The following is a 235,469-nucleotide window of genomic DNA, read 5'->3' as shown; positions in this document are numbered from 1 at the left end:
TTCAGGTAGAAAATATAAATGTTTCAATTCTACTTAGGGGTGTAATTTACCAAACTGCTATAAATCATAATTAGCTTGAGGGGAAGGGTTTCCTTGTATCTGGAGAACACAGAATAAAAGCCAGTAATATCTCAGGTGAGACCGAAAAATTATAACCATATCCATCAGTTTACTCAATCTCATGTAATTAATAGTTTTATAGAGCCATCTGGTTTACCCAGTTCAGCGGTATGATTTGAAAGTTATCAGAAACTTGTACTTGTCAAAAAGCCCATTCTATGAATCTTCCTGAAATGAAGCGTTTTTGTTTTTTTAAACTTATTTTATTGAAGTAGAGTTGATTTACAATGTTGTGTTAATTTCTGCACAGCACAGTGATGCAGTTATGCATGTATGTACATTCTTTTTCATATTCTTTTCCATTATAGTTTGTCACAGGAAATTGAATATAGTTTCCTGTGCTATACAGTAGGACCTTGTTTATCCATTCTCTTTATAATAGTTTGCATCTGCTAATCCAGAACTCCCAATCCACCCCTCCCCCACTTGGCAACCGCAAGTCTGTTCTCTATGTCTGTAAGTCTGTTCCTGTTTTGTAGATAAGTTCTTTGTGTCAGATTTTAGATTCCACATATAACTGATATCATATAGTATTTGTCTTTCTGAATTACTTAGTATGATCATCTCTAGTTGCATCCATGTTGCTGCAAATGTCATTATTTCATTCTTTTTTATGGCTGAGTAGTATTCTATTGTATATATGTACCATATCTTCTTTATTCATTCATCTGTCAATGAACATTTAGGTTGTTTCCGTGTCTTGGCTGTTGTGAATAGTGCTGCTATGGACATAGGGGGAGGCGCACCTGTCCTGACGATGTCCCTGGTGATACCTGCGATTGCTTTGCTCACTTACCTGTTACTTTTAAAAACTTGCTTCCCATTCCCAAACCTTGGACTTGATATAGTTCCCTACCATGGAAGTGGGAGGAGCAAAACAAAGTATTTAAAATTGTCTGGAGTATATGTCCTGGTGTGGGAACAGGCAAAAATACAGGCACTGTGTGTGCACAGACAGAGCTGCTACCAGGTGGGGTTCTGGATAGCTCCCCTGAGGAATAGCAATTTGCGTTGTGTGACAATAAACTAATTTTAAATTTTATTTGTGAAATGGAGTGCTCTTTTCTAATTTCAAAAGGGCACCATATGGGCCAGTAGCAACCCTGCTTCAGAGCAGGCTCTGGAGTTAGACAGCTGTACAACTTACCATCTGTGAAGACATGGGCTGAGTTTTTTATCTTTCCCTGAGATAGATAGATAGATAGATAGATAGATAGATAGATAGATATATCTGAAACACTCTGCTGCACACTTGAAACCAACACCTTGTAAATTAACTACACTTCAATAAAAATAACCAATATTGAAAATAATATACAATATGAATGTAAGTCACATTACTGTTATCAGTAGCAAACATTTATTAAGAGCCAACTCTGAACATCATACCATACTAAAACAAGCCTTTATTTGTCTGTGCTTTCCGCATCACTTACTGATCCATTTCTCTGCTCTCCTTTGCAACCAAACTCCCCCCCAAAAGTTGACTATACTCTTCCGAATCCCTCTCCCCCTCTCCTCTCACACTGTCTCCCATCAAGCTTTCACTGCCATCATCCCGTCCAAACTATGCTGTCAAGTTGACCAATGACCCCCATGTCACCAAATCTAATTGTCTCTTCTCAGTGCTCATCTTTTCAGCAAAAGTTGATTATTATCTTCCTCTTGATAAAACATTTTTTTCCTCTTGTTTTCCAGCACACCACACTTTCAGATTTCCTCCTACTTGATTGGTTGTTCCTTCTCCAGTCTCCTTGGCTGCTTCCACTTCTTCCAAACCTCTCTCGTCACTAATGGGCTTTGGTCCTAGGTTTTTCTGTCCCTCCTTCTCTCTCTCCCTCCCACTCACACATAAAAAGCTGTACATATTTAACATATACAATTTGATACTACTCTTCTCTTTAGCTATACTCACTCCTTTGGTGATCTCATGCAGCCCAATATCATCCCATTAGTCAGTGACAGAGCAGAGACCCCAACCCAAGCAGTCTAATGGGAACCTGTGCTCTTAAATCATGGTACTTTGACGTGTACATGTGTTCAGATACGTCTAGTATGAGTCATGTTTATTAAATATACATATGTGAAAAAAAAGAAAAATATATATACATATGAATTTGTAAGAAAGACACCTGAAAGAATACATACCAAATATATTTGCATTGTGATCTCTGGATGGGTAAATTATGTCTTGATGTTTTTCCTTTTTTTGGTTTTTCTGTATATTTTACGTCTTCAACAATGAAAATATAGTACTTTTGTCATAAGGAAAACATTTTAACAGATTTTTAAAATTCAGAATTCCAAATAAACTTCATTTCCTTTAATCATTCTCTGTTTCATAAATAATCTCATTCCATAAATTTTTGAGTTGTTCAACCCTGATGTCAAGAGCCATGAAGCATTTTTAGGCAGATTTCTTGGTGTTTTGGGGAGAGACAGACAGTGGAGCTACTACAACCATATGTCTGATACAGTGCAGTATTTAGTCCATTTTGCAGTGAGGATAGGAAAGTGTGTTGGTGAGTTTGTCTTAATCTCATAAAGTATTATCTTGTCAGTAACACCCCTTTTCCACATCCTAAATAGAAATTTCCTGAACACAAATACAAAAACCTTCTCTGGCTTATATTTAGTAAATAGGAGTAACTTTTTGCTGTTTCACTAGTGTCTCAAGAATTTTAGATTTTTCTGAAGGTGAAAAAAAAGCGTGGACACACTTCCCTCTCCTTAAGAAAAACAGTATAAAAGGAAATACTTAAGGCTAGAGTGGCTGTTGCTTGGTACTAAGTACTGCATAATTTTGGCCTCCGTCTGTTGGAGTGAGTGAAATGTCTAACAGGCAAAAGAAGGGGAGGAAGGAGTGCTTGTGTGTGGGAAAGGAGGAAAATTTCCAGTTTCCGATTATTAAACTGCCTTATTTAGAGCTCTCTTGGAAGAAATACTGGGAAGTGGCCCAGAGTCCCGACTTGTGACTGTTTGAGCTTTGCTGAAGTACTTTAAGGGAAGTCCTGATGTGTTGTTCTGAAGTGGAAACTGTGTAAATTATTTGTAATGGAGAGAATGATAAAAGAAAAAAAAATCCCGCCTCCTTATAGCAACTTTCCCATTCCTGCTGTTTCCCTGGTAAGTTATTTTGTTTACTTACCTACAGAGTATAATGCAGACACTTCTGCTTTTTTTCATAATACTTTCCTGAAAGCCATGTCTTCAAAACATTGAAAGTAATTTCTACTTTTATCAGAAATAAGATTACACTTAGACTTTGCATTTCTGATAAAGAATTTAGCATAAACAAAGTTTGATGTGACTAACACCTTACCTTTGTCTGGCATTTTGCAATTTTCTAAGGCACTTTCATATATGTAAGTTAATTTGATTCTCATAACAAATCAGAGAAGTAGATTTTATTACCCCTATTGTAGAAATGGAGAAAATGAGACATAGGAAGATGAATCCGCCTACTCACAATCATTTAGTTGGTGGATGATAGAGGCATCCAGACCTTTAGTAGAACCAGACCAGAGGCACTTCTTTTCTCCCTCAAATCAATAGAAAACAGCTACCATGTAAATCAGCCCACCTCCATCATCTTGAAGTTAATGTAAATTTTCTTGTCAAATTCACACCTGTATTTTTTCATAATCTCAAGGCCAATAAATCTCATCTTCACCATTCATTCTTTTTCTTGTTAAAAAATTTTTTTTAGTTTTCTTAACTGATAACCCAAAGCGTCTTATGCTTCTTTTTCCCCTAACGTTTTTCCGTCTCTGACCTCTGAATCTCTTTCCACTTTAAAAGCCACAGTTTATTTGTGAGCACCCTAATCTGTATCCTCAGCTTCCTCACTGAACCATACCTTCACCTTCTTGCCTTAACTGAAACCTGGCATTCCCCCAAGGATATCACTTCCCTTGAGCATCGACAAACAAAAACTGCTTTTTCTCCCCACCTTCCAACATGCTGAGAGAGATTTGGAAGCAGTGTTGGCGTTCTCTAGCTTCTAACTGCCAGTCCAGGTGATCCCATTCCCACCTGTATGTAACTCCCCACCCTCTGCGCCCTTTCGAGTATCATGCTATAGCATGAAGCATAATCACATCGTGCACCAGCTTCTTGGTCACTCCCCCAGATTCACAGAGAGCTTCAGGACCTGGCGCAAAAATGCTGCCAGACTCCCGCGTTATCTCAGACAACCTCAGCATCCGTGATTCATAGCTTCTCAATCACACAAAGGGATTCCAGTGCCCTTTGCCTCCATTCCTCTTTAGCACAACTCATTCCTGTGGCAAAATCCTAGCTTGACATTTACCCAGATGCCCTGAAAACCTAAACTTTAGTGACTCTTCACACCTCTGAAAGCACCTGTCCCAGCAACTTCCTGACTTCTTAGTAATTTCTGTTCTTGATCTTTCTTCAATGCTTTCTGTTGCATTCCTACCTTCACTTCCTTCCCTACCCAGCATAAACCCCAAAAGCCCATCATTTCCCAGAATTGCTTCTGGGCACCCACCATGCCCTCCTTCTATTTTTGCTGTACTGCCAACTAACTTGCTATCACCTATGGTTATCTAATTGGTCAAAGACATGGGCTGGGGAGTCAGACTCCCTCAATATCTACCGTTTAGTAGTGATTCCACCTTAGGTAAGTCATTAATTTTTCAGGGCTTCCGTTTCCTCAATTGGGAAATAATAATAGAGTACTTATCTCATGACCATCACAAGTTATTGTAAAGATTAATTGAGATAATATATGTAAAGTGCTTAGGATAGTACCTGATGCATAAGCACTCAATAAGTATTTACTATTTGGATTGGCCAAGAAGTTCATCTGGGTTTTGAAAAACCCGAATGAACTTTTTGGCCAATCCAATATTATTACAAATAAACTGCTTGATGCTGCTTCTAAAAAAAAAAATCACATAATCAAATTAATAAGTGCCAATACATGCCTAAATCTGCAAAGCAAAACACAAACATTTTTCACCTCTCTCCCTAGATATTGCCCACTTAAGGGAGATGCTTGAGAAAATACCCTTGTAGGGCCTGAGGACCTCTGATATCATCATGTTATCTGTTTGTCCTCCTCATCAAAAAGGTAGATGGGATTAACAGACTGACTAATGTCTATTATTCTTAAAGTAGTAACAGCAAGGATTTTGTGTGACCGCTTCCCAGAAGACAGATTAGAAGAAGTAGGCATTAGACGTGAATAGACATCTCACAAAGGAGAAAAGATAAATGGCTAAGAAATACATTAACAGATGCTCATCCTCATTAATAGTCAGGGAAATACAAATTAGAACTACAATGAAATAATATTGCACATTCTTGAAACTGGCAAAAACTAAGAAATCTAACAATATCAGATGTTGGACAGAATATCCTAATAGGCGTGTAAATGGTACAATCACTTTGTGAAACATTGAGGGGTTATCTTGTAAAGCCAAATACATACTCCGTGGACCAGCTGTTCCATCCCAGTGAAGCTCTTTCTCATGGGCCTCAGGACAATGGTTAGAGCCAGACAAAACTGCAGGCAACTCTGTGCACTGACAGGAGAATGGATTAAATAGTGGTACATTCATACATTCACACAGAAGAATATTAACCCCACACACAAATGAAATATAGCAGCAATAACAACATGGAAGAATCTTAGAAACAATGTTGAAGGGAAAAGAAAAAAGCACATCTCTAACAAGTAAATGTATATATTGAATAGTATAATGACATTTTACATATATTAATCCATTTAATTCTAACATCTCTTTGAGGAAGGTAGTATTGCTTTCATTTTACAGATGAGGAACCTGAGGCACAGAGAGTTTAAGTATTGATAACTTGCTGATAAGTGGAGGTTCCAGGATCTAGTTGACATTTACTTTATGCTTACACAGTACCACACACTTGCCTAGACTATTATTTTATAAAAAATGCTCCACATAAAATGCCCTTGATTTTTCTGCCTGATTTAATCTTTCTTCCAAAATCAACACAATGAGTTAGAACTGGAGAATCCACTTTATCATATGCCTTTGCACTCTTTCAACCTTATCACAAAAGTGCAGGCTCACTGGATAGTTTGATCTTCCTTGAATGGTCTTCTGAGCTATTTTCCAGATTTCACATGTGGAAACAGAATGTGACTCACTTTCAATGCCCTAAATTAGCCCTGAGGCCCTGGAACTTCCCTTCAGTCTATGCTTTTCAGAATGCCAGTAACCAAGAGATCTGAAAATGAAGGAATTCTTTTCCCAGGAAGCATCCACACACACCCCACCACCACCACCCTACCCCCCAGAAATCTCTTCCTCAGTCTTTACTTAACACCCCTAAGACCCAAAGGACAGAACTTGAGCAGCTAGAGGAAGGATCATTTCTTCCTGCCTCACAGTCTTAAGAATAATGCTTGTAAATTTGTGACTAAGCACTATATAGCAGGGAGGGGAGGAGAGCCAGGAATCCAGAACCTTTGTTTTATTCCCAAGCTCTTCTGCTTAGCTGTGCAATGTTGGGCAAATTCAAATTCTCTGGAGTTCATTTCCTTTAGTTATGCACTTTGCTCAGTTAGACTTGACAAACATTTATCGAACGACTCCTAGGTGCCGTGCACCCTGCCAAGCACTGGGGCTATAGGGATGCATAAGACCTCGTTAGCTACAGAGGACCTCCCAGCCATTAAAGAGCTGTCTTTCCAGAGTGGAAAACTATGGATCTTGGTGTCTGAGGTGGTTAAGCAGAGTGTGGGTAACCTTGTGGTGGAGATGTTGTAGAGACTACACAATGGTCAGCATACTGTTGTGGTTAAGAGCTCCTCTCTGGGGTCAGTCATAACTATAGATATCCTGGCTTTAACCCTCATGAACTTTGTGACTTCAGGCAAGTTACCTAACCTGAAGAATCAGTTTACTCATCTCTAACACAGAGATAATAATTAAACTATATTCGATTTGAGGATCAAATATGATAAATGCATATAAAAGGAGGGTGAAAGTCATGATAAATAAATGTTACCTGTCTTCCTCATTCTCCTCTTCATATTATTATTGTTAATACATCATTTATTGCTCAGCAAGGTGTTGTTGCAGGGTTTGGAGATTTAGAAGTCGTCCATCAGTCTTGCTCAGCTCTAGCTAACTCACTGGAGGATGGTACTTTAGATGGATATTCAGATCTTGTCCCAAGACCTTTCCTGAAGATGTTGACATGTGTTAATGGGATGATTACAGGCCAGTGAAAAGTGAAGTTGACCTTGGAGGAGGTTACTTCTAAATGTTCTGAAGTATGAGGGATGGTGTAATTAAGCATAGAATAAGCAAGGGGATGCATTTTAGATAAAGTGAGGATGTGTTAATACATTCTATTGGGAGGGGTTTAAATAAAGAGTGAAAATCATGCTGAATAAACTTGACTTGATCTAAAAAATTATGGTCCAGAAATTTTATCAGAAGTGAATGATGAATATGACTACAAAGAAACTGTAATTAACTTGTCATGTATTAAAAATGCATGTATTTCAAAAATATAAACTGAGCAAAATATTTGCTATATTTTGTCATGTTTATGACAAAGGGCTAATTTTGTGAGTATACTAAAGAAATCTTACAAATCAGTAAGATGACGAATAACTCAATAGAAAAATGGATAAAGGACTCAGACAAAATATTCAGGAAAAAAGACACAAATCTGGCCAATGCATGTGGGAAGATGTTCAACATCATTCATGATTAGAATATGAAACTTAAGATAACATTCAGCAAAGATTAAAAAGAGATCAGTATAACCAATATTAGTGAGAGTGTGAGGTTAACTAACTGGCATACTCATACACAGTTGGTGTAAGCTAGTATAACTTTTAGGGAGGAGTAATTAATATATCTTTTAATATAAAAAGTGCATATACTCTGACTCACTGCTAAAAGTTATCTTTCAAATATACAAATTCATAATGCACAAAGTTCTATATGCAAGGATGTTCACTAAGAATTATTTGTAATAGCCAAAAAAAATCCATTAGTGAAGAACTGTTTAAACAATGACAGATCCATGCAATGAATAATGAGGTAAGTCTACCTATATCGATAAAAAATGATGTTCATAGTATATTGTTAAATCAGAAAGACAAACTAAAGAACAGTGTGCATAGTATGCTTCTGTTTATATGAAGAATATATAAATAAGGATATATGCGTAGAAATGCCCTAGAAGGAAACACAAGGAACTTTTGTGGTTGTTACCTCTGGGGATATAGGGGAGGAAATGTTTGTCTTTTACTGAATTCCCTGTGTACTGTTTGATCCACCAGCCTGTAGAGATTGTGGTTAAACCATGGGCTGCTGTGGGGATTAAAGGCTGAATTGATTGGCTGAATTCCCATGTTTTCAAAATATGTCAAGGTAAGGAGGATTTTTTAGCTGCAGAGACATGAGAAGACATGCCTTATCATCCAAGTTTGTTGAATGTGAATGTTTCTTGTAGGTGTTTCTTGTTTAGCATATTCCTCAGTGTAACCTCAGAGTTATATTAAGCTAGATCAAGGTTACTTTTTGTAACCCTAGAAGTGGAGTCGTTGATGAAATGATGGGCTCTTGTTGACAGGGAAATAGGACACCAAGATTATCTAATCGTCTCTTTTCTTATGCCTTTTGATCGCCCTTCATTCTAACAGGCTGATACTGAAAACTTTCTCCACAGGCAGGCAGGTTCTCTGGGTGTGCAGGGGGCCATTGGGCATCCCAGCTGGCAAGCTTAATAAGGAAGATTGGTCACTGAATAGAACTGTTTGAGGCATTTTGGGCAGTTCATTAATCCTTGATGATTCTGAAATTGGTTGCACAATTCTGCATAAGGAATACACTGTTTTTCCTTCCTGTGGTTCATTGTGATTGTGGATGGGAGCCTGGTGAGGGGTGTGGCTCCTATAGGACTGCCATGGCAGTAGAATGTCCAATATGCCAACAAAACACATACTGATGGCCAAGGCAGGAAATGTTTATTTGAGACAAGGCCTGGGCACTGGGAGAGGTTTTTCGTTATTTTTCATTAAAGATGAGGATCAGTAATGCTATAGAGATCTAAGTTTTCAGTGTAATCAGGGAACTGAACCCTCTGGTCTCTTTATTAGTTGATGACCTAAGCAGTGAGACACACTGTTACTTTAGGTGGTACCACGTTTTGTAAGGATCCATAATGGCAGGGACAAATCAAAGTACTGAGAACTAAAGGTTCTCTGTGGCGAGGGAGTAACAGTCTGAGTTCATTGCTGATGACATAACGATTTGGCTGTGCCAAATCTTGATCTCAAGCTGTGCTGTTCAATATGGCAGCCACTGGCCACATGTGGCTAAACTTATATACTTTAATATTAAATAAAATTAATAAGATTAAGTGAATTAAATAAAAATTCAGCTCCTCAGTCATCCAAGTCACATTTCAAGTGTTCAACACCAGTATGGTAAGCTAGTGGCGACCGTAAGGGACAACGCACATTCATGGAACAGTTCTATCAGAGTAGAATGTTCTGTTGAGCAGCACTGATCTAGAAAATAAATAGGTCTCCAAAGATATTCAATCAAAAAACACCATTTGGATGCTTGCTTGACCATACCAGGGAGTCTCTGTCTGGTTTTTATTCTGAACCACTAGAGATCTGAAGTAGAAGGGTGGAGGCAGTAGGATTTTAGATTTCGGTGTGAATTGTAAAGTCTCATTTTTTCAGTTAAGATACCTTTTGTTGGCAGATCACTATGGATAATGGTCATAGGCAAGGAGGTAGGAAGATGCGATGCTCTGAGGTTAGGGCTTACCCTGAATGAGGAGTGAGTGACCTGATTGGGCAGAAGGAAGTAGTCAAAGGTACTTTTAATACTTGAACAAAGGGCCAGTACAGCTGTTTAGTTTCTGGAACTTCCTTTGGTTTCTGACCTCCGTACCTTTCTGTATCTGATTATATTGGTAAAAATACGTTAGGCATCCTAAGAAGAACATGAATCTCAGCTTCCCTTTCTGGTTTAAGAGATTCTTAATGACTTCCTCAAAAGGAAAGTACTTCTTTTATTAGTCCTGTTTCATATGCCTCTAAAACTTTAAAAGGATTTAAGGAAAGGGAAATCAAATGAAGGCCAATACTACTTCTCACACTAGTTCAGGGTGTCCCTGGTGGCTTGTAGCGTGGGGCTGTATCTAAATCATTTTCAACAGAGTCTGGTGAGACATTTGGTTGCCCCCTCCCATCCACATCTTTTGAAGTAGACTCATGAACTGAGGAATTGGCAAGGAACGAACACTGTTTGAGGTCTTCATCTTTAGGGGCTAGGAGACAGGATGTCAAAGAAAATCAGAGGGTAAGGTAAGGTGTCTCTCATGGAAGTTAGGAAGTAGGTCAAGAGAGAGATGTTAAAAAGAAAGTCACTATTCAAAGAACAGCTAGGATTAAGAACAGAGAAACTGCTAGACAGGGCCAAGAGTTTTCTCTAGTAACTGTAACAGGAGCAGTTTTCATGAACTGATGAAAGAATAGGAGAGTGGCTACGGGGAACAAAGAGGGAATTTCCAAGGCAGCAATAAATACATGAGCACTGGACCTTATTTATTTAGTCTTGGATACTTCATCATCCTCTCATTCAAGTAAAAGCTCTAGCATGCAATAAATACTTGTTGAATGAATCCTCAGGAAAGTCACACTGAATGCATAAATTCCTTTATTGAAAATATTGGGCTAGCACTGCATTACATATATTCAGTATCCATAAATGAAGGGCCACACATTTCTGATTGGACAATACTGTTTTAAATAGAGAACACAGCATCTGAATATGCTCTCACAAGTATAATATCATGGACTAAACTAGGTAGGAGTGAACTATATGCAAAATGACCATTTCGTTAATAGCATATGGTTGCAAATGGCATAAATGGTAAACGTGATCATTATGAGACATTCCTGGTATCTCATACCAACATATAATTTAACAAGCAGATTAAGGTTAAACTGCCAATAAGTTGTTAATCAAGAGTTCTCAATAGAACTTGGGTGAAAGTGCACCCAGGCTATAGACTTAAGATTTTATAGCGTTCATTTAAACTTGCATGGAAATGTGGGTGGAGTAAAATAACTGTTGATCTGACAGGAGGCCACTTGGCAATTTGTTTGTTCTCTTTTATAAATAGTCTAAAATAAGAGAATAAGCTAAAGGAAATATTCTGCCAGCTTAAGGCCAACATTCTAAGAACTGTTTACTTCTTTAAAATGCAGGTATATAAACACTACTTTTTATTAATTTTTCCTTCAAAGATCACTGGGTATGTAACTTATGACAGACCACTTTCTCAGCTTTGGCTATCATTTGACATTTTTTTCCATTAGCAGTCTTTGGCTTTCATAAAGGTCTGACAGTCAATAATATTTGTTAAAATTTTAACAAGTCTTTATTATTAACTTTAATAAAAGAGTGTTTTATGATGTGAAAGTGAGTTGATATTAAAAAACAAGTGTTTACTTTTTATTCGAATTTTGGTATGAATGCATTTCTTTGCATTGATTTTTCTCAAATAAAAGAGTCTAGAAATCAAGACAATTGGGATAATTTGACCTTTTTTTCATTTGATATAAAATATACAGAAATTAAAACAGTCTCATTTCAAACAGAGGCCTGTTCATTAATGTAAAAACTTGGGGAAAATTATGCAAAAAAATCCAATAAAAATACAATTTTTGTTATTAACACGTGATTTTATAAGAAGCAAAACATTTTCTTTTCAAAAGCAGGGTTTGTTCTAAATCTAGGCTCATAAAGGTATACATTTCTGTAAATATCAACTTATGACTGAGAGAAATAGCTTATTTTTCTTTTACACAGTTATGTTCAGAGTAAATAACTAAAAATGTACCTTTTTAATGACTAAATGGAAAGCTGGCCTACAACAGTCAAATCAATAAACATTGGTATTGAGTTTTAAAAAATTCAGAATTATGTGTATATATATATGTGTGTATACATATATATATTTGGACATTAAGCAGCACATACATATACATATCACCCTAAACAATCAGGGCAAAAAAAATTTAATATAAAACTATATAAATCAAATGGGTTTGTTGCCAAAACATAGCACAAAATGTATACATTCCTTTATTTCAAAATTTGACACATTAAAAGAAAAAACTGCCAACACATTTCAGACAATATACTAGAAATAATAAATAAAACAGTTTTTAAAAATCATATATTCCCTTTAAGTGCTGTGCACTTTGAATTTTTCTAAATGAGACTAAACTTTTCCATGGCTAACAACAGTATGCTGTACATTTTGGTAATGAAAATTATATTGATAAATATACAAGGAATGTATATATTTCCACAGTATTTTCTTTTTCACAGTTAACAAAAATAAAAATTGCATTCAACTCACATCTATAAATATTCTGATTCCTCACTGTATGGATTTGAAGGAAGTGAGAGTATAAAGTCTTTCAACAATCTGGACTTCAGATTTCTTTCTTCATCGTCTGCCTTCCACATGTACCTTTCAGAATCTCTCTGCAATGTGATCACACGCTGAGATGAAGGCAGAAAGAAAGCACTATGATGGGATGAGGCAGTCTGGGCTGGGGCTTGCTCTTCCAGCCAGCTTTAGCAGGGCTGATTGAACCCAGTCTTTTTAATGTCGTATTTTAAGGCAGTCTGAATTTCACTCGAATGTCCATACCTCGAGATCCTGAACTATGAAGTCTTCCTTTTTGGAAAGAATATCATTATTAAAAGTGCTGCAGGAGTTGCTTCGTCCATGGTATAAATCAGCATCTAGCCATAAACCAAATCGTCCCCTGAAAAGGTTAATAAAATGGTGAAAACATTTCAATTTTATGTGCACACTTTCTGTCCTCCCTTGCCCCAACTTCTTTCTTTTATGCTGTAGACAGACAAAACCCTAAACTGCTTGTAAAACAAAAGGTACATTTCCTTTATTTCATTTAAATGACCCATCTTTCCTAAAAGACGGGTGGCAGTAGTCCCTCATTTAGACACATAAATAAGTCATTTTATCTTCAATTCTTAGTGTCATGTGTTAGACCACACTGTCCTAAATAATCGAAGCACATGGACTAGCTAAAATCACCTGACACCAAAGTTTCAGTTACCTGGGTCAAAACAGGCTCACTCAGGTCAGGTGGTAATTAATAATAACAACAAAAACCTTACCCTCCACCACCAAGTTCCAAAGAACTTATGTCTCCATTGATAAAGTATGAGTTTTCTCCACTCCACTTAAAGACCTTAGGACAGAAACACAAGACAGAGAACAGACATTTCAATCTGGAGAATTCACGAAGAGGGAGTAAGAGCATAGTACCTCTGTGTGTGCAAGGGCACTACCCATTGGCTGAGGAAGCTCCTGACGGCCAGACCTCTCCCACACCAGGATGAGATCTCCAAAGGGGTTATGAGGTAGGAAAGACCTCTCAGACACATGTTGGCTCTGACTTGCAACCCCTCCCTGATCTTAGACCATGCAAAAGAGCAGTTCCCAAGGCCTGGGGAGGGAATCTAAGCGGTTTCTGTGCTGCAGTCATGAAGTGCTGGCCAGGCTAGAGTGAGGCCTGATGAGGTTACCTCGAGTAACGGGATGGGACAGCTGCTGCTCCAACCACAGCCCCCCATCTCCAACCCCACCGACCCTCCTGACACCGTGACACCAGGAAGTTGGGTATTTCTTTCATCTAGGTACCTTGAAGTTAGGGCTAAACGTGTAGAGAAAAGTTTCGCCTGTGCCATAATAGTGATCACTGAACTTGAAAGGATGAGTTGCATATGCTCCAAAAATCTGTCAAAAGAAAACAGAAACCTTATCTACTTTCAACCATAAACCTCCCAAAAAAAAGACTTTCTGAAATATTTTAGCACAATCCTATTCTGAGATCTCATTCAGCAAAGATCATTACTAAATCAGAGCTCCTAAATAAAAAAGACCACCATCCAACAAATAAAATGTCCCCAGTTCTCATTAGAACCCAAGTGGCTTAGAGAACTTATCTGTCAAAGGCCAACAATTGCTCCAGTTTTAAAAGACTTCCGAAGTCCACTATAGAGACAAATTTCTTTTAGTGAATACAGAGGACATACTGGAAACATTAAATAACAAGATTCATCTTGCACACAGAAATGAGTGGTTGAGAGAATGAAGGCATATCTCTGATGTGTTTTCTAAGTAAAATTGTGGCCAGAGGTTTCCCTGGAGAAAATAAATTTTTCTCTCCTTTGATTCGAAAAATGAGTTTTCAACATACTTATTAAAACTGCATAATAACGTGACTGATCCAGTATATCTTAGTTCAAAATGGCTTTTAAGAAAAAAGTAACAATTCCATAATACTGTGGGCTTTAAAGGTGGTTTAGATGTATCTGAATCAATGATTTTTCTATTATTTCTTATTGGGGTTGGAAGGAGTAGTCTTTTCAGAACACGCATGTCCACTGCTTCAGCTTCCTATCCTCTGCTCAGATCCTGACCAGTGCGTGCAGGAGTGAGGACTGGCAAGAATATATATTCTGGAAATGTCCCTAGGTGATTCTGATATATTTTCTCCAAATCCCACTTGAGAAACAATGCTTTTTTTTTTTTAATATTTATTTATTTGGTTGTGCTGGGTCTTAGTTGTGGCATGCGGGCTCCTTAGTTGCAGCTCGCTGGCTCCTTAGTTTTGGCATGTGAACTCTTAGTTGTGGCATGCATGTGGGATTTAGTTCCCTGAACAGGGATCAAACCCGGGCCCCTGGCATTGGGAGCGTGGAGTCTTAACCACTGCACCACCAGGGAAGTCCCAAGAAACAACGCTTTAAATGGAGTCTACCTGAAAAATGTCTTATAAGTTTTCAAACTAATTTAAATTGGATTATCATCATCATGGAATCTCTTCTTCACCAAGTACACTCAGTTCCTAGCTCCTTGAAATACTAAAAATTAGGTAGAGTAGAAGTCTAGAATCTCTTTCTAACCCATGTTCTTCATACCAAAACCTGTCCCTAGAGCTGTTAAGAACAAGGAAAAAACAGTAACAAATTTTCTTAGCAATCATGGAAATCTGTTTAAGCACTGGAGGTATGATGATACTAAGAAATTACTGTTAATTTTTTAGGTATATAGCATTATGGTTATGTAAGAAAATGTCCATTTTATTTTTTTCTATTAATTAACTTAGAAAGAAATTGTAGAATAATGGTATTGTTGGGTCTATACCATCGAAAATTTTAACATGTTTGACAGTAACAGAACAAAGGAATCCAGGGGAATGAATGAAGATAGCCCAAAGTGGTAAAAGGAAGGTTAATATGACAAAACCCATAAATGTATAATTGCTCTCCTTTCTTCTCTCAGCTTTCTTAGTAGATAAAAATTATACAAACAGCTATGTAACAGTTTATTGTTGAGTTTGTAATATATATCAACGTAATATAACAAAATTACCACAAAAAGTGGAAAGATGTCATAGAGCAATATAGGAGTAACATTTCTATATTTCACTGGAATTAAGTTAATATAGATCGGACTCTATTACCTGGTGATTGTTCTATTATTTTCCACAATGCTTTGTGGTGTAAATTACTCCACGGTCTCATTCAATTAAATTTGGGCCCCTTTGCAGGGGTAGTTTCTGTGGCCAGTCTATGAAGTTTATCCTGACTCCAGGAAGGCTCTCCTTAGCTGTCTCTTTCCCCGGTTCTCTCTGGTAAACTAGATGGTCTACGGCTTAGTTTCCTGCCTTCATGGAACTACCAGCCTCCTCTTAGTTGTTTACCACCAAAATTTTCATTGTTCTCTAGAGTGTCCCTTGGCTTGACCTTCCCCATGTTCTTCTAAATAACGTCAGTTCCTTTGGAGAGAGCTTCTGAGCTATATGTTTTATGGTCCGCCTCTTCCCCTGGAGCTGGGGGCTGGACAGTGGCCTGCTTTTCTCAAAGGTACAATCCTGTTTTATGAGCAGGGTGCTGGGCAGGGGCAGTAGCCACTGGTCTTGGCTCTGCTCACCTGACATGGAACTTCTGCCCTATGTGCTGGAGCAAGGGCAGCAGAGACCCCTGTATTCTCAGCCTGCCATGCAGAAGGTAGAGCAACTGTCCTCTGAGAAGGGGCTGGTCAGAGGAAGAAAGCCCTGAAATTTAGCCTCTGAAACAGAGATCTCGGGTAGGGGATAAGACATGCTGGGGACCTGCCCCTAGAGGAGGCATATCATAGTCTTTGCCTGGGAGCTGGCAGCTGAGGGATCCTCATCTTGTCCACACGTGCCCAGAAGGAAGCTTCTGTCTGAACAGGGGTTGGGGGAGGGAGCAGGCTGTGCCTTCAAATGCCACAGAATCTCACTATTATTACTGGGCTTCATTAGATTTTCTTAAATAAATGGTTCTTCACTTGCTGTATGCCCTTAGGGCAATTTCCAGAGATTGTTGTTGTTTTTAAATGATTGTTGTTTTTATAATTCCCACCAGTAATGATTGTTTCACTGGGGATTGATTCTGTAGAACTCCTCATGCCTGCCATTCTGCATGCGTAATGCTTTTATCTTAGAATTTTATATAATTCATTTCCAGATAAACTTACGGGTGTTGTTCTATCATGTTCCCAAACACAGCAAGCCGCATCCTTGCCTTGGGGGTAGGTGGGGTGGGGAAAGCAGAGTTATGCCTTCAAATAACACAAATGCCTCCAGGGCACCAGATCCAGTAAGATTATACCTCTAGACAAACAGTGTAATCTTCAGGTATAGGCAGGCCTCCTTTACATATCTGCTGATAGGAAGCTGAGTACTACTGTGCATCATCAAAACCTGCTCTGGGAGGCTAACAAGTTATTCCCCAACAAGTTATCTTTTGGTAAATTAATAGAACTAATCTATACTTACGGTGCAGGTACGTGTGTGTGTGTGTGTGTGTGTGTGTGTGTGTGTGTGTGTGTGTGTGGTCTAAAACCATCTAGCCCTATCTCATCTAAAAAGTAGCACCTAACTTTGCAAACATTTCACTAAATCCCTAAGTAATTCCATTTTAAACCTTTGTTATTATTATTTAAATTTTTAACTTGACTGTCCCTACTGTTCAGCTTGGACTATGATTAAATAAAGTGTTCTCAATCAGTAAATAACAGTAGGAACAATGATAGTAACTAAACTATTCCTCACAACTCTTAATCTCCTTACAGGAATGATCACCGTTGAGAAAGACAGTGCCCTTCTTTCTGCTAATTTTTCCCAAGACAAATTATGACAGCAAAAATCTATTTCCCCTAAAATGATCCCAATTATATGGCTTCTCAGTAAGCTCCCCAATGCTTAATAGTGCCCCACATCTAACAGACAGTCATTATACATTTTCTGAATGGATGAATAAATAAATGGTTGTCAAGTAAACCCTGCTTCCAAATGCCAGGAAGAGAAAATAATGACACCTACAAAAAGTGTAAAGAAATTTCTTCTTGCTATAATATAGACCAAGTCGAAATGAATAAAGAGCAGACTTGAAAGATGCTTTCCTTTTGTGAAGCAGAAGTCTGCCTGGATGGTACATGAAAGAAACCTGGACAGATTCCACTCATACTCCAGGCTGACCAAGTGAAGAATTATTAGCTTAGGGGAGATGGGGGTAATATCTAGATTTCACCAGTGCCTCCAAGACCGACAGCAACGTGGGTGAAAGTGCACTAAGCAATGGTCCAGAGCATTTTCTCCTGTTTCGTAACAACTGGGCCCTTCAGGTACAACACACCATGGCCTTAACTGGCTCTCCATCTCAGCAACTATGCAGGCAAGGTTGGTGGGCACTACTTCAGCTACCTGGAAGAAGTTCTGGTATGGCACTGAACTGCTTTCTGCAACTATCTCCAAATCTAGACTTGACTTTTCTTCCAGCTTCTCCAGTTTTAGGTTACAGAATATCATTATAGTATATATATATTATAGTTTATATATTATATATATATAGTATATATATATATATATATATATATATACTCCATGATGAGTACAGGAAAAAAATTCCTTAGAATGTGACTGTATTTGGAGATACACTCCATTTTCTTTTTTAGAGATGCATTCTGAAGTATGTAGAGGTGAAATGACATAATAATTGGGATTTACTTCAAAATACTTCAGGGAAGAAAAGCCAACAAAGGAAAGAATGAAGTGTATGTGGCAAAGTCCTGCTAACTGTAGAATCTGAGTGATGAGAGGTCATTGTGTTAGTCTCTCTACTGTTGTGTAGGTTTGAAAAGCTTCATTAAAAAAAATGTTCCTTGGGCTTCCCTGGTGGCGCAGTGGTTGAGAGTCCGCCTGCCGATGCAGGGGACACGGGCTCGTGCCCCGGTCCGGGAAGATCCCACATGCCGCGGAGCGTCTGGGCCCGTGGGCCATGGCCGCTGAGCCTGCGCGTCCGGAGCCTGTGCTCCACAACAGGAGAGGCCACAACAGTGAGAGGCCCGTGTACCGCAAAAAAAAAAAAAAAAAAAAAAAAAAAAATGTTCCTCTATAAGAGGAACAAACCTCACCTGATTATCCATATCTTTGATGACCAATAGGACAGGACTGTCTAGTGATGCTGACTTCCGGTAGAGAGTTTTCAAGCTGGTCCCATGCTCTAATGTGCTGTACACGAGACTCCATGGATACCCCTGTACCCTTGCTGGAAGGCGTCGGGCCAGCTGTGAATCCAAAGATGAAGATGTAAATACACAGTTTGCCTACAAATCACTCATGAATTTGTAGCACAAAACCGATGCCTGTGACTCAAACTCGATAATTACACTACTTCCATATTGCTCCCCTATACTCTAGCAAATATTTGCCACTATAAACCAAGAAGGGAAAATCATCCCTTGGCAGGGATGCTCCCCAGAGCATGCATTCCCTCTCAGGGATGATCCTGAAGGGTCACTATGCCACTATATATTTGAAGATACAGCACCTAGCTTGATAAAGAGGTATGAATTAGACACATGCTCTCTTGTTTACACTTCAACCTGACTTTCACCAAGCAGTTCATGTTTCTCGAATTGTTCTTTCTAAACCTTCAAAGGCTCAGAGCTGCTACTGACAGCTGTAAATTCCCACCAAAGTGAGAACAAGAAGACACGGGTGTTTTATGCTAGTAATCAGATGTAGTCTGTCCTCATTACACTTGTATCTTTCACTTACATTAATATTTAACTTAAACTTGGCTGCCATAAATATCAATAATGCATATCTCTTCAAAAATACACACAAAGGAGGCTATATAAAATGTTGAAGTCCTCAAGAATGCTTGACATAGTTCTAGAATCAGCATGAACTCCATCCCTGTAACTGCTTGGTCAAGTCGCCTAGCTTTCCTGGGCCTTCAGAGATGGCATTTGTAAATTGAGGGACTTAAACTTGATGATTCTTTAAGGTCTCTGAAATTCAGGTTTCTAAGCTGACTGATGGGGGAAGCACAAGAGGTCCCTTACTAAAGTTCAAATACAAGCACGTAGTATTTCATAAAAACTCATGTAAGAGATGTTCAGAAAATAGAAAGTAAACAAAAAAAAGTACAGAAAAAGGAAAATTACTCCTAGTAGTGGTAGGTGGTTTTCGTAAAGCAAATAAAGTGTACTTGCTATATGACTTTTACTGAGCTCAATAAATTGAAACCATCGGAACTCTGCGATAATCATTAGGATAATGATTAAAATACATTAGGACTACAGTAGGACACTTTAAAAATTGTTTTGAAGACAAGAAATGGCTTTTTGTTCAGGTTTGGGGAATGGACGTAGGTGTCTGGCCAAGTCCTTGCACTCCCAAGAAGGTGGCAGGGATGCTGCCTTTCAGAAGCAGAGAAGGGCCCTGGTTAGGCTGCTGGTGTTTCTTCCTTTAAAGCTCGGCTCATGCTTCACCCCAAGTGAGAAGAGCAAATGCCAGGGGTGGGAAATGTGTTCTAAGGTTTGGAAGACACCCATCCTAAGTTCCCAGGAAGAACCCACCTGCTCGATGTGCATGTTCTCCAGAAGCGCACTGTGGGGCTGCAGGATCGGCAGGGCGGCCTCATCCTCATCTTCATAGTAGCTACATGTGCTCTTCCTGCGTTTTGCCTCCTCTACGGTGATGATCTGAAATGGAGAAGACAAATAAACCAAGAAAAACGATATTTTTGCTTTTCCTTCACCTGCTATAAAGGACCTCAGGTACACAATTGCCTGTAACAGGTAGGGTTTTAGCAGCAGGACATAAGTTGAGCCAGCACTTTGGGGGAAATGGCTAATCACAATGTCAATTTCAGAGCAAATGGAGAATTAACACAGTACAGCTATAGCACTTAATATGTACAAATTAAAGTCACAAGTTTTCCAGTTTTACTATTGCTCAGTCATCAAGTAAGAATTATGTATAACTCCACAAGCGACTTATACCCTTGAGATGCCCTAAATTATTCTCCATTAGCCTGCATCTAAATTTGAATTGTTAAGGGACTAACAGATATCATACTATGAGCAAGTCTTCTATAAATAGGGAAATGGGGAAGATAAGGATAGTCCTTTAATCAAGAATCCTAACGTCTTCTCTCAAGGCTGATCATGGCAACCAACCCTGACAGAAATAGCAAATGATAACATCTACGGAAAGCAACAATACAAAGAGACACGAAGCTTTAGTCTAAATTACAATTAGGTATGATTCTTTATGGAGAGTTGAGAAACCATCAAAATAATCTTTCCTTCAAAGCTGAGAACAGAAACATGATGTTGTACACAACGTTTATTATTTCATCATAAATATAAACTACCAGGTTAAAAATCATTTTTCTTTTGCCTCTCCGAAAGTCTGGATAAATCACTAAATTATTTTGTAATTGAAGGATACAGACAGAAGGTAACTAATTCACCAAAATTCCTGAGTACAAATATTAATGACTTTTGCATCATAGAGAAAAAACGTTTACATTACATTGAGTGAAGGTTGTCAGGCAATGACTACTTAGTTTCCAAAATGCTGTCATCTGAGCCGGATTTACAGGTAAGGAAATTAGCCCTTAAATTTTACCGTCTTCTCAAGGGGCAGTTACTTAAAGAAAACACTGTTGAAGAATCACAAATCCAGCATTTTAAATGTATTAAATAAAGCATATATTTGGGGGGAACTCTACATTTAACACAGGTACAAAGTGGAGCTGTGGAATGAAAAAATCAGTATGGAGTTTTGACTCCAAAGGGAAAGGGCAAACCACACCACCTCTCTCTCCAAAGTGAATAAAATACCTGCTCTGGCTGAAATATCAGCACGATCCTTTCTAATTAGAAAGCATTTCAAAGCATCTTATCCGCAGAGCTTGGAGGATTCACGGACACATGATTAGCCCTCAGGACTCCAACATACCTTCACAAAAGGCTCTTGGTCCGGTCTGGCACAATAGAAAATCTGAATGTCCAGAGGCAATCTTCTCATCGTGAAGTAGTGTGAACTGCCTGCTTGCTCTCTAAAGAGGTGCAGGTTTTTTCTCTTATCTGCCTCCACACCACTGTTACTTACAGCCACACTGAGCTACAACTGTTTATGCAGTATCTAGTTTCCTGCATGATTGAGTTTCTGTTTCCCTTAGGAGAGAGTTCAGTATTTCTACAGGAACACACCCAAATTAGGATTTAGAGCAAGCACACACTTCCTGTTAGGCATAGCTGCCAGGCTGTAAAAAGACACTTTCACCTTTGAAAGGGTGGTTTCCTAACAGCACAACAAAACCTCATTGTTGTTTTTTTTCTTCTTCTCTGTCTTGTACTTTTCTTCCCGATTGTCCTCCAGCTGGCTGAGCTAGCTTTTCTAGCCCTGCCTTTTCAGATTTTTTTTTTCTGCATCCTAAAGCGAAACCTTCATTTTAAAAGTTTATGTGTGTTCCCTGACATCAGTTTGAATCTCAAAGGAAATATGAAAAGGAGCCTTTACCAGAAGTAGGTTCATTACGCTTAGAACAATGGCGTTTCACTTCAAAACCGTCATGTTTGTTAGGTATGAGAAACTTCAAAGAACTGAAAAAACATCCGGTTCATATGAGGCTGAGAAAAATGTTAGTTTAGATTCAGGTTTTCTAAAGAGCTGGCAAAGTAATATTTACCTTTCAACCTTTCAAAATATTAATCTTAATGACTAATAAGCATGATGAGTCCTCCTCTACTGCCCAGACCAGATATCAGCGGGTTGGAAAGAAATGTAGATTACCATTGGATCAATTTTCAGGGATCTGTGAGTTTTCCAGATCGAAAATGGCCTCTTGGTCTCCGGTACCCCTGGGAGATCGGGCGCCACTACATAGTTCATCCCGGGGGTCAGTTCTAATGAGGCTCTGGGAGATAACTGGTGACCAGTCTCAGGTCAGCCAGAACTTATTCTCAATGCAAGAGCCTAGACACAATCTAGGGCAGAATCACTTGGATTTTGTACCAGTGAGACAGCATTCTTTTCAGTGCCTGACACTTCATGACAGCTAACACTTACTGAGTGCTTTCTATATGATGGCAAGTGCCAGGTGCTTTGCCAGGCATGTGGCACAAACAATTCCAGTATATCATTTATCAGCTTTTCAAATTAGCGAAAGTTTTAAGAAAGGGATAATAGAAATAGTACTTTCTGTTGCCAGAAGCACAATGAGAAGAAGGGTATTCCTCACATTTCTGGAAAATTGTCATTATATAAAAGATTAGGAGCCTTAAAAAAATCAATAGCCTTATACTAAGTAATATCACTTTCAGGAAATTAGGGGAACAGTCAGAGTTACAGATCATCTCATCCTTATGAAAACCTTGAACCAGCACGATTCCTAAAAGTGGGGAATTGTTAAATAAATTCTGATTGAGGTTTAAAATATTATGTAACCATTAAAATGAGGCTTCAAAATCTTTAATATGATACAGTTCTCACAAGATGTCAGGTGAGAAAAGCCAGATACCAAGCTATACATAGAACATTATCCCATTTTGCAAAAATACTCTCTCACCCTTACCGCCTAGAAAACACCCTAAAATAGAAAAAAATGAGCCAAAAAAATGTACAAAAGTAATGTGTGGTTAGATACTATTTTCTAAATGTTCTGCATTGTGCTTTTCTGTAGTTTCCAAATTTCCTATAATAAAAGCAGGTGTTACTTTTATAAAATTAGGAAGTAAAGCTTATTTAAAGAGCTTGGGTATGGAGGATGGACTAGTGGTTGGGTTGACTGGAGTTGCCCTAGAGTTTAAGTGAAGGGTGCAGACAGCTGACTAGGGCAGTGGTCCCCACCCTACGTAAGATCAGAATCAACAAATTCTAACTAGAGATGACTGACTACATATGATGATGAAAGAGAAGAATCTGGGTTGATATCTAGGCTTCTAGCTTGGGGCACCACTAATTAAGATGGGAATACATGAGAAGAAGCAAGTTTTGGGGAAAGATGAAGAGACGTTTTGGACATGCTGAGGATCAGACACCTGTCAGGGGAGTGAAGGTTCCTCTTCTCCACCCACAGAGGAGAAGCAATGCCACCACGAAGCAGTGCTATCACAGTGGCCTGGCCTTAAGGTAATGCTAGTAAGCAGAATTTGCTCCTGCGTGGGAGGGAGCTTGGACAGCATTCTTCTCGTCATTGTACTTTTGGACTTTCTCTTCCATGTGGCAAGAAATAGGGATAGGGGCTTCCCTGGTGGTGCAGTGGTTGAGAATCTGCCTGCTAATGCAGGGGACACGGGTTCGAGCCCTGGTCTGGGAGGATCCCACGTGCCACAGAGCAACTAGGCCCGTGAGCCACAACTACTGAGCCTGCGCGTCTGGAGCCTGTGCTCCGCAACAAGAGAGGCCACGACAGTGAGAGGCCCGCGCACCGCGATGAAGAGTGGCCCCCGCTCGCCACAACTAGAGAAAGCCCTCGCATAGAAATGAAGACCCAACACAGCAAAAATAAATTAATTAATTAATAAACTCCTACCCCCAACATCTAAAAAACAAAAAAGAAATAGGGATAACAGTCCAGTCACCTCTCTCTCCAGTTATCTTTTCTTTCCATGTCCCAAGTGTTAACAAGTACACTAGGAGCTTGCAACAAGCCAACCCATTTCTTCCTCCTTCTCCATCCCTTATTCTTTTCTTCCTCTTCCACTACAGGTCTAGAGACACCTTCTAAAGGGATTTGCCCTCTCATTCTCCTCAGTGGCTCAGTCTGAGTGGCTCACTCAAGCCCACTCTACTCTAGATCTGGAAGCAGACCTTTCTCTCTCTGCGTGCCCCTTTAGCTCCTTTTCCTCTGGTGCTGGTAGGTGTGGCCTCTTCTCCCACAGGAGTTGTCAAGAGCTGAGATTCAAGGTTGGGATTAGTGGAAAGATGCAGAATAGGCCTAAAAGAGGGCTGCTTCAGTTCAAGATATTCAGGCCTAGTCGGGAAAGGATTAAATCCCCAGTGAAATTTAAACCTTCTCTCTGGCCCTCCATATTGGGCAAGAGACCATAGCCTCACTAAGAAAATACACATTTCCTAGCTATGCTTCGTCTGTGCGCATATCTCATGGGGGTGGGGGCCTCTTGGGCACAGATGGTTAGGTGAGGAGGACGGGAATTGATATTCTCTGACGCCTTGGCCAGAATGCCAGTGTCACACCATCTCTGCCTCGTGGAGACCCAGTCATGCCTGTGGGGCATCTATGTGCTCTAGAACAGCAGCCTGGAAGAAAGGTGTGTGGAGGAGACAGAGGTGGGAGTCAGCAGCAGAAACCTCGAAAGCCGATGAGCTCGTCCAAGGAAGATGTAATAGATGAGAAGAAAAAAGAGCCAAGGATAAACTAGGGAACACCATGAGAAAAGGGACAAGCAAAGTATACTCAGAAAGACTGGCCAGAGACAGAAAAAGAGTTGATATGAAGAGCCAAGGGAGGGAGAGCCTAATAGGCTTGAATATTTTTAATCAACGGTTTCAAACAAGAAGCTTATGAACTGTGGGAAGACAAACATGCAAACAAGTAAAGTGCTGAGCGATACACTACAGAGCTATGAGCAATGGGCTGCGGAAGGACAGGAGGAGTAACTCTGGCTGAAAGCATCACAGGAGTGACACATGAGCTGGACCTTGAAGGATGACGGGAGTCTGACATGGAAAGCTGTGTGTGTGCATGTACACATTCGGGCTGGGAGGGAGTGAATGAGAAAGGGACGAGTGAGGGCAAACACACATGTGAAGGGACCTGGCATTCCAGAAGGAGTTAGACCCAAGGGGCAGGCCTCATCATCCTTAATCATCCCAGTCTGACAGAGTTCCAGCCTTGGAAGATCTGACTGCCTACCTGATGAATCTAAACCCAGGCTGGGAGTATTGCTGGAGAAAACCTGCCCTCACTGCAGCCTGGTGCCAGACCCCACCAGGGCTTTCAATACCAGACAGCCATCCTACTGCAGTTCTTCAGTTGGCTTTTTTCCTAGTCTCTATAGTTGCTACTTCAGACCTTCTCCGTATTCCTCTAAGTCTTCCCTCCTTCACTTCTAGGGGGTGCTCCCTCCTGCTGCAGAGAAATAATCAAATGAGCAATGCCAGAATTTACCTCCAGTGAGTCTACATTCTATATGCACACATCCTATTCTTTTCTGCTGCCCGACCACCTAAGACCGATTCTATCCCTACCCCCACATTCCCGGACAATTCTCGGGGATCCAGCCTCCCGCTTAATCCCTCTCCTATTCCCTTATCTTCTGTACCTTCTGTTCCACCGTTCCCGCTGGCCTCACCCAAAACGTTACAGGCTCTCTCTCCCCACCCTCACCTCTTCTTCCAGCCTTCCATCTCATTTTTATTCTCCAAAACCAAATTCGAGTTGTTTGCCCACCTTTACTAGCTCCACTTACTCACCCCCAATTCATTCATTGAACACTGGTAGCTACATTTTGAAGCTACCACTTTAATGAAACTGCTTTTTGTCAAAGTCACCAACTATTACCTCCTTGGTTTTAAATCCAAAAGACATAGCTTAGTTCTTACCTTCTGACTCCTCTGCAGCATTAGGCATTTTTGACCACTACTCCCCTCTTGAAATTCTCTTCCCTTGGCTTCTAAGACATGACTTTTCTTGTTTTCCATGCCCTCCCCTGGCTGTTCCTTCTCAGTCACCTTTGTGGGCTCGACTATCTTTGGCCCCTTAGTGCTGGCATCCTGAAGGGTTCTGTTCTGAGTCCTGCTCCCTTGCCAATGGACACACTCTCCTAGGCTGACCTCACCTACACTCACATCTTCAACTTTGCTAATCACTTCCGAAAGTATATCTTCAGATCTTTTTCCTAAGTTTTATTCTCAGTTGTCTCTTGGACATTCCACAGACACCTCAAATTTAGATTAAAACCAGAACACAGAGCATTTTCTGCTATATCTAAGCCTCTTGCTATGCTTCTTATCGCAGTGAAGGGCAGGTACCTCGATCCCTCCAGTTCCCATTCTAAAAACCAAGAGATCAATCTTGACATCTTCCATCTTCTGCACTGCCACTCTTTCAGCAACTGTTCTCTCTCAACATTGATTACTGCAAGAGACTCCTAATGGGTCTTCAAGCCTCAAGTGTTGTCCAACTCCATGAACACCTGCCAGCAAGAGCAAGCTCTCCAAAATGTGTATCTGTATTTATTTCTCCAGGCTCCAAACAGCTCCTACTGGTTGAAGCTGTCTGAAGACAGCTCAAACTGCTGCCTTCCTACTGCCCTTAGGAAAACAGCCAAACCAAACCTATGACAAACAGTTCATAGGTCCTTCGTGATCTGCCATTTCATTATTTCCAGCTTCATTTCTTGCCACTCCCTCAGCTTTGCACTCTTATGATCCAGCTACACTGAACTCTTATTAGTTCATCAAATGTCCCACACTCTCTGTTTCTCCCCTGGGTCATTCCTCTACATAGACTTTTCTCTCTGGCCAGAACATGTTCCGTGTTCCATGTCCCACTTTCACCCCAACTGCCTGTCCTCCCACTTCTGATCTCAGCTCAGATTACTCCTTCTGGGTCGCATTCCCTGATTCCCTAGCTCCATTCAGGTGCCTGGGTACATGCTCCCATAGCACGTGGCATTTCACCTACAATGGTAATTATCTCACTATATTGTAATGATTTATCTATCCTCCTTGATCTCATCCACCGTGCCCCTAACATGAGAAGGGTGTGGTAAGTGCTCAAAAAAATTATGAACAGTTTTTTAGGTCAAATGAAGAAGCTTGACTTTCATCCTGTACGTAATGGGGACCCTGCAGCAGTTTCAAAAAAGAGAAGTGAAATTACTGGGTTGTAGGGGTGGAGATGAGGTCTTTCTGACACACATAACTAGCTTCAACACAGATGAATAAGGTTTTTTCCCCATGTGATTTCAAAGAGGCACAGGAAATCTGACTTCTTGCCAGCCAAGAGGTTACTGGAATTTTGACACAAGAACATTTTGTTTGTGGACTGGAATTTTTTTTTTTTCTTTTTTTTTTTTTGCGGTACGCGGGCCTCTCACTGTTGTGGCCTCTCCCGTTGCAGAGCACAGGCTCCGGATGCGCAGGCTCAGCGGCCATGGCTCACGGGCCCAGCCGCTCCGCGGCATGTGGGATCTTCCCAGACCGGGGCACGAACCCCTGTCCCCTGCATCGGCAGGCGGACTCTCAACCACTGCGCCACCAGGGAAGCCCTGTGGACTGGACTTTAAGGGACAGTCTAGCCCTCTCTTGAGTCTCACCTCCCAGCTCTTGGTGGTCGGCTCACTGAAGAAGTTGTCAATCATATTCAGTTCTTCTTTTTCCACCACCACAAAGCCTTGCTCTTTGGCATCTTTCCCATAGACATCAGGAGACCACTGAACAAAGAACGTGTACAAGTGATCCACCCTGAAAAACATGTTCATCACAGGGGTTAACACCAAATCTACTTTCCTGGCAGGCACGAGTAGGAACTTGGGCATGTACAGCTATCTTTTTCCTGCTTGGCAAATCCATTTTGCTAATTGGGAAATCTCCCATGTTGAAGATAATCTCTGCTAATGCATTCCAAACTTCGAAAATAAGTCAATAAATGGAAGCTAAAGTCCACAGACACTGAAAAAATGTCTTTCAATCTGAGGCAAAGATCAAGAAATGGGACATAAACGTAAAAAACACAATGAAATATTTACACCAAATGTTTTTTCCTCATTGGGTCTTCGTTTATTGGACACCTGTATTCATGGGAAAAAGATTAATCTGAAGCTTTAGATGGGAACAAAGATAAGCAATATTCCAATGGGTCTTATGTAGATTGAAGCATTATTATATCATAATTTTATAAAATATCTTTAATAACTAGAAAATATCAGGGATAGTATTAGCTGTTATTTTAACATTAGAAAGAGACAATTTTATTGATATCGGAATGCAGTTTGCTTCCAATATCTCTGTTCTCTTATACATATTTAACATCTGAAGCATCTCTCCAGACTTAATCAACAGAGAGGTGGCTAGTTCCTGAGCAGAGGGTGGGGCTTTTGGTCCCAGCACCTACAATATCCCCCCACCCCCCGCCCATGTAGAACAGTCAAAAGCCCTCTGACCTTAGATTCTACACCTGCAACCATCACAGTGGGGGAGTGGAAGATAGATAGGATCAAATGATTCTTAGAGTCTTTTCTAATTACAAACTGGTAATTTCAATTTGAGGCTACTGTTTGGGACAATGCTAACTTATGGCTAAGTTTTTAAAAGTTATAATTGTAAAAATATTACAACACAATTGCTATAGATTGAATGTGTGCCCCTAAAATTTGCATGTTGAAATCTAATCCCCAGTGTGATGGTATTTGGATGTAGGACCTTTCAGAGGTGCTTAGGTTATGAGGCATGATTGGGATTAAAAGGGACCCCACCGAGCTGGCTAGCCCCCTGTGCCATGTGAGAACACAGTGAAAAGACAGCCGTCTATGAACCAGTGAGCCCTCACAAGACACTGAATCTGCCAGCACCTTGATCCTGGACTTCCCAGCCTCTAGAACTGTCAAGAATAAACCTCTTCTTTATAAGCCACCCAGTCTATGGTATTCTGTTATAGCAACCTGAACAAACTAAGACAAATATTAATTAAAACAAAAAAGAAATGTCACTATAATTCTAATATTCCCATCGGTCACACTGTCTTTAGGCTTCTATAGTCCTATCTGTTCTTGAGCACATGTACACAGTTTTCTTTCCATTGTTATCAGGGCTAAGACATAATTGTTATATGTAACATAAAATAATGCATATTTGCCATGTTGCTAGTCCTTGTACTGAATTTAAAAAATTTTATTTATTTATTTATGTATGGCTGAGTTGTGTCCTTGTTGCTGCGCGCAGGCTTTCTCTAGTTGCGCCCAGCATGGGGTACTCTTCGTTGCGGTGCGTGGGCATCTCACTCTCTTTGTTGCAGAGCATGGGCTCCAGCAGTATGGGCTTCAGTAGTTGTGGCACGCAGGCTCAGTAGTTGTGGCTCACGGGCTCTAGAGTGCAGGCTCAGTAGTTGTGGCGCACAAGCTTAGTTGCTCCACGGCATGTGGGATCTTCCCAGACCAGGGTTCAAACCCGTGTCCCCTGCATTGGCAGGCGGATTCTTAACCACTGCGCCACCAGGGAAGCCCCTTGTACTGACTTTTAATGCCTACATTTCATGAAAGTAATAAACCATAATTACCCAAATTCCTATGCCTTTGGGATATTTAGGTTTTTTCCATTTCTTTGATTATACAAACAACGTTACGATGAACATCCTCATGATCTATGCCTTTTGCCACCTTTTGAATTATTTCCTCAAGATTAGTTCCCAGAAAAGGGATTACTAGGCCAAAGGGCATGATTTTATAGCTTGTGATTCATCCTGCCAAACTGCTCTTGAAAGGCTGACTAGTTTACTGTGACATGAGCATTGCAGTTTGCATCTAAGTCTCAAAACAATCCTGCTTATCCTTCTTTTTCTAAATGAATTTAATATATATTTTAAGTTTTACCCGACTCACTTTGCATTTCTTTGAGTGGTAGTGGGTTGAACATTTTTAAAATGTTTTCTCCCCGGCTGCTTTCATGAACTGGCTCCTTGTGATTGTGGAGTCAATGTTTTTCTTTTCACTATGTGGGAGCCTTTATATAATGTAACATTAACCACTATCAAATGTACTTCTAAGCTGTTTTTTCCTTTTTATATTAATTATGCCTTTTCTTCCATAATATAGAATTACCAGTTTTCATATATTTTATACACACACACATCCTCTCAGTTCCGTTTCTCTTGAGATCCTTGACTAATACAATGGACTACTCTGAAAAGCTATATAAGAAACTGATCAAAATGGTTATTTCTGGGGAATGGAATGAGGTAGAAGACATATTGCATTTATATACATATATATATATATATATATCTTTCCATAAATTATTTAAAATTTTGGACTAGGTAGTACATTTTATAAGTTGAGAATTAAAATTATATTTCAAAAGGCAAATAATGAGAAGTTTCCATCTCACTCATATCCCTGTCCATCACATTCTGGGTCCACCTTTTTCCTCTATAGTTGACCACTTTATTATTTCCTTGTGTGTTCTTGTAGTGTTATTTTTGTAGATAGAAATAAATATGAATATAGATTCTCTTTGTCTTTCATTTCTACAAAAGATAGTACTATCCTCTATCTAGCTTTTTTCACTAAACAATATAGTCTGGATATCCTTCCACAACAGTATAGAGATGGCTTCCTCATTCTTTCTTTTATAGCTACACAGTACTTTACTGTGTGGATTTATCATAGTTTATGTAACCATCCTCTCCAGCTGGACACTTGGGTTGTTTCCAAGACTGTGCTTTTATAAACAATGCTATGATGAGTAACTTGGTATGTCATTTTTGCACGTGTACAGGTAGAGTTGTAGGACATATTCCCAGAAGTGGGACTGTGTTATCACAGGAGCAATTCACTTATGCTTTTTATATATAATACCATGTTGCCCTTTTTAGGGATGGAATCGTTTTTTGCCCTCCTACCAGCAATATGTATACTCTTTTGAATCTCTGAACTATTATTAACATGTAGTATGACATTTCCTATTAAAAGTTAACTTAGAAAAAATCATGACTCCAGAAAGGTTTGAAAAATATATAATTCTAGTGCTTCCCTGGTGGCGCAGTGGTTAAGAATCCGCCTGCCGATGCAGAGGACACAGGTTTGAGCCCTGGTCCGGGAAGATCCCACATGCTGCAAAGCAACTAAGCCCGCACACCCCAACTACTGAAGCCCGTGCGCCTAGAGCCCACACTCTGCAACAAGAGAAGCCACTGCAATGAGAAGCACACACACCTCAACGAACAGTAGCCCCCGCTCGCCACAACTAGAGAAAGCCCATGTGCAGCAACAAAGACCCAACACAGCCAAAAATAAATACATTAAAATATATATATATATATATATAATTCTAACTCTTTTAGTTTGCTAACACCTAAAATTTAGTCCATCTTAACTGTATTTTAGAAAAAAGTTGAGAACCAAATATGCTTCACTCTAACTTTTGGAAAAGGACACATTTATTACATGCTTATCCACATCAAATAAAATGGCTTCCAAATATTTGTTGGCTAGCTTATTTGTGAGAAAGAGGAAAGCAGTTCCTGATACGTGGGAGCTAGCCTGCTCCCATCGGTCAGGCCCCAGTGTTGGGAGAAACTGGCCTGGCACTCACAGCTAGGCCCTGGTATTCTCCCGTTGAACATTAACAACTTCCCAAAACATCAATATCCGGCAAAGCCACTCTATCACCATGATGAATCAAGACAGAAATGAGACCACTGAGGTCTGACATCTAAACACAAACACTGTCCAACCACAAAAATGACCAAACATCTCTCTAATCTGGCTAATATAAATGACTGTGCTTCTTTACCAATTACGGCACTAGCCTCTCTAGTTTCTCCTCCTTCTACATAGGATTTATAATATACTCAATCACAGAATGACCTTTGCTTCCTGACAGCTTCCAATCTAGAGCAAAGTCCCACTTCTTGAAGTTATCCCTCGAATCACCTAACGTAAACCTACATCCTACGACCCCTTTCAAGCACCCTTTTACTGAGATGGCCCTAGGTCCCATGCAGTGCATTCTCCCTCGTTGCAACAAGTCAACCCAACACATTCAATTTCAGGTGTGTTCCTGGTTGTCCCTGGCTGCAGCGCATCGCTTCCTTCAATAATACTCCCTGTGTACCCACTATGTGCCAGTGACCCTGACCTTGAGGAACTACCTTCTGGAACATTAGGGTTGGTGGAGATATAGGATATCATTTAATCCAACTAACTCTCCTTAGATGTAAGAGAATGGGGGCTCTGATGTCTACTACCAGCATCACAGCCAGGACTAGATCTCCTGAGGTGGCAATCAGTGTTCTTTGACCCACACTACAAAGTCCTCCCCTTATCCCACATCGATTTCTGAATTGTTTCCCACTTAACTTCCTGGTTATGACACAAGACACATTTTTATCACTTTCTGAACCTACTTTCCATGAAGCACTGCTCATTTATCCTCTAACATTTTAGTCTCAAAGGAGAAGTCACTGTACAAGCATAAACACTGAAAAAGCATCCCAAGAAATGCTGAAAGCTCATGCTGACATATACCCCTGCGTAAGACTGCAAGGGAATGAGGGATGAGGCACAGATTTGAAGTTAAGATTTCATTTCTTCTTAGATATTATAAGAAAATATAAATTGTGAAAACTGCAGGTCAATAAAGATTTTAAGGTGAGATCCAATCTTAGCAATTGCCAGTCACTTCCCTTTTTGGTGACCAAGACGTTGAGTTGCTTGGGGAAACCATTTGAGCAATCCTTTTTATTGTGTAGATGCAAGGTGAGTAGGACTTATTATTCTGGAGGAAGTTATAGTTGAACATTCCCTGCATGAGGAAGACAACTCTTTCCTCCAACCCACTGGGCAGGTGGATGGGATGGAAGGTGGGTGAGAGGGGAAATCTGTATAAGAAGGAGGATTTCCTAAGAAGGAGGAATTGTGTGCCTAATACCTCTCTTTCAAAGTTCAAGATTATCAGAGCATCTCTGATGAATTAAGGTGGTCCTAATAGAGGTAAGACCTTAGGAAAGGATAATACCCCTTCTTCCACCCCATCCTTCTTGATGAGAAACTATTCAAGGGGGTGGGGGGAATGGCCTGGTCTAGACTCATGACCTGGGATCCACATGATGCCACGGTTATCTTAGGAGTGGGTGAATGTGGGCATGGTGTGCTGCTGGGAAAACAGTGGGCATACTATGGAAGGAGATGGCTACATATGTCATACACATATGTGTGAGTTCCCAGGAGTTATAACAAGTGAGGGGCTGGGGGAAGGTGAGTTTTGGCACTAAGTATTCTTGCCTGCCCTGTGCCTTTCTCTCTAGAAGAAATATGTCAACCCGGGGCAAGAATCTGGGGTGACCAAGTAAAAGAGGTTTATTCCAAATCTCTTCTCTTGGGACTGCTGGATTTCCAGTGAGTGGTGAATCAAGCCTCTGGGATCGTCTGTTGCCAGAGTGAGTGGCCTATTTTGCAGCAAGGTCAAGAGCAGCCAGGGCCAGCACTGGGCTTGTTGAACTTACCACAAAAGGAAATATCTAGAAAGGAGGAAAAAGGCATTCTCAAAATACCACAGAAAAGAGGGTAAAAGTCGTAACAATTTTAATGTTAAACAGAGAAGCAACCTTCTGTTTTAAGCAATGCTGATGAAATATGTCAGCTACCTGAAAAGAAAAGACGTGATTCCCTGCCTTGAGGACCGCACACTGCACAACAACTCTAAGAGGCAAGTGTTACTATGCCCAGTTTAAAGATAATGAAACTGAGGCTCAGTGTGCCCAAACACCCCATCTCTGGAAATGTTCCAGCTAGTCTAAGCTGACTGCCTCTTCTTTTGTGAATGCTGAACCCTAAGGGGGATGGTACATTTTTGTACCTGTCCACAGAGAGGGGTCTCATACTGTAGGTCAACTACTTCCTTGGCTTTGGGTTGTTGTTTTTTTTTGCGGTACGCGGGCCTCTCACTGTTGGCCTCTCCCGTTGCGGAGCACAGGCTCCGGATGCGCAGGCTCAGCGGCCATGGCTCACGGGCCCAGCCGCTCCGCGGCATGTGGGATCTTCCCGGACCGGGGCACGAACCTGTGTCCCCTGCATCGGCAGGCGGACTCTCAGCCACTGCGCCACCAGGGAAGCCCTTGGCTTTGGGTTTTATTAACGAAGCTTAAGTAAGTGTGAGATGCCCTGAGTGGCCCTTAGGTCACATGTGGCCCACTCCCCATTCCCGCTCCCCCACCTTGCACGCACAGGTGCACATCGCTGCCAGCACTGTGCTCCATGCTCGGGGAACATTGCGGGGTGGCCGCCTCACCTCAGCCACACTCCTGGGAATGGTTCTCCACTGGCTGCAACAGGCAGGGCAGCAGCCCTGGACAACCTCCCACCTCTCTCAGGTGGTGGGCTTTATCTCTGCAGCCAACGAGGTTGCCCCAGCCTCGAGAAGCCTCAGGTGAGACGGCAAACCTTCCAAAGTATGTTCTGCTATGGGGCAACCTGATGGGAAGTGCTCGTTTCTCTTCTCTCAGACATCCAGGGCACTGGCACACCCCAGTTTCCCTCAACTACAGCCTCCTGCATAAAATCTCCTCCTTCTCTCATGTAGAGAGGGCCCTCACGCGATGCCTCTGAGGGAAAAGCAGGCGTGAACAATTAAAATGGCCTGTTCCACAAGAGAAAATTAAAGTTCACTTGGAGCCAATCTTATTGCTTAATTCTTAGGTCCCTGGAGACCAAAGAGAAGAGGATGTGACTTCATCTTTTCTCCTTCTAGATTAGAGTGGCACTAAGTTTATTTAAGTTTATCTAACCTAATTCTTGGAATGGCTCTTTTTGGCTAACTTAACTGGATTTTCCTGGTGGTTAGTTCCCAGAACTGAACACTGCCCTCTGGAAACAGGCCTAAAGTTCTGAAAATTCCCCTCCTAGTGCCTCTGGGTTCACCTCGCCCACTCCTTCCTCCTGACTATACCAGTTCCACTCTCACCTTGACCCTCAGCCCTCCTCTTTCCCCAGCATTAGCCCCTCCTGGATTCACACACCCCCAGGCCAGTCTTTCCACCTTACCTGCACCGCCGCCCCCTAGAGGCACACAGCTTTGATCCTTCTATTGCACTTGCCCTTCCAAACGCCTGCCCACAGAAACAAACATCATTTTTCTAACTGCTCTCTTGGGGTGATGCACGTTGCTGAGTTTGCTTGTTGGCGCTTAATGGATCCACTACAAGTCAAGGGCACCTAACACTGGCCAGGAGAAACCCTCCCTCGTGGGATTCTCTACTCCCCTCTAGCTCTCTTCCTTCACTGCTTCGCACAGCAGCTATTCCAGACCTCTACTTTCTCAAGCTCTCACCCCCACTCTCCTACCCACCCACCCTGCCTAAACAGAGGACTCTCCGTTGTTCCATTCTAGTAATGCACTCCCCTCTTAATGACCTTTCTCTTCAGAAGAAGGAACTACTCTCCCGTTTTAACCCTCCTCTCAGAACTTTGAACAGTCCCGCTCCTTAATGGATTCCCTCCATTATTCCCACCCCACTTCTTCATCCCTTTATCTCCTTCATCTTAATCCACAAACTTACTTGCACTTCCTTAAAAAATAAGCCTGAAGATTTTGTTTCTCCCTAAAACCTCCTTCCTACACCTCATCTTCCCTTCAGATTGTACTGTTAACATCTGGGTTATGCATTTTTTTCCAACTACTTTTCATTCCTGATTTTATTAACCTTTTAGTATACGCCCTTTCTTAAACCTGCCTCAGACACTGTCTGGAAGGAGGCAGGGTTTTTAAATCTTATTTAAAAGATTATAATGCTTGATAATCTTATTATTTATTTTTATTATTATTATTATTATTTTAAGAAGAGTGATGACAAAGGTAAGCCCAGTGGAGAATCATTTCACACTGGGGTCAGGGACAGCTTCCCAGGGGCCAAGGGCAAGCTGAGTTTTGTTTTTTGGGTTTTTTTGGCTGCGTTGGGTCTTTGTTGCTGCGTGGGGGCTTTCTCTAGTTGCGCTGAGTGGGGGCTACTCTTTGTTAAGGTGTTGCGGTGTGTGGGCTCTAGGCACGTGGGCTTCAGTAGTTGTGGCATGTGGGCTCAGTAGTTGTGGCTCTTGGGCTCTAGAGCACAGGCTCAGTAGTTGTGGTGCATGGGGTTAGTTGCTCTGCGGCATGTGGGATCTTCCTGGCCCAAGGATCGAACCTGTGTCCCCTGCATTGGCAGGCAGATTCTTAACCACTGCACCACCAGGGAAGCCCCCAAGCTGAGTTTTGAAGGAGGAGAAAGAGCCAGTTACAGGAGGAAGAGAAGTGGCATTCTACTGGAGGGGATATGTGCAAAAAGACCTGGCGTCTTAAGGGCAGGGTGATGCTGGAAGGAGGTCAAACTGGACATGGCAGAGGGAAAGAGGGGCAATACAATCATGTCACTGGTGGCTTCTGACAGAGGATTCTGTGATAGGGAAAAGCTGCTGAGATGCAGTGCCTGCCCAGAGTGATCCAGGCCCTGCCCTAGAGCGAGCAGGTTGAGAGAAATAAACAAAAATTCCTAACACAGTTCCAACAACACAGCCAGTGGGCGTCTGAGCTGGGATGTCCATGTTGAACAGAAACTCATCAGGCGGGGGAAGAATTCCTGACAGGTAGAATGAAAGAGCAAGTTTTACTCTTTGCTAATGGAATGGCAGGAAAGGAAGAAAAAAAAAAAAGCCAGAGGGGCCAGGTCACTGGGTCACAGAAAGTCCTGGGCATGAGATAAAATGCTTTGACCTTATCCTGAGGCCACTGTTTACCAAAGTGTAGCAGGGGCAGCTCCACTGACTTCAGAGGATACACAGAGGAACCCATTTTCATAGTTACGTATTTATTTAAAGAGTATTAGGAGGAAATGCAACTAGCATATTATATACTTCAGATTTCACAGATATTACTGCTCAGGAAAAGCCTAAGTAAAAAAATAAAAGATTTGACCTAAATCCTTTGAAGACAGCTATTAAGTAAACAGTAGTACAGATGGTTTGCAGATATGGGGACATTTGGAAAGGAAGTGAATGACCAAAGCTTGAGAAGCACCACTAGACAACACCCAGGGCTCCAGCAGGGAAGAAGCCTGGCCAGGTCTTTAGTTTAGAGAGATTGCTGTGGAGCCAAGGAGGGAAGGTCAGGAAGAGATAGGACCGACTAGAAACAAAGGCTCTGTGGAGAAGGCGACAACGGTGATCCAGCCATAAGATGATCAAGGCCAGAGCCCAGGCGAGGCAGTGGAGATGGGGAGAAGGCTGCCATCCACACTCCTCCAGGCACAAAAATAATCCCCACCCATCCAGCAACTGGTAATACCGAAACCCAGCACTCAAGCTTTGTTCAGGTTTTCTGTCTAACTACAAATGTGGACTTAATCAGATTTCTTCATAAGCCTCAAGGCTCCTTTAGAGATTCACCCCAAAGGAGACACAATATTCAAGCTACAAATCCCCATCTAGCAGATAAAGTTGTCATCTCTGAAGAAGGAATTCTTTGAAGGTAAGTGATAAAGGTCCTCAGAAGGCAGCAGGCTTACCTTAGAGGTAACAAAGCACTGCCAATTATAAGAAAGGAAGCAACAGCAGCAGTAACAACTAACTTTCATTTAGTGCATGGACAAGCTCATTTGTTTCTCACGATAACCTCAGGAGGTAGCCACCGTAATTATCGGTCCTATTTAAAGGTGGAAGAAACAGATGCTTACACAGATTAACTAACTTGCCCAAGGCCACACAGTATGTTAGAGGTGGACCTGGTATTAACCTCAGGTCAGTTCGTGGTCCCAACCAACATGCTTCACCATTTCCTTTATGGTCAGTCCCTCTGTCCTGGTTTTACTATTTCATAAAAGCCCATCACTGACAAAGCTGTAGGGTTGAGGGATATAAAAACTGATGACAAATCTGAGTTGATGCTTGGAACAAAACATTATTCTAACTATTCATAGATCAGGTGTATGGGTTTTAGGTATGATTATAATCTATGCTATCAAACAAGACTACTAGTTATGGTGGGATTTTATTTACTGTTGCTTTTTTCCCTTTTTTTTTTTAACATAATTGTGACGTAAAGTACAAAAAGCACACATTTCTAAGTTAAAGACCTGACCTCCCAAGTTGGTGCCACTTGTTATCAGCTGGAAGCTTAGAGAAAGGTCCTTAATCTCCCTGAGCTTCTAAAATGAAGATAAGAAAACCTAGCTCCTCATATAGGTATCTGGAGCATTAAATGTATAAGTTCATTCTACTTTCGAACAGATCTTTCAGAAAGTCCCTTCCGTGTGATTCTCTAAAATCCTGCTACCACATAAACCAACAAACTTGACCAAAATGACCCAGAAGCAGTTAGGCACTCTTGTCTTATCAAAGGTCACCTGACCGGTAAGAAAAGAAATTGGGGCAATACACAGCAAGATGTAACCCCTAAATCACTCACTTGATTTCAAAACTATAAGCAGGAACCACTAAATAACTATAATATATAAATTATTATATTATATATATATATAATTATATAATATATATAATATAATATATATAATATAATATATAATTATATATAATATATATTATATAATATTATATATTATAAATATATACAATTAAATTATATATATATAAAATTATATAAATAATAACTATTTCATTAAAAATATACTTCAGAGTACATTATGGCACAGAGAATAGGAAATAAGATAAGGAAAGGGAAGAAGAGAGAAAATGTGACCTAGAGAGTACTGAACTATATACGTATGCAGTCCCACCGTTCACTTGTATTGATTGTAAATTAAAGATATTTCAATGCACTTTGGCCTAAAACCTTCCCAGGCTCCTCCATTCTGAATATAGCCAGAGAAACCCAATAAGGCAAAGCACTCTTGACCACAGAGGTCGTTACTAGAAAACTATCACCTTTTAAAACCCACCCTAGGGCTTCTCTGGTGGCGCAGTGGTTGGGAGTCCGCCTGCCGATGCAGGGGACACGGGCTCGTGACCCGGTCCGGGAGGGTCCCACATGCCGCAGAGTGGCTGGGCCCGTGAGCCATGGCCGCTGGGCCTGCGCGTCAGGAGCCTGTGCTCCGCAACGGGAGAGGCCACAGCAGTGAGAGGCCCGCGTGCCGCAAGAAAAAAAAAAAAAACAACCCACCCTCAGTGGCCTGACCCAAGGTCCTTATATGAAAGGGGTCATTTTAGGGACTTCCCTGTCAGTCCAGTGGTTAAGACTCCGTGCTTCCACTGCAGCGGGCGTATGTTCGATCCCTGGTTGGGGAACTAAGATCCCGCATGCCACATGGCGTGGTCCAAAAAAAAAAAAGAAAGGGGTTATTTTACTTGCTTGTAAGGCCCCTTCTGGAGCCAATATACTACAACTCCAGAGGAAATCAACGGTTAGTAATGCCCTGATGTAATGCCCATTCTTAAAGGTTCTTTGTGTGTCTATGAAAAGAAAACATTATTTAAAAATCACCAACTAAATAAGCTTTGTTCTAGTTCACCAAAAATAATAGGAATCTTTTGAGAATCACTATCAAAAGTTATAGTTACAAAAAAGGATCACTCAAAAATAAGTAAAAACTGGGACTTCCCTGGTGGCCCAGTTGTTAAGACTCTGCACTCTCAATGCAGAGGGCCTGGGTTCGATCCCTGGTCAGGGAACTAGATCCCGCATGCCTCAACTAAAGATCCTGCATGCAGCAACAAAGATCCCGCGTGCTGCAACTAATTAGACCCGGCGCAGCCAAATAAATAAATGTTTAAAAAGATAAGTTAAACCCAAAAGTTTATGTTAATATCAATGCTGGAGGCCTTCAGCTGGCAGCCTGTGGCAACTAAGACCCGGCGCAGCCAAATAAATAAATGTTTAAAAAAATAAGTAAAACCCAAAAGTTTATGTTAATATCAATGCTGGAGGCCTTCAGCTGGCAGCCTGTGGTGCTTTTTAGACGGCTCACCATTTTTTTTTCTTAAATTAAACAGTGGCTAACACCGTAAAATCGGGGAGATTTGACACACATAATCCACAATTCAATTTCTTTTGAAAAAGATGGGAAGATGTAGCAACACCAGGCTCACGTTCCCACATAACAGCATTAGGTTGGAGGTCGCGAGTTACTGAGCAGCTGATTCCCAGAGCAGTTAGTTAACACTGGCCCCTGAGCTTCCCTCCCTCTATCCTTCCATCTGGCCCCTGCAAATATTCAGGTTGCAATAATCATTGTTTCTGCATACTTACTCCCAAACGCTATGTGCAGCACCCATCGGCAGGGACTAATTATCCTGCAGTGGAAACAGGCGACAAGCTACTCTCCAGAGCACTGGCGCTCACTCCTCCACCAGAAAGCACAGCCACGACAGTAGAGCACTCGCTTAAAAAGGGGGTTATTTCTTCATGTGCTTAGGTCTGACTGTAGAGTCACTGATTAACTCAAGGCATTTGCCAAACCTGGTTAGTGAAGTTACTGAGGGGTGGCTGCCTAACAAGGTGCTTCTGGAAAATGATGATGAATTTCTAGAACTTTAAGTCAGTGAATCAAAGGTAAAATGACCAGGAAAAGAATGAGAGGAAGCAAGATCACTTCAAACCATTTTAAAGTATTAAAAAAAAAAAGAAGTGAGAATATTTATATAAGTAACTAATAATCCTATCACTTATATTTGTTCAGTAGTTTCCTCAAACTTAGAACTTGTGTTAAACACAAAGAGAGAAAGATAATTCCTTTAAGGAATTATTTTGGAGGCCTTTTTGAATTTTGTCTTTATTAGTGACATTCTCACCTTAAAACATCATTATAAGACTACAGTATGACATAAAAATCACCAGGTTTGTATTCTGAAACATACCTGGTTTGGCTAAGTATGGCCTAAGTTGTTCTAGAAAGTATAGTACTTTAAAGATTATTCAGCACTATGGTCTTCTTGTCACTGACAGTTATTAAAGATTTCAATTTAGCTCTGATCTCATTAAAAGATAACTTTTGATCAGAAAATCTAGCATTAACTACGGTAAAAGATTCCATGGTAGAAAACTAGGTCAGTCTGTGATTCCTTTAATTCACCCTTTTTTCTCTAAGGAAAATGTTAAGAGCATTTTGCTTAGTCTTCATGAGGGTCCTTAGGACTTGGCTATCTTCCCATTGTAAAGTGAGTTTAACAGGAGAATCAATTTTTTTAATGATTTTTTTTAATGATTTTACTTCTTGTTAACAAAAGTAATACATGCTCACTAAATGCATGCAGATAGAATATTTAATGGCAGAGAAGGATACTCTTAAGTAAAAGCAGTTTACAAAAGAGTGTGTGTATATCTATACATACACAATTGTATATATATACACTATCATTACATTAATCCATGCATAGAAAAAGGCTGAAAGGCTACAAAAATAAAGATAAATTGTAGTTATCTTTGTGTAACAAAATTATAAACTTTTTGTTTTCTTTTTTATATTCTTCTAAATACTATATAAAGTCTATGCATTATTTTAATTATAAGTGATAAGTTATTTAAGCATTTTTATCTATTAGTCTATAGGCTAATTTATTCATGTACCCATCCAACTAACATTTAGGACTATATTATATTCTAGACCTTATGCTGTTTCTAGGACACAGTGTCATAAGACTTGGTCCCTGCCCTCGGAAGGTTAAAGTCCAGGAGGAAAAAGCCACAAGTAGTCCACATTTGTAGAAGAATGTAGTAAGTGTTATGATAGAGGTGAAAGTATAGGGGAGCAGCATCTAAACCAGACAGGAGAAGTTCTTAGAGATGATATTTGAACTAATTTGTGCACTTAGGTGGGGTGGGTAGGGGGGTGGGCACCCAAGCAAGCAGCTAATAAGTCTGATTCATGTTTCTTAACACTGAAACACAGAAGGGTCACAATGGGAGCAAGAGATCCTAGAGATGTTAAATGGATAGAATAAGCTGGATGTGGTGACTGAGCAATGTGGGGAGATGACTGAGAAGCAAGATTATGCCCATGTTCTGGCTTTGGGGACTGAAAGGCTGGTGGTACCAGTTACTGTGATGGAGAAAACAGAAAGCAGGAGTTAGGGGACAGTGGCAGGGACAAAGATGGAAATAAGGGGACTTCCCTGGTTAAGACCTCGTGCTTCCACTGCAGGGGGCGTGGGTTCGATCCCAGGTCGGGGAACTAAGATCCCGCGTGCCGCGGGTAAGACCGAAATCCTAAGGAAAAAGAACAAACTTTTTCTTAAAAAAAAATGGAAATGAGAAGTCCAGTTTAGAGCATGATCTGTTTTGAGTTTGTTTGATCCATGGATGATCCAAATATTGAAGGTTACTAGGTATGTATGTGTTTGGGGCTCAGTAGAAAGTTCTAGACTAAAGATAGCTGAAAATGATTGGCACATAATAAAAAGAATTAGGTGCAGGCAAGTGTATATACAATGAGGAAGAGAAACAGTCATTTAAAGGGTAACATTTAATGAAGAAACAAACTAGGAAGGGATGATAGAAGGAAAGAAGGCGTTAAAGAAATGAGGGATGGTCAATGGAGTCAAATGCTGCAAAACGTTAAAGTCAAATAAGAACAAAATAACGCCCATTCATTTATCACAAACGAGAGAATGCCTCGCAGATTCACCAATCCAAAGCAGCAGGATGCTCAGGGAAGGACCTGGGTACTTTGTATGTTTAAAGGCTTCTAGATGAGTTTATTACAAGGCTAATGGCACCCATTGATCTAAGCCATAACTTCTTTGTTAATGCCATATACTTTCATATCTGTGAAACAGAATACACTCCGCCACAGGCTTCAGTCCCCCACACGCCTGAATCTAGAAACTGGGGATGACCACTCCTGTGAGGGGAAAAGGTGCCAGACTTCACTTCCTCTCCCCAGTGCCTCAGTACCTGAGGGTTGTTCCCCTGTCAAGTGCAGGCTGGGAAAGGGCTGTAACTGTCAGTCTAGAGAGGGATCACTGCAGGGTGTATTGTTTGGGGAAACAAGGATTTACGCAGGTAGAGAAAAGAAGGGAACCACCTGAATTCGAGAATATAGTATTTTTAGAGGTGCCAAGCTAGAAAGGTCCTAGACTTACTGCGAAAAGCCCATAAAACAACTAATTCCAGTAAAACCCCAGATTCAGGCAGATCAAGAAAAAGCTAGAAAGGTAGGTCAGTCTGCAAAGAGCTTTTAAAAACAAACAAGGGGTTTAGACTTGAATCCTGAAGGCTTAAGATATTTTGGGGGCAATGTGACAAGATCAAAATATCTTTTTAAAAGATGTGGCCATAAGGTACAAAATAGATTTTAAGGGGGGGACTTCCCTGGTGGTCCAGTGGTTAAGAATCCACTTTCCAATGCAAGGGACGCGGATTCAATCCCTGGTCAGGGAACTAAGATCCCACAAGCCATGGAGCAACTAAGCCCACGCATCACAACTACTGAGCCCGCGCACCACAACTAGAGAGAAGCCCGCACACCACAACGAAGATCCCATGTGCCGCAACTAAGATCTGATGCAGCCAAATAAATAAATAAATAAATATTTTTCAAAAAAATAGATTTTAAGGGGAGTAACTAGAGAAGCAGAAATTATAGTTTACGTATAAAGTGCTGTGTTCACAGTAATAATCATATAAAATAAGGTACCTGGATCTTCAGAAGATGGAATATTATGTGGTTTTTTGTTTGTTTGTCTGATTTTGGTCAGATAACCAACCACTGTAGCACATAAAAGTTCATTCTAATAATGAGCCAATGCTAGAACCAGCCTGAACTAAGTTAAGACATCGAGTATCAGAGAAAGGACATTTTAGTCAAGCTCTTTATTTCCATACAATGTTCTGGTTAGACTGCTTCAGTTCAATTAATGAGCACCCATAGAGTATCACCCATAAAATACCAGTCACTTCCTCTCCCCATAACCGCTGAAATATATCTAGCCAGACGGAAGGCACTTGATCAAAGTCCGAGTTGAATAAATTTGAGGAGACTGCAAATTTTCATTCCCTCGCTAGCCAAGAAATGACTTTGACTGTATGAAGTATCCCTTTCCCACTCCCATTTCAGTGATTTGTTAGCCCAAAGAGAATAATCAATACAGTTTCGACTACTTGCTCTGGAAACTGGTTATGAGAATGGGATTTGAAATCAAAATGACTTGAGTATAAATCCTGGATTTGATGTTTGCCAGTTTGAACAAGATGTTGAAACTCAGTGTGTCCCAGTTTTTGTATTTGTAAAATGGGGAGTAACGCCACATGGCTCACAGAACTATCATGAGTATTAAGTGAGATAACCCATGCAAAATAGCATCCAGAGTACCACGACCAGCTCAGAGTCAAGGAGGGTATCGAGTGCCCTGCCTGCCCTCTTGGCTCTCTGACTTAGAGCTGGGGAAATGGATAGTTCAGCTGGTGAGTTAGTTTCTTTGCTACTCCCCTTTGAGTTTCTAAGAGTGGCAATCCTACTTTAGAGGATGAAGATATCGTAAAAGCATCTTTGTGAAGGTAGGTGCTCAACCAGAATAATCTGATGCACTTTACAAAGTTGCAATTCAAGCACCAGAATTATATAAGGGTCCAAAGATGCTTGGACCCATAGTTTGAAAATGAATAAGATTTCAGATACACAGCACATCATGAAAAGCTCAGTACTCATGACTTTCAGAATTTATTCTAAATATTCCAAAACTAAGACAGAATATTTTTTAAAGACAAAAGGAAAATGCAAAGAAGAGTTGAAAGGTAGATCCTGACTAGGATCTGACATCAACCAGTCCTTCCTAACAATGTAAGATAGCTTTGATGGACAAAAGGTTACATAAAGGGTCTTTGTGTCTTTGGCTGCTACTTCTAGAAATGTGAAAAAGGGAAATAAATCCCAATTTGTATTTACTATAGTATAAAACCAACAAAGATTGGACTAAAATGGTCTCTAGATAGATAGAGAGAGATATCCAAGTATCTCATAAAATTAAAATGTGATTAGAGACAAATTTTTTTTAAAAAATCAATTATATTCCATTATATCAGTACAAGGAAAAACAGTAAAGAATAGAAAATAAAATTAAGAAATTCCTACAAAATCCTATTTAGAAAACAGTAACTATGAGCATGAAACTCTAGATAGAGCTAAGGACTAGCAATGAAACATATTTAATATGAAATACTTATTACTTACTTATCCATGGGATGAGCTTTCCGCTGAATATCTTTGGGGGAAATGCTGACCTAAAGAAAAGGCACCCTTCCTAAAAATGGGGGCTTGAACACTTGGTTCTATTCTTTGAGATAGGCAACCATGGAGAACCCTGGAGAGAGAATACACACACTTGCAGGAAGTACCTACTGCTCACGTATTGGATCTGAGAAATATGCATATGACATGGACAGCGTGTTTTAAAAGGACAGACACCTGTGTGCTCATGGGTACATAACTTAAATTTTGTAAGTATTAAAAAAAAAAATCCCAACCATTACAAAGTGCTTGGGAACTTCAGTTATTCTTGACATTATGTAAGGAAATACCACGCTTTCTAAAACAGAATCAACTTAACATATATGATGAGTTTACTCTAAATGTGGGCAGGCACAAAATGTTAATTATCCCACGTAAAACAGAGGGCTTGTTGATCTCAATTAGAAACAGATTAGAGAAACATGGTATTTTAGATAATTTTTAACAAATATATATTACAAAATATAAATATCAAGGTATAAATTAATTTCTCATTAAAAGTCACACAGAATAAAAATCCTCAGGCCACTACTCACTTAACTCCGTAACAAATGTTATATAACAAATGTTCACTCAACTTTAAAATAAAACATTTAAAAAGCTACATTTGCTTCCTTTCTCTTCTACCAAATGCATAAAGAATCATACCACTTAGATTTCCCAGTATGTGGGGCAAAGGGCACTCATGCTGGTGCTGTATAAATTGCCACACACTTTCCTGTGCAACCTGTATTTAAACGCCTTACACGTACCCTTTGGTTTGGTAAGACAACCTGAAGAATTTTACAAAGGTGTTTAACATAGTGTTGCTTATAATGGAAAAAAAACTGGAATAACCTTATATACAAAGCAGAAACATAATTAAATCAACCAGGAAACATAATGGGGGCTACTAATTATATTGTTCATATACATATAGTAGTATAGTAGTACGTAATGTGGAAAATATGCATAACATATTTAGTGGGGAAAAAACCAAATTGCAAAATAGATTCTACCTTCCTCTCCCCTCCTGCTTATCTGTATGTTCAAGTGTTGCTAAAACTATCTTAGCATAATTATTTTCAAGTTTAAACACATTTAAAAATGCCCACGGGCTCTCTCTTTCCCCCTTCCCCTCTCTTATTAGTTTACTTATTACACAAATCACACTAACCAATTAATTCATCTTGGATTAAACATTTATACATGATTTGGTAAATTCTACATAATTCCCAGTTAACTCCATTTCCATCTTATTTATTTTAGAAGCTGGATATTATGAAATCAATTATTATGAAACACTTCAGAGACTGAGGCCATAAATAATTGAAAAAAAGAAAACTTTTAATTTGAATAGGAATTATTGGTTCTTTCTAAGAAAGGAAATATCTCAGTGTTAAGAAAGGAAAAAAGACAATTGTATTTTTTATATAGAAGAGTATCCAAATGTTTGGAATACCATCTATATTGTCTCTAGAAAGTGCGAGGAACTGTTTTCACAAGATCCTCAGGGTAGGTTCCCAGTCTTACTCATTTATAACTAGCCCAGTGCCTGCCAGGACATACACACTCAGTAATTGTACAACTATGATCTAGTTACTTAACCCTCACCATGACCCGTTTTTCAAATTAGGAAATCATGTTTCAAATGGATAATGTATCTCATTCTAGGGCCCACAATTCCTAGGGATTCTCATTCATCTCAGTCCAATTTGGGGGCTCATTATTCCATTGGCCAGAGCAGGGCAACCCAAGGCGCCATACCTCTTCCAGGGCAGGGCATGATTCTGTCTTCTTAGACATCAGATAGTTTCTGGCACAGAGTAAAGGTGCAAAAAATAGATGCTTGTCAATAACAACAACCTTATTGCCTGTGGTACTTTATCAATTTAGGATTATCTTCCCGACAAAATATTCCTTTAGGAGCAATAGTGTTGGGGTTTTTTGTTGTTGTTGTTTTGTTTTCAAATTGAAGTATAACTTACAATATTATATTAGTTTCAGGTGTACAACATAGTGCTTTGGTGTTTTATACATTAGGAAAGGATCACCACAGGAAATCTAGTTACCATTTGTCACCATACAGAGTTATCTATTGTAGATTTCTGATTTGTGGTTACCATGGGATTCATGTATGTTGACCTATAACTACACTTACTTGTTTTAAGCAGGTAATTATTTAAGTTTCAACACATTCTAAAAGATCTACATTTTTACCCCCCCCAATTTTGTGTTTTTGATGTCATATTTTACATCTTCATGTTTATCCCTTAACTGTTTATTGTAGTTATAGTTGACTTTACAATTTTTCATCTTTTAATCTTCTTACCGGGACTTCCTTGGTGGCACAGTGGTTAAGAATCCGCCTGCCAATGCAGAGGACACAGGTTCGAGCCCTGGTCCGGGAAGATCCCACATGCCGCGGAGCCACTAAGCCCGTGCGCCCCAATTACTGAAGCCTGCGAGAAGCCACTGCAACGAGAAGCCCGCGCACCGCAACGAAGAGTTGCCCCCGCTCATCGCAACTAGAGAAAGCCTGCGCACAGCATCAAAGATCCAATGCAGCCACAAATAAATGAATAAAATTTAAAAAAGAAATCTTCGTACTGGCTTATTTCAGTGGTTGATCCACAGTCTTTACTATATATTTGTCTTTACTAGTGGGATTTTTCCTTTTCTATAAATTCTTCTTGTTGAAGCTTTTTCTCTTCCACTTAGAAAAGATCCTTTGACATTTGCTTTTAGAGTTGGTACAGTATTAATGAACTCCTTGCTTATCTGAGAAGTTCTTTATCTCTCCTATTCTGAATGACAATCTTGCCAAGTAGAGTACCCTCGGTTGTAGGTTTTTCTCTTTTAGCACTTAAAATTTATCATGCCACTCCCTTCTGGCTTGCAAAGTTTCTGCAGAGAAATCAGCTGATAGCCTTATGGGGATTACTTGTACATGACTCTTTTTCTCTTGCTGCCTTTAGAATTCTCTCTTTAAGTTTTGCCATTTTAATTACGATGTGTTGGTGTGGGGTCTCTTTGGGTTCATTTTGTTTGAGACTCTCTGTGCTTCCTGTATCTGGATATATGTTTCCTTCTTCAGGTTTGGGAAGTTTTCAGCCATAATTTTATCAAATACATTTTTGACCCTTTTCTCTCTCTTCTCCTTCTGGGACCCCTATAATGTGAATGTTAGTATGCCTGGTGTTGTCCCAAAGGTCCCTTAAACTGTTCTCGTTTTTTTCTTTTTGTTGTTCTGATTGCATGATTTCCATTATTCTATCTTCCAGATCACTCATGTGTTCTTCTGTACCACCTTGTCTGCTGTTAATTCCTTCTAGTATGTTTTTCATTTTAGTTATTGTAATTCTTCAGTTCTGACTGGTTTTTGTTTTCTAGTTCCTTGTTAAAATTGTCACTCTGTTCATCCATTCTTTTCCCTAGTTCAGTTAGCATTCTTATTACTAATGTTTTGAACTCTTTATCTGGTAAATTATTTATCTCTGTTTCATTAGTTGTTTTTTCAAGGGAGTTTTCTTGTTCTGCTGTTTGAAACAACTTTCTCTGTCTCTATGAAATTAGGTCAAACAGTTACCTATCCTGGTGTTGACGGGATGCCCTTGTGTGGAAGCATACCGACACAGTCTGCATGTGGCTTTGGTGGGAGAGCTAGCTATGAAATGAGCACAGGTCATGTCTTTCCCCAGGGTGTGCTGGCAGCTCTTACCTTGGTGGGAGGTGGAGCTGGCGATGGAAGCAACAGAGCCAGAGCCAGGTGTGAGCTGGGGCTTCTCCTGTGCTCAGTGGCTGACACTTCCTCACTGGGGGCAGGGGCAGGTCCCAAGGTGCTGAAGCAGAAGCACTGAGGTTCAGGCTTGAGCTGGTTCTGTTCCCTCTAAGTGTGTGCTCTCCCTGCTCCCAGCATCGGCACCTTTGCCCCAGAGGAGCAAGAGGCTGGAGCGGGCACCTGGAGTGGGCCGTGGCAGCTGCTGGGGCAGTCCCATTATGCCAGTCAGCACTCCAGACCACACACAATCTGCTGGCTCCATGAGCACCAGGGAATGGCTCCTCTTTCTACATTCAGAGGCAGTGCCAGGTCCAAGCTGGCTCCTTCCCCACAACTGTGCGCTCTCCTCAGCAAGAGCAGCCTTAGCCCTAGCGGGGAGCTGCATCAGAGAACAAGAGGGGCCCAGACATGCACTGAGGTGGTCATGGGAAACTGCCCATGGAAACCAGTCGGCATCCTGGGCAGTTTCATCCTGAGCAGTTTCAGTCTGCTTCCTCCGCCTTGTTTCAGGAGAAAGCAAGTGTGTGCGTGCTCTTCAGGAGCAGAGTCTAAGTTCCCCGCAGCCCCCCTGCTATTCCCACTGGTCTTCAAACAAGCCAAGGGGTATCATCTTCCCTGTACTGGACCCCAGGGCAGGGGCACCCAATATGTGGTTCAAACCGCTCACTCCTCCGGGAGGATCTCCCAGCCCATGTAATCTCCTTCCTTTTCTGTGTCTCCTCCTAGAGGCACAGGTCCTGACCTGATCGTTTCTCTTCCCTTCCTGACTTTGTGTGGATCATTTTTCACAGCCTTGGTTGTACAAGAGTCTTTCTGTCAGTTTCCAGTTTGTTTTCAGTGAGAATTGCTCTACTTGAAGATGTATTTTTGATGTGTTCATGGGGGAAGATGAGCTCAGTGTCTTCCTACTCCATCATCTTGATCTTTAAAATTACTACACTATTATTGACTATATTCCCTGTATTGTACATATATCCCAGGACTTATTTTATACTTGGAAGTTTGTACCTCTTAATCCCCTTCACTTATCTTGCCAATCCCCATGGCAACCATCCAGTTTGCTTTCTGTATCTGTGAGATGGTTTCTGTTTTGTTATGTTTGTTCATTTGAATTGTTTTTTAGATTCCATATAAGTGAAATCATACAGTATTTATCTTTCTCTGTCTTACTTATTACACTTAGCATAACACACTCTAGGTCCATCCATATTGTTGCAAATGGCAAGATTTCATTCTTTTCTATTATGGCTGAGGGATATTCCATTGTGTTTCTTCCTTACCCATTCATCTATCGATGGACACTTAGATTGCTTCCATACCTTATTGTAAATAATGCTGCAGTGAACAATGGGATGCATACATCTTTTTGACTTAGTGTTGTTTTCTTCAGATATATACCCAGAAGTGGAATTGCTAGACTGTGTGGTAGTTCCTTTTTTAATTTTTTGCAGAACCTCCATACTGTTCTCCATAGTGGTTGTACCAGTTTGCTTTCCCACCAACAGTGCATGAGACTTCCCTTTCTCCACATCCTCACCAACACTTGTTACTTCTTGTCTTTTTGATGACAGCCATTCTGACAGGTGTGAGGTAGTATCTAATCATGATTTAGAATTTATTTATTTATTTTTGGCTGTGTTGAGTCTTTGTTGCTACGCGCGGGCTTTCTCTAGTTGTGGTGAGTGGGCATCTCATTGCGGTGGCTTCTCTTGTTGCAGAGCACGGGCTCTAGACGCTCGGGCTTCAGTAGTTGTGGCGCACAGGCTTAGTTGCTCCACAGCATGTGGGGTCTTCCCAGACCAGGGCTCAAACCCGTGTACCCTGCATTGGCAGGCAGATTCTTAACCACTGCGCCACCAGAGAAGTCCTCTAATCATGATTTTGATTTGCATTTCCCTGATGATTAGCGATTTGAGCATCTTTTCACATGCCTGTTGGCCATCTGTATGTCTTCTTTGGAAAAATGTCTATTCAGATCCTCTGCCCACTTTTTAACTGAAATTTTTTTTGATACTGAGTTGTATGAGTTCTTTATATTTGAGTTCTTCATGTGTTTTGGATATTAATCCCTTATCAGACATATAATTTGCAAATATCTTCTCCCTTTCAGTAGGTTGCTTTTTCATTTTGTTGATCATTTCCTTCACTGTGCAAAACCTTTTTAGTCTGATGTAGTCCTATTTGTTTATTTTTGCTTCTGTTGCCCTTGCCCAAGGAGACATATCCAAAACAATACTGCTGAGACCGATGTCAAAGAGCTATTGCCTATGTTTTCTTCAACGAGTTTTATGGTTTCGGGTCTTACATTTACATCTTTAATCTATTTTATTTTTGTATGTGGTGTAAGAAAGTGGTCCAGTTTTCCCAGTGCCATTTATTGAAGAGACTGTCTTTGCCCCCAGATTCTTGCCTCCTCTTTTGTAAATTAATTGACCATAAAAATGTGGGTTTATTTTGGTGCTCTCCATTCTGTTCCATTGATCTATGTATGTTTGGTGCCAGTATCATACTGCTTTGATTACTATAGCTTTGTATTATAGTTTGAAATCAGGGAGTATGATGCCTCCAGCTTTGCTCTCCTTTCTCAAGATTGCTTTGATTATTTGGGGGGTTTTGTGGTACCATACAAATTTTAGGATTATTTGTTCTATCTCTATGAAAAACACCATTGGAATTTTGATAGGTATTGCATTGAACCTGTGGTATGGACATTTTAACAATATTATTCCAATCCATGAGCATGGGATAGCTTTCCATTTATTTGTGTCTTCCTTGATTTCTTTCGTCAGTGTCTTATAGTTTTCAGCATTTAGGTCTTTTACCTCCTTGGTTAAATTTATTCCTAGGCATTTTATTCTCTTTGACACAATTGTAATTGGAATTATTCTCTTAATTTCTTTCTGATAATTCATTATTAGCATACAGAAACAACTGATTTTTGTATATTGATTTTTGTATTCTGAAACTTACTGAATCATTTATTAGTTCTAAGAGGTTTTTTTGTTGTTGTTGTTGGACTCTTTAGGGTTTTCTATAATGATATTGTGTTATCTACAAATAGTGACAGTTTTACTTCTTACTTTCTGGATGACTTTTCTTTTTCTTGTCTGATTGCTGTAGTTAGGACTTCCAATACTATGTTGAATAAAAGTGGCAAGAGTGGGTAACCCCGCCTTGTTCCCGATCTTAGAGGAAAAACTTTTCAGCTGAAGTGAGTCTTTTGTATGCAGCATATAGACAGGTCTTGTTTTATCTACTCAGCCACCCTGTGTCTCATGATTGAAACATTTACTGCATTTATATTTAAGTGATTATTGATAGGTGTGTACTTATTGCCATTTGGTTCATTGTTTTCTGGTTGTTTTTGTAGTTCTTTTGTCCCTTTCTTCTTCTCTTGGTCTCTTCCCTTGTGGTTCAGTAATTTTCTTTAATGTTATGTTTGGGTTCCTTTCACTTTATTTGCTTGTATCTATTGTAGGTTTTTGTTTATGGTTACCATGAGGTTCATACATATTGACATGTGTGTGTATGTACATGTACATACATATATATACATATGCATACACACATGTACATATACGTGTGTATATATATATATATATAGTTTGTTTTAAGCTGATAGTCATGTAAGTTCAAACATATCCCAAAAGCACTACATTTTTACCACTCCCCTCCATGTATTATGTTTTATGACATCCTATTTTACCTTTTATTTTGTGTATACTTTAACCATTTATTGTAGTTATAGTTGATTTTACTCCTTTTGTCTTTTAACCTTCACAGAAGCTTTTTAAGTGGTTAATCCACTGACTTTACTATATATTTGCTTTTATCAGTACGATTTTTTTCTTTCATATATATTTTTATTTCTAGTTATGGTCTTATCTTTTCCATTTAAAGAAGACCTTTTAACACTTCTTGTAAGACCTGTTAGTTCAGTAGTGATGAGCTCCTTTAGTTTTTGCTTGTTCGCTCTGTATCTCTCCTTCAATTCTGATTGATAAACTTGCCAGGTAGAGTATTCTTGATTTTAAGTATATTTCCTTTCTACACTTTAAATATATCCTGCCACACACCGTGGCCTGCAAAGTTTCTGTTGAAAAATCAGCTAATATCTTATGGGGCTTCCCTTGTATGTGACTAGTTGTTTTTCTCTTGCTGTCTTCAAAATTCTCTTTAACTTCTGCCTTGTTAATTATGTCTTGGTATGTATCTCTTTGGGTTCATCTTGTTCGGGACTCTCTGTGATTCCTGGACTTGGATGTCTGTTTCTTTCCCCAGGTTAGGAAAGTTTTCAGCCATTATTTCTTCAGAAAAGTTTTCTGCCCCTTTCTCTCTTCTTTTTCTGGGACCCCTATTATGCAAATGTTAGTGCATTTGATATTGTCCCAGAGGTCCCTTAAACTACCTGCATTTAAAGATTTTTCTTTTTGCTGTTCTTATTGGATAATTTCCACTATATTATGTCTTCCAGATCACTGATCCATTCTCTGTATCATCTAATCTGCTGTTGATTAGGAACAATAGAGAGGAATAGTGAAACATGTTTGTGAACTTATGTCAACAGGAAAACATTAAGGAGCTGTGGTGCATTGCATGAGCCAAAGAGACCTGCCCATGAGAGTACACGGTCACACAGAAGGTCTATGAGAGCATCTTATGACCTAGAAAGAAAGCCACTGCTAGGGCGACTTCACTCTGCTGCTGAAACTCCAATGATATGAAGACCCATTAAATAGAAAGGCAAGAAGAAATGCTCAGTTTGATGTAGCAAGGGAATCCAGAAATTATCATCAGAGTGAGAAAAGCACTGCACGCCACTTCCTAGCTCCTTAAGGACTTTGTTGACCTTAAAGTCCTGAAGAATTTCATAAATTGGAAATAAAAATGAACTTTTATTTCTTGTGCACTTGGAGTTCTGGGTGGGAGCTAACTATAGAATTTCTTCATCTTTCCCTATCTTAAACTAAAATGTAGCTTTTCTTAAGGGTAGGTAGAGATGGAAATACATAAAGGAACAACAGAAAAAAAATTCCTAACATCTATACAAAAAATCATTAACATAGTGAGATAATGTCTCCCAGAAAAATCTTTGGTTAATTAATGATTAGCTTAAGAAAGAAAACTAAGAATGTCAGGTTATTTGTTAGCCAAAGACAAATAAATCATGGACACTATAAAACACAATGTAATAGAATTCAACAAGTGACCTACTTTAAAAAGCTCACAAAAACCACCTCTGTATGAGGTCAAAGAGAAGTACTATTTCAGCATTACAGACTTATTCTGGGTTAAAGAATGACAGTAAAATAACTACACGTGTGAGACTGCAAAAAATTTACTCTAGAAGTTTCCTTGGTATGCAAAAGTCTCACTGAAGATAATAAAATTGAAAAATCCTAATGTCCTTATATTATAAACAGTACATTTCTCCAGAGAAAAAAACATATGATAGGTGGTTTTCCTGACGGATGAGGAATCCACATAACCTAAATGTGGCTGAAAGTTTCAGTGCTTTGTTTTCCCCACCTTTAAAATCAGTTTGTCCATCTATGACATCTGATTCTAGAACACTGATTTTAACAGGATTTCAGAAATTTATTATTTAAAAATATTTCAACAGAAGAAATGTGAAAGACACATATTTTCTTTGTATCTCCTCAGTGTCCCTAGTTTAAAGTTCCGTGGAGATAGCATTGGGGCTGCAAGCACAGGACAGGAGTGTATTTTGTAAATAGGAAACAGATTATGTTTAACGTCTATGTAAACATGGGTCTGTGTCTAAGCCAGAAAAAATATTAACAAATTTGTTCATTAAAATCCTATTAATTATCTTCACATTAAACTATGACTTATTAAAATCAGGCAACTCGATGAGAATTATCATTCTGGGTACTAATCAGCCAGAAGGTGTGCTCGTGCTTGAAATTTAATTTTGCTTTATTAAAAATTCATGCTTTGGAGTTCCCTTGTGGTCCAGTGGTTAAGGCTCGGTGCTTTCACTGCTGTGGGCCCGGGTTCAATCCCTGGTTGAGGAACTAAGATCCCACAAGCCACACAGTGCAGCCAAATAAATAAATGAAATGACCTCTTCACTACTGAGATATCAGGGGGAAAGTTCATTAAAAAAAAAAAAAAATTCATGCTTATGGAAGCTCAGTGAGTATTTGTTCTTGGTAGGTATGTTAGCCAAAAAGTATGCCTTGATGACTAGTTAGGAGAAGGAAAAATGTGTGGATTTAACAATTTTGAAAACTAATTGCAAGGCCTTTGTAAAGAAAGTATATTTTATTCTATTACATACAAAAGAAAAACAATTTTTTCTAAAAATAATATTTCCTAAATATTTCTATTATAAAGATGTCTTCAGTGACCTACTGCTGAAGAATGTCTATGTCACTATCCCTGCTATCCTAGACTGTCACATCACCAATAAATTTTCTTCTTTGGCAATTTAAAAACACAAATCTCTTTAGAGGTATATAGCCCCTCGAGCGTACCCAGGTGATCTCATGTTACACTTCTCACGCTGCTGAGTCACAGATACTTTTCTCCATAAGGCGAAAGCAATCTTTAGTCCCCCCAGAATAACAGGCACTTTAAAATTACAATCATGCCTCTCTATTGCACTTGGGGTTTGGATCTGCTCCATCATATTCCTTTATTCCCAACAGAATAGCAATTGCAATTACTGGCACTTTAGAATATCTCAATCTTCCTTCATTTAAAATTCAACTGGGTAGAAAGTTTTGAAAGTGGTTCGGCACACAGTACCTAGGATGATCTCAAATTTGCTATACTGAAAACACCCTTTAGCAGAAAGCTACTGAAATAATATCCTTCTAGAAATTCCAAAATGTACAATTAAGAGAAACCTATTATTCAAGAATAAAATTATTTCAAGATTAAATTAAAAATCAAGATGCAAGTAGAATCTACTTGACCAACAGATTTCCCATTCTAGCTCACACTCACCTCTCCCGAGGAACAGCAAACCAGTACTCTGGTTGCTTTCTTCGTTTGCCATACTGCTGGACCATGGCTGCAGTGTGAGTGGCAAAGGACTTTCTCATTGGTTTTCCCACTTTAATGCACAGAAACATAGGTGGAGTCTTGCTTTTCTCTTCTTTTGAAGGAAGTATATCTGAATCACATAAGAAAAAAATTTCCTCATTATTGACGATATTGGTGATAGTTGCCATAAACATCATACAACATCATCATATTAGGACTAATTAAATTTTTCAGATCTTCTTTAGCACAAAAGGAAAAAGCTTTGGATGTTTCAGGTTTGTCTACACCACATGAGATGCTACAAACTAGGAATAAGGATAAAAACCAACACACAAAACAGCAAAGGGTGGAGAATTGTAACAACCCACAAGAATACATATTAATGAACAGTACTGAGGACCCAACCATACCATAACGCAATTCAGTTTAGAACTGAAATACCTTCAAAAACCTTTTAAAACTTCTTTAGATTTAGAAATTCAAAGTGAAAAAGGAAAGTTACCTGAAAGATGTAAAAAAGCGAACTACTTTTGAAATAGAATTCTATGTCATAGTCTAATGTTCAAAATAGATAGCATATATTGCAAATTTTTTCCAATTACAGTTGAGCCCTGAACAAAACAGGGTTTAGAGGCACTGACACCTGTGCAGTTAAAAATCTGTGTATAACTTTAGACTTGGCCCTCCATGGATTCAACCAACCATGGATGGCGTAGTACTGTATTTCGTATTTATTGAAAAAAATCTGTGTATAAGTGGACCTATGCAGTTTAAAACCTTCTAATGTAAAGATATATACCCTATTGAGAAAATACTGTTCTCAAATAATTATACGACTTTTGCTATTGCATGTACAAGTTTTAGGAAGGCAGCTATACAGGCATACCTTGGAGATATTTGTGGGTTTGGTTCCAGACCATCACAATAAAGTGAATATCGCAATCTAGTAAGTAACACAAATTTTTTGGTTTCCCAGTGCATATAAAAGTTATGTTTATACTATACTGTAGTCTGTTAAGTGTGCAATAGCATTATGTCTAAAAAAGTACATCTTAAAGAATCCCTTATTGCTAAAAAATGCCAACCATCATCTGAGCCTTCAGTGAGCTATAGCAGTAATATCAAAGATCACTGATCACAGATCACCATAATAATGAAATGAAGTCTGAAATCTTGCAAGAATTACCAAAATGTGACACAGAGACATGAAGTGGGCAAATACTGTTGGACACAAGGTGCCCATAGACTTGCTTGACACAGGGTTGCCACAATCTTCAATTTGTAAAAAAAAAAAGAAAAAAAGAAAAAGAAATGCAATATCTGTGAAGCACAATAAAACAAGATAAGCCTATACAACAGAATATAAAGAAATTAAAAATGGCTTACCTTCAATGGGTACCTGAATTCTCTTTAATAGCCATAACTGAATTTCAGATTTATTATCCATTTGTGCACCTTGGCAGCTGTTGTCCAGAGTAGGTTCCAAAGAGGAGTCTGGATACACTTTATTCATATTTTCTTCTGTAGAAGAGCCTAGTTGCAGTGGAAGGGGTGCTCTCTCTTTCACCCAGGTTTTATCTGGCTGTTCATTGCCCTCAATTGGGGGATCACCTGCCTGGGGAAGAGAACTACTAAGAGTGATGTCTATTCCCACTGGCTCAATACTTTTGCCATCAACTAATTCTGCCTTCTGCAAGTTATCAGGTAACTGTGACCCTTCTTTGTTCTTATTAAGGTAATATTCAATGAGTTTAACTTTATCTAGATCTTCATGTATGTTCAATGTGTTTTCCACCTGGCTTTCTGGGGAACCAGACTGCTTGTCCACCTCTGGCATTATATCTTGCTTCTCACAGGTTTCTAAATCTAGGGTCCCCTTCAATTCAGCATCACACTCTGTTTCTGAAAAGTTCAGGGCTGACTGCACCTGCATTTCCGTAGTAGAACCGATTATTTGTGATTTAGTCTTCCCTAGCTCCGCTGGGTCAAGAGAAAGGCACTCCTTTGAGGTGTCTCTTTTGTCCATTCCACTATCATTTTGAGAAGAAAGTTCTTCCAAGTCAACGAAGTCGTCTTCTTCTCCTAAGAGAGAATTTTCTTTGGCTATAGATTCAAACGCAGCCTGAGTGTCAGAAAGTTCCTTGCTGACTTTAGCTACTGCGGCAGACCGTTTGATTGCCTCTGCAGAGAATTCCAGTTTCTTTAACTTGTCTGACACAGAGCTGTCTGAAGGTTTCTTTTCTGTGTGTTCTGTTGACTTCTCCAAAGGTCTTGTTGATTTGGAATCTGAAGTGATGGTTCTCTCTCCATTCTGCTGCCGTTTTTCTTTGTTGAGAGATTTGAACTTACTGAATGGGTTGATATCCTTTTCTGAAGCCAGGTCTTCCCATTCTCCAGGCCTGTACAGAGGACAAAGATCCTGAGGTAGGTCACTGTGGGGGGAAAAATGGTGGGTGCACATGGAATGTTAAAGACAAAAACCAAAACAAAATGGATGAAAGGCAAAAAACAAAACAAAACCCAGCCAAAAACCAAAACATAAATATACTACAACTTAAATTTATGTTTAAAGGACTTTAAAATAAGGAAATGAAATCCAGAAATTGACTTCAAAATGAAAAATAAAATCAACTATAAAAAGTGGCAAAATAAAGAACCATGAGAGTTGCTCGCAATATCCTATTAGAAGCAAATGAATGGTATTTAAGGTCATTTATGAACATGGAGATGTCACCCACCAGATTTTTAATGATGAAATAATGTTTCTGATTTTCATGAAGGACAAAGGAGAGGGACTGTTTCAGTACTATGACTAAAATTCCTTAGATATTCAAGGCTTTTCCTTTTTTATAAAATAGTACATAAACCAACTACCTTAATTCTGAATGGCTCATTGACTGAGTAGCTACTCATTTAACTGCTCTATAAAATGACTGACACTGAACCATAATTTTGGAAGATCTGATGCTTCCAATAAAAGACATCCTTCTACTCCTGAAGGAGATGCAAGAGGATGATTTCCACTATTATTGTGGATATATAGCACCTGCTCCATTTTACAGTTTAAAATTTTATAGTTACCTGGGACACAGTCAATTGTTTTTCCTTAATAACAGATGCTTTACTATGCAGATTTGAGGTTTTATCAGTTACTAATTGCCATAAAGTAAAATTGATATTGTAATAAAATGAAAGAGTTAAGAAATTTATACTAATTATTATAAGTAAGAGCTCATTCAATTTACATTTCTATAAAATTTTGAACTGGGACACAGTTAATTGTTCTTCCTTAATAACAGATGCTCTACTACCCAGATCTGATTTACACAGAAAATACTGATTAAACATGCTCTCTCCACAGTGTAAAATAAATTGTCAAGAAACACTTTTTAAAATCTGTATTTCTGCTTACCCTAGTGTCTATAGGGGGTTAAAACACAGAGGTATAAAAACCCTATTTAAAAATAACATTTTTGGATTTCAGAAATAAATTTTCTAAAAAGGCTAGATCATATTCAGGTAATACTTTATTCTTCTTGCTTTGAAATAATTATGACAATACTCAACAAAGTGCCAGGAAGTTCAAGTTACTGAACTTGAACTGTCTCCCCAAAGTTACTGAATAAATCACTTGCATGGAACATCCATGCTTTCCCCAATACAAAATAAAAGCCTATGTAATTGTTAGGCTCTGACAAATGCTTTAAAAAGCCTCTAATTCATAATTCATTACAATTCAATAATCATTCATCGAGCCCCTAAACACCACATGCTAAAAGACAATTGTGACAGTATCTCTGTTCTTCAGGAACCTGCACATACAAAAGTGTTCTGCTCAACGTGAGCATCTCAGGAGATGTTAAAGATGCTTCAATCCTAGAGTCAAATAAGTTAGTGTAATGTAGTATAATTTCCATTTTCAGACCCAAAATTTAATTTGGCATATTAAAGGCCAAAGTAAGTCCTGTAACAAAGAAGCCCAGCTTTTCACATACTTAACTAGCAAATTAGTAAAACCATCTTCCATGAACACCTAAGCCCCTTCCTCATCTCTTCCTTCTCTAGCTAGCTTGACCCCCACAAAGAATGCATTCGACTGCACTCTAATCAGCCTCCTACATTACCTTCTTGTCTATCCCTCCCTTCTTGTTCTACCTAATCCAAGCAGGGATTAATTCAGCCATCTCTTTTTCTGCATCACAACTGTCAAGCTCTGTCGGGGCAAAGTACATAGTGGTGTCAACTGGCTCTGCTGTTAATGAATGTTTTCTAGACTCAGCCAGAGACCTAATAATGACCAATAATCCTTTCGGTCGTTCTGTTCTTAGTCTCCGTGGCAGCTGGAGTTACAAAATGTCTTACACAAAATATATAAAGCCTGAAGGTGAGGATGGAGAGATTTTACACACGCACACACACACACACACTCTTTTAAAAACTATTTGCACATGGCAGCTAGATAATTTGCACTTCTTGTTTTACCATACAACTTTAAATAATGAAATTTAAACTACTTTAAACAATTGATGGAATTCTGAGGTCAATACCAAGTTCATTTCACACTGATTCCACTACCACATTCTATTTTGCTCATTGGTGCACATACTGTTCATTAGTCTAAGAAGTCTTTATATACCTGCATCCACGGTAGCAATCACTGTACAATTCTGAAATAATTTCAACACATTAGGAGCCAATTCTCAACTCCTCTCTCCCCCCTCATCTACAGCATTAGGCCTGGATCATGAAACACAATCTCACATTGAGAGAAATCTTTCTGTAAGAATGTGCCTTCCCTATTATTAACAGAATACTTAACATCCTAAGCTGAAGATGTGTAACAGTATTACTCCACTGAAGCCATCGTTGGGCAAGAAATGCCCCTATCTGCCTGTGCATCCACTTCCAAACTTAACTGTATCTTTACCTACTCTTATCTCCTTTCCTCTTGTCACCTCATGTTCACACTTTCTTCCCAAAAGTGACTCTTTCACTCCCTCTCCTCCTTCTCATCTAAGATTCCAAGGTAGCTGGACACTCCTTCACATGGTTCTCATGGAATGCCGTGTGCACGTCTGTATCTACAGTGTTGTTCAATTACCACCTCTCTCCACCTGTCGCACCCAGTAAACTGCAGGACAGGGGCCGTGACCCACTTATCTTCATATCCTTGCCACACAAGAGACGCGCACTAAGATGCATTAGAAGCCTCATTCTGCGTGAATAAAAGATTCCCACAGAACAATGATTAGAGTTTCAGATATGAACTGAAGGTTTGAATAAACAGCCTATACTTATTAGGTACCAGGCTATTTTCTAAGAGTTTTGGTATTTCAATGCTTTTAGATCTTGTAACAGCTCTGCAAGCTGAAGAATACTATTAATTCCATTTTACAGATGAGAAAACCGAGGCTCAAGATTCAGTCACTCGTGAAGGTCATGGAGCCATAAGTGGCAGAGCCAGGGAAACCCAGGCATCATCCTGCAGGACTGCCTGGTCTGCTACACTGCCTCCTAAACCTCTAGGCACTTCTGCCAGAACTTGGAAACTACCCAGTGACCATGCTCCAGTGGTTCCTTCAGTGGCTGGGCATGTAAGGGTCTAGTGGATCAGATGCTAAGGACTGTAGAAGTCCAGGGGAACCTGCTGGCATAAGCCCCTAGGGACGCTGTGTCTGGGTTAGTTCCCTAGTTACCTTCCCTTCTTTTCCTGAGTCCAAGGGGCTAGCTTCCCTTTGTTCTGTTGGACCCACTGCTTTGCCTTTACCTTGCTATCACTGAGAGTTTCTAAAGTGTTTTACTGCTAGCACATATATAGTGTACAGAAATAGGCACACTGAGAAAATGACAGAAAGAGTCAGATTATCCCTACAAGTGAATCGATTCTCTGAGTTTTCTTAAACCCTTTCTTCATGGGGAGCTTCTTTAAATCAAAAAACTCAGTTTTAGAAGGCAAAAGTAATCAGGACTAAAGTAATATCCATCTACATTTAAGAGACAAAACAAACTACTATTACAGCCTTTGCACACCATTTAAGGTATTCTGGTTACAGGGGCAGTGCCTCTGCATGTCCACGCAAATCTCTCTCCACACAGGATTAAGGAAACACACGAGCTGGGAAGATACCTATCCTAAAATTTGAATGAGGAAGAATGTAAATCTGTTTACCAGTTAAACCAAAGAGAAAATACTATTCTCTTATCGATAATCAGACAAAGTCTTTCAGAGAAACTTCATTTATTCTTTCATAAATTAAGAACATGCATTGCTCTTCAGAAAAATAAGCCAAAGAAATACGATTATTACATGATTTTTTGATTTGAATGTTTCACTCTTCCTTATTGACCTTATCATTTCCATTTCCTCTCCTTTTTCTATTTTTTAAAATTTAGTGCACAAATATTCCACCTTCAAATTCACCTCTACACAATCTCTCACTCCTGCCAATGCCCTCACTTTTTAATTGCATTTAATTCTCCCAATACCCCTTTTTCTGGTAAACAAAGAAAGATCTCTTACGATGGCAAGGCATCTTTGATCTTCATGTGGGAGATGTCATTGTAGAGCGCGATGGAAACAACCTCTTCCATGGGGCAAATGAGGCCGTACTCCTCACACCCATTTTCAATGACCAGGGGATCGGACTTATGAGGGTCAAACATGATATTGTTAGGAGTAACGATCATGACACCTCCGACCACACCCTGAAGAAAAAGACAGTACAGAGTCGCTACAGGCAAGATGCAACCACCCTAGCAGCTTTAATGAACTTACGTTGCCATTCCATTGACCTTCTGAACCATGGTATCCTACAGGGCAATTGCATCCCCTCTACGAGGGCTGGAAGAAACAGGCTGATGAAATACAACGTTGGGTGCGGTGTGCTGAGCAGAGAAACAGGCTTGCCTCGCTGTGGCAATCAGCTGAGCCTGGTTCTAGCATGGCTGCTGCAATAGTACAATTGTGGTAGGATCTTGGGTTCCACATGTATGTCTCAGATTTGCCAACGCCCTGTCTGTAAAATGAGAAGGGCTGTCCCAGGTACCTTCCAAATTGAGAACTGGGTACTCTACAATCCACTCAGCACATATTCACTACCTGTCCAGCAAGTGCCTGGTACTGTGCTAAGGGAGCGGCTGTACTTCTAATATTTTGCTCTAAGATGCTTAGAAAGCCCACATTCAGCAAAATCTGACACAAATAGGAGTATGAAATTTTTGCAGACAAAAGTGAATATACCCACACTATGGAAACCGAGAGCAAAGAACAGTAGCTTGGTGGGTACTTAAAGTCTGAAACTTGGTCAGTTTATATGGTAGACCCTGTTGGCCACAGGGATGTTATCTACCAGGGACAGCAGGATATAAATAACTCCCTTTAGGTAAGTTATTTTTTTTAATTTTTATTTTTTTTGCGGTACGCGGGCCTCTCACTGTTGTGGCCTCTCCCGTTGCGGAGCACAGCCTCCGGACGCACAGGCTCAGCGGCCATGGCTCACGGGACCAACCGCTCCGTGGCATGTGGGATCTTCCCGGACCGGGGCACGAACCCGTGTCCCCTGCATCGGCAGGCGGACTCTCAACCACTGCACCACCAGGGAAGCCCTAGGTAAGTTATTTATTTTGATACTCTTAAAGAGTTTAGTGATCACCTTGGCAAAAAGTTTTGCCTTTCAGCACTACTTAGTCTTAGTTGCAAAAGTTTCAAGTGCATATCAATAATGTATTTTCCTACCATTTGAACCTGGCATGAAGTCTCTACTATGAGCACAGGAATTTGCTTTGTATCAATATTACCCCTTCTTCAGAGGCTCACAAAATGTCAGATTTGTTCTTTATACAAAACACCAACAACCAAAAAACTGAAACCACGATGTAACAGACATTTTTCATACCAGAATTTCTAGCGGCAAACAGGTCGAGAACTTAACCATTTTCCAGGTTAGGTGTTTAGCTCTTCACATGAATTTTCTTTTAATTAGCATACCCTATGAGTTAAATTTTATTATTGTTCCTACTTTATAGATGAGGAAAAATGGAAGCTTAAGAAACTCAAATACCTTGCCCATCGTCTCAGAGCTAGTGGTGGTAGAGTTGGAATTTAAGTTCAGTGAGCCCGACTCCAGCATTTGCTCTTAAACACATTCTGTACTGTCTCTCTAACAATTTATGGGCTAAGAACTGAAATATAAGTAATAAACCCAAGGTCACAAAGAATCGCATTTCAACGTGATGATTGTTATTCCCTCAGTAAGTCAAATGTCAGGCATCCAAGAGGGGAAAACTAATGGACAGTTGTGAAATCTTAAAGCTGAAACTTCGGGTAAGATATTTTAAAATAGCCTGCCTTCAGTAATTTGGAACTAGTTTAGTTTTCCATAGACTCCAAGAAAAGGAAACAAATGGCATAGCCATATACCTTTCCATCAGTGAAGTAGCGACAATTCATTTTTAAAAATTTTACCACGCCTGGCTCGTCCTCTTCAGAAGTGGATGATAAGACTCTCTCAATGGGTTTTAAGGCCTTTCTTGCTAAGTCAGCATCCTTTAGAAAGCAAAATTTTCCAAAATCAAATAGAAGCACTTTTTCAAAAGATTATTCATTTATTTGAATCAAGCCATCTACGTTCCCTGTAAATAACCTGTTCCTATTTAACGTGAACATAAAAAAAGGCTTATGTCTTTCAACCTTCAAAAATATCACCCAAATCAAACTAAGATTTTTAAAAAGCACATATGTATGAACCCATAAAAATGCCTCATCAAGTGTCTTTAGAAAATACCTTAAATGAAAGAATTTATATTGGACTCATGGTTCAAATTCTTTAGAAAAAGGAGTAAAGTAGTACAAATAAATTATTGGTCTCATTGAGAGTTTAACTTCATACTTCTACATAAATAAGACATGCATTTCTGCCTTTGAGACCTTAAATGTGAACAGGTTTCTTCTCTCAACTAATGACAAATTACTTAACCCCACCTCTTTGTCGAGGGAGGAGAGTTTCAGATGAACTCTTGTGAAAAATGACATGTAGAATTCTGCAATAACTCAAAACCATTGCTGAGAACTATGAACTTCAGTGCATGAATGAAATACATACAGGCAGTTTATCATATTCTGCATCTGATGACGAAGGAGAGACAGTAGCACCAGGACTGGATGATGATAACCTTAAGGTACTGGAAGGAAAGTTGGCATCTGGCACAAAAAGAACCTGAGAATGGGGAAGACAAGCTAGGTGAGTCCCAGGAATTGGGCAAACCACAAGGCAGTGTTTAGAGCAATTACTCTCTGTACAGTATCATGCTGGGTGTGTGACTAAGACCTAGTTGGCTGTCACAGAACTCACGAGCTACTTGGGGTCTTCCAGACTAATCCATGAAACTATACTCAGCAATATGAATGTGTGCAGATGCGTGCAGTGCAAAGGGTACTGAACACACTGCAGGAGCTCACAGAGGGGAGAGGAAAGTGGGGGAGTATTCTGCAAAGGCCATATGAAGCAGGTGGGTCCAAGTGAAGCTTTGGACAATACATAGGATTCGGATAGGGAGGGAAGAGCCTTCCAGGGCAGGGTACTAATAGTACAAGGGAATAGAGGAGAGAGTCACATGGCATGCTTCTAAACATAATTCCTGTGTCAGGAAGGAAGGGGACACATCTAGGCTTCCAACCCTAAGCAGGCCCTGAGTGCTAACGCAGTAAGGTCCTTATATGATAAACTGTACAAGATAGTATCAATAATCAATACTTTCTAAAAAATAAAATAAAATAAAATCCCCTAAATTGTACTAAATAGCTTCCTTCTGTAAAATATTCTGGTTCCCGAAATGTTATTGTGATTCTGTTATTCAACACTTTTTTCACGAGACAGGGCTACATTCTGGCATTATATCAAAAACAGTCTTAAAGTGACCTCTAATGTTATAAAACATAATTCAGAGCAAATCATGTAACAGCTGTTTAACACTGTTATTCACTCTTCTCCATCCTTCCAGTCATCTCTCTATTTTAACTTTAGTTATTTTAAATCTCTCTTCAATCCAGAAAAAATGAGGCAACAACAAAAGACACATTAAGATAAAGGTGGGAAAATCACCATCAAGGAGAAATAAGATGAGGACTGATTATACTGAAAATGTGCTCCAAAATTACCAAACATTCATTGAGAAGTGGGCCATAAAACTGGCTCTAAGTTTCCAAATAACCAATGCAAAGAGATAGACATCGTGAGTTAACAGAATTCAATGTTCATAAAATAAAAACAAACCAGTTTCTTAGAAGTACAAGTATTCTCCCATGAAGTCTCATTAAAAAAAAAAGTGTCTCACAGTGAACTCTTTGTCCTTGATGACACATTGACAGTAAATACAATAAACAGTTTGGAGGACTGTTCTTTATAACAATTTCAAAATGGGTCAATGGAAAATATCAGAAGTTTGGAGTTCCATAAAAGCAATTTACAGAAGGCTAAAATTACACGGTCTTAGTATACAGCTCTTATGTATCATATGTATCTAGGCTAGAGGGACGGATAGATGTCATTTCTTCCAAACAATTCTCCATTAATATTTTTTTTTGCACCTGAGCTCTTGACAGGCATTAGGCAACATAGAGTGAGATTCTATTGTCTGACACTCTAAATGTCAAATCAAAGGGATAATTCCTATGCATAAACAGTTCACTGCACTGTAGACAGAAGTAACAGTTGAACACAGGGAAGCTCAGTCAGAATACGTCTTACTTCAACATGGAAGTGAGTCTGGATCACTCTTCTCAATTCCTTATCTTTGCCAGAAAAATCATGAGTGGAGCTAGATGCTGGGACAACTAACAGCACATAACTGTTTAGTTATATGAGGGCTACACAGCACAGTAAAGGCTAGAAGGGACATCTGAGATAATGCAGCCCAACCCCTCATATTTCAGAGATAAGGAAACCAGGGTCAAAAAAGGAAGTGACTTACCCAAGTCAAACAGTTACTAAAGGGTCAAAGGAAACGAAGCTTTGGGGCACCTATTTCTATATTTTTACCCTTAACTAGGCATATTAAAACAGTTCCTATACCTCCTATTAGCTACTGGACCTTAATCCCGTTCACTTAGTAAACGAATAAGGAATCACCCTAAATGATTTTACTAAGTCCCAGTGACTACAGTCTTCAGCCTTGCATTAGTAAGCCTAGGTTCACTGCTATGGGTCAGTTACACATTATGCAGCAATACCCCAGATTATAAGAAACCCAATAAAAGTGCCTGGAATCTAATTTTCCTAGAGATAAAAATTTATTAATTTTGAAAAAGTTTTAACTCATATTTCCCCTCAATTGCCTGGTATCAGCAATATAGTAATATCTCCTTTTGACAAGGACATAAACACCAAAAGCATGATAGTACAAACTGGTCAATTTATGGTCTGTTGGTTTCATTTGCTGCCCGTGAAAGAAATGCAAAGAATACCACCACTGCCTGAATGAAGTTATACTTAGAAGAAGCAGTATACATCCTGAATAAAAATGTCACTATAATGTAGAGATGCAGGAACATGGTCTAGTAAGTTAGCAATGGAACCGGAATGTGCTCATGGCAACCAAGTAGTTCTATAGATGGGACTGGAAACTTGGCCTCAGCAAGGATCTGCCTATGACTGGGCCATTTACATTTATTGGCTAAGTGTAGTTTTCAAGTAGAAACATAAGAATATCTTATGCAGAAGGTATTTAAAAGATTGCTGGATTAACCGAGAATGGCAAAATTATATGACATGTCAATTTCATTTAGTTTAACAAAGTACTAAAAGCCTGGGAAAAAATGTGTGGCTTTTTTTAAAAATTGAAATATCACTGATTTATAGTATTGTGTTAGTTTCAGGTGTACAGCAAAGTGGTTCAGTTATATATATATTTTTCAGATTATATTCCACTATAGATTATTTCTAGATATTGAATATAGTTCCCTGTGCTATATGGTAAATCCTTACTGCTTATCTATTTTATGTATAGTCGTTTGTATCTGTTAATCCCATACTCCTAATTTGTCTCTCTCTCTTTCCCTTTCTCCTTTGGTAACCATAAGTTTGTTTTCTACGTCTGTTAGGCTATTTCTGTTTTGTATATAGACTCATTTGCATTATGTTTTAGATTTCATGTGTAGTGATATCATATAGTATTTGTCTTCCTCTGTCTTATTTCACCAAGTATAATATTCTCTAGGTCCATCCATGTTGCTGCAAATGGCAATATTTCATTCTTCTTTATGGCTGAGTAATATTCCACTGTGTGTATGGGCACTTGGGTTGTTGTTTCCATGTCTTGGCTATTGTAAATAGTGCTGCTATGAACACTGGTGATGTATCCTTCTGAATTAGAGTTTTTGTTTTTTCTGGATATATACCCAAGGGAAGGACTGCTGGATTATACAGTAGCTCTGTTTTTTAAGGAACCTCCATACTGTTCTTCATAGTGGCTGCAGCAATTTACATTCCCACCAAACAGTGTAGGAGGGTTCCCTTTTCTCCACACCCTCTCCAGCATTTATTATTGTAGACTTCTCAATGACAGCCATTCTGACTGGTGTGAGGTGATATCTCATTGCTGTTTTGATCCGCATTTCTCTAATAATTAGCAATGTTGAGCGTCTTTTTGTGTGTCTGTAGGCTTTTCTTGATGGTCCTGCTGAATGTCTCCACCTTTGGCTGGATTGCCTTCTTTTGTCATGGTATCAAATCAAGACCAAAATGACAAAAATTTTGCCTAATTTAAAACAAAACAATGACCACAATGGACCCCAGGAGTGGACTAAACTGAAACTTGCAATTCTAAATTAAATATTCTAAGAATATCTGTATGAAATTCTACAGGGAAAAAAGTTACATTAACTTAACTTCTCTTGATGGAAACATCTATAACACAAATGATAGTTTGCAACTGTGTTAATCATTTGCAAAGCATTCATCTCTGAACAGTTCATAAGTACCAGGATGCTTTCAGTAGTCTTGGATCTAAATGGAAGACTGAACCAATGTACATTATCATTGATGATAATCCTGTGACACTAAGAGTGAGTCATTAAAAATGGCAACAAAAATAAATGCAAAATTTCTAAAGTAAAATTCAACAAGAAGATCATTACCTGGCCTGGAACAATAGTATGTGTGAAAAGCTTATTCAGTTCCACTAGTTTATTGGGAGTGATGTTAAATTTCAGTGCTATGGAGTTTAGGGTGTCCTGGCTTCCAGCCTAGAATAATCAAACAAACAAGATTCAATACACAAAGCAAAAAGCAAACAAAACCTTCCTCTTGATAGTCAACATTAATCTATTTGTGATATGAGCGAATAAAAATGTAACACATACATCCAAATGTATTATGAAAAAAGCGAATACATTCTCAATTCTTAACAAAAGAAGTCTTAGATATTATTCATTTCTGGACTCCCTTATCTTCAAATTTCACTGTCCACTAACAGATTTCTAAACTTACTCTGGCACAACTTAGGTGTATGGAGTAGAGGGCGCGTGAGGTATAACATAAAGCTAAGAAGAAAAGAAATATTACAGACAGTACCACTCCTAGGGGTAATAGGACTACTTTTTCTCTTTGCATTTTTCTGTCTGTCTATTTGCCTGTTTCTTTACTGCACTTTAGGCTCCTGGATTGTGGCCTGTTAATGGCCTTTTTCCCCACAGTGCCTGACACATAGAAGGCACTTAAATATTTGATGAATGAAAAAAGTGAAAGGCAGGGAAATCTAAAAGAACTTCGGATTAGCTACAAAAATTGTTCACTGACATTAAAAATGACAATTTCCCATGGTCAGCCAAATTAGTGTTATTCTCTAAATCTATAAAACTTGTGATATGTCTCAGGTGTACATGTTTCTTTCCTTCTCTAATAGAAGGGGAATAGGGATAAAAAGGGCAGTAAGAAGATGTGAAACTTCAGTGAAAAAGCTCCACCCAAAAAGAAGTCTGCTGCCTCTGGTAAGGTCAATATCCCAGGACAGACTCCCTCTCCAGGGTCACTGGATGGAACTTGTTAGCGGGAGGTCATTTTGGCGAATGTCACTGAGAAGTTCCCAACTATAGCCCTGGGTCAACACTGGTGGCTGACCCTGTAAGCAGAACTGGCTCCACCAGGGGAGCCTCGAATTATAGGTGGAAATTTGAGGTGGCTGCAGGAGGTTGTGGACAGGGGCAAAGGTACACATGTAGAATTCAACTTACCACTCACTGCCCTTAAGTGTCAAAAACCCACCAACTAGGGCTTCCCTGGTGGCGCAGTGGTTGAGAGTCCGCCTGCCGATGCAGGGGACACGGGTTCGTGCCCCGGTCTGGGAGGATCCCACGTGCCACGGAGCGGCTGGGCCCGTGAGCCATGGCCGCTGAGCCTGCGCGTCCGGAGGCTGTGCTCCGCAACGGGAGAGGCCACAACAGTGAGAGGCCCGCGTACCGCCAAAAAAACCAAAAAAGCCCCCACCAACTAGATGAACTGTCTCAGGCTAACCAAGTTCATAATTACAGACTGCATTAAAATTACCTCAACGTATTTCTAGAACAAGACATAAATACGTATATTTTTTAAAAATCATTGAGAACTTAACCTATGCCCCTACCTTACCCTGAGCAAAATCACCTGTACTAAAGTGAAAAAACTTTTTTAAAATGTATTTTTTTCAAATATTATACATTTACATAACATATTCAAATCCGGGGGTTTTCAGGGTTTAGCGTCAGTATAAGACACAGATTGATAATACAGACCAGAGCCAGACTGCTGGACCTGAATTCCAAATCTGCCACTTGCCAGCTGTGTGATCTTGGGTCACTTGTTTAACTTCTCTGTACTTCAGTTTCTTCATCCAAATTGAGATACATAATTGTAATTTCTAATTCAAGAGCACTTACTTCATGGCAAGTGATCAATAAATTGGCTTCATACTTTTACACAAACATTTGAAGATACTATGTATAGGGGTTTCAGGAAAGGAGAAAAATTTTAACAATCTGCCGTTATTACACAAGGATAAGACATACATATGGAACCAAGTTACAGACCCTGGGAGGGATACTGGTATCAATACATGCTTGAAACTAAACAGAATGCTTGAACATCCACAGCTCTGGAGCAATGTAAGCAATCAGGTAAGGGGTTCCGGTCATGGTTCTCTAAACACGAAGTTATGGATCACCTTTTATTTCCGACGACAAGTACACAGAGTAACTTGCCAACTAAAACTAATCTCCATAACATAAATCAATCAGGTGGATAGATCTAAATTACTAATTTGATCACCTGTTTATATGAATTAATTTGGGGTTGATTTTTTTTACTCTCACTGCATTATTTAGTACATGCTATGTGAAGCATCTCCTAGCAAAGATACTTCTCATTTCCTTGGAGGGGCTCGTGAATCACACTGTAGGATACACACATGGATTTAGAATTAATATTGTTATTAATGATAAATAATCCAACACTTCCTCAGTATCTTCTAGGAGGTAAGGAACTGTGCTAGGTGTTATGGGGATCAACAATATATTGTAGACAGCGGTAATGTGAGATATATAATCACCCCCAAATCCTTTCTGGAAAGGACCAAGCCTATAAACCATAGAAAGATGCCTAGGGATGTTCACAGAGCCCTGAGCATGAAATGCTGGTGCCAGGGCTCTTCAGTGTGATGCTACAGAAGCTTGGAGAGGATTCACCATTCCAGAAGAAACGGCAGGCAGGGACAGGCCTTGCTGCTTGCCTTATATAGAGCCTGGCACGGCACACAGATAATGAGTAGAAAAGAAATAAACATGAGGAAAACACAGGGGCAATGCCAACAGCACTTAATTTCTTTCTAGAAGTCAGAGATCACTCTTCAGCAATGCTGGCTCAAAGTGAATTAAAACAGATCTATAACTGAGTGCCCACTTTACGCCAGGCCTAGGATAAGTAGACACAGCTCCTGGGCTCCAGGAGCTCATGGCGCAATGAGAGAGATGAGCACATTAACGTGGAAGTGCAGTAACGGACACATGCGATGCATTATTCATGTGCTGATTCAACCATATGGAGGCCTATACCCTGCAAGCACCAGAAACAGAGTGCTGACCAAAGAGGAATCTAGTCTCTCTCTGTGGGTATATGAATTAAGGCACAATCTAGATATAACAATCACACTAGTGAATCAATATTGTTAAACGGAGATAAACTATGTAAAGATTCCATGAGAGAGAAAAATGAAGGGATCTGGCCTAGACTTGCTGGATGGTCACGGAAAGGAAGATTGAACATGGAGAGTAATGGGAAGAAGATGTTAAGGCTAAGGTTCTGGCTTGTAGAAATGTATGGATGATGGAGCCACTGCTTCTTGAACAAAGACCAAGCACAGAGGTCTAAGTTAATGTCTGAGTAGACAGCTGAATCTTTGGTTTGGGAACTCAGAAAGCATGTCTGGGATGGAGACCTAAAATTGGTCGTCCTTGGCATATCAAACGGTAATTCAAGTAACAGGTATACCCAGGGAAAAAATAAGGAAGGAAGAGAAATGACTAAGGGGAAGGATGTGTCAGGGAGAAACATTATGTAAATCTAGTGGTATTAACAAACTTTCATTCTACCTGTTTATACTTACAGTGTATTCCATAGTACCCTGGGGCTTCTGAACCACCATCTTCTTTTCTTTTTTATCATGTGTTTTGTTTTGATTGTCATCTGAAGAATAAAATGTTTATAAGTGAATGATTTCATTTTCAGAAATTGAGGATAGGGTAATCTACAGTATATTAAAACCCACTTTCAAATTGACTTTGAAAAAAAAAGATTAAAAGAAAAGTGGACTAAATGTACAAATAGACCAAACTCATAAAAACATATTGTTCATCCATGTATACTTGAATAAATGATTAATGTTAACTGTGATCAAATAGTACAAATAACAATGAGGTTATGCTTTATAGTTATTCAGGTATTCGTTTAAATGATAATGTATAAAGACGAAGTTAAAGTAAAACTAGTACAGTCATGATATAAATGATGAATAATGATGCATAATGTAAATCAGTACAGCCCTTTTAGAAGGTGATTTGTCAATATGTAACAATAGCTATAAAAATGTTCGTTCTTTGACTCAGTAATCTTTCCCTTATTTATCCTAAGGAAAAATTCAAAAGAAGAAAAATGCTATGCACAGCATATGGTACTGCAGTATTATTTATAATGGTGAAAACTTGTAAAGACCTATATGTTCAACAACACATTAAGTTGGACCACAGAGTTTGCTATTTTTAAGGGTCAAACTGGTCAACCTGATAGTTTGGCAGCTACATATGATTCAACCCAATTGTTATGATTAAATGTATCAACCCAGACACTGGAAACCAGAGAGACATATAACAATGGATACAAATTAAGTGACAAAAAGTACCAAATTGAATTAACTATGAAAAGATGCTCTAACTTGTATGAGATCAGAAAAATGCAAATTAAGATGCAGCACCATTTTACATCTATTAGCATGGCAAAAATCAGAAAGCTGGATAATTCTAGTGTTGGCAAAGATGTGAACTGCTACTAGCGATGTAAACTGGTACAGCCATCCCAGCAAATTAAGCATATGTAGCCCATATGAGTCAGCAAACTAACCCACAGATATACATCCTCTCCCAGGAGATATCATGAAGTAACCTGCTGGAGGGTATACAGAACAACAGTATCTGTGGCAGCGGGGAACAGGAGGGTCAGCAAAATATATCTAATTACTGCCTAGAATCCCAGAGCATAACAAGCCCAAGTATACACTGCAACATGTTTACATCGAGAGAAACAGAATGAGATGTACAGAATGGTATCATTATGTATATTTTAAAAAGCTGTCCACAAAACAACTACACACATTTTTCAAGGCCACATCCAGACAAAAGCCTATACACATTGAACACAATAGAATGGAGTGGAGCGGGGAGAGAAATGGGAGTGGGGAATGAGGATAAAAAGGAACTCATGAATAAATAACGAAGGGCCCAGCTCTGACCAGTGATGACAAGCCATGCACTCTGAAGTGTGATTAACGCATCCCTCTACATCTGAGGTCCTACAACTCCCCATACCCACACGCAAACCAACAATATCATTTCAACTACACAACAAATGTGGGTGAACTGGATGAGAGCTGGAAGGTAACACAGAAATATGAAAATAGTTCATTCACATGGGATTTACTGACTTTTAAGTATTTCTTTTACATTATTTTAAATTAAGAACCAAGAAAAAGAATAAAAGACGCTGCTATTAGTATCCTTTTCTAGTCATTTGTAGAACCAGAGACACTCTGAAAAACCCCTCTGCTGTAAAAAGTGACCTCCCTTCTGTCAGGTGACCACATCTAAATTACTTCAGGAAGATGAGCCTGTACTGACTGTGGTTTCAGATCTCCAGATTCTGCAGATCAGGAGATTCCACACAGCCTACTGAAAAACTCAATCACAGTATTTTACAACTCTTATCATCTACCTGGTGTTCATTCTTGTTAATATCCCAGCTCCACTCTCTGTCCCACACTCCTGCCCTTCTCTTTGTCACCATAAACAGCTGTCCCTTTAGTTCCTCGTGCTTTCAGCACAGTCTCTTCATGTCCTTCTGTAGGTGTTTCCTATTTCTAGAACCTAAGCTGCTGTTTCCCATCTGTGGCAGCTACAGCCCATGTCCTTCCATAGGCTGTGCATAATCATCTCTGGTCCCAATGCGGGCACTGTTGTAAGCCACCAAATCATGAGTTTCCATACTGTTCAGCTGCCAAAGAAAGACAGGTGCTGGCTGAACCTTTCAGGATAAACTTAACTATGTACACCTGAATTAGTACAAAACTTACTTTCCTTTGGCACAAGTGAGTAGGCCAGAAAAATGGCAATCACAGTAGTATTATTAAAAGAAAACAAAAACCCGCCCCAGTCTAAGATTTTGAAATCCTTGAGGTAAAGACCGTAACGTACCCATCTTTGAGCATCCTGTGTTTTAATATGATATCCGTTATATATGCTTGCATGAACTTTCCAATATAGATCAATGAGCCTGACAAGTTTGATGGTGGGCAACATTTTCACTCATAGAGCATCACACCAGGAAAATCATCGGAACCAATCAAAGCCACAACCCGAACCCTAAGTTTTACAGTTGACTGAATACAGAAAGCAGAGAAGTAACTGGCACATTCTAAGGACCCAAATGTCTTCATATCAGTAACGCCCAAGGAAAGGCTTCATATTACTTCCTAAATATTTTCTTGCAGTAAGTTTTCAAGATGGCCGGCTGCTTGTCTCAATAAGCGAAGTCCTGGATACCTTATCTAGATGGATTCTGCAGCACATGGTCCACAAGGCACTGGGGAGAGTGGGGAATAGATCCGAGCCTCCTTGGAAACAGTTCCTTTGCTGTGCTTCAGGAGGGGACTCCACCTCCAGCACTTCAGGTGAGGACTCATGGCCATCCACAAGGATGGAATTCTCTCTCAATGACACCTGACACCTCTACTTGAAGCTTTAGGCCTCCTCAGGCCCTTTACACCTATCCAAATTCGGAACCTCCCCCTGCTTACAAAAACCTGAAGCAAATGATGTAAAAGTATCTACTGCCAGAGGAGAAAATTGGCCAGGTGATCCTCAGAAGCCATTCAGAACAAGGCAACTATACCTCCTATTTGCCCCCCCTTTGAAAAGTTTCAGAGCCAGTTTTCCCACCCAGTAAGAATGTAACTGGGACAAAATTGACCAAAACCCTAGAAGAATGAAACATAAGCCCTTTTGCCTAACCTGTCTCGTTTCTCATAAATCCTGGAGGGGCCGAAACAGGGAACGGGGAGAACCTGTGTTGACCTCAGGTGGACCTGGTGCCCTGCCCACAGCCCTGCTTCTTCCTCCCTTCCCAGCCCACAGGAGGGCCAGGGGTGTCCAGAAAACAAGGCTCTTGCCTCCTGCATCTGAGGAGATGCTAGATATGTTTACAGAAAGACTCTTCTCTCTCCATGTGTTGGGGCTAAAAGAAGGTGATGTTCAGGAGAATGTCCAGGGCCTGAAAAGGCACAAAAGTCGGATGTAAAGGAATCCTTTCACTAGGTGATCTGTGAAGTTGTGGAGCTTACAACTGCCAAGAGAATATCCGAGGTTTGAGAACAGAACCTAAGGAAGGCTTAGATTTGGGGGGCGGGAGCCGAAAAGAAGTGTGGCTGACTGGCAGGTGGGGAGGATTGAAAAGATAAGAAAATGAGTGTAATGTCACAAAGGCGTGGAAAAAAGTTAAAGGAAAGTTGTACTGACGCTGTCAAATGTTACCCTGAGGATGAGAGATGGAAACCTGGAAACAGGTGACTGGGAGGTCACAGAGGTCCTGAGATGAAAGTGGAGGGATCTCAAGACAGATGGTGTTAACCCTATCAGTAAAGTTATTTGCTAAAATGTAAGGAGGTGAAGACAGGACTGGGGGTTTAAGGGGTTGTGACATTTGGAAGAGTTATTGTGGCAAAGGTCAGGTTTTAATAAAATGAATACTGAAAAAAGCAACAAGAAGCAGCAGTAAGGGTTCCCCCAGGGGTGGGTCTCAACATCAGGGTGACAGACCATGCAAGAAATCAGCCAATCCCCTGCTGTCATGGCCACCTATGGGGTTAGGACACGCAAGCAGGGCAGCAAGAGCTCGAGGAGTGGTAAGTGAGGGGCACCGAGACGGGGTTAGGAGAATGACATGATGTGTTAGCTTCCTATTGCTACTGTAAGACGTTACCACAAATCTCGTGACTCCAAATAAAAAAAAGACACAAACGTACTATCTTACAGTTCTGTACGTTCCAAGTCTGACATGGGTCTCACTGGGCAAAATTCACAGCGTCAGCAGGCAGTTCTTTCCGGAGGCTATAGGGGAAGACCGGTTTCCTGGCCTGTTCACCTCAGAAGTAGCCCACGTTCCTCAACTCAAGGTCCCTCCGTCCATCTGCAAAGCCAGCAACACCAAGCCGTGTGCTCTCATGCTGCTGTTTCTCTAGCTCTCTTCTGCCACCCTCTTTCACTTTTCAGAATCCTCATGTTTATACTGGGCACCTGGATAATCCAGGATGCGCACCTCCTTCAGGTCAGCTGATTAGCAACCTTAATTCCATCTACAACCTTAATGCGCCTTTGCTGTGTAACCTGACAGGTTTTGGAAATTAGGACACGGATACCTTTTGGGGAGGCTGGGAGGGCATGAGGGCATTATTCTGCCTACCACAGGTGATGGAACAGGTTTATGGGAAAAGATAAGAGGTTCAGACCCAAAGAGGGGATTTTTGAGGATTCAAGTAGTGATCTCAGGTGTGAATGTGAGTGTGCTGGGGAGAAGGGGGATAGGGGAAGGTGGATGGAGGTGTTCAGGAATGCAGCTCTGGTTATATGTTTCAGTTCTGGAAAAATTCCAGCAAGAATGAGACAATATCAATGTCACTGAAACCAGAGCATCTGGCTCCTGGCACAGACCCCTGGGGACTGAGTGAAGTCAGGACAGTGGACATTATTATCCATTATTGTACTTGAAAACAGAAACAAAGAGATACCTGTGAATTCCCTGGATCTTGATTCCATAAGCTCTACATAGATAGAGGAAGGATAGAAAAGTCAGTGTGTAGCTTTGTTTTTTCTATTATCAACTATCTGAACAAGCACAAACAGAATGTTGAAAATTATCAGGTTTTCAAATTACATCAGAACCAATTTTTCTCTGGCCTTACATCAACCGGGTGTGTGTGCCCCTTCTTCCCTTACTCCTCTTGAACAATCAGTTCTCTCCCTTCCTTCCAGCTCTATCATAAGACCATCTGAATAGGTACACAAAGCTGAAAGCACAGGACCCACTACACACTTGTCTGAAGAGGAAGGACAGTTTCCATGGCATCCAAAAGATGTGGATTCAGAGAGCAATAATTGTCTATGTCTCTCTAGATCTAAGAAAAGGGTACCCTAATTTGTAAACAGGAAAACCTGTTTCCAATGACAGACATAGCCCTAAACTGGGAACAGATGTATTTGGTTATGGCAAACTGATGATATTAATCAAAGTCAGGTCATGTGCCATTTCCCTTATGTCACCCAACATTTTTCTGATTATTATTTGGTTTTGGGGTCAAAACAAGCTGGATTCACCGAACAACCCTCATAGCTGTGCAATGTTAAACAAGTCACTTGAAATCTTTGTGCCTCCGTTTCCTTATCTGTAAAATGGAGATCTCACAATGTTGTTCAAAAGATTAAATGAGATAATGGGCACAGTGTTTATCTCAGAGCCTGGCACAAAGTAAGTGTTTAACAAATGTAATTAATAATACTGCAGTCAACATAAGTAAACAGCAATTTGAACAGAGTAGGGTGTTAAAAGAATTATACCATAAGCAAAAGGTTTCATTCCAGAAATACAGGAGTGATATAGCATTAATGTGATAGATGATTATAAACTGCTTAAAGGAAAAAAACCATATCTGATCACTCTGATACATGTCAAAAATCACCTGATGAAATTAAATAGCCATTATTATATTTTTAAAAAGAATAAAATTTTTAAAAATCCAACTGTTAGAAAACTAAGAATAGGAGTGAATTTTCTTAACATGATGAAGAATGTTTAGTTACTCTTTGATATTAATGAGAAATATGCTTCTGAAAAAGCAATGAAACCCTAAAGGTTGTATACCAAAAGCAATTTCCCCATAAGAATGAAAACTAAATGACTTCATGACATCACTTCCAGGACTGCAGTGCCTGGTTAGTTACCTAAATGCAGCCTGAACTAACACACTAGTGAGGCCGCCACCCCAGCCTTACAGAAGGTTCCAGGGTATGCAGTGGGAGGGATACCCACAGGCACTGCACAAGCTCCACCCATTCTTTTTACTCCTGTTGTTCTATGAAGACAAGTGCCTGAGAGCACTTCCAGCAAAGCTTCTAAGACTTCTGGGCATAGTATCTCCCAGTCCACTAAATTACAACAGAGGCTAACCTAATGTGAGGCAAGGCTAAACCGCAAGTACTCAAGGTCATAAAAATAAACTCTGCAGTGGAGATGAAAGCAGAAACACTTCAAACATAAGGAGACAGCTTGGAAATCCCGAGGAGGAAGAGGGAACCCCTGCCCTTTATTGGAGGCCACCTTTTAGAGCCCTGAAAGGCAACATGTGTGCAGAATGGACTCCATGTGCCCATGTGTTCCCCAATGGTCTCTAGAATTAAGCACTATTCTAAACCCTCCTAAAGCAGGCCTGAGTAAACAGATGGATTCTTATAGCAGAAACCAAAAGCAAATATAAAAACACTAACCAAAATAGATACAGGAATTCCTACTATCATAGTTTATACTCAACTTTGTTCTGGAATCTCTAGTCATAAAAAAGTTTTAAATACTGAAAAGAAAGAAATGAAAATTTGATTATTAGCAGATGAATTATCTACCTCAAAAGCCAACATCATAAAAACATCCAGAAATCATAAAATTGTTCAGTAAGGTGACCAGATGTAGCAATCTTTTATACTTGTGATAAAAACTATTTGGAAAAGTTCCAGCATAATGGTATCAAACTAGAAAATATCTAAGAATAAATACAGCAAGATAATGGCAAAAGATATATAAAAAAAGTTTTAAAGGTTCTCTGAAGAATATAAATGGAAGCTTGAATACAGGGTGGTGCATATAATGTTCCTAAATAGGAAACATCATTCTTGTGAATATTTCACTTTCTCTTCAAATTAATTTTTAAATTATACGCGATTTAGGTCAAAAATTAAAAAACATGTCAAACTGTTAACCAGGCATAAATATATAAGACTAGAAGCTAAATACATTAAGACTATCCAAAATTATTTTTGAAAGAGAAATACAGTTAAATACAGAAATACAGTTAAAATACAGTTGAATGAAAGAAGAAAATACCAATCACCCATTTTACCCCCATTCAGAGAGAAACAATGTTTGCATTCTGGTAAATATACTTCCAACAGCTCTCCTTCTTTTACACACAGATGGAATTGTAGTCTATACACTATTGTCAACCTGCTTTTCTACTGTAACAATATTTTGTGAAAATTTCCCACGGCATTAACTGTTTTTCTTCATCATTAAAAAACGGTGGGAATTCCCTGGTGGTCCAGTGGTTAAGAATCTGCCTTTCAATGCAGGGGACGCGCTTTTGATCCCTCCTCGGGGAACTAAGATCCCACATGCCGTGTAGCAACTAAGCCTGCGCACTCTGGAGCCCGCGCGCCACAACTAGAGAGCCCACATGCCGCAACTAAGATTCAATGCAGCCAAATAAATAAATATTAATAAGTAATTATGTTAAAAAAAATATTGAAAACAAAAAAACGGCACATAGTATTCCATTTAAAGTTATTTATGTTATTTTAATTTTTCCACTATTTTAAACATGCAATGATAGTCGCTGTGGTCAAATCCACTACGCTCATGATCATTTCCTTAGGGTAAGCTTCTGCAAACAGAATTGTTGGGGAAAAGGGTGTGCAAAAGTAAAAGCTCTTGATAAAAATGGCCAAACTGCCTTTCAAAAAGATCCGACCACATTCCTCCTATCAGTGTTTTTCCCTTGCACTCTCCCCAGTTCACTTCTAATTTGATTTTTCAAAATCACTAACCCTATTTAGTCTAATCTGTTGTCCTTCCCTTGGCCCCAACCACATTTGAGTGTTTCTCTGAAAGTGAGATTTCTCATAATACAAATGTGATATCACATGACGGACTGAGCAGCAAACAAGATTTGCAAGATGCAGACCACTATAGTCATAAGAGGACTAGACTTTCAGCTGGAACAAATACAGCAGGTTCTGTCAAACACAGCTGCTTCACTTAGTGACTAGAATGGATTACAATATACTGTGTTAATGGAAGGGCTGGAGCTGTGAGGAAAAGGAAAGAGGGTCCCTTGAGTGAAACCCAGCCAGTTAGCAGGGCCTGGGGGGTGTGGGAATGGGGAGACGTTGGTCAGAGTACAAACATCCAGCGATAAGACGAATAGGTTCTGAGGATCTAATGAACAGCATGGTGATCATAGTTAAATACTGTATGCTATACTTAAAACTTGTTAAGAGAGCACCTCTTAAATGTTCTTACCACATAAAAGAAATGGTAATTATGTGACCAGATGAAGGTGTTAGTGAATGCTAGGGTGGTAATCATTTTGCAATATATCTATGTATCAAATTAACACATTGTATACATTAACCTTACTCAATTTTATGTCAATTATATCTCAGTAAAGCTAGAAAAAAGAACTATGATGCTTTTTTATATTCCTACTTATAGTCATGTTTACAATCATTATTATGTATTTTTAATTTTATGTTTTATTAGTTGCAATGCTAACCTAACCAATTCTTTTATAAAATGACTTTTTAAGGACTTCCCTGGTTAAGAATGAGCTTGCCAATGCAGGGGACATGGGTTCCATCCCTGGCCTGGGAAGATCCTACATGCCTTGGAGCAACTAAGCCTGTGTGCCACAACTACTGAAGTCCGCGCACTCTAGGGCCCACATGTCGCAACTACTGAGCCCGCATGCTGCAACTACTGAAGCCCACACACCTAGAGCCGCAATCCACAAGAGAAGCCACTGCAATGAGAAGCCCTTGCACCGCAACGAAGAGTAGCCCCTGCTCACCACAACTAGAGAAAGGCCGCACGCAGCAAGAAGACCCAATACAGCCAAAAATAATAAATAAATAAATAAATAAATGACTTTTTCATTCTTGAGGACATTTTGACATGTGTCTCAGAAAAAAACATCACTCCCTCTCAGTAACTTTATTTTAAGAAAGGTATGATACAAAAGGTATGTTTCCTAAAACCTTAGTATGTCTGAGGCTGTCCTGTTGTCTTTGAGTCTGAAAAACAACTTTTACTTCACAATTCTGAAGGAGATTTAATTCCCCTGGTGTTCGCTGCTGTGGAGAAGTCTGTGCCTCTCTTCTCTGCTCCTTTGTAGGGAACATTTTGTTTTGTGGTTTTTTTTCTTTTTGCCTGTTTGTTTTTTTGTTTGTTTTTACCATTTATCCATAACCTGTAAACATTTGCCACATTTAAGTGCAGAGTTTTCCCCTTAATTTTGCTTAAATATGATGAGCTGTTCTGATTTTAGAAGTCAGGTACGAGTTTCAGCTCATGAAAGCGTTCTTCTTATCTTACACTATGTCTGATTACTGCTTCTATTCCCATTGTTCTGACCTCCTCACCAAGAACACCTTTGATTCCTAGGTCCTTCACTTACGCCTCCCACATTTGTCATCTTCTCTCTTAACGCTTGCATTCTTTCTGTGAGGATCCTTTGCATTCTGGGGGCACTTGTCAGATTGGACCTGTTCACCACCTAGGCTTTCATGGTATGACTTCACTTTAAACATTAGTCTGACTTCCTTGATGGCCCCAAGAAGCACAAGCCTAATTATTTCCATCCTAATAATTTCGATTTATTTTATACCCAAGTCCCTGAAGTCTTTATACACTGCTTGATTAAAAAAATATATGAATAAGGTTCTTAATATCCTCTTTCCACATCAAAGTCAATTTTTTTGTTTGTTTGTTTTTGTTTTTGTTTTTTGCGGTACGCGGGCCTCTCACTGTTGCGGCCTCTCCCGTTGTGGAGCACAGGCTCCGGACGCGCAGGCTCAGCGGCCATGGCTCACGGGCCCGGCCGCTCCATGGCATGAGGGATCCTCCCGGACCGGGGCACGAACCCGCATCCCCTGCATCGGCAGGCGGACCCTCAACCACTGCGCCACCAGGGAAGCCCCAGAGTCCATTTTAAGCCTTTGATTTGAGCTCTAAAGCACTAGAATGATCATTACTTTTGAACAGAAGAGTCATGCTATTGTATGTTTGTGGTTTGACCTACTTTTATGTTTAGGAATTAGTTTATCAGAATAGCACATCTTTGGCTTCCTGAACTTGCTAAGTGAAACAAAGATAAGCAACAGATAGGAAATCTTCACACATGTGGTTAAAAAATACCCTAAGGGCTTCCCTGGTGGCGCAGTGGTTGAGAGTCCCCCTGCCGGTCCAGGGGACACGGGTTCGTGCCCTGGTCCGGGAAGATCCCACATGCCGCGGAGCGGCTGGGCCCGTGAGCCATGGCCGCTGAGCCTGCGCGTCCGGAGCCTGCGCTCCACAACGGCAGAGGCCACAACAGTGAGAGACCCACGTACCAAAAAAAAAAAAAAAAAAAAAATACCCTAAGAAAAAGTAATCTGTATGAGGAAAAGTGTCAGGGTTGCCATCATGAGAAGTAATTCAATAGTTGGTTACTTTCATCCTGTAGCAAACCCCAAAAATGTTTAACAAAGGAAAAGTGGAGAATTTCATTTATTTTACTCTTGTTAAGTTCCTTTTGAACTCAGGAGGGAAAACTATGATGTGAAATGATTTAGACACTGCAGATTTATTATTGAAAAGCTAAATTCATTCTTTACACTGCAGAGGTTTTCTCTAAATAAATCTTTATTGCAATAACCACAAAACTGACCAAACTCTTACCTAAGTGCTTTCTGTTTGTTAAAATAACCTCCCAATTCTCTTACAATAACTACTTTCCTACCCAGGATTCTTAGTATTAACCTTTTATATTAAAACACTACAAAAACATAGTGATATATTTAATTCCAATTTAGGCTTGTCTCCTGTATTTATAAAATTTCTCTATCTCTTTCAGGTCTTACATCTATATATCTGTGTTTCAGTTAAAGAATTTCCCACTGAGACATTATCCACATTTGTAAAATTCCCATTCCTATCTCCACTTCCATAGAAGCAAAGATGTGTACTATTCTCAGATTAAGGAATAATGTATTCCTTTAATGTAAGAGAATTTTGAGATATAATTCATGCAACTTAATATATTTTGATATTGTAATATGGACCAAACATCTTTTGAAACATATGTAAACATTCCTACTACTTGTGTCAAACTTAACTATAACTTAATAGCTAATTTTGAAAAATATATTAACATTGTTAAAATAGAAAATTATAAAAATATATTGTTATCAAACAATTCCTTAAGGGTTTATATAAATAAATAGAATAAGTGAATAAGGAGCCCTATATATCAGTAATACAAGTGCAAGCATAGAAGGGTTGAGTTCACTTATGTTAGAAGCTTTTGCATGGATGCTTACCGTGTGCCCCGTGCTGCAATAGGTGCTAGATCTAGATTTATCTGATGCCATCTGCCTCGATGTAATTAATCCACTTCCTTTCTCCTACTTCCCCTCTCAAAAACAAAGCACTTTTGGAATTGGCACCATTTTGTTACAAGGCAATTCTAGTGACTCAGTCTTTCCATAACATCTTTTATCAGTATCTTAGCTGTAGTGTTCTCCAAAGTGGTAGGAGAGAGTAATGAATTACTACCCAAGGCTTACATGAGGCACAGATAAATCTAATTTAATAAGTAAAAAACATTATTTTGTCTAAATATGCTTCCTGAAATCAGGTAGGTAATGTTACAGAAGTGGAAATAGATACCTACAGAAAGTAATCACTTTCTTTTATATTGATGATAGAACTTTACTTTTGTCTAATGTTCTTTTTCTAAAGCCCTTGGGTTTGCTCTATTACATTATTCAGTTCTCTATAATTTTCTGATTAATATTAAAAATAAATTTAAACTGTGTAATGTGCAAGAACATAAAGAGAACACTCCTTTGCAATTTCTGCACCCAGAGGAAACAATAATCAACATATTGTTGTAGATCCTTCCAGTCTGTTTTTCTATAAGTTATCATTTATCATCCATTAACTTTTTATTTATTTATTTATTTATTTTTGGCTGTGTTGGGTCTTTGTTCCTGCACGCGGGCTTTCTCTAGCTGTGGCGAGCAGGGGCTACTCCTCTTTGCGGTGCATGGGCTTCTCATTGCAGAGGCTTCTCTTGTTGTGGAGCACGGGCTCTAGGTGTGCGGGCTTCAGTACTTGTGGCTCGCAGGCTCAGTAATTGTGTCTTGTGGGCTCTAGAGCGCAGGCTCAGTAGTTGTGGCGCACGGGCTTAGTTGCTCCGAGGCATGTGGGATCTTCCTGGACCAGGGCTCGAACCCATGTCCCCTGCATTGGCAGGCGGATTCTTTACCACTGCGCCACCAGGCAAGTCCCTCCATTAACTTTTTGTTTTGACTTTCTGTGCGTTCCCTGGATTACTTCTTTTACACATATTTACCTCACACCTTTAAGTAGCAATTTCCAGGCCTTTCACCTAACTAAAATCCAGGTCCCTCTAGACAAATCCATTTGGTACCTCTAAAATACCTCCAAACACAAATTCATTATTTTCCTTCTTTCTTCTTGAGTTTTCCAGTTTGTCAGTTCTTGACGCTGTTCTTTTTCTCCCTCACACACTACATTGGTCACCAAATACTGCTGTTTCTATGAGCAAAATCTCTCCTTAGGGTGCTGTTTCTCTTCTGCCCCAGTCTCCAACCTGCCTTCAGGCTCACTTCCATCCATTGTCCTTAGATTTATCCTCTTAAAACAGACAGTTAATGGAGTTCCCCCAGCGGCTTCCCACTGATACAGGATAAAGTCCAAATCCTTAATGTGGCTGACAAGATCCTCCCATTTTAGCATCTCTCCTCCCCAGACTAGAGCCACCAAAAGAACTTGGACTAGAATTACTTTTGACTTGAGGTCTAATACTCCACCTAGTGGTATGGGACAACATTCTGGGATGGGAATCTAGGAAATATGCCACGTCAGCCCTATGAGATCAAGCAAACCTGCCAACACAGCTGTCTGTCAGCTAGAGTCAAATGCGAAAAGGGACAAGCAACCCTGGGACTCAATGGCCCACCTAGTAGTTTTCTATAAGCACTGGATTCTCCTAAGAAAATGCCTCAAACCTCCAAACCGTTGTTATCATTGCCATTCTTGAGAGAAAATGAAAAGCTACAATGGCATCTCTTTACTTAACTGTCACCAAATAAAATCACAGGATAATTCTGACTCAACTATTGTAATGTTGCCTATATCCTTCCAGAATTTTCATGAAACTCAAACGAATCACAGTATTCATTCATCTATGTACATGTCACCCACTCAATGCACATTTAAAGAGCACCTGTAATGCAGATACTACACAAAGCTAATAATACAGGGTCCAGCCTGTAAACAGGAGAGCAGATAAATAAATCCACGATGACAATGCAGAAGGGAAGTCTAACCTGTCTAGGGACAGGGAGGGCTTCCTGGAAGAAAAGATGACTGAGGGGATTTGGTGAAGTCTAGGAAGAGTTAGTTAGGTAAAGAGCAGAGTGAAGGGTATTGTTTCACATTCAAAGTGTTACACATGCAACAGAGCGCAGCACGTTAAAAAGCTATCCCAAAGCAGCATCTGCAGTTAGGGCAGCATCATGAAAAAAGAAATCTCAATGGAGAGGACTCTATCAACCTCCTTCAGGGAAACCCTACAGAGCAAAATGTCTCCATTTAAAAATACTTCTTAAGCAGCAGCATTTAAAGTAGCATGAGAAAAGACAGTATTTTAAACTGTACAACTGTAAAAACCACACATTTTCAAATGTCGTTCAAATGTATACACTGTAAAAGATGTGAAATGCAATTTTCCTTACTCCTCTTTCCCTTTTAGGGATAATACTCAACACTTAAAATTTTAAGAGGAAGTTTAGTAATCACACAGAAGTCTCTTTCTATAGGTTGACAGTTACAGCTTTTTAAAATGCTGAATGGCTTCAGATTAAAAGCATCCATGAAGCTATGTAATATATGACATAATCACGGGAACCCACTGGAATACTACAAAGCACAGGCTTTCCACTGCAGATACCTCATCTGCCTCTGTTGGAGCAATGTCAGCAAAACCTCATTTATAACCATCCCAATGGCAGCCCACCTTTATCTTTGATGAGCACTAGTAGAGAGTTATATTAACACAGAGACGAGATCTGTCCCCCGGTAACTTTGGCATCAACTGGGACCAAGTTTGGGACCCTGTGGACCAAGTGCCTGCCACCAGCCCAGGTTTCATATACTGGACTGCAGTTTGTTCTCAGAGACCTCAGTCTTCTGTCTCTGAGCCTAGCAATCTCAAGTACACTGTAACCCATGTGCCACATCAAGTTTCATCTCCTGGTTCCCTTTCTTTGCACTCTTTTTTTTTTTTTTTTGGCTGCATTGGGTCTTCGTTGCTGCGAGTGGGGGCTATTCTTCGTTGTGGTGCGCAACCTTCTCATTATGGTGGCTTCTCTTGTTGTGGAGCATGGGCTCTAGGTACACAGGCTTCAGTAGTTGTGGCCCACGCGCTCAGTAGTTGTGGCTTGTGGGCTCTAGAGCACAGGCTCAGTAGTTGTGGTGCATGGGCTTAGTTGCTCCGCGGCATGTGGGATCCTCCTGGACCAGGGTTTGAACCCACGTTCCCTGCACTGGCAGGCGGATTCTTAACCACTGCACCACCAGGGAAGTCCCTTTGCATTCTCTTTTGAACATACTCCAGGCCTGCATGTGATAGGAGCAGTAGGTATGAGATGGATGGTAAAGTAAAGCAGGATCATCACCTCCATCGTGCTAGACAAGCAACCTGTGCTAATGCAGCTTTAGATGCAATGACTATCCTCAGAAACTACATGATATTGTGGACTCATTTTAAGATTCCCCTCAGCTACAACTCTCAAGTCATCATCATCGTGGTCTTTTTTTGTTTAACCAATGGATGCTAGGCCATTTCTTCTCCATCTCCTATTGCCTAGGAAACAGTGCAGGCATTTCTATCAACATTTTTATGGACATGTCTATATTAAGAAAAATATTTCTCATACAAGAAAAGTGACCATTCATTTAATAAATATTTATGAGCAGACACAATGTGCTAGACACTGTGTTAGATGTTGGGAACATAAAATTAAACAAGACACACCAACATTATTCAGTTGTCATTCCCTTTAAACAAGATTATATATATATTTTATATATATATATCTTTACAAAATATTTATATATATTTATATAAATATAAATTATTATATAATTGTCATTCCCTTTACACATTATATATTATATATATACACACACACACATAGTAGCTGCTCAATAAACTGTTACTATTATTATTATATATTATGACCAGTTACAAATTATTTTTTAAAAACTATTACAGATTTTTTAAATGAAAATACTGCAAAGTTGCCACCAATACTCACCAATACTATAATATCTCTTTAGTTCTGTACGCCTGATCTCCTTTAACTGATTACTTTTTCTCTTTTTTTTCTCATCAGTAATATATTCCTCTTCCACAGCAATGTTGCACATGTCTTGTTCTAAAATGACTGTACTAGCATCTTCTTTTCCAGAATGAGTCCTTGTAGCCATAGCTGAGGCTGTCTCTGCATTTTGTTTGGCTTGCTTTTTCTTTTTCAATCTAGGGATGAGAAAAAAAAAAGGAAAAACATTGGAGAAATAATTTGCTAAGAGAAATCATATTAATTTCATGCTACTGGTCTTTGAGAAACTAATTAACTGATATTGAAAAGTCTTTATATTACTGTTAATTACACTTTCCTGTTATTTTTTCTTTTTTAATCACTTAAAAATTCTTATGTGGAGATCTGTGGCCTTTCCTCAATTTTATCTCCTCCATACTTATGTCTCAAAAAAAATCACTGGGAAATGCTTTAGACCTGAGGAAACACTAGATTCTTCTATAGGCTATAAAATGTTGGGTATTTTTAATCAAGATATGCAGCTACCCTACTACAATGCCATGTTTAGTGTGTTACATTTTTTAAAAAAGTGTTTCTGGTTTCAAGGGTACCTTTGGACTGATGGGCAAGCACATTTATAAAAACAAATCCTTTATAATTGGCTCACACACTGAGTAGAAAGGTTTGGCAAGGTATGAACTGGTTCAGGTCTGAGTAATTCCTTTCCTTTACACATGATAGTAGTAGTGAAGAAAGAGCTGCATTTCCTGAGATAGAAAATGCCACAATGAAACATATAGTCGTTATGATTACTAATAGCTGACTGATACATTAGTTAACATATTTGATGTTTTCAAGTCTTCATTCCTAAGTCAAAGACGTATAACAGAAGTTTATAATAATTCACTGAAATCCAGTAACTCAAAATATTTTCCAGTTGATGTATCACTCTGGTTAACTGGCGTGTCACTCTGTACTCACTAGTCCTTCGTAAGAATGTTTTTACCACCCCAGAATGTAAAGAATAAGGGCCTTGGCCTCTGCTATATGTGGCAGTCTGGTCATATATAAACATTTTTAAAATTAGGACCATTTTCCCCCCTTCTATCTAGGCACAGTTGGCTTCCTCACACACATGTCTATTTCCTTTGCTCTCTTGAGCATCTATACAATTTGATGCTGGGCAATGGATGAAATGTTTTGGGAGAAAAAGGAGATAACTGTAGGATCAAACAGGGACTAAGGTTTGATTTTATGCTGATTTGCTCTGTAATGTTGGAAAAATTAACAGTCTAAAGAGGTCCCTCACTGAGGCTTAGCTATCTAATGGGGTCTTTTATTAGGATCAATTGAAAAAATATGTATCAACAGTAAAATACAAACCAACAGAAACAGGAGAATATACCCAAATGCAATCATAGAACTATATAGAACGCGAGAACTAAGCATGGTACAGCTCATGCTTAGTTCAAAAAGTTCATGTTATAGTTCAAAAACTCAGCTTTTGAGATAAAGGTACCATACCATGTTCTAACAAAACATTTCAACTAAGCTGTTATTCACTGAGCAGCTAAGTTCTTATATTTTCATTAGCTAATAAATGAGTATATGGCCTAGGAGAAAGGAGAGCTGGAAAAAAGTCATAAATGAATATATTGCCCATCTCTTAGCTTAGCTCTCTCTTTAGGTTTACTTGTTAAAAAAAACAAATAAGAACACAAACTAAACAAAATTGGAAATTCATAAAAAGGAAGTATATCCAGGAAGCATGTTTTTATTTTCTATCCTCAGATTTTAAACTGTTTTTTTCTGGTAAAAGAGTAGGTGGCTCTTTGCAAAGGTGTGTCAGATAATGCTCCTAATAAAACAATTTCTCTCTCGATCAAGATTTCTGTATGAGGCTGAAATTAATATGCAGTAACCTGGATATCACACAGAGATCAGCTCTTTGCTTAGGGAGGTCTATGCAAAGAGCTGATCTCTGTATCCAGAAGGACATGCTGATCTTGTTCTGATATACTGGTTTAACAAAAACATGCTTGAGGTGAACGTTACTGCCCACTTCCCAAAATGATTCCTTCCAGGGAGGAGAGAAAAGAGACTTCAAAAATTAGTTCTATGCAGACTGAGATATGTTGCTGCTTCTTAATCTCCTGAATTTTTCTACTGTAAGTTAATTTAAATGTCCTTATTTCACTGTTCCCACTATAATTAAATTCACTCAGATCTAGGGCACATGTTTTGATGAACAGCAGCACTGTCGGAGACATCTCGTTAGAGGCTGATTTTCACACGCGGAAATAACAAAATGGGATACATTGTTTCACTCATTTCCCCCCCTTTCCACACAGACCATTATTGTCAACCCATATAGCCAAACATAGTTGTTATTTCAGAAAGGAGAAAAAAAAAAGCTAGATAATAGCAATACCAAACTTGTTTAACAGAAGACAGAGTACAATTTAACACTTCAGTAATTTTACAATCAGCTACATCTTTTGTTTTGACTAGAGAACTCATGAGAATTTGTTTCTCTGGAGGTTATCAATATGAGGGGAACATTCTGATCTTGTAACTGGAAATCAGATGTGAGTTCTGGAAGCCCACTGTAAAATCCTTCCCCAAAGCATGGAAATACATTGTTAATACTTTTCTAAGGGGGGATAACTGCCAATCTGATAAATGTGGTATAGTTAATGCTCTTCAAACATTCCTTTTTAGGGATTTTATCTTTAAAGCCTTCCCTTTTTTTTTTTTTTTTTTTTTTTTTTTTTTGCGGTACGCGGGCCTCTCACCGTCGCGGCTTCTCCCATTGCGGAGCACAGGCTCCGTACGAGCAGGCTCAGCGGCCATGGCTCACGGGCCCAGCCGCTCCGTGTCATGTGGTATCCTCCCAGACCGGGGCACGAACCCGTGTCCCCTGCATCGGCAGGCGGACTCTCAACCACTGCGCCACCAGGGAAGCCCAAGCCTTCCCTTTTGTTCTTCGAATCAGTATCATTCTAAGACATTCTCACAAAAGGATTTTATTACTAAATTAAGATAACTGGAAACAAAAAGTTACATAAGAAAATAAACTCCCTTTATTTCACCAAAACTTTTTTAATGGCCCCAAATGTACACATTTATATGGTGGACTAAAAAAATTACCTGGGGCTTCCCTGGTGGCACAGTGGTTAAGAACCCACCTGCCAATGCAGGGGACATGGGTTTGAGCCCTGGTACGGGAAGATCCCACATGCTGCGGAGCAACAAAGCCCGTGCGCCACAACTACTGAGCCTGCGCTCTAGAGTCTGCAAGCCACAACTACTGAGTCCACGTGCCACAACTACTGAAGCCCGCACACCTAGAGCCCGTGCTCCACAACAAGAGAAGCCACCGCAGTGAGAAGCCTGCGCATCACAACGAAGAGTAGCCCCCGCTCGCCGCAACTAGAGAAAGCCCGCACAGAGCAACAAAGACCCAATGCAACCAAAATTAATTAATTGAAAAAAAATTACCTGGCAAGTCATCTTAAACAGATGAGTGATTGAAAATGGTGAGACATATTTAACATTTGATTGCTGTGAATCCAAAAAAAACCCCAAAAAACCAAAAAACTAAAAAACAAAAAACGTTTTGTGATGCTCATTTGTCTTTTTAAAAAATAGATCACAATTTCATAAAACAAGTGTTTATTACACAATCTCCTCTCACTACTGTAACCAAGCCCTGTCAATTCTATTTCCTAAATCTCTCCCTCTCAAATACACCTCTTTTTCTTGGTCTCTGATCCCATGGAATGATTTCAGGCTTTCATCATCTCTCTGACTGAACTATTTTTTTACAATATAATTTATTGTTCTTTGTTTTATTATGAAAATAATATGTGTTCATACTAGGAAATTTTGAAAATGCAGAAAAATAAAAATAACACTTAAATCAAATGAAATGCTAACACTAAGAGGCAATCACTGTTTGGGGGAGAAAATGTAAAGGTAGGGGCAATTACACTAGTCAGACCTTCCCCAAGAGCAGAAGAATGAGGCAGTGTGGCTCACCATCATGATTCTGAGCTTCTTATACGTGCCTTTCCATAAAGGATATTAAAGGACTATATAAGATAAACAAGGACCTACTGTATTGTACAGAGTATAGTTATACTCAATATCTTGTAATAACCTATAATGGAAAAAATCTGGAAAAGAATATATAAGTATGTATGTACGTATAACTGAATCTGTTGTACACTTGAAACACAACATTGTAAATTAACAATACTCCAATTTTAAAAAAAGGAATACTAAAGGACTTATTTTGGAATCTCTTGGCTCTTTTTACATTAAAATTGTGTGCACTTGTAAGACACATGCACACCTCACTTTTTCCCCTACTCGTATCCTAATCCAGAGATAGCAGACTACAGAAATAAATAACGTGATACTGCTAAAGAAAGCATTTTTTAGTAGCTCAATGAAAACTGTTTTCCTATGAAGCTTTTTCCTTTACTAAAGGAAATAAGTTTAGAGCACTGGCGGCCATCAAAGCCAAGGGCCTGGAGCAAGTTCCTTTCTTTGTCTCTGCAGAGGTCTTCCCTGTTGCTTGCTGACCGCCAGTGGAATGTAACACAAAAAGGCACCAAATGCAGAGAGGAGGTTTTCATTAGCACTAGAGTGAAAGCTTCATGAGGGCAGGGAATTGTTTAGGTTCTGTTAATGCCATAGTCCCAGGGCCTGTGCATGGTACACATTAGCTATTCAATAAATACTTCTTGAAAAAATAAATAGATAAATGAGGTTACGTTCTGATTTGTTTGAGATCTGCTCTCCTACAAACATGCCATTTCACAGCTTTCTTTGATTAGCAACATGTTCTCAAAAATAAACTCTCATCTCCTTATCTAGATACTTAAAAAGAAAATATATTAGCCACATATAATTAAAAATATATTAAACTATAGACTTCTTTCATTAATATTAACTTAGTGGCTCTCTATGACTCTTTCCTTAATTCCATAATTTGAGGTCCATGTGTTTCTATAAAAAGTGCCATAGACATAAATATCTAGCACAGCACTGTCTAATATGGTAGCCACTAACTAGCCACCTGTGGTTATTAAATGTAATAAAAATTAAATAAAAATTTTAAATTCAGTTCTTCAGTTACAAGAGTCATATTTTAAGAACTCAATAGATGCATGTGCTAGTGGGTACTGTATTGAACAACACATGTATAGAACACTTCTGTCATCAGACAGTACTGGACAGTGCTGACCTAGAGCTGACTCAACAGAGAGCCCTATTAGCAAGAGACTAGAGGAAAGACTGAAGACAGAAATCGTTTCATATTTAAAGCTTATTGAGTATGTGCATAGAATACGTCTACAAGGGTATAACAAAAAATTTGTAAAGTGAGTTTCCAGCTAAAGAAAGGTAGTAGCTGTGGGGAAAGAGAGAGTAAGAAAAATTACTTTCTGCTTCTCTTTTATATATTTTGGATCTTAAACCATGTACAACATCTAGTCCCCCCCCCCAAAATTTTTTTAAGTATTTAGTCTTTGAAGTCTCCTTCCTACAATAATTTAACACATATATTGTCACATTTTTAAAATTGAGCTTTACTTTTTAAAAAAGATTATTACGAAAAGTTTGAAAGAGCTTTCTTCTAACAGCAACTACTATTGAGTTGACTAATGAACCAGGCACTGTGTTATGTACTTTATAAATATTATCCTATCCTCACAAAAGGCCAAGGAGGTAGGCAATCTTATCTTACAGATAAGAAATGGAAGGCTGAGAAAAATTAGGGCCACTTTGCAAGGTCACAGTGCTTGGTTAAGTTGTGGAACAGGAATTCACAATGGCCACAGGGCCTCCAGGATCTCTCCTAAAGGTGTTATGGCATATATATACTTTGACTTTAAAATAAAATCCACTGGACTTTGGAAATTCTCTGAACTATTTGAGGGAGAATGGTTTGGCAACCTGGTAGGCTTCAATGGAGAACATGCTCACAGGAAGGAAAGAGGTTCTGGGCTTGGCTGTCTGACAATCAGTTGTGACCTTCTTTGGAAATAAGATAAACTCTCCAGGACTTCTAAGGTAAACAAAAGCAAGAGGCTGACATGATTTTCAAGGTCCTGTCTGCCTCTAAGTTGGCTGAGCTTAGGAAATGTGCTAAAGCTATTTTTGAGGTTAAAAAAAAAAACCTTTTAAATCCAAACTAAACCTTCCTAAGGGAGCACTTTCCTGTGCTCCCTCGCATCTGATTATATCTTCCACTGCAGAGCTTCCAGCCCTGGGAAAATCCAGAGGTTAAGAAAGAACACCCTTCATATACAAAGGATGTTTAAAAAAAAAAAAAAGGCAAAGAAGCTCTGCTCTACAATTTGGAGCTAATATCTCCATGAAGAAAAGTAGAAAATGTCAAAAGTGAGCAGCCATGGAGGCAATATAATCTTCTTTTTCTTTTACCGTTTTTTTTTAAGTTTTTTCATTTTTTAATTTTCTTAAGCATACCCCTTGGTGTCTCATTTCATCCAGTTACAGGTAAAGAGGGGATGAGGGCTTCCCTGGTGGCGCAGTGGTTGAGAGTCCGCCTGCCGATGCAGGGGACGCAGGTTCGCGCCCCGGTCTGGGAGGATCTCGCATGCCTCGGAGCAGCTGGGCTCGTGAGCCATGGCCACTGAGCCTGCCCGTCCGGAGCCTGTGCTCCGCAATGGGAGAGGCCATAGCAGTGAGAGGCCCGTGTACCGCAAAAAAAAAAAAAAAAAAGAGGGGATGAGATTTGGTCTGTGGAACTCCAGAGAACATATTAATGAGCAAGAGGAAGTCACAAAAAAATAAACATTAGTTCAATATAACTTTCTAACAGAGCAATCCAATAGTGGAACTGGCTGTTTCACCAAGAAGGGAACTCCCCATCACTGGAAGTATTCAAGCAGGTCAGGTCCAAGTTGTGACCTCCCAAACTGCATGTAATAGCCTTGCATATTTTTTATTGGAATATAATTGACATTGTATTAGCTTCAGGTGTACAACATAATGACTCAATATATGTATATATTATGAAATGACCACCATAATAAGTCTAGTTAACATCCATCACCACACATAGCCACAAATTTTTTTTTCTTGTGATAAGAACTTTTAAGATCTACTCTCTTAGTAACTTGCAAATATACAATACAGCATTATTAACTATAGTCACCAAGCTGTACATTATATCCCCAGAACTTATTTTATAACTAGATATTTGTGTCTTTTGACCACCTTCGCCCATTTCACCCACCCCCAATACAGTCTTCTTTAATACAAATATTTCTCCTCAAAATTGCTTCTGTACGGAAATAAGAGTATTAACATAAAAGATGTAGATGTAATATTATTTCATTTAAAAAGTTATAGAACAGTATTATAGTATGACCCTATTTTTGTGAAATAAAACAAAAAAGAAAAAACCCTCCAAGACCAACAACCATTCCATTTAGCTATATATGTACATAGGTTAGATATATAGGTATGGGAAAATGGTTGGTCAATGGGGAAAGAGAGAAGAGGGGTAACTTTTACTTGACACTTACATAATTTGGTGTTGAATATTTTTATACAGAAAGCATATATATTAATTTTGTAATTATAAGGCAAATACATTTTAAAACACTAAGCGTCTATAGCTATGACAACATTTTGCTGAATCTCATTCAGAGGTATATTCTTTTTTCTGAATCCAGCTATCACAGTAAATTGCTACACTGCAACCCCAATCCCCTTCTTTATCAAGGCGGAGCTGGTCTATGGCCCTCAGGGGACCTTCTCTTAGTTCTTGAGCTTGGCTGTTCCACTGCAACCTTGTCGTTGTACTGTTCTGACCTTCAGAGTCTTGGCTGTTTTTTCCCGGTTGCCTAAACCAGACTCTTGCCATTTCCAGACTCAGGGGAATGGGTGTTGCCACAGAATAAGTTCGGCCTGTGGGCCAGAAACATCTGTGTTTGAACCTTCATTATTCTTTATTAGGTATGCATCTTCAGGCAAGTTACTAAATCTCAACTCGGGTTCCTTATCTGTGAAAGGGAAACAAGGGCCTCAGATGGGGTTTTCTGATGATTAAACTAAGTAGTACACGGACAGCTTACCTGTACTATTAAACTCAGCCTGTGCCTGGCTCCCAGTAAGAGCTCAATAACCAGATGTTCCTACTTGGTTGTGCCACTGTTGTTGTCACTACTTGGGGGTCTCTCAAGATCCAAGAAAATGAGGTAACATATAAAAAGAGTATAACACAACAAAGAAGATGTCTGAGAGATTCCAGACATTATTCTTCTCACTGTACATAAATATTAACTTTAGTTAACTGTGCTACGAATTTAGACACCAGCACAAAGCTATTTATTATTTCTAGGAGAACATCACTTCTGGTGTTCCATTTCATTTTGTGATTTCACAAATGGAAGGTCAGTTTTCCGTTTCCACTGCAAATTCCCAACTGGGATAAATGCCAAATAAAATCAAACTTCAAGCCGGGGGCGGGGTGGGGGGGAATCATTGAAAAACAAAACGAAACAAAACACTCACCTAATGAAAATTCTCTCTTGGAATTATGATCAAATAAAACCAAAAAGTTCAGGAGTAATCCCTGGGAAAATCTGTAGATGTACCTGATTCTAGTGCCACCCTTTGAAATGTGCATTCATTTTTTTCATTTAGTCTAATTTTGATCATGAAATCCCCCTCTCCCCCAGGAGAATTCATCAGTTCAAATGGAAAAACTCTGGTTCCATAGAACCAACACAGTTAGAAAATGAAATCCTTTGGTTTTGAGTTCACTAACCAGCAATACAGCCATCCAGATGAACACAGGTAACAGAATTTCCCTTGGCCTCAAGAAACAACTGCGTTCCTATAAAGACTGCTAAACAGAATGCCAATCAGGGACACACCACAAAATTTTCCCTTTTCTAGGATTTCTTTGTGCTATTATAACAGCGGTGGAATCAGCAGATCTGAGGGGACTCTGGTCATCAAAGTGCAGGTGCCAGGAGTGGACATAAACAAATTGTCACACTTTCAGAGAAGGCTTGGGGGGGGGTGGCTTCATAAGGGACATTTCAGAGAAACTTACACGCTCCCCCCAGTACCAGGATGACAATGGTACTGCCACAAAATGGATGCCTACTGTGTAGAACGTTTGCCTTGTATTTACGAAACAAGACACGCTTTTGTTGCATATATAGAGTGCCCGTGTGGGAGTCTGGTTCCCTTTTCCAAAAATCAGGATGCTGAGTCACAACCTGAAAAAGTTACATGGGAATCAATAGTACGTACGGACCACAGCAATATATACCTCAGCCATAAACTGAGAAAGGGAACCAGAAAAGGGAACTTGCTCTGGGAGATAAGAGAATTGCATTCTGCTAAGAGTAATCGGCAAAGTCCTGTAAATATAATGTAATATTTAAATATTAGGAATTTTACTGCTTTTCAGTCAAGAATAAGCTGATAAACACAGCAATACAGAAATTAACCAAAATCTGCAAACAGAAGTGATAAGAAATGACTACGTACTTGGCAGTTTTTAAATTCCCTTTTGCTTTATAATGGTATTATGTATGTAGTTTATTTAACTTAACATCATCAAATCAACTAGCTGTATTAGCTTCCTATGGCTGCTGTCACAAATTACCACAAACTTGGTAGTTTAAAACAACACACACATATTCTCTTACAGTTCTGAAGGTCAGAAGTCCAAACTCAGTCACGGGGCCACACTACCTGCAGACACTCTTTCCTTGCCTTCTCCAGCTGCTAGAGTTGTATCCCTTGTGGCCCCTTCTCCCATCTTCAAAGCCAGCAGCACAGTTTCTCGTTTCACTATCACACATTCTTCTCTGCAGTCAAATCTCCCTCTGCCTCCTTCTTATATGAAAACTGAGATTGCATCCAGAAGCCAACCCAGATAATCCAGAATAATCTCCCCATCTCAAGAGCCTTAACCTAATCTTATCTTCAAGGTCTTTTAGCCAGAGAAGGTAACACTCCCAGGTCTAAGGGTTAGAAGCTGGATATCTTTGGGGGTCATTATTCAGTCTACCACACTGGCTAAATTAGCTTTTGCGTCACAAGTAATTGTAAACTGAGCAGCATATCACTGTAGTGTCTTAGTTTCCCATGTCTAAATCATTTCTGCATCTATGCAATGTGTTGTCTACGTTACTTGAAAAAGTTCACTCCTGTCAGTGACCGGCAGTAAGCAAATATTTCTCAAGAAAAAACAAAAAGTTTACTCAGGACCATCTTGAAATCTAAAGGTGTAATGAAAATACCACAAACACGAGCTCTCATTTTATGTTGGGTGACTGCAAAACAGCCTCTTGGAGGTGGAGATATTGGAAGGAAAATTTTTAACAGGCAGGATTTCTAAGGAGTTCATCTCATTTTCATATCTGATTTCTTTAATCTTCACTGAAAACAGGTATTCATTCTTTATGACCAAAGCCAAGAAGTCCTCCAAATACTTTTTTTTCTTTTACTAGAGCCCCTTAGCATGCCCAGAAATCTTTTTTTTTAAGTCAGTTAACTATTTTTTAAAATATCTTTTACTCAGAATGAATCATATGCTCAGACTCCCCAGTGACATTTACAGAAAAGAGCATTGGGATATATATTTCAATGACATATACATCTCAGCATAACAGCAACATATTTCAGGGACACAATTCTTCTGAAGACACGAAAATTTTGATTTATTGAAGCCATTTAAGCAAAACAAGCAACCAATTAAAGAATACTACTCTGAAAATTTTCAAGCTGAAATACGAAGATGCCAGGGATCTTGTTCTCAGATTTTAACCTAGGTCCCTGTTAACTGCTTAAACTATAGAAACATGGAGAAAAATAAGGCTGAAAAAAGACAATCCTGAAAAGAAATCAGTTTAGTATACAAATTAACATTTTCCTGAAGGCCCAGTGAGTGAAACACAATACTTACGATCAGCAGAAATGGCTTACTTACAGAAAACAGTTATGAGCGGCATAATATTATAATATGTTCTAACTCAACTTCTCTCACCCTTCCAACTTTTAAAATATATTCTAATAATTTTTAACTGCTTTTTTTTTTTTTTTTTTTTTGCGGTACGCAGGCCTCTCACTGTTGTGGCCTCTCCCGTTGAGGAGCACAGGCTCCGGACGTGCAGGCTCAGCGGCCATGGCTCACGGGCCCAGCCGCTCCGCGGCATGTGGGATCTTCCCGGACCAGGGCACGAACCCGTGTCCTCTGCATCGGCAGGCGGACTCTCAACCACTGCGCCACCAGGGGAGCCCTTAACTGCTTTTAAACAAGTTAGACACACACATATCCTTTTATGATAATGTTATTTCAATGTCATAAACTAGACACAGGATCATAACTCCTCCTATCATTATAGGTACTTTCAGAAAGAATAACCTTATATCAGGCATGACAGTTTTTGAATTATTTTGGCAGATGCCCATAATTTAGTTGGCTTACATCCAGTATGTAGATGTATTTCTTCCAATTAATATATACTGGTCATGTCCTTGGGAAGTGACATTGCTCAAAAATAAAATTCAGGGAATGGGAGACTAGTAATACCTACTTTGAAATTTTTCCCTACTGAAATTAGTGTAGAACTCTGGGGTAATTCATTTGTGTATAAGGGTGAACCAAACATAGATTTTGGAAGAAAAATTCTGGCCTTGCTTTCATGAATCTGAGGGTCCATCTCTAGGGTGATGATCTTCCAACCACACAGCAGTCTTGGTCAGGGTCTTCAAAAAACCTCATCAGTGGTTGTCTCTCAAGTATACTAGTTTGCTTGTAACCAACCAAAATAAACACCTGTGGTTTAATAAAAAATAATATTTGATCTTTTTCTTCCTTTGGTTTCTGGTACAGAGTTCCCAGAACATTTGGTGTCTCCTGAGTGATGAGAATGTCTCTGTATACTAATGAGATGACTCTGGTATGTGTGGGGAGGAGGGGTAGGGAGTGAGGGGGCCTGGATAGCTTCAAGATATGGATTGGTCACCAGAAACACCAAGGCTTGATTAGAAGCTTGGAACTTTCAGCCCCACCCCTAGACCCTGAGAGAGGGGACAGAGGGGAGGGGCTAGAGATTCACTTCAATCACCAATGGCCAATGATTCAATCAACCGTGCCTACCCCGTGAAACCTCCGTGAAAGCCCTTAAATGACAGAGTTCAGAGAACTTCCAGGGTTGGTGAACAAATCAATGTTCTAGGAGGGTGGCACACCCAGAGAGCACATGGAAGCTCTGTTCTCCCCACCCACATACTTTGCCCTATGCTTCTCTTCCATTGGGCTGTTCCTGAGTCATATCCTTTATAATAAACTCGTAAATGTAAGTAAAGTGTTTTCCTAAGTCCTGTGAGTCATTCCAGTGAATGAGTAGGGGATCATGGGAACCAAATTCATAGCCAAGTTGGCTGTATGTACGGGTTGACTCGGGATGTGGAACTTACAAGGAGCATCTGGGGTGAGGGCAGTCTTGAGAAACTGAGCCCTTAAACCTGTGTAGTCTGACACTTACTCAGAGCTGTTAGTGTGAGAATTGAATTGAATGGTTGGACACCCAGCTGGTATTGGAGAATCCAAGAATACCAGATGCTAGACTTTGCCAAAGAACCAACCTTGAGCACAGCAGAGAAGATGGAGGTGAGATTGATAAAGACTTGTGTAAAAAACATGCAGGCTCCCCCTTCCTCTGATGAGAGTTGAATGATTGAACACCTGCTGGCAAGTCCTGCTTGGCCCACAAGCACTTTCTAAAAATCCAAATGACCTAACGGTGAGCATTTAAAATGGGGACATTTTACATTAAAATCCAGATTTCAGGCTGACCTTGAAGAATTAGAAGACACATAGCACTGGACTAGAGCCCCACATGGCAAAACAGGATGGAGCAGAGCGAGAGCAGCCTCCCTCCTCTGAGAGGGCGTGTGCCGTGCAGTCACCAGTCTCTTCCATCCGTGCAGCACCTCCACGCCCAAGGCTGACAGCTACCACGTAGCATCCACTCATTTACATCACTGCTTTGGTTCCTAAGGTCACTGTTTGCATTTTTTGCTACAGACAACATAAAGTTTTATTCTTAGGTCAATTCAGATCATCAGGAAGCTGCAGTCTTGGACTATACTGTGTTGGCCTACTGCAGAATGTCTTTAAGTCACGTTTTGGCTTCATATCCTCTCTTTTCACTCATAGTAACTGCAGTAAATTGCTCTTATGGATGTTAAAGACACTACCACTAAATTTTTAGTGTTCCTTTTATCTAGGATGTGAATCCTATGTAATTTCAGAATTAAGGGCTTTGTCACCTGGGGAACTGGTGTGCTCCACTCACGATTAGGGAGAACTATGGAAAGGAGTCCCTTTATATCACTAACCATGAAGTAGTCATCCCTCGGTATACATGGGGGATTGGTTTAGGACCTGCAGCCAGATACCAAAATTCATGGATGTTCAAGTCCCATAGTCGGCCCTCCATATCGGCTAGTTCTGCATCCATGGCTTCAACCAACCCCGGATCCTATATTAAGCTTTTGATCCACAGTTGGGTGAATCCAGGGATGCAGAATCTGCAGATTCAGAAAGCTGACTGTATTTATTGGAAAAAAAAAAAAAATCTGCATATAAGTGGACTGAGGGACTGAGCAGTTAAAACCCATGTTGTTCTATGGTCAACTGTAATTCTGAGTCAACTACACAACTAATAACAGGCCATTTAGTGTTCTATTTTTCATCTCAATTTATATGTTCCCTAGCCTGGACTTTCAGTTTTTAATTAGTATTTTACAATTTTTTTTATAAGGGTAACACAGAGAAAATATATGAATATGTGGATAATTGCAACCTCATTCCTTGTGCTACCTCCTAAGGGAAACTCTGGGTTTGATTCTCAGCTTTTTCCCCTTTCCCTGGTTCTGGGCTTATTGACACAAATGTGAGAAATAAATTAGCAGGAGGAGAGAAGTGGAGAAGAATATACAATGAGAGAGGAAATAGAAGAAAAGATACCGGGACTTCCCTGGTGGCGCAGTGGTTAGGAATCTGCCTGCCAATGCAGGGGACACGGGTTCGAGCCCTGGTCCAGGAGGACCCCACATGCCGCAGAGCAACTAGACCCGTGCGCCACAACTACTGAGCCTGTGCTCTAGAGCCCGCGAGCCGCAACTGCTGAGCCTGCGTGCCACAACTACTGAAGCCCGTGCGCCTAGAGCCTGTGCTCCGCAACAAGAGAAATCACCACAATGAGAGGCCCACGCACTGCAACGAAGAGTGGCCCCCGCTCGCTGCAGCTAGAGAAAGCCCACATGCAGCAACGAAGACCCAATGCAGCCAAAAATAAATAAATAAAAACAAATAGATTAATTAATTTTTTTTAAAAAAAGAAGAAAAATACCTAAAAATGAAGGTGGAAAGAAGGAGAAAGGTAAGGACTGACTGGATTTGAGGAGACCCTTTGTGTAGGTTTCAAGACAGAGAAAGTTTGGGGAGATAGCTGACAGCCATGTAAAAGTTCAGAGAGATGGGCAAAAAGGATTTTTTAAAAGTTCTATTACATATAATGCATTTACTCCCCTTTTGGATGTTTTCTGAGAGGTGAAGTAAGTATTTGAATTATTTTCAATTATCTTCACTGTCATACTTATTTCTCTGAATATGACTTAATGCTGGGACTGGACCACAACAAGTCTGCTTATATATATGGGTTACATAAATGTAGTTTTTATAAGGTGCCTCAAATCTCTATGGAATAAGATGGGACATGAATGAATGAATGAACAGATAAGAAATAAACAAACTTCAGTGCTGCAATGATAAAGCAGGCTAATTATAAGTTATCTATGTCAAATTCCACAAATCGTTAAAATCCTTGAATCCCAGCATGTCACATAGACTAAAAGGGACTAATACCACAGTGAAGTTGCTTGATACCCTTACAATGACAGAAATCAAACTCTGCCCAAAACCAATGTACTAATTTAAAGAATATAAGGTGCTCTGAGGGGGACAACTACCCTGAAACCTAACAACTCCCTCACCACTCAAACACCTGCCCATTTCCCCAGATAAAGAGAACTGGACTTTTCCATCATTAACTCTTCTTCATACTTAATATGTCACTTGGCACACGGAAACAAAATTCATTATATGCCATTAACTGAGTAATCAAACCACCTTCTACAAGAGCAGTCTTTACCAAGAAACTTTCACTTTGATTTTATTACATTTTCTTTTTGATTTTTTAATAGTAGTTGATAAAAGGCAAGGTAATTTCATATAGATTTGCATTTGTTTATGTAGTTTTCATTGTTCTGATCTGAGAAATTCCTTTTAATTTCCGTGCACATTATGGAACTCTTTTACACCTTTATAATATTGGAATAATAGTCATCCAAATTTCCTGTGGATTTCCATGTTCCTGTGTTAGGCCATAAGAAAACTCAGCTGGACTTTATTCTGGCTGAGATTGAAGAAGCTTCTGAACAAAACCAAAATATAATGATAACAATATTTCATAAGATGAGGGAAAATAAATATGTTTTTAACTATCACTGAGACGCTCTGCAGGGAGTATACTAGTTGCAGTTCAAATGAAAGTCAAACAAAGGAAAGTTTCATTGCTGTTTATATGGATTAGCACAAAGAAGCCCCAATCAGTAAAAAGCAAGGCTCAATATTTAACCCATGTATTACACATTACAATTTCACAGCAACACGGGCAAAAACTAAAATTCAGCATTTATCAACTATTATATCCTTAGTAAATCTATTATACACACAAAAAAATAAGGAGTTCTTCATCAATATATATTAATTCCTCTATATTCAGATATTGTTTTAGGGGACTTGTGATGTTAAAGCACTAAATTGAGTTTTCAGAATTCTACATAAAGCTGTCACAATATTAAAGATTCTAAAATGGTAAAATAATAATAATTTAAAATGATAAAATAATTACCTAAGCTAATAAAAAATTTATCTTTTCCATCTTGTTTTCCAAGAAGCACAAATCATAAAATTTCAGGTAGGAAAGCTCCTTAAAAGTCATCTCACTGAATTATCTATCCAGTGATGGGATTAACAATTATATTTACAGGCTCTTTCCAAACACTCCAGTGCCTAGAAATTCACCAAGACACAACATACATCATTCTTCTTTTTAAAACTCAACTCCAGTGCCTAGTTCAGTATCTGATACACTATAGATAATTGTAGTAGACTTTTGTTGACCTCCCTACAATCTGTTCCTCCTTGTTTTGCCATCAAGGACCAATTTTCAATAAATATACCCTTCCCCCACTTTTAATACCATATCTGGGTAGGGTTCCACCCCAGCTCCAGGGATGAAAAACACAGGTGGTCCTTGAACAATATTAAGTTTGAACTGCACAGGTCCACTTACATGGGGATTGTTTTCAAGAGGTAACACTACAGTACTACATGATCTGAGGTTGGTTGAATTTGTGGATGCAGAACCATGGACACATCAAAACTGCAGATATGGAGAGCCAACTATAAATTATATGTGGGTTTTTGACTATATGGAAGGTTAGCACCCATAACTCCTGTGTTGGTCAAGGGTCAACTGTATTTAACCCAGGCCAATCAAAGCACTGAGGCTCCTCCTGCACAGCTGCTCAGAACCAGCACATGATCAAAGCTGGTCCAATCAGAGTGAACCTCAGGACTCACGTGAACTACAGGTAACACACTCACTTTGCCTACTGTTGCACAGGGGAGATCCTGTGTTGTCAGTGTTTATCAAGTAAATCCTGGGAAGGAAGACAAAAGAATGGAAGAACTTATATACAGAGAAACTGAGTCATGACAACATTATTTGGGCCCCAAATCAAGGTATTCTTTATGTCAAATCTAAAATCTATCTCAGGACTTTTTAACTTATGGGTGCCAGTAAATCCCCCAACTCCTTTCCCCCTAAGCTGGTTTGATCTGTTTTCTGTTACTTGACACCACCCACCCCTCAAAAAGAGAGTTCAGACTATTGTGTAAATTTACATGTGAGTGACCCCAAAATGTGGACTGTCTGAGCTGGGGTTGGATAGCAGCTGGGAAGTTCGCCATTTTTGTCATGTGACAATAAAATGGATGCTGTATGCTAAAACTAGATCATGTGTCTATCAGGACTGCATTATTAGGGGACTTAAGAGAATTTTTAGGATTCTAGAGTAAACTGTCTACTTATTTAGCCTTCAGTAATGTCTTCCAAAAAGAGACAAGTTTGGGCTGTAACTGATCTGCTGAAAGTAGAGCCAGATGAAAATACAATTTCACGAAGAGAAAACCTTTGTTTGCGGCTAAGGTGTGGTGACCTAGAGTCTTGCAGAGGTGGGAAAGCCAAATTATCTGCCCCAAACTAAAGTCAGTACAAGGTAAGTAGGGGACTTCACTATTTTTTTTTTAAGTCTTTATTGAATTTGTTACAATATTGCTTCTGTTTTATGTTTTGGTTTTTTTGGCCGTGAGGCATGTGGGATCTTAGCTCCCTGACCAGGGATGGAACCCGCACCCCCTGCATTGGAAGGCAAAGTGTTAACCACTGGACCACCAGGGAGGGACTTCACTATTCTGAGATGAGGATTTGTGAGAAGCTGATCTTCCTCAGGCCCCTTACCTCCAGTTATTCCCTCTGTCATACACACGTGATGATGGCCCCATTGCACAAATGCAGCAGAAATACAGCCCAGGGCTCCTAAGAAGGAAATCAATAGTGCCTCCCCAGCTCAGGTCGCTGGTTTTCACTGCCCTGAAGCACAGACCCAGGGGGTAGTGCTACTCTCAAGGCTAAGGAGATGGGCTGAGTACCAGCCCACAGCTGAGAGACCAAAATTCTCAAGCCAAATTCCATCTTCATCCAAAGACCGTGACTCTGCCAAGGCTATGGTTCTGGTTTCCAGCCACGGTGTTTGGCCAATGAAAACAGAATGAAAGCCTGCTAAATTTTTTAATGGAATTGTATTGCCAGGAAAAAAAAAAACCCGATTTGTCAAACAAAATGGACTTGTAACTGCTCAACTCCCAAAGGAATCCCTCAATCCCCAAATCTATGCCATCAGAAGATGGCTACTAGAGAAGTCCGGCTCCCAGAAGGCTCCTCCTCCAAGCTGTCAAAACAGTGGATGAGAGTAAGCGGCTCTGAGCAGAACTGGGGCTGCCCAGGGAACTGATCCACTGCCAGAGCAGCAGAACCTGCCCTCTGGCCGAGTACAGCACACCACTGGCCACCGTGCGCGCCTTCCCAGGTTGCCCTTCCCAAACCGGAGTTTTCTTATTTTTATTTTTGTTTTTTTCCAAATGGGAGTTTTCACTTAGGGAGACTTTAAGCTGGACAACTAGATGAGCTATTTCCCACCCAGGAAGGTGTGAGGCTGGAGCTGAGGCAGTCTGCTTGTCACCACATAATGAGGGTTCAGAGCCACCCCTGGCAGCTCCCTGTGGGGTCCGCGAATGGAGAGGAAACAGCTGAGAGATGTAGTGTATGAATCCACTTAGTGCCCTGTCTATTCTTGGAGATTTTTTTTCCCACTTGCATGAAAAGGAACACTAAACAATGATGACTTATAAGTAAATCAACGGCATTTATAAAGTTCTGCGTGAGACTGAACGCCATATTCCACCTCTGAAGTTTCTATCCATTGGTTTGACTTCCCGCTTGCACCAGAGAACTGAGATTTCTGCTCCTTGTGGCAGGCCTTTCAAAATGTGAGACAGAGAGCACACTCACCCCTCACACCAAGTTTTTTTCCTTCTTCTGACTAAATACCTCCAGTCTTTTCCATTTCTCTTCACACAAGATACGCGTATGCTCCTCCTATGCTCATTGCTCTCAAACGAACACAGTTCAGTGCCTGCAGAATCTCGTCTGGGCCTGGGCAGGCAGGCATGGAATCTTCTATCCTCTCCTCAGGGTGACACTAGCTGCTTAGGGCTGTCACAGCACACTGTCCAGTGTGGAACAGCCTCTTAGAAAACACTGGTGACTGGATGGATGGTAAAGGAGGAAGGGAAAAAGAAAGGAAGGAGAGAAAGAAGAAAGAAAAATAAGAAAGACATAAAATGAGGAAAGACAAAAAAGACAGGAAAACAGAAGGAAGGAAGGGGGAGGGAGAAACTTAACAGACCAAGACATCCCCAAGTAGCAACTTTTAAAAGCATGTGTTTTACAGCAGAATGGTAACATCCTATGAAAAACACTGCTTGTAGCCGCATAGCACAGGGAGATCAGCTCGGTGCTTTGTGACCACCTAGAGGGGTGGGAGGGAGGTGCAAGAGGGAAGAGATATGGGGACATATGTATATGTATAACTGATTCACTTTGTTACAAAGCAGAAACTAACACACCATTGTAAAGCAATTATACTCCAATAAAGATGTTAAAAAATAAATAAATAAAATAAAAAAAACACTGCTTGTGGGAGTGCAAACTGGGACAAAATTTTTGGAGGGCAATTTGGAGTAATTATTGAAATTTTAACTGTACATAGGCTTTGATGACTGCTAGGAGTTTATTCTACAGAAATATTTGCACAAAAACACAAAGATATGTATAAAATGCAATTCAATGCAACAATGTAATAGCAAAAAAATGGAGCCATCATGGAAAGATGTCTATATTATATATAGCATTAAGTTTTCAAAAAGGAAGCTACAGCAAGTAAGAGAAAACATGATTATATATGCATGAATATTTCTGAAAGGATAGGCGTGATTCTATTACCCAGGTTACCTTTGAGGAACAGAAATTGCAGACGAGAGGGGGAAAAAAGAAGGTCAGAGGACTTTAAAAATCGTGTGCTACACTCTTTTATACTGTTTGAATTTCTTATTGTTACCACTTACTGCTGTTTCAAATCATGAAAAAATGGTGAACAGGGAATTCTGCTCAGTACTCTGTAATGACCTACATGGGAACAGAATCTAAAAAAAGAGTGGATATATGTATATGTATAACTGATTCACTTTTCTGTACAGCAGAAACTAACACAACATTGTAAATCAACTATACTCCAATAAAAATTAATTTAAACAAAAAATAAATAAAAAAGGGTGAGCCTCTGCAATTAGTAAAAACCGTATTTTCTCAATTACTCTTCTGTTCCTCTAGTCCCTATTTCTCGTTCTAACAAGAATAATGCTTCAGTGTGCAGTGCCCTTGACCAGTTAGGATACCAAGCTTGGTGGCACAGATGAATTACACACTCATCCCAGCGACACTGCAGTCACAGAGCAGCTGGCGTCAGGAAATGCTCCACGCAGGGTGCAGCAGTGATGGAGCCAGCAGAGGCTGGGGGCTGTGAGGCCCCAGGAGACGATTTCTAATTCTGGTCTCATCTGACCCTTCAGCTGCAATCAACACTACTGACCAGACGTTTTCTGGCCTTCTTGACACCACCGCCTCTTGGTGTGGAGGGGTCTCTCCATCTCAAACCCCCTTGTGCTTGTGTTCAGGAGGAAGGTCGCCGGCGACAAGGAGGTGGTGCCCAGGTGAACACTGATGAGATCAGAGAGACTGGCAGAGGCTGGGACACAGAGGCCTTCTACCAGAATAAGGAGTTTAGAGTTTATTTCAAGGGCTATGAAAAGCCACTGGAAGATTCAGTGCAGAGAATGATATGATCTGATTTGTGTTTTAAAAGTTTTTCTCGGGGGCTTCCCTGGTGGCACAGTGGTTGAGAGTCCGCCTGCCGATGCAGGGGACACGGGTTCGTGCCCCGGTCCGGGAAGATCCCACATGCCGCGGAGCGGCTGGGCCCGTGAGCCGTGGCCGCTGAGCCTGCGCGTCCGGAGTCTGTGCTCCGCAACGGGAGAGGCCACAACAGTGAGAGGCTCACGTACCGCAAAAAAAAAAAAAAAAAAAGTTTTTCTCTGGCTCCTACATGAAGAATGGGTTGTAAAGGGCAAGGATGGAAGTGAGGAGTTCAGTTAAAGGCTATGGCAGCTATCCAGAAGAGTGGTGATGGGAATTAGGAGATGAAGTGGACGGATTTAGGTTATGTTCTGGAGGTAAAGTCCACAGGGCTTGCTAATGGATTAGGTGTGGAAAGTGAGGGAAAGAAGGTTAAAACTGACTCCTAGATTTTGGGCTTAAGCTAATGGGAAGCCTTGCTTACTGTGATGGGGAAGATGGGGGACGGAGCAGGTTTGGGACTTGTCTCCCCACACTGTCTTCTCAGAAGACTCACTGCCCTTGCTTCCATTTTTATTCCCAAACTCCTGACTCTCAACTTTACACCTCCAGTTCAGGATTATGCTCCGATCTTCTTCCCTGTGGATCCAATCACCTACTCCACTTTTCTATGCACTCTTCACAGCACACCAAACTCAAGATGACCAAAACTGAGCCTGAAAGTTGCCTCCCCAAATCCTGGTTTCCCTGAGGTGAAACTTACCATTATGTACTTACTGGAGTACATACCACTATTCATTAAGCTATTTACATAGAAACCTGGACCCTGGATTCTGCTCCATTTCGATCTCCACACTCCACTGTTGCTACTTCCTACTGATTTTACCTTCCTTCTACCTTTATACAAGCTCTCCCTCTACCGAGAATGCATCCCATCACCCTTTAGCTACCTCATCCCTATCACCCCTCAGAGATCAGGTCAAACATTACTTCCTCAAGAAGGCCTTCCCTGATCCTCAGACTTGGTTAGGTCTCCCAGCTATAGACTCTCTGCTACCATCTATCAATACTTTCTCTTTGCAGCACTTAGCAATAGTGTAATTGAGTAATTATTTCAATTAGCTGTTTAATAGCTGGCTCCCCCATTAGAATGTAAACTTCATGAGATAAGGGACAGTGTCTGTTTTAGTCATCACTGAAGGCTCAGTGCTTTGCACAGTATCCAGGCTATACAGCAGAACCAAAATATACATTTGTGGAATGAGTGAATGAATGAATGAAAATTCCCTAACTAGCCACTAGCTGACCCTGGTTAAATAACAACCTCTCAAGGCTCAGTAACTCGTCTCTACCAAGAAGTTAGCTTAAGTGGTTTTTAAGGTATTTTTTAGCCCTAAATGTCTATAAAAATAAAAAACTAAGTAAATAAATATAAACCATATGGAGATTCATTATTCAGAAAATAAAAAATCTTCATTATGTTTTTTTGAAATGTCTTAACATTTTCTTACAGCTGCAGAGGACTATTTTATGTCCACATGTATTTAATAAGTATTATTTATATCAATATTTTTAAGTCACTTTAGTTGTATCTAGTGATTTCAGATAAGTGTTTCATGACAGCTCGCTTTCCATGGTTAAAGCCAAACAGGTTTGTTTATTAAAAACAAAAATAAGCCACCCACAAGTTCCTTTGAATATTCTCCCACTGTGTATCAAAGTACACCTTATTTTTAAAGATTCTTCATCGTTTCTCGATAATCTGCCTACCAAATATTTTTGCATGCATTATGATTTTTAAAAAACAATGAAAACTTCACAGCTTAACATGACAGTTTTTTTTTTTTAAAGGGCCATTATTATTTCTCAGAGGAAACAATTTTGTAGAACCAACAAAAAGGAAGGAAGAAACAGAGGGAAAGAGGCCCTGCTTATGCTAGTGACCGCTCTATAATTTCTCTACAGGAAGAAGCGAGGGGCAGAAATGAGTTTTAGAAAGCTTAAGGAAGACATGGGGACTTGTGTTAAAGCTGCATCTTTTATTAGGACTACACGTTTCTCTGGGGTGGCATGGAGGAGCACTGATGGCAGTGGCATGAGGGAGGATGCTAAAGCCCGCAAAGCATCCTGCCTCCACCCAGACTGACACCAAAGGCCTGCCCCACTTATTTCTTCTAAGCGTTTTAGTTGTCTGCCTAGACAACTAAATAGTTTATGTGTCTGTGCGTGATTTCACTATGAGCACATTTGTCTTTCCTGGTTTCTGCTTCTTCCTTAATTTATCATTTTCTCCACAATGAGGTCAAACTATGAGAATCACTTAAAATTTATGACCTCGAATTAATAAGTCACTAAATTTCTAGGACCAACAGTTTTACTCTATGGGCACATAGATTGGAGCAAAATTTTATCTTGAGAAAAATTAGTTTCATTAAACACAATGTCCAGAAGTTGGAAAATAATTTAGATAAGATGCAAGAAAGAAAGTTATTCAGTGGCTCCAGAGAGAAACTGAAACTAGTAACAGAATTTTGGTGGGCAGAACATGTGGCAGGGGAGAGAGCAGGCTCAGAGACCATATGCCACACTGGGGACACAGGATGATGACATCACACTGGTGTGAGATCTGGGCCACCCTGGCCGTGGAAAACAACAGAAGCTTCTGAGATCCTAGCTGTCCTCCATGAATCCTGCCAAAGAACTTCCCACTCATAGCAGCACTTCCCTAGGAGGTAAACTTGGTGCTGTGCTTCATTATACCTGGTTGTGAATTCTGAGTAGCCTATCAGCCAAAGCTGATTTTAAAAACTCAATTTCTAAGTCGGAAAGACAATGACAAATACCATATGATATCACTTATATGTGGAATCTAAAATATGATACAAATAAACATATCTATGAAACAGGAACAGACTCACAGACATAGAGAACAGACTTGTGGTTGCCAAGGGGGAGGGGGGTGGGAGAGGGAAAGATTGGGAGTTTGGGATTAGCAGATGCAAACCAGTATATACAGGATGGAAAAACAACAAGATCCTACTGTATAGCACAGGGTATATTCAATACCTTGTGATAAACCATAATGGAGAAGGATATGAAAAGTATATATATATATATGTATAACTGAGTCATTTTGCTGTACAGCAGAAACTAACATTACATTGTAAATGAACTATGCTTCAATAAAATTTTAAAAATTAATATTAAAAAAATTAGAAACTCAACTTCTGAGCATCTTTGGTACCCTAGACCTTCATGGGCCATAAATGAAGCCTCTTTACTGACCAATGACAAATGGGACTTGTTAAAACTAATTGTTTGTGGGCTTATGGACTCATTCTTCCTCTCCAGAATTCAAACTTCAATCCTTCATTAGCATTAACAATGAATTCGTGTGTGATTTCTTACCTAGCAAGTAATAAAGTAATTCAGTGCTTGTTTTATTGATTGCTATAATAGTTAAAAGAGAAAGAGTAAAGTACTGGGGGCTCCCTGTAAGGGAGGGGGGTTTGAAAGCAACCAAAATTTGACCAGGTTGTGTTAGTTAGGACAAAGTGGCAGAGAACCTCCTAACAATTATCAAAACCATCAGTCAAGAGGAACTTGTCCAGACACATGGTCAAGGGATTGATCCACAATGGAAAAAAACTGAAATGATTCTCTAGTGACTTGGAAGTTCTGGGTAAGAATCTTGTGGATTTGGGTCTTCAACGATGTTTTCCTCTTACCTTTTAGCAGAAGATTGTGACTGTAAATTAAAAGGAAGATATCTAAGTATACAGTAGATAGTGCAAGACAACTCACCCAAATGATCTAAGGAAATCTCTCTCAGTGTCCCAGTCACATGCAATCTCATATGCACTTTCACGTGACCATGCATCTACCCAGTCTTCCCTCCTTCATTCTCTCTTTATGGTATCTGAAGACAGCCCAATGTCACCTCTTTGACGATGATGCCCAAGCTCCTTTGGACAGTCACTTCTTTTGCCCCACACTCATAGCACTTGGCAGTCACACCGGTTCCAGTATTTATCCCATTGTTACTACCTTATAAGCATCCTGTTATTACACCAGACCGTGCATTCTTACAAACGTTTCCTGAGGGAAAGGACAGATGAGTACGACTTCAAGGCCACAGTCTAAAAGGGAAATGGCTCAAGAGGCATACGTTCTTTCAAAACAATTCTGCCAACTCCATCACAGATGAGCCTGTTGAAGAGGCAAAGCAGAAAGCATCTCCAGAAACAAATGCTTCCTCATGAACCCATGTTTTCAACGGGCATGAATAAGGGATGGCAGAAAGGCACATAATGAAACTCAAACAAAAGCAAAAAACAAATGACACAAACCTCTAAGAACAACAATGGACAGCTGAAGATCTGAATGAATAGAAGTTTGTAAACAATGCAAGGGAAAAAGTAACAAGGAAATTCTATGGATGTTGAGAGGATGAAGGGATGAGAAGCAATAGGCCCACTGCCTATGGCACCCAGGATGAAGTTAACTTACAAGAGAGATAAAGTAGATCTAGTCCAATCCTATTTTGCAGCTCTATCAAACAGACTAGGTGGGCTTCCCTGGTGGTGCAGTGGTTGAGAGTCCGCCTGCCGACGCAAGGGACACGGGTTCGTGCCCCGGTCCAGGAAGATCCCACATGCCGCGGAGCAGCTGGGCCCGTGAGCCATGGCCGCTGAGCCTGCGCGTCTGGAGCCTGTGCTCCACAATGGGAGAGGCCACAGCAGTGAGAGGCCCGTGTACCACAAAAAAAAAAAAAAAGAAAGAAAAAAAACAGACTAGGTGAAAAACTAAAAAGCACAGAGCATCCATGGCTAAGAAGAAAATGAAATCCGGGATTAAGTCTCTAGCCCTGTAAGAAGCAACTCCTTGAGTGGTAGAACCATTACCAGTAAGAATCACGGGAAAAGATTAAAAGAAAAAAAAAATCCTGGTTAAAAAAAAAAAAAAAAAAAAAAACACAGATTCTAGAAATGACACACTAAAAGCAGCTTGATACCAACTCCCAAAAAATAAACTGACAGATATTAGACAAATCATTTGTGATTGCTTAAAGATGAATTATTGGCTGCTTGGAGCCACCATTGGTATGCTAAAATGAGTGAATACAAACTAAAATAATTATCTTTTTAATAGGGCTGCTAGATTTGGCATATTGATGGACAAGTCACAGGAGGCAGTATATCAAGATTTCACTAAGGATCTTGAAAATGTCTGTTGCTACCTTCTTAAAAGTAAGATGGAAATAGCCGAGCTAGAGAATTTGGTTAAGCAAACTTAGAGAAAATTGATTTACAGCAAGTAGAAAGACTTAAAGATAATTATTTAACTACTAATGGTAGTAGTTAAATAATGAATATGCCAGACTGCATAAAGCTCTCCAATCCAGCATTTTTATCAACTATTTGGATAAGGACGTAGAAGGCATGCTGTTCAGGCTGTGTAATTTGGCCCAAGCTGGAAAGGACAGCAAATAGGTTTGATGTTGAAAATCAGGCTTCAAACTTCCTGGTAACTGAATAATGAATGGAAAACAAGATAAAATTAAAATTACAATTCTCAAGGAAAAACACTCTTTTCCCTCAGTGTGAGTATGACTGTCAACAAACTAAGGAAATATGATGCTGTATTAACAAAAGTAAGGATAACAAGTAATATTCCTACAAATACATTATTCAAGACCATACCAAGATGGTGAAGAATCTGAAAACTATTTTATGTGAAGAGATTTAGAAACTTAGGATAGTCAGCCTGGAAAAGAAAAGGTTCAGAGAGAATATGATGTTATCTTCAAATACATGCGATGAGAATATACGAAAGAGGGATTTTATTTATTTTGTGTGGATCCTAAGTAACTGGGAATGAGAGGAATAAGTTGAAAGGAAATAAATTTTAACTAAAAATTAAAAAACAACTGTCTACTAACAAGAGCTTTTCAAGCAAGAAACAAGTAGCCTTGGGAGTCCCTGCGACATTCCTCTGGTTGGAAAAACTCAAATCCAGGCTGGAAAAGGCCTATTTGTCAGATGCAGCGGAGTTTCCGGCCATGGCTTGGTAGCCCAGATGACCTTTGTCTTTCAACTAAAAGATTTTATGTTTCTGAACTTAGACGTGGCGCCTGTAGTAAGATGAAGAGTGGAAGAAAAGGAGATATCAAGTTTATATAAACTTGACACTTATTTAAGGAAATGCTGTCTTTTCTTTCTGATCTCTCAGTCACTTCTTTCAAGCCTCCTAGTTACCTAGTTACTCTATTACCTGGTACTTCTACATCCCAGACCTACTCTTAGAGAGGGGCTGAAGTTTCTCATATGATGTGCCTATAAAAGAAACTGTGTACTAAAAGAAAGTCATGGAGACACATTAGATTTCTGAATGCAGGAAAAGAAATTTCCCAGCTGCTATCCAAGTCATACAGACTCTGCACTGCACATTATTACTTACTAGCAGGAAGATTTGCTAGTGCCTTGCTTTCTGTACACAGAAGAGGATACTTCAACAGGCCCAACCAGCCCTTCTCATCAAACTTACTGTCCATCAAGTTCCTATACAGATATTATTGCCCACAGCATTAAGATTAGCATTTTGCATTTAAAATAGACATGAACAATTGATGCTCACCTACAACAGAATAATTGTATTAAAACATTAATATTTTAAAATTCAGTCACTTTTAGTTTATTTTTAAATTCATATTGGTAAAAAAAAAAAAAAAAAAGTTAATACCACCAAGGTACTCTAATTCCAAGCTGGTACATCTGTTTCTTAAATTAATACCCAAAAGTTCTATAAACTTAAACACTTAGGAATTCTCCAACTACCTTTGGATATATACTCCAAAGAGGGCACATTCTAATAAATTATTTAAGTAACTGTTAAAAAACCTTTTATGGGAAAATTTCTATAAAGTTTTCAATGAAGATATTACAACTGAACATTTCTATTATGGAACAGATTTATTCTATTTTTATATTATACTTGGAGGGTGCTATGGGGGTAGTGGTTCATGAAGGCTTTGGAGTAGGACACAAGAAGGAAGAATTCCCGGCTCCATTACTTGTTAGTTGTATAACTTGGGAATTCACTAAACCACTCTGAGCCTGTTTCCTCATCTGTCAAAATGAGGAAAATACCATCATCTAGCCCAGGGGTTGTCCTGAGATTTAAACGAGGTCATATCTGTAAAGCTCCTGGCACACAGTGAGCGATCAGCAAAGGAGAGTGTGGTATCATCAATATAGACAATAAAGTTGTTATAGACCCCGGATGGACAGGGTACAGGTGACCTGGTGTGGCTCATCTCCTGCTTTATTGCTTTGCTAATATTCTCATGACTTTACACAAGGGTCAGTCATTAAGTTAGCCTCTCTGAGGGACCGCCCTGTCTGAATGATCATAACCATTACCTGACAGACATGCTCAAATAGCTTCTCTTCCTCCTCCATCTTCAAAAACGTACTCTTCCTTGACCTCCACATCTCCCTCCTGCCATGGCCCTAATTTTTGGCTTCCCTTCCCAGACAAGTTCCGAGAAGAACTGCCTAGAAGCTCTGCTTCCACTCCCTTATTCCCCATTTACATTAAACTGGCTTCTCCCATCATGGTACTGAAACTGCTTTTATTCAAATTATCAGTGACTTCCAAGTGGCCAAACTTAATGGATACTTTTCAGTCCACATCTCAATTTACCACTCTCTCCTTTCAAAACTTCTGATCATTCTCTCCTTCTTCAAATGCTTGCTCTGTTCTCCTGACTACTGTGATTCCACTTCTGTTGGATTTCATCCTACTAGATCACTATATGTTGGGTTTACCCAATTCTGTTCCCCATTCCTTCTGTTCTCTTTTCACTTTACACTCTCCCTACATGATCTCATCCATTCCTATGGCTGGGGCCAACAGCTCTTCAATTTCTATCTCAGCCCAGACCATTCTGTTTTCACTCCAGATTCACATATCCAATTAATTGTACATACAATGGTTCCACTGGGATGTCTCATAGACATCTCAAACTTAACACATCCAAACTTAAAGTCTTGAGATTCCCTCTCAAAATTGTTACTTTTCTAGTTTTCCCATTTCATGTCATGGCATCTCCATCCATGCTTAATCCTTATTCCCAAACATCACCAACAAGGCCCTGAATGACCTGCCCCAGACTACTCTCCACCCTTCTTGAGCTATCCTCGCTAAATGTACTCTTCCAGCCACACTGACCTTCTTGCAGATCCAAGAACCTGCCAAGCTTTTTCCCACCTTAAAGATGTGAAGTCTAAGTGTTTCCCCCTACTTAGAATAGTCGCTCCCTTCCTTTTTCCCCAGTCCTTCTCCTAAATACGTAGATCATGTCGGAAATTCATGCTCATACCCAAGATCTGCTTAAATGTCATTTTTCTCCAGAGTTCTTTCTTGAACATCACTCTTGTCTAATGTGGATACTTCCCTTGCAATTCTTTCATAACATCCTGTTATTTTCCCTCAGAGCAAACACTGCAATTTCTATTGACATATGCATTTACGTGTTTCTTTAATGTCCTTGTGAAAAGTAATCTCCATAAGAACAAGACCCAAATTTGTTGTGCTTGGCACTCTGTCCTCTGGGCTCAACAGGTGCAGGCACATAAGGTCTGTCTGAGACATATGAAATGCATAAGGTTCTCCTCCTAACACAACAATATACTTCAAATTCAATGATAAACATCAAATGACTCTAATAAAGTCTTACCTTTGATTAGATCAGAGAACTAGGGGATGTCTTAAGTATCTACTTGTATCAGATAATAATATAAAAACCAAATTCAAAATTAGAGAAAGATTTTCCTATGCATTGAAAATAAACAGGAAGGTAAAAATTATATAGATTAGGTTTATAACTCAATCAATTTTATAATTTTAAGTTTTCAATGACCTGTTAAGACAGTGCAAATTTCACTTAAAGATAAATACATGTGTTTATAACATTTCTTTTATTTAAAAAAATCCATATACTCTTATAAAAGAAAAATTATGTTTTCATATATATAATGTGGACATATTACTCATTTTTACATTTAAAATACATCTACTCTCATAAAAGAAAAAATATCCTGAAATCCTGATTACATAAGCTCAGAGTTGCAGTTAAAAAAAATCAAATTTCTCTCAGTATCTAGTGAAAGCAGTTGATTTAGCAAAGTAAAAGGAATTATCCCCCACTTAAAAAAAATGATGGAGCCATTGAAATGGAGATGGCTCAGTCCCCAATGACCTCACCAGCATCTGCTTCAATTACCTTCTGAAAATGAAATAACCAAATTACCATTCAGCTTTCTGCTGTGCTAACAAAATTAATCTGAAATATCGAAATTCATCTGCTTTAAATTATATATTACACAACTTCTAAACCCAAATCTCTTCAAGCTCTAAACTGTGAAGAACAAGCACCAAGGCTGTCATAATCAACAGTAACATTTTCACATACACAGGAAAAGTTAATGGAAAGATTAATGACCTAGCTCAAATCACCCATGACAGTAATGTGGTTCAAATCATGCCACCTAAAAAGCAGGATCAGTCAATTTTGAATCTATTCTGCTTCGTACAACAGATGTGTTCTTGAACATGTATGTGCAAACTGTATTTTAAATGCTACAGAGTGATTTAGAAATATAATTAGGTTTCATGGTTGCTTTTTTTCTAAGTATAGAAAAAAATATCTTAAGCACGGATAACTGGCCTCTAACCATTTCCTAAGTTCACAGGATCATATTTTGGCCATCTAGTTTGTCAAGTATTCCATAAGTACATTAATAAATACCATTTTAAAATTGTGATGTACTCCACAGCCTTGTTTTCTGGTTCTTCTATATGTACATCATACTCTCTGTCCACACCTAAAGAAACCTTGTCTCAAAACCACCAAGCTACATTTCTCATTTCAGTACACGATATATCCACCTCAAAGTCACCTTTGATTCTTCTCCAAGTGAAATCAGTTGCACGGTTCTAGTAATGGAACCATTAAGAAAAGCCCTCGGGCTTCCCTGGTGGCGCAGTGGTTGAGAATCTGCCTGCTAATGCGGGGGACACGGGTTCGAGCCCTGGTCTGGGAGGATCCCACATGCCGCGGAGCGGCTGGGCCCGTGAGCCGCAACTGCTGAGCCTACGCGTCCGGAGCCTGTGCTCCACAAGAGAGGCCGAGATAGTGAGGGGCCCGTGTACCGCGATGAAGAGTGGCCCCCACTTGCCACAACTAGAGAAAGCCCTCGCACAGCAACGAAGACCCAACACAGCAAAAATAAATTAATTAATTAATAAAAAATCCTACCCCCAACATCTTCTTTAAAAAAAAAAAAAAGCCCTCCTTGCTCTCCAGCACCTTCTGCCTCAGCAGATGCTAGATCACGTCTTGCTTTGGGAAGAGATCCAGGCCCAAGCCCTCCTTGCTCTCCAGCACCTTCTGCCTCAGCAGATGCTAGATCACGTCTTGCTTTGGGAAGAGATCCAGGCCCCCCAATCCAACTAACATTTTCCCTTCTCATCCCTAGGACCCTCAGATTCATGCTCTGTGGTGCTGACTCATCTGTCTGTTTTATTTGGTGCCGAATCACATTTGCAAACCATAGGCCACCCTACGTCTTGCCCAGTCTCTTTAAACCTGGCCCCCTATCCTTTTCAATACTGTTTTCATTTACGTGTGAGAAGCAAAAAGCTAAAACAAGTAGGCAAGCCTGCAGCATGTTCACTGGCATAATATACCACAAAATGAGTACAGAAAAAAAAATGGGACATTAACCATTTTGGTTATACAAACTTTATTTAAAATAGTAAATGAAGGAAGAGGGAAGTAAAAATGCATGAACACATGCCCTGTGGCATAAGCACCAGGTAATCATCTTTACAACAGAAGTGACCAAGCTGGAAGATTTTCACCTGTTAGGGCCTCCAACTCTGACTTAGAGAAGAAATAACAGGGGAATCCTTGATATACCCCCAAACTATAGAGGAAGGTCAGGAGATTGCTGACTTTTTCACTGGTATGTAGGGACTTACAAAGTTTCCTTGAAAGAGCAGAGATTCCTTAACTTGTTCCAAAGTTCCTAATAATTCCTCTACACTGAAAATCAGAAAATATCAGTTTAGTACTTAAACACATTTAATTATTGTATCATTTAGATCAGTGAGTCCTATTTATGGGTAACTGATAAGGTTCTATGAAATTCAATTCAACATAGTTTAATGAAGAATATGACATGGTAATTAAGATTGTGGTCTGTGAGGTCAGGCATACCAGGGTTGAGTCCTAGATCTGCTACTTCATAATTTTGTGACCTTGGGCAAATTACATCTACGATACAGCTTAGCATCTTTGTCTGTAATTAGGATGATAACAGGGTAATTATGGGATTAGACAAGTACACAAATCAATCTCTGTTACATAGTACATGTTGGTTATCATTCAGAGTGAATGACTGTTAGGTGCAGGGCATGAAGCTAGACCCTATGAGGAATATAAAAACGAAAAAGAACTGACAATAAATAACACAAGCAAATAAGGCAGAGAAGATGAGAGTGCTACTGGGTGTATCCAAAGATAGACTATGCTAAGGGCCTCAAGAGAAGGGATAAGGAAGCCTAGTAATGCCTTGGCTCAAGTGGCAAGGGAGGGTACATCTAGTTATGTGTGTGGGTGGTGGTGAAGGATTAAATGAAACAGGAAAGGTCTCAAGGAGACAATGTCATAATTAAAGATGGGTGTGCCAGAGTGATGGGTTTGACATCACTGTAAATAAAAAGAGGATGGAGAAGGGCAGTTCTTTGTATGATGAAAGCAAAGTTCTGAGGGGGCAAAGAGTAAGACATGTATAGAAAATCGAAGTAGGAGATAAAGACAGAAAGGTAGGAACGAGCCGTATTGTGCAGAACCTCAAATTCAAGGGAAGAACTAGGGATGCAGAAGTGACATATCTGAAGTGCACCTCAGGAAGACTAATGTGGGAGGATGTGAGGGAGGAAATGCAATCAGCATTTGACTTATGAGCTAGAGGGGGTGAAGACTGTAGGAATTTTCAGATATGAATTTGTGGGGGGCAGGGAAGACAGGAAAATTTCTACTAAAATCACCGACATGCTGGACTACAAGCATGAGCGATGAACTTTCAGAGCTGTGAGCACAAAGCATTTTCTGGTTCAGAACTCAATTTTCTCTTGCTGAAAAGTTGTTGTACCAGCAACAATGAACGGTTTCAAATGCATGTGACAAGAGTATCTTGAGCCAGTCGTGTCAAATTTAAATCCAAACTCAGGAGTGAGTTCAGCTGAAGTCTTTCTTGACTGTCAGCAACAACATTTAAGAAGGAGGAAAAAAAAAAAAAAAAGGAGGGAGGTGGCTTAAACCATGTACTTTTCACATGCTTTGGTCTTTCTGTGTCTTGGAGTCATGTCTTCGGTCTTTCACTGAAGGCCATGACAAGAGCATGGACAAGTTTCAAGGGATAGATAAACTCCCTGAAATGTACACCAAATTTATGCCTATATATTTATTCTTGCTTTTTCTCAATTTCTCATTTATTCCTATATTCCTTACTTAGGCAGCATGCTTTTACATTAAAATTCATTAGTGCTTATTTTTCAATAGTGCTTATTACAAAGACTTTATACATTTTAATTCAGTACAATCTTAATTTAATTCTCAACAATCTTAAAAGGTAGGTACTATTATTATTCTCATTTAAGAGAAAAGAAAACTATACAGCTCCACAGATAGTAAGTAGTCCTACAGAGAAGAAACCTTCAGGAGGCCCCAAAGAGGAAGTTGCCTAAGCTTAATTCCATCTGGTAGTTTTGTTGAATTACAGTTTCCTTGGGTCTCGCTCTAGGATCTGGGACAGTCCAGATCAGCAAGGGAATTTCAGGTTAAACAGAGACATGCTTGTCATTTATCCTTAAAATTAGTTAGACCCATTACACTGCACTGTGGGAAAGTATATTTATATAACAAGTACCTTATGTACAGCTTTCTTTGAGCAGTTGGTCGATGTGTGTTAGATCAAGGAAATTTGTTTTTCAGTGAGGAAAAATAACCTCACTGCCAGTATACTAAGCACCAAAGAATCCTCTAAATCAATGAGTCATTGTTAAATATGGCCCAAAATAAAAATAAATTTTTAATTGTGATTCAATATAAACATCCTTATAAATATTTAAAAGAAAATTTTCATGAAATATTATTTATTCTGACTACATACAACAGATGCTGATATTTTCTATTCAGTCTAGCTCAGTCCAGATTGATCTATCCTATTCCATTCCATTAAAACAATGCTGGTTCCTATCCACTAAATTGATTTCATGACGCCCCAAAGGGTTGGTAACCTACAGCTTGAAAAGCAGTATTCTCCATGGAATTAAATCAAGTAACTCTGCCTGTTCTTTAAAAATGAAGCCAAAAGCATGAGTCTAACTGTTAATGGCTAAATGTTTATATGCATTTTTTTTTTAATCTGTAAAAAAAAAAGTTAATGATTTCCTGAAAGCATTAGCAGGTCAAACTTGGCCATGGCTGTTTTTCCCAGTAATGAATGACAAGCAATATGTAAATATTCCCTTAAGAGCCACTTGATCTGAATTCAAATCAAGAAAATAGGAAACATAAGCCTTAAAAGACATTACAGCTCAGGCAAGCATTTACTTGGTAATTAGTAATATTTTCAAATAAGGCACACACAGCTTTTTCACAGGAAATGGTTTTAAAATATTTTCAATTTTTTTAAGATTAATAAAATTCCTGAATACTGAAAAATTTATAGTGACAAAAATTAAGACTCACAAACCATTTATATCCTACATTAAAGAAGCTGTTTTAAATATTCTCAATCTGTCAGTTGGTCAAAAAATACTTAACGGGCTTCCCTGGTGGCACAGTGGTTGAGAGTCCGCCTGTCTATGCAGGGGACGCGGGTTCGCGCCCCGGTCCGATAGGATTCCACATGCCGCGGAGCGGCTGGGCCCGTGAGCCATGGCCGCTGAACCTGCGCGTCCGGAGCCTGTGCTCCGCAGCGGGAGAGGCCACAGCAGTGAAAGGCCCGCGTACCACAAAAAAAAAAACAAAACTTAACACTTGTTATATGTCAACCAGTACTTAACAAGGCACAAGGAAAGAACACTGAACTACTGCTGAGTCCCTTCCCTCCAGATGGCCCATCTCGGGGGAGAATGACTGTAAACACATAAACAGCAAATAGGAGCCCAGAAGGTCACACACGAGACTGTCCTTGGATAGGACTATGGATCACTACAGGCATGTGTCCCTAACAGCGCCAACAGCCCTCTAGAGTGGTTCTTAGAAGCTGAAATCAGATATGGTTTCCAATAAAGTTAACTAGAACATTTACTTCCAAATCCATATACAACTTCCCCTACTTATGATGCTATGAATATGTTCTAATCCCCCTCTCAGACAAAGTAAAAATTAATGTTTAATGCTGTTTAAACTGATACAACATAGAATGAAGAAAAATAATCAGAGATACAGACAAAGCAGACTGGGGTTCAGGGGCCAGACCCTCCATTTAAAGGCTAAGTGACTGGAGGCAAGTTATCTAACCTTCCGAACTACAGATTCATCACCTGCAATTCTATCACTCATAGGGTCATGGTGAGGTTGACATGAGGGAGTGCACATGCAAGTACTTTATAGAGCACCACAAGTGTTATTATTATTAACTTGAGAATCAGTAGGCGTAGTAAAACTGAGAGGACATTAACCAAATATTAAGAAGGTATAGAGTTAACATGTACCAAGCACTTAAAACGGGTCTATTTGCTTTTCATATACCAACTCAATTAAACTCTGCAATATGACAATGTCTGAATCCAACAACTGGTAGTAATAGGGTTTTTCCTCAAATCTGGGACATACTAAGTTTCTTCTCTAATGGTCCTTGGCTAGCAGGAAAAAACAATTAGAGACTGTTTATTAAAGGAAGGGCAAGAGTTCACACCACACCACTCCTCCCACGTGGTATATGCATTCTTAGCCCAGCTGTACCACAAAGAGACGGCTCTTCCCCTAAGGTTCAAAGACTGCCTCCATGGGGCTGGAGCTGGGAGCACTCCCTGTTGTCCTCAGCAGTGCTGCAGATCAACCGGCCAGGCACATCCAGGTGACACCTTCCGCTGGATCTTAGACTCTGGACTTGACCAAGAGGGCAAGCTGAGATTTTCTGTCCAGATGTTATCTCTGCATTCATTTCTATTATGGGCAGCTACTCTTTTTAGACAAGATGCAATCCTAGGGTGTAAAGTGGATCACTGTAATGCAAACCACTGACTTACACAGGTGGGGTATACAGACTGCATGTTTCCTATTGCCTTGGTTGGTTAACAGTCTGACATTAACCATATTACGGATGGATAAAGTATATAAGACATGGGTTATGGGATGTCTTCAAGTTATAAACAAGTTGTTTTTAGAAAAGGTCACTTATAACTTAGATCTTTGGAATCCAGGATGCATTTCTGCACATTAATTTACAGTGGTATAAATCAATGTTAAGCTGCCAGGACTGCCCACAGAAATCTACTCAACCCACGATGTGAGCAGCACAAGGTCAGGTAACCTGTGTTCTATGGGCGCCATCCTGCCACTGAGCTGCCACGTGGCCCTGGGCAGCATTCAGAGCATAAGCTCTGGATGGAGAAGGACAGGGTTGGGCACAAATGCTGCCTCACCCACCTGCTGTGTAATCTCAGTGAAGTTATTCAAACCCCTTGAGTCTAAATTTCCACAGCAGTCAAATCATATTTGGGGATGAAACATATATATAAAAAGCACAAAGGGACCTACACAAAAATCACGAAAAGGGTACTAAATTCTGCAGAAGCCAAATAATGTCAAAATGAGTGTGGAAGAAGGGAGCCCTTGTAGCACTTCTGAAAAAAAAAAATACCTGCATTCTAACTACAAGGGAAGAAAGAGGGAGCAGGGGCCATAATGAATAACGATCACTCCAGAGGATAGTACAGAAAGTACAATTTGCTTTAATAATTCAGTTTTTCATTTGGTTTCAAGACTTGTCAAGTATCAAGGAATTAATACACACATATATAATATACTAATTTTGTATATACAAATTATTTGCAAAAGCATGGAAAAGTGTCTCATGAATCATTTGATCTGTAATAAACAACTGGTACAAAACACTGAAGATGGTGAAAACCAGGTGGGGCAGAGCCAGGAGATCCTGAAAACTCCGTAGGGCTTATCCAGAATAGATTTATCTAGTAGTGATGCTGACTCACATGTCCATGTAGATCTACACAGGCATATTTCAAGATAAATTATAAGAAAGAAAGTATTGGGTGATCCTCGAATCACTAATTTCAATCCAAAATTATTAAAATGGGGCCTTTTAAACTTTGCTTTGATGTTAACGTCAGAGAGAGAGAGAGAGAGAACCATCAACAAAGGGGGTAGGTAAAGGATTATTTACTACATACAATCATACAATGTTTATGAAACCCCAGGGTGAAATAGTGCACGAAGAAAACAGAGACTATTTAAATAATCAGAAGGGTAAAGGGATGGGGGGGTTAAAAGCAATTTTTAGGATTTCTGATACACATTGTGGTAGCAGGCAGAAATCAGGGCAAATCTTCCTTTTGCTCTCCTCTGCACACCAGCAGAGATTTGCGTAAGGTGGTATGGCTGCACCCTTGGCCTGACTCTTTATATTCCTCCCTAGAGATCTTGCTTGGAGGGCCCGTATACACACACTCCAGAGCAAACTGCCCTAGGTTGTCAGAAACCAGCTTTCAGGCAGGTCCAGTTGGTGATTCCACTTTATGGAATTCCACATTATGGAATTCCACAGTTTAGTCAGAGGTAGTTGAAAAGATTTATAACTTTGGCTGCCTCTTTTCTGATAATAAAGTTTTTGGAGTGTTTGTTTGTTTGTTTGCTTTTTGCTTTTAATAGCTTGACCATTTGGGGCTGCAACTGCATTACAGTAGCTAAACTGCAGGTTTATCTTTTTTCTCTCTCTCTCATTTCCTAGTAACTAGTCACGGTGATTTACTATTTTAATGGTACCACTGGCTATTGGCCTTGTCCTGCTATCCCTATGCTCCTAGGATCACTCTCCATTTTTGGATATGTTTTTCTTTTTCACTGCTAGAATACTTTTCACAAGAGGTCAAGGCAAGCATGACAATTAAATTTTGTATTTCTGAGTTGAAAAAAGTATGCTGTTCTTCCAGAAGTTTCATCTTGCATTCTCAGTTTAAGGGGCTCCCCTCACTCTACATCTTAGGAGCAAGACATGGTTAGCCATGAGCAGGTTGTTCGTGAACCACAGTCACCTTTACTGTTAGAATCAGTTTGGAAGCAAACTGAGAAGGCACTACAGCCTTTGAAATCACTATATAGAGGCATCCCTAGGCCAAAAAAAAAAAAAAAGAGAGAGAGAATCTTGACCTAAATTCACATCTTATATAAAAATTAACTCAAGATGGATCACCAACTTAAGTATGAAACATAATACTATAAAATATTTAGAAAAAATGAAAGAAAATCTTCAGGACCTAGGACTAGGCAAAGAGTCGTTAGACTTGATGCCAAAAGCACAATGCATAAAATGAAAAACTAATAAATTGAATCATTAAAATTAAAATTTAAAACTTTTGCTTTGCAAAAGACTGTTTTAGCAAGTTGAAAAGAAAAGCTACACACTGAAAGAAAATACTGGCAAACCACATATCAAAGGACTAGTATCTAGAATGTATAAAGAACTCGCAACACTGAACAGTAAGAAAACAATCCAGTTAGAACACAGACAAAACACATGAAAAGACATTGTGCTGAAGAAGATGGACAGATGGCTAATAAGCACATGAAAAGATGTTGAACCTCATTAGTCATTAAAGCAATGCAAATTAAAACTACAATGAGATATCACCATACACCTCTCAGTATGGTTAAAATAAAAAAGAGTGACAATACCAAATGCTGATGAGGGTGCCAAGAAACTGGATCATTTATACATTGCAGACGGGAAGGAGTAGAAAATGGTATAGCCACTCTGGAAAAGAGTCCAGCAGTTCCTTATAAAATTAAACATGTACTTATCATTCGACTCAGCCATCCCATTGAGCCTTTATCCCAGATAAATTATAACTGACACTCACAAAAAAATCTTTACACAAATGATCCTAGCTTTATTTGTAACAGTCCCAAGCTAGAAACAACCCAAATGTCCTTCAATGGGTGAAGGGTTAAAAAATTGTGATACATCCATAACATGGAATACTACTCAGCAATAAAAAGGAACAAACTGTTGATACATACAACATCTTGGGCAGATCTCAAGTGCTATGATCTGAATGTTTGTGTACCCCCAAAATTCATATGCTGAAACCTAATGCCCAATGTGACAGTATTAGGAGATGGATGTCTTTGGGAGGTGATTAGGTTATGAGGGGCAGAACTCTCATGAATGGAATTAGTGCACTTATAAAAGAGGCCTGAGAAAGCTCCTTGCCGCTTTCACCACGTGAAGTTACAGTGAGAAGGTGGCCTTTGATGAACCAGGAAGGGGGCTCTCACCAGACATAAAGCCTGACCATGATGGCTCCCTGGTCTTGGACTTCCAGCCCCTAGAACTGCGAGAAATAATTTCTGTTGTTTGTAAGCCACTCAGTCTGTGGTATTTTGTTACAGCAGTCCGAATAGACTAAGATATCAAGGGAATTGAATGAAGTGAAAAAAAATCTCAAAACATTAGATACTGTATGATTCCATTCATATAATATTTTTGAAATGACAAATTATAGAGATGGAAAACAGATTAGTGGTTGTCAGGAGTGATGGGCAGAAGGAAGAAGGTGAATATGGCTACAAAAGGGTAGCACATGGGATATTTTTGATGGAATTGTTCTGTATCTTGATTGTGATGGTGGCCACACAAATCTACACGTAATAAAACTGAACAGAACTAAATACACACACACACACACACACACACACACATACACAAATGAGTGCTTCAGTGCTTGTAAACCCTGGTGAAATCTGAATAAGGTTAATGGACTGTATCAATGTCAATTTCCTTGTGATATTTATTATACAATAGTTATGTAAGGTGGGAAACTAGATGAAAGGTATAAGATATCTCTGTATTATTTCTTAGAACTACATGTGAATCTACAATTATCTCAGAATAAACATTTAGTTCTTGTTTATTCTAAGTGTCCTATCTTTCAATGGTTCACCCATTAGATGCCTGATTTCTTCCCTCCCCAAACAATCTTGCTACTCTCTGGGGTCCTAATAGGAAAAAATAATTCACTAAAATTAATAGTATAACTCTTGTTTTCCAAAAATTCTTATTCATGGTTTACTATTACTAAGTGAAACATGTCCTTTGGATACAACCCTATATTTGAATACTGACTCTTACACTACATGAAACGGACAAAATACTTACTTTCTGAGTTATCTCATTAATAAAACAGGGAGAAAACCTATTTCACAAGTTTATATTGAAGATAAATGAAATAATAAGTAAAGTACTTGGCACATAGTAGTTCCTTAACAATCTAAAACCTAGCTTAATTTCTGAATAAAAACATCAAAGAAAAACTTTGTTTTTCAGTTTCCAAGACTTACATTTGGAAAACGGGAAGTGCATCTTTAACAAGAATATTGGGGCTGGGGATGTGGTGAGACTGAATTAGTTCTTAAGAAGTATTTCAATTTAGGAGACCATAATGATCATTTTAAGCCTATGTTCTCGCACTGAGTTTGAAAACATTCCAGCCATCAAAATGATTTATAAATGTTTTAATGAACCATTCATGTTATTATGATTAGTGAGTGGCTGCCATACAGATGTTTAAATCTGTAAATAGTAACCAATAATATAGTAGATTACTCCTATTCAGATACTAACACATGTACATATGTTGGACGAGTTCAAGCTTTAAAAATGACAGGTACTGCAATGATACAATTTCATCCATTCCATTTACCTACAAAAATACTTTTTAGTAATGGACACCCCACAAAGTAATAAGCTTTAAATATGTCATAGAGTTTTAGTTATAACTCAACTAATTAAGCTACAGAGCAGCAGGAACTAAGTACTTAGGATTTAAAATTCAATGTAGGTTGTTAAACACAGGATTCTGAGCAATCTGCAGTGCAATGCATATAGAATGTTAGATTCCCTGAGCAGTACTGGCCTGAGAGAACTGTCAAGGACAGAAAGAGAAGAACCAATCAAATGTTACTTCTCTAGTGTAAATAAGAAAAAGGATGAAACAAAGTGCATTTAACTTCTACTGGTTACCTGCTCTGTTTACGAACAGTCACAAATCACAAAATGCCAAGTAATACTTTAAGAACAAAGTCCCCTCAAACATTTTTTAAGTTCTGATATAAATTTGCAAAATGAATGCTTACCGAGCAAAATAACTTTGTTTCCGTTCCTTCTTCTCTTCCTTGGTATCCATAATATGCAATCAAAAGTGCAAAATATTTGCAAAATTCCTTTTTAATCAATGAGTCATCACCCTGAAAAAAAATAACAAAGTGACTGTAAATTAAGAAGTTTATAACGGCAATATGAAGAATGAAGCAGGGTGGAGCTACATGGCCCCAACAAATGGAAGCTAAACTTTAACCAGTAAGCATAGTCACATGAGTCATATATGAAATACAAATGCCCCCGTGGGAAGGGGAGGGGGGCAGGAAACTACAGTTAGAATGGAAGAGTTAAACTATAAAATAAAAAGTGGCTGGAAAAATAAACTGAAGTATTTTCCTCATAATTAACAATTATTTCAAAACATGCTAAAACAAAAACCACTGACTTTAGAAGGCTTTAGGCTAGCTATGCAGAAGCTAATTTTTTTTTAATTTCTGAATTTATAATCACTCCTTTGAAGCCGTTAATGACAAATATGTCTCATACATAATGAGGAAAAATGGGTCACTTAGGTGTTTTACAAGAATGTTCTTTCTTTAAAAACAAATCAGTGCTCTATTTTACTTCGGAAACATGCCAGCGAGTACGTCCCACTTAAGCAAATGTGGAAATGAAAGTACAAAGCCTCAGGAAGCTATTCTTCAGAATGGCTTTATATGCTTCTCTCTGTCACTCCTTCCTTCCCACCCCTGCAACCCTCACCTAAGTTTCCCAGAAGCAACCTAATTTAAACCTGTAATAAGAGGTTGTCTCCAGATCGATCTTCCTTAAATATCACTTTCATCATGCCATGCCCCTGCTCAAAATTTCCCAATATCTACTTACTGCCTGGTTCACTAATCTAAACTGTCTGCACAGCATTAACCTTTCCTAAAATCTGTCTTCTCACCCTGAATGAGTCTCAAAGTAAAAGCAAAGAATTTTCATTAATCAAAATTATTTATTAATCCATCTCAACTCCGTAAACAATTTAATTCACAACATATATTACAGGGAAGGTACTGTGATAAGTATCAGAGACCAAAGATAAATAAAACATGATATTTGGCCTAATGAAATTTACTGTCTTGCAAGGGAGACACTTAGGATTTCAGGTCAATGGGATACAAATCACTATGAAGAAGGCACAGGGCCTAGAGGAAGAACACTTAGCCTTATGCAGGGCCCACCTCACCGCAATCCCCACATACACCAAGATCTCAAGGGTGAGTATGGGTTCCTGGTTAAACGGTACAGGAAGCAAGTCCAGCTTGAACAAAAGCAAGGAGACACAATATTTCTCTGTTGCTCCAGGATCAAATGTGAAGCAGGGCAACAGTGGGAGATGAGGATGAAGACACAGGCAAGATTAAGGTCATGAAGACCTTTCATGTCATGCTGAAGAGTTTGAACTTGATCCTAGCTATGCGTTATGTGCCACCACCCCCTTCCCTGCACCTTTGTCGGCACCTGTGTCACTAAGTGATCATGCTGGCCCAAGGGCACCACTCCCGGCAGACATCACCAAAGGGGAGGAGGGAGTGTAACACATACAGATCACAGAGGATGGACTTGAGAGGATCGAGAACGGGGAAAACGGACGCACTAGAAAGATATTACAGTAAAACTAGTAGAGAGAGGAGGGCCCACACTTCGGCCAGCAGTATTTGACACAGAAGGAGGGGGCACAAGTTCAGAAAATATTTAGGAGGCAAATGAGTTCAGATTTGGTGACTCATTCCATGTAGACAACATGGGACAGAAAGGAATGATAAATGCTTTCCAAGTTTCTGCTTCAGGGACTGGGTAGACTGTGAAACTACAGATATGATACAATCTACAGGAAGTGGCATGCATTTGGAGGAAGGGGGCAGAAACAGATGAAAGATCAGTTTTGGACATGCTGCCTTTGAGTGCTCATGGGATAGTCAACTGGAAACATTCACCAGATGTTTGATTTCACGTAAAGCACAGGAGTGCAGCGAGGGCTAGAGAAAAAGATTTAGAAATTATCAACATATGGCTGTAGTTAAGGGGAAAAAAAACAAAAACAGTACGATAACACCCTGCAGGCATGACAACTATGCACAGGGTCCTGTATGGAAACAATGGATGACACAGTTTCAACTCTTACTGCTTTATCTCCATGGCTTTGACATGGTGGTGCCCTCAAGGGATTTACCAACCAGTAGGGAAATTAAGATGCGTGTCAGGTCAATGGGATACAATTGGTTAAACTAACTCCACAATAAAATGTGGAGTTAGTAACCTGGAGCTGTCTGAACAATGACACTAAGAAACCAGAAGACACAAAGTTCAATTTTGATTGAGGTGACAAAGTAAACCTTCTAGGGTGGTGAGGATTTCAATAAGTAAAGAGGAAAAAGAGACAGCATTCCAGAAAGAGGGAATACCTGAGCATAAGTATGTGCATGAAAAGGGCAAGATGGGCAGAGTAGCTACCGGGCAGAGAAAGAAAACCAACCACGATGCCTACCTTCTGTTAAGTCACTATTTCAACGTATTATCCCCATGTTCTCTCTTTTAATCCTTACACCCACAATATGAGTTAGGTATCCTTACTTCCATTAAACTGAGGCTGAGAGGTACCAATTTCCCTAGTTCAACATTACCAGCCTTGGTGGAGCAGAGATTTAAATCCAGTTTGGTGTACATTTCAATGTCTTTCGATAACCTTTGGAGCCAGAAAGCATTTGGAGATGAGTTAGAAAGCGTGGTCTGGAATCAGCAGCCTCCAACGCCTCGGCGTAGACTCTACAGGTTAGGACAAATGTACCTGGCCATGAGTAGGACGGGGGTCACTGAGACCTCCAATAGGACTGCCTCAGTGGAGTAGTGGGGATGAAAGCCATGCCTCAATGAATGAGGGAAGTACTCATTCAAGAACTGTGGTAACAAAGAAAAGACAGTGGCCAAGTGTCCAACTCTCCTAACCTCCATTTCACATGTGGCCTGAACCCACTGGGCTCCTCCCGAACTCTATACCTTAATCCTTACTCTTTTCCCAAGCTTGAGGTAACCTTGCTACACTCCTTCTGACCAGATCCAGCACAAGGGCCCAATTCTGCTCCCCCGACCACTCGTGTGCCCTTCTCTCTTGGCCGTGTAAGCGTACTTCACGTGTCACTTATCACTTACTGTGAGGCACTTAATCGTACGCCGTGTGACAATGCCACTTCACTTACCCTCCTCAGCCCCAAACAAACCAAAGCTCCTCCAAGGCAAAAACCATCATGTTTCATACTTTCCTTATACTTCCCTAAATACCTAACACAGAACTAGGCAGAAAAGCCACATAAAAGCTAAGCAAGGAATTAATCCAGTCCTGGGGATAAGATCAATTATATGGCAAACTGATATCAATCCAAGGATTCCTCCCAAATTAACAATTATTTGGAAATGGAGAATGTAGGTTCAAGCCAGCCTCTCTGGAACTCCAGATAGAATTAGAACCCTGGCTTTCTGCCCTGCCCTGGGCCAGGTGGTTTATTTTAAAGTTCCTCTCCTGCATGCCACCATATGTGATGATCTCTGTTTATTAGATTTCCCCTCATGAATAAAAATGAAGTCATAACAATCTAATTGGAAAATTTTTATATTGCAAGCTGAGCCAGAAACTAATATGTGGTTCCAGTGGAAAAATATTGACAAAAATAAGTACAAGAGGAAAAGATTAAATGATCCGAGAACTGACATCTGGTGCTGCTGTGTCTGTTTAGAACTGGCAGAGCTCTTTTTCCATTTTCTCTTTGATAAATAAAAAAATACCCAAATCTTTGGTTTCTTTTAAATTTCTGGGAATTTATACATTTCTTAAACAAGACAGATGCAGTTCTTTCAGGTCTAGGCACACCAACGGATTAACCAGAAAGAGATCAGCAAAGGAGGCTATAAAAGTGATTTGCACAGCGCATCACCCAGCAGCTTTCACGCTTCAGTGAAGAGCCAGAGCTCCTTTAAATCAGTCTCTAATGGGAACTACATTTTCCATTATAAGTGGTTATAATGGGCTTCTTAAAAGCCCTTTTTTCATTTAATGCTGACTTTCTCCTCACATCAATAGACTCGTCCAAACACTGAATTACAAGAGTCTCCTGCATTTACAGTGTGTTACATTTTTACATTTACGGTGTATTACATTTACGGTGTATTAACATAATTACAAGAGTCTCCTGCATTTATGGTGTATGAGGGAACACAAGATGTATCTTCTATTTAAATATTATTTTGTAATCTTAAATCAGAATGGTCAATTTAAACCTACATTCAGTTCATTATTCAAAAAAACAAAAAACCAAAAGAAACCGGCACATACAAAATCCTTACCTCATAAGAGCTGTGTTGAAGACAAAGTATTTTCTGTGTCACCAGCAAATGTCTGATGCTCCCCATGACACCACTTAGAAGGGATTTAAGGACAGAGCTACCAGACTCCCTAACTACATCAAACCAGTGTGGACCCACAGCCCAGTGTGGCTTTTTGGCTTCACATCTACACTGCAGCTCCTTGTTCATTCAGGTATAACCAGCGAGGACTAGAAAAACACCCGAGCACCCATGATGTCCATCAACTGTTTTCCCAACAACAGGTTTCCTATTATACAAATGAAATAATGACAACAACATGCTTTAAGGCTTGGTCACACTAAATTTGTCCACATAAGGAACAGACCAAAATGTACCGTTCTATGCAGACATTTCCTCCTAGAAAATACTTAGACTTATACTGAAATATGACAGGTGTTCAGTCTTTCTCAAAGCCATACTGTCATCTAAACACGTAAAGGGTATTCAAATATCAGTGTTAACCAAGGTCAGAAATTTGAATACTCTTTTTAACAAGAAACCTGGGAAGAAAGACACAGAAATAGAACAAAAGTCCGCCACAAACATGTAGGGGGAGCATCTAGGAGATAACGCTCCCAGATAAACAAATGTGTGTCACAGAAGCAAAGCAACAGAAAACAGAACTTAATGGCAACAAAGAACTAAAAAGTTATGCCTGAATCAAGGTGATGATAAAGGACAGGCCAGTGGTCTATCACTTGAATGGGACAAAGGCAATGGATGGCAAAATGACTGGAGACCTCATCAACTCTTACTCCATTATTCTTTGCCTAGGGAAATGAAATTAGACCTGAAAAGAATTAAACAAATGTGGGTTTCAGTGCTCTTTTACCTAAGATGAGTACAGAGGTTTCATCAAATCTCCTAGATACTCTAAATGAAGAATCAACTCTGGGCTAGACAGATCACTTCATAAGTTCTCTCTAGGAAGAGAACGTGCAAATGAGATTTCTAAAACATCACTGGCAGGGTCAGGAGTTGTTGAATATGTGGAAAATGCCAAAAGCCTGACAAGAGGCAAATACTTTTTAATTTTCAACAAAATAGAGAAGGGAGTGTGCAAATTACACACTGGAGAACATCACATAGATCTGTAGCAAAACTTTAGACGTGATCATTAAAGGCAGCTTGGCAAGGGCTCAGAAGAGGAGACGGTGAACCCTGAGATCCAGAATGTTCACAGAAAACCAACCATTCAGCAGAACAACAACAAACAAGCAGGTTCCTTTTTGAAGCATCTACCATGGACCAAGTACTCTGCTGGAGATACAAAGATGAAGACAGCACTCACAGGCCAGGAAGCTCAGGTGGAACAGGCAACGGACACCCACCAGCTGGTAAGACGAGTGGTCCGATATTGGTGGGTACAAGGAACCACACAGCACAGAGTGGAAGCAACTACTCTCCCGGGAAGGGAAGGAGAGTCAGGGAAGCTCCACAGATGATGCCAGAGCTGGACTATGAGGGAGCAACGGGAGTTTGATCCTGAATGCAGAAGAGGTTGGTCTCACTAGGCAGAATGAGGATGGTACGAGCCATCGGGAGGGAATACATGGTACACAGGGAGGCCTGCGTGGTCTGGTGTGGCTCTCGTATAGGGCTGGTAGAGGGGAGGAAGTTCAGAGAATGGTGGCCTAGCCAAATTATACTGACCTAATTTCCCTCTTGGACATAGTTACTGTTCCAGTGCATCAAGGAAATTAGGTAACCACTGTGTAACTGTACTTAAAAGGCACTGGATAAGTTTCTCTTGATCTGCTTATGAATAAGATTGAGAAATGTGGCCTAGACATGGATGGATGCTTCTATGATTAGACTCATTACAGAAAGCACTGAACCACTGTACCAAGAGGTACGTGCTGACCAACTGACTGGCCTCAACCCGGAGCTGGGAGCTGACCTCCAACTTCAACCTGGAGGGAAGATGTTAACAGCTTAATGCAGTGCTCGTCCTTAAGGCTTGTCCTCACCAGTAAATTCACCACTGACATGAATGAAAACAGGGGCCTCAGGGCTTCCCTGGTGGCGCAGTGGTTGAGAATCTGCCTGCCAATGCAGGGGACACGGGTTCGAGCCCTGGTCTGGGAGGATCCCACATGCCGCGGAGCAACTGGGCCCGTGAGCCACAACTACTGAGCCTGCACGTCTGGAGCCTGTGCTCTGCAACGGGAGGGACCGCGACAGTGAGAGGCCCGCGCACCGCAATGAAGAGTGGCCCCTGTCCACCACAACTGGAGAAAGCCCTTGCACAGAAACAAGACCCAACACAGCCAAAAATAAATAAATTAATTAAAAAAACAAAAACAGGGGCCTCATTGGACTTTTGGAGGGATAAATAACATCCTGGATAACAGCATTTCAATTCAGACAGACATCAGCTGTCTGTAGATTAATTTGGGGTTCTACATCTGGGAGAGGTGCTAAGGAACGAGAGAAAGGGAGAACCCCACATTAGCACAAGTGACTATGACCTGCAGTTTGAGGTGACAGTAAGATCCACACACCCAGTGGTGCGATGCCACTGCTTCCCAACCCCTCCCGCCCCACCTTGGCAAAAACAACAAAACAAAACAAAACCACTAATGCAATCAACCCAGAATAAAAAAGACTATGGTGGTCTGTCCCACGCTTTTTGAGGATTCGAATATATCAAGATTACTGCACTTAGCTCTGGGTCTCCCACTACCGTATAGGAGAAATATAAGGAAACTGGAACAAACAGAATGATTAACTAACACAAAATTAAACTTTAAGAATAGTAGTCAAAGGAGCTGGTCAGGGTTAGCATGGGAAGAGTTGGGAGGAAAGGACAGCTATTTCCAAATATCTCAAGGATCTTATCTGGCAGAGGATTTAGCCTTGTACCAATAGAACTTCAAGGGTGTGCCTAGGACTAGGCACCGGATATTAAGAGAGAGGCGTCTTGGCTCAACATAAAGGCTTGATGCAAAGAGCTGTCTCCAGAGACAGCAGCTTCCTATCGCCAAAGATGACTGAGCGCAAGCTGGACAACCATTCTGTGGGGTCGCTGTAGACTGGAAGTTCTCAACCTTATCAAAAAATCAACACCCCTCACCTAAATAAATACAGTTGCCCCTTGAACAACAAGGGTTTGGGCCTCGTAGGTCCACCTATACTCCTATTTTTTCAGTAACTATAGTACAGTCCTACAGGATCCTCGGACATAGAGGAACTGCATGTACAGAGGGCCCACTGTGAGTTATACACATTTTTTTTACCTACATGGAGGACTGGTGATCCAACCCCCCACATTTTTCAATGGTCAACTGTATATAAGTATTTTATAACATGCCCTTTATAATGCTGAGATGAAGTTGATAGATAATATAACCCATTTAACACACTGAATTTTATGAAGTCGATGTAATGCCCCAAAGGAAAATAATTGATAACAGGTAGTTCAGTATGTAAATTCTGAGGTTTCAAAAATCAATATAATGCCAAAAGAAAAGTAGCTTACAACAGGTAAGTTATAAGTTAATAATTTATAATAATAAAGTAAATTCTCAGGCACAATTTCATTAGAAGACACAACAAAACACTCAGATGGTTACACCAACTTATTTAGGACAAGTTTAGCTGTAGGTGAAATAAGATCAGAAATAATTTCACTACATATGCGAAGTACAGGAAGATGAAAGAGCAGAGGTGAGAGGTTGGGAGGGGGTGGGTAATGGGTAGGTGGGAGTACACAGAACATTAGAATAAAAACTAGTGCTATAAATAATAACCAGAATTTCTATACATAGTAATTTAGAACCAATCTCTTTCTTTTCTTTAGAATGTCCCAATAAATATTCATGTAGGTCCTACAGATGACATGAAATTTGAAATATAAGGACAATTATTTGTTGTCTAGGACTGTCCTGCTCATTGCAGGGCACTTGGCACCTCTGCTTCCCCCAACTAAATGCTAGTGCCCTTCCCCAGGAACCATGCCAACCAAACTGTACCCCAGTGGGGAATGCTACACTCTGAAAACCACTGTTACAGAGGAAAGTCAAGTTCCATGGATAAACTAACATTTTTAATTAAAATTTTTTAATTTCAAAAATTCCTTCAAAGCTGAGATCTTACAGACTCCACACATCTGAGTCGTTCTCTGTTTTCAAGATTCTCTGTGCTTTACCTGACTAACCCCTCGGACTCTTATTGTTAAGGCAGCACAGTGCCCTTAAAGCAGGACAAGCCCAGTTGGAATCCAGATTCTACCATCTCTAAGGTATGTAGCCTTGGGCAAGTTACTCAATTTCTCTAGACCCCAGTTTCCTTATCTGTAAAAGGCCTGGTATAGAGATGAGATGTGTCCAAGAGGTATCTATCGAGTCTAGCACCCCATGGAACAAAGAATTCTCTCCATTGAGATTTCAACAAGCCCAAATGTTCCTGTGTTCATGAAAATTACACCTACCTTCATCAGCACCTGGAGAGGCAGATTCAAATTTGCCCCTAAACAGAAACATTAGATCATGAACTAACTCAAGCCAGGCAGCCCGGGTGAATGTAGAGATGACGCAAGCAGCAACAGTTAAAACTGTTTACTGAACATTAACCATATGCACCAGATTTTTTTGTTCAATGCTACTACACACACTGTTTAATCTTTATGACTATATGAGAGTTCATATTCTCAATCCTTTTTAGATAAAGAATCTGAAATTTAGAAAGGTTGAAACATTTATTCAAGGTCAAACAGCCATAAAAGTTAGAGCCAGAATGATCAGCTTTATCTAATGCCAAAGTCAGAGCCACTCATTATGGCCTCTAACGCGAGGCAATATTACCACATAGAATTTTCACGTCAATTGCCTGGTTCTTTCCAGATTTACCCACCATTAAAAGAACAAGAGGGTGAACACCGGTTTTCTGGTCAACTGTCTTTTAGGACATCGATCCTGAACTGTATTCAGGTTAGTCACCGCTATTCATTAATAAATGCACTGCACTGAATATGTTCAAGCATTTAATAAACATTTATTGCACTGAATGAGACTTTTAAAGAGCTAACTGGAAAGCACATTCCCTTAATTCACTAAATTAAGTGAATTACCTCTTAAGTTTTAAGGACAGAAGTAATAATAAAACTGTGAATATGCCAGAAATATTTCCCTTAGCTGTTGGCAATTTTTTTTTTGTTTCTGTTGTTTTGAAAAGTAATCTTCTGCCAATCCAATTATTTCCCCGCTGAAAACGAAATTAGTAAATACAAAGAATCAGAATTTAAAAATGGAATTTTGATCTTTTTAAAAAATGTTGTTTATTGATTTTAAGTTACAAAAGTCCCCCCCCTTTTTTTAGGGGCTAAAACTGAAGGTCCTTTTTAGAACTAAAAATTATGATTCTATAAACTTCTACCGGAGGTTTTTAATATACTGCATGCATTCTCTCATTAATACTTATAAGGATATATGAATTCAGTCTTGTACAGTTTTCTACCTGTACACAAAGACAAACAGGAAAAATATGCAGGAAGTCATATAAAAAGTTATTGGAGACAATGAAAACAGAACAGAGTCTGCTCTGCTGATCTCACGTCTCAACCATAAGAGGAAACTTCCTCTTTCTCACCATCAATCACTATTTATTGGTTGTCTGCTCTATGCATATGATTGTCCCTACCCTCACGAGAGTTGAAAAAAATCTGATGCCTGCATCGCCACAGAGGTAGTTTCTAGGGACACCCCCTACTATTGCTCCAGTACTGTAAGATCACTTCAGATCATCTCTAAGGTGAGTCTAAAGGTGGTAGGCTCCAAACAGTATCAATAAACAAACAGGTGACATGGGAAGAAAAGTTTGTCTTCAATTACTTCTGGAATTCATTTTAATATTATTCGATAGACCCACTGCTAAAATCCTAGGATCTCTGGCCTATTTGACTCTTTTTGCAGATATCTTCTAGCCCTGGCCCAAAAGGAATTAAAAAAAAAAGAAAAAAAGTTCCACAGTCTTCTGGAGTCTCTACTAGTATAGAACTCAAGCCTATTCCCCAAGGCCTTCCAGAGAGTAGGCACCAATGTGAATCACTACACCAGCTGCCTTTGCTCACAGCAAATGCCATCACTGCTGCAGGGGTTCTGGTCTTGCATCATGCCCCAACTCCTTCAATTTTAGGACAGAAATAAGTGTGGCCAGTGGTTACTACTAATTATTAGTATTATTATTATTTGATGGGAGGTATCTATTTGATGGATCTGGGTTAATTGATGCAAACAAAACCAATAAAATTTGATGTATGAAAGATGTAATAAATGGAATACCTTTCCAAAGAACATACAGTATATGGGCTGCAAACACTAGTTTCCAAGAATTAGAGTGTCTTTTGAGACTGTGAAGAGACATGAAGTTCACTTTACCAGGTAAGTTGCCATTTCACTGAGGAAAAGTCACATGCTTCTTTGTTCTCATGTGGATGGTACCGGCAATTGAATGCTATTTTCAGAATACACTGGCATACACCCAATATGTGTAAAAATGCAAAATAACTGAATTATCACCCTTTTTAATACGCTTTCAGCATATTTATTTACATGGAATGTACAGGTGGCAATAAACAATTTACACTTACTCCAAAATAGTGCCTTGGCACATACTGACAAGCAATCTCTTCAATCAGTAAGCTTACTAAGAACCTGTTTTATGCCTATCACTGCACAATTTATCTAATCACTGCACAATTTATCTAAAACCTATGCATATAAAGAGGACTCAATACACTCTAATACACTCTGAGAAAACTTCGATTTTTGACAAGGAAATAAAATCTACAAAAATTAAACAATCAGAAAAAAAGGATATGACAGAAAGTAATGCCAAATAAAATTTGTTATGCAAAGAGAAGTACCAATGGAAAGAAAAGGGCCAGGTCACATGGGCCAGTGTTCTTAGGGAAGGTGTTTGAAGTGGGACAACACCAAAAACAACCATTCTGGTTATAGTTCAACAGTGCTACCCAATGAACAGTCATATCTGTAAACCAGAAAGAGTTTTATCGTTAATGAAAATGTTCTCTATCAGAGCATGCTCAAGAGGACTGGAATTCTACCCTACCCTCAGATGTGTAAGGCAAAAATGGAGAGGCGCATGTAGTGCTTTGGTTGGTACGGCACAAGATGTGGGAAATATGCAAACGTGGGTTCAGGAAGAAGCATAGTGAAAAGTGCTACGGGGCAGGGAATCTGCTCAACACAAAATTAAACCAGCATCAGGAAGCAGTGTGACCTCTTCTTTGAAAAAAATTATGCGTATGATATTCAATTCTAATTTTCCAAGAGACTGGGTTAAGAAATCAACTCTATGGTTTAAGTATGTTTTCTTTTAAAGGTTTATTAAGTTGTTTGATATAAAAGTTCTTGCAGAATTCAAAAGAAAATGGGCTCTTTGGCCATTTGGCCAGACTGGATTGTTGTACTCAATTAAGCCCTCCCGCCTTGTAAGAGAATTACACATGCAAACCGTCTGCTATGCCACTTCGTGGTGCTCTGCACTAGTACACAGAGTATTCTTCTTTACCCAGTTGGCCATGTGGTTGTTTTAACCAACAGACTGAGGACTAACAGTGTGCCCACTTCAACTTAAGGCTCTAAGAGGCCTGGCAAGTTTCTGTTCTCCACCAGAAAAGTATGCCTCAGGTAGTGGCTTTTCCTTCTTCAGAACGGGTCCCAGAATGAAGATGTGTGGAACAGACCTGAACTCCTACCTCAGCTTTGGAGTCCAGCCCAGCCCTGCTGGACCCAGCCAACAGTACCCAAACCACAGTCAACCTGCAGATTCATGAATGTGAAATAAATATTTGTGGTTCCAAGCCACGAAGATTTGGAGGCTGTTATGCAGTATTATTACAACAAAAAACCCAACACACCTTTAGAAATATCCTACTCCACAAATTACTTTGTGGATTTTTACCAGGAAGATCAAAGCCACATAGTACATGTTACCATCTATAGGCATAATTCTACCGAGGCCTGGAATACCAAAGCCCAGAGACAGAAGCAGCCAATTAACAAAAACAGCCAAGAAAGCATCCCTTCCTTCCAGTTGTCATTTACCTCACAACCAATGTGCATGGCTATGGAAGTTTAGCTACAGGGAGGCATCACTTGACACCAAGCGTGACTTATGTACATCTTGGTACATTCACCTACAGACTTTGATATTATTTATTGTTATGGTTGAACTGTGTCACACACCCCCCCCAAAAAAAGGCTGAAGTTGTATCCACTGTAACCCAGGATGTGACCTTACTTGGAAAGAGGGTCACTGCAGATGTAATCAGTTAAAAGGAGGTCATACTGGAGTATGGTGGGCCTCTAATCCAACATGACTGGTGTCCTTATAAGAAGATGGCCATGTGAAGATCAAGACACACAGGAAGAACTCCACGTGAAGACAGAAGCACAGATTAGAGTTAGGCAGCTACAAGCCAAGGAATGCCAAGGACAGCCAGCAAATCACAAGAAGCCAAAAGCAAGAAAGGATTATTTTACAGGTTTCAGAGACATCGTGGCCCTGTCGACACCTTGATTTTAGACTCCACCCTCCAGAATTATAGACAATGAATTCCTATTGTTTTAGGCTACCCAGTTTTTGGTAATTGTCAGAGCAGCTCTAGGAAACATTCACTTATCTTAAATCTTATATACTATCACTGTTCCAAAAGGATACTACCTCAAAAATATTGTTACTTCCCCATTATGTCTATTCTGCCACTTTCTCATATAATTTAAAGGAAATGTGGGCATATGATTGAGAGCATCGGTAAATATCATTTTGAATATTAGAGCAGAAAGCTCACATAGTTAACATCTGTACCCAGGAGACAATTCAAGCACAGTTTATTGAGTAGATGGACTAAGAACTGACCTGATTATCAGGGAAAATTCTTAACATAAAATGAGTTTTGAAATCTTCTGAGAATGTAGCATCACCATTGTGGCATGCCACTCTTACCACACTTTAGCAATTTTAATCTAACAAACTCATACTGCTACATTTCTCACACACACTTATGCTGTCTCGTACCATTTTCTAATTAATGGCTCCTCATGCCCATATTCCTTTCAATCAGACTGTATGCTCTCAAAAGGAGTGTCTCATGTTCTACATGTATAAGCAAGTGTGCCTGTGCACGCATGCACGCACACACAGTGACATACATTACAACTTCTAGTTCAGGTTAGACATAGGATTTATGTTTAATAAGTTGACTTTTTATTTGTTATGGCTAAATACATAACAGAAACTGACTTCGGTTATAGAACAATAAGGTCTTAACCTTTTATTTATATTAGTGGTCTCCATTTTCTAAAGTTATATTCCACGTCAATAAAAGCATCCGAGCATAAAATCCTAATACGTATATTTTTCACATAAAAAATGTCTTCTGCACTAATACATACATTATAAAACATATAACAAAATAGAAGTCATGAAAAGATGATACAGACATTCTAACAATTTCTTCCCATACCCTCAAGGGGCACATGAACCCCGCTGGAGAACCACTGGTCCAAGCTATGAGAGCAGATACATGAAAATATTTCCTAGGATTTGGTCCTTTCTAGGAAACACAAGACCTATGAGAATCTAAAATATTTACAAACTTTAAACACATTCTCTGGCAAACTCCTGAAACTCTCTTGATCAAACAAGCAATACTTTACCGTTGATGATAGTTATCCTTGCAACTAGGATTAGTCTGTATATTACTGGACCCTAATTGTAAATGCATTTGGTAACTGTGAGGTTCTTTGCAATTCAGTCCTTTAGTTTTTAGACTTTAGGAATGAAAATCTATCATCAAAATTTCAGGCAAATATCTGTAAGACTGAGAGAACCAAATGATACAACATTCTGATCTTGAAAATAAAAGAATGAGAAAGATGGGCAAAGAGGAAGATGGAACAGAAAACTCATAAACCATCTCCTAAGAATGTTATCAACACAACAACATGCAGTCTTCTTGTGTTCCATGTGCATGCATGTGGACAACCATGTGCTAGAAACCTGAAGGCACAGAGTAGTACAAAACACAACCCCTACCAGCTAACGGTAAGAAAAACTAAGTCATAAAGCAAGCCTATATTTAATTTGCAGTGCAAGATGCTACCAGAAAATGACTAGAGCTAATCAATGAATTTGGTAAAGTAGCAGGATAAAAAATTAATGCAAGAAATCTCTTGCATTCTTATACACTAATGATGAAAAATCTGAAAGAGAAATTAAGGAAACACTCCCATTTACCACTGCAACAAAAAGAATAAAATACCTAGGAATAAACCTACCTAAGGAGACAAAAGACCTGTATGCAGAAAACTATAAGACACTGATGAAAGAAATTAAAGATGATACAAACAGATGGAGACATATACCATGTTCTTGGATTGGAAGAATCAATATTGTGAAAATGACTATACTACCCAAAGCAAACTACAGATTCAATGCAACCCCTATCAAACTATCAAAGGCATTTTTCACAGAACTAGAACAAAAAATTTCACAATTTGTATGGAAACACAAAAGCCCCCGAATAGCCAAAGCAATCCTGAGAAAGAAAAATGGAGCTGGAGGAATCAGGCTCCCAGACTTCGGACTATGCTACAAAGCTACATTAATCAAGACAGTATGGTACTGGCACAAAAACAGAAATATAGATCAATGGAATAGGATAGAAAGCCCAGAGATAAACCCACATACATAATGGTCACCTTATCTTTGATAAAGGAGGCAAGAATATACAATGGAGAAAAGACAGCCTCTTCAATAAGTGGTGCTGAGAAAACTGGACAGCTACATATAAAAGAATGAAATAAGGACACTTCCTAACACCATACACAAAAATAAACTCAAAATGGATTAAAGATCTAAATTTAAGGCAAGACCCTATAAAACTCTATAGGCAGAACACTCTATGACATAAATCACAGGAAGATCCTTTTTGACCCACCTCCTAGAGAAATGGAAATAAAAACAAAAATAAACAAATGAGACCTAATGAAACTTAAAAGCTTTTGCACAGCAAAGGAAACTATAAACAAGATGAAAAGACAACCCTCAGAATGGGAGAAAATATTTGCAAACGAAGTAACTGACAAAGGATTAATCTCCAAAATATACCAGCAGCTCATGCAGCTCAATATCAAAAAAACAAACAACCCAATCTAAAAATGGGCAGAAGACCTAAATAGACATTTCTCCAAAGAAGATATACAGATTGCCAACAAACACATGAAAGGATGCTCAACATCACTAATCATTATAGAAATGCAAATCAAAACCACAATGAGGTATCACCTCACACTGGTCAGAATGGCCATCATCAAAAAAACTACTAACAATAAATGCTGGAGAGGGTGTGGAGAAAAGGGAACCCTCTTGCACTGTTGGTGGGAATGTAAATTGATACAGCCACTGTGGAGAACAGTATGGAGGTTCCTTAAAAAAACTAAAAACAGAACGACTTCAGCAATCCCACTACCAGGCATATACCCTGAGAAAACCATAATTCAAAAAGAGTCGTGGGCACAATGTTCATTGTAGCTCTATTTACAATAACCAGGACATGGAAGCAACCTAAGTGTCCACTGACAGATGAATGGATAAAGAAGATGTGGCACATATATACAATGGAATATTACTCAGCCATAAAAAGAGACAAAATTGAGTATTTGTAGTGAGGTGGATGGACTTAGAGACTGTCATACAGAGTGAAGTAAGTCAGAAAGCGAAAAACAAATACCGTATGCTAACACATATATATGGAATCTAAAAAAAAAAAAAAAGTGGTTCTGAATAACCTAGGGGCAGGACAGGAATAAAGATGCAGACGTAGAGAATGGACTTGAGGACACGGGGAGGGGGAAGGGTAAGCTGGGACGAAGTGAGAGAGTGGCATGGACATATATACACTACCAAATGTAAAATAGATAGCTAGTGGGAATCAGCTACATAGCACAGGGAGATCAGCTCAGTGCTTTGTGTCCACCTAGAGAGGTGGGATAGGGAGGGTAGGAGGGAGACGCAAGAGGGAGGAGATATGGGGATATATGTATATGTATAGCTGATTCACTTTGTTATAAAGCAGAAACTAACACACCATGGTAAAGCAATTATACTCCAATAAAGATGTAAAAAAAAATTTTCAGTACAAATAGTGAAGTGCCAAAATAAACTGAAATTAGGGGTAGAGCAGATGTCTTGGAAAGCGTTGATGGAATTAAGTATCAACCTGGTGCAGAATATTGGCTTCAAAAGGAAGAAATGTGTAAGGAAATTCAGATAGAGCGGGCAGCCAAAAGCCTGAAGGCAGGAATTACCCCATGTGCGTGAGGGGTACTGAGGACCCTTCTGACCCTACTAAAGTGCTGAGTTTATGCAGGTGATGAGTGGGAGATACGGCTGAGTGCCTGCAATGTGGACAGGATACAGTACCATTATCACCTAAGCAGCATTCTCTGGCTTAAATTTCCAAGAGAAAGCGACCACCGTGAAAATCTCATAAATCATTTCACTTACTCTACTTATTCTTGAGGAACTAGTCTTGGGGCTGATCTATACATAAAACAAGCAAGCAAGCTAAATGCAAGAAAATACCAAGCAGATGGCATGTGGGTGAAGATGTGGAGGAAGTGAAATATTAGAAGCTTTGAAAAGAGGAAGAGAGAGTAAAATATGTCAAAATGAATATGCATCTGATGAAGAAAAGTCAAGAATATAAGAATCCTATGATATATTAATTTTAATTATTTCTAATAATTATCATTGTAATATATATGGATAACAAATAAAATGTGAAAATAGAAATTGCCTATGATCCCAGCAATGGAGACAAAAGTCTCAATATTTTATCACTTTCCTGTCTTTTCTTCCATGAAGCTGCATTTTAAAATCAAATTAGGGTTTTTTGTACATACAGTTTGGTATACTATCAAAAAAGACTCCATTGTTGGATTTGTCTCCAATTTTTACAATATCAACCTTGCTAATCGCTAATACTTATATAGTTGCTTACTCTGTGACAGAATTCCAAGTGCTTTACATATATTAACTTATCTAATTCTCAATACAATGTGAGAGGTGGATACTATTATTATCTTCATTTCACAGATGAGAAAATCAAGGAGAAATTAACTTGCCTAAGTTCACCTAGCTGACAAACGGTGGAAAAGGACTTCAAGCCAAGCAACAGGCTCCAGCATCCCTGCTCTTAACCCATCTACCATACCACCTGCCTTCCAGAGACAATGTGCTCCCCACTGAAATTAAGCCTCATCTCTGATTTTTTTAGGATGTGCTCAGAACAGAATCACGGGTGCCAAGGGATTCTATGAGTTGAACTGCTCTCCATCAAAGGCATAATACCCCCATATAACCTCTTACCATCTGTGAAAAGGGAAAATGACCCAACTTCAACTTGCCAGCATTGTTACAGACTTTTACAATCTAATTATAGTCTGCATTTCTTTCATGCAATGAAGTTGAATATTTTTTCATGTTTTGGCCGTTTGTAGTCCTGTTTTGTGAATTTTCTATTCCTGCCGTATAGATTGTTTGTGTCCCCCATCCCCACCCCAAATTCATACTTTGAAAACCTAATGCTCTAGGTGATGGTATGAGGTAGGACCTTCAGGAGGTGATTAGATCATGAGGGATCTACCCTCATGGGATTAGCGCCCTCATGGGATTAGTACCCTCATAAAGGAGGCCCAGAGAGATCCCTAGCCCCTCCTACTAGATGAGGACACAATAAGAAGTCCATGGTCTACACCCAGAAAGAGGGTTCTCACTAGAACCTGACCATGCTGGCACCCTGATCTTGGACTTCCAGCCTCCAGAAATGTGAGCAGTAAATTTCTGCTGCTTATAAGCCACCCAGTCTATGGAATTTTGTTCTAGCAGCCCAAATGGACTAAAAGGATTCCTTCCTAGAATGCTTTTTAGAGTTAAAGTGTGTTAAATTGAAATTATTTTAGAAGATATCAGAGGGTTGCTAACTAGCTGTTTCAGTGGGAGCCTAGAGCCCAGCAAGTAATATACCTAGGGGGAATCACCAGCACCTAGGGCTGAGGGCTCAGCTGTAAATACCTGGGACCATAAGGATTGAGCAAGCCCTCCCAACAGATTAATATCCTAAAATTGTGCTTTACAGCATACAGCAGGGGCTGTACCTATTGGACGGCTGGAATAGTCATTACTGCTACTCAAGACACACTCAATTCCTCACATCAACATGTCTGGGGAAACAAATTAGTAAATCTGATGTTTGCTTAGTGAGGTCAGAATTACAGAAGGAAAATGAAAGATTTCAAGGGATCTCACACCTATGGAGCAGTCTTACAGATTTTGCCTATTCTACATGGCTAGTTTGGTTAGTGATCAGAATCATCCACTAGTCAGAGGATTCCACAGGAACAGGGCTGAACAAATGTTATTAAATTCTTACTGGCTAAATCCTCTGTTAATCAGTCAACAGCAGTTTACCTCATGTCAGGCACTTTGCAATAAAATCAAGCACAGGGCTTCCCTGGTGGCGCAGTGGTTGAGAGTCCGCCTGCCGATGCAGGGGACACGGGTTCGTATCCGGTCCGGGAAGATCCCACATGCCTCGGAGCGGCTGGGCCCGTGAGCCATGGCCGCTGAGCCTGCGCGTCCGGAGCCTGTGCTCCGCAACGGGAGAGGCCACAACAGTGAGAGGCCCGCGTACCGCAAAAAAAAAAAAAAAAATCAAGCACAGAGGACGCCCTCCGATTACTTGGCTTGGAAAGAAAAATACTATATTCACATAGTTAGGAGTCACTTCGTAGGATGGGCCGCTATCTCCAGATGGTTCATGTCATCCATCAGGGTTGGTGGTTAATACTTTCGATTTTTAAGAGTAACACCACACTCGGAGGGTTTCACTCCTTTATGTACGAACTACAGAAGCAAACCCAGAGGCAGAGGCAAAAAACACTCTCTTAGGTGAGGGCCATAATAAATATGAACTTTTTTTTTTTTAATGAGTGTTAACACAATGTTTGGAGAGAATTAGTAAAGTAAGGCAGGGATGCTAAAGAAAATGATACAGACATATTCTACGGAGGATGGGGGGGAGCGGAGTAGAGGAGGGATGAATAGTTAAATAAAAGCTTCAACCTTGGGCTTTTTTTTTTTTGACCAATCATAGCATGTTATCCAAAATCATAATTAATTTTTACTAGAAAGGCAATTTTGCTATTTATGAGAAATGCCTGTTGCCAGTATGGAAGCCTACTTGGGATACTACATTACATGTGGAAGGCTCCATGAGTTTCTAGAATCTCAACCAAGAATGGCCCCAAGAGGGTAAGACAGGAATAAAGACGCAGACCTACTGGAGAACGGACTTGAGGATATGGGGAGGGGGAAGGGTGAGCTTTGACAGGGCGAGAGAGAGTCATGGACATATACACACTAACAAACGTAGTAAGGTAGATAGCTAGGGGGAAGCAGCCGCAAGGCACAGGGATATTAGCTCGGTGCTTTGTGACAGCCTGGAGGGGTGGGATAGGGAGAGCGGGAAGGAGGGAGATGCAAGAGGGAAGACATATGGGAACATATGTATATGTATAACTGATTCACTTTGTTATAAAGCAGAAACTAACACACCATTGTAAAGCAATTATACCCCAATAAAGATGTTTAAAAAAAAATAAAAAATAAAAAAAATAAAAAAAAAAAAGAATGGCCCCTAGAGATAACACCAGAACTGAGTGTGGCTTGCTAATGAAAGTAGGAGGACCGAGTGTTCCATGCAGAGGAAACAGCGTGGAGAAGAAAAATCATATGCAGCGCATGTGCAGGAAGTGACAGTTTTGTGTTACCAACATAGAGATTCTGAACTTGGGGTCCATAAACAAGGACATGTAGGCAAAATGGTGTGTTTCGTGTGTGATGAGACCATGAACTTTCATCAGATTTTTTTAAAGGGTCCGTGATTGGGGATGGGGAGGTAAGTTAAGAATAACTGTGAGCCACATGCATGACAGGGAGGGGCAGGGGACAAGAGATGAATTCCTCAGGGGCCAGGAGACCAGGCTAAGTAAGATTCATGGTGGACTCCTTCCTGCGCAGGATGGGAATCCTTTAGAAGGTTGAAAAGGGAAGTTTAGAAGGAAGACTGGCTGAAATGTAGGGGAAAGTAAAGTGCAGGCAACAGTCCAAAGCATCTGAGGAACCAAACAAGAACAGTGGGAATAGAGAGAAGGCAATTAGAGAAATGATGATGAGATCAAAGGGGCAGGCTGAATGTTCACATTTGCTTGTATGTGCACAAAATGTCACTGGAGGATTCTCAATTAACTGATAACTCTGGTTGCCAGTGGACAGTGGAAGCAGGTAACTAGTAACGAGGATGAGAGGGAATCCTTTCAATGTTTACCCATATGTACCTTTTGAATCACATGAAGGTATTGCCTACTACAAAAATAAAACTTTTTAAAAAAAGACTTGGAGGTTACCGGAATGATATGCCTCTATGTAAAAATTTGCCCACATCTCTCTCCAAATCCCCTCCTCAATGTTTCAAGTTGCACTTTTGAATTCAGATTATTTTTACCTCAAAAGCTCCTGGACTGCACCAATGACTATCCCTTGAGAAGGGCCAGTCTCTCTGTGGACCAGGGTGATAAATGTATGAAAATGAAGTTGACACCACACAGATGCGAATAACTATTTACGTGGTTAAATTCAACCAACTTAACAGGTAGTTGTCAAAATACCAGAATGAAGAAAGTCTGATCAATTAACTCAGGGAGCTCAATCTTTTAAATTTTATGGTGAATAAAAGAGACTCAAGGAAGAATCTCTATGATTTATTAAAACAAAGATGAATCAAATAAATTACTGATGTGAAAGAGGTCAAATGTGAGGTACAGTGTGGTGAGTGTTAAGCTAATTTAGGCTAGCCCTTTGGCTAAAAATGACTTTTTTTTTTTAATTAAATAGAATGAATCTCCTGGTCAATCCAGAACTGACTTAAACTGAATGGTTTTACCAATTTTAAATTAGTCAATAGTAGACATAAATTTAATAGTTAAAAACAATAAGTGGATCTTAGTTTTGCAAAACTATGTAACATTGTTTTCCATTTGGCTATACAAGCGTAAATATACTAAACTTGCAATACTTGTTCAAAGCACATTTAATGGAACCTATTAAACTTGTTTATCAAAACATACTGTATCCATAGATCAATTCTGCACGTTTCCATTTATTGGTTTTATGTTTTATATTTTTCCTTGTTCTACAAAAGATGTGAGTCAGCTTAATAAATTCAATAAAATGGGAAAATATACTTAGGTTAAAAAAATCAGAAGAAAAAAAAAACAAGGTAGAACAGAAATTCAAAACCAAAGGGAAAGTCAGAACATCAATAATACGCCATAGGTTTTTACAGGGTTATTAAAATTAAGTTGTAAATCTGACTCTGTGTTTCCTAGTTGCCAAATCAGAAAGGGAAATATAATCAACTATCTAATTCTATTTTTGCATGATGAAAAATGAACACTCCATAATTGTTTAGGGGAAGTAAAGCTTTTCTTTGGCATTTAGAGTTGAATGGAATTTCTTGCAAGAGTCTTCAAGCAGGAGCTGTAGAAGGAACTATTATCTTAATAACCACATCTCTTAAGTAACATAACAGTAGGTTTCTTGTGACTGTCTTTATTAATAGAGCACAATTTGGGGGGAGGGGTGCAAAGGATGCAAAACAAGGTAACCAAAGTATACAGTTTCTGAAGATCTGGCTAGACTCCTGGTGTAACACCTAGAATTGGAGGGGCATGGGTGGACATCATGGCCTTTGTTCAGCCAACTCTCTACAAACATTTCTTTCAATTAAGCTTCTGGTCAAATTTATGAGCAGACAATTCATCGTCTCTGGCATTCATTACCATTTTTAAAGGGAGATTAGTATACAACAATTATTCTTCATCCACTAGTTCCCTATATTTGAAATTCAAGGTTATACCAATTTTCTTTTCTATACTTTTTCTGCAACCATAACAATTTTGGTTCTAACATATGTGAATTGAGTGGATCTTACTAGATGTAAACAACAACAACAAAAATCATGGGCTGGGATAAAAAAGGGACAGTAAGGGACATTTAGCGAGGAAGGGATAGGGGTTTGGTAATAAAACCTTAGGAAAGATATAGAAAAGTAAGATAGAGTAAATCTAGGTCTTAGGATTTCATTCCAGTGGTGCATGTGGAGTCAGGGTACCGGGGGGCTCACTTGTCAGGACCCAGGTAGTGAGTCATTCAATTGCAAGGGCGCTACGCATTTGGATGCAGGACACACACAGAAAAATGCCTCTTCCATTCTGACATTAGGAACTGATTTCAAGGTCAAGAGTGCCAGCACAGTCAAGCGCTCAGCTTCTCTTTGTCAAATGAACAAATAAGTGTCTATTATCTGCAACAAAGTAAAGAGAGTTTACTGTAACCACAGGGGAGGGCTCTTTTGAGAAGTTTAAAGTGAGCAAGGAGGAACAATATAAATTAACTGCTCAATATCCTTGACTACAAATAGAAGATGTGTAAAATGTAATTATCTTTATTTCATGGGAGAATTTTTGCTCTGTTTGAATAAATCATAACATATTTTTCATAAGCTCCCTCCCACTGCTGGTTCCCCCAATCTCACTACCTTTTACATAAAAGTGTTATTTCCTCACCATCTAGGAAGAGCCCAAGTAGGCTGGAGAAGCAATAGTTATAAACTAGGGCTTACCATAGTTTTGTGAAAATAAGTCTTTTGGGTAATATGTAGTAAGGACGGTGAAGAGGTATTAAAATGACAAAAGAGAAAGAAAGAAAATAAGTGACTGGACCACTCCCAGATAATTCTGTTAAACAAGTGATTGAAAAAAGGTTAATACTGACTCAGAAAACTTACATAACAGGAAAATAAAAACAAAACAGGAAATATTGTATCACAGTGCAAAAATAAAGCAAATGAAATGTGATGCAGTTATCCTTGATTATTTAAAGATAACATAAGATTTAAAAGCAGAGAGGCACCAAACCTTCCAAACCTGCAATGTCACAACCACCCTGGGTGTCAAACTTGAAAACTGATATGTTTATATACTGAGGAAAACCATGCAGTTGAAAATGTGTATCTATACCATGTATTTTGAATCATTTAGGAATCACAGACACTTCTAAATGCTTTATTTCCACTTTTACCTGTAATAAATACATTATAATTAGGTCAACCACAACAACTCAACTCTAAAATGAGTTAATATGTCACTTATTAACCAAATCATTGTTACCTCTGGAGTAACCTAGAATTTCCTTTAAACATGAATTGTACTTTTTAATTGTGTTTTAGAGTTTAATTAAAATAAGTTTGATTACCAATTAGAAAAAAATTGCAAGCTTAGAAATGAAATTAACTTATATTAAGAGTTGGGGAGAATTACCTTATTTAATAACACATTAAAGAAGGATAACATATGGTCCTAAAAATGTCAAGGTTCAACTTAAATGCTGGGATAACCGAATTTGACTATTTATACAAAGAAGTAATTTTTAAAATCCAGTTAAACTTCAACGGCCACAGGAAAACACATTTTAATCCTAAATTGTCTTTAGATGAAGCTTGAAACACAGTTCATTCAACAAATAACTAATGAGCGCCCACTATTCATCAGACTAGGGGATTACAGGACTGAACAAGACGAAGACACTGTCCTCCTGGAGCTTACACCGGTTCATCTTCCAAAGCTCTAAACCTTAATACGTTAATAAAATTGGCGCTTACAATGATCCACTTTCCAAGACTCTAAACCTATTGCTTAATACGAAATTTAAAAATGATAGCCTGTGAAGAGATAATCTTGCCAAAAGCTCTGATGTATGAACTTTACACTTGGGAGAGAAGAAAGAATTTATAACCAGTTTCTCAGAAATACAGACCTTATTAACATCTAGTTGGAAGCTAGGCTGCGCCCAAGGCTGCCTCTGCTGGCCGACTCCGTCCATCCTTCCAGCAGATTCTCAACTCCCTACACCTGTATCAAACTTGCCACGCTCTTCACGAAAGCCGAAGGCTCCCAAGTAGGCAGCACAAGAATTCCTCAGCCTCATCTATCTCTTGAATATTTGACTCCTAGAGGAGCCTTCTCTAACTGGCCCTAAAATGTTGACTCTAAGGGTTGGAGACATCAATTTTATATATCAGCCTGCCAACTCTGAAATACACAAAAATCCACAGCGACTTCTCCATGCCGCTGAAATAACGCTGTGCGTGGCTACATATTAAGAGAGAACAGGAAGAACGCATCTGTTCATCAAGCCGAAAAAATACGGTGACATATTTCCACCTGAGCTGCTGAAAATTCAACGGTATTTCTCCCTTCACCCCCCAATAATCCACACAGCAACACATCCTCCCCGTCCCTGCCCAAAGCGCGCACCCCACGGGGCCCAGGGTATGGGCGGGGAAGGGTCAAGCTCTCCTTCGCCACAGCTGGGCCTCCCGAGCTCAAGAATAGGTTGTCAGGTTAACAGGGGGCTGCGCCCAGCGCCATTAGGACACCTCCGAGCGCTGCACCGAGCTCCAGAGGGAGGCAAGTTTGGCGGGTCCTGGCCCCGGCCCCCCGCCCCTACCCAGCGGCAGCATCAGCAGCGGGCGGCTGCTAGGGCTAGTCCCCGCCTCACCTACTTACCTACAGGGCGGGGGCGCCGGCTCTTCGGGTCCGGGAAAAAGGGAGCCGGTGCACGCATTTCTGAGAGCGGTGGCCTCTGCCGCTCGGCGCCTGGGAGCGCATCCTCCAGGGTGGGTGGGAGGAGGGGTCGGGGGAGGACCTTGCGGTGACGCGGTGCTGGGGCAGGAGGGAGGAGCGCCCAAGCGCGCGCCCCCGGGGACCGGCGTCCGGTGCTACTGGACGTGGCCGCCGCGGGGACTCCTCAGGCCTTTCCCCAGGCGCGGTGCCTAGCCAACCCTGCAGATGCACCCGCGGTCAGGACATCGGCCACGACAGGCTGCCGGGCCTGGCCGGAGGCGGGGAGCAGCGGGTGGCGCGACGCGGTGCAGACGCCCACCTCTAGCTCCGCCCGGCCCGCGCCACGCTCTGCGCCCCTCCGCTGCGGCGGGGGCCGGGGAGCTCGGCGGCTCCGCTCGGCCGTTCGGGCTGCATCTGGGGCATCCTCCCTGCTCCGGCGACCTCCTAGCTGGCGGTCTGGGCCGCCGCGCCACCCCCTGGCGGCTGCAGCCTCCGCTGACCCGGCGCAGCCCCAGCCCGAGCCCGGCGGCTCCGCCCCGGAGAGGTGCGCGCTAGGCCTCCGCAGGCCTCAGCCCTTTGTGACGCCTCCCGGGAGCGAGCTCGTTGCGACTCCGGCGGTCGGACGCCCGGCGGCTAAGCCTCGGAGGGTCTTCTTACCTCTCCCCGGGCTGCATCTCCTACAGCTGGCTCGCTGTGGCCACCACTGTTCGTGGGAATACGGCCCTGAGAGCAGAGCTGGAGTTAAAGAGTGTCTCCCTGAGCTTTAAAGCCTTGAGTTTCCTTCCAGTTCGGGGACCACTGGTCACAATAAATTCATCCTTCTGTCCTTAACGGCGTTGTGTTTCTCAAAGGGGCCCACCATCTCTTCCCCCCTCCCGCCCCCATCCTAGGCACAGCATCCCGGATGCTGCCATTACAGCAATAGGGACGTAGCAATTGAGCCCTCCAGGACGACTCTTGGCAAAGACCCGAGAGAGCCTGGGTTGGGAAGATTTGCATCAGCTGCGGGGCAGTGCCTGTGAGCTTCCCATCCCCATCTGGGAGCTGTTCCTTCTACGGTCCCATGACCAGCACTGCAAGATGACTAGGAGGATTTGGCCGTGAGGTTTACCCGTCCGCACAGAAAAAAACTTCATGGTGGAGCCTGCAGCTGGTGCGATAACATTGGTGTGTCAGAGGCCAGACACACTGGCACACTAGATAGCGGCCTCCTCTGGCTTGTTGATGCTGCTTAAGCTGTAACAGCCTCTCGTGGAAGACTGAGCGAAGCATTTAACAGTGATGGCTTTGGGATTTCAGTTGCAAGTGGTCATGCTATATTATCTTGCAAAATATGGAATAATCGCCCATGATATACTGAGCATGTATAAAATTGGACCTCAGGTTTACATCTTTTTGGTTTGAATGTGAAGAACTGGGTATTTTACTCTTTTCTCTTTAGGCATTCATTATGTTATTTGCAAATGATTTCCAAGGGAAAATTAGGCTTCTAAGGTATAAAGAGCTGATTTCATTGAATCAGAAGAACATGGTTTGGGATCATCAGAGAAAGTGAGCTGCTCTCACACTTCTTTAATGATTTTGAAATCTAAGATGAATTTTTTAAAAACAGGCAAAGAAGAGACATGTTCCATAGCAGTACAAACTGTGATAAAATTGCTAAGACTTTCTGAGATGAGTTCTTTTAAGTAAAGTGGACATCCAGTGGGGAGCAGGGTAGGAGCTGCATTGTGTATGGATCAGGAAACACAGGGCACATGACTTGGTTACTTCCAGAGACTCTGATTTGATCTAGAGCCCCAGTTTATTTTCAAAAGTACCCATTATTATTCATCATATCTAGCCCCATATTCAGAACGAATTGACTATAGGAATCTATATGTATATTTGTGATGAATAAGTGACAAAACAAAGTCACTTAACGAGAATTTGGCAGTTGCTGAGTCTCACATTTGTAAAGAGTCTGCTTTAGTCTGTAGTTTCTGCATGAAATGTCCACTGAGTTGCAATTCTTTTTTTTTTTTTTTTTTTTTTTGCGGTACGCGGGCCTCTCACTGTTGTGGCCTCTCCCGTTGCGGAGCACAGGCTCCGGACGCACAGGCTCAGCGGCCATGGCTCACGGGCCCAGCCGCTCCGCGGCATGTGGGATCTTCCCGGACAGGGGCACGAACCCGTGTCCCCTGCATCGGCAGTGCCCTGCATCGGCAGGCGGCCTTTCAACCACTGAGCCACCAGGGAAGCCGGAGTTGCAATTCTTGACTGTTTCCATCCTTTCACCACCAAGCGTTCCCTTTTGTTTTTCTCTCTATGGACCCCAGATTTTGTCAAGAAAAAAATTAAGAAGTGATCTTTTTTTATTAGGCAAAGATATAACTATGTGTTTTAAAATTAGTAACCATCAATTATAAATGTTTTGTCAGCCTTTGAAAAACATTGCTTATAATTTAAGGATCCTCTTTACTGTCTTCATGAACTGCTCTAGGACTGCAGGCTGTATCATATGCTTATTATAACATTTTATTACAATGAAAGTCACGGTAGAATAAAGATTTCTGCTCTACAGTTTAAAGAGGAAGAAAATTCCCCCTTAATGATTGTTCATTTATTCTTTTTCATTAACTCAGCATTTATTGATTTGCCTAAGCCTTGTCTTTATAGAAAAATCCAAAGAAATAAAACCATTTCCTCATCCTCTAGATCTGTGCTGTCCAATACAGTACCCACTAGCCACATGTGGCCATTTAAATTGAAACTAAATTAAATTTAAAATGTAGTTTTTCATTTCACTAGCCACATTTCAAGTGCTAAAGAGCCACACGTGGCTAGAGACTACTCATTGGACAGCATGGAATAGAGCATTTCCGTTATTGCCAGAAATTCTTCTGGATAGCACTGCTCTAACTACAAGGTGACATTTTAATTGGGAGAATAAGATATAGTATATAAAGTTATTGGGGAAATCTTAGTACACTACAGATCAAGCCTCATTAGAATGTGTACTTCTTAAGAACAGGGTAATCTCTAAGAGTTCGGGCTCTGGCTTCAGACTGTGGCTCCATCACATGCTGACCTTGGGTAAATTACTTAACCTCTGTATCTGTAAAAGGGGGATGATAATAGTACCAAATTTCAGGGTGGATATAGGGATTAAATGAGATAATCTGTGAATGACGCTTAGGCTAAAGTCTAGAACGTGACCTTCAAGAAAAGTTAGGTATTTTTATAGCAATATACATTATTATAATAAAGGTTTTCTTTTTAAAAAATTGTATCCTTAGCACCCCTCACTGTACTTAGCTAATAGAAAGTGCTTGGTAAATGCTGAGTTGATGAAAAATTGTAATGCTACACTGATTTTATGGATATGAGGGCCTCTATTAAAAATGAAAACTGATCTTTCTACCTCTGTTGAAGGGTAGAGGGCATTTTAGGGGAATTTAGGCAGAATTGTCATCTCACTTTTTCTGGGGTAAAGAACCCTGAATGATGAGACTTTGGGGGTAGACAGAGAGAAGCAGAAAGGCCTTCAGCTCTTAAAGGAAGAAAAGAGGGTCACTTGCCCTCCTTTTTTTTGCTCCTCAGGGCAGGAATTGGATAGTGGGAGACAACTGGATCCCTGAGTTCAGGCATCAGGTGTTCACCCAAGGGACTTCCTGGAGGAGGTGGGTATGAGTTCCACATCTTTGGGAACATCACCAAACAACAGCAACGATTATTGCAAATGTGTTCTGTATTTTTCTTACATATCTATCCAAGAATAGTTTTGTAATGAAGTATGTATGTCTGCTTCTGACCACAGCACTGGTAACCTCTCATGAAACTGGAGTTCCAGAAACACTGGCAAATACTGCTGCAACACCTTGTCAAAATGAAAGCTCCCTGGTAAGTAATGAGCTCACAACTACAGAAAGCATTGAAACTTCTTTGGGAGTTTTCTTGGTAAAGATGTTGAAGAGGAGATTTTTGTACTGGTTGGTGAGTTTAATCTACCAGCACCAAGAAAGTTCATTCTCTAGTGGTTAAACCCATCCTGCTTTTCCTAGCACAAAGAGAAACGCACCTCCTTGCACACACCTGACGTAGGCTAGTTGAGACACAGGAGTTCCATGGGAGGGAAACACTGATGACATCTTGGAGGTCTGTGGGGGAGCCATCTTGCACCTAAGGAGGCAGAATAGAGTTCACTATTTAATAGTGTTGAAGGCAGTAGCTCATTTTCACAGCTGGGGTCATTGGTCCAGAACATCTTAGATACCATCTTGAGTTTTGAGAAGAATGTAAGTAGGTCCTTTTGTGGATAGGCCTAGGTTCAGTGCTTCTCTCGGCTTGTTATGAAGAAGAGGTAGAAATCTTGTTTAAAGAGGAGGTAGAAATCTCGTCTAAAGAGGAGGTAGAAATCTCCTTGTCATTTGAAAAGAGAAAGAGCCTGCCAGAGTGTATTGAGAAAGAAATACTGACATATGTAGGAATGGATTGCTGTCTGGGCGCCTGTTAGTAGGTAGAACGTATGGCTGCTTATTTAGAATAAGCCCCCCCCCCAATTTGTCCCTTTCTTTTATTCACAGTTAATTAAAAAGCATCTACCCTTGGACAGTTTCTGCTGCCTTATTTCTGCTAAAAATAGTCTATTTAATAGCTTGAGAATTCTTTTTTTTAAAAATAATTTCTGAAAAACTTATTTAAATAATCTAGTGCTAAGATACTGTGCTAAGATATAATTTAAAACGTTGAAATGAATCCCTAAACTCAAAGTGATGTTAAGTGGTGATTGTTTACTGGACTTATTTGAGTGAAAGAAAATTACAGTGCAATAAGCTGAAAAGGGAGTTTTTCAAAGGAAATAGAGATTCACAGAAGGTTGCAAAAAATGTACAGGGAAGTCCCAGGTTTTCCCCCAGTTATCTCCCAAAGATAACATCTTGCATAACTACAGTAAATATCAAAACCAGAAAATGACATTGGTATGATCTTTAGAGCTCATTGAGATTTCACTAGTTTTACACATGTTCTTGCCTGTGTGTGTGTGATTTCTATGCAATTTTATCATCGGTATAGATTCTTCTACCACCACCACGATAAGCTACAGCGGCGGTCTTCAAACTTTTTGGCACCAGGGACCGGTTTCATGGAAGACAATTTTTCCACGGACCGGGTGGGAGTGGGGGAAGAGATGGTTCAGTGGTAATGTGAGCGATGGGGGACCATGGGGAGCAGCAGATGAAGCGCCACTGTCTGCAGCTCACCTCCTGCTGTGTGGCCCGGTTCCTAACGGGGGGGTTGGGGACCCCCGAGCTACAGGACTGCTGTATCACTCCTACAAAGGTACCACACCTACCCTTTTACAGTCACCTCCATCCTCCTCCCCACCCCATCTAATTCCTGTCAATCACTAATATGTTCTCATCTCTATCATTTCAAAAATTCTAGATAAATGGAATCATACAGTGTATAACCTTTTGGATTGGCTTTTTTTTTTTTAATTCAGCATAATTCCCTTGGGATCTATCCAAGTTGTTATATGTATCAATAGTTTGTTCTTTTTTTTGAGAAATATTCCATGGTATGTGTGTACCACAGTTTACCCATTCACCCACTGAAGGATGTTTCCGTTGTTTCCAGTTTAGGCCATTATGAATAAAGCTACTATAAACATTCATGTGCAGATTTTATGTGAACATAAATTTTCATTTTTCTGGTATAAATGCCTAAGGGTACAATTGATGGGTGCATAATTAGTTTTATAAGAAACTGCCAAAGTATTTTCCAGAGTGGCTGTACGATTTTACATTCCTATCAGCAAAGTATGTGCGATAAATAACATGTTTTTAATGTATTAAATGAACTTATTAAATTGAAGTATAGTCAAACATTTCTTTTACTATCCACTACTCTACTGACTGTAATTGCTTGTTTACTTGAACCCCACCAGACTAAACTTCAAGATCAGGCATCCTGTGCCTAACATAGTGACTTGCATATAATAGACAGTCAATAAATATTTGTTCAGCAAATGAACAAATTAATGAACAGAAGAAGAATAGCTGAGTCAGGTTGAAATCAAGTTGAAAAATTACATTGCCCATAAATTATAACGAGAACTGAATTTGAATTGGATGCCATGATTTTTCTTCCAATATATAACATTTTCAAGTCAGAAATTGGCAGTCCATAAGGTAAGTCATTTGTGGGTCAATTAATAAAAACTAAATGCCTATTATGTGGCACCAAGGTTATTTGTTGTAGTACTTTGTTAAGAGCAAAAAATTGAAAATAATCTAAATGACCAATGATATAAAACTACTTTAATAAAATATCTATACAATGGAATACCATGCAGTTATCAAAAATAATGAAAAAACTCTTTATGTAAAGAATGGACATGCTTCAAAAGAAATTAATTTAAAAAAAGGTCACAGAAGAGTACGTAGAGTATGCCCCCGGTCATGTAAAATTTTAAACAAGGAAATTAAAAGATACATGCATAAAGATGTTAATTCTCCATAAATCAGTTTACAAAGTAGAGGGTGTGCCTGCACCACCTTATGCTAGAAAGTAATTGCTCAAAAATTTATAGGGACATGTCAAAAGAATACAGGAGCCAGCTTACAGGGACTCCTTCTGGCCATATTTGGAGCAATTTAAGTATTAATAATGACAGCAGTAGATTATAACACATTGACTAAAACCACAAAAATAAAAAAAGAATGAGTCCAAACTGATATTTTAAAATTAAATAAAGAATAAAAAGAGGGAGTACAGAAAGGAAAGTTCTTTACAGGTGAATAATAAAATTACACCGTTTTGTAGTCAACATAGTAGTAATTGATTCAGGCAAGCATCATCGGTGGATGCTAAAACCACTGGGTGAAATTTTGCGGGGGAACAGAAAATTCATACATTTTCAAAGTATTACTTCCATGGTGATATTTGCTTTTTTTTGTTGTTGTTATTTGTTAATTACAAGTGTAAAGGGTAACTTTACAATGGAGAAATATGGCAGACACCTTCACCAAATGATCAGACTTACTGTGTTTGTTTCCTATTGGTGCTGTAAAAAATTCACCACAAACTTAATGGCTTACAACAGCACAAATTTATTATCTTACGGTTCTGTAGTCCAGAATTCTGACACGGGTCAGAATCTAGGTGTTGGCAGAGCTGCTTTCTTTCTGGAGGCGCTGAGGGAGAACATTTTCCTTGCCTTTTTCAGTTTCTAGAGGCCCCTTGCATTCCTTAGCTCATGGTCCCCTTCCTCCATCTTCAAAGCCAGTTAAATGCTGGTAGAGTCTTCCTGGGATCACATCACTGGGACTCCAACTCTCCAGTCTCCCTCCTTGACTGAAAAGGACCCCTGTGATGATTTCCGGCCCACCCAGATAATCCAGGCTAATCTCTCTCTCTCAAAATCCTTAATTTAAACACATCTGCAAAATTCCTACTGCCACGTGAAGTAATACTCATATATTCTGGAGATTAGGACAGGTACATCTCTGTGGGAGCCATTATTCTGCCTACCACATTTACCATTAGAGATAACACAATACATCAGCATTATTTGAATTATGATATAATGCACTGAGAAGGACATATCACTTAAGGTAGTTTTCCTGACAAGAGAAATATTTGTCTAAATTGAGGGACTTTCTGAAGCAAATGTCTTCCACTATTCAATGCTATAAAAAAAAAAAATTGGGGACTTGTTTCAGATTAAAGGAAGGAGATTACAGAAACTTGGCAATTAAATGCAGTGTATAATCCTTGAATGGATCCTGGATAAAAATGAAAAAGTATAAAAGGTGTTAGGACAATTGAAAAATTTGACTATGAACTGTATCATAAATAATATTGTATTAAATTTAAATTTCCTAAGTGTGATAATTGTATTGCTTGTTCTTAGGAAATATATGGTATAGTTTTTCGAAGTAAAGTATCATGGTGTCTGCAACTAACCTCAAATGGTTCAGAAAAAAGATCAAGAGAAAGCAAATATGGCAAAATATTGACAACTGGTGAATCTAGATTAGTACTATAAAATAGAAATATAATGCAAGCCATATATATATATATCAATAATTTTAAATATTCTAGTAGCTAGGTTAAAAACAAAGAAGAAAGTGAAATTAATTTTAATATTTTAACTCATATTCAATTAGCATTTAAAATGTGCTCAATGTAAAAATTATTAATGAGATATTTTACTTTTTTTTTTTTTTTTTTTCCATACTAAGGCTTAAAAATCCAGTATGCGGGCTTCCCTGGTGGCACAGTGGTTGAGAGTTCGCCTGCCGATGCAGGGGACGCGGGTTCGTGCCCCGGTCCGGGAAGATCCCACATGCCGCGGAGCGGCTGGGCCCGTGAGCCATGGCCGCTGAGCCTGTGCGTCCGGAGCCTGTGCTCTGCAACTGGAGAGGCCACAGCAGTGAGAGGCCTGCGTACCAAAAAAAAAAAAAAAAAAAAAAAATCCAGTATGCATGCAACACTTATAGAACACCTAAACTCTTACTAACCACATTTCAGTGCACAAAAGTCACACGGTGGATGCTGGTACTACTAAATTAGCACAGGTCTAGATGAAGGGTATATGTGTGTTCAATGTCCTATACTTGTAGTTTTCTGTAGGTTTGGAATGTTTCAAGATAAAAAGTTGGGGAAAAAAGAAATAGATATTTCTAGGAAATAAAAAATAAAATAAATAAAATTTAAAATAGCATAGACAATTTCTAGGAGGATACAGAAGAAACTGTTAACACTGGTCAACTCTGGGAAGAAGAAATGAAGAGTGATAAAAGAGGAATGATGGTTCTCGCTGTACCCTTTCGTACCTTTTGTACAAGACTGTGACTAAACCTATTAAAACAAATTTAAATTATTCTAAAAGTAATATCTGCTTTATCTTTTAATTCAAAACCAGATGCTCTTTCATGCTAAGCTCTGAAAACCCCCAGTTGAGAAGTGAAAGCTCCACCTACTGCACTCGATTTCCTAAAAATTCCTTGATATAGGAAAGGGGTGTGGGTCCCATCTAAAATATAGTAGTTGTTTAGAAATTTCTTCTGGTGATGTTTCCATCTTTACTTATTAGTCTTAATAAGTCATTTTAATCTTCCTGTTTGCATATTATTAAATAATTTTAGATAAGTTTTATCAGTAATCTAAACTCCATTTCTGAGTTGCTGAAAACAAGAAAAAGTATTCTAGCTCAGGCTCACCTAAATTCTAGGTGATGGACGAAGGCTGTAATTCACAATGGCGCCGGAGGTTGTGCGCAAGTTCATTACAAATTTATATCTGTTTTACTTAAGCCTCCTTCCATTTTGCAGCGGAGCGGGGTCTCTAGGGTTACATTTGTCCACCTGTAACGGTTGACGCTTTCAAAGCTGAGTTACATCCTATTGTCTTCTGCTCGTATTTCATGAGGGCTTCCGAACTGAGGCTGGGCTGGAAGGTTTCTTGATTCCTTTGGTAATTGCATCATTTCCTGGCCGTTTCTCATACATAATGCGGAGAAAGGAAGCACTTGCCCAGATAATAACAGCTTGAAAAACAGGAGGATAATGGAAACAGCGCGTTTTAACGCTGTTTACGTGTTTAAAACGCGTTTTACTCCGATCCGGGTGCAGATGCCCTGGTTCTTCACTAAGCGAATTACCCACAGCCCCAGTTTCGTTAATCTGACTCTCAAATAAGTAAATTAAGTAGTCGCGTCCTAAAGGCCACAAGGCCCTTCATCACCCACGCTTACAGAGCATCTGCTCTGTGCCAAGCTCTACACCGGGAAACACTCTCCGCCCGTGGCAATCTTACCGTTAGATTTAGTAAAATGTTTAGTGGGATTTAACATCTGCGTGAGAGGGAAAGACAAAGACATACACAGAGAGAAAAAGAGGTTAGATTTAGAAAGAGCAGCTAGATGATTGAGAAAATGATAAAGCAAATTGCAAGGTTCTGGACAGTACTTTAACATTGTCTAGATATAGATATTTCCATGTTACATAATTAGGATGAAATCCCAGGACGTCTTTTCCAGCATGGCAGTCGGAAGAGGATTCGATTTGGAGGATCCAGCCTTTCCCCTTAGGAGCCGCCGCGGAGATCGCCTGAGAGCGCAGAGCATTTGCCGGGTTTAGTCAAGTGAAGAAATTCAACAGTTCCTCCCGTATCCTCCTAGAAATTGTCTATGCTATTTTAAATTTTATTTATTTTATTTTTTATTTCCTAGAAATATCTATTTCTTTTTTCCCCAACTTTTTATCTTGAAACATTGCAAACCTACAGAAACCCAAAACAGGAACGAAGTGGGCAGGGCTTAGAGGCAACAATCTCTTTTTTTATTGGCCAGGTTTACGTGGCGATTTCTAAGGAAACAAATATACTGAGAGAGAAAAGTTAGCAAGTTCCCTGGTGGTCTAGTGGTTAGGATTCGGCGCTCTCACCGCCGCGGCCCGGGTTCGATTCCCGGTCAGGGAAGAAACTTTTTTTTCTTGCTTGCAAATGAGTTATGATGGTTGTTACCGAATTTTTTCTATTATACAAATTGAGTTAGCTTTGAATATTATTGAATCTAAGATTTAAAATACGCCATACCTTTTTACAGATATTTGCAATCAAATAAGCAACAAAATGATCCCTGATTCTAAAGTACTCTAAATACAACTACGTCACTTATAAATTTGCGTTTTCCAGCTTTGGAAATAGTTTGGATGTGTATACAAGCATTAATTTATTGAGCCTTTGTTAATCTGAAGCTTCGTTTGACTAATAAGAGGAGGAAAATCATTTTAGGAGGGATTATACCTATTTTGCATCACGCTGAGAGTCAAGTTTCATATATTCAGATTTTGTGCTTTGTAGATTGCGTATGTTGGAGCTGTTCTTACCCGGTTCTTCTTTATGAATCTAAGATCTTTTCTGAGATATGTTGTTGGTTAATTATCAAGTAGCTGCTTTATATTTTCTGTTACTAACACACTGTAGTAATTATTTTACCTGTTGTATTTTAACTTTTCTCAAAGACCTTCACGCAAATATGGCAAATTTCTTGCATCCAGTGTGTCGATTCCCTGTAGGTTAATCATATAGGTCTTTCAAAAGTAGTTAAGTATCATTTGGAATTCTTACATTCAGGGCAAAGAAGGACTCTGGGAATTCCCCAAAAGAGAATATGGAAATGTTGGAGTCAAAAAGAAGATAAAATGGTGCTATATAGACATTACATTTTTTTTAAATCCTGAAATTTCAAAATCATTCTAACCTTTGCTAACTTTTAAGCTACTGGGGTTTTTTTTTGACCATTTCATTTTAAGCCTGAAATTTCACAATAGCACAGAAATAAACCAAGAGCTTAATTACAGCTCCTGTGGCTTTGTCTTACTTTCCTTTTAGCTGTGCTGAGCCTGGTTTGGAAGAGGAAAAGGAAGAGTATTTATTAATGGTCCAGGGGGTAGGAAAAAGCAGAAGTGTTTAAGGAGTCTTTCATTGAGGAATTAAGACAGAAATATATTTCTTATTATTATCGCCATTAACAAAAACAAAGGCACCTTTCCTCGACTCTTTGCTATGTGGTAAGTACTTCAAATAATTGAAATATGTAATGAGGGAAGGGAGAAAGAAGTGGATATGAGAATGAAAATAGAACTGGAAAACTGGTTCCCAAAATAACCTAGAGGCTAGCAGGATCTGGAAAGCCTGAGAGTGGGAATGGGCATTTAATCTTAGGGGATCCAGGATGACCAAGGCCTGGGCATCCAGTGTGGCTGTACCAGGCTGGCTATAGAAGGGCACCTGTGCTAGGGAACAGTGCACGTCCGGGTAAGACAGGTTAGTGCAGCCAGATTATGGAGGACTTTAAGACAATCTATGGAGTTACAAAGGGAATGCAAGAAGCCTTGGTATTTGATAGGATAGAAAAGCTTAAGAATAATAGGGAAGAATCAGTAATGACAATATGAGTTGTGTTCTATGTGGTTAGTAAAGTTGGAGTGGCATGAAAAGTGGTAGGGAGGTTGAGGTGGGGAAACAGACTTGGGACAGAAGGTAAGTTCAGTTGGATCCCCGCTGTGGCAGCACAGGTAAATGGTGGTTGGAAATACTGGATGGAACTTAGGAAGGTAGGGATTTTGGAGCTATTAGCTTAGAAGTTTGAGAAGATATGAGCTCTCTCAAAAAGAGAATCTAGAAAAAGGACAGAAGACCAAGTAATAAACCAAGGTGAGAATATATTATAGGAGAATGGGAAGAAGTAGAATAACTATAAAGAAAACAGCAAAGGAGCAGTAAGAGAGTTTATAACCAGATCAGAGAAATTCAAGAAGGAAGTAGCAGTGAAGAGAATAGGATATTGTAAAAAGGTCAAGGAGAAGATGAAGGAGAGTTAAGTAAAGACGGGTGTTGAGACACGGCTGTTGGGTTCAGAATAGACCAGTGGAAGCCAGACCACCGTAAGCAACTCTGTCTAGGAGACCATAGCTTTAAACATGACTCTACGTGGTGAGGGTCTGGACTAGTGTGAGAAAGAGACAGCAAACCTATCAATAACTAGATATTGCAGAAGAGCAAATATGGAGAAGAAAAAGAGGTCTTAGGAAAGCAAAGAAAACACTCTTGTTCAGGAGCCAGAGACTGTGAAATAATCCTGTCCGCCAATATCAGCTGAGTTACCTTGGGAAAGTGACTCAGCTTCTCTGAGCCTCTGGAGCTTTTTCTGTACAATGGAGATGCTACTAGCTCCCATGCATGCTTCACAGAGTTATTGTCACTCATTCATTCATTCATTCACTGATTTAGCAAACACTTCTTAATTCTTACTCCATGCCAGTCACTGTTGTAGGCACAGGTAAGAAAGGGCAGTAAGACTGTTTATCACAGTTGAGTAGGAATCAAAGGGGAAAATGATTAAGGTTTTGATTATGGCCTATTAATTTGGAAAGGGTGTTGATTCAGAACGAGGCACAGCAGGAAGTCAAGTTGCATTTAGGTTTGGACTAAAGAGAGGGCATCCAAGTGAAGCTGTCCTATACATGGGTTGACATTTTTGACTAATGATGATAGATTCTGAGGAGATTCATCTTTGAATTGAGAATTGAACCCTCAAGAATGGAAATGCATGCCAAGAGATTGAGTACAGCAAAATGAAGAGTGGAGGTTTGCAAGCCTGACTGGCTAGAAGAGGACAAAGGAGGAAAGTCTGAAGGAGCAGAGTGAGGATAAGTCAAGGTCAAGGAAGTCAAAGAAGAAAGAGTCTGGAGATTGCAGGGTAGTCATTAATAGCAGTAGCATATTTCTCTTGTTTGATTTATTTTTTAATGGAGTTTTATTTTGTTATGGTTAGAATCATTTTGTGTTTTATCTATTCTACTGTTTTTTGTGTATATATACCACTATTTATTTATTTATTACTTTTTTAATGTAATTTTTTTTTTTTTTTTTTTTTTTGCCACACTGCACAGCTTGGGGGATATTATTTCCCTGACCAGGGATTGAACCCCAGCCACCACAGTGAAAGCCCTGAGTCCTAACCACTGGACAGCCAGGGAATTCCCTCTACTCTTATTTTTAGTCAGTTTTTCTACATGACATTGTCATTTAGACACAGAAATATATCACATAACCTACACATAGTATGAAATTACTGCTTCATAGAGCCAGAATATCGTGCTCCATTTCTGTGTTTTCAATGAGTGGGGAAATGCTGAAGGACTGTCTGCAGAAATACTCCACATATGAAGAGGCTCCTTAAGGGTAAAGGAATAGAAATTATTTAACCTGCAGAAAATATAGCAGGGGTTATTTGCTGTATACCAAAAATATATTTCTAGACCTGTCAAATTACTTTATTTAAATAAATAATCATCATTCACCCAGGGCTGGGCTACTACAGTGGACCTTGATTGGGCTGACAAATACTAGAATTATAAAGGATGTCTGAGAGTAACTAAGGTAGGAAGGAAAGGAAGGACTTTCAACAGCATCTAGTACAGTGCTTGACATATGGTTGGTGCTAAATCAATGAATTAAATAATCAATTAAACCAAGAAGTAGATTGCTAGGACTTCACTTGAAAGCTAACCCCTCATAATACTATTTTTTATGAATCACACTGCTATATTTCTGCTGAGAGCAGAAAGCAGAAAAAGAATTAAACTGAGTCATCCTGAATAATGTCTACCTCTTATTGTCTTCTTTTAGATGAATTTCTAAATTATTTCTATGAATTTCTATAATATACATAATATAATATATAGTACTTTTAATAATTTGCGTATTATTTTGTGTAAGTTATGGTTTTGAATGCTGAATCCACAATATTAGAATCAATTCTTACAATTATCCTTGCTTTGTAGTTTAGGAAACTTAGAAAGTTTATAACTTATTTATAAGTTATACAAGTATGTCATACAAATATGTTGGGGAACCAGGATTCCCGCCTGGATTTGCCCAGCCTAAATCCTGTATTCTTTAAGACTCCCCAGCTACAACAAATTTTCTGGTGGCACTATGGAGTGTTCTTTAGAGCAGTCTTTACAAATAGGGTGGTTCATGGGGAGTGTTCCATAGAAGGAAAAAGGAATTGTATGATATCTCAGGTTCTATTTCAAATGAATAATTGAACTCTATGCATTACAATTTTGGTGAGAGTCAATCCTAGCAGCTGCTTATTGGAGGTTACCAAATTCCCCAGAAAGTTGGGGAAAACTTTCAATTAAGAAATAAGTTTAGGGGCTTACCTGGTGGCGCAGTGGTTAAGAATCCGCCTGCCAACATAGGGGACACGGGTTCGAGCCCTGGTCCAGGAAGATCCCACATGCTGTGGAGCAACTAAGCCCGTGCGCCATAGCTACTGAGCCTGTGCTCTGGAGCCCGCGAGCCACAACTACTTAAGTCTGCGTGCCTGGAGACCGTGCTCTGCAACAAGAGAAGCCACTGCAATGAGAAGCCCACACACCGCGACGAAGAGTAGGCCCTGCTCACGGCAACCAGAGAAAGCCCGCATGCAGCAACAAAGACCCAACGCAGCCAAAAATAAATAAATTAAATAAATTACAAGAAAAAAAAGTACTCTTAAAAAAAAAAAAAAAGAAATAAGCTTAACAGCAAACACAACATACTTGCATTTATTGGATAAGCATGTTGATTTGTGAAAGTGTTTCTTCAGCATAATTTTTATTTAATTAAAACTAATCTTTGCCACATCTCCATGTTGATCACTATTATCTTATTGACTTAAATAAAAATGGTTCTTTTTTTCCATTTTCCTCATTTAATGAGTAGGCTATAGAAAAAAATGTTTTTACATTAGTTACATAAAAGAAAAGAAATTTAAATTTAAACCATGGACACACTTGATCAATTAATTTTTTCTGCTTATTACATCCTCTGAATTTTTATAATATATGTAACATAATATACGGTACTTTTAATAATTTCCTATTGTTTTGTGTAAGCTATGGTTTTGTAAATTCCTTGAAGTTTGAGTTCATAAAATGTACTTCTGTCTTACAAAGTGATAATCATATAATTGGTGCTCAAAATTGTTGTTGTTTTTTGGTCTTGATTATTAGTATGATCCCTGAAAGCAATAATGATAGTAAGCCAGGAGCTTCATGAGGACAGGGTCTACATCATATTCATCTTTGTATCCTCTAGACAATGACAGTACTTGGCACATAGTAGCAAATCAAATGACTCGAGTGGATAAAAGAAAGAATGAGGCAAAAAATTGAAACTGGCACTTTTCAGAAGAAACATGGTCACCAATAAACCTTTGAAAAGAGGACTGACTTCTTGTGTAACCAAGAAATGCACATTAAAACAAGAGAGTCTGATTATACCCATAAATTAGCAAAAATGGAAAAATCTAACAATATCAAGTGCTGGTAAGGATATAGACTGAAACTTGTATACGCTAAAGGTGGGAGTGTAAATTGGTGTGATAAAATAACTTTGAAAAATAATTTGTTATTATCTAGTAAAGTTGGAGGTTCTCATGCCCAGCAATTCAATCCCCTGGGAGAAATCCTGCACGTAAGCTCCAGAAGACATATACAAGAACGTTCACAGTAGTACCATCATAATAGACCCAAACTGGAAGCAACCTAAATGTCCATCAAGAGTAGAAGAGCTGGGCTTCCCCGGTGGCAAAGTGGTTGAGAGTCCGCCTGCCGATGCAGGGGAAACGGGTTCGTGGCCCGGTCCGGGAAGATCCCACATGCCGCAGAGCGGCTAGGCCCGTGAGCCATGGCCGCTGAGCCTGCGCGTCCGGAGCCTGTGCTCCACAACGGGAGAGGCCACAACAGTGAGAGGCCCGTGTACCGCAAAAAAAGAGTAGAAGAGCTAAATTATATTGTGGTATAGTCGTAAAATGAAATACTACAGAGTGGTGAAAACAAATGGATCACAGCTCCTCTTATCAACATGATGAGTCCCAGAAAAATACTACTTAATTTAAAAAGCAAATCAAATACAGAATGATCTCATTTCATATGCAGTTTTAAAATGCTAAATGAAAACTATTACTTATTGATATGTACATGGATGGTAAACTATAAATAAAGCAACATAGTGGGTGTGCCTGGTTAATAGAGATATGGAGAAAGGATTCAATGAAAAGCACACAGGGCTCTTTCAAAGTACTGGTAGTGCTAAGCTGGGTGGTGAGCACACAGGTGTTGTCTCCTTTGATTATTTATAACACATATATCATTTTTCTCTACCAATTCAATATTTCATTAAAATAAAAAACAAAAAGGAATGAATGATAATGTTTGAATAAAGTCTTTGGGATAATGACATGCAAGCAATATTTAGATGAGCAAAAATTCCACTCCCCTCTATTGCTGTAGGTTTTTTTTTTTAAACATCTTTATTGGAGTATAATTGCTTTACAATAGTGTGTTAGTTTCTGCTTTATAACAAAGTGAATCAGCCATATGCATATATATGTCCCCATATCTCCTCCCTCTTGCGTCTCCCTCCCACCCTCCCTATCCCACCCCTCTAGGTGGTCACAAAGCACCGAGCTGATCTCCCTGTGCTATGCGGCTGCTTCCCACTAGTATCTATTTTACGTTTGGTAGTGTATATATGTCCATGCCACTCTCTCACTTTGTCCCAGCTTACCCTTCCCCCTCCCGGTGCCCTCAAGTCCATTCTCTACGTCTGTGTCTTTATTCCGGTCCTGCCCCTAGGTTCTTCAGAACCATTTTTTTTTTTTAGATTCCATATATATGTGTTAGCATACGGTATTTGTTTTTCGGGCCTCTCACTGTTGTGGCCTCTCCCGTTGCGGAGCACAGGCTCCGGACGCGCAGGCTCAGCGGCCATGGCTCACGGGCCCAGCCGCTCCGCGGCATGTGGGATCTTCCCAGACCGGGGCACGAACCCGTGTCCCCTGCATCGGCAGGCGGACTCTCAACCACTGCGCCACCAGGGAAGCCCTGTTTTTCTCTTTCTGACTTACTGCACTCTGTATGACAGACTCTAGGTCCATCCACCTTACTACAATAACTCAAATTCGTTTATTTTTATGGCTGAGTAATATGCCATTGCATATATGTGCCACATCTTCTTTATCCATTCATCTGTCAGTGGACACTTAGGGTGTTTCCATGTCCTGGCTATTGTAAATAGAGCCGCAATGAACATTGTGGTACATGACTCTTTTTGAATTATGGTTTTCTCAGGGTATATGCCCAGTAGTGGGATTGCTGGGTCATATGGTAGTTCTGTTTTTAGTTTTTTAAGGAACCTCCATACTGTTCTCCATAGTGGCATATCAATTTACATTCCCACCAACAGTGCAAGAGGGTTCCCTTTTCTCCACACCCTGTCCAGCATTTATTGTTTGCAGATTTTCTGATGATGGCCATTCTGACTGGTGTGAGGTGATACCTCATTGTAGTTCTGATTTGTATTTCTCTAATGATTAGTGATGTTGAGCATCCTTTCATGTGTTGGCAATCTGTATATCTTCTTTGGAGAAATGTCTATTTAGGTCTTCTGCCCATTTTTGGATTGGGTTGTTTGTGGTTTTTTTTGATATAGAGCTGCATGAGCTGCTTGTATATTTTGGAGATTAATCCTTTGTCAGTTGCTTCTTTTGCAAATATTTTCTCCCATTCCGAGGGTTGTCTTTTCGTCTTGTTTATGGTTTCCTTTGCTGTGCAAAAAGCTTTTAAGCTTAAGTCCCATTTGTTTATTTTTGTTTTTATTTCCATTTCTCTAGGAGGTGGGTCAAAAAGGATCTTGTTGTGATTGATGTCATAGAGTGTTCTGCCTATGTTTTCCTCTAAGAGTTTTACAGTGTCTTGCTTTACATTTAGGTCTTAATCCATTTGGAGTTTATTTTTGTGTATGGTGTTAGGGAGTGTTCTAATTTCACTCTTTTACATGTAGCTGTCCAGTTTTCCCAGCACCACTTATTGAAGAGGCTGTCTTTTCTCCATTGTATATTCTTGCCTCCTTTATCAATATTGCTGTAGTTTTTAATGGCGTTTTTTTCTGAAGTAGGAAAGTTCCAGGCAGGTTGAAAACGATAAATGTGAAAATAAACCACAAGGTGGCGTCCTAGTCTCATGTGTCTCATTCAGACACGTTTAATCCAAGTAACCCTTACTTACCTTGGAAATGTTGGATATAGTCAAAATCTAGAGTTTGCTGTATTCATAAGGAGCAACAGAGGATTTTTTTTCTTCTGGCTTCTTTCTTCTCGTTTCATATGCTTGATTTTACTTGCATATGTACTGTGCTATCAGATTAAATTTGGGGGGAAGCAATTCAGATAAACTCAATACAACAAGTATGCAGGTCTAGTGTATGACATTTATTCATTCATTCCTCATTCAGTCAGTCATGCATTCATGTATTCAGTCACTTAACTAACATCCACACATATTTTTTTAACTTCTCTTCTGTACCAGACACAGGGCAAAGAGGCCCTGGAAACAATGATGAACAGAAACATTGTCACTATCATTTGCTTTCAGTGTAGCGGTGGAGACAGATTAATCATATAATCACAAACTTAAATTGCAACTGACAAATTCTGTGAAAGAGAAGTATGTGGTTTACAAGATTCCACAATATGGTTTTGAACCAGTTGGCGATGTTAGAGGAGTGATCCATCTCTCAAGATGTGAAAAATCAGATGTGTTACCTAGGTAAGAAGGAGAGAAAAGAACATTGTGAGCAAAAGGAACATGTGCAAGGCCTTGTAGCAGGAGAGAGCAAGGAGAAAAAGGGCTGGAAAAAAGGGGGATGGCTGGGTAGCAATTCAGAGGTAGCAGAGATAGGTGAGGAGAGGTCTAAGAAGTGGGCAGGGGACAGATCTTGCATGGTCTTGTGGCTTGAGGTTAAGGATTTTGTCTTCATTCTAAGAGTATTAGGGAGGCACAGAAAGGAGGGTGGGAGCAGCTCAAAGTCCCTGCCCAGTCACTGGTGAGTCAATAGCTTCATCAGGGTTTATGACAGATTCTGCCTTAAGTGCTAGACAGTGGCACGACTCTGTCCGCCTATGTGTGATTAGCTTTTTGATAGTGAAGGACATCATTTAGAAACAGTAATATAATTTCAATCTCGGCTGCATTTATTAGAGTTAAGATTTTTCTTTTAAAGAAACATGACTTCATTGTATTTATTTTGGATCAAATGAAAAGCCATAGCTTTTTGAAGACAGAAAACATAAAGTGTGCTCTCTTAACAAATAAATAGATCTATTTAGCTCATCCACAACAAAATAAAAACCTTTGGCACCTAAAATATAAAAGGTATGAAAGAAAGTGTTTCGTTTATGGTCATACTGTCTCAGAAAGAACCACGTATTGGCAATTAGGAGACTTGGGTTAGGAGACGACTGTGGGGAAAGATCATCGAACTTCACTGAGCTTCTGCTTTTTTCACCTGCTAAATGAAGCACTTGGTCTAGGTTATGTTCTTCCAGCTCTGAAATTCTGTGAATCTCTAAATATATTCAAAAAGAAATATGTACATGCTATTAATTTAGAGAGAATGGGTATTGGGGGACTACCTGGGCATGTATTTGAGTAAAGTTGTGTGAATAGGACTGAATGAGACTTATTTAGGATCTTAAGACTTTTTTTTTTTTTTTTAACTTTTTGGCCACACCACGTGGCACATGGGATCTTAGTTCCCCCACCAGGGGTCGAAACTGCACCCCCTACAGTGGAAGCATGGAGTCTTAACCACTGGACTGCCAGGGAAGTCCCTTAAGACATTTTAAACGAACTAAATTTGAATACGCTACACTACCGTTTGTTGATAGTATACCATGTGCAAGTCTTATGAACATTATCTCATTTAATCCTCCAAAAATCCTTGTGAGATAGATGTTGCTTTTTAAATCCTATTTTACTGATGAGAAAAACAAAGCTTACACAGATACAGAAATTTGTCCAGAGGCACACAATTAATACATCTCAAGATGTATCCAGATCTGTCTGATTTCAGAACTTGTCCTTTTAGTCATTATACTATTTATTATACCCACTGAAGAGTTGAGATTTTAAAAATGGCTTAAAAATATTGAGTAGAATAGAGAGACATTAACTAGAATTATAAATATGGATTTCAAGTTATTTATAAGTGATTTGAATAAGTACCAAAATTTTTAATACGCTGCCACATCTTAAACAAAACTGCTTAATAGACGTGATTTAACTAAGTTAAACATGCAGTGTCCTAGATAGGGCTACGAAACGGCACTACCATTTAGCAAAACACCTCCTTGCTAATATGTCTTTACTGTATCAATAGGGGATATGCCTACAGAATTAAACTTCTAATCTATACATTTAAAAAGAACAATTAAATAACTTTTACAATTCTCTCAGTTGTCATATCCTGAAAATAAACAGTGGTGAACTTTGTTTCTCCTTCTGTCTCAAGCTCCTGATACCCAAAGCAAGTAAGTTGCCTGCTGGACCTCGGTGTCTTGAGAAGCGACTAAAGGCACTTACATTGAGTTATTGCTCCTGTGTTGTTTTGTCTGTGGCTCCTGCTGTTGGGCACGCTTGGGGTTTGACAGTCACATCAAAAGGGTAGACTGTGTTGTGAGAGTAGTCAGCATGGGCCAGATAATTCATGGGTTTATTGCTGAGACCTGTTCCCATGATAGTCATGGTCAGGTGGTACTTGGTGTTTAAGTCTGTTCTCTTGGTGTAAAACATATGTCTTAAGCCTGCTGAATGACTCAGCAGTTGTTGACTCATGGATATTTTGGGGGGGGGCTTTCTGAATTTTGAAAGGGGACATAATGGCCCATCAAGCCTCTTTATTGTAGCAGTAAAGGATGTTTGTCACCATAGGCAATGCTTGCCCCCTGAGCTTGACTGTACCCTCATCTGATGTCACCAGGCTGTCTGTGAGTTTTGATGTTACAGCACTCAACCATTTGTACTATGCTATGCTTATCTTTCTGCTGTCAGAAATATGTCAAAATAACAAAATAAATTTAACAGTGGCTGCTTGTGAGACAAAAAAGTGACTGGCTTAGTTCCTGTTTAGGAAGTGGCTGGTGACTGTGACTGAGAAGTGTGTTATGATGACAATAAAATATGGCCTGTGTGCCTCTGTGTTTTGCCCTCCTGACTGTGAACACGTCTCCATCATCTTGCCAGGCCCCAAGGGAAGCCTATTTAAAGCAGCTGTGCTGGGACAGACTGGCTAGGATATGGGAAGAGGCCAGCCATTGCTGGCCCAGGAGAAAATTTACACAAACAGAGCTACACGAAGCTCTGGTCGTGTTGTTTTGGTGGGAAAAAAAAAACAAAACAAAAAAAACAAACAAAAAGCACAGTCTTTGGGTTCTCTGCAATTAAGGAAAAAGGCTAAAAAAAAAAAAAAAAGCAATGGAAGGCCTAGGAAGCAGGCAGAGTTTTATAGTTTTATAGTATGATAAATAATATTCAGTTCAATAGCTTATAATCAGGAAATAAGGGGTTAACTCAAGATGCTCCAGATGTTGTTTCAGGAGTTTATGAGCAATATAAAATTTATCACCCTACTTATACAAGTGAAACATTATGAATAATAGCCATTCTTTGCAAAGTAGTTTTTCTTCCACAGGAGAAAATTTGACTGTTTTCACAGCAATGAAAACATAGAACTATTACAACGCAAGCTTAATGCACGAAACTTTAGAGTTAACTTGCCACTTTCTACCCCTTAAAAAATAAGTTTATAAGGCATTCTATTACATGCATATTCCATTTCATATGCATAAATCTCTTCATTCCCACAGACTAACAGAATGACAGCAGAGGTCAAGGAAACAGAATATTCAGTTCTCAGGAGACTAAGAATTTAGAGGCATATAAAAATGTCTCTGGATATAAGATTTTTGCAAAATTATACACATATAGACTGTTAACTGCTATAGAAAGCATGCTTAACTGCAGGCCGAAGAGTTTAGGTTAGTTAAAAACCCCTTCCTGATAACAAGACTTGTTAAAGTGAATGGATTACTGAGCAGGTCTTCATAGGCCAAATGAAGAATGTTGTTTTATGACATGATGGACCTGGAATGTATAAACATTCAGAATAATCCAGCATTTTTCCCTCAAAAAAACTCTTATCTTTTATATCTAATGGAAGACAGGATTTTTTTTTCAAACTCAATTTACTCAGCTATCTAGTCTTAATATGTCACTATTTTGCCTCACTTTTGTCAACCACTTTGACTGAGATTATAGAATATTTCTGGTAGATTTAACAGAGGATAACTTCACTGATTAAGATAAGTAATTTAAAACTTTATTAACTCTCAACTGCTTGACAGGTGAAAGTTAAAACTAGGGAACTGCCAAAATAATTTCCTTTTACGTTGCATTACAGAAGAAAGTGGAGGTTTTTTATCCTTTCATATATTAAAAGGGAGAGATGGTGGAGATTTTTATGCTAATTTACTCGTATTTAGCTCAAAGTGATCTCAGGCAGGTTGAGATTCTTGGTTAGTCTGAATGAGTGAGTCCAAAAGTACTGCCAGAAGCCACAGCCTAGAGGTCAAAGGTATGGGCTTCAGAATCAGACAGGCCTGGGCTGAGTCACAGCTCAAACTGCTAGGTATAACCTTGGAAAATCAACCTCTTATTCTCTAGTTCCTAATATGTAAAGGTAATAAGACTATCACTCTATAGGATAGTTAACCAGGCTTAAGTGAGGTAACAGATTGCAAGCACTTAGCAAGGAGCTTAGCACAGAGAACCAAACAACATTAACAGTTAGTATTACATCTTATATCCGTTTTAAGACCTGTGACTTAAACAGTGTGTGTTGGTTCTGTCAGTTCTAAAAGAGGACCTGATTCCCTAACCAGCCAACCCCATTCATGTCTGTTCTTCTAAAGTTAGAAGTGAGGGAGAAAGTGCCAACTGGGACCTAAGGAACCATTTCTCATCTGCCTCTGGCCCCTCAAACAAGTTTGTCTATGGAAGCCAAGGGACTTTTCTTCTTTTAAAGATGTCTCATCCAAGTTCAAAGACTTATCCTTCCTTCCAAAGAATATGAGCTATAGTCACAGTTTATGATGTCATATTTGCTGTAATGCTTTGTTATAGTTGCTGAAACGCTCACAGCCTCAGTTGCTTAGATCTTAAAAGAATTACAAGGGGAAGTCAAACTCCATTCTTCAGTAAAATGCAGAACTAGGAATAGTCCCATTGGGCAATAAAAACATGAAAAGCTTAAAAAATATATATCTATCTTTAGATCATTAAGCCATTACAAAGTCAACCCAGATTCTTTGATTTGACTAAGACCCTATGCTGGTATTTTTAAAGTAAGCTAAATCACCCACATTTAATCTATGTACATTTCTAGCCATGGATTTTAAAAATCACATTCGAATATAATATAGTAGTGCCTCAAATCCAAGATACAATTTTGAAAAAAAGTTTTACACTTTGGAAATTGGGATGTGTAAAGTTATTTTGTGGTGGTACTTTTCTTTAAAATCTGACCTTAAACTAATAGTGTATCTTGTAATTGATGGAGTCTTAGACCTATGAAATTATGAAATTCTAAAATTATCTTGCTTTGTGATGATGTTACCTGAGGTGATTACTCTTACTTTGTGTTAACTTAATTACTGGCAAAGGCACAAGTTGAATATATAATAAGGAAGATAATTTAAAAGGCTTCTTTAAGACTGATGATACATGTGGATCATACAACCATCACTCTAGTTAATATTTGAACTATTTTATGTTTGAACATTACTTTAAAAGTCCCTCAGGGACTTCCCTGGTGGTGCAGTGGTTAAGAATCCGCCTGCCAATGCAGGGGACATGGGTTCGAGCCCTGGTCCAGGAAGATCCCACATGCTGCAGAGTAACTAAGCCCGTGTGCCACAACTACTAAGCCTGCACTCTAGAGCCCGTGAGCCACAACTACTGAGCCCACGTGCCACAACTACTGAAGCCTGCATGCCTACAGCCCGTGTTCCACACCAAGAGAAGCCACTACGATGAGAAGCCCGAGCACTGCATCGAAGAGTAATCCCCACTCACCACAACTAGAGAAAGCCTGCGTGCAGCAATGAAGACCCAACAGCCAAAATTAAAAATAAATTTATATAAAAAAATAAGTCCCTCAGATTTCTCCAAATATGATAGGAAATATCATATTTGTAATTGCCAAAGATCCCAAGGAGAGAAAAAGCTTCCCTGGCTAGTTCCTAGGAACCCGTTTCCTCATTTTCAGGGCACCTGCTTCTTTTGAGGGTCCCTATGAATAGCTAAGGTCGTAGTCATACCCATCAGTCAGGCTGTGGGATCCCATAACATTAGAAAGCTGATGTAGACAGCACAATGCTAGGCACACAGTAGTTATTCAATAAATACTTTCTGGTTCAATGATGTGAAATATAAAACTGGGTTCTAATTAGACACACATATAGCTTTCATCATTTGGGGAAAACCAAATTTCTAAAAAACTCCTCCTTTTCCTTTTTTTTTTTCGTTTTTTATCCCCCCCACCAAAAATCGTTTGAGTTAATTTTGGGACTAACTTTTACACAAACAAAACCCACCAAAAATCAAACCCTAAAAGTTCTTTTCCCAAAAAAAAAAAAAAAAAAAAAAGTTCTTTTCCCTTGAACTATAAACAAAATTTTTCTTTTTTCTGTTTTGGTAGTGAACATGAAAATTACCACAACTAAAGGTGAAACACCACTTTCACAAAACATTGGGTCAGAGATGGAAAACTCAATGGTAAATTTAATAGAGTGAAATATGATGTTAAAAACTGAAGATATGAAACACTGATCAAGAACCAGTGAACTTCAAACAACTGAAATTACTGACAATGATTATCTTTAGGAACACTGACAACCCTTAGCAATTATGTAGCATGTTGGCTGGCAGATATTTTAATCAAATGATTTGAAAAATAATAACCCATATGTAACTGGGAAGAAAAAAATATAAGAAAAATAAAGGAAGAGGATAAAAACAAGAAGGAAGAAGGGGATTTATCTTAAAATATTTAATCCAAAAAAAAAAAATCCCGATCACTAAAATAGTTTACATTCCAAAAAAAGAAATTATTTGAATGCTGACATTACAACAGGCACAGAATCAACTATTAGATCCTAAATCAAAATTATTTCTATGCCTGCTATCCACAAATCACGATTAAAAAGCAAACTCCAAATACCAGTAAATCCATTTTCTTATTTGTTACTTAATTCTATCAGCACTGACAATATAATAGTCACAGAGCTTACAGACAAGGGGAACAAAGGTGATCTGTTTTTGCTCATTTTTTCACCTACTTACAGAAAAAAATTAGATAAACTATATGCTTGATTTTTCAAAACTAAAATAAGAGGCTCCCACTCTTTCCTTTAACCATAATTGATAAGCATAATAGAAACATTTTTTTAAAAATTCTTCTCATATGTTTGGCCCAACAGCTTCAGAAACTGAAATAGTCTATTTTAGGCTTCACTGAAGAAGGAGGGATACCTGCCTAATTTCTACAGCATCAAAAGAAATCTTGAGGTAGGTACAGAGAATTTATCATCAGGAGGCATATATATACACACACATACACACACCTATCATGCATGCATGTGGTTTTAAAAATACTCTATAAATATTTCTGAGTTCCAAAATGTATGACACATTCTAGCTTATTACCCTTTGTTCGGTATACTGTTATTTGACCTTCTGGTTTTTGCACTTTTCCAAGAAGAATGGTTAAGAATAAAAGGCAGAGGAAACTGATCACTTCCTGCCTCCAAATGATGTCATACCTATGCTTAATTGGTTTACAAGCTCAAATACATGCTATTTTCAAGGCTGTGAATTATATCAAATGACTTTGAAAGAGAAAAAGAAAAGCCATGGCTTAATTTGTTAGTGAAACAAGGCCTTGCTTGAAATTCACGTCAACTTTCCATTCTGCAAAGCAACTCATCCACATAAAAATGGTCAAAAAAGGACTTCATTTAATTAGTGATATGTAGACTTTTGCATAGAAAAAGGTTACAAAGTAATACAAAAAAGACTAGGTACAGTAATTTTAAAACAAATATTTAAAAGTATAATTTTGCATAATGTTTAACATTCTCATAATGTTTATTGCTTTCTCCACACAGCAGAGAAATGAAGTGCATAATAATACATGCTGTGTCTTTGTCTCAAACATAAATTCTCACGTGCTCAATTTCAAAGTATTAAGAGATTATTTTGTCATTAAACAAAATAAAAACAACAAAACCAAAACACCATTATGTAGCACTAGTCTAGGCATGGACAAAAATAATTTATGTACATCCCATTGCATACATTCATCTTGATTTGGGATCAAATACAATCACAAGCTTGACAAAGGACATTTAAAAATCGTGGCTTTTCTCTTCCCGTTGTTCTCTCCCTGCCTCATCACTTCCAGAAATGCAACTTCTCCCCAAAAGGTGACAAGAATAGATTTTACACGTTATTGGGATGAAATGAAGAGGATAAATATGTAAAAATAGTCCAAATGAAACTGAATAAATTAAACTTTTACAAACTGGAGAGTTTTCAAGTTGGCATGAGTCAGATAGCCTCTGGTGGGCACACAGTAGGCAACTGCTTCTAGGTGCACTCTATAAATGCATGTTTTATATAAAGAAGCACCATATTTTGAGCCATAAAAAAAAAAGTGCCTGGGGGTTTGCAGGCAGGGCAGAAATCCTTGTTAATCTGAGCACTGACGTAATAATTGCTTATACTAATACATTGTTAAATGTCACAACTTGGCAAGTTTGTACAAAAAAAGCAAACTAAGATAAAACTAGGTTTCTCAACTTGAAAATTACTTTCAGCAATCCTTTTGGCCAATAAAAACCTGTTGATTTCAACAGAGTGCTCTTTTCTGGTATTTGTACTAAAATGTCTGCAGCCTAATGCAAGACTTCTGTCCCTTCTCCTTTCTTAACCTAACCTCTACGCTCTTCTTTACTTGTGCAACGTTGTATGTTCAAAAGAAAACTTTACTAGCTCAGGCACTTATGAAACATGAATTTTTTTTTTCCATTTACTTTCAAGAAAATTCAGTCAGGGCATTTTTCTTCCCCAATTCAGACATTGTGATGCACTGCTGGATGGTTCAGTCCGTATATTTTCCAGGAGACTTCTAAATGAAAACAAGTGTGACATTTTCAAAAGTTGCTGATGTCAGTTACCAAACTGCCTTAAACCGAAACAGAGAAAAAAGATAATACCACATTTCCACTTCTGAGGTTTGTGTCTCAAATAGCTTTATTGTTCCTTTGTGGATCCGCAGACATCTGTATGGCTACTTTCAGGGTGCAGAGGTTTTAAGCTGACTCTGAAATGAAGGACATTCAGTTACTACTGCAAGAAGTTCAGTGAAAACTTAAAAAGCTCCCACTTCTGTCCCCCAGGGTCGGTAAGGTTTACTGTTTGCTCCACTGCTTGTCTGCTGAGGGCTGGACGTGGCTGATACCGACAAGGGAGGGCTGATGGCTGTGGCAGCTGCCACTGCTGCAGCTGCGTTTGGGGGAAGCATGGGGAACGCCCCAGCGAAGGACAGAGGGAAGCTGTGCGCAGCTGCTGTGGCTGCTGCAGCGGCCGCGTGGACAGTGGCTGAGAGGGACAAGAGAGAAGTGGAGAGAGGTGGCACACAGGGGGCGACACTGCCTGTTGATGGCATCCGAAGGGCAGAGTCTGCGTGGGCAAACGTGGCCGTGAGGAGGGTGGAGCCGTGGGCAGGAGGCACTTCTGAAGTGGTGGAGAGGCGGCAAGGCGTGGGCTCTGAGGCGTGGAGTCCGCTGGGTTGGAGCAGGGCTGCCGGAAGGTGGTGGAAGGCCGCCGCCCAGTGGTGAGGATGCAGGGGGTGATGGTGGTGGGCCAGAGAGGAGGTCATTGCCGCCGCCTCTCGCTGTGAGGCACACGTGCTGAGATGAGAGACCAGGCGCACCCGCAGTGGATCGGAGGAGTCCAGGCCTTCCACAGAGCTCAGGTACCTTGCCACTTCGGTTAAGCACTCTCGGAATCCAATGCTCATGAAGTCCATGGCAAGAGCATGGGCGTCAAAGTAGCCTGAAAGGAGGTTTGAGCAAAGTGGGGGCCAGGAGAGACAGTGAGAGAAAGAACGATACAATTATGAAGAGTAGCCACCACCTACGTTCCACCCTGTCCTTCAGAGATTTAAGAAGAACGACGATCCTTTCTGAGAACGTTGCCAGCTATTTATGGTTGTAATTTTTGCAGAAGTTAAGAAAGTGTGCTTTGCAATTCACATGTGTGACAACTCTGGCAATGCTATGTACTGCAGTTGTTCCTGCAACCAAATAGCACAGTGGGGAAAAGAATTAAGAACATCTGTGTTTCAAACACTTCGAGAAAAAAAAAAATGGTGTCTCTTCTTTTGTATTGTGGGATAGTGAAATTTTCTAGTAAACTTTTCCACGGTATAACAGAGTACCAGTCTCTCTGTCTCTGTCACAAGAATTGGAGATTAAAGGGTTTATCTGAAACATCCTCACTCTCTTGGCATTTATAACTGAGATGTGAAATGCATATGAGCAGTTTGAGGACTTTTTAGAAATGTGCCAGAACTGCTCAATAAATTCATAAATGCTTCTTGACTCAGTGTTTTTTATCAACAAAATGAAAACATCATTACTTTGTATGGAAAAAAGTTAAAGAAGCAAAATGATTTTTAAAAATTTGGTTACTAATTTGAAGATCTTATTTTTCTATCAGGTAATATAACATTACTATAACTCCTAGTTTTCCTGAAGTCCAAATATATATTTCTTTCATTGGTTAGCTTACTTTTTTCTGGCATCCATCCAAGAAAAAAATGTCTATTAATTGTGTCAGTGTGTATGCAAATACCCTTACACCTAAGGTTACTACCATTAAAATGGCTAGAGCTGGTCACATTTATGAGAATCCTTTTTTATCCAAAGAATACATTAGAATAGAAAATAGTAACATCTGATTAGTATCGGTGCCAATTTAGGGTACTGATAATAATCACATTTGGGGAAATGTCACCACTTTGAATAAGTGACCTCTAATATGTATAAACGTATCCTTTTTAGACATTTTTTCTCATTTGCAACTTTTTTTTTAAACAATTTTCAAATTAAAATTTAGTCTACTCACTTCGGGGATGTGTATATACATAAATGAGAAATATCACATTCAAACAAGGTTATTTTCATCTAAGGCATTTACTACATTCCCTTTTTTATGTTTTTGTAGATCAAAGTATTACCTGTTTTGTTTATCATCTATTAACAATTAGATTAGCACTTTGGAAAATGGTAGTCACAGTATTCAAAGTCCAAGAGCTAGAATTTCAACAGAAATTTGGAAGTCCCAAAAAGAAATTTGAGGAAAAAATATACACTATTAAGACAGTAACAACAACAGCACAAAGCTGACATAAGAGAACATCATGAAATGTGGAAGATAGCAACAAAAAGAGTCATCATCCCAGGACTTCAGCATGGTTAGCAATAAAGCTCCTGGCATTAGGATGTAAAGTTCTTCCTGAAGAAGACGCCTCCAAAGAAAGACTTCACATAAGAGTCCTCAGGGTTCTCTGCAAGGCTTTGCAGACTTCTGACTTCATGAGAGAAGGGAGATAATCATCAGAGTAGACAAGAGTCCAGAAACCCAGAGGGATCTAGAAATTTAGGTTACTCTACTAAATCCTCTCTAGAAACTCCTGCAATACCAAGACAGATTAAAGAATGGACCAACAGAATTGTACCCCAGGAGCTTCCAAGTATCTTCATGAGTCGGCATGAAGTAATTGAAATTTGTGATTTGCCAGCTGTATGGGGTTGTATATGGGTGAGTTCTCTGTTGCATCTTAAGGAATATAAATTATGTAATTCCTATACTGCTGCTGAATGCAGAGGGAAATGACGATGAGCAACTGTTTCCTGCGACCGCATCTTGGGCCAATAATCATAGCACAGGGGTCCACACCACTTCCATCACTGCTCTCTGGGCTTTAAGTGAATAAGCTCACAACAACCTTGTGAAGTGAACACTAGCACTGTCCTCATTCTACAAATGAAGAAACTGGGGTTCAGAAAAGGTCAGTCCTTTATCTAGGGTCACAGACCAAAAAAAAGAAAAACAAGCCAGGATTTGAAACCAGGCAACCCAAATGCAGTGTCTGTCCTTCACCAGTACATTTTGAGGCCCCCATAGCAGCTGTGAGTCTTTAACAATTCGAGCCCACACTGCCAGCCCCACTTCTTCAAGGCCCACACGTTCTCCTGTGAGGTGACCTCTCTAATGAGCTGGCAGTCAGGCGACTTGTATGGAGCTTGCTCGGAAATGTCTGTTCGCAAACTATTTTGGGATGAATTTTAGGACTGTTCAGGTAGCCAAGAATAGCAACCACGATGGAACTTAGTGTTTATAATAAGGCATAAGAACAATATTACTCTTTAGAAGTATAGCTCATGCCAAATATTTGAAACGCTGATAAAAATTCTTAGCCTTGTGGCTAACAATGCCAAGGGAAGTAAAGCAATCAAACAACTTTCCCTGCACGATCACTAACCCGATCAGTCCCCTAACATCCTGAGGGAGCAGGTGTAGAGACAGAATCCTGGGGCGGTGGGGGGCCTTGAGGGCTCAGAGTGTTAGTACGGGCCTCCTTGTGCAGCCCAGCACCTCTGTCTCGGCTTAAAGGTGGGTCAGTGGCCAAGCTGGGCTGGATCACAGGCTTCTAGAATTTCATCCAGTTCTCTTCCCTATTACGTAAGAATATTTGCAGCCTATGCTGAGGGTTACATTTTAAAGAGTAGAAATCACAATTCCATACCCATTCAGGATGGTTATTCAGGCAGGACGGACGGTTCCTTGAGAAGGTACAACAGAGGTTAAGTCACATCGTGTGTGAGGGCGTCCCTTTACAATGATCACCGACCCCCCCACCTGACACAGGTAAAAGGTGGTGAAGGTCAGGGCTGATGCTCCACAGGTCCTCAGCTGGAGTTAAACACTGAAATACTTCTGTACCAATTGATAAACAGCTATTTCCCTCCAGTGCCCTGCCCCTGTCCTGATCTAGGGCAAACTCTGATACTACATAATAAAAGGTTAATGCTGAGCAGAGATAAGCGTTCAGGGTGTAGCTGCAGCACGTAGCCCCTGTGGTACCCTCTCCTTACCCAGTTATCAAATATATGGAACAGCACCCTTGGCTAAGATGAATACCAAAGGCCTGTTTGAAGGGTGAAAAAGATACAAAAGGGCAAAATCAAGTCTGAGTGATGTGTGAGAAGTGGGATAATGAAATCTGAGTGAATACTACATCGTTTAGGATCTCAAGTCCATTCATAGCATGAACTGAGGGTCAGGAACTGGACTATTCTTCCCTAAATCACTATCCAGTACAGAAGACATCTCTCCACAGCAGTGGGCCCAGGGCACCTGCTCCTGTTTGCTCTTCACAGGAATGACTGCTCCATCAGTGGTTTCTAGGACAGAGATTCACTACCTGCATTTCAAATGCTCTGTGTGGTCTAAATCCAAGATCAACCAAACTCTGAGAACAACTATGAAAATTCACTTCCTTTGGAATAGCTGCATTATAGTGAGTCCTATCCCTGATTTAACAGGGGACTGGGGAGAGGGAAAGAAGAGAAAAAGATTGTGTCTAACCTCCTGTTTATGTTTGGATGTTTGTGTGTTTGTTTTGTCTTTCTGTACAAATTCCAGCATGCACTTCTGAAAGTCCCAAACAAACCTCTGACCAGGCTGCTGTGAATGAAGCTTTACTCCCACAGTATTATAAAAGCAAACACAAGCCCAGGGTCAAGTGCTTCTTTTGTTCCAGAAGTTCTTTCCCACGAGTTCAATCCTGCCATTAGCATTGATTTCCACGGCTTTAATCTGGGACCTCCTATCGCAGCTCGTTAAAGAACTGTTCAACTATGACTTCCTTACAATCTTAGGGAGAAAAAATGAAAAGAGAAAGGTAGAAGGGGCGGTGGGGTGGGGGGGGGGGATGAAGTCACCTACTTACCTTTACCCCCAGTTGCCTGGAGCATCTTTAAATGATCGACTGTCATTTGCAGTATTTCAGCTTTTTCTAACTTTGCAGATCCCTGGATAAACAAATAATAAAATCTTATAAGTCCTATGGAAATGAATTTGGAACAACTTACCCTGAATTTTTCATTTTCCCTCTCACTAGAAAATTCTAAGTTTAACTTTTTCACAGAAAAATATGAATTCTTCCTGAACTTTACATGAAAACACTAATTGCATCACACCTAATGACAGATATTTGCCATTTTAACTTTTAAAGACTAAAAGGCATAATAATTTTTAAACACAAAAATAATTACACTAAGATAACTCTACTCAAACTACTACAACTGCAAAAATCTCAAACTGCAACAAACTGGTTAATAATATATTTTATCGGGGATATACAATAGTCTTATATAATGCTGAAGTCTAGATCAGTTGAATCCAACTCTGGAGGAAAAGCAGATAGGATCTCAGCAAATTATTGTTAAAAAGTATATTTTTCAAAAATAGAAAATTCTATTATGCTTTTAAGGTAATTCATACGACACCACTGTAAGTATAGAACCAAAAGTGCGAAGGGAAGACTTTCAAGGTTTTTTTTTCCCAATAATTACCAGCAGGTGTCACTGTAAATTCCAAGATCATAAACAAGAAAGCATAATCTAACTTTAATAAGCATCAGAAATGCTTAAGGATATTTGAATCCTTTAAAATAGTTCTTAATAAAATTGTCATTATATTTTTATGCCCCTCCCCCACTTTAAAACAAGGCAACCTCTGGAAACCAACTGAAATACAAATGTGCCACTTCAAACTGTCTCAGAGGGCTGTGGGTGGCTTCTAATTTCTTGGAAGAGCTAAATAATTAAATCAGTATGTTTTCTTGAAAAGGAAACTGCAGTTTATTTCAGGTTCCTATGCTTTACTTGTTTTGTGAAAATTGTCAGCACCCAGTACATGGTGAGAGTGCCAGAGTGACTTAAACTGCTTGAAAGAACACTCTTCTAATTATATTGTGACAGGGCCAGCTCTCTAGGGTTGGTCGCCAAGCTCAGCAAATGGGAAAGCCTGTGTTTATGGTAACTAACTGCCAAACTACTGAGGTTTGCTTTTAAGGTTTAAGTCGACATTTAAGAAAAAAAATCTAACAAACTCCAACCCCCCCAACCCCCCGCCAAAAAAATCACCAAACTGTTTCTCATAATTGTAGACATTTCAGCACTGAAAGTAAAAACGTCACTGATTACTGATATTTTCATTTTCAACGTATTGTCATGGGAAAAGCTAATAATCAAAACTACAATTTGCCCATTACATTTAGCTCATTAAAGACAGTTTCAGCATATAGAGTGGTGCCTTTTTTCTCTTAAAAATGTATAGTCAACAGCATTTGACAACTTGTACTTCTATCAATGTTCAGTTTTTCCATGAATATGTACAGTAGTTTCAGTGAAAGTGACTAATAACAAAACTGCAGTTTCTGGATAATTTCCAAGGGCTTTGTAGGGCTTGCTTTATAATGTTTGTGGTTCATGAAGTAAACAACAAAATGGAATAAACAAACAACAGCTGTCTTATACCCTATTTGAATTTAATTGAAAGTTATTTTCAACAAAGGTATGATGCCATACTCTTTGAAAGATGCTCTTTGAAATCTATCAGCCATGGCGGCAGAAGGAAAAACACAACTCTTCAAAAATGAAATTCGGCTTCCTACTTTACTAAGTGTGCAAATCTTTTTTCCTTCTTTTTTTTTTTTGGTAAAGGAATACTTTAATTCTGAAAAGGGGAATTTATGGCTAGTTTGATTTTTTACCAACTTCCACAAAGATGCCTCGAAACAAACATCATTCTATTAAGCCAGGGATTAAAAATGAAACCAAGTGGTTTGGTAAATAAATTTTGTTAGTATTATTATTTAGGAAATAGAGCTAGAGGTGTTACTTCCTCGGCTTTGATTATTTTTTAAAATAAAAAGCTTACTTTTTAAAGAATAGTTTGAGACAAAAATGAAATTTCACACAGATATCTTTTCTGAAGAAGAATACTACATATAGCTCAGTTTTAAACAAAACCACTACTGGTATTCACAGAAAGAACAGAGAGAGCGTGAACATGTTACCCTTAAGGGAAAATAAGCTAGAGAATGGAAATGTTTTTCAACTTCATGATGGATTATGTTTTTAATAGTTTTGCCACAACAAAGCATTTTATTGAAATAGCTGCTCTGTGCCAGATCACGGCACATACACCATTATTTTAATGAGCTTTAAGAAGAACCCACGTTGCCAGATGAGAGAATCAGCTTTTTTGAGCTCACTGGTGGGGTGGTCAGGATGGGGGGGCAGCTTACTTGTTTTTCAAAAGCGGTTGGCACCAGTCGTCTCAGCTCAGATAAACTGTTATTTATCCGATCTCGACGCCTTTTCTCTATTATCTATCCCCAAAAAGCAAAACAACAACAAAAGTTCATGAATACACAAATGATAAAATTACTCGTAATGGAAAAATACAACTGCTACACATTAGGCTGGATTACATGAAATAAAAAGACAAAAAAAAAATCACATACCCCTCTCCTTTTCTTTCTTGCCATAATCTGAGATGTCGTTGTTGGAGAATTCGATCTAATCACAGAGCTAGTACTTTGTCTATGAAATAAGAAGAGTTTGTCAGGTGCTGCATTAACATAACAATTGTTTTCTTCTGGGTGCTTGATGGCACCCATTAAATATTCAGAGTGATACCACAGTTCAGATCAGCATTATTTTATTCTTAATTCTTGCTCTTTACAGACTTTGCTTTCAGCCCTTATATCTCTTTTCAGATAGGAATCATGCCTTTTTTTCTTTTAATTTTAATGACTAATCCAGATGTCAAATCCACTGGCAAAAACGTCCCTAAACTTTTACTGAGCCTCCCAATGAAATAATTATGGGCAGTCAGGGTGAGAAGTTAGATATTAGTACTTCCTAGTTCCACTCATAAATGTTTCTTAAAAGTCAATTAATCTCTAATAGCATCCCTCCTCCTCCCTCTGGTAAGACCCACTGAACAAAGCAAAGCTATTTTAAAATAATTACTATCAAACAGATATACAGCCATCACATGTCAAACTGTTGTCCCTAGATGCAATCTTTAAAATAAACAGAAGTTAGCTTACTATTTCAAAACTCCAAGTAGTCATACAAGAAAAGAATGACAAATTCAATGTTTTCTATATTAATCTTCCAAAAGAATGACCCAAAATTAAATATGCCACTAATAGAAAAATTAAAATTAGATCAACTACTAGGTAAATGTTTTACTTTGAAAATAAAACTCTAGGTGAGTATCTCTCAGCCTTCAATCTAAGCTTAAACCTCTCAGAGTTGTAATCCATCTTGAGTTTGCTAATGAAAAAATATTTTATATCAAAAGTTCAGTCAAATCACTATATTGTCACATAATTTTTATGATCCTTTCTAGTTTGTATCTGTTTCTCTTCATAATTCATAGATACTCTGCTTCCTCATGTTCTCAAATTCTCCAGGTTCCTGTTATTTGTTCTCTTTCATTATAGAAATATTGCACACACCAGGTTCTTATTACCTCACCTTCTCACTTCTGGATCTTATTTCTGAATTAACTGTTCCCCTCATTCCCATCCCCTTCTCAACTGGTTTCACCTTTCACATGACATCTTTGTTTTTCGGATCTCATTTTTTAAGATGACACAACACTTTAATAATTAGAAGATACTTTGCAAACAACGTTTCAAGCGAATATCTTTGCTTTTAATGATTCCAGTCTAAGGTTTGTACATATTAGAATAATAATATTGAAAGAAAAGCAGTTTTCCAAACGTAGAATTTTACTCTTTAAGTGACAGCTGCAGATAAATAATTAAGGTGCTTCTGGGGATGCCAATTAGAAGCAATTATCATTTGACCCGCCTTGGCACTAAAACGCCTCCATAACCTCCCACTGTCACTGGAAAGTGGAGGTCTGGCTTCCGTGATCACGATCTCGATCTTCTCCAGACTCAGGAACAAGCAAAGAGATGATGCCTGAAACGATCCTTCATCTGTCACTCACATTCCCGTCAGCCAAGTCACATACGATCAACTTGGAAATCTCAGCCTACTTAGCCTTGACATCGCTAATTGCTTTCATGGCTCCAAAAAGCAAGTCATCTTTTAGTCTCTTCAAAAATAAAAAAAAATCATTTTTTTCTCTCTTCGCCTGGCCCATTTTGAAAGTGCTCCCAAATGCAGTTTCGGTGGCGGAGGCGTCGCCCGTCTCCCGGGCGTGCCACTCCGCACGCCCAACGCTGACAGCCGGGGACCCTCCTTCTCCAACCTCTGCACACTTTCAGCCGCCCCACCCCTAGGGTGCAAACCCACATGCCTCGCCCCACCCGAACACGCGCTCCGTGAGCGCCCACCCCTGAAAGTTTTTCGGGCAAAACTTTCCCCGCTCGGTTAGAACGCGGCGGAGAGGAACCTCGGGATTTCCAAGTAGCCGCTCGTACACAAAGCTCCCCGATGCCTCGGGCTCCGGACAGCTCCCGCCGAGCCCGCGCTCACCCCGAGTAATTGTTCTCGCTCCCCACGTCGATGGTCTCGTCCATGTCGCTCTCAGAGGTCGTCTCCTCGCAAGGGCGCTTCATCACGGCGAACACCGCGCGGGGTGCAGCCGGGCCGGAGCCTCGGACACCAAGCCGGACGCAGCGCCCTCCCTGCCTCCTCCCTCCCGCCCTCCCTGGGCCCGGGCAGGCGCGGCTCAGCCGGCGGCGCAGTCGGCTCCTCGCGGCTCTTTCCCACGCTGCAGCCCAGCTCGGCCGCAAGAGCCGGCGCCGGCCACGCCTCCCCGCGCGGGCGGGGCCCCCTCGCCCGCCTCCAGCGCGCAGGCCCCCGCAGCTCCGCCGGGCACCGCCTCGTCGGGAGTCAGCGTGGCCCGGGATTGGCCGGAGCGGAGGGGCGGGGCCGCTCTCGCCAAAGCCCGCCGCGGAGCTCCGGCTGAGGCGTGGGAACGCGGACGCGCATCTGGGGCCCGGGAGCAGAGCACGGGTGGGGAGAGGCGGCGGCGAGTAGGAGCGCGAAGTCGCTAACTCTAGATAGGGAAGCGCGCGGACGTGGGCACAGGCGCGGGCGCGGCGGGGGCGGGGGCGGGGGCGGGCTGGCGAGGGGCGGGCTCTGGACCTCGGGTTTTGGCGCTCCTCCGCACCCAGCAGTCTGTCGGTGAAGTTTCAGCCCTGTGTTTAAAGAATAACCCCAAGCGCGTGGCTGAGTGTGAGCGAGCGTGTGTGACGTCGGGAGGCGCCGTGGCTTAACCGAACCGCCCCACTCGGCTGTCCCTTGTCTGGACCAAAACTGCTGACTGACTGACCCTGGCGGTCACATTTGCCCTCTGGGGTTTTCGAAAACCCTAAATCAAAGTTGCTTTTCTCTTTGGCAACTCCCAAGGCTACTTCCGCGGCCTCTGGGCTGTGAACAGATAAGGACGCAAGTTTCCCCGACCAGGTACTTGACAGCTGGCGGTCGGAGGGTCTGAGAGACCGGCCACCAAACGATTTTCTAATTGCACCTAATCAGTTCTTTCCATTTGGCCACTGAGGCTGTGGATAATAGATCCCGTTGAGTAGACCGTGGGCTGGAGTTGTGTCTACTCTGGTGGCAGGAAGGGATAGAGCAATGATGCGGGTATTTCAGGACACAATTTTAGTAGTTTTTCAAGTTCGAGTTTTTCGGGCTTGGATTATCCAGATAATTGCAATTCACACTCCCTGGTTTGGGTAATCGCAGCGGTAGAGTTAAGTAGAATCCCGGACGTGAAAAAAAAATCGCGCTTGGAAATTAATTTGTTTTCTAAAAGACGAATGCGTGTCCAGTCTTTAGTGCATTGGACAGCGTGGGTTGTATAAAACTCTAGATGTGCTTGTAAAACATGTTTTCAAGCTGCTCTTTCCATCCATGCTCTGAGGTAGTTGTTTGAACCCGCTACGCAGTTGTGTCTATGCGAGGGCAGCGGGAGGCGGTGGGCCCGCCGGGGCGCCGCGGTACCGGGAGGCGGGCGCCGGGTTGGTCGGGGTTGAGCTCGAGACTCCACTCGTTGCGCCGGGACAGCTCGGTGCTTAGGGCAGAAAAGCCTCTGAGACAGAGGCGTCAATCAGTCACCACAGCCCTACGCCACGACGAAGTCTTATTTTTCTGGGGATCTGCTTAGGGCGTACCCCTCTGACACTCCATTCTCTCCTCACACAAGACCGGCGCGGGGCGGGGAGGAGAAGAGGAAGGGATGAGACTTGAAAAGACCGGGCCCGGGCCGGGGCAGGGCAGGGGGAGAGCGGGAAGGACCTGCAGTCCGCGGGTTAAGCCCTCGTTAAACCACAAAACCCCTTCCCCACACGCCCTCGTCTCTTTTGTGCGGTCCCCACCGCGGCGCCTGCAATAACCGTGTGAACAGAAACCCGAAACGTTCCATCCTGACTTCTGAAACTTAACACCGGGCAAAACACACAGTCGTCGGGAGCCGGGCGGGGCCTGGTGGGGATGCACCCGGTCAGCTCGAGGCCGCGGGGGGCGGTGACCCCCCAGCTCGGCTGTGGGCCTCCCCTCCGCGCGGGTCTCCGGGCCTTTGCTTCGCTGCAGCGCCGGCTGCCTGAGCGCGCTGCGGGGAGCCGAGCGGGCTCGCCTCCCTTCGGCTCTGACCTCCCCCGACGTCACTCGGCTCTCGGTCCTCACAGCCCGGCTAGGGAAGAGCCAGATCTGCGCGGGTCGCCCGTCCCACCTCCCCGGCGGATGCGCCCGCGGCCAGTCCGCGCAGGCCACGCGGGGACACGCCGCCTCCAGCCTGGCGCGAACTCAGCCTTCACGACTTTTAGCGAAGGGTGCGCATTTTTCTGAAAGCGAATGTCTACAGATGCAATTAACCTTGGCCACGCGATCAAATTAGCGGGCGCTTCAAAACGCCGGGGACAAAACCTGAGATCATCACTGAAAAAAAATTTAAGAGTTCTTTCTCACTATCCTACTGTATTTAATTATAAGAATTGCGAAGAGGGAAATGACTTGCTTGAAAAAAAGTTGCAGCTGGTTAAAGTTTTTCCATACTTGTTCTCTGAAGACTTAACCACTGTACCATGCTATAAAGAAAAATGTGGCAGGGACGTTCGAAATGCACACGCGGATTTACTGTCGCTTAAAAATACTTCTTAAGCAAAGAGGGTCATATTTTAAAAACGTTTATAACAGTGCCTGGTACGTGGTAAGCGCTCTATACGTCTGTTAAATAAACAAGAATGCGTAAGGCAAAAGACCTCGGCGTTTTGAACACGACCAAAGTAATAACATGCTAACTTATCTGCAAGATACTTGATCGCAATTAGGCAGCACGAGATATTTCAATTAGGTCTTTTATTCCCCTGTAATATCCCATTTGCCTATGCCCTGGTCAGGCGCCTTGTCTAACACTGAAAGTGCTTCTCGGGTCAGAGGGAGAAACGGAGGAAACTCTTTAAAACGCCCCAGCATTATTAAAAACGGTGGTGGATTCTCTGGAGTGCGAGAGCGAGGTGTAGGGGTGGCGTCTGCAGAGAGAAAGAAAAGAGAATGAGAAAACCGCGGGATTTCAAGCTTCATCGCCCCTCAGCGACATCCTTTTCAGTGAAACTTGGTTGAAGGCTTAGGAAGAACTCGGGCAGAAGAAAAGATGTCCGCGCGCAGAGCAAACCACAGTTCGTTCATTTTCAAAGATTTGTACAATGAGATAATTAGACCGAAAGATACGAAGAACTTCCCTACAAACGAAATGCCATTAGGAAAGAAAGCCCAGAAAGACAGATCTAAACGAAATGGAGGAGGAAAGACTCAGCTGTCTTCCCGAAATTGGTCCTTTCCTCCTTGTTTTGTCCTTCTGTGATTTAACTCACTTACTGACGTGAGATGTCTTAATATAAAGTTACAGTTTTTGCACCTGTATTTTATACATCTGGCCATTTTGACCCTGTTATAGCTTGTCCCACAAAATTTGAGTTGTGTTGCATAAATTAATGAAGTGATTACTTTGCTGCATTTTAGAATGCTCCTTGCAGCATTTTTGGAAGGAAAGCAGGATTTTTTTTTTTTTTTTTAATTCTAGGTCTGCTTTTTTCCTCATTAGAGCACTCTGATTTTTCAAGATCAGTGGTCACACTTTGTTACTTCTCTGAATCCTTTGAGGTACTGCTTACAGTTACTGTAAAAAGTGTCAGCCACTCCAGTGTTTGGGTTCGTTAGAAAGTCACTAAGACATGACACCACTTTAAAAAAATGTTTTAACTGAGCTTCACAGTGAAATACAGGCAGCTCTGTTATTTAAAGACCTTTATGTTAGTCTGAAAAGGCTAAGTGCACATAGTTCATATTGAGAAGTCCAATATTTTGCCCTTTCTGAAATATAATTATTTACACAGCTTTCTCTTGCAAATGGAAGACGAGCAGGTCGCCCCAAGATGTGCTAGTCTATTTGCAATTGCTGGGGCAGGTGACATGCACGTGCGTCTGTGGGCAGCCTTGCTGGGCTGGCTTCCCTGACTACAAGGCTATTGTGAGCTGGCAACACTTTAAAGTGTGTGAGAATGCTGCACCCTGAGAGTGGAGGCCAAAGGCAAGATCCTTGTAAATTTCAATACCTTTCTCAACATCAGTCTGGCAGCAGGCAGGCCAACCTAGGGTCACCGTGCGACACACATTTGCAAGCTAGTAAAGCAAAACAAAGCTGAAAGCAAGGGGGAAATTTAGGCCCACCAACCTTGAAGTCATCCATAAAAGGGAACTGCTTTACCAGTTAACAATTATCCTTGCCTGGTTACCCACAAAAAGTGCATCGTTTTTTCTTGGCTTGCGCCAATAGGTGCTACTTATTTTTTACATCAGAAGCTTCAAGGTAGGAAGTCTAAGACCCAAAGGCCCCTTTCTTGGAGATTAGAATGTTTAAATTGATCTCTGTTATTAAGGGGCAATTTATTTAAAAGCTTTTATTTCATGAGTGATGTTATTAGTACCTAGCACATGCCCAAGGAGGAAGGCTGGTTTTACTGCAGGACACTGGAGAAGAGGGTTGTATAATTAAGTAACCAGTTTTCCATACCCCTGTAAGCAACAGTCAAAAGATAACTAAACTCACTATATTAACTTCCTCTTTGTGAGTGTTAAACTGATGTTGGCAGGCTTTTCTATTAAGGAAATTCTTTAAAATTTTCATTTTCTTGAAGTTGGTTTGATTGAGAGATTTTTTTTCCCCTCTCAGGAATACAATAAGAAATATTTGCTCCTCTCATGGAAATCATCTTTTAACTAACTTCATCCCCATCCTCTAGAATAGAATAGTGCCTGACACATAATGGATACACAATAAATGGTTTGTGAATGAATTTCTTGTCAAAATTAATGAACTCCTTGCTTCTTTCCATATATACAGAATTTAGATACATCAGAATAATAAAATGGAAATAAACAACCGTGAAGTAAAAATAATCATGAAAAAAATTGAAAAGAATATACTTAAACATGAGCAGGAAACCATTTGCTGTGAATGGGCCCTTAGGTCACTCCTGAGCTTCCTGGCAGCCAAGTCAGAAGAAACAGAGTGAGTTTTCTAATTCTTGTAATCGGAAAAGAGGAAGCACATTATTTGTCAAAAAAGAAAAAGTTTATCCAGCTGCTGAATTCTAAACGAGCTACATGATTGCCTTTTTCACAGATTTAAAATTTTTATTTTGTTTAAAACAATTATTTTATTTGTCTAAAATTCTTCCCCAAGTACCTACATTAATTATTGCATGAACATTCGTATTATGTATAAATGAAGACAATAGTTTATCTCCTAATAGCTGAATAAGTCATTTTCTATGCTCTCACGATTAATAAACTGACATTAATAGGACCAGTGCCTCACATAGTTACAAAAATGTGGATTCTCCATAGGAAAATTTCTTTCAGTTTTAGAAAAAGTTAAATCAAAGATTCATGGATCTGGTTGGTTGGTATTACTTGATGAAAGTGAAAGAGACTCTACAGGTTTCTGAAATATCAAGTGCTATGGAAAAGTTTAAGACTAAAAGAATTTCCCAGTAGAATGCAAATGACCATGTATATTTTTTTTCACACTTTTATTAGGATACTTTTACTAGATAGGTGCACATTTATGCCCTTATCTGCTTATTTTTAAATTGATAGAGACTTTATGGGGAAAAAAACCCCTCATAGACTGGAAATAAGAAGTTGCTAATTTTAGATTTATTGTAGAAAAATTGAAGGCTATTTTTGGACCTTCATGCTTTGTAAACCTATTGAAGTAGTATGTTACAAGAAACAGAAAAATAGCAAGTTTGGCATCTATTGTTTGAAGGGACAGCACAGAAGTTGTTTTTTTTTTTCTTTCTGGCTTTAGACTTCAAAATAATTTAATAATGTCATAATGTATTGGGAACATATGACTAAAATTTTTTAGAGATAGATTTGGGGTCTTAAGTAATAGCTCATTCCATTTCTAGGAAGTGAATAAAGAAAACAGTTCTGTGACGAACTGCAGTATTCATCAGGGCAGTGCAGTCTGTTTGGAAACAAAATGTCATGGTGCTTAGTAGACAGCAGCCATGCTCAGCTGCAGCATGGAGAAGCTGTGTACTCTGCCTTGAATATGTAAGAAAGGTACATGGAAAGTACGTTTCCATAGCACTTTTAATCTGAGACTCCTAGGGCATTATTGAATCATGAATCTAAACTCACAGCACTGCAGCACTTGCCAAGGCTGGTTATCACGATTTTGCTAGAAAAACAGTCTCAACAGAGGCATTAACAGAGTCTGAAGATAGAAGACCAAGTTATGGATATAAAACAAAAAACCAATAAAACGGTGTATGTGGGTATATATGTATCTGTTTCCCTATATACAAACGGATAGATAAAAGTATCTGTATATAGACAGATATAAAAGGCACAAAATAATTAAAGGTTTTTTAATTGACATGACTTGATCGTTAGTTTATAAAAGGCTATCGTAATATCTGGCACTGACCAGTAACTCACATCACAGAGGAAAATGCTGCATTTTGTAATTAAACCACCATTTGTAACATGAAATTTACAAATTGTAAATTTTTGTGTGTATTTTCTCCACTTTTAAAAATTACATTGACTGTATTCCAGTTTATATTATTTTAGATACTGAAATATGTTATCTTTATTCTATAATCTACACTTAAAATTAGTTTCCTTATGCAATTTAAAAAATGTAGATCCTTAGAAAAGCAGACTAATAGTTGAACCTCTTGGTGCAATGTTATGTTAAAGGGTTGGGAGAGTGATTCTCTCTGGTATTCAGGTGAACAACTGAAAAATCATGTTCTCTGTACATGAACGCATGAAATATTGTTAAATTAACTAACTATATACTTGCGTGCATAGCTTCTAGTTGAAATAACAAAGGTTTGAACAAAATTTAAGATGAAAACATACTAACCATAAATTTATTTTTGTGTGTGTGTGGGAATTGGGAAAAGGATGTCCATACTTTAATTTTAACAACGAAACTCTTTGTTCTTATTCAAAAATGTAGTTTGGGAACTAATACATTAGGAACATCAGAGTGGGGACTAAATAAACAGAACTGAGGGAGGAAATGATCTGAAAATAAAGCCAAAGAGATTATAGACAGAAATCACTGACAGAACTATTAGTGTGTGTACTTGAAATTAATAAGGCTAAGTCATTAATCATGGCTTGATTTTTTCAGTCTGTGCCTCTCAATTTGTCTGTTCTCATTTCCAGGCCACTAAGTATTGAACACCTACTTTGAGTAATGCTCTGTCTCAGTTAAGCAGTGTGAGTGATACCTGGTGAGTAAGCCTCAATTCCTGCTCTCAGGAAATAGCAGGGGAAATAACACGGCAGTCTAAACGCAAACAACTGTTACCGAGATGGGATGTAGTCAAGGCCAAAGTAAAACTGCATGCTATGGGCACAAAGAGAAAGAAGATTCATTTTTAAAGGGAGATCGAATCAGAGGCAGCGCCAAAATTTTTGTATAAGATTAGAGGTGGCAACCCTGTTGGAAGGGTGGGAGTGGCCCAAAGACTTCTGTCTTCAATTTCTGTTTATACGACAATCACACTATTCTTATTTAGATATTATGTTTATTGAGATGTCTTTGTATTCCTCTTAAGCATTATGAGAAGGGGAGTTTTCTAACCCCTTACCTCTCCTTTGGTGCAATCATAGGATTAAGGGAAAAAGTGAGCAGAGCCTTGAAGGATGTCCCAAATAACTACACTCACAAATACACTCTCCTGGAGAAGGACCAGCATTTGCAAAGACACCTGAAGAGTGCAGGTGGTTCTTAGGGGAAGATGGATGATCCTCTGCTGCAGTGAAGGATATGGAGGAAAGGTGGGTGGAAGGGAAAGAGTTGTCTTGGGAAATGAATTAAGCTGTAGCCAAGTCATGGTGGAGCTTGCATGCCAACCTGCATGTCTTGAAGTCATTTGAGAGTCACTGGAGGTGTTTAAGAGAAGTGACATGTTTAGAGCTATAATTCATTAGATTGATCCAGTCAAGTTTCTTCCTTGTTTTAGTTGTCACTAATATGAATTGAAAACATTATAATAGAAGAAAAATTCCAGGACAATTTGTCTTTATAAATGGAATTCTTCATCTTTGTTGCTCAGTGCAAGTCATTAAGCCACCAGAAGAGCATTGTCAGGTAAGACTGTTAACTGAGTCCTGGGAAAACTCGCTGCTTTTAATTGGGTTCTTTGGGTTTTCTTTAATATGACCCAATTTAGATGAAAGAACATGTTCACTACCTGTTTTGTGGGGTATTCACAGAATTATGCTAGGACTTGCACATCAGTATTTATAGATTTGTTTTATAATATGTCATGTCATAATTAAAATCAGCACAGTTATACTCTCAAGGATTCAGAGAACTTTCTAAAGTGAGGTTTTCATCTTCATTGACTTCAGAGTAATACATGGGACATGAACATTGCTAGCCATCTCAGATTTATCCAGATTGAATACTTTCAGTGGAAGACTGAGTCCTGATTCCTTCTTGCTACTTTCTTGCTGAAAGAGAGAAATAGGTTAGTTACTTTTCTACAGGGTGCCATAAATAAACATTCAAGGATGTTACAATTCAGGTGTTATTTAACAATTTTTAGACTAGTAAAATTACATCTTTCCCTGAAAGGCCTTGCTGAAATGAAAGTAACTTGCATTTAAATATTGGATATGCAATCAGTAAACGGCAATAATGTTTAATAACGAAATGCAAGACAGCCTTAAAATTGTGATTTTCTTTTAGTCACTGCATTGCAGTTGAGAATAAAACAAGGCTCCTATTAGTGAACAAAGGTTAGCAAGGTAGGGCTCTCGATGAAGTTGAATCAGAGCGGAGAGCTTGCAGTGCAGAGACTTCCCTTCAGATAATACTTCACATTCAGCTTCAATCCACTGAACAAACATCTAGTATGCTCATTAAGAAATTCAAAAGCAATGTAACAAGTGATTTTTGCCCTTGGAGAGTTTACTATCCAGAGAATACATTAATGATTTGAGTAACTGCCATTTATCAAGTGTTTGCTATGTGTCAGACACTAAGCTATCAAAGCGCTATGTGGATTAGTTTATTTAATCCTCACCAGAACCCCTTGAGGTAGGACAATCATTGTATGTATGAGTGCATGTATGTGAATTTAGATTTATTTATTTTTTTCTTCCAGTTTTATAGAGATATAATTGACATACAGCACTGTAGAAGTTTAAAGTGTACAGCATAATGATTCAACTTATATGCATCATGAAATTTTTGCCACAATAAGTTTAGTGAACATCCATTATCTCATATAGATACAAAATTAAAGAAACAGGAAACAAACTTTTTCCTTGTGATGAAAACTGTTAGGAACTACTCTCAACAACTTTCATGGATAATCTACAGTAGTGTTAATTATATCTCTCATGTTGTACGTTACATCCCTAGTTCTTATTTATCTTATAACTGGATGTTTCATTATCTTTATCGTACTGATGAGGAGTCAGACCCAGGGATGTTAAATAACTGCAGAAGGTTTTATGGGTCTTAAGGGATAGCTAGAGTCAGGTTTGACCCAGGGAATCTAATTCTGACGTAGTGCTCTTACCCAGTACTGGACTTTGCCTCTGAGAAGAATTTATGTGACACAGACACAGACTGTGCAAGTCGGTAGAAGTGACACACTTTAAGAAAAATTTGTTTCCCAATGACCATTTCTGAGTGTGTTGTTTGGAATGCCAAAACATTTTCTCAGAAATTGTGATACCTGGTGGTTAGTTTTTTGTCTACCCTCCAAAAGCCTAACTACTCCATAACAGAGCCAGGAAAGTTTGTGGTTAAGAACATAAGCTTTAGCATCAGACACCAGGGGGGCATTCCTAGCTCTGCCACTAGTTTCATGGCCTTGAACACACTCCTTTTTCTAAACCCAGGACCTCATTCATGGGGTTAATGATACCTAATAAAAGGGTAAGGATCAAATAAAATAGTGTCAAGTGCTCTTAGAAATGTGCTTCACACAGGGAAAGAGACAGATATTATAGCTGATTAATCATGGGTCCTGAGAACAGAGGACAAACTTCCTTGTTATTTTATTTCTTTATGAAAATTAAAGCCATCTTTTATTGCTTTTATATTATAGTAGCAATACATGTTCATTGAAGAACAATTAGTAGATCATGTTAGTAATAATAACATTTAAATTGCCATTTAACCTGGCAATCACAGATAATCACCATTAGTACTTTGATCATTATTCTTTCAGTTTTTGTATTTTTTCCTTTCCACAAAACATGGGATCATTTTGCCTAATAATATTTAATAACCTGCTTTTAAACCTAAATATATATAAAATGAACATTTCCCTCATTTCGTTAAATAGCCTATAACATTTTTTTTCCTGATAGTGTAGTATTCTTTGGTATGGATGTACCATAAATTCACTTAATGATTCCTTATCGTTGGACATTGAAATGTTTATAATCTTTTTTCTATTATGAACAATGCTGAAATAAACAAACTTGTAGGTTAAAAATGTGTATGCGTTTTAAATTATTTTTAATCTAAATTATTAGAAATAGAATCAGGTGACCACTTTTGGTATTTCCTGCCAAATTATCTTTCATAACAGTTCGACCAATTTATATCCCTTCCAGCAATGTGTGAGAAAACTCATTTCTTGTATCATCCCTAACACTAGATAGTTTGATAGTTGTCAACCTGATGGGTGAAATAGTATCTATCATTTTAATTTTAGTTTTTTTGATTATTAATGATATAAGATGCTTTTCATAGTCTTATTGGTTATTTGTAGTTTTTTATGACTGTTGGTACACTTTATTATTCTCTTGAGGTAGTTGTCCTTTTATTATTGAGTTAAAAGTGCTAATTATAAATAAAGGCACAATGTTGGTCTCATATATTACAAATATACATATATAATTATTTCAGCTTCTCATTTTCTTTTAAATCTTATTTATGTACCTTTTGATGTATATGTACAGAGGTTTTTACTTTTTCATGTTTATCAGTATTTGATGTTTTTTCCCAGTTAAACAAAATTTTATTCAATCTAGAATTTATTTTGGTGTATTTTATTATATAGGGATGAGTTTTAATTCATTCAACAAACCTTAACTGCATGCCTACAATGTACCAGGTATGACTTTGCTTGGGGAATAATTGCTGTGTAAGGCAGGCAGAATTCCTGCCCTCAGGAGGCATTCCTCTTCAAGTGGCTCATTAGTTGATGCTCATACATTACTTTCCTCTCACTGACTTAAATTCCTCCTTTATTCCATACCAAATACATGTGTATAATCAGGTCGGTTTATAGACTTTCTACTTGGTACCATTTATTTGTTTCTTTGTTTCTGTGCCAGGATCTCACTGTTTTAATGATCATAATTTTAAAATAATGCATTTTAATAAATAGCAAGGCAAGGACTAATTTCATTCCTCTTGCTTTGTTCTTTAATTTTTTTCTTGACTTGTCCCTTCTTTTTTTTTTTTTTACTGTTTCTTTTATTGTGGCATAACATGTATAACATGAAATCTTCCATTTGAACAATTTTTAAGTGTACAATTCAGTGGCATTAATTATATACACAGTATTGTGCAACCATCGCCACTCTTTTTCTAAAACTTTTTATCACCTCGAACAGAAACTTTGTGCCCATTAAGCAATAACTTCCTATAAACCTCCTCCCCCAGCCCCTGGTAACCTCTAATCTACTTTCTCTCTCAGTAAGTTTGCCTATTCTAGATATTTTATATAAGTGGAATCATACAATATTTGTCCTTTTATGCCTGGCTTATTTCACTTAGTATATTTTTAAGATTCATCCATATTGTAGCATGTATCAGAACCTAATTCCTTTTTATGGCTGAATAATATTCCATTGTAGGTAATACCACACTTTGTATATCCATTCAGCTGTTAGTCGTGTCCTTTGTATTTACACTTCTGGAAGAACTTCAGAATAATTTTGTCAAATACCTCTCCCAAATCCTCTAATGTCTTCTTAACATCCTCTCATATCCCTTTCTATGTACCTTTTATTCTATTAATCCTATCTCTCCAGGTTACTAGTACTGAATGCCTTCATACTGGCCCAAGCCTAGCACTGTACCTTGATCCTTGAACTTCCCTCAAGCTGCCCCATGCTTCAAAATTAACTACTTCCATCTTCATTCTCCTAGTAAAAATGGACAGTTCCTCGGTGCAATTGATCTCACAGAAGTATTGGGAAAACCATCTGAATTATCCCTAAATTGTGAAAGTTAGATGCCCCTTGGTGGAATGTGTATTTTAGGAAAGGGGTATTTTATCCTTTAAATGAATTTAAAGGATTTGCTATGTTTTAAAAATTCCAATAGCATAACAAACTATCTTTTAAAATTTCAGTCTACAGGAGGGTAAATTACTTCTGAGTTGAGAGCTTCTTGAGTCTGCCTGCCCATCCACAGTATATTAAGGCATTCCTGTTTTGTCAGATACTTTCTGTGTTTTCACTGATGAACTCAATAATTTTCTTTCCTTTAGGAATTCCTACCATAGTCATGACTTTATTGACCCCAGTGATGGTAGAAGTGTTGGAGGTGGTTTATGTGTCTGATTGGCAGTGGGTAGGTATAAATCAGGTACTATTTTAAAATAGACGCTTCCTGTAAGTAATCAAATACTAAACTGTATATTCTGGTCCATAATTCAGGGATGGAAAAGAGAAATGAGGGCTTGCATGGTATGAGACGCCTTCACGGGTATTTCAAGAATAATTTATTTGAAAAATATATGCTTCTTCGGTTCTTTGCAAAGGTAAGGACAAGCTCCTAAAAGAAAGAAACTATTAGATTGATGGTGTTTATTAGTCCACAGCTGTACGTGTAATGGAAAGAGCAATGGCTTTGGAATCATGCAAAATTGGCTTAAGTTCCTGGCTCTGTCACATGGTAGCCTATGTTATCTCAGCCAGATTAATGTTTCCTCTAAGCCTTAGTTTCTTCAACTATAAAATATACCTCACTGAGATGTTTTAAAGTTCAAACAAGATAAATAATGTGAAACCTCCTAGCAATGTGTAGTCCATTGTATACCCTCAGTGGAGATCAATTTCCTTTACCCTCCTTCCCTAAATAACAACAAAAGTAGTCTGTATGGGGGAAAGCATTTGTAGTACTGAATGTCAGTCCTTCTTGGTTAATAGCTGAATAAAGATAATGTCTTAATTTTTCAAAATACCTCACCTTTCCTATGTGTAGCTTTCATTTCATGCTTCACTAAATTATGGTGCTTGCAAAGCACCTTGAACTTTTCCAGTACAGAGCACACTGTAAGCAGGATGGAATTAACATTACCCCTGGTCTATAAATTATCGTACCTACATTCTTAGTGATTGACAGGATACATGTTTATACAGTTGATGTCACCTAGGGACATATTCTTGCCTAAGTCCTACAGCAGTGTTTTGCCACCTGTAACTGTGCTGAATAAAAATGGTCCCATCTATCATTTCTGTAGCTTTTCCTCATAGAAGCAGTCTTGATAAGGATAAGAAATCCAGGACATCATAGCATCAACAATCTTTTCCTCTTCAAAGGCGTCTTTCAGACCAGGCTCTAGCAGTCCCTTACAAACATTAATTATATAAATCATCCACACTATTGCTTTGTGGGAGGTGAAGTGTTTAGTAAAAATGATCGTCTGAACACAGGTTGGCTGTGTGGGTGCAGGATGGAAATTTGGGGAGTGGAAAGTGAGTGCTCAGCATGCATTCATTGCTAATGCGAAGTCAGCTGCATGCTTGGCTCATCCTGGGTACGCTTCTGCTAGCTTTTTGACTAATATATAAAATTCAGACTATTCTTTGTTAGAGAGAAATTTGTGAGTGCTATGAGCTACCTAAACACTAATGATATTAATTCTTAAGGTTAATTCTTGTGCTGCATACCCAGTGGCACCCTGAGGTCTGGGGTTGAGAGGCTCCATGTCATAGGATGAAGAAACCACCCCAGATTGAGCTCAGATTGAGTCCAGGTGGCTCGGTCTGACTCCTATAGGGAAGTAAATGGTAAATAAGAAATTTGGAAGCCTCTCATCAGAGTGTATCTTCGTGCTAGAGAATGATTTAGTGGAGGATTGAGCTTTAAAGTTAATACGAACAGTGTATAGGATTTATATGAGTTATGCATATATATTAGTGTCTACACTTTTTGTTCTGTTTTATTTTGGTCATTGCTCCTAATCTGGGGCCCTCGTATCACTCATGATACACAATGGTAGTCATGAATATATTTTTTTGGCGGGGGGGGGGCCTATTTCTAAAAGCCTAAGAGAAATCATATATGTTATTTATTTAAACTTTAATAATGCATCTTAGGCTACCAGCAATTATATTACCTATTTATTTGTATCATAATGATACTTAATAGACTAATAAAAGTATCAACCTAGCACAGCACCTGGTATATGTAAGTACTCAGTTAATATTTGCTAGATGAATCAGAATTATATAAACCATTTTCCATAGTTGAAATTCTTGCTAATTTGACTCTTTGATTTGTTTCTGATAAACTCATTATTTCTGCATTTGTTAAAAACATAATTTAGAACAGAAGGATTATTTTTTCTAATGAAAATCTTATACTTTCCCATAGTTATACTTGCCCAAAAACATAAGCGCTGCTGTGACGGTTTGCACGAACTACCTGTAGTGAACATCAGTTATCTTCTGGTATCCTATACACCTTTTCCCTCCTTCCTTGCAGTACTCAGATTTTCCTCGAAGAGCCACCCCTCCTCTTGTGTAGCAGCTGTTAGTTGTGTGGGATTGAACTGCCTTCAGTTCAGGAGTGGGACCTGCATTGGTGTAGACCAATCAGTTGATTGCACTGAAAATTCAATCTCAAGCAGGTTGGGAGATGTGAGTAAGAGCACATGAAACCCACCTTCCTGGGAGACTTGTTTTGGAATCATGAGGGAAGCCTGAAGATGACATTATGAAGGAGGGCAAAACCAGGAAAATTGTAGGAAAACAGAGCCATGTTCTTGATTGAGCTACACCTGAGGCCAGTCCTAACTCTGAACTTTACTGTTATGCGAGTCTCTTTTGGTTTTTAAACTAGTTTGTAAGAGGTTGTCTGTTCTTTGTAAGGGGAAACAAGAAACAAAAAACAACCACCTTAAATGATATACAGCCTTATCTTAATTATATTATTTTACGAGTAAGTGTTAAAAAATACTAGGTTCTCCGCAAAATATGTTAACTTTTTGCTTTTAGAGAGAGGCACAATTAATTCCAAAAGCACAATAATTTTCCTCTGCCTAGAAGACAAAGATACATTTATGTATTTTAGATTAAAAAACCACTAGAAATACAGGTTGAAGTTTATGAGAAACTCATAAATATTGTCCTTTGTTTTCTTCCACCGGTACCCAAGATGTTATGGCGTTTTGCATGGCACAATTCGTCTACTGTTACACGCACCTGAAATTTATCATTGCACCTTTTAGGCATTGTTCATTTAGAAAAAAACCCCTATTATGAAGGAGGTTGGAAAAAAAAGAAAGTCATGTCAACAATAAGTCCATTTAGGTAACCTTTGCAGAGTTGGTGTTTTTTAATGTCACCAAGTCTTTTGCTTTATATTCTGCCTTGGTTTCCGTCATTGTTCATTTCAAAAACCTCCCCAAGTCAGATTTTTCGTGAAGAATCATTTAAAACAAAATATATCTGGAATTCTACTTCTCATGACCTAGTTGTATCACAAGAGGGATCAAAGAGGTTTTGTTCTGTTTCTATAATCAGCTATTTCTTTGAGAGGGCAGATTCATAAGAGTTTGAATTATGCTTAGAAATGCATACAAGGCAAGCAGTTACATGGCATTTTAATTACCTCCCTCCACTCCAATGGAAAAAAAAAACAGGCATAAACAGATGTCTAAGTTAAATTCAGTTTGATTCTTTTAACATAGCAAATAATTGGAGTCTTTCCTTTCTTCCTGGGCTTTTTCTTTTTTCCTGTCTTTAGTCTGTTTTCTCCCCAGCTCTTCCCTTTTATTTCCTAAGCATTCACCTTTTGCTAATGTTAAGAGAATTTCTACTTGACAAATTCTTTTCCTTGATAGACGCTATAGGACATAATATTAATACTCACAAAGGGAACAGATGGCTGCCTTTGGAATCCACCAATTATAGTAGTACCTTGCTTAATCTGAATTGACTAATTAAAATCCTCAATTAACTGGAATTGATAATTCAGCGTACACGACCCCTACGGTGACCTCATGATATAGTGAGCTTGCTAGTGAGTATTTAGAATTATTTTCCTGCCCTTTGTTGTGAGGACATGTACCTTACCATGAAAAGGCAAGGTAATTGACTCATTTAAGGGATTTATTAAAACTCTAAGAAGATCAAACCCTAGTATCCTAGGTTTGCTACGAAATCAGAATACATATAACCTAAGTTTCCATATTTTCAACATGTACATGCGTAACTTTAGATTAATCACTGCTACTTTGAGATTTTCCATTTTTCCATTCAATTTGATGAACATTTATTAACCTTTCAAAATATTCAATATACTATGCTGTCAAGGCAATAAGAAAAAAAATGTTTCCAGTTACCATTGTTGTCTAAAAAAATCACTCCAAAACTGATGGCTTAAAATAACAGCAGTCACTTTATTATGATCATAGATTCTGTGTGCAGGAATTCAGGAAGGGCTTAGATGGGTGGTTACAGCATTGGGTGCCTTATATGGTTGCACTCAGGTAGTGGTTGGAGTTAGAAGAGGAGGGAGCTAGAGGAGCTGAGGACTCTATTTTCCTTCAAGCAGCTTCAGGGCCTGTCATTGTGGTCTCTCTGAGTGGGATAATTTGGGCTTCCTTACAGCATGGAGGCATCGAGGCAGTTGGGTTGCTTACATGACAGCTCAGAGCAAGAGGTTAAGGTAACAAGGTAGACACTGTAACACCTTTTATGACCTGGCCTTGAAAGTCATGCAGTGCCATTGCTGCCACATTTCATTGATTACAGGTGTGTCAATAGTCCCTTCAAATTCAAGGGGAAGGGAATTAGACTTCGTATCTCCTTGAGGGAGTGGTAAGTTTCTAGAAAAGCCTGTAGGACTCGAATGTGGTCATTTTTGGAAAATATAATTTGTGATGATGAATGAGACTCAATATCTTTTCCAAAGAAGCTCATACTCTAGTGGATAGACAATTCTAAAACTGTGCATTGAGGTGTTCCAGGTCTCTGGAAAATTCATAGGGTAGCTGCAGGATACTTTACATTTTTGAGGGAAACAATGTGACATCTGTAAGATATCATGTGAATTACTACTATTAAGTAGCTTGGATTTAATAAGTGGAACTGATAGGCATTTCTTTTGCCCTAGTTATGCCATGAAAAAATTACAAAGATACTAAAAGATTATAGAGGCAGAGGAAGTTTAGGAACCTCTGGGATGAAAAACAAGACATAGACATTCCAACTACAGTCTTAGCAGGCCCATAACTGACATTTGTAGGGTCTGGGGCATGATAGAAATGAAACTACTAGCTTGTTCCTTTCTTTTCCCATTACAGCATAGGATCTCCCCCTTTATATCCAAGCTCTGTACCTTCTCCTCTACTGCAATAACAGCTTCTTTTTGGCCCTAGGAGTGAGCATACCAATGGCAAATCAGCTCTCTGGAGGAAGGACCAGGGTAAGAGGCCCGTGCAGAAGCAGATTCAGTGTGGATTTAAGCAAGTAATTCTGGAGTCCCAGGTACGTGATTTAGGAAAGGAGACCAGGGCTCTGGATGAGCATGCCCCACCGGGCCCACAGACCTCCAACCCATTTGGAGGGGTGTGGCTGGAGGGCCTTCTAAAATTCAGGATCCTGGGCAAGGCTGGGACCAAAGGAAGTACTGAGACTCAGCACAGAACCCTGCATATAACTGGTCCTCAATATATATGTGATGTATAAATTAATCCAGGGAAGATTCTGATAAGTATGATGTCAGAGGCAAATATTGGCTGCTGTGAAAACTGTAAACAAGAACCATTAATTTTGGCTAGGTATCTTGGAAAGCCTTCTGTGTGTGTTACCTTCAAGGATGAGGGATCGAAGAAGTAGGGCATGGTGGCACAGTGGTTGGGAATCCGCTTGCCAATGCAGGGAACACGGGTTCAATCCCTGGTCCAGGAAGATTCCACATGCCGCGGAGCAACTAAGCCCGTGTCACAACTACTGAGCCTGCACGCCGCAACTACTGAAGCCCGTGCGCCACAACTACTGAAGCCCAGGAGCCTAGAGCCCACGCTCTGCAACAAGAGAAGCCTCCGCAATGAGAAGCCCACGCACCCCAACAAAGAGTAGCCCCCGCTCACCGCAACTAGAGAAAGCCTGTGCGCAGCAACAAAGACCCAACGCAGCCAAAAATAAGTAAAAAAGAAAAGAAAAAAGAAATAGGGGGAAGTGGGATGGGAAATCAGGAAAAGGCAGGGATTAACAAAGCTGCTAGAGGCAAGCATCAAAAGAAAACTATGTTCCCTGTCAGGGTGAATCTGGATTCGATGGCTTCCTGAAGCATATAATAATTTGAGGGGCCTTTTTCAAAAAAAGAATACAGAATTAGGCACAAAAAACACACACAAATTATAATATATGAAAGTTCATAAAGTCACAAGTACAAAAAAAATCTGAAAAGAGCAATTTTTAAATTAACTGTATGCCACACCTCTATACTACTTTTTAAAAAATACTGTTTTGGCTGTATACTCTTTGCTTCTTTACTAAATATCAATTTTATGTTCTGTAGAGAGACAAGAAAGATATTTTAGTCTTGATTGAATTTTTTTTTTTTTTTTTGCGGTACGCGGGCCTGTCACTGTTGTGGCCTCTCCCGCTGCGGAGCACAGGCTCCGGACGCGCAGGCTCAGCGGCCATGGCTCACGGGCCTGGCCGCTCCGCGGCATGTGGGATCTTCCCGGACCGGGGCACGAACCCGTGTCCCCTGCATCGGCAGGCGGATTCTCAACCACTGCGCCACCAGAGAAGCCCCTGAATATTTTTTTAAATTATTAGTTTAAAAATTTTAGCACCATCGTTGTTAGTAATGTAAATTTTTACAACTGTTGTCAAATTGGGAAAACCTTTTATCATATTGTTGAACTGTGATAGACCTGCTTTCTATTTTTAATATAATTAAAGGCTTGTTCCCTTCAAATCGAGAAATTCTGATAAATTCTGTCTCACACAATTAGCATAAACTGTGAGAAATATGGACCTTTTATAATTGTATGCACTGCTTTTTAAAATATATTCCTGACAAGAGAAAACATCTGTTTTGATAAGATCTTGATGAGAACCAAATCCTCTGTCAAAATTTTACACACTTGATATTTGAAAGAATTTTCTATGGATTAGCTTCTGGTTCCATACATTTCAACATTATCTCTCCACCATCACATGCCGTCAGAGCTGAGCTATGAAGGAATCACTGTCTGGCCCTGCACCTTTGTGTCAGGAGGCCAGGAGAGTTGACACAATGGGCTGTAAGGAGATTCTTAGAATCTGTACTCTATACTTGCATGGGGATAGCTGGTGATGACTTTCATGGGAGTATCTGTGAACCATATACATATATGACAATGTACTGAAACTATATGTATCCCCAGCTGAATCAACCACCCCTTAATCATGTCCTCCAAAGTCACATGGCCACCCAATGTCACCTAGTAGGAGGAAATGCTGGAGTGGAAAGAGACAGTGGCCTGAACCAATTGCTGTTAAAAAATAGTTTACTTTGCACATTTTACAAAATCAGGTGCGCATGTGAACACAATGCTGTGGCCCTCTCAGGACCTTAGAAAGGGCCCATGCAAATTAGGCACTTGAAGTTTAAACTTCATTCACTTAAATCCACTTCTGCTCACCATTCTCTCTATATTCACTAAAGAAGAGAAGTAGCCCAAACTGAGAAAGCGTGTTTTGTGACAGAACAGACACTGGCCTGGAATATGGACAGGAGCTTTGTCCCAGCTCTCTCAGCTCTGTTCCTTTGGGCCACCCTTTTGGATTTACTCTTGTTATCTGTTAAGTTTTGGCCCTTCCTCATCTGCAAAAGGAAGTGAGAAATTGGAATTCCAGTTATGGGACCCTTTGTGGCCCCACCTGGAAGGTAAATCATATTAAATTATGCCAATTATGTACATTTTAATCCACATTTCCATCAGTTTCCATCATGTTTCCATCAGTTAATACTGCCATTTCCATAACTCACACTAATGTCATCATTTATACAGTGATCAAGAATTTAAAAATAGTTTAACTCGACCATAGAGAGGCAGGTGTAGCACAAAGCACTCAGGAGAAGGGAGAACAAACAAGGTATCATTCTGGATACCATCACTAAAAGTACACTGGAACATTTTTTTCCAGTTTTAAAAATGTTTGTATTTCAAGAAAATTTGCAAAAGTCACACAAGCTCCTTATAAAAACAATTCAAATGCAGAAATTTATATAGCAAAAAATAGAGATCTCATCCCCAAATTTCACTCCTGAGGAGAATTACTGCAAACAGTTTAGACAAGTGTAGCCTTCCAGAAGTGGTCTATGCCCACACAGTGGTAGGATGACATTTTGAAATATTAACTGAGGGTTTTTTTCCCCCTGTATTTCCTGGTGGTCCTGGCCTTTCACCCATTCCATAAACTAGCACATTCTGCATTCACTGCCTCAGGGAAAAGATGACCCAACTGAATGCGTTTAAAAAGGAAGTCAACAACTTTTGGGTTGCAACATTTTGAGCCCTTGTGGGAATAGAAAAAGACTTAGGGAATAAAAAGAGATTTGGAAGAACATATGGTAAGTCAGAAGAAGCCTTAGAGCTTTCCAGACTAGATAAAAAAGCTATCAATTCTTGGGAGAAGAGAGAGATTTAGAGAGGAAGAAAGGACCTCTAGCTTCTTATGCAGCTTCATTCTGAAAATTAGAAAAAGGCCACATTTTGGTGAATGAATTACAGTAAAGTGCCTTGTTGAGCAGATCCTTCCCAAGGGCGGTGGCTTAGGTGGCTGACAACACTTTCATACAAAGACAAAAGCCCTTCCTTCTTCCAGTGGCCTTGGCATCATGCCAAGGGTCTTGACTTTCTAGATTTCATCCCTACTCATACTTAAGCAAGTACCTTTGTGCAGTGTTCAAACCATACAACCGTATGTGGCATCCTTTTTTATGGGTTCCTGGGAAAGAAGGTCCTCTGCCCTGACTCCCCAACTCAAGTGAACTTGGTGGTGGAGAGATAGGATGCAAGCAGGTTTAGTGAATCTGAAGGTAGAGAGGTTGTGCCTGCTGTCCTGGTAGACCCTCAGGCAGGGGTGGTGTCAAGGCCCCACGAAATGCCACTGTGGTGTGTCTAGACCCATTGGACTTTAGACAGTCTCTCAGAATTTCCTACAGTGTAGCGTGAATGGAATGACTCTAGGGAAGGGCATGGAAGTAGCTGGGAGAGCCAGACTCAGGAAGGGGAGGATGTAGAAATGACTGGAGTGATCCTAAGATGGGTGACAGGACAGGGTGAGAATGGATCCTAGGATCCCTGATAGAGGACAAAATCAAGGACAAGATGTCTCTTCACGCATATGTTGACCCTAAATAAGCCTTCCTGGAACACAACTGCAATATCAGGAATTAATTTCTATTACCACATAAAAATAAGGTTAAAACAGAAAATAAGTCCATCGTTTTAAAAAAGTTACCTTTCGGGCTTCCCTGGTGGCGCAGTGATTGAGAGTCCACACGGGTTCGTGCCCCGGTCCGGGAAGATCCCACATGCCGCGGAGCGGCTGGGCCCATGAGCCATGGCCACTGAGCCTGCTGGTACGGAGCCTGTGCTCCACAACGGGAGAAGCCACAACAGTGAGAGAGAGGCCTGCGTACCGCAAAAAAAAAAAAAAAAAAAAAAAAAGTTACCTTTCTTGCATATTTGAATTTGTAAATCGAGATTCATACTTCATTAGCATTTTAATGCTAATAAAATTGTATGTACACTTGACAACATATTTGGAACAATTTTCTTGATGAGCACATATTAATCAACCTCCATAAAAAAATCCCTTCAAAGTATGGCTCAGTGTAGCATTTATCTGACCATTTGCTGGATGTTTAAGTTGTAGTTATCAGTGTTTCACTCTTATGAACAATGCAGCAGTATTTATCATTTTACATAAACCAACTATTGTTAGCACAACCTCTGTGAACAACTTTTTTGTGTACCTAGATGCCAGGTATTGAGAGAATTACATTCTAGCTGGAAATACACACACACACACTCCTATCAATATGAGAAATCATATGCTAAAATTCATGTTCAGTTCAAGTTTTTTAGCACCAATATCCTTTTATCAAGTGAAATATTATTTTGTGGCAAGTGTATACCTTAAAGCTATGAAGTGGAGGCACTCTGCATGGGTGGAAGTAGAAGGCTAAGAGACGTTCTGCTCTGGTCAACTCTCTCCACCTCAGTGCCTCACCTCTTCCCTGCCCCTGCCTCTGAGTCATTTCCAAGGTGTAGGGATGATACCTCACCCCTTTCGATGTTCAGGGGTCAGGAATACCACAGACAAGATTTAGGATGTTGGCCTGGAAAAGGCAGGTAGCTTAGGTGTCTTTTATTGCTTTTTTGACTCTTGTTCTGTGATTTAATATCAACTGTTGTGAGGTTAATCATGCTCTCCTTTGTGTTTCCATAATACTTAGTATATAATTCAATTACAGCACTTACCACATTGTTCCTTCCTGAAAATATTGTTCCAGAAGAGGAATATTTCCTTTAGCTTTAAAATCTGTAGAACTTATCCACAAAACTTGACGAGTACTAGTTTTTCCATCAAGGCCTTCTGAGCGAACGAATGAATGAGTCATACACATTTTGCACAACGACTTAAATATAGTGCAGACAAGCTTTTCTTCAAGTATATAGATACTTTTAAAAAAGTACAAATGTTCCTATTTTAGTCTCCCTTAGTCGTCTTTAGACTGACTATATAGGTGTCTAAGAGTTCCTGCTTTAGAATAGATTTATAGAAAAGGATTGGAATTGGCCCAAATGTCTCACATCATATTCTTGCAGCCACCTTTCATAGATGACATAATGAGAGCAGCATATGTACCTATAAAAACTACTACTGTGTGTGAAGGATGGATTTGGTACATGTTAAACAAAAATGGGAATATGTCTGCTTTTTACATCTGACAGGAGAATCAGAAGGCTGCCCACTCCACCCAAACTTTCAATTTTGTTACCACGATGTGTGTGGGTAGAGGACCCCATAGAATGAAACACAAAATGAAGTAGAGAGCATGTGATAAATGCACAGTAACTAATGGAGGGATCGACCACAAGAGGATAATAGTTTTTTTTCTTATGTGTTTTTATTTTGACATAATTTCATACTTACAGAAAAGCTGCAAGACAATTTCAAAGGATTCTCTTATACCTTTCACCTAGAGCCTCAAAAAGATAAAAACTGAAACTTGCAGACATGATGCCACTTATCCCTAATTATTTCAAGTGTATATCCTGAAATCAAGGACATTCTTTTACATAATTAAGTGTAATCATCAAAATCAGGAAGTTAACATTGATACATAACTATTATTTAATATACGGTCAGATTTTTCAAATTGTCCATGTAATTACCATTATAGAAAACAACTACACAAAAGCAAAACAGCAGCAAAACAAACAACAAACCCCCCTGCTGAACCTCACATTGCATTCAGTTTAGTCTCCTTTAACCTAGAACAATTCTTCCGTCTTGCTTTGTGTTTTATGACACTGACATTTTAAAGTGTGTGGCCAATTATATTTTGTTCCTCACGTTCCTCAATTTGAATTTGTCTGATGTTTCCTCAGGGTTAGATTCGGGGTAGGCATTTTCAGCAGGAATTCCACAGGAGTGATGCTGTGTCTTTCTTAGGGTATCATACCAGGAGGCATGTGGTAGTGACATGCACCATTACTGATAATGTTTAATCATTTGGTTAAGGAGGTGTCTGCCAGATTTCTCCACTGAAAAGTTACTGCTTTTTTCATTGTAGTTAATAAATATCTTATGGGAGAAACTTTAAGGCTATGTAAATACTCTGTTACTCATCAAATTCATACATACTAGTTTAGTACCCATTAATGATTCTTGCCTGAATCAATTACTTCAATGATGGTTGTTAATGGTGACTTTCCAAGTCCATCATTTCTTCTATATTCATTAGTTGGTTTTGTACTGTAAGGAAGAACTTTCTCTTCATATGTATGTATCTATGAATAGGACTATGGACTCATGGATTCTTATTTCATTCAATGGGTTATAATAACTTCCTGTTATTATTATTTCGATGCTCAAATTTCCAGATTTTGACTAGTGAGAAGTTCTTCGATCTGGCTTCTTTGTCCTTTTGGTATGCCTCCACCATTCTTTGAAGCACATCCTTATTTTCTGCCACAAAAAGATTTTCTAGACTCAGTTGTCCTTTCCGTGCCCCAGACTTGTTTTGTTTTGGGAATGGAGAATAGGTGTCACTGCTTCTAGGTCTTCTGAGTAGACAGAGCTGGGAAAAGCCACAGGAATCATTTAGACCTTCCTTCTTTCCACATTTGTAACTTTGTCAGTGAGGAATCGGGCTCCCACTGACCACTGTATATTTACTTATGTGCTTAATCCTAGAATATACAGAAAATAGTTTCATACCTTTATGTCAGTGATAGAAAGAAACCCTTGCTGACTGCACTTCAATAATTGTTAACACTTTTTGTTTTTAGCCTGAAGATATATAGTCCAACTATTCCACTTACAAGTTACTTGAGTTAGTTTTCTCCCCTGTCTCCCAACTGGTTCATTTGTTTGTTTCTGTTTGTATTCCATTTTAGTTTCTGCCCATCCTTGTTTTCTTGAGTATATGAAGAAGCACTCCCATGAGTCCACAAGTCAGGATTATATAAAAAGTGGTGTAATTTCCTACTATTCCTTTTATTATTTTCACCAGTATCATTAGTTTCTGTTTTGTCCTGTGTTTCTTTATGTGCAGATAAGTAGTTGTATGTGTATTTTCTAAATTTCTCTTCTCTCTTACACAAAAATAACACTGTAAATATGCTTCTCTTTTTTCATTTAACAATATATCCTGGAGAGCACTCCATATTGGTTCCATAGAGATCTTACTCATTCTTTCTTACAGTTGCCTAGTACTGCATTGTGTAGATGCATCATTGTTTATACAAGTGCTCTCTTGTAAATGGGCATTTAAGGCTGTTTCCAATATTTAACAATTATAAACAATACTGCAATGAATAATCTGAGTCATATTGTACAGATATATTTTTATAGTTTTGGAGGTGTATTTTCAGGGTAAATTCCTAGAAGTGGTATTGCTGGGTCAAAAGGTAGACACACATGTAATTTTGTTAGATATTGCAAATCCCTGTCCATAAAGGTTTTGTACACACCCATTAGCAATGTATGAGAGTGCCTGTTTAAAATTTTTGCCATATGATAGATGAGAAATATAATCGCACTGTAATTTAAATTGACATTTATTTATCTTACCATGACTTAGGTTGATTATATTTTAATATTTTTATGGGCCATTTGTATATTTCTTTTGTTGAATTGTCTATGTTTTCTGGGGACAATATTTAGTTGGCCCATAGAATAAATGGAGCAAATGAAATAAACATGCTCATCTTTAAACAGTTTTTGAGAGAGTAACCAACTTTATATTCAGAGGATTGTTGGTTTCTCATCTGTAATCCATTGTCTACCACTGACAGGACTCTACCTAAGCTATCTCAGAGAGAGGGGAACCTACCTTGTTTAAAAGGATATCCAAAGCGGGAAGTTCCATAACAACTAGAGACATTGTTCTGATGCTTGCAATTGAGTTTGGGAAGTCAGGGAAGAAAGAATGAAAATAAAAGCTGGTTTTTCCACTTAGTTGGGTGGTTAAATTAGCTGACCTTTAAGGTTCTTTTCCACCCTGAGTTTTATGATTCCATGAATCATTCCTCTGACTCAGGCAAAGTTAACGATGAAATGGCTGGGGAGGTGTAGGGGTCAGAGGTGACCTGGAGAGGTGGTAAGTGGGTGAGAACAAGGGGAAGAAGGGAGAGATTTTAAATGAGAATGCAGAGTTAAGAAATAAATAATTTTTTTTTCTTCTTTCAAAACCTGGTATCAGGAGGAGGAGCAAAACTGTCCATTGGCAGAAAGGAATATTGAGTGGATAGGGAACGGCAGGGGGCGATAGTGTGGCTGTAGTAGGGGATGCATTCAGAGAGCTGGACAGGATTTTAAGGATGAGTAACATGACAAAAGCGTCATCAGCCACTGTTCCACAGGGAGAATAAAGCAGTTATGGGGGTGCACAATGTCCTTAGAGTGATTTTTTCCTTCTTCCAATTCCAATTACTTTGTATTTACATATATTAAAAAAAAACTGCTTTGGATGAAACAAACTAAGGTAAAACCTATAACATTTTCTGAACAGAAATAAATGCACTGCATTTAAAAAACTATTTCAGATTTTAAGGCCTTACTTAGAGGCGAGACATTAAGGGAGAAGTGAAAATCTTCTATACATCAAGGTATTTATAAGAAAAGATTGAAAGTATCTTGAGGTAACAATGTTATTTAGCTATTCAATTGTTGAAGATATTTTCCTTCAGTTGACCAAGGAGAGGTTGAGTTTGCAAATCATTGTATATGAAAGTAGACATGCCATTTTCATTTTGTCTTAAAGAAATATTCGAAATAATGATATACAAAGGAGAAGAAAGCCTGGAGAATGACTTCGGTGACTAGGGCACTATGGTCACTTAAAATGAGTATATAATGTTTGCTTATTATAGCAATGATGATGATATAATGATGATGGTTATTATGATAGTGATAATTAATAAAAAGGCTCACTGGAAAGCTTGAGTTTCTTTTTTTGCTGGTATGATGGAATCTTTCTATCACCACAGGGTTGAAAAAAATCTGAGAGTGGAAATTCACGTGCAAGCAGCACCAAGGTAGCATAAATAAGGAAATGATGTTCCCTTTTAAATGACCTCCGTGCTTCCCTTGTTCTTCTGTGTTGGTTTCACTTTGCTCGACTTCTGAATGATTGAGCTGCAGAAGACAAGTCCTTAGTGCTCTTTGATCAGTGCTCTCATGCTTTTTCTCTCTCTCCTCCTATCAGAATGTGCTTTCAGGACTTTCTTTACACTAGGATATATGTGTCCAATAAGTTTAACATGCTATTTACCTCATGAGTATTTATAAGAGCAGAAGCACTAAGAAAAAGGAATAAACCTCTGATTGTAGAATCTCAGTCACCAGCTACTGGGAACATTTTTGAGGGGATAGGAATCTCTAAAAATGCTCCTTAACTCATACCACTTTATCCATCCATTCATTTCTCAAATATTTATTAGACACATAATGGGTGTGTTGCAGGTTGTGTTCTCTGGAAGCATCTGGAGTCCAAGATATTTATTAGGCATCAACACCTGTGAAAAGAAGAGAAGCAGAACTGGGCCAAGAGAAGTCAAATTGCAAAGTAGAACTGACAAGATCTCAGCTCATTGAGCGGGGAGCTCTGACGTCAGACTGCCCATTAGAGTTGTCTCAAATCAGCTTCAGGCCTTTATCCTCCAACACCACTCTCCCCTTCTTGCTCAGTTACTGGATGCAGTCTTCCGGAAAAGGCATGATTTCAGGTGAGGCAATTATTTATCTACAGCTGAGGCCAACCTTGATGGAGCTAACAGCTGGAGGCTGACTCCACTCTCAGCAGCTGGGCAGCAAGTCTTTCCTTGAAGGGGCATCTGGGAGGCACATCTCTGTGCCAGACCCTGAGCTAAGTGCAGGGAACAAGTAGGTAAGGAAGACACAGTCCCTTTGCTCAAGGAGAAATAATTCCATCTGATCTATCGATGGTTATCTCTGACTAACTTTTTTCTTAATAATTCTTGATTGCCCAAAGCCCTGGATGAGGAGCTTTCCTATTCATGGGCAAACAGTAATGGTGTATTGAAAATACCACAGAGACACCTGGGTTAGCCCTTGGAGAAGTCACGTTTCCTGAGTCTTCGTTTATTTATCTATGGGATGAATATCACAATATCCTTTAGAGAGAGTTCTAGAAATTAGACAAGGTATTTATACATTTCCTAGCAAAGTGTTCTAATACTTAGTAAGTGCTCAATAAATGGTAGCTGTTATTACTACCCTCCTCAACCTCATTGGGTTCATGGCCACCACCATCAGCCTTCTCTATAAATCCATTATGATGGGTTTGAGTCATCTTTTCTGTCCTTCATTTTGACCATGACATATCTTCTCAAATATGTCTGAGTCCTCACATCCTATTTCAAAGCTCTTTAGCTCTCTGATTCTTATGAGTTTACTATCGTCTATTTCCCCCACCCCTGCTATTTATATTTGCTCCTTTCTAGGAAAAATTTCCTTAATACTTCTACTGCATCCTTAAGTTTTATCTCCTTGGCTACAACTCATGTCTAGAAATCTTGTACCCTTTAGTTCGGCAGACATTCTTACACACTAAAACATTCTATATTTTTCATAACTTTCTCCAAGATGACTGGAAAAGAGCAGCAAATTCTCACTGACACACATCCTTCCTGATTCCTTTTTTAATACTATTATCAACTATATCTTACTGCATATGTTTTCTACTTGGCTTACATGCAGCATTCATAAAAATTCATTACCTAGGTAAAGCTAGAAGTAATCGTAGAAAATTTTGGCCTCATCTTTCTCATTTAGAAGATGGGAAATCGTTCCTAGAGAAGTTAAGTTGCTCATATTCACACAACTAGTTAAGCAGACACTAGAATTCTGAAGATTAAAGTTGTTTAACTCTATGCTTCGGTCTATTCTTTATTTTCTGTGCCACTAATGCCATCTTAAGTTTATATCCCTAAGGTATAAAGAAATGAATCAACATAGTCAGCAGAGAATTCCTCTTTAAGAGCTTAATAAACACATGAGGGAAGATGATTCTCACTTACCTTTTGTTTTCTCAATTAGTCATCCCAGAATGAGGGGAGATGGGCCAGTCTTGAGCAGTAAGCTAGCTGTCTTTGTCTCCATCTTCCCTTCTCCGCTCTCCGTACACCTCTGTCAGGAACCCTACAATGTTAGCTAGGCTGTCTCTGTCAGGTGATGCTTCGGGAAGAATTGAGGTCCTTTGCTTACCTTCAGGTTCTGACCGTCCTGCAGTCCCGGATCTCAGGATATCAGTTTCCTGAGACCTTTTAAGATGAGGGCAGGACCCTATACCGCAAGTCTCAGAGTGGATATGAGAATCTATAGGTCCAGCAAGTGCTCTCAAAGGTGAGTTGCTCAGAGGAATGCACATTTCACCTGGAATAGAGAAAGGGAAATCATTCCAGTGGTATGTTCATGAGGAGGTTTTGTTGGCGGTTGGATGGACACATTTTAAACACGTGAATAATCCCTGGAAAACACCTCATGGAACTAGTGACTTCAGAGGGCTGTGGGGTTTTCCCTTTGTTCAAGTTCTGGGTCGTGGTGTTCTTTGCTGACAGTTCAATGTATATTCAGAAAAATTCAGTTTGACTTGGGCCAGTTCCAAGCCACAGACCTCCTTTGCATTCCTGCCCTCTCTACTTTGTCCTCTGTGGGATTTGTAGAGGAGGACAAGACAGTCTGGAGAAAAAAAAGATTTTATATTTATTAATTATAATTTAAATTTGTCAAGTTGGGAAGTTTATCTTTAAGTCAAAAGTTAGATCTCAAAGACCATGTGAGAAATTACAGATTATCTCAGGTGTTTCTGAAAGATGCAATTTAGGTTTACAGAGCTCCCTCTGAGTAACTCAACAGGTGTCAAATGGGGTATCCTTTCAACACAATGGTTGTTTGGGAATTTTTTTTCTTTAATTTTTGGAGTCATAGGTTCAGCAAACATACCTTTTCCATTTTTTTTTTCTTGAAGCCCAGACACTGCTTTTGCTCATCAATTGATGGTAAATTGGTTTATATTATTAAGAAGTTACTAAGACTATTAATGCTCTTTGTAATTCTCAAAAGGCATAGAATTTTAACTTACTCTTCTCCACAGTTCCTAAACAATAAAAGCATCATGGCACACCTCTTGTTATAAACATCTTTTCACAGGGTTGGAATTGTGATTAAGGAATGAACTGTCCCTGCCCTCATGGAGTTTAAAGTCTGGAGAGAAATCAGACATTGAGCAGGCATTTATGTACCAGGAAGACAACACCTCCGTAAGTACTGAATGCTGTTGTTTAATAAGATTACTGTTGAACACCAGGTAAGAATGATTAGAAGTGGCCAAAAAGATAACTGCACATAGGAATATTTTAATCTGTGTTGAATACAGTGGTGATTGCTTGGCAACTCTTACTTAAGAGGGTTGGAGAAGAAAAGTGAAAAATTTTTACAAAGATAGCTATTGTTTTTAAGTTTGTAGTTTCTCCTTTCTCAGAAGAAACCTAAATAATGGCCTTTAGGCTTTGGTTGGGGCATAAATATTTAATCTGGTTGTTCCTGGAATTGCCTGGGGGCGGGGGGTTCACAGTGGGCAGGGAGAGAATGTTGGCCTGGCTTCATTTTTGCTTGCACAGATTCAAAACACTTACTTCTTTTCAGAGACCCTAAAGATATTTTTTACTTAGAAATATAAATTAATAAGTAGGAACAATGGAAACTTCAAGGAAAGAGACTGTATCTGAATATCAAGAAGGCTGTATCAGTCAGATCTGCTAGCCTCTGGAATAGCATGTCTCAGGAAGTATGAGAAACCTTTTTGCTTGGTATCATTTCAAACTGGAGTGACTAATCTGATACTAAAACAAAAGAAATCATAGCTTGCACCAACAAAAGAATAAATGAAAAGACTTAGTAAAGATTTTCTACTTTAAGTTCTTTGCCATAGTTTTCATATTTGACCGACCATTACCAGCATAGTAAAGATAATCATTTCCTAGCTTAATAGGTTTCTATTGGATATATATTCTCATAAACACATAACACAATAATAAAAAGCAGGAAATTTTGAAATCATTACATGACAATAAAATTATAGTGAGGCATGTACTTGCTCTGCACATCTGGAATAAATATTCCCCAGAATAAAAGAGACTATTGGGTGAGTTTTCTGTCTGTTTTAATTCCAGAAGCTCATGGTGGATATGCTGATTAGAATCCTCTTTTGCTTTTGTAATAGATAGAAACACACAAATGTGGCACCACAGCATCAACCGTAAAGTCGTAGCTGGAGTCCGCTGCCATCTCTTTAGCACCATCCATCCCAAGCACTTGGTATCATTTCTGAAATTCAGCCCAGGATGCAACAGTCAGATTCACTGCATTATATACCTTCAGAATGCATTGGTTTCAACTTTTTAACAGTCTAGATTTATTATTATTAATAGAATGAATGTAGGAAGATATTTGCTTCTACATAGTAAATGTTGAATAAAAATAATTTTGTTTTTACTGGAAGAAAAAAAGATGAACTTGACAAACATCCGGATAATATGTATCTGGAGTATGTTTCATTAGCACAAGGAAGTTTTAGCATGTAAGCAAGTTAGAAAGGATAGAGTCTTTCAGGTGAATCAGGAGATAGTTCTGAAGTATCCAGACCAGGATGTGGACTACAGCAGGCCAGGGCAGTTGGTCAAATTCTAGAAATAGAGACAGGGTTGGCTGCTTCGGGTAGGAAGCTCTGAGGAAGGGAAGAGCTGGGCCCCTGAGCAGGAATGATCAAGCATGTCCTACAGGCAGAAGTCAGCAGGCCCAGTTTCTGGGAGGCTAGTGGATCAAGAGACACTCAAGGTGAGCAGTGAAAAGAAGACAGAAGCGATTTGTTCTCGGCCTCTTTTTGAACTTCTGCTATGTGGGTGGGCCAGGGCTTGCAGGTGTCTGTAGCCAGGAGAGAAGGACCTCGCTAAGATCAGCTTTCAGTTTTCTGTTATCCTCACCCCTTGTCTCAAGCTATTCAGCAATATTGCGTCTTTAATGGTTAAGCTCTGAGGCAGGTGGCTATTTGTAAGCCTACTAATTAGATAAAGGGACTGATTTGCACCAGGATGCAGATAATGCATGGAATTGTGCCAAGACCCACAGCTCAGGAGTTTATGACCCCCAGCTACCATGGCGACCACAGCTATTCAGTTGGAAGAGCCTTTTTGTTGTGGGATAGTAGGCAGCACACAGGGCAGAGCATCAGCTTCTGTGTGGTTTGAAACAGAAAACTGAAAATGGAAGAGAAGAGACAAGTAGGCAAGAGGGCATTAGATTTATACCCAAATGGGTAGAATATTCTGTGGGCTCACTTCCACCTGTTTATTAGAAAAAGCAGGGCCTTTCCTTGAGGGCAACTATCTGATAAGCCTGAGATTTGGAAGGAAACATGTGTTTGTGGATCTTCTTGCACTGTCTTCACACTTCACAACCCTTACCTCTGTGCCTTTGATTTCTTATTCTTATCTTTATTTTTTCCAAATGTTTTGTTGTATTCACTAAGCAGAACATATAGTAAGCTGCAACCTCATGACTCCAGAAAAAACAGAGATCTATTTTCTGGTTTTAATGTGTGTACTATAATCATATATTCTAGAGCTGGAAGAGGCTATAGAGATAGATGGTCACATGCCCAGTTTCACTGGGACTGTCCTGTGTCCTGGTGCAATAATGAATAGTTCCCCTTTTCATCCTTGAAAGCAACCTGCTTGGGGGCAATGATTATCCTACTTAGAGATTATGTTATCCAACTCTTCATTTTGTAGGTAAAGACCCAGAGTATTTAAAAAACTTGAACACCAAGCTGAGGAGTTAGAACTCTTGAAATGGAGACAACTATTATAAAAGGGGAACATAAGAGTGAAATGAAGAACTATTGAATCTAGGCTGGATCGGGAAGAAAATAAATCCAGAAAAAGGCTGAAAGATGGGGAAGCAGGAGAGGGAGGGATCAGGCGCAGGAAATAGAGAACTGAAAGGATAGGAAGTTGTGGTCAAAGATTGGGATATTGAGTTTGTGATTTCAAAGGGGAAGCATTAACAGTGTGGCCTGAGGGTGCGGAAGCCCCAGCAGGAAACGAATAACCCATGTAAGGATTAACCAGAGAGAGTTTAATAAAAAGACTGTTTACAGAGGTGTGAGCAGGTAAAACAAAGAAACAAAAAAACCCAACAAGGGATGGTGATACATTCAGGAATGAGTACAGACAGAAAGCCATGCCATTTTCATCCCTAGGCTTAAAAAACCAAGGAGAGGGAGTGGTGTTATTGAACCCTGGCTGGTGTTGTAGCCATGCGAGAGGTACTGTGCCTAGGAGCTCTGGCCATAACTAGATGAATGCAGCTATTGGCAAAACTTTGGTTAGAAAAGGATGTGTGAGGATGGGATCACGGTCTCCTTCTACTCTTAGATCTCCTGCCAGGGCCTCCTGTTGGTTAAGTCTAAACAAGAGACAGAAAGAAGCAGAGAAGCTCAGAAGATGGATCTGACAGGCACTGAGAAAATAATCAACACTTTAAAGTGTTGTGGAAATAGAGAGTTGCAGCAATTGTCTCTAGATATTGGCTTCACCCAGGATGATAGTGAGAGAGGGGGTGGAGAAAAGATGTAATATTCTCTCCCAGCATGTTATGTATATTCAATACCATTCTGCAGAACTATAATATATGATAACTGATTCTTAGAAATATGACCAGAAGGCAATCTAAGATTTTGAGGTCTCATAAAAAGTAAAGCTTATTCAGATAGTTTTGGTGTTATCTGTATTTTGTATTCCTATTATTTACAAATTATAAATCCTTGTGTAGGCCATAATAAAGGGCTGAATATACATTCCACCTTAAACAACTAGAAAACCAGAGAAAATATATGAAGCGGTGGTTTTTAGACATGGTCAAAGGCAGCTGCGGGGAGTGATCACTGAGAGAAAGGGAACAATGAAGAGAACTCTATGATTTCCACAGTTTACTGCTTGGGAGAGATTCCAGGCTGCAACCCAGAGAAGGGAATCCAAAGAGATCTTAGATAATTTTCTAAGTTAAAAAGACAGAATTTGCAGTTCGGGAGGCCAACATGGCTAGAATTTGCAGAGAAAAATGCCAGAAAAAGGGAACTACCAAGTGAAAAAGAATTTAGAGAGATGTACAGAGGGGTTCCTTCAAGCCTTTGACTGAATACTTTTATGAACACGCCTATGAAGAAACTCTTCAGGCTGGGAAAAGAACCTTTGCAAAGGAGTAGGTAGAATAATCTCTGGAGCTTAGACAGATTGGAAATAGTTCAGGTTTCCACCAGCCAGAGTAGAAAGATATTCTAATACATGGGGCATTAGGTAGAATCCTTAAAAAGGACCAAGTTAGCCGTAGACTAAAAGCTGCTCTGGACGTACCCTAACACATTTTAAAAGCAAACCTTGACAGAATCAAACTGATTTCAAGCAACAAAACTGTGTCCCAGAAAAGCTTCATAATATTAAAAGAATACAAAAAATCCAGCAGCTAAAAATATAATATTTGCTAAGTCTGTCACACAAACAAAAAGATTATCAGACATTCAAAGAAACAGGAAAAAAAAATAGCGCTGATGAACGTAGTTGCAGGGCAGGAATAAAGAGGTAGAAATAGAGAATGGACTTGAGGACATGGGGTGGGCAGGGGAAGCTGGGGCAAAGTGAGAGTAGCATCAACATATATACGCTACCGGATGTAAAATAGTTGGCTGGTGGGAAGCAGCAGCACAGCACAGGGAGATCAGCTCGGTGCTCTGCGATGACTTAGAGCGGTGTGATAGGGAGGATGGGAGGGAGGCTCAAGAAGGAGGGGATATGGGGACATGTGTATGCATATGGCTGATTCACTTTGTTGTGCAACAGAAACTAACACAGTATTGTGAAGCAATTATACTCCAATAAAGACCTATTAAAAAAGAAAAAAGAAACAGGAAAATATAACCCATAAGATCATCACTAAAGTAAAAACAAACTCAAAAATGACCCAGAAGGTAGACTTAGCAGATAAAGGTGGTAAAACAGCAGTTATAAATATATTCTTATATATTGAGAAAGATAAAGGACAACATGAACACAATGATCAGAGGAAACAGAAGATATAGAAAAGACAAAAGTGAATCTTCTAGAGTTGAAAAATACAAGTCTGAAATAAAAAGTACAATGGAAGTAATTAACACCACATTAGACACTGCAAAAGAAAAGGCTAGTGGTGAACTCAAAGACATAACAATAGATTCTATCCAAATTGAAACACAGAAAGAAAAATGACTAAGAAATAGTGAACAAAGCATTAGTCACGTGTGGGACATAATGTGAGACAATATCAAACCATTTAACGTACATGTTATTGGACTCCCTAAAAGGGGATGGCAGAAAAATATTTAAAGTAATAATCAATCACTTTATCTACCAATATCTACCCTCCCTTTCCTTCCTTGTGATCAAACAAGTGACAACAGTCAAATCTCTTACCACACAATCCAGAAATTACTCCTTGGTATTTACCCAGAGAAGCTGAAAACATATGTCCACACAAAACCCTGCACATGTTATTCACAGCAGCTTTATTTATAATTGCCAACACTTGGAAACAACCAAGATGTCCTTCAGTAGGTGAGTGGATAAATAAACTGTGGTGCATCCAGACCATAGAATACTATTCAGCTCTAAAAAGAAATGAGCTATCAAGCCATGAAAAGACATGGAGGAACGTTAAATGCATATTGCTAAGTGAAAGAAGCCAATCTGAAAAGACTATATACTGTATTATTCCAACTACGAGAGTCTGGAAAAGACAAAACTTATAGAGGCAGTAAAAAGTTCAGTAGTTGCCAGGGGTAAGAGTGAGGAGGAATGAATAGCAAGAGCACAAAGGATTCTTGGGACAGTAAAAATACTCTGTATGATACCATAATGATGGATATGTGTCATTATATGTTTGTCCAAACCCATAGAATGTCCAAACACATTTTTGTCCAAACCCACTCTTATGACACCAAGAGTGAACCCTAAGTAAATTAAGTGCTTTGAGTGATTATGATTTATCAATATAGGCTTATCAATTGTAACAAATGTACTACTCTACTTTGATGAGTGATGGTGATAATGGAGGAGGCTATGCATGCATGTATGGAAGTAGGGGATATATAGGAAATCTCTGCAACTTCCCCTCAATTTTTCTGTTAACCTAAAACTTCTCTAAAACTCTGAAGTCTTAAAATAATTAGTATAGTAGATTTAAACCCAACCACATTGACAATGATATTAAATGTAAATTGTCCAAACTAGATTTTTAAAATAGAAATACAGTGTGAGCCACATACATAATTAAAATTTTTCTAATACTCATGTGATGAATAAAATGTATGAAAATAGTTTTAACTATTTAAAAAATAGTTTAACTATTTAAAAAATATTTAAACTATTTAAAAAACTATTTAAAAAATCATTTAACCCAAAATATATAAAATATTTCAATATGTAATTAGATAAATATTGAGATATTTTCTATTTTGATTTCATGTAAGACTAAGTCTTCAAAAACTTGTTGTATTTTACACTTGAAGCATATCTCATTTTATGATAGCCATATTTCAAGTGCTCAATATCCACATGTGGTCAGTGGCTACCATATTGTACAGGGTATGTCTAAATACTCCAATTAAAAGTCAAAGATTGTCACATTAAAAAAAAGTAGGACTCACTATTTATCCTTTATAAGAAACCCACTTTGAATGTAAAGATAGATAGCATAAAAGTCAAAGAATGTAAGAAGATATTCTATGCAAACACTCATCAAAAGGAATTTGGAGTTGCCATATTAATATTGAAGTAAATTTCAGAATAAGGAATATACCTGGGATAAAGAGGGACATTTTATAATGATAAGTGGTAAATTCATTATGAGGACCTAACAAACCTAAATGTTAATGTACATAACAAAAGAGCTTCAAAATATATGAAATGAATCTGATAGAAATGAAAAGAGAGCTAGATAAACCTACAAATATAGCTGGAGATTTTAACAGTCCTCTTTGTTGATGGAATAAGTAGACAGAAAACTCATTGAGGAAAAGGAAACTGACCAACACTATCAGCCAAATTGACCTAGCTGACATTTATAGAACCATTCACTCAACAACAGCAGAATAAATATTCCTTTTGAAGGGTAAGCTGTGACAAAGCGAGAGAGAGGCATGGACATATATACACTAACAAACATAAGGTAGATAGCTAGTGGGAAGCAGCCGCATAGCACAGGGAGATCAACTCAGTGCTTTGTGACCACCTGGAGGGGTGGGATAGGGAGGGTGGGAGGGAGGGAGACGCAAGAGGGAAGAGATATGGGAACATATGTATATGTATAACTGACTCACTTTGTTATAAAGCAGAAACTAACACACCATTGTAAAGCAAATATACCCCAAAAAAGATGTTAAAAAAAAATATTCCTTTCATGTGCACATGGAATATTCACCAAGGTAGATCATATTCTGAGCCATAAACCAAATCTCAATAAAATTAAAACATTTGAAATTATACACAGTATGTTCTCTAATCACAATGATTTTAAATGAGAAATCAATAACAGGTAGATATCTATTTGAGGAATCTTCAAATAGTTGAAAATGAAACAAATCCATTTTAAAAAATGGGCCAAAGAAAGAAATTACAAAGAAAATTAGAAATTATTTTGAACTGAATAAAAATGAAAACACAATTATCAAAATATGTGCAGTGAAAGCAGTGTTTAGATAAAAATTTAAAGCATTAATTTCTGTTAGATACACAGAAAGTTCTCAAATCCATGATTTAAGTTTCTACCTTAAGAAACTAGGAAAATAAGAGAAAATGAAACACAAAGTAAGCACAGGAAGGAAATAATAAAGATTAGAACTGAAATAAATGAAAGAATATACAGAAAAATCAGTGAAACTTAAGATGTTTCACAATAATTCCACTCCTAGGTACTTACCGAGGAAAAATGAAAACATATGTCTATAGAAAAATTATATTTGAATACTCAAAGCAGCAGCTTTATTTATAATAGTTGACAGTTGGAATGAACCCAAATGGCTATTAGTTGGTGAGTGGGTTAACGATGGTATATCCACACAATGGAATATTACTCAGCAGTAACAAGGATTAAGCTACTGATACATATAACAATATTGATGAATCTTAAAAGTATTATGCTAATTGAAAAAAGTCAGAAGCAAAATTTATATGATTACAGTATGTGAAATTCTAGAAAAAACAAAACTAGTGAAAGAAAGCAAATCAGTGGTTTCTGGGACCCAGGGATAGGGTTATGGGATTGGTAGCAGAGTGATAGGAGCAAATTTTAGGGGTGATGGAGATATTCTATATCATCATTATTATGGTGGTTACGTGACTGTATACAATTCGTCATAACTCATTGAATTGTTCGCCTAAAATCAGTGAATGTTATTGTATATAAATTGTACTTCAATAAAGGTTTCTTAGGAAAAAGAGAAACTTTGGGCTATGGATGATGTTTTACAAGTTAGCTTTTAAAATTTATATGCTTATTTAAAAGAAAAATAATCAAACAGAAGGGTATAAAATGAAAAGTAAAAATCATTTTCTCTTCAAATTCCCACTTCTTGGGGGCATTTTACTAAAAATTTCTTATGGAAATTAAAAAAGTTTTCTATGTTATTTCTATTATTTGTTATAAACAAGCATTTATCGATGTGCCTTATGCTTTAAAATTTTTCTTTCCTTTTCTTCTTTTCTTTCTTTCTTTCTCTCTTTTCACAAGTAGACTCCTATTTTATGAGTTAAAAAGTTTTGGACACAGAAATAGGTAGATTTACCTTATTCCTTCCTACTGGCGGCATGTTCTTCTATTGAATGGATTATTCTAATTCATTTAGTCGTTCCTCTACTATCAGATATTCAGACGTCTTCCATGTTTTGCTAGAATAAAAATTGCTACAATAGATACTCATAGGTGTGTATACATTTTTGTATCTTGTACCTAACCATGTAATTGTGGGGCCATTGTTTATGCAAATTAAAAAATTTGATGAATATGGTTAAATATGTATTTCCAAAATCTTACTTACTCCAATAGTATCTATTTCCTTGTATCTACACAGATTCTGGGAATTATCAAACTTTCTCATATTCACCAATCTGATAGGGGAAAAAAATGCTACCTCCTTGTTTTTTACTAAATGGTATTTTCCTTGCTACCAAACAGAGCACAAGATCATAAGACTGTCTGATACAATAAATTTCAGAATAACCATATCTGCCTTCTAGAATTTTTGATGAAGACCTAAATGGCTCTATGTAGACAGCTGCTGAGAAGTACTACCTGTTGTTTTCAGGAATCCCTCCTCTTTTCTTTTAATGATCATACTGCAGTATGTTTTCTGTATAGACCTACTACTTTAGATCTTACGGGAGTAGAATATATATCCACGTGTCTCTTAGAGTTCATGCTTTTAGTCTCTTCTTTTAAATGCTTTTGCTCTCCCCAGTGTTCCTTTCCCGCATGGGTATTTAATCATGTATATAACAAACCAGCCTTACATGTGACTCTCCTAGTAATGCCATATGGTTTCCCTGAATGAGGATAGATGGAGGAATTTATGGACTTTGATCAGCGCACTATAACAAATACAATTATGGCATGGGAAATTTCCTACTAGAGTTCAAGAGAAAATGGGGTAACCCCCTCCTCTGGATGATTTGTGTGTCTGAATGAATCAGGAGGTTTTCCCCAGATCCCATCCTCTTTCATATGTAATCATGAAGATGATGTGCCCATATGCATTACTGGTGAAGGATTTCTCTCCACCCCCATTGCCAATCAAATAATCACTCCTTTAAAACAGAGGGAATGATTTAGCAGTTCAAGTGTTGGCTTTGAAACATTTAGACTTGGTGGCATCTTTCAAAGTTTCATCAGGATTGACTTAGTCCTTCATTCTGGAAATATCACAACCACATGGAATTCTAAGCCATTACAGAAGAGCTCTCTAAGAAACTGCAAACTTGGGGGCCATATTTTCTCTGAGATTATTGTACATACAAAGTATCATTTTCTGAATTGTGTCCTTATGAGACAAACTAAGAACCATCAGATTCTGATCTTAGTTATCCCTGGTAGGTTTCAGAATTTTAAATGGAGAATATAAACTAAATATTTAGTTGAATTCTTAACTCACAATGCTATCTGCATTTTCATACAGAGTGCTTTTATGCTTTTTATGGTTCCATAGTTGTCCCTGTGAATAAATAAGTCACTTTGTTTAGGTAGTTTGCCATTTTAGTGTTGCTTTCTGAAACTCTAGCAAAATTTAGCCTTTTGTTTAATCTGTGTTCTTAAAAAAGGGAAAAGATGGAAGCTAAGTAAGTTTCAAATCCGGGCCACCCAGATAGAATTCCTGCTTTATGCATTATCTCCAATGAAGGGAATTATCAGGGAGTTGGATGCCCCCTCAGCCTTGGCCTGGCCTCTTTGAGGACCATCACTGTCATTATTGTGACCTAAGCCTCAGTCAAAGAATTCTTTATTAGAGAATGGAAGAAGTCTTGGGAGTTCACAGAGCAACGACATATGTAGCAGTGTCTGAGGGAGGCATGCAGAGGTGGGAAGTGAAGGGTAAAAGCAAAGGTCACTGAAATACAAGGAAATGCCTTTGTGTGAGAGGCACAACCTGCTGTGTGATTGCCAAGATCTCTCTGGAGAAGAATTAACCAAATTTGTTCTCACACTTGATAGGATAGGAAGGATTCTCATGGGTGTGTAGTCCGAAGGTGGCTGGGTCACTGAGAAACACAGGAGCCCACTTAGCCCAGACCTGAACTAAAACAATAAAAATACAGCAGCTTGGCCCTTTCTTTCAAGTTTCATCTAAATGTCAACAGTTCTGTGTCTCTTGGCAGCCCTGAAGCTTCAGCCCCTGTTGTCCCAGGAGTCTGGCATCTCCCAAAGTTGGAGAGCTGTTTGGAAAATCAGCCTCTGCACTCCCACTCCGAGGTGGCTATATCCCTGACCTCGTGGGCTCCTGGGTAGTTTCTGATGTGTTTTTCTTCTGTACGATGTGCTTGTGTTCTTGCTGTTTGGTGAGTCTGTGGCAAATCCTCCCAGCCTTGGGAACAAAGAGGTTCTGATAAGAGTCTCTTCAGTGGCAGATCTCTATTAAACAATACATGGCTTTTCTTTTTGTTTGTTTCTAACACCCTGCTGGTTGCCAATGGCACCGTGTCCCCCTAGTCCAAACTCCACTGAGGAATGATATCCTTGTTTGTTTTTTTTTTTTTTAATAAAGCAGTCTGTAGGTCTCAATAAGGACTCTTTCTTAACATCAACCACCATCCTGTTGAGAAGCCTGGGGAGACCATTTTAATTGACCAGAACCTAATCCGGTTGTTGATCACAGAAAATGAATGCTTTTAGGTTGGTTTCCCTTTGCACACTTTACAGAGCTAAAGATTAAATATACAAGCACTCTGTTACTAACATATAAGAAGGCAAATAATTACAAGGGCTTTTTTCATTTTGAAAATTGGATGGAATTCCAAGCATCATGATAAAAATATTCTCTGTGCTAATAGAGGGTTCTGTGGATCTTTAATTTTTCCCTTATATAAGTGACATTGATGTAGCATGGACAGATGGTTAAGGGCTCCGTTTAACTGGAGCAAACTCGGAGACTTTTTCTAGTTACTCTGAGGCTTAGTCTTCTCATCTGTAAAATGGGGATACAGACAGCACCTATCTCCAAGAGACATTATGAAGATTTAATGAAATAATCCATGCACGATGACTTCCATGTAGTAAAAAATGTTAGCCACAAAAGTTTCCTTAGTATAAGTATGCAGAAATTCATAGCTGGCTAAATGCATTTGATTAAAATAAACATATAAAATTAAAGCTTTAAAAAATTACAGGGGGGAAAATTATAGTTGTTGCCCACATTCAGTGGGTTGTGTCATTATGCTAGATAAAATAAATACTTTTGTTGTCTCCCCACACCCTCTCCCCACACAGGGTTGATGTATCTGGTGTTTATTAACTCATTAGGGAGAAGAGGGAGTATATACGACTGATTTTGCTTTTTTACTCCCTTCTCTGAGTCCATACCTACTGTGCATATATCTCTCTTAGCACTTACTAAATTGTATTGGGATTGTGCATTCATCTGTCTGAATCATCCACTAGGATGAGAGCTTTATGAGGACAGAGACTGTGTCTTATTATCTTTGTCTCGTGAGCAAATTTTATAGCACTTGGCACATGGTGCCATGGTAGGTCCTGAATAAATGTTTCATGACTGACCAGATGTATTTTTAAGAACTTTCTGCCAGCTGATAGCAGTACTTAGCTATTATTAACTACAACCAGAAAAAAATTTTTTTTAATAAAATAAAGCATAAAATGTGTTCAGGCTGAGAAAATATTATTACAGTGACAAATATATCATGTTTTTAGTATCAAATAACTTAAAAATAGTTTTTAAATTTTGAAATATTGAGTTCAGAAATTAAAATAATAGATGCCTATATGTCTATCACTAAAATTCAACAAATATAAATACTTTAGCTTTCTCTATATCTTTATAAAAACATAATGTTAAAGATAGAGGCCTCCCCCATCCATCTCTCCTCTCTCCTCATTACTTCTCCTTCCCTTCCTCTCTGGAGGTAACTGCTATCCTGAAATGGTATATATTTTCTCTGTGGTAAAAGTGCAAAACTATTCAGTTGTTTTTTAAATAAAAGTAGAGTATTTTCAAATACAAAGTCTTTCTTAAACTCTTGTTTTGGTGATATGCTTTTTTCTCTCATCTCAAAAGACCATGCTAACTAGGACAGGGGAAAATGTCACAGCCCCTCTGGCTAGAGAGCCTGATTAGGGAGGGGTGCAGATTTAAAATTAAACATAACTATGCCCTGACTTTTGTTTGTTTAATAGAAAAGTGTGATCTAGGAGTTTACACACCTTGCATTTTTGGTCTTAAAACCACCAATGACATATCTAAGCACTAGGCACTTCATTTTTCAAAGTCTACATCAGTTCTGGAAATAGTCACTAACCTCCTTGTCATGGGTGCATAATAGTTTTTCTGCCTGAAGAAAAAAAAATATTGATTTTGTTCATTTTTTAAGTGATAGACCTCTCCCTGTCTTCTTCAACTTTACCCTCACTGTGCGCATGTAACACAGCAGAGTGCACCCCAGAATATATAGTCCATTTGATACAACTTGTTACTCCCTAGATTCAGATTTTTTAAAAATTGAGGTTTAATCCACATATCATGAAATTCACCCTTTTAAGGTGTACAATTAAGTGGTTTTTAATATATTCAGAAGGTTGTCCAACCATCATCACTAATTCCAGGACATTTTCATTATCCCTCAAATAAACCCCATAACCATAGGCAGTTACTCCCCACTTCCCCTCCTCTCTTTAAGCAACCACTAATTTACTTTCTGTCACTATGGATTTGCCTGTTCTGGACATTTCCTATAAATGGAATTATACGGTCTGTGACCTCTCACGACTGGCTTCTTTCAAGGTTGATGTATGTTGTAGAATGTATCAGTACTTCAT

General features: G+C 39.4%; 2 protein-coding genes and 1 non-coding gene across 7 annotated transcripts; 1 reads left to right on the top strand and 2 right to left on the bottom strand.

Annotated features, from left to right (window-relative positions):
* Window positions 1–10,800: 10,800 nt before the first annotated feature.
* Window positions 10,801–155,190, bottom strand: NCOA7 (nuclear receptor coactivator 7). 5 transcript variants are annotated; one of them, XM_022555930.3, is made up of 16 exons: window positions 154,643–155,179; window positions 129,554–129,664; window positions 88,424–88,644; window positions 72,838–72,917; window positions 69,341–69,448; window positions 65,310–65,423; window positions 64,628–64,753; window positions 62,729–62,913; window positions 57,595–58,640; window positions 56,170–56,338; window positions 27,832–27,979; window positions 20,113–20,238; window positions 18,661–18,813; window positions 13,855–13,950; window positions 13,329–13,402; window positions 10,801–12,952 (listed from the first exon to the last, which is right to left on the bottom strand). In XM_022555930.3, the coding sequence occupies exons 2-16, from the start codon at window positions 129,601–129,603 to the stop codon at window positions 12,817–12,819; spliced, it is 2,832 nt and encodes a 943-aa protein (XP_022411638.1). In that variant the 5' UTR covers window positions 129,604–129,664; window positions 154,643–155,179; the 3' UTR covers window positions 10,801–12,816. The 5 variants fall into 5 exon arrangements, with proteins under 5 accessions (XP_022411638.1, XP_022411646.1, XP_089778106.1 ...); XM_022555938.2 differs by having other exon boundaries at window positions 57,595–58,607; XM_089921980.1 differs by having other exon boundaries at window positions 64,673–64,753.
* A 9,904-nt stretch (window positions 155,191–165,094) lies between these two features.
* Window positions 165,095–165,166, top strand: TRNAE-CUC (transfer RNA glutamic acid (anticodon CUC)). Its single transcript has one exon. It is a non-coding gene; the product is annotated as a tRNA-Glu (tRNA).
* Window positions 165,167–170,137: 4,971 nt separating this feature from the next.
* Window positions 170,138–191,959, bottom strand: HEY2 (hes related family bHLH transcription factor with YRPW motif 2). The gene is made up of 5 exons (XM_022555922.3): window positions 191,805–191,959; window positions 189,809–189,887; window positions 189,590–189,673; window positions 187,226–187,307; window positions 170,138–183,261 (listed from the first exon to the last, which is right to left on the bottom strand). The coding sequence occupies exons 1-5, from the start codon at window positions 191,885–191,887 to the stop codon at window positions 182,576–182,578; spliced, it is 1,014 nt and encodes a 337-aa protein (XP_022411630.1). The 5' UTR covers window positions 191,888–191,959; the 3' UTR covers window positions 170,138–182,575.
* Window positions 191,960–235,469: the final 43,510 nt, after the last annotated feature.

The sequence above is a fragment of the Delphinapterus leucas genome, chromosome 12 (assembly GCF_059928025.1).
Source record: "Delphinapterus leucas isolate spDelLeu-1000000601 "Yukka" chromosome 12, BTC_Dleu_Yukka2, whole genome shotgun sequence".
Taxonomy (NCBI): domain Eukaryota; kingdom Metazoa; phylum Chordata; class Mammalia; order Artiodactyla; family Monodontidae; genus Delphinapterus; species Delphinapterus leucas.
This window is presented reverse-complemented; position numbering and strand designations above follow the sequence as displayed.

Coding starts and splice junctions, on each gene's coding strand:
- NCOA7 (XM_022555930.3), bottom strand. CDS start 129,603: ATGGATACCAAGGAAGAGAAGAAGGAACGGAAACAAAGTTATTTTGCT. Junction 18,814..20,112: donor AGAACATGCACATCGAGCAG/GTGGGTTCTTCC, acceptor TTGGATTCACAG/CTGGCCCGACGCCTTCCAGC. Junction 12,953..13,328: donor TTGGAACTTGGTGGTGGAGG/GTAAGGTTTTTG, acceptor TAACCTTTTCAG/GGGACGATTTGGTTTATGGC.
- HEY2 (XM_022555922.3), bottom strand. CDS start 191,887: ATGAAGCGCCCTTGCGAGGAGACGACCTCTGAGAGCGACATGGACGAG. Junction 189,674..189,808: donor CAAGAAAGAAAAGGAGAGGG/GTATGTGATTTT, acceptor TTTTGGGGATAG/ATAATAGAGAAAAGGCGTCG. Junction 183,262..187,225: donor CCAGGCAACTGGGGGTAAAG/GTAAGTAGGTGA, acceptor ACCTCCTTTCAG/GCTACTTTGACGCCCATGCT.